Source organism: Tauraco erythrolophus, chromosome 2 (genome assembly GCF_009769465.1).
Source record: "Tauraco erythrolophus isolate bTauEry1 chromosome 2, bTauEry1.pri, whole genome shotgun sequence".
In the NCBI taxonomy this organism is placed as follows: domain Eukaryota; kingdom Metazoa; phylum Chordata; class Aves; order Musophagiformes; family Musophagidae; genus Tauraco; species Tauraco erythrolophus.
The window spans coordinates 20,366,103-20,652,317 of NC_141466.1; the positions used below are offsets into that span (position 1 = coordinate 20,366,103).

The 286,215-nt window shown below is 43.4% G+C and overlaps 4 protein-coding genes across 7 annotated transcripts; 1 reads left to right on the forward strand and 3 right to left on the reverse strand.

Annotated features, from left to right (window-relative positions):
- Positions 1-52,676: 52,676 nt before the first annotated feature.
- Positions 52,677-145,753, reverse strand: FOXO3 (forkhead box O3). The gene is given in 4 exon segments (XM_086631268.1): positions 52,677-52,712; positions 66,901-67,632; positions 67,635-68,334; positions 145,169-145,753. Coding segments are annotated over 3 exon segments (1,983 nt in total). The 3' UTR covers positions 52,677-52,712; positions 66,901-66,934.
- A 28,200-nt stretch (positions 145,754-173,953) lies between these two features.
- On the reverse strand, positions 173,954-243,555 carry AFG1L (AFG1 like ATPase). 2 transcript variants are annotated; one of them, XM_086608129.1, is made up of 14 exons: positions 243,486-243,555; positions 243,204-243,221; positions 234,439-234,662; positions 223,411-223,462; positions 222,691-222,792; positions 221,203-221,333; positions 216,646-216,745; positions 213,679-213,737; positions 197,934-198,016; positions 194,477-194,547; positions 194,120-194,220; positions 178,354-178,494; positions 176,522-176,635; positions 173,954-175,793 (listed from the first exon to the last, which is right to left on the reverse strand). In XM_086608129.1, exons 1-14 carry the CDS (start codon positions 243,553-243,555, stop codon positions 175,659-175,661), a joined length of 1,401 nt encoding a protein of 466 aa, XP_086464255.1. In that variant the 3' UTR covers positions 173,954-175,658. The 2 variants fall into 2 exon arrangements, with proteins under 2 accessions (XP_086464255.1, XP_086464254.1); XM_086608128.1 differs by lacking the exon at positions 243,204-243,221 and having other exon boundaries at positions 243,450-243,555.
- A 6,888-nt stretch (positions 243,556-250,443) lies between these two features.
- Positions 250,444-270,203, forward strand: SNX3 (sorting nexin 3). Of its 3 annotated transcripts, XM_086608131.1 has the most exons (5): positions 250,444-250,653; positions 264,986-265,081; positions 265,422-265,546; positions 265,833-265,903; positions 269,531-269,566. In XM_086608131.1, exons 1-4 carry the CDS (start codon positions 250,492-250,494, stop codon positions 265,888-265,890), a joined length of 441 nt encoding a protein of 146 aa, XP_086464257.1. In that variant the 5' UTR covers positions 250,444-250,491; the 3' UTR covers positions 265,891-265,903; positions 269,531-269,566. The 3 variants fall into 3 exon arrangements, with proteins under 3 accessions (XP_086464257.1, XP_086464256.1, XP_086464258.1); XM_086608130.1 differs by lacking the exon at positions 265,833-265,903 and having other exon boundaries at positions 269,531-270,203; XM_086608132.1 differs by lacking the exons at positions 265,422-265,546; positions 265,833-265,903 and having other exon boundaries at positions 269,531-269,626.
- Positions 270,204-273,938: 3,735 nt separating this feature from the next.
- Positions 273,939-285,643, reverse strand: NR2E1 (nuclear receptor subfamily 2 group E member 1). Its single transcript, XM_086631970.1, is given in 10 exon segments — positions 273,939-274,101; positions 276,844-276,949; positions 277,219-277,368; positions 277,754-277,850; positions 282,426-282,572; positions 283,889-284,124; positions 284,415-284,502; positions 285,290-285,301; positions 285,304-285,437; positions 285,610-285,643. Coding segments are annotated over 10 exon segments (1,167 nt in total).
- Positions 285,644-286,215: the final 572 nt, after the last annotated feature.

A 286,215-nucleotide genomic window follows, 5' to 3' on the forward strand; every position in this document is an offset into this window, starting at 1 on the left:
TGTACTGGATAACATTCCTAAGTTAGGTGTTTCATAAGCCTTAAGCTATAAGCATCATAAAATATTTGTGTGATAAATAACAAGTATAAGATCAAATGTGGGTCCCTTATTTTTTTGAATGCCTCGGTTTGCCCTCTCTGTTGTTACATAATGCATCATAAAGAAATACGTGCCTTCATTCTCTTTAAATCACTCCAGCATGGATAGTACTAAGCCTTCCTTCAAGTCCTGGTTATGCAAGTCCTTGCTACTGTTAATAGCTGTCAGCTCGGCGCCGTTACTTAAAAAACAAGGTAACCGCAGACTTTTTGTGAAGCTCCTTGCATTTCTGGAATTTACAATGAGTCAGTTCCAGGTGCTTTGCTCCCTTTCTCAACTATAAACTAAATTATTATGAACAAACAGGTTTTTCCCCATTAGAAGAAAGTCCCATTCATTCCACCGTGTCACAAAGTAACCTGTTTTTTTGTTTAGTTGCACATATAAGCGTATTATATGAGTATCTGAATACACTTATCCGGTGTCAAAATACAGTGGAATAAACCATAATACAGTAATATTTTAAATGTCACTTGAAAAATGCAGGCGTATAACTAGGTACTGAAAAAATACGTAGCATAGTAAAAATCCATGACCAATCTAGCAAAGCTATCAGATAACCAAAAATCCATATAGGCATTAAATACTATTATTTAAAGTAAAACCTGTGTTATACAGTAAAAGCAGCATTCAAGTGAAATTGATGAGACATCTGTATAGAACAGAAAATAAGTAAGTTTGTATTTCTTTACTTGGGAAGTGGAATTTTCCTTCTCTTTTTGTAAAGGCATAAAATTAACAAGCAGCCCTTCAGAGAATTAGGTGCACTGCCTGATTTGTGGTTTTTTTTTCCTCTATCTAACATAGAGATCATCAGTGAAAAAAAAAAATGAGGAGAAGCCTATCTGGGTTTTCCAATACCACGGAGGTCTTTCCGAGTAGCCTGTCTTTTTACAAGGCCTCGGTTTTAAAGATATTAAAATACGAGTATCTCGAAATTCATAATACTGACTATATAAAGAAAAATTTTGCTCCGAGTTTATCCTTGTGGAAGTATACAAGTAGTAACTTGATGATGCGTCACCAGGAAAGAAGGATTTTGTTTCATATTCTGTTAATAGATCTATTAGTTTAACAAACCTCTATTCCATTTTTACGTGTGGTTTTTTTTTGGTTTTTTTTTTTTACTTTTGTGTTGCTCGTGTAAATCTGGGGTGCTAACTTATTTATTTGCTTCCCTTCTCCTACTAGTAATTATTTTAAAAAGTTCAACTATATTCTGTTCAGGTTTTGGAATGACACATGGAAAATATTATTTTCTTTTATTCCTTTTGCAAGCAGTAGGTTGGTGGGAGGAGGTCTGCACTGTAAAATAGTATACCTACTAAATTATACTCCAGTGGGAGATTAAATAAGAAAGAGCAGAATGGCTGAGACAAGTCATTTGTCACAGATATTCATGCAGTTCTGTGTTTTGTTTTAAGCTGGATTCATCGAACATGATAAGGAGTGATTTCTGTCTGATATGAAGTTCCCGTCCAAGGAGACTAAGTGGATTAAGTTTAAACTGTGGTTTAAAAATACAGGGAAATGTTAGTGGACAGTTGACAGCTTGATTCAGTTGCCGAAGTGAACACAAGGAAGTAAATTGGAGAATGCTGTTTTAGCAGTGTCTAAAATATGTCAGTTCAGAAGTAAGAAGGAAAATGCATCACAAATGTGTTACTGTGGAGCAGAGTTACTTTAGCTACAAGATGCTTTTATCTATGAAGAATAAAGATTTTACCATGTCTGAATTATGTAGATTATAAAGGGTACCGACGCCATCGGAGAGCAAGCATGTAAATGTCAATGTGGTAATATCTGATAGTTAAGTGGCATTTACTGAACACTTTTACAGTATTTCATAAGTTTATATCATAAGTTTAGTAATAAAGCTCAGTGAAAATGCACAAGGTAAGCACTAGTGTAATATTTATTTCAGTTTTTTAGATAGGCTGATTGTCATATTTAATAAAGTAGAACAGGAATAAGAAGGTCCAGGACTAAGATTACTTTCAAAAGGAAACTTAAAAAAAAATTAATATCAGGCTTATTCTTAGTTTGTATCAGTTGCTACCTCTTTTAATATAATTTTCCCTTTTGTAAGTGCCTTTCTGTATCTCTTCCTTCAGAAATGCCCCTGCCCCAAAAGGGAGAAATATAATGGCTACAATTACCTTCTGTTTACTGGAGCAAAATTATTTTTTCCCCCACTGAAAAATATGCATTAATTTACCAGACTTCCAGCTATTTTTACATATGGTATTTCTGAGAAATAGATAGCGATGTCCATTTTAATGCAGCTTACTACAGTACAGCAGCTGCAATGTAGCGTCTTTCTCTTCGGTAGTCAGATATGCAGAATTGTCAGTCTGTTTGCTTTTAAGTACCTGCAAGCTGAATCGGAAAAAATATTTTAGATACAATAAGTTTGGCTTTTCAGTCCGTACTTCCTTTTGAGTTTTCTAAGTAAATGCTGCATAGACTGATTATCAGAAAAATCGAGGCTTACATAATCAAGACATACGTTTTTCTACTGCCTCCCTTCCCCCACTTAGCTTTCATTTTACTCTGAAAAATGAAAAAATTTGAATAGAATATTACTACGAGATACTGATTATGTGCACATTTTCATGAGACTGCATAGCCAAGCTATTTGTATGTATTTAGTAAAAGAAAGCAGCAAGCAAAATAATAAAACCTCGAGATGGCTAAACTTTATAGTAATCATTAAATACAGCATTATCTAATGTGATATACCTAGCTGTGTAGCATTGAGTCTTTTTTCTCTGCATGGGGAATCAGGGTACTTCTATGTAGTCCTTATTCAGAATTAAGAAAAATAAGAACGTCGTACCCCATTTTTTTCACTTGTCGTAAAGCTGATGCTCCTTTGTAAGGGAGTTGATTTTGATACCCAGCTTTCAGAAGATGAGCAGTGATTGTTGTGGACAAAATGTATAGCAAAGGAATCAAAACTCTGTCCTGCTAGATAATTACAAATTGAATTAATTGCAAAGAATAATAGGAAAATTTTATCTAAATATGTTAACATGAACTCTTACCCATAGGTGGCAGTCAGCTTTCACTGTAGCAGGGATGCCAAACTTTTGGTTCATGGTATTCATACTTACGCTGAAATAATTTTGGTGGGGTATGCATATGTGCATGTACATAAGTATATACTTGTCTGTGTGTTAGGAGATGGTGAAAGGAGGTAAAATTAACCCTAAAATTAATTAGTAATTATGAACAATCTTAATTGCTATATGCAAGCAGAAGAAATTATCATATTCTGGAGAAAAAGATCCAGCTATTTTTAAAACTACACAAACAATTTTTTGTCTGTCCGTTGCTGATGCTCATCTAAATGAAGTAGTGATAATTCAGATACGAGCAGATGCCCCTAGAAGCTCAGCAGAAAGGCAAGTATCTCACCAGCCTTAGAGAAACGACTGTGCCCAATCCTCCAAACTACATTTCTGCTTCATCCTGTTACCTGTAGATTACAGAAGCGCCTCAGTGACGACACTCTGCCCTGGAAATCCCCAGCAATAAGCTCCCTTAAACATCGAGCAAACACCGAAAAGGTCCTTTCAGAAACGAGGAGAGCGAGAAAAACCTGTGGTCTGTGGCTCTCTTCTCTTTCTCTTTGCAGAGCTGCCGTTGACACCCGTGGCAGCGCTGCGCAAGGGGAGGACGCTGCCTGCGAGAGCAGAGATCTGCTCAATTTTGCCCTCAGCTTTTTTAAGGCTTTATGAGGTTTGTGGGGATTTCCTTTTGCAATATCGCTAAGGAGGCACTTGGGACCCCACCAAAACTGGAGAGGATAGAAGGAGCTAATAAGGCCAAGTCATCTCAGTCTAAAACAAAGAGAACTTGTGAAGCTGCACGTGTGACATACTAAGATGATAGAGCTCTTATGAGAAAAGAAGATCGAAAACTAAAATTCATGAGTAGGTGAAGTCATATTTTTTTTGCTATTACAGCTACTGTGGGACTCTTTTCAGTTAAGGTTAATCTAATATCGTGTCAAGGTAGGCCAGTGTACACTTTTAGCAGAGGTCAGGAACTAGCATTTTACAAAATGGAAAATTGGAAAAATGCACAATTATATGTTGCTACTACAATGTTTTACCGTGATGCAAGATTAAGTGCTCAGAATAGAGCAGAACGGTGCGGCATTACTAAAACAGAAGGCCTAATTCTTCTTATGCAAGAGTCACAGCAACACACGTTGTTGTATAAGCCAAAGCAGTCAGTATGATTTCATAGTCAAACGAGGTGTTTCCACATACATGCAAACACGACGTGACTAATTAGAATCTTGCAGATGCACAGACCCATTTGCTCCCCAACTGTAATAATCAGGAGGATTGCACTCCACGTTAATTCACGCTCTTGTGTAATGTTACTGAATACAAGATAGCAGGTGGCGATAAACTGGCTGGTGACAAACATGTAAATTTGATATGCATTTTGAAAAGCAAAGCTTTCATAGTCAGCTCTGACCTTGACGTAGGCAAGACTGGAGAAGACCTCCTCAGCCCTCGGGCCCGATCCCAGCTGTTGCAGGCAGCCATGTTGCACTGTTCAACTTACTTGCAGAGATACCAGACTCCATCTTGAAGATACCCTTGTCATGAGGTTGCTCCTCATTTTCTGTTCCTCTGAACAGTTAAAGGTTTCAGATAATGTGTATTCAGCACCAGCTGACCCCTCGTGTTCCGTTGGGTCTTTGACTTCAGTTTAAAGAGCACTTCTCTCTCCTGGTATATGGTCCCTTCCAATCTGTCACCACGTGAGCTTTTGTAGGTTACTGCCAAAACCTGCTCAGCCTCAGTTCAGCCAACAGCCGTGCCATACCTGTCGTAGAGAAGGATGCCTTCCACCCACCATTCTTCTAACCCAACTTTGTACCTCTTCTGCTTTCAGTAAATCTCTTTTAGTGTGCAGTGTTAGAAGCAGACACAATACTCCAGATAAGATTTCATCAGAGCCTCTCATGGTGGCATTAATATTTTGCTATCCCAGCTAGATACACAGCAACAAATATTTTGATGTTTCTTAACTTTTATATTCAGAGCTACCTGCTATCAACATCTCACAGGCCTTGAGGACCGACCGAAGCACCCAACTTAACATTTTTTTAATAGATGCTGATAAGCCAAAGTTCTTATTATTCATTCCTAGTTTATGACCTTCAACTTTGCACTATTATACTGGTATTGCGTGACAAGGGTGTCAAAAGGCCTTTTTTTAAGGGTGTCATCAGTTTCATCCAAGCCATGGACTTCCCGTGAATTTTCTGGCATGTCCGGATTTGTTCAGGAATTTCTATGCTTTGCACGACTACAGACGTGAGCTGGCGCATGCACACGATATGGCACAGGGCTTTACAGGTGAGCTAGCTTGGCTCATGAAACAAAGTTGTCTCTAGCATTATGTTACCTCGGGCACATCAAGGTATGTTATTTCAGGTAAGCCTTCCGAAAGTTATACAGTACTTCTGACTCAGTGTCCTGCCCTGGCTTCACTTGATAGCTCTGGGAGCAAGAGACCAAATTCTGAAATATTTTTCCAAGATCAACAGAAGAGATGGACTGAGCGTCACATTGTATTGTTTCTATTGATCTTGTAGGTTAATCTCCAGTTTACAGTTTATGCCTCTGAGATTGAAGGGAGAGCAGGATGCACAAGAGTTGTGTGTCACTCTTGAATAACATGTTAAAATAAGACTTATTTTTTGTTTATAGAAGAATCTGGAGGATTTCAGTGGTTGTGTTTCTGGAAGTTAAGTAACATTACGACTGTCTCTAATTAAACAAGCAAGAATCTATTTTTCCTTCTCTTTGTCTTCACTTGGAACTTGCTGTAAGAAATTTGTATTGTGGCCTTTTTATATAGCAATTTTATTTGATTTAGTTTACTTCTGTGCCTGTGGAATGACTAAGAAACTTGGCCGCTGTGGTTTATCTTTATAGTGAAAATATCATACTGGAGAACTTTGCTAGGTTTGGTGTATGCAGAGTTCCATGATCCTGAGTCAAGCCCGTCATGTAAAATGACTTATTTTGTTATACAATATTCCAGTCTCTCTTTGTGCAAACTGTGCCCCAGCTTTTTGTCATCAGCTGATCATACACTGAGTTCCAAGATTAGGATTGTCAGTAAAAATAATTAGTAAGATCTGTCTGGGATCGTTCTTTAAGGAAGTCCATGAGCAACTTTCCTCTAGCCTAGGACTTCCCCTTCAAAACTACATTCAAATGTTTATTCATATTAAGAGTTAATTTAGTAGTTGCTGTCTTCCTTAGTTTGTTGGTTTTGTTTTTGGTTTTGTTTTTTCCAAGTAGCATACTAACAAATGTTTTCCTGAAATCCAGTTAGATTAGGTCAACTCATTTCTTTGATGTAGGAAAGTAGCGTTTGGTGGTTTTTTGAATGTCTGACTAGTGTGTGCCATAATCTATTCTTAGGAAAGCTTTGTGATATTTTTCTTATTTTCAATTTATCCAATTTTATCCTACACTTCCTTGCATCCAAGTTCTTAGTGGGCAGTCCCAGTTTTTACCCCTTTTGAACTCTGATTACTTCTAAAATCCTATTTGAGGTGGCTGCTCTTCTACTTGGTTTCAAGGACCAAACTGTACAAGATTTCCCACCCGGAAATTAAGAAAGCCAGAACAAAACTAACTTTTTTTTTGCCATTTCACCTCCATTTAAATGATTCATGGAGAAGCTCACTCACAGAAATGGTGGCGAAACATGGATTTTCTTGGAGTCTTCAGCATGTAGCTGAGAAGACCATATGCATGAGAGCCTCCAAATCCTGCAATTTACTGCTCCAAGACACTTCACTTCTCCTCCAGCCAAGGGCTGGTCGTATCTTAGAGGTTTTATAAAGTCTTAAAAAGAAACTGAGCGTAGCTCGGTTAGCTTGGTTAAGGTTGCTACGAGTTAAAAGGCATCCTTTAAAAACCTGAAGTTATACCCAAATGAAGAAAACAGAAAAGAATGTCTATATGGCAGGTTAGATACGTAAAAACTAGTAAGCATATCAAAAAACGAGTTCAAGGGAAAACTCACTGACTCACATGGCACTAATTTTTAGCAATGGCTCTAGAGAAAGATACAGGTAACTACAAACATTAGGCCTGATGACCAAGCCAGGTGAACCAATTAAAGAAAAGAATTAGTGAACAAATGGGTAAATAAGCATGACTTAGGGAAAGAAACAGGCAGCTTTTGTGAAGAGAAGCAATGCCTTGCAAGTCCCTCTTGCAAGGGAAAGGAGGTCTGGTTGATGCACCTACAAGGAATTAAAAAAGACATTCAACACCTTTACCAAAGGCTCTCAAAGAAATTGAGCTGCATGAGCAAAGAGGCAGCTTCTCACGTTGGACATATGACGCATCAAAAGTTGGGAAGCTGAGTGACTGAGCAAGAAACCAGCAGATGAACCTCAGCATAGGAAGCTTCACTGTGGTATCCAGGGGGAAATGATGGGGTCTCAGGTGGCTGTTACCCCTCCGGAGCAGCGTCGTGGGGCTGTAATAGACACTTCAATGAGAACACCAATGCGCTTGGCAGGGGTTCAAAAAGCAAGCAAAATGTTAGGAATTACAAAGAAAGGGACAAGGAATGAAATTAAAATAATCCGTGATTATGATGCTGCGTAAAACTTTTCTTCCACTTTCCAAGTCTTGCACGTGTTTCTTTGGCCTGGCTGCCTTTAACACAAACGCATAGCAATGCGCGTGTTTAAAAAACATTGCAAAATCAAAGCTAGAAAGCCAACATCAGATAAACAAACAAAACCTACTGTACTAAAAGAAAACAACAGTTTGCTTCACAGGCTTCTCCTCCACCTTCAGAAAGGCCGAGAGGAAAAGAAACTACATAAGAGGGTAGCCGTGGCACTTCTGGAAACACGCTAAGGAGAGATGGGTGTGTAGAATAGTCTGATTATACTTTGACCCTTATTTGCACCGTTCTCCCCCTATTTTATCCTCCTAGATCAAATCTATTAATAATGGTAAAGCAGTTGTTACAATGCCACGCTAAAAATCATTAGTAAGCAGGAGAGAGCGTTACGGCCAGGACTGTCACACACACACAAAACACTGGGCAAAAGAGATGTGACAGCAGACTCTGTTGACATGGTTTCCTAGATGAGGCAACAGGGAGTACCTCAGACATCAGGGTTATTTAGTATTTTCATTAATGACCCTGTGCCAACAACACAACCCATGTATCAACTGTACTGGTGAAATCTGCTAACAAGGCAAGAGCTGTTGGTGCAGGAGAGGACTAGGCTGCTGCAGTGCAAGTGAACAGTTGTGTCCACTGCCTTAATAAAAGCAGGTAAAAATGTAATTAAAAACCATGCCTGCACGCTAAGGAACTAGTAAGAGTTTCAACTACAGATGGGAGCTTACGAGTTAGACTCTTCAAGACAGACATGAGGATCTGTGAAGGTCACCAGGTGGCCCGTCAGGCACTGGGATGATGCATCTGGGAAAGAAGCAAATGCAGGTGTAGGGTATAACAACTGCATATGAGGGATTTCCAGGATTGGTGCTGCTTCCCAAACCAAATTGCATCTGTAATATCACTTGTGATTTGAGTCACCTGTGCTGTGGAAACGTGAAAGGTAACCACGTGCAGAAATCTGTTCAGGACCAGATAGAAATTGTCTTGCAAGAACTGGTTGAAAAGAGTTGTGTTCATTAACCGAAGATGGAAAGAGAGGGGATATATTTTTCGGAAGGGCTTTTGTTTTCTGACTCCCACAACTTTCCTTGACCATGCTGCTCAGGTACATGTGGGAAACCGAAGGCGAGGAGGAAGCAGGGCCTGATGCACTTACCAGCTCCTCTGCAAGGCACGGAGAACGATTGCAGGAGCTGGTGTTCAGCCAATGGGTCTGCCATATGCATGATGGATGGTAACGTTTTTCACCACTGGAAGGCGGCAGCAAACATTTTTAAGCGTGGTGATCAATTTTCTTCTCTAGCATCTAATTGAACATCAGTAAATCTGTTATTAAGATGCTTGACAATGTGCTCTTTTGCAGTCAAGGCCAAGATGTAGCCAGATACTCATCTTAATCTCTCCAGACACGTTTCTAATGAATTTTTACAGTGCCTAGAGGAAAGGTCCCTGGTCTGAAGTGGGGCACCTGGGTGATAAAAGCAAATCATAATTAATAATATATTGTGTTTATGATGTCAGATTGTCATCTAAAGACAGTGGTAAAACCTTGTAGTATAGGCTACTGCTAGAACGCTATTAATGAAATTGCTTGCTTTAAATCACTCCCAAGGCATAAGGTAGGATGTTCCTTGGTTGACAGTGCTTTCTCTCAAGGATTTATATTTAACTCCCTATTTATGGTCCATCAACAAACCACCCAAGACTGAGAGAAACTGTATTTTGAAATAACTCCATTGTATTGCAATGTTTTTGTTATCATTCTGTCCTATGAAGAGATGGATAAACTTCCTTTCTGCTTACCAGAAATATGGCACAAGGTCAAGGCTCTACACCCATTGCAGAGCGCAACTGGGGAAGAAAAATACACCTCCTTAGGATTAGTATACCGTCTCCTTGACTACTTAGTCCTCTATTTCTTTGAGTAATGAATCCGCACTTCTACAACGGCAACTTTTTGATCTTCTGTTTTCTGCTGGGCTGGAAGAACTTTTATTGGAGTAAAATTTACAAATTTTACAAAAATTGGAGCAAAAAAGTCTACTGAGTTCTACCATATAGGAAAGCCAGTCACAGCAGCGTGTGCTACAGAAATTCTCATTGAAATTCACATTTCTATTCAACCTAATTTTACTATGAAAGCATTTTGTTTTCCTTTGACCCCTATATTTTCTTACTATTTTTGAACTGTTGAAATAGGAAGGATGGAATCCTGGCCCCATTGCAGTGCTAGAAAACGTGCAGAGACCTACATTGAAATGAGGGCCCAAGCTCAAACGAAAGCTGTTTGGGTAGCGTAGTTGGCTTTGAGCAATCTTCTCAACATTTTAGTTCAAAAAGCTACATAACCAATCTGGAAAAAAAAAATTAAAAATCCATTTATGACTTTGTTCAGTGTAACCACAAAGGGTTTGAGTAATAATAAAAAAGATTGATTTATGAATTTTAGTGATCTGCCTTTTTGGTTTTAATTCTGTACTTATTACCATTGTTAGTTGACTCCCTTATATGTGTGAAAGCATACATATGTTTTAGTTTTGGGGGTTATGACATCGCTTCTGAAAAAAAAAATAGCTGCAACAGTTTTGCAGACAATTATCTAACATTTCACAACTTCCAAATAGCTCCTGAACGGCAGACCTGAGTTAGAAGACATAAAAATTGTCTGCATTAAGGTATTTATCAGGAAAGCCTGAAGTGACATATGATGGACTAATTTCCAGTAAGTCATTATTATCAGATATGAAGTAAATTTTCCAGTAATTAATTACTACAGTCTTTGGACATTCATCCTTGACCTATAGATTATTTTACTTTTTTTTAGGAGACAGCAGAACTTGAAACCTTTATTACTGTAATAACGAGGCAAAAAATCGAAGGACTAAGTTAAGCAACTGCAATCAAGGTGGTAATATGACAAGTCTATCTGAGCAGCAGATACCTGAAGAACACATCTTCCATGAGGGAAACTCGGGCAGAGGTCAAATGCACAACATCAGTTGCTGAACTGAAGCATATGGACCCCTCAAGGAACTGGGGTTCTTGTGGTGTCTACCTATGCCATGGTCTTTTTCCTTCCAGAAGGCTCTCAGAGAAGTTGTCCTCTGTCACCCAGCAGCAGGATTCATGTCCCCTGAGCCCTGTCCTGCCGACCGGGAGCAGACTGAGTTCCCGGCCCTTTTGCCCAGGTGAAGGTGGGCGGGTGCAACGTGATGTAACTTCAAACTGGGTGCGATGCAAGCTGAAAGAAAAACGCTGGCAACATCTCCATTCTGGCACGGAGCTCCCACTGCCAACTGCAAAATCTGGAGGCCTGATTTGAAGGGTACCACTTTTTAACCTTAGGGCATGGCCATAGAGATGAAAGCAGAGTGGCAGGGTATAGTAATCTTCAGGATGTGCAGCCTAAGCTGCATAAGCCTGATACAATAGCTCCTACCGCGTCTCATTTGAACTTGAACTCTGCCTTCTTTAGGGCAGAGAAACATTTTCAGAATTGACTGAACATCATAGCATTTTTTGAAGGTATAATCTTCAGCTCTTCCATTGACCACTTTTTGGGGCAAGTCTGTAGTTCACTTTCCCTTGATTTATTTGTCTGCATCATAGGAATAATTGTATTTGCCTGCTGGCGTGAAGTGGTGGAAGGTCCTGCAATTTCTGTAGTTTCAGATTGCAGTTTATCTTGATGGGAACAGTATCCTCAGATTACAAATATATTAATTTCCTTCTTGGAGTGAGAGGCTTTCAGGAAATAAAAGCCCATTTCTAATCAGGCAGGGAAATGAGGGCAGCATCGCATATCTAAAGTGAGACAAAATATTTGTGATTTTAATATGATGCACGTGTGTGTTGACTTTGCTCTTTGGAGGACAAGGAAATATGAAAAATGGTAATATTATTTGACTCAAATTATACAAAATTCTATTTTGTATAAGAGTTACACCAGTCCCGCTGGGTACAGATAGCCAGGATTTAAGAAGAGGCCAAGGCCTGGATTCGTCTCCTGGGGGGTCACTGGAAGACTATTCAGTTAAAACCTTTGCACTTCCAGTGACCTTTTCTAAAGCCAGGTCTCAGCCGACACAGCCAGGGACTGGACCAACTCTGCCATCCTTCGCACTGCCCAACTCCTGCATGATTCCTGCATTGCCAAACCCAACTCATCGGTTAAATGCTTTTTAAATGAATAGCCTAGCAGTAAGAATTAACCTCCCAGACTAACCAGGGTCTGTTGGAAATCCCAACAGATGCATTCTTGTTTGGAACAATAGTTCTCCTCCTAATATTAATCTCATTTTTAAAAAACTTTAATCCAAGGCTATAGCTACTGCTAAAAGCAGTATAGATCCATTAAGAAAAAACTTTGGATTCACCTCACTCGTCTTTAAATCTCCACAGTGCACCCCTCTTCTTCTCTAAACTGCTCTTAAATTTGTGAAAGAGATATAAGTACCAGGTCATCTCAATCTCAACTACAGATTTTCCCATTTTTTCCCATTGGCTAAAGGGAGGCTGCACGATTTGTTGGGATTGCAAGTGTTTTGATGCAATACATCACAAGAAGGGTTTTCTTTTCATTTGATGGTTAAATTCTGCCTCATTTGCACCCGTTCTTTCTCACTAATAACAGTGGAGCTGCACAAGCATACTTAAAGACAAGTTGTGGTCCATTATCTTGGTATGTTAATGAACTCTGATTTTTTTGTTTCTACATTTTATGCCAAAAAAGCTGGGTATGGGGACGAACACAAAAGAATCTTGTTCATCAGATTTGCCTTCTGCTCGGGGATACAAGGAGGCTTTCACTGGGCACAGAACATATTTTATTCATTTCATAGATTTTGTTTTGCATGTGATACAAGTATTTGTTTTGCTGAATTCTCAAAACTTTTGGAGTGGAAAAAAAAAAAAGAAATGTTGCCACGTAAATGTCTTTCCAGAAAACAAGCAAACAAACCAAAGAGCCAAGATCCCCAACTTGGCGCTGCTCAGCTGATGTCAGCCGCTTTGCACAAGGAAGGAGTGTAGCCTGGTCCTGCTGTAGTTGTATCACTGCACATGAAAAGCAAAGGCAAGATTTTCACCAACCAGGGTTTTGTGCAAAAAGGACGTCTGCTTTCTCTACACGTAGTAGCAGCTCTTGAGGGATGGGGCAAGTTTTATTTCCTAGTGACACATACAAAACACCCTTTAGGTGCAAGAGAACAGGGTAAGTCTGGAAGAAACAATAAGATGATGAAAGCAGGGAGTATTAACTACAAATGAACAGGACAGTCTTTAGGAGGATAATCTTCTCCTTTTAAATCTGGTGCCCGTATTAAAATTTCTCCCAGCAGCACGTGCATGACGGATACTTACTCAGCTGATAGTGCAAAGCAACAGTGACCCTGGCACCAATGCCGAGGCAATATTTACAAAAGGATGAACTATTTTCGAACAATGTCTCCAATGTACTAACCACAAACAGGCTTTTCTTCAACATCAGGCATGCATGTTGTCTCGTTCCAATGATTTCGTTCATGTACAAATGTATTCATTGTGGACAATGCAAGGAAAATGTCATTCTCTATTTATATCCCCGTTTCCCTTTGTCCTCTTTACAGTATCTCGGGGCAGTGATGCAGAGCAGAGTCTTGCTCTAAACTCATGCTTCTTTCCTCCCCATCTTCTTCCAAAGCTCTTGCAGCCGTGGAGCTGCAGAGAGTTAAAAGGCTCCTGACAGCAGATTTTTTTTTTTTTTTTTTTTTGAGAAGCAAAGATCGGTCTCTCTCCCTCCACTTCCCAGCAGAGAAGATCTAAGTCCTGCCTCTTGCTCCATCGCTCAGGGTACATAATGGTCTTGGCAGCGGAGGCTGTGGTGGTAGCAGCGTTTTGAGCCGTGTAAGTGGATGCACCTGGCACATCAGCATGAATAGGCGATGTTAAGGCAATTCTCCCACAGTAATGTATGAAACCATCCACTTCATGAACAGCCTCTCTGTGATAAAAGCTGCCTTTTTGTTGACTTGGATAAGTTCCCCAGTATGGTCAAAACAGAATAATGGAGGACTTTGAAAGAAGGTCCCTTGCATGGAAAATAATTAATCTAGCAGTGGAGGGGCAGGGAGAAAGATTTAGTGACACTTGAAAACAAAAAACAACCCCCCAAGTCCTAGGACTAAACTCCAAGCACGGGTGCAGGCTCACACTGTGTTTTCGTCGTGGAACACATCATCTGTCCTGAAAGCATCTTTCTTGGGCAGGTTGGCCACCTTTTCAGGGAGGAATTAGAAAGATTATTTTAAATGACACTTCAGGGAAACGCTATTTTGCCTTTCAAGTATCGACTGATTTTTCTCCAAGGTGGAAATTTCCACTGCTCTCAAGCACGGCATTCCACTCTGATAAGCTTCAGTTTATTGGTAAATTGATAAGCATTGTTTTAGTACATTTAAGCACATCTTTAAAAAATCAATTGATAAAACTCCTTACTTCTACAATTAAAATCACTTTTAACTGGAAGTTCAACCTTAAGCAGAGTTTGCCTTTAACAGATTTCTGCAATCTTTCCAACTATGTGTATACAAAGAAAATATTCATACATGCCTCAGATGCAACAGTGAAATGAATATAATACATTCCACATGTTCTAAGAAATTGAAAATTTGCATTTCCAAAGAAAAAATATGTGACTTTTCCAGTATGAGACTCTGGAGGCCTGTACACTCACTTGACTGGATCTCCAGTAGAGAACATCCTTTATACACAAAATTCACATCCAATTCACTGTCAAATGTCAAAACGTTCACTGATGCTTACAGACTTTGTAAAAGATTGGCTCTTTTTTGCCCCAGTAAAATATCTCAATCAGGTTGAAGCAATTTTGTTCTCAGAAAGAAAAGTTTGAGACTTAATGAATATTACTAAATGAAATTTTTTTTAACCACATAATGCATTTTAGATAAAGGTTATATATAACACCAAATAAATGAACTCTTCTTGTAATTCGTACTTCTAATAATGCATGATTTCATATGCTTTAGCACATAAAAGATTAGATAGCTTTAAAATTAGAGCAGTCAAACTTTTAGCACAGCATGAGATGAAGATAAGGAGCGTTCAGTCACTGAAAACATCTTTCCTTCATCACCGTCTTTTTCATCCTTAAGGAATTTTAAAATTGCAATTGAGCAATTCTTAACTACTGGACAAAAATAACTTCTATTAGCTGGAAAATATTTTACAATCTTTCAAGTTTAGGATAGAGATAAACTGCCATGTGAGGGCATGCCTTATCATTCCCATGAACTAAGTTTGACAAGAGTTGGTAATTCTGACATTTGGAGAGATGATTAAACCCCCTAAATGATTGAAAGCTATGCATAATCCTCAAGATTAAATGATCATCTATTATGGACATATGCTATATATGATTTCGACAGTTAGCTGGCAGCAATCATTCATTCTCATTTTTCATTAGGTTTTTAGAAAGTAGCGTCTCCCAAAGTTAACACTGGCATCTACAACTAAGGATAGTATTGACATTCAAATAATTTAGTTGTAGTCTAGTTTGGTTGGTTGTTTTTTTTTACAAAAATTCCTAACATTGCTCTATTACCATATTGCAAATGCTCAGACAAACAACTGATTAGTCCCCTTTCAGATAATGAAAAACCTTTGGAAATGTTTTAATACGGTTTGAGTCTCTAGTGAGCAGAGGGAAAAATACGGTCTTTTCAGCGAAGTTTTTAAAACTGTTTTCTCAGGTTGCAAAGAGCTTCGCTATGTATGTGTCAACACAGAAGACCTTTTCTTTAAAAACATATCATTTTAGCTAATGACAAATCTGGGAAAACGGTACTTAGCAAGTTCTTTTGATCAGACTATACATATGAATGACCGCAGCCAACAGCATTGTATGCTTTTGTTGGTTCTGCAGCAACCAGTGTTACTGTTTTTTGTAATTTCACATTTCTTAGCAACAAAAAAGTTTAACTTGTGTTGTTGGAAGCTGTGCTAGGATTATTTTCACAATCTGCTCAATTTGTCTGCTCTTACATCTGACAATCCACCATAAGCGATTGAGAAACATTTTCTGCACAAGCTACATTAAGCCTTGTGGCAATTATCGCTATCTTGGCTGATCCATTCAAAACCATTTCTCCACTTAATCTGAAAGCCTAAAGCTCTTTCTTTTCAGGCTGCATATCTTGTCTTGTGGAAGGCATGTTGCCATTATAGTCGTGGTCAGAATCCAGGTACGGATGCAACGTGACCGATTAAAGTTCCATAGGCTCCATGTTAGGTTATAAGCACTCTGGTTATTCCCACTCTCTGCTGGGTCAATACACCTTTGGGTGCTGTGCTAGACTTATAGACAGTATTGAGTCTATTATAAAAGCACGTGTTCACCATCTTTAGCTACTAAAATGTTGAGTATGAGATGACCCTTACTGCAGTTCTTCTAGTGTCACCATATCTAGACCAGGCACGCATTTCAAATTTAGCTTTTTACATTTTGGTGATGGTTCAGGCTGCAAAGAATTAAGGATCTACTGGGTTTAAAGGTACTGTCTGGATGTAACGCCTGAAATCAGAAGGGATTTTGGGAAATAAGAGCTATTTCAGCAGAGATGGTTGAGGCTCAGCATCTCAGAAATCCTGCTGGTAGAGTGAATACTTAGCACTTTTCATAGTAGTTGTGAGATCTTTGTTTTGCTCTGGACAGATTCAGTAATTTCCAAGCTATAGAGTCAATTTAGTGTCTCAACCAGTGCCTTGAAGCCAGAGCCCTGCTTGTTATTTCTATTTTGGGCAGGGTACATCTACAGGTAACACAAATATTCAGCACGTGGGAGACGTTTGCTGCATCCACCCTGCACCAGCCATGGGCTATAAACACGTGCTTGGTCCTCTCACTGCCCACGGGCATAGGGCTGTCCCTGCCTGCGGCAGTTCAGTAAATGGATGCTCTTTATTTCCTGGCCTTCGCTGAATTGAAAACACATCCTACAGTTAGCTGTTATTTGTTATATCTCCTTGCAGCACTAGTACTCTGCGTTATGCACGTCGGCCACTGTGATGTGTAAGTGTATTATAGAAGCTGGACATTGCGAGAAACAGGACATTTGGGCTCTCGGACGGGTGAAATATTTGATGCTGTGGAAGGGGGGCAAAAAAATTAAGCGGCTTTTTTACTGGGGCAATGAGTACAAACAGTGGTTATTTATTTCATAGTTCAATATGTATTTCATACTCCAAATTTAGCAGGTTACTTCAGATATCCATAATGATTTTGCCAGAAAGAAATCTACTCTCCGAGCTGGCTGGCTCTACAGGTAAATGCTGCACAGCTGAATTCTTCCTTCATAAACTGAAGGTTTTCTTTTGCACTTAGAAATGTTTGGGATCTGTGGGAGAGGCTACACGACCCCAGCAAGGTCCGTAGCTCAGTGGCTGAGGAGTTGGGAAGCTCCTGGCCAGGCTGGCTCTGCACAGGAGCCAGTCGCCTGCACGCCACGGTCCCACCACTCAACAGCACCACGTCTTCTTGGGCTTTTATCAGCCTGACACATGTTCACAGACCTGAACCAAATGTTTCTCAAACACAGGGGGACTGAGAGATGGAGCCAGAGGGACCTCAGTCCTCAAACTGTTTCAGGGTGTGCTTGTAGGGCTGAACAGAAGCATTGTACCCTACTTCTGGTCTGGCAGAGGTTGAGTAGCTTCGCTGAACTTCTGCCCAGTGTTCAGATCAATACTCTCACTCTTTCCTGGCCAGACATTTTAAGAAGATGCTGGCCACTTTCAGGTTTACTTACACCTGAGAAGCTAATAAAAAACAATGATGGGCTTTAGTTTTCATTTCAGTTTTAAGTGAAACTTTAAAGACCAGCTAATTTTTAAGCAGTGATAGCTAGCAGAGAGAATAAAATGCTGGTGCAAATTTTGACAGCTGATAGTTTTCAGGAACTTGGCAGCCATCTTCAGTATTACCAGCTAGTGAGAGTCTAAGGGAGTTAATGGACCTAACCTCTCTCACCAGGACTGAGATAGCTAAACATCTAGAAGAGGCTCAAACGTCATCATGATGATCACTTTGTTTTTTCCTGTAGCCAATTGCTCTTCCTAATGAAGAGGATGATTTGTTGATTAAATTGCTATCTATTTCAATGTATTCCTGGGAAATCAAGCCTTTAGTCCCTAACAGTGACAAGTCACTAAGGGTGGCTTTCATGTGCTTGAGCACTTCACACCTTCTAGGTCAGGCAGTCTTAATGCACGTCTTTGTGCAAAAGCTTCTGTAGGACGACGTTTTACTTCACGTATCAAATTTGAGAGCAAAACTGCTTCCACACTCTTTATATCAGTAACTACATAAAGGTAGGTTAGAACACATGGTTTTAATTTAGCCTTTTGTGGTTTTATTTGGCAGGGAAAAAAAAACTGTGGAGCACTAACCTTGAATTAGAAGCTGACCTCCGAATTAGTCAGTCTTTTTCTTGTAAATGGATTTTGTAGAGTATAAACACGAACCATCTATTTACATAACATTAGTGACAGCCAAATGATTTCTTAGGAGCATTAATACTGGAAATCCCAAACACTCCTTCCTTGCTGGAAAATGGTTTATAACTCCTGAGAATGATCTCTCCACCAAGTAAATGCAAACAGAAAAGGCTGATCATTTTCCAACCAAATTTAGGATTTTGCTAGTATTTCACTAAGAAACCCTCCTACAATTACTGGAGAATAACTCTAAGCCACTGTTAAATGAAATGCAGGTCACCTCCCAGGGTGCAGGTGGAAAGCTCTGACTGTGCCGGTGGTGGGGGGTGCAGCCTGTTCCTGTATCACGGTGGCTTTATCCACCATGCTACAGGACATGCCGTGTAAAAGCAAAGAGCAGCCTGAGTCCAGCTTGGTGCCAGCGAGCCCTGGTGCTGACAGAGTTGCCAGTGATGGCCCTTGAGGATGTCGGTCAACAGCAACCCCATTGTATGCCTAAGTTTCTCCACCTCTCCCATTCCTGGCCTGCCTGGATGCCGAGGGCAGTGAGGAGCAAGGGATTTTGGTCCTTCTGAAGCAGAGATCCTCCTTCAACCAGAGCAGCCTCTAGCGAGTCCGCAGGCCACCTCTGCTTTCCCAACAGAGGAGGAGTCTGGTGGGCCCAGCACATCTGCTGCTGCCTCTGGCACACGTATGCAAGCACTGCATCCTAACCGAGCTCACTGCAACATCTTGAAGGTTTTCAGCTTTTTTCTCATGTCCAGGGAAAACTAAAGCCATGGAGGGCCACCAGGCTTTTGAAGTGTCTGTGTTTCTTTGGCTGTGAGCTTTGTTATTTTTAAGAATAAAATATGATAAAATGGACATATTAACTATGATGAAAAACAAATCTGAGTAAGGTACAAAGCATTTGCATGGAATATTCTGCAGGCCAGAGGGGCATTTAACAGATTTTCAGAGGCAGAAAAGTAACTTGGTTCATTTTAGTTTATTTTTGTCCACTTTAAAAGGGAGCATTTTCTTGATGTCGTAGCTTTTTTGTATTGTTGAATAAACTGCCGAACATCCTTTCTTTTTTTTGAAACGGTCTTTTCAGAAGGTCATTTTTTTTATTATTGCAATGAGAGTACATACCATAGCATCGCACTTCTATGTTGCTCCGCATTTATTGGCATGCCCTGCCATAATAAGTCTCTAAATTAAGATGGTATTTTTCATGCTTTCAGCAACAGCAGCAAAGTACTCCACTCTCTGCTGTGTGTGGTTATTATTAGCTCCCCCATGATCGAATTCCAGCCTCGGGCACTGGTTGTGTGATGGGGCCGAGCTCTGATGGCAGGTTCCAGCCCTTGTTTTGTCTGGCTGCATTTGCTCTCCAGTTCACGAGAGGAAAGCACAAAGACTCGGCTGAACAGAAGGGAAGAGCACAGCCATTTTAGCCGTCCTCACGTTATGCCTTATGGCTTGTCCTCAAACTCTTGTTTAATGTAAAGGGTGGGAAGAGTTTTACTCCGGGCAGAGGTTTCTCAGCCCCAGCACCACCTACAGTAGGTGGGAATAAGAAGCAAAGCATCTGAAGGCTTCTTAGATAACCAGCAGCAGACCGCTTTCCACTGCCCAGCACCGTTTCGCTCACTGGCATCCTCCATGGTATGGACACTAAGCCTTTGGTGCTGGAAGGCATTTGGGGGACAGGCTGCAGGGAGTACGAACAGTGCTTCTTCATTCTTCAGCATTGCCAAACACATGGTTCAGAGCGACCCTGCTGTCGTCTTGGGCAGCATGGAGCCTTTCCTGAAGGTTTGGCACAAACACTGTCATTCGTAACTAATAAAACAGGGCAAACATCTTTCCCTGCCATCAGGGGAGGAGTTGGTGAGTCCCAGCTGAGGATGTGGTCCATTCCTCCTGACAAATGGCCAGAGATGTCCAGCAAGGTCCATGTAATGGCTTGTAGCAAGAGGGCAGGAGTATCTGCTGCCTCTTTAACGAGGCTGGGGCTGATGAAGCTTGCCCTTTCTCAGGCCCCTGCCCTCTGATGGCCTTCACTGCACAGTAGGAAGATTGTCCTCTTAATAAACCAGCTCCTTCCAGGAGCAGAAGCCACACTGAGGGGTCACATGCATTCACTATGGTCATTTATATTCATTTTGCTTATTTTACTCATTGTGGTCAGATACAAAAGTGGTGTCACTTCACTGGTGGAAAAAGCAATTCCTCCATCTCATTTTAGGATTTTCTGGGAACATAGTGCTGTGAGGCTGAGGCGTGTGTCCTTCTGAGGCAGGACAAGATTTCTGATCTTCACCAAAGCCTGTAGAATTTCCCTGGATGCCTTCTGAAATCCCCAGTCCTGGGCTTGGACACACCTGGAAAATAAAGTATTACTGCTTATTTCTCTTCAGTGTGCTACTCTTGAGCTACGCAAGGAGTCTTGCTGGTTGTGTACTCCTCTTCTGCCAGAAGAGCTCCCTCTCCAAAGGAAAAGAGTTGAATGGAAATTTTAATGTGATTAAAACACAGTGCTCTTGGAAAAAGCCTTTTCTTGGCCCATAAAGAACTTTTCTGTTTCAAGATAAATTACAGATCACAGGAGAAAAGCTTTTCTAGGTAGTTAATGATATAGACAAACAACAGGAGAAGTTCTTGTTCTTTGCCTGGCTTGCTTTGTGTCCAAAGTTGAAGTGTTCTTCTTGCTCTGGTTTCCAGTGGTAAGATCCCTTGCACCAGCTATGTTCATATGTAGGAGGAAAACAGGAAGCTTTGGGAAGAATTTTTCAATCTCCCTCACCAGCGCCATCATTAATAGAGCATTTTTTCTAAGCTAACAAAGTGAGGCATCTTCTTTGTGGCAGCTCATTAGCCTGCACGATGAGCAGGAGTGCGGCACAGTGGGGACCAGGTGAGCTGGAGCATCTGCTGCCACGCTTCCTCTCTGCAGCTTTGGAGGGTGATAGTTCCTCCCAGAGTTCTCCAACACCAGCACATGGCTGCCACTGGGCTGCCCTTCTCTTGTCTTTTGCTCCTTCAGGTTACAGAGCTTTGAATCATCTTCCAGCTCTGCGAAGGGCAACACTGATAGAAACTTATTACGCTCCTGTTGTCTCGAGAAACCTCCGATTGGATTCCTCCTGGCATAGTTTAACACGCCTACTGCCTGCCAAATATTATTATTTTTTTAATCCTAAAAGCCTTTCTGTTGCTAGGTGGAAATTCTTCTGCCTTTCAGATATAAAGTGACTAATGGGATACATTTCGTAATAGATCAGCAAGCATAGTACTTGTTATTACCATGTTTCGGTGCCCTTTAAATATTAGCAGCCTGCACTGGAAGGGTGGGTTAGTATGCAAATTGTACACAATAAAGAAAGTAGGGGGAATTCTTTGTTCTTTGAAAATCACATTTTATAAGGTTAAGGTTTATTGCATTAGAGAGATGAGGTTAAAAAACGTTGGTGGGTTTTTTTTAACCAGTGTTTTTCAGGAGAGGAATGAAGGTCCAACAGCAAACATTGGGTGTTGGGACTGAGGTGGAATTTAGGTGCCATAAACCTCATCCTGCCTGATGTAGATCTCCTCTCACACTTCCATGTTCATTGGCTGGGAGCATATTTTCTTCCATCCTGGCTGAATAGCTGCTGTTTTTTCACCTCCTGCTGCTGCCTCCTCCATTTCTGTATTAATAGGCAAGACAAAACATCAACTCATTGGAAAGCAAATGAGTGGAGAAGTCATCAGGAGGGAAGGGCAAAAAGGAGGAGTGGATGCTGACATTGGAAAGCATCTTGGGATAGTGTTGAGTGTACATCAGGGAAAACAGTGATGATGCCATTTAAATCAATAAATGTAATTGCAATTTTTATCCTTTAAGCTTCTGCTCACAAGCTTCTGCTACTGACAGCCACTGTCCGTCACTAGACTCACCATTGCACAGGTGGGATAGTTCCAGTTCTTGAAAACCCACAGTGGACATGCTGAGAGAAACAGGCTTGGAAGATTCACCTGCGGCTTAGCAAAATAAACTGTTTCCACCCGTGCAGGTTCATGAATTCTAGAATAAATAAGACTTACATCCTTCTTGGCTACTCTGGGGGCTGTGTGAGGTATGGTGTGTTCCCTTAGTTACTGCAAAAGAGAGAGTCCCGCTCTGCACCAGGGAGCTCGTCACAACTCATACTGCCTTGCTTCACCTGGTTTTGTATTCTTAAATGCTCCATTGACTGATAATTTCAAGACAAATACGTGAGAAATTTGTATCACAGAGATTTGCCTGTAAAAGTGCATTTAAAACACCAGGCAATTTAAGTTAGATACAGCGTGATGGGTTTTGGTAATAAAGACATAAGGTTTTTGTTAGTATATTGAAGCTGTTACGGAATAAAGCTCAGTCATAATATGATCAGAGTTATCTTGCTGGTTTTGTTATGCCTTCTTACACAATATTTGTAAGTGAATTAGTAAAACAGTTTGTGAAGATTTGTCTTAAGTGTTTATTCACTTTTGTTAAAGAGATACCAAGAGATCTCTTTGCAATTTTTAATCATGCTCTAGCCTTCTGGTTGAAGGTAGCACATTTATTTTTCGTAACTGGTAATAATGAAGAGATAAATAAACTCAGACCCAGCCCTTAATTAAAAAAAAAAAAAAAAAAGAAAAAGAAAAAAAAAAGCATTCAGATCTGGAAGAACTCTAGATTAAAATAAAAGTACAATATAAAAAAAACCTGTGAAGTAAAAAGCCTCGTAGCATAGTTTGGGTTGGAAGGGACCTCTGGAGCTCATATGGTTCAACCCCCTGCTCAGGGCTGGATTAGCTTCTACGTTTGCTCAGGCTCCTCAGTGCCTTGTTCAACTGAGTTTCGAATAGCTCCAAAAATGGAGATTCTGGCTTTATGCATTCTTTTATTCAAATAATTTGCAGAGAAACAATTCACTCCTGATGTTTAAAACAAAGGTTGCCTGACAGTGTAAGAATCTTGTTTTCAATGGCAATTTTTTGTTTTTCTTTGAAATTCCTTGACATATCTGAATAACAAAGAGAAATAAAAAAATCACCATTTATACTCCTGTAGAAATAAAAGCATAGAAAAAGTCAAATCTCATCATTATATTTAACAGGCAAAAATTAAGTTATGCTGACACTCTTAGCTGTGGAAAATACATTCCTAGGTAAGAATTTGGATATATGAAAAAAAAAATATACCAGTCATTGCAAAAGAAACAAAAGTCCTTAAAATATACTAAATATACTGAGTTCTTTCACAGCTTTTTAATTTTTAACCTTATACGTCCTTGGCAAAACTGAGTGCCTATCGATGGACTCATTATAATGACCCAAACCTGCATCAGGAAAAGGAGGACTACACAGAAGAAATGTTTCTTTTTCTATGTTTTTAAAATTTTTGAAAAACCTATTTAAAAAAAAAATTGAAAATTATTGTTGACATTTTGAGGGTTTTTATAAGAAACCAGCCATCTCAGACCGCTCTTAAATGCTACTTCAAACAAAAGCATTAGATTTTGCCAGCCCTTTTGTTTGTTTTTATTCAAGTTCTACAACTGTTACTATCAACTTTTTTTCATTTTTAACTAAAACATTTTCATTTTAGCTGAGTGCCCAGCTTTGTCTCCAACATTCACTGTATCAATAAAGTGATATTTAACAGCCAGTTTACACGTTCTAGTCAAGGCCAGAGTGGTCTGCAGGCATGGAGGTCTTATCGATGCTGTGGTCTTAAAACTCTCACTCTCACATTTTTCCTTCTCCTTTCCTTCCCACCCTTGGCCATTATAACTCTCATCTTTTATGCCACAGAAAATGTAAAGTAAGTAATGTAAGGGGGAGTCTGCATTTTTGTCTGTACCAGGTTGTCTTGCCCACACATGTTTGGAAGGATGAATAAGTAGAAACTGTTTCAACTGTCCAGGCTTCCCATCACATTTATGTTTAGAGTATTGCCAAAAAAACAGCTAACTTTCATTTAACCTCTGAAAAACAAAACGATGCTGTTTGAACCACCTTTCCCAACAACTTTTCTATACAAGTCGCCTCTTCCAAACCCATCCTACCAAAAAACTGCAGAGGAGTGGATAAGTCTTGAAATGAAGAGCAGTCCAAAACATTTTTGAAGGCTGAAAACAGGGAAACAAGGTATGGGACGAGACCCATCCCATGTGCAACCTGGACCAAATCCAGAACTGCTATGCGTTGTCCCAGCTCCTCTGACTGTTTAAGCACCGCAGTTTTCGCAGAGTGAGAGCACCAGTCACAGCACTCTGGTTTGGGGGCTGTCAACCAAGATGCAAGCTCTAGACCGGATCTCTCCAACGAATTCAGATGCACAGCTTGCAATGTGGTCGGCAAGGTCTGCATGCCGGTGGCAGAAGCAACAAAATAGGCTTTGTGTGTGTCTGCATATATTGCATAATTCACGATCCAAATTTAATCCAAAATATTTGGATGGTGGCCCACCCCACGCTTGCTTGGTGGAGCTGGAGAGGCTTGCCAAGAGCAGCACCAACAGCTGGGGAGCCAAGGATGGTCTGACTCCCAGGCTGGAGGCTCTGCACCTGCACAGAGGCACAATCCATGGACTGTGCAAGTCAAAAGGATCCTGTTTTGTTTCAATCAGTCCTGGAGGCAGCTGAGGTTTGCTTTAGTGAAGCCAAAGCAGGGGATAGCTTTCAGCCCATACGCCAGTTCCAGACCACTTCTCCTACCAAAGCTCGGCAGGTCCTTCATTTCTTGCAGCGTTTTATTCCAGTGGCCGCCGGGAAGCATTTGGCAAGTCACTGCTGTTCTATGGGTGGGAGCTCAGCTTAGCCACACCTAACAGCAGCCAGGTAGGGACTCGTAGAGTTTTAATGTACAACTGTTCATGTTCGTTTGCCTTTCAGCGCTGCTTGCAACCCAGGATTTCATTTTAGCTGGTATAATGCGCTTGCATCATTAACAACAATTACCCGTCATTGTTCCATTCGGATTTCTCTTGCTAATTAGATTCGCTCCGACAATCTGTAAGGCCCATAAACCTAACCCCAAAAGGAGTATCTTCCCACAGTGAACAGAACGGAATATGAATAATCAGTTTAATAATTGTATTTGACTTGGCTGCTCAACACCAACGTGTTTATCAACAGGCTGCCGGGGTTCCCTGGTGGGAGAGTCCCGCTCTGCTCCCAGTTGCTTTCCCAGGAGGAGTAGGAGCCCTCCTGGCTGCTTTGCCAAACCTGCAAATGCTGTGTGGGTCTTACACAAGTTTTAAGAGCCTCCACTTTTAATTCTTGGCATTTTGCATGGGCATCCATCTTTTCTCTTTCTTATTTACTCTTCTCTCACACTCTGCCTTTCCCGCTCGCCTCTCCCTTTAGAAACACAACTGTGACAGAGGTGAACATCAGGTCCCAGGGAAGCTAAAGAAATTTGGAAACACAACCACACAGTCCCTTTTTCAGTTTAAATCCATTGTCCCTTGTTCTATCACTACATGCCCTTGTAAAAAGTCCCTCTCCAGCTTTCCTGTAGGCCCCCTTTAAGTACTGGAAGGCTGCTAGAAGGTCACCCTGGAGCTGTCTCTTCTCCAGGCTGAACAGCCCCAACTGTCTCAGCCTTCTTCATAGCAGAGGTGCTCCAGCCTCTGCTGGACTCCTCCAGCAGCTCCATGCCCTTCTTGTGTTGGGGACTCCAGAGCTTATTATTATAAGACTGTCAGATCTTATCTGACAGCCCCCAGCAACAGCCCCTCTACGACACCGTCTCCAACAAAGGCAACAATGCAGCTTCCAGACCCAGCACGGCCAGAGGGTCTGACTCTGTTCATACCTGTTTGTTTAGGTTTTGTCTGGGGCCCTCCTGCACATTCCTTCTCCACAACAGATGCAGTAAAACTTCTCTCCTGGTAATCGCTCATCAGAGCAATCTGTAGTTTATCGCTCTGGCTGCGAATCGCAAGGACAGGCAGTTGTTTTTATTCACTTTTCAGTTGCTTTCCCAAGCTTTGAGGAAAAATATTAAGGTAAATCTAATTGCATACGACTGCAACCGCTCCCACCAAGTAACCATGAGCATACTGGTGGCTCAGGCTGGAGCAGCCCCGTGCAGCTAACGTTCAGATACGTGAGCCAAGCATGCAGGAGGGTGCCTGCTCCATCAAACTCCATCCACATCACCATGCACGTGTGCTCCAGGACTTTCCTGTGGCCTCCTGGGAGAGAGGGTCTCCAGTCCCTTGGTGTCCCTTCCAGCTCTTCTCTGCTGCTGTTAATGCATTTTTCTCCAAAAGGAGGGGCAGGAAGGGAGGAGAGTCGATCAAGGCTGTGTATGTTGGCACTAATATTTCCTCATTTCAACTGGAAACAGGTGTAATGTAAGGATCAAGCTGGCAGCCCACAACTCTTCTATGACTATCTAATGCTGATTTTTCTCTCTCCTCAGTTATTTTCCCAACTGATTCACTCTCTGTTAATAGCAAAAGCCACCTCTGACACCAGTTTTCACTTGCATGACTCTTTGTCTTTTACTTGAATGTCACCCTCCTTTTATTACAGCTATTTCCGAGGTGCCCCGCTCATTCTGCCTGTCCTCCAAACCACCTCTGTGCCAGTGATGCGTCATGGCTTTGCGCAGCACATTTCTTCAGCACAACGCTCGCATGGGCCAGGAGTGTGCCATTAATGCAAGCATTGAAACAGTTGGTCCCAAAACTCCTCTTTGAAGAACTCTCCCACATAACTCCTCCTGGCCTGAGCTCTCCACCCTCAGCACTCATTGCCTCCTCTTTACCATACTAATGCCACTCATTACCAACGATGCCATTCCTCTGCTAATCTATTTGTCTCCAGCAACCTCAGTTGTTTCACACTTGACATCATAGCATATGCATTAAAGTCATCTAGATAAAGGCAATCTGGCAGATATCACCTGTCTGGAAAAATAATTGTTTTATCAAAGAGAACCATCAGGTTAGTCTGGCAGGATGTACCTTTAGTTGCATTTCATCCCATTTTTGATGTGCTTTTGCATTCTTGATTAACCTTCAAGGCATGTTCCAAAGCCTCTCGCATACCAGTGAGGTCAGAGTTACAAGGATGACGGTGGCTAGATTATTTTTCAACGCTGCACAATCAAACACATTGCAATGGCTACTCCGCAGTCACAAAGTCCTTCACTGACTTGACAGGTGTATAAAAACGGTTGCTATTAAACATGCCATCTCACATGCTGGCCTTTCCAGAACTCCTTGACAGGTACGACCTGCCCCGCCAAGAGGAACACAGCCTGCTCTTTGAGCTTTGCTTCCCCACAGTAGCGATGCCATTTCCATATCCTTGTTCCCATTAACCAGCCTGCTTTTGCCCCTAGGATTTGTCTTCCTTAAACAAGAACAGAGGTAAAATACTCCTTTGATTTTAGGCCATGCCTAGATTATCTTTAATCTCATTTACCACACAACAGTCTGACTCTGCTTTTCTTCCTCTGCTACACTGAGATTTGAAGAAGTTTTTCCCATTTTTAGTGGAATACTTCACAAATTTCATCTCAGGTTTGCTTTTGACAGTTACACTGCCATTTCTTGACCTCCAAATGACCAGGTCCTCTTCCTGCAGGCTGTGAACCCTTGAGTCTTCCCAATAGCCTTCCTGAAGCTTCCCAGGACTAACCAGAGAACTGAGCACCACGGATAAATGGAGTGAGCAAGCAGGATGTGGGATCCCTCACCTCTCTGCCTCTACCCGTGCCTCCCCTGCACTCAAGCCTCCACCTTCTCCACGCGAGCCAGCTTTGCTGAGGAGCATCACCCCACTTCATCAGTTTGCTCCCTGGAAAACTGTGCCTCAGTTGCAAACATATTTGTGTTTATTGCCTCATTTGCTTCAAATAATGAGTTCAAAGCTTTGCATTGTGACTAGATCCCTAGTAACTTAATTGCACATCAAAATGATATCACCTTATACAAGTTCACTGATGAAGACATTTGTTGGTTGTCGAATCCGGGAATATCTGGGCCCTATCATTGCTAGCTCGAAGCATCGTTGAGTAATGCAAGCTCCTCAGATTGCCAAAGCATTGAATGAAGATAGTAATAATTTGTGAAAGAGTTTTTATCTCAACCAAAACATGAGCAGCAGAGAAAGAAACAGAAACAAAGCATATTTCTGATCCCACAGTTTTGCTCCTGCTGAGTTTCAGAGGCCACGTGTGACCATCAGAATTGTGAAAGCTTCTCAGCAAAACATTGCCAACGATTTTTATGCTGAGAAGTGCATGGTTATCAGCCCGAGGTGTTCTAAGGCATGGCGGAAAATGCTCCTTGCTACCTGGAGGACAGAAGCGGACCAAGTCCATATGGTGTTGGAGAAGATTTTCCTTGACCAAACTCTCCAGTGCAGACATGTGCATGTTCCACCCTCAGCACAAAAGACTGCCTGGCCTTGCCTGTATGAGGCTGGGATCAGTGTCAGGAGTGATTCTCTCAACATCTGCTCTTCATTTCATCTAACCTCATCAATTACCTTTGCTCTCCAAATGCTGCTGGATGTGTCATCTTAGCAGTTAAAAAAAAAATATTTTCTCCTCTCAAGAGCAGACATACCACAAGTGCTGTCGTGAACAAGAATTTATAGATTCTTGTTTTCTATTTGGTTACACTTTTGAAAACATTTTTGACAGTGACAGCAATTCTTTGGTGCCTGAGACAGGAAGCTGGGTCATTAGGGTGGCTGCTGATGATTTGGGTCACCAACAACTCAACAGACCATTCCTGCTCAGTTTGGGAAGGGACGCACAAAAATCTCCTATAGGCTCCCTGCTCAACACAGCACTTTCCAGGGTGAGAAGAGTGAGAGAAAGAGTTTGGACATAGAAAATGCAGGTTTTTAGGCAAAAACACAAGCAGGGTGTTGTTTTCAGACAGACTGGTGGGTAGCCCCAGGCTGCCCCCGGCCAAGGGCTATAGTGGCAGAAGGACAGGTGGGAGCTAAACATCCCTATCCCTTCAGAGCAGGTTTTTTCCCTCCTCGTTCGGCCCCTTTTCTACAATCTTGAGATCAAGCCACGTGTCGGAGGGCTGGATCGTGATTTCAGCCCAAAGGAGACACCGATGCACCCTGAAAATGTTTGAGGACTGAAGAGGCTGTGGAGCCAGTCCGTGTGCCATACAGCATGCCCTACGGGATGCTATAGACCAGCAGCCAAATACAGTGTGTAAGAGGTCATTGCGCTGAATCCTGGCCGTAGCAGAGAAACCTTAGCAGAGCCAGCACTCGGCAGCCAGATGCGAAACAACAATTACGTTGTGAAATGTCATGGGTCTACTGAGTAGCTCCAAACATGTCAATATTGTCTTCTGGTTGCATCAAGTCATGTTGATTTTGCTTGACTGCATGCCTGGATGAAACAACAGAGAACAAAAACCAAGAGAGACAGGGCCAGAGCTTGCCTGTGCACAACTTTTATCTTCCTGCCTTTCCAGTGCACCCATCACAGTGGCGTCAAGGTGATAAGTCTGTCTCTTTACAAAACAGGAAGACCGTGGGCTGTTTTGCTTCTCCGATGAGCTATAAATTACATGGGCTTTACCTGGCTCCCAGCCTGCGCTGCGTGCTAGGTAAGGCAGGTGCTAATGGAGGGTGCTGCGGTGGCCAGCGATAGGATAATTACTGTTATTGCATTAGGAGAGAAGAGCTGAGACTTAAGAGCCGGAGGGAAAGAGTCCCAGGAAACAGAGGACCGAAGGCATTGCGAGCTGCACGCACACAAAGGTGACCAAGCTATAAATAATCTGACCTCTTTGTTGCAGTAAAATGGCACAAGAATTAAGACCCTGGTTTAGGAAGAAATTTAGAATGCATGACTACACTCAGCATAGCTGAGCAGACCTATCGACACTCCTGGGGCCCAAAGGCATTTCTGTCTTGTGAGCCTTTGTGCTCCCCTGGGAGAGCGACTGCTGGAGGTGTCCTACTGGCAGAGGGCTGGCGGGGGTGAGCTTGATTACTGAAGGCAAATGAGTGAAAGCACCCCAGCCCCGAGTGGGACTTGTCAAGGATACCTTGGGTTCGGTGAAGTACTCTTTCTCAGCCAAGTTACAGCTAAAGAAAGAAACTTCTGTTAACTGCAGTTACCTGATAGCAGTTAGCAACTTGAAAACGAAAAGCTGACATGTAAAGCAAAAATATTAAGCAAGGTGTAGGAACATAAGCCTAAGAAATGTAGCCCAGGAATTTTCCAGTAAAACAAACCCAAAACAAAATAGGGAAAAAAAAAAAAGAAAGAAATGAGCCAGCAGCAGCTGTAGGTTAGCTTCACCCTGCACATATATTGTCTCTAACCTTTGGCAGAAAACCCACCCAAAAATGTGCTCATTCAAATGAAAAAGGTTTGTCATCAGACTCTGAAGGTCCTTGGTAGCCTTAATAAAGTAAAACTAGAGCTACTTGTGAAAAAAAAAAAAGGCTTTGATGGTTGCCAGGGGTGGGGAGTAGCACGCTTACAAATTACTTTTTCCCTAGCTCTTGATCACAGACACTTACAAAAATTTTATCTGTAAAATTATTTGTAAATATAAATAGATCATAAACCTTTCCTAGCTTTTGCTTTTTATCTTTGAAAAGAACTGCTTTCCTTGCGCTGGAGGTGAGGATCAAACCTGGAGAGGGTACACAACTGACCCAGCATCACCCACCCCACCACCAGCCCCTGGGCTCCCGTGATTTGGATCCGCAGCATATACATGTGCCCTGGGGAAGAGATATACAGGATGGGTTTAAGAGCCATTTCGTTGCTGTGGGGACGAGTAACAGGATTTGGTAAGCAACTTTGAGCCCAGTGGGGTGTCAGACTGGGTTGTGTGCTACTGGGTTAGCAGCTGGCTGGAAAAGCGATAATCCAGCAGCCTTTTCCCAGGTGAGCGGGAAAGAATAGGATGCAAAGCAATCTGCCAGAAAGTTTGCAGTGGCCACTTGGGCAACAGCAGGAGGTCCAAAGGCTCTCATTTGTGCTGAGAACACCTGGAAAGCAAGGAGCTCCAAGGCGAGTACCCGTCCCTTTTGCCTGCACTGTGTTTTCACATATCTGGGGACAGTGAGGGGGAGTAAAGGGCCATATTCTCCTCCTTATCCCAACCCACAGCACCTTTCCACTTCACCAGCCTTCCCCATGCCTCGCACGTATACATAGCCCCTTAAGGAAGCACTTTAAAAAGACTGGAAGCATAATCTGAGTTTGCATTATAATTCTTCCTATGCAGCTTAGTTATTAGCTACCGTGGAGCAATTAAGAACTAACAAGTCTAGCAGAGACAGCCAGTGTTTTCTGGTTGCTTTCTCCCAGCTCCAATGACCATTTTGGCTGATCTCCTTCTGAACAGCTCCCAACCCCGTCACAGAGTATTATACCGCAGAAAACTCTGCGGCCAACTATTCCGCAGTCACACATTGCGTGCATCCTGTGTTTATACCGTATCATGCTGGGAGCCACAACATTAGAAGCTGTACTGTCCACCTGTTTCTCATGCTCCCCCCATGTGCATCACCCTGGTGTCCCAAAGAGCTTTCAGGCTACAGGAGAAACCAAGAGGCAAAGTTCATCTTTCTGATCAGAGCTAGCACAGTGCCTGGCACGGCTATTCCTGGTCCCTGACTCAGGGCACAACCATCTTCTAAATAAATAAAACGAAGAAGGAGAATGTCTTTGGGCCCATATTTGACACTCATGTTCCAACACCACTTGACACTACATAAACCATACAGATTGGTATGGTAGTTGTTTTGACTCATCTGTTTAACAATTATTTTATTTTAATCAATATTTATTTAACTTACTGGCTAGACAAAAGCTCCCTAATTTCTTCATATGATTTAATTGATGTTCCCTGACAGAATGAAACTAGGCTGGGTAAGACAATACAAACCATGCCAGTCGTCTTCATCTCTGGTTTGCATCTCTTTTAACAAGTCCCGTGACTGTCGCAGAGCCAAGGCACATCTTATATCTCGCAGATGAACTGGGACCGTACATGGCTGTATACCCTGGGACAAGAAGCCAAGAAACAGGCCAAAACAGTAAGTGCTGACACAATAATTAGCATATTGATTCTCAATGCAAATTATGTTTTCATACGTTGTGAAACACTTCAAAGTTTCAGAGGACTTCAGAGGAGCCTGTAGTTTTTTATAGGCACCACAACAATTAAATATATGTCTTCAGTTGTAGTATTAAAATATAATTCTGGGTGAAGGATCATAGAACGAGACACACACGTTGCGCAGATAAAGATGTGTGGGATTCATCTACCTGATATTCCCCCCTCAAAAAAACATGCACCATAAATTACACTCCTGAAGGACCTTTCAGGCTCTGGGTATTTCAAGCCTTCTTAGAGGAACGTTCTGCTTTTTCTTTGAAGGAAATGGTCTCTACCTTGTGTCACCTCAGCCTCGTGTGAAGGGAGAGAAGAGGCTGCAAGTCAAAGGATTGAATCACAAAGTTTAATCTTAGCCCAGTACTCCACTTGTCTGGAAAGAAAAGTTCACTTTAGCATAACCTAAAAGAGACTGGCTTTCAGATGAACTAATTTTTCAAACTCAGTCACAACAAGGGCAGGGGAAAAAAATGAACTCTCACATTTACATACAGTGGAGTCACATAGCGGCTCTGATCCTGAAGTCAACACATGGAAAAGCTTCAGTGAAGCAACAGCACAGCTGTAACTCACTGCCCACGCTTCAAGTCTTTGTGAAATGCTAAAGTGTAAAGGGTAGCCCTGGCTCTCAAGTCCAAAGTCAACTGATATTAGGAAAGGGTGCAATAATTTTATGACTGTTGATAACATTAACGACTCTGAGAGCCAAGACAAAAAGCTGCCAGCCCTTGTGCCGCAGAAAGCACTAGAATCACCTCTGCAAGAAGAAAAAATCCCCCTCCCTCCACAAACGTACTGCAGTGTTGTAAAAATTAGCGCGTTACCTAAATTGCAGACTGGGGGACAAAGCTGCCTCAGTGCTGGAGGCAGATCCCTTCCAGAGGCAAATCTGACACTGCGAAGCACCCACCAGGACACTTGGGTTTAAAGGTAGATCCAGGTACCTCAGAGCAGGGTGGTGGGTCCTACAAAAGGGCGCCGCTTCATCACATTAAAATTTTAGGAACAAGTCACTGTCCTCTAATGGAAGGCCCTGAGGTTCACCAAGAAGACCAGAGCTCATACCTGATGCCTTTCCCCTTTCCTCCAGTGATGCCCTTTGCATGCTCTTCACCTAGATCTTGCCACATGCTAGTGCTACCATAGCCTCTTGATGAAAACCACCAGCTTGCAAGCATACTCAAGTACTTCAGGTAAGACTTCGGGGACAGCTTGAAAAAGGCCATGGAAAGACCCAGACCCCCTCTGAAGAGCTCCAGGGAACAGGAGACAAGTGAAGAAATTTCACCTTCTGCAAAGGCACCCGGGTCAGCTCAGAATTTGTTCAAGCTTGACTTCCTATAGAAACAAGACGTATGAGGTCAGATGCTTCCCGTACAGAAGTTCTTGAAACCATTGGCTGGTTTTGGTCAAGCATGGCAGGACATGAGGATCTCTGTGACCACCCAGTTCCTGTGAGTTGTCATGCAAACATTACCCTTTCTTGGTTAGCATGGGGAGGCATGAACAGAAGGGTCAGGGATGCCAGCACAGGACATGGCATTGCATAGCTTCACTGAGTATTTGTTCCCCATGGCAGAGGAGCAGCTGATTACAACCTGAATGATGGGCTACACCCGCTCCAAGGCCAAATCCTCGCCCCCGAGTGCACACATCCAGAAATAAGGGGACGTCCCAGCCCTGGGGGTTGAGCAGCACCGATTTTAATGGCTTTCATTCTGGTTGAAGCACAATTTCAGCTCCTCCACTCTGCGCCCCAACAAGTCCTGGCTGTTAGCGAGAGCTGCCAGCCTTGAAAGCTGCCCGTAATTGCAGGCTTTCTGTGCGTTCAGAGAAAGGGGAGGGACTAGATAAAAAACCCCTCAGGTCTTTGAAACAGAGAAAAGGTGTCCGAGTCGGTTCAATGGCTTTTTGTGGACTCAATGGAAGGTTAATCAAATCATCCGCAATGAAAGCACATTTGGCATCCCCGTCCCTGGGTTAGCAGTAATGCAGAATTGCCGTGCCACTTCCTACAGTTGATGCTGTTGTTTGGGAAAGACCTCGAGTACAGTCCTATGAGCAGCCATAAAAAACTACCCCAAACCCAAAAGGCTGCAGGGGCAGAATTGTGATAGAGATTTGCACTTTTCCTATCTGTGAACATAATTCATGCAGTTAGCACTTTATCAGCACTAACTTAACCCATTTCCTCATTTGAACTACAGGAAAGTGAGTTCAAGTAGGTTCCTTTAACATAAAGAACATCTTTTAACCCAACTTTTGCTCCTGTTCACCTCATCCCCACCCAATGCTATTAAATGGCTTGAAACGTGACAGAAAAATACACAACCTTATCATATCGGTTGGCTTCTCTCACTATAGTGAGCCCTTACCAACACTCAGCAGTCCAAGTAATACAGTCCCTTGCAATCAGCAAGAAAAAGTAGCACTCCATAGATCTCTGATCCATCCATTCACAATACCATGGGCCCTTTCTGGATGCCGAATAAAGAGCAGGAGCTCTTTTTATGCCAGCAGTTTGCTCCATTACATCTGTTCTGCATGCCCGTGGTCCAGAGCTCTCTCACATGGCCCCGTGGCAGACTCTTGACCTGATGGTCTAGCACGAAGCTGACCTTCCCTGGGACATGACTGCTTCCCTGTTGCTGTCACACCAGGTACCTTTCCTACGGCAAGACTGGGACAGATCTGTGCTCATGCCCTATGTTGAGCATGTACGTTTAGGGGAAGGATTACCTGGATAAATACTACAAACACCACACTGCTAAGTACAAACTGCTCCGACAAGATATCAAAGGTTCGCCTTAATCCTATACTGTGTTCTCAGGGGACATGATTGAATAAAGTGCTGGCAAACCATTCCTCATCTACTGCCAGAATTTTTTGTAGAAAAAAAACTGCAGAGACCCAAACCTACAGAACCTACTCTAAAGAGCAGGGCTTCAGGAGTCAAACAGTTCAGGAACTGGGAGATGGACAATCTCACCGGGAACTACATTTGACTTTCAGACAAAAGAAACCCAGAAGTCAGCAACTATATCTCCATTCTTTTTAGTAGAGTTGTGTTTGCCATTTTTCAGTCCTTGTTACATATATGGACTACCTTTACTAACTGCTTTCCTCGGATTATTTTCAGTTCATGGGCTGCTGTACTTCATTTAAGATTTCCAAGAAACTACAAAATAATGAAAACAAGTGTTTTCAAAACTGATTGCATCTCCCCTTGTTCCCTCCTGAGGAACAGAGGAAGATGGGATTAGGGTGTCCTTGAGATAGAATCATAGAATCATAGAATGGTTAGGGTTGGAAAGGACTTCAAAGATCATTTAGTTCCAACCCCCCCTGCCATGGTCAGGGAAACCCTCCACTACACCAGGTTGCTAAAAGCCTCATCCAACCTGGCCTTGAACACTTCCAGGGATGGGGCATCCACAACTTCTCTGGGCAACCTGTTCCACTGCCTCACCACCCTCCGAGGGAAGAATTTCTTCCTTATATCCAGTCTAAATCTCCCCTCTTTCAGTTCAAATCCGTTGCCCCTTGTCCTATCACTACATGCCCTTGTAAAAAGTCCCACTCCAGCTTTCCTGTAGGCCCCCTTCAGGTACTGGAAGGCTGTTATAAGATCACCCTGGAGCTGACTCTTCTCCAGGCTGAACAGCCCCAACTCTCTCAGCCTATCTTCATAGCAGAGGTGTTCCAGCCCTTGGATCGTCTTTGTGGCCCTCTTCTGGACTCGCTCCAGTAGCTCCATGTCCTTCTTGTGTTGGAGACTCCAGAGCTGAATGCAGTACTCCAGGTAGGGTCTCACGAGAGCAGAGTAGAGGGGCAGAATCACCTCGCTCGACCTGCTGGCCACGCTTCTTTGGATGCAGCCCAGGATACGGTTGGCTTTCTGGGCTGCCAGTGCACATTGCTGGCTCACATTGAGCTTCTCATCCACTAGCACTCCCAAGTCCTTTTCCTCAGGGCTGCTCTCAATCCATTCTCTGCTCAGCCTGTACTTGTGCTTGGGATTGCCTTGACCCACGTGCAGGACCTTGCTCTTGGCCTTGTTGAACTTTATGAGGTTCTCACAGGCCCACCTCTCCAGCTTGTCAAGGTCCCTCTGGATGGCATCCCTTCCCTCCAGCGTGTCCACAACACCACAGAGCTTGGTGTCGTCAGCAAACTTGCTGAGGGTGCACTCAATCCCACTGTCCATGTCGCCAACAAAGATGTTAAATAGCACTGGCCCCAGTACCGACCCCTGAGGGACACCACTCGTCACTGGTCTCCACTTGGACATTGAACCGTTGACCGCAACTCTTTGAGTGCGACCATCCAGCGAATTCCTTATCCACTGAGTGGTCCATCTGTCACTATACTTGATCTTAGCCTACACACTGAGAAACAAGGTCGGCAAAAAACAGATGGAGGAAGGATATTGCAAAACACCAGTAAAATCCTTTCCTTTGGGATTTTGAGTCTGATAGGGCAGGCGAGGCTGGCAGGAGGTGAGAGGGATGACTTCTCCACTTTTGCTCCATGTGAAGGCAGGCTTGTAAGGAGGAAGCCTCTGTTCTGCAAATGCCTCTTGAGTATTTGGAAAATGCCTCTGCAAATCCAGGGCACCTTCAGCATCTCTGCAATGTCAGAGTACCCCCAGCACCTCTGCAACGTCAGCGTTCCCACGGCACCTCTGCGATGCTGGGCTGTCCATGGTGACGCTGCAATGCTGGGGTACCCGCAGCATCTCTGCAACATCAGGGTGCCCAGCTGAGATCAGGAGCAATGCTCTGGGATGCCCCACTGCTGGTCCACACCTGGAGGACTCCAGGCCAGGCAAGTCCCGCTGCCATTTCTCTGGTTACCCAGTCTCTGACCCACCCTCAGCAACCCATGTGCTCCTGCAGCCCCTTCGGTCATGGCCTATGGGGGACAAGACACAAGCAGGGAGGTGTCTGCAGGAGTTCCCCAGGGCCGTGTTTTTTCCTCGAGGCTTCGTGGCCCTCTTGCAAGGTGGACAGGTCAGGTAGGGAGACAAAATCTTCGCTTGCAACTTCTGTTGCAAGGCAGAAACTGCAAGGCATGGTTGCTGGCTATGAAAATTTACCCGGGGAGAAGGTTCTTTCTTACAAAACGCACCTCCTGATCATCCTGCAGAAACCAGCCTTGCTTTCCCTAGTGCTGCCATCCTGCAGCTTTTCAGGTCTACCTTTTCTTACAAGCTTTTAGGAACATCTCCATGCCAGGCTGCTTTAGCAGCCTGTTAGCCAGTCTGCCTTCCCTAAAGTGCACAATTTCAACTGGAGGAAAGAAACCCCCAAACCCTCCCCTAGCTTTGCAGTATTGGTGCAAATGGTTTAGGTTTTATTGGGGTTCATCAGATACAATTTTGGCTAACCTAGGGTCAATTTTTTATGCTCAGAGTGTTGCATTATTATTCTTCAATGTACTGTTTGGAGGTGTTACTGACACATACAATGGCGAAACATAGCGGCTCTTCCTTTTAAATATTTAATTCCCATGTGCACAAAAGCAGAGAAGTTCATATTTCCCTGTCCATTTTGTTTCTCTGTTTCTGACGTTGTTCTCCAATGCCTGCAGAATTAATACAGATAAGAAAAAATCATTCCAAGGTTAACTAAAAGTACATAGAATTTTTGTAGAAAAGGATGAAAAAACAGGTATTTTCATATTGCCTTTAAGAACTTTTACCAGTGCAGGAATGGGCTAAATTCGGACCAGTGAGCTAGAGCTGAAAAACATGTATTGCCAAACCAATTCCCTTCTTCTAGACTCTAGTTTGCACCAAGTTGAACGTGAAAGCAATTTCTTAACATTAAACCCCCCCACTTGGCACAACTGCAATTTGAAAGGTGTAAATTGCTAAACAAGTTTGTGAGGAGACACTTATTTAGATATTAATTTAGGTAACCATAGGTTCTCAGTGCCTTCTATGCGAAACCATACGCAACAAATGCATCATCAGGACGCCTGGCGGCAATAGAGAAAACTGAGAGGTTGACATTCTCTTCTTCCAAAACTTTTGGCTTGATTTATACAAGTCACCGTGTCTGTCACATGAGCATTCAGTCCACAAAAATACACATTTGTTTGTGGCGAATATCATTTTCCTCTCTAGCCAGCCAACTTGTTAGGTTTTTATTGTTGTTTTCAAGGAGTGATTTAGCAGTGACTGGGCAGCAGGCTGTTCAGGAGCCATGCATGTCACGGGTTACACAACGCACATAAAGCACGATAGTGTCATTACCACACCTCTATTTTTTTAAATACACTTCCTTCTGCTTTTAGGTTGGGTCTAGTTATTCATGGGGAGCACCCAGCTCTGTACAAGGAAGCGGTGAGTCCTTCTCCTCCTCCAAAGCACGCAGCCAGCAAGGAAGACCAAGTTTTACTCAAGTATTTCCCACGAGATTTTCAGATCAGATCAGATCTCTTATTTTCCTAGTAAAATGCAGTGCATCTTCTCTACATGTTCAACCATGGAGGAAAGACCTTGATTAAACTGGTGAAGCTAAACCATCTCCCCAATACTGCTAAGACATAGCAGCATAAAAATCTAAATTTAAATGTACCATGGAGCAAGTAATCCCGATTAACCCCAGCAGTCCCTGACAGTCCCTTATGGTGTGAGGCGGGCAGGGACCATCCATCTCCTGCGGTCACTGACCATCCCAATGGCCTGGGGACTTGCTCTGCAGCCAGGGACGGTGCCTTGTCATTGGGGGGCACAGCAGATGAGGTGCAGGGTCCTCAGTTCCATAGTGTGCCAAAAGTCCTCAACACCCACTGGTCCAGCCACAGAAGTCACCCAGAGGGAAGCTCAGGGCAGCCCTTTGCACCACACTTGTTTGCTCTTGTTTTCTTCAGAGACCTTGAGCTGCCCACCTCTCAAGCACAAAGGAGCAAGAGACTAATTTATCGTAGTTTGGATGAAACCACTCTAGTTTAACTCATTGTAAGGGATAGTTGTGGACAAAACAGCAACAAGGACAAGGAGAGACCCCTGGCAGGTTTTTCTCCAAGTCCGTGCTCTGGGCAGGGCAGGCAGATAGGATCTGCAGCTTCATAAATCAACTCGCAGCAAAGGGAGAAGAGAAACAGATTGTGAAACGAACCGTAAAATAAACATCTAATGTAAACATCTAACACACAGTGGATTGTTTTTTCTGTCTGGGAGCCCAAGTCCACTAGAAGTACTGGCTGACTATGCCGGGACCCTGTTGAGGGGGGTTATTGCTGGCCCCGTTGCAGGGCAAGGAGGCAGCGGCCACTCTTCTTTGCCGGCAGGAGAGGAGGCTGATCCCGCCATGAGCATCCCTGCTGTCCTCTGGCACAGCCCATCACGCGCTGGCTCGGGTGCCTGAGCTTTGCCTACTGTTGCCAGGATGGGCTGTCTGGCTCCTCCTGGCCCAGAGGGACACCCTCCCAGTCACCAGCCTTGGTGGCCTGGCAGCAGCGACAAGGCCACCCCAAACAGCTTCAGGCTGTGTCTTTCTCCAGGATCTGGGTTTTCTGATAGGCAAGTGCTCAGCCAAAGCTGCCTCTCCCTGCCATGCCTCCTGCGTCCCTGACCATGCCAGCCCTGCTGCTCACAGTCAGTGGGGCTTTGCTGCTTGCATCTTCTCCTGGTCCAGCTCGTCCTGCCCACTGGCCCAGCCAACACGTGCCCTCAGAGCGGGGAAGCTGGCAACCTCTGAAACAAACCTGACCCGCTGCAGCAATATCAGCCTTTTCACCTGTATTCAAACTTCTGGTCCTTCAGATTTGCAGGCATCCAGCCACAAGAGGGGTCGACAGATGCCGGAGCACATGGTGCCCCAAGAGGAGCACTTTCTGTGCTGGTTTTTATCAGGAAAAGGAAACCTGGGGTAGGGTATCTTCTCAGAGCTTCGAGTCACCCAGGAACAGAAGAGAACAACTTCTGTTTGCAAGTGAGACGTGCCTGGAGAACGAATTGGGATAACATGCAGCTTCTCTGGGGGCAAAGGGAGACGCAGAGAGAGAGCAGAAGGAAACCAAACACCAGGCTCTTGGCAGGTGGCTGCACTACATCGATACCTGCCCGGGGTCTAGGGCACACCCTGGCTCATGCGTCAACACACCAGGATAACATTACTCATTACCTGTTACATTCAAACCGGGAGAAAAGATAACCATTTGCTACTGTACATAGAGACCTGTGCTTCACATAGGAAAGGGCAGAAGTCTCTGTGCTTTTTCGGTTTGTTTTTAAAGCTTTTTAACTCTTTAAGGCAAGTCATAAGAGTATGAGGTTAGAAGGGATCTCAGGAGATCATTCCCCTGCTCTGAGGCAGGGCCAACGAAACTCTAGGCAAACATTTTGCTCCCAAAATCACTCCTAATGAAGAAAAGTCCACACCTCTAGGAAATGTGTAAATTACCCTTGTAGCTAAGAGAACATAACCTACATTTGCTGCAGATGAAACATAGAGATGTCCTTTCCTTAGTGGGCAGGAAAGGGGTTTTTTTTAGTCATCTTCTACGTAGAGGGCAGTTTATGTCCCCTCTCAACCTGTTGTAAATAATAAAAATCAGCCTTATCCCATAGGTTCTCATTCTTGCTGACTCTACTTGTTCTTATCGCTCTTCTCCAGGCTGGCTCCAGCATCCAGGGCTGCCCCAGTGCTGCAACATAGCAGCAGGAGCTTGGACAGGCTCTAGCTCATTATTGCCCACAACACCTTTTCACCAGTGCTGCTGCTCACACCCACTTGGCACATGGGTAGCTGATTTCGCCTTCCTTAGCACAATGCTGTGCACCTTTGTCTACTGAATTTTATCTGGTTGATCGTCTCTCCCAGTTCCTCATGGTGACATGCGGTGGCACTCCTTGTTCTGCATGAGGGCCTTGCTTAGGGTGTGGGGCACATGTCCTCCCACTGCTAGGCTGGCTGACACAACAGCAGTCAGAGGCTGCTGATGACTTTTGGGTTTCCAGGGCCCCATGGCCATGGGCATTCAGCCAAGGCTGGGTGGGGCAGGTGGCACGAGGACTGGGGGACAACTGTGGCACAAGATTAAGCTCACAGGAGAAGGATGGGACAGGTGGAAAGAGAGATAGGGTGCAGGTCCTGCTTTGGAAACACACATGCAAGAGCTGATAGTGTTGAAGTGTCTGGTGGAGAACTGGTTTCTACCTCCGAATTTCTCTTCTATGGCCACCACCTGTGGTTCTGTCAGGACGAGGAGGGGGAGATTGAAAACTGACACTTGGCCAAAAAGCCTGTGGGATACAGCAGAGGAATCCCCAGGGGAAATGGTCGTTTAGCTGATCACCATTTCCCAACAGGAGAGTCTGCAACCCCTAATGCCCTACCAAATAGGGCTGAAGGCATGCCGTTGAAGATACTGATTTTAACCAGGGGAAGTTGCCCACCTCCCCTACTCAGTTCGCACTTCCAGCCATGACTACAGTTTTATCATATTTTGAGTTTCATACACTAATTTTGTGTGAAGAATCTGAGCACGCACAGTACTTGCACCGGGAGCTGCGCTCCGAGTAAGGCTTAGCACGTGCCCCGGGTGCGTGGTGTTACTCATTTGCTCATGACTATCCCGTGTGCAGGGTAAGAGGGTCCCCAGGGTTTGTCTGGGGTACCGGTATCAACTGTTGCGGTGCCTGTGCTGAACCTGGACGTGTGCAGCGAGGCATAGGGGTCTGCATGCTTTCTCTGGTGCAGCACAGACCCATGCTTGGATACACGAAATTTGGGAGTAAACTGCTTAAAAGCAACAAGGTACTTCAGCAGTTTGGCCTAATTAAGATTTCAGATAAGAGAGGTCAGAAGAACGAAATTCTGCTCTATCCATTTCTGAATACATCTCCTTTGTTCAGACCCTTATTATTATCTAATATTCCAGGTGCCAAATTCAACCCACCTGTAACATTTCTAGTACAGCTTCATCCTGAGACTCTTGGCACAGGGGTGATGTCTGAGACAAGGCTGGACCAAAAAGAAATGCATGTGGGTTCTGTGTGTGTGTGTATGTACAGATATGTTGGACAAGTCACCTTTAGATGGTCTTTCATCAACCATAAGCTCATCCAATCTGCCCTTATGATAAATTTGACCTTTAAGTTAGTCTTGAAATGCTGAACATGCACCTACAGAGGACTGTCAATTATAGTGGAAAAGAAACAGACAAGCCTTTTGTCATTTTGTGGATGAGGTGATCAGCATAAAATGTTCAAATTCTGTTAACCTTCAAGAGGAAAAGTTAGCAGGATTCTTGTCTCCCTGAAATAGAGAGAATTTGAGGTCATCAATTTTATTTTGCAGATTACAGCCCAGGGAAGTGCAACAGGTCGTTAAGTGCCAGCGCTGCCAGAGGGCAGGCACCACTGCCGATGGTAGATGGTTGTTCTAGGCTGCATCTAGGCTGTACGGAGCTACTTCACAATACCCATTTCTCACAGAAAGACTCGGCAGAGCACTAACAGGGAGACGCTTTAAAAAGAGCGAGGCGTTCATTTGTTCCCAGTCCTTTGACTGTGGCGGTTTGCTCTGAAATGGTGTTCTCGTGCGCTTTTGAGCAGCCATACCTGGCAAGAGGTCCACAAACTGTTTGTACTTGCTCTCAGCTCCACATCTCCTGACCTTAGTAGACCTTTGGATACAGCCAGCAGTCCACATTGGCTGCAAACTTGCTCTTCCGTGTGAAGCAACATTCAAGGTTTAACCTATGTTAGGAAAAGGTGGCTGACATAGCTAGACCAGCAAACTGCGTCTTCAGGCTCAGATGCAGCTTCAAGCAGCAAAAAAATGAGCACTTCTGCCCAGCGTAGCCAGAATGGAGTGAGTTGTACTGGCAATGAGCTCTTGCCAGATAACTATTGTACAGGGGCTTCTTCAAGTTGTGTGGTGTGGTCAATGCACTGGAGGGAAGGGATGCTATCCAGAGGGACCTTGACAGGCTGGAGAGGTGGGCCTGTGAGAACCTCATGAAATTCAACAAGGCCAAGAGCAAGGTCCTGCACGTGGGTCAAGGCAATCCCAAGCACAGGTACAGGCTGAGCAGAGAATGGATTGAGAGCAGCCCTGAGGAAAAGGACTTGGGAGTGCTGGTGGATGAGAAGCTCAACATGAGCCAGCAATGTGCGCTTGCAGTCCAGAAAGCCAACGGTATTCTGGGCTGCAACAAAAGAAGCGCGGCCAGCAGGTCGAGGGAGGTGATTCTGCCCCTCTACTCTGCTCTCGTGAGACCCCACCTGCAGTACTGCATTCAGCTCTGGAGTCTCCAACAAAAGAAGGACATGGAGCTGTTGGAGCGGGTCCAGAAGAGGGCCACGAAGATGATCTGAGGGACAGAGCACATCTCCTTCGCAGATAGGCTGAGAGAGTTGGGGCTGTTCAGCCTGGAGAAGAGACGGCTCCAGGGTGACCTTCTAGCAGCCTTCCAGTACTTAAAGGGGGCCTACAGGAAAGCTTGACTGGGACTTCTTATGAGGGCATGTAGTGATAGGACAAGGGGAAATGGCTTTAAACTGAAAGAGGGGAGATTCAGATTACAACTAAGGAAGAATTTTTTTTACATTGAGGGTGGTGAGGCAGTGGAACAGGTTGCCCAGAGAAGTTGTGGATGCCCCATCCCTGGAAGTGTTCAAGTCCAGGCTGGATGAGGCTTTGAGCAACCTGATCTAGTGGAAGATGTCTCTGCCCATGGCAGGGGGTTGGAACTAGATGATCTTTAAGGTCCCTTCCAACCCAAACTGTTCTACGATTCTTGCTTGTATAAAAACATCATTAAAAATAATCGTACCCACAACGGACATTACTGACCCTATAAACATTTTAATACCTGGACTTAGAAAACAGAGAATGTAAAAAGTCAGAGGATAAAAAAACCCAAACCAAATGTCTTTTCAAAGGCTCATGGGGATCAGAAGTTAGGAAAACCATTGCTGACAGTAATGGGAAACATTGGTGGCTTCAAACTTGATTTAAAGAACAACCAAAGGGCATGAAGGAGTGGTTCAGGTACCCCATGCAACGTATCACTTAAAGGGTAGCATTTTATTGGGCCCTTTTCACATGCCGCCTTATTTACTGTTCCTGTATCCTCCCATCTATTGCAGTTTTCTCTGCACATGCAGAGAAGCCCACACGGAGACACAGTCCATGAGATAGGTGAGGTGGGAGCCAGCCCCCCTGCCCCTCACGTGTGCATTTGTGAGGGAGAGCCAAAGCAAGAGAGGCGCCCGCTAACAGCAACATCATGTCATTGTCCCTACGGCCCTTTCTCAAGAAGGGAACAAAGCATTGGTGAGGTGAGGCGAAGTGATTGTGGAAAAGCAGAGACATTCAGGCAGGAGCTTTAAGAGGCTGGAAATGTAGCGATGGAGTCTCAGCCAAGTCCCCCAAGACCCAGCAATTCAGGGCACTTTCTGCAGACAGCTTGTCACCTTGATGACCTCTAGTGAGAAAACAGAGTGAAACGGGCTCACCCTGAAGTGCTGGTTACAGACAAGATGGAGAAAAGGAAGCGAGGCTTTGTATTTACCTGCATTAGCTACGCCAGGGTAACTTCCCACAGACCTGCTTTTACTCTGTGGTTAAGCCGGTTTGCACTGACCCTCTGGTGACAACGAGGTAGCCCACGTTACCCAAACTGCTGAGCAAACATAACTCAACTGCTCAGTGAAGACCCCACTGCGCATCTACACCTGACCTTCCCCTCTGCTACCTTCTTCTTCCAGCTGTAGTCCTAGAGGCAGAAGCTTCAGAGTGGACACTGAAGACAGCTGCCTTCCCCAGCAAGAGAGTTTGATATCTCCTAGCTCTGAAAGTCATCGTAATTTTATAACTGCTCAGGCACAGTAGAGTTTTGACTTAAATTGTGGCTTTTCCACAGGAGTCTGCTAGGCTGAGTCGATAGTGCATAGCAAAAACTTCTGTATAAACGAGACAGCCTCGCCATAAATTTTGCTTAACAGATGCACGCTGAGGCTGGTAACGCAGTTTGATATTGCAAGGATGACTCTCAAGAGAAGTGTGAATGACAATGGATTTCTTTTAATGAGTAAAAGGATGAAGGGTTTTTTTTAATTTTATGTCTTTTATGAATTGCTTTCTAAGCACTGACTTTTCTCCAGGACATTCATCCATGAACTAGTTAACGGCGTACAAGCCTGGTTAGCCTTAAGTAAGAGGAGCCTATAGAGACTTTAAAATAAAGTGCTGGCAAAGTATGAATTTTCTACTGAACAACAAATGTAACACGAGAGGCTGCTCAGACACCAGGCCTGTGGTTCACAGCAGAGGCTTGGGAAGCCTGGACCTCACCCTCCTGGAGGAGAAGGCATCAGGAGCAACATCCTCTGCCCCTCCCCAGGAAGGACCTCCAAGGTGGCTGTGTCAATGCAGAGTTTTCCTCCATCTTTTGCTTTGGAGGTCAGAGTACAACCATATTTTTAATTAGCATTTTCTAACCAATGCTGTCCTTTCCAAGGTGGTTACAAATAGAAGAAGGATCCATTGTCCGTGCAGCAGATGAAGTTTCAGAGAGGCCTCGTGCAACACATGAATGTCATCTGCCATGCTTTGCTCCCACTGACGTTCTCTCCATTCTCCTGCCTCAGCACCTCACTGCACAGCCTCATAGTCTTACAGGGCTTACAGTGGCCCCCAGGGCGTGAAACAGAGCCAAAGGGGGACATCCACAGAGTGTCACATGCCATGGGTGCCGGCAGCAGCCTCGATGCCCATCAGGGTATGAGAAACAGGGCGTCATGTGCAGCCAGTCGGCACTGCTGCAAACGCTAACACCCAGAGAAAGGCAGCACTTGGGAACTGCCTTGTGCTTTGAATTTCAGCAAAATCAACATTTTAAGGCACCACCTAAAAAGAGCCAAAATGGAAGAGTGTGGAATCCTGATCAGGATTGTATATCTTGGAATTTGGAAAGAGTTTTATGAGATGCCATATATTTTTCTTGTTTCCCCTCATTTCACCACATGTCATTCTCAGGATATAGATATCTCCCAACTTGCATGGCATAATGTAACATTAAAAGAACGTCACAAACAGTTTACTCTCTTTTAGGCCAATTGTTCCTACTGGAATCTCGTTTTCTAGATTAAATCGATTCCTGGTATGTCATCAAAGCATCAAAACAATAAAAGCAGGAGATGCTTTGTTCTAGTAAGTAAATGTTGTGGCACATGCAAAGCTACTGGTGTCATTAGTATTAAAAGAAAATCCAAGTGCAAAAATAAAAAATCCAAAACGGTAGTTTCTGAATTTTGTTAGACAGTTCCAAAGTTTTCTAAAGATTTAAACAGCAGTAAAAAAAAAAAAAAATGTATTGTAGGGTTTTTTTTTTTGTTCTAATGGAATTTCTGTGTTTCATGTTTTACACAATAAAGTATTTCATTTAAAAAATTCCACAGGCAGAGCCAGTGGGAAAAAGCTCTGTGGGCTGGGTCAGGCAAACAGAGAAGCGATGAGACACTGCAGGAGTTGCTGGCAGCGGGATGAATCTGAGTGCCAGCAAGAGCGGTATCTACTCCATCTGGCTTGGGCTCCACTTCACCCAAGAAGTCCTTCTTTTGAAAAGCGAGATACAGTCACTATGACTCCACCAGAAAAAGAGGTAGCCTCCCAGATTTGCTTATCTCAATCTTCTTGAAAGCACCCCTAACTTCCTTGGCAGCGGTAGCCAAACAAGAGCTGTAAAACACTGTTTTCCCTGGTCTGGTCGAACTCGCAACTCAGCGTATGTGGTGGGGAGCTCCCAGAATAGCTCTCGTTGCCTCACCAGTCTCGGCAGCAGCTCGAAAAGCCTTTTGTCTTCTGGGACAACTTGGAGAAGTTTAGAATGTTTGGACTTATTTTGAAAGTACTCTGAAAGATAAGGATGATCTATTTCAAGGCTGGTGAACTGAAGGTCAGAGCTAAGGCATGCACAACACAACCAAGCAGGTTCAGTGCAAAACCAGCACAGGATTTGATCAGCTGCCCCTACCTAAATTCAGGTCAAAGCCGAGGCCCTCACCAGGCCAAACGCTCTCATCGTTTGCCCCAAATATTGGTGGGGTGGTGTCAAGGAGGCGGAGGACACAAGTCCTTCCCTGCCAGAGCTCTGTTGGAAGAGCCTTCAGAAAAATCAAGTAAACAGCTCTATTTCCGAGAAGATGCAATCGCTGCAGGACAAGCACGTTCTCACTAAGCTAACACACACGTCATCCCAGTCAAAGGCTGTTTTCTGACTGTATCTTGTAATGTTTCAGGCTATCTCTAGTTAGGACGAAGCTTGAATAGCTCTTGCTACATTAAACACAGGATGTGCCCAAGCTGCTCTCCTACTGCAGGACTTCAGCGCAACACTCCCGTGTGGCTTTGCACAGACAAACGGATGGTCGTTCCCCGCCCCCCCCGTCATGGAAAACTCCTCCCTGCTGCACGTAAAGGCTCCTCTTTCTTGAAAACATCATTTACTCTTGAAAAATGACTCCAAGAAACCATATACATCTGTGGCTTCCCATCAGGATGGAAGAAGAGTGTTTTTTGTCGACATGTCTCATGTTTCCCAGCATGCTCTCCTGTGCCTTGGCCAGAGCCCTAAGTATACTTTCTGCTGAGTCAGGCTGCTGGTTTTCTTATCCCAAATCCAAATGCGTGGTTCTTCAAGCACTCCAGACATTTTTCAAAGACAGTTTGAAACCCAGCCAAGCCCGCGGTGGGAGTAACTCTTCTCCTGACCGATTTGCAGTTGGGCTGGTTGTCTCCCAGGCCGGGCGAGCTGGGCTGCAGCTGGAGGGTGCTGTCACCATCCAAGGAGACAAACATCCCCGCTCCTCCCTGCCCCCAAATCAACGTGAACTTTGTGATTTTTTGCAGGAGTAAATGATTCCATGGGGGTTATTTGACCACCAAAACTATGATGGCTTGGGTGAAGGGTTGAAGTGCAGGAGGCAATGCAAACACGTGTTTACAGACTTCAGCAGATGCAGCATCAGGCCCCCTCCCCAGCCCCAAAATCCCCACCAGCCAGTTTCAACCCACTGCTCGGAAATTCACTCTTTTTCCAGGTCTTGCATTCCGATGTCCATCCACGACACAATAAACAGAGTGAAGGCAAATGTGCAATGTAGAGATCCATTATGCTTTATTTACATGCGTCACCATCTCTTTTACAAACTAGATTACAAATTAAAATGGAATACACAAGGCAATATCTACTAACACCAAGTGGAGTAAGCACTGCGTCTCTACTTCGTTTGGAAAGGGGCAGGTTTTGCTCCAAAACAAACTTCCTTCCAACCTCTGTGTAGTAAGGTAGTATATTCCTCCAGGGCAGCATCATTTAATTATTTTTTTTTTTAATATAACAATCCTCAGTAAGACTGCAACATGAGAGTGTCTGCTTTCAAATGAAAGTACAAGATAGCCCAAATGAAAAGTATAAACTGTTCAGCTCTTCGGTATGTAAGACGGCCATGCGGATAAGGCTGTGGATTTACTATTCTTCCAATTTACATGGCTTGAAACAAAAACAGATAAAACAGTTTTACAGATACTGTATACATATTTTTTCCAATCATGCAACTTTTTTTAAAAAAAGTTAAACATGTGAAGCCAAATGTACAATCCATTTTTTCCAACCATAGTAACAAAATGTATCTGGTCCCCCTTCGCATCTTTTGGCAATTCCTAATGTATATCATGTACTAGAAACAATTACAGGACACCGATTTGCCAAGCAATGACATCATTTTAGAGAAATACATGACCTAAAAGGTAACTTTTTGAAGCGGTGGCACAAAAATTTCTGGAGTTAAGCAGTGGTCAACTATCCAATTACTCTCAAGATTATTTTTTTTTTACAAAATTATTAAATCAAGACCCAAACCTGTGACTAGGAACTGCATAAATCTCACCCCTTTGGACGTTTTGCTTAGACCAAGTGTTTAAACGATACCTATGTAATTGTTCTGGACCTTTATCTGTTTTTACACTGTTTCAGAAGGAAAACTTCCAGGCATAAACATGTTCAGATTCATAGGCCAAAGTTTTCAAAAGGGAGGTTCCCAAAATTAGCCACTCAAGTCCGTATTTTGACACCTAACAAGCGGCCCTTTGAATTCAGCAGGATTTATTTAGCACCTCAGAAAAGGAGGGCGTTTGCTGGGCACCTCAGCAGGCACAGAGGGTGATGACCTTCCCCTGGGCCTGGGGGAGACCTTGCACCCCTCCTTCCTTCAAGAAATGAGGAGGGCAGAGCAGCCTCTCCCCTGCAACCAGGCTGGAGTCCCCGATATTCGGTGCCTGACACTGGGGACTTCCATTTGAAACTTTGGCCATGAAGAAGAGCAACAGAAACCAAACCAAACCTGAAGAGGTTGGCCAAGTCCACCCCTCTTCAGTAAGTACTGGGATGTTCTCCAAAGCCAGGGCCCAAGGTGTCCTAGACACACGACGGAAGTGCTTTCCTCGGCATTGCTGGGAGACAGGTTGAGCCTTTCAGCCACTAATGCTTTTACTTCTCTTTAAAAAAACTTCTCTGCCATCAACACGCTGTCTCTGAATCTACTGTTTTTTCTCCATTCTCTGAGCAGAGCAGACCAGAGTCTTCTCTCTCATTTCTACCAGCAAAGCTAGCTCTGTGGGACTCAGGGGGGCTCGGCTGCTGTGGCAGAGCAGAAGTTTCCCCCGTTTGCTTTAAGCTCACAGGCCTTCCCTTGCCTTCAACAAGAACTGCATCTGTACTGAGGAAAAAAAAAAGAAAATGATGGATTTGGTCACCTCCACCGTATCCTCAAGTCAGGCCTTACTGGTGCTGTCAGCGACCTGGTCGGTGGTCTTTGGGCTGGCATCCAGGTCTTACCGGAGGCTCACCTGTGCCGGGGTGAAATGCTGCACCCCAGCACGGGGAACCACTGAGTGAGCTCTGCTGGCAGCCAAACCATGGGGCAGGGGGACAAGCCCAGCCACAGGGCAGCAGCCACAGAGGGGCCTCAGAGAAAAGAGCACTGGAGGGAAGTCCTTTGGCTTACACTCACATTTCGGGGTGTACCAGGAAGCAGAGAGCTAATTCTACGTGCTCAGAGGAGGCTGGCGATAAAGCTCTCCACCAATTTGGTAAAAAGTGCCTGCAACTGGACTCCGATAAGCAAAGCGACCGCTGGCCCAGGTGACTGCTGTGCCACACCATCGTCCTGGGTAGCTGGCTGCTGACAGAGATGGGCAATGAGCATCAGATAACTCCAACAAAGTCAATAAACTAGTCCCCCCGCTGACAAAGAGACCACCTCAGTGGAAAAAGAAAGAGAAGTTTTTTTTGAAAGGCAAACGATAAACCCTTGGCTGCTTGGAAGAGTCGATACGCTACAGGGCTACAACAACCACAACTGCACGGAGTCTACACAGTCGTAACTGTGGGGAGAAACCACGAGGTGCATCTCCACGAGGAGAACAGCGTGGGGGCTACGATACAAACCAAAACTTCCATCACACTAGGAGCTGTTGTTTCACCAATATCACCTCAGGGACCTGGAAAGTAAGGGGCGAGGAAGGCCCATGAATGCTTTTTAGTGTGTGTGTGTGTGTGTGTGTGTGCATGATTGTGCATGTGCGGTGGCAGTGGCGAGAGGGAGTCACTCCACATTGCATGGGACACGGGTTGGTGGGAACTCATGCACTGAGACTTTGGGTTAAAATGCTAGTTTGTTTTCCTAACATCCATGCATAATGATCCATTTCTGTACATAATAAAATATATTTATATATTTATATGCATAATGCTTTTATGCAAAGAAAAAAACTTCATATATCGCCTTGGAGAATATGCATACACTGTCCTATTCGGAACCTCTTCATACCGAGTTCCTATGTACCATTGGTGTTTTCCCCTCTTTTTTTGCATCCCTCCCCCCCAAGATACTAATAAAAGTAATCAAACTTTCCAGATTATAGAGAGGATCTATACAGCACCATACCTTTTATTCATTATTATTATTAATTATTATTCATTTTACAAAAGAAAAATCTTAGAAGCAAAATATATAAAACTGCCTTGTCTCTCAGTGTCATTTATCCTGTTACAATCTATGCTCATATGAAAAGCCATTTGTATGATACTGTCACCTTGCCATTCCCTCTCCTGCTTCTTCTGCCATAACAGATTAGACTTAATGAGAAGGAAAAAATAATCAAGGATGTGTCCAAAAGAAAAAAAAAAAACGATCACTGATGCAGTAACACACCCTGCAATGACCTGTGCCTCAACTCCTGGCGTTGCCACTGCAAGTCACCTGCCGATGCCCAGCCTCTACGCTTAGCTTTTCTGCAAAGTGGTGCATTTCCCTCAATTTTTGCTTTATCAAACCACATCTTTACAGGTGGCTGTGTTCAAATTGTCTGCAGCTCAGCTTATAACTCCTTACCATCTCGCTGCAGCATGAGGGGCATCCCTGCTAACATAAGGCAGGAGGGGAGCCCGCTCCAGCGGGCAGCAAACGGGCTCCTGCCTCCGTGTACGTGCAGGCGACGGCACCCGCCATCAGTCCATCCTCACGAGCCAAGAGGCAAACTCACCAGCTTCCCTTGTTTTGCAATCACCCTGGTTTGACGCTTATGGAAAAACAGGGTGTACCATTAAATTTAAGAAAAGAAATAAGAAAGAAACAAACAAACCAACCCAACAAACAAAGAGACTACACACATCGCCGCTCTCTGGAATTCAGCCGGTTGATCGGTAAAACGAATGCTGTATATTCGGAAAACCCTGACATCTGAGCAGTGCTGGGGTTATGATCATTTCCTTGCACGTGTGCAGTGTTTCAGATTCCCCAGGAGAGAAAGCAAAAATGGTCAAAAATCTAAGGAAATCAAACTGGAGGTTGTAGGGGGAGGGTGGGCAGACAGGGAAAACATCCAAAAAGAAAGCCAACTTAAAACATCCATAAACCATTAATTATTGAAACACCACATACTCATTGACAAGTAACTACTGTAAGGATACACAGTGTGTTTTCAACAGGATGGTGCTGAACATTGTCTCCACAGCAGGTGCTTGGCCATCCCAGAAAAGGAAGATTTTGCATACTTCAGGATGAGTTCAATTTCAAAAAAAAAAAGAGAAGAAAAAAAGGAGGATCTTCACTCCAGTAACGGGCCTATTAACAGTCTGCTTCGTTAGGAAAATAACGCAGGTTCACAAGGTAGTAAGCTGTAAACAGTATCACTGTCCACTTGCTGACAGCAGATTTGGCAAAGGGTTCTCTCTCTACATCTCGTGTCAGTTTGAGGGCCTGCAGAGGAAGAAGAAGAAAGACAGTAAGGCTGCTGCATGTAGGGAAAAAAACACAACAAAAAAGGCAACCAAGCAAAACTCCAAACCCAACAACAGCTTACACTGACAAGCAAGTCTGATTTGTTTGCATCCAGAAGCTTCAAACTCATAGTAAGGAGTAAGTTGCACCACGACCCTGCCTCAAACGCTTCTCCCTTGCCGAGGTTTGAGTGTGCTTCTTTGCCAGCTCAGCTGCTCCCAAGCAGGAAAGAAAAAAACCCTCTCTCCAAAGAAAAACAATGGTCAAGCCTGATTTACAGAAAACCCAGTGTATCGTTTATTTGTTAAGCATATTTCCAGGTGAAGCATGGAAGGATCCTCCAGCTTTTCTCCATTTTTCACGATCATCCTTTCTCAGCATGACCAAAAGCTGGACAAATCTCATCAGCATTTGGACACCAACCACCACCCTTGATGGACAGACAAAGGAGGCTGCTCCAAGAGAAACAGTAAGGAGCAACGAATTTCGGGTTGGACTTCGTAGTTCTCCATTTTCCTGATCATATGACAGACCATCAACAGGTAGGGTCCATCCAGCTTTAAAAATGGGGGTTAGGGTCCAGCTTATTCTGTTGCCGTGAACTTCTCTGCAGAGGGACACTGGAGAGATATCTTGGATGCAGCACAGAGATGACCACGAAGGGACATGGTAAGTAGGTAAAACACTGAAAACAGATGAACATTTAAACCAAGGGGGCCAAGGGGTCAGGTTTTCAAACATACTCAGTGGCTTAAAGACAGAGGCAGGAACCAAGCAGGGTTTTGGGAAGAGTATGCATTTAAACAGTCCCATGAAACCCTTTTACATGTTCAGAAAACTGACTTGGTAGCCATCCGCGTTGCTGGACATGTAACTTCTGGCTCCGAAATGGCTTCTGAAACCAGGGCTTAGTCCTCCACACCACTTACAACCTGTTGAGGATTTTCCCCAAGATGAACGATTGGTGATTTTTTATACAGTGCAAGAACAAGGGGATACTTCCTGAAACCAAAAAGCCATTTAAGTTGATTACGGACTGTCTTTACTCTCAAAAGATCCTGGTATCAAACACTCTCATAAAAATGGTGGATTTAGGGGGACTGCTGGATTCAATCCGGATCAGCATCTCCTGCAAGGGGATCACTCAGAGGCTGTCACGAGATGACTCTCCATCACTGCCCTCTCCTTTCTAAGGTGCCAGGCACTGATCCTATGATAACATTTTATTAAAATGACCTATTCTGGTAATGCTAAATGACTGATGGAAATATAATCATTTTGTCTCATGGTTATTAGAGCAACAGCGCGACAGCTGCTCCCTGCGCCATTAGGGGAGAACTTCATTCAGCACAGCTTAGGGAGAGACAGATTGCACGTTTCACCCAACAAAATTTGGCTTTAGCCTTAATTACGTGGAGGGGTTTGGGGTAGACTGTTTTGTGATAAAGGGATTTCCGACCGGATCAACATATTGATTTCTTCGTTTTCAAAGGGCAAATTAACGCTAGCCATTCGTTAATGTGACTGCCTGGCAACGACTCCATTTGGTAAGTGTGTCCCGATGGCCGTAACAAGGTCAGCAGAAGATAACCCGACAGGCCTGGTAAGCCCCCAGTGAAACCTGGCTAGTGGCTCGAATGAGGCTCAAATTTCTCCTCAAAGCCTTGGCACCAGGGGGGCTGGAAACAGGTGACTTCCCAAAGCCCAGGCTCATTCGAAGGCAAGGCTCGGGTCCCACATGCCATGGCCAGGCAAGCCGGCTCACTCTCACACAGCCACCAGTTAGACCAAGTGTGGGCTTACCTTTGGCATGCGTGAGAAGTCTTGCTGACTTTGAACGGAGCAGTAAATTAAAAGTAAATGAGCACAGAAACTCCTGATGAAGTACCAGGGCAGTGTTTAACATTTAAACTAAAAACGTATGTAAATATTATACTGTGAAACAATGTGACAAAAGAAAGAACTGGAGGACGGTATGCTCATGAGCATTGTTTGTGGAAGCAGCACTGCCCGGTATTTTTTCCAGCGGACATCCTTCAGACAACGCCAACGTTTAGGAAACAGACACACAGCTGAGGTGAAATTTGCTCATAGCAGAACCAAACATGCTCCATTTTTCACAGCTCTGTTTACATGGACTTGCAAACGGATTAAAAAATGAAAAGTAGTTCGAAGTCTTAACCTGCCTGCCTTCAAATTACCCCATTAAAGCCGTGACAGACCCACACACTCTCGCTTTCTGTCTCGCCACAAAAAAGCCTCAGTTAACCCTGATGTGAGCGGCCTGCTGCTTCACAGCAACGAAAACCAAATCAGGCAGGGAAGCAAGCACTTCAGTTCCATCCCCATTTATCAGTGATCCTCAACCACAACTCCTCAGTGGTCCCCTCTCTCTGCCCCCAATATCTCCAGCTGCATCCTGAGCCATGACGAGGTTTTCTCCCATTCCCAATGGCTGTGGGAAAAGCTCATCCTCTGGATGAGGATTTTGCAGGGGCAGATGGGGTTTCTCCTCGGTGAGCCAGGACCATGCTGTCCTCTAAGGGCAACAGGCAGTTCTCCAAGTAAAGTACACCAGTCCCCCACTTTATCCTTTCTCCTGGCCTTTACTATTGGGTCCTGTTTTGGGGGAAAAGAGAAGCAGAAGTACGAGCACAGGAGTGATGAAAAAAATATAGAGAATAGAGCTCAGGAGGGATACAAGAAAGGTGAAGTCTAACAGAGCTTGGTGGGTTAGAGCAGTGTTTGGTAACTTGCCACAGCAAAGTCATAGAGTCACCTCTTACAGGTGGCATGGTTTCTTGTTTCTTAGGCTGGGGGGGGACTTTCAAATAGAGCAGTACTGAAAAGCATCTTCTGCCTGTACTTCTCAAGCCACTCCCTGGAAAATTCATTTCTCCCGTGAAAAGCTCTTCTGCCAAAACCTGAAGCCCGTTTTCAATCATCAGGGCATGGAAAGGAAGAAGGAATTTAAGATCTTCTCTTCAAAGTTTCTTAGACATTTTTTCTTAATCTTTTCTTAAGACTTTCTTCTGAAGAAAGTGAAGACTTTATCCTGAAGTGCAGTCTTCACGACTGAGCTGATACCTCGGTTCTGTCACATGCAGAAAGTAGAGGCCATTCCACTATGGCTGTCTTGATTCCTCAGGTACAGATGGCTGGAACAAGACACAACTGCTGGACATTAGAAGAATCAATAGTACTATATCAAACTATAGCTTATGCAACCATATATGCATGTGGTTGGTACAAATAACGAGTTTAAAACAGAAACAGAAAAAAACATTAAATGGAAGATGAACTCCTGCTTTGTCACACCCCACAGACATTTTGAACCCTAGGTACTACATCTGTTTATCCTATTTGGTGGAGGAATATACACCAAAAAGCAAATATTTCTCTGTTTTCTAATTCTTCAACTTGCAAGCCATTATGTAAGACATGAGATGCCCCTTTCTTCTGTCCTTTTCTCTGCCCTCCCATCCTCTGCCTTACCACTGATCAGTTATAAATGCCACTCTTGCTTTGTGGCCAAGCTGTTAGTTGAAATTTCCCTCCAAGCAACATTTCCTCACTTCTCTTTCACATCATTCCACCACTTAACCGGACAGTGGTCTCCCAAGACCCACACCAGCTTGTGCACCATCAGAGTAGCTCTGAAGGATCATCTGCTGCCTGTTACTTTCTCCCTTTGATTCCCAATGGTGCCAATTAAGCAGCACTGGAAATTTATTCAGAATAGAAAGGTGATGCATCGATGCTCCCCAAGAGCAAGATAACGTGCACTGGTGCTAAGTTATCACTAAGCTACATAACAATCAGCATATGCAGTTTTTTGTTAAAAGTTATGTGCTCCTTTACATAATTATGGTATAAGAAATCACACTATCATAGAATCCTAGAATAGAATCGTAGAGTAGTTTAGGTTGCAAAAGATCTTTAAGATCATGGAGCCCAACTGTTAACCTAGCACTGACCACCACCAAACCTTGTCCCTAAGCACCACATCTACATGTCTTTTAAATACCTCCAGGGATGGGGACTCAACTACTGCCCTGGGTAGCCTGTTCCAATGCTTGACAACCCTTTCAGTGAAGAAATTTTTCCTAATATCCCATCTAAACCTCCTCTGGTGCAACTTGAGGCCATTTCTTCTTGCCCTATTACTTGCTACTTGAGAGAAGAGACCAACTCCCACCTCGCTACAACCTCCTTTCAGGTTGGTTGTTGCAGACAGTGCTAAGGTTTCCCCTGAGCCTCCTCTTCTCCAGGCTCAACAACCCCAGTTCCCTCAGCTGCTCCTTGTAAGACTTGTGCTCTAGACCCTTCACCAGCTTCGTTGCCCTTCTTTGGACACGCTCCAGCACCTCAATGTCCTTCTTGTAGTGAGGGGCCCAAACCTGAACACAGTATTTGAGGTGCAGCCTCACCATTGACGAATACAAAGGGATGATCACTTCCCTAGTCCTGCTGGCCACACTATTTCTGATACAAGCCAGGATGCTATTGGCCTTCTTGGCCACCTGGGCACACTGCTGGCTCATACTGAGCCAGTTGTCAACCGATACCCCCGGGTCCTTTTCCGTCAGGCAGCTTTCCAGCCACTCTTCCCCAGGCCTGCAGCACTGCATGTATCAACACACAGCTCCTCTGTATGGCAACTTCCTGAGCACCTCCTGATTTGACTGAAAGGCTTCTTGAGTGGATTGCATCTTGAAGAAGGTCTGTAAAACAAGTGTTTTCCCTGGGTACCACTCCTTATGGCTCCGCAGGGACAGGAAATCTCAATAACTACTTTTACTGTCCGGAGACTGGGGATGCAAACATTTTGAAGGAAACTTGCGTCCTTTAGTGCCAGATGTACATTCGATCCAGTGCCTCTGCCCTTGATTTGTCATCACTACCAGTTGTACAGCATCTATTCCAAAATAGGGGTAGGCTCAAAAAGCAAGACTTGATTAAGTGTAGCTAAAAGTTAATACTCTGCCTGAGGTTTTCACAGCTCAAGGCTGAAGAATACATCCTATTTGCTTAGAAACAAATAAGGAAGACAAGTATTGTGGCCAATCCTTCTATAAGGACAAAACTGCAACATGAGATTTTTTGTTTAAGCAGGACAAAAATAAGGAGGGCTGCCTGGCGGAGAAGGACCTGGGGGTGTTGGTTGACTACTGGCTTGATATGAGCCAGCAGTGTGCCCAGGTGGTCAAAAAGGCCAATGGGATATTGGCGTGTATCAAGAATAGTGTAACCAGCAGGAATAGGGAAGTGATCCTGCCCCTGTACTCGGCACTGGTGAGGCCGCACCTGGAATATTGTCCAGTTTTGGGCCCCTCGCTTTAAGAGAGATATTGAGCTCCTGGAGTGGGTCCAGAGAAGGGCGACTAAACTGGTGAAGGGGCTGGAAAATAAAACTTATGGGGAGCGGCTAAGGGAGTTCGGGCTGTTTAGCCTGGAGAAGAGGAGGCTGAGGGGAGACCTGATTACGGCCTACAAATACTTGAGAAGGGATGGTGGGGTGGTGGGGGAAGGGCTCTTTACATTAGTGACGGGTGATAGAACAAGAGGAAATGGGTATAAGCTTAGTCAGGGGAGATTCAGGTTGGATGTTAGGAAGTATTTCTTCTCTGAAAGGGTTGTCAGCCACTGGAATAGGCTGCCCAGGGAGGTGGTTGAGTCCCCATCCCTGAATGTGTTTAAGAAAAGGGTGGATGAACTATTTAGGGATATGGTTTAATGGGAGATTAGGGACGGTTGGACTGGATGATCTCTAAGGTCTTTTCCAACCTAGAAATCTATGAAAGCTATGAAATCTATGAATCCCAATGCCACGGCAGGTGTGTCGCAGTGACACCCTGTAGGCTTAGCGTACGCTGCACTAGGATGGCTCTGTGACGAGAGACAATTCTGAGGTCAGGGTGCGAAGCCGGAGGGGAAAAAAAGAGCTGTAACAATGTATCTTTTTTCTAATGCCTGAACTTTCAAGCATGTTGCAACTTCACTTTTCTCTCTTATTCTACTCACAAAAATAGATCTTTTCCAGTTCAAAACTGGGGGCAGAAAGTGAGGGAGAAGGATGGAAAGAGGAAGAATGCTGGAACAGAACTAAGACTTATGGGAGCTAAAAAGTTGCTGTGCTGGTACTTGCACAGGCACGTAAAGCACGAAAGCGTCTCTCTGTCTTCTGTTGCTACTCTTCCACTCCAAGAAACTTTGCAAACCATAGCAGACAATCAAGTATTTTGGAAGTACATGTAACTAAAGACAGATGATCATTTTCTCACTCTGTATCAGCTCCCTGAGACGAAAGGCTTGCCCAGAACTGTAGAGAGGTGCCATAGGCATTGATATGTGTCTTATTCTGATATCCCACTTGTCTACAGAATCATAGAATAAGTCCAGGCTGGAAGGGACTCTGCATCATCTGGTCCAACCTTCTGTTGAAGGAAGAGCCTTAGGTTAGGTTATTCAGGGCGCTGTCAAGTCTGGAGTACTTTCAGCAAGGGAGAGTCCACCACTCCTCTGGGAAGTTCATTTCACCCTCAAAGGTGGGTAAGGTCCCTTCAAGCCATTTTACAGATGAAAAGGAGACACCCAGAGAGAATCTGGTCCCCCTACACTCACACACTCAAAAGGAAAAGTAGATCAGGGTTTTCCTAACATATCAGGACCTGATACTAAACAAGCAAATACACTGGAAATCCTGTACCTGCTTGCAAGAGAAGCAGGTACCTGCAGACTCCATGACATATGTCACTGTGTTGTTGCCCATACAAGAAGATCATAGGCTGACACATTTGTTTTTACACCTACAGACACATCAGTGTGCAGTTATGCCAGCTTTCCAGCACGAGCACTGCCAATACCCAGTTGCTGTTGAGAACCATCAATCTGGCTGGGTTCAATCCACTGCCTTGGTCAACAGAGAAGAGTTTAGATACAAGACATCATCTCTCTACAAGGTCTCTAGGCTTCTTACTTGACAACCTTATGGTAATTTTATTCCCGGCCTTTTGTTGAGGGGCCTGAGGAGTGGGATGGAAATCCTGACAGTTCTGGGTGACGCTGCCATTGATTGAGAGACATCAGCCTGGGTGTTCAACACAGTACCCTTTAGGCAGGATGTTGCTGGAACAGAGGAAGAAGGCCAAAATGCTCGCAAAATACATCTTCTGTTAGGAGTAAAGTACATAGGCTGGAATAACACTTCTTTCTTTAGACACTGGACAGCACTGGGAAGGATACCTCTATTGTGGATCAGCAATAGATGGATGACTACTGCACTGGTGCAAGACCAGGGAAGGATTTGTATGCACTTTTGAATCTGAGGAATAAGAGCCCTTTTTTTTTTTGAGTAAAAAGCTGGAAACATGGCTGGAAACATCCTGAATTATGGGTTTATAGTACTATGGAAACATGCTGTGTACTCTTTATTCTGAATGTCTTCACAGAGAGTTTCTTCTTCTTTTTCTCTGCCAGGTACCAAGCCTATTTTAAAGACATCCTCCCTGCTATGAAGTCTTCTCGTTTTCCTCTGCAGTAAGTTGAAATGACAGGCCAATAATGCTCACACATGTTGCACAAAAGGAATGCAACCATGTTGATATAAGGTAGGACATCATCTATCATGACTTACAAGTGGTAGAAAAGGCAAGAGATGGAAGGTCCTTCCTCAAAATCTGATTTTCTCTACATTTGTATGAAATAAATTGCCCACTAAAGCCAGCAGAAAGGAGGCACTACAAGGGAAAAATAACAGCCAAGATACTCAGCTCAGCTGTAAAAGCACACAAACGCAAGCCATTGTCCACGGCATCATCTGGGAAAAATGGCTTTTTTCCTGGGGTAACCGCAGACAACCGTGGCTACACAGCAGCCTCCACTAGCTGAGCTGCGTCTCCATCCCGTTACCCCTCAGCAGATGTCTGCTCCGCCAGACTCCAACAACTGCCATCCTGTGCGGTAACCTGAGTGGAAAAGCTGATTAAACAGCCCCCACAGACTGGACCAGAGCGGAGCATTCCCACCACCCAGCCACAGGTACCTGACTTGATGAGGTTGGTGTCCTCAGGCACCACGTGGGACTTGATCAGGGGCAGCGCTGATGGAGCATCCTGCTGGAGACTCTCCAGCAGTGGCATCGGGAGCCCAGGGGAGCATTGCGTCAGCGTCCTTCCTTCATCCTCCCTCCCCAGGCCGGGAGAGAACAGCTGGCTATTTACGTATGGTACTACTCAAACACGTGCACCCCTGTTGCCTATGCTGTACCTGTGGTTTTTGGCCGTCATCAACACAAGAAGACTTAAACCTCTCCAGCTGTCAGTTCATCACCTTGGCTGAGTGCTGAACAGCTATGAAAAAAAGACCTCAACCCTTCCTCAGCTGCATGATGCTAGGTTTCTAAAAAGGATCTCCTACTACATGCTTCTTCAAGAAAATATGTTTCTAGGAGGGCATTTAAAAGTCTGTCTCAAAGGAATGAAGAAAGAAAAACCACCTATAACCACCCCAGCTATCAGGCCACAGCACGTCTGGGGACTAAGACTGATCTGCAGCTCTAAACAATCATTACAGCTCATTCACATGAAAAAGACTATTGTGGAGACTCATTCGATAATAAAACCTGCGTGCTGCTGATCCAGGGAGGAAAGCACTGGGGAGACCAGTTGATGCGGCCTGTTCTAAAAATATCAGTTTGTGCTGTCATCTGTTGAGAGTATGTCATCCTGTAATCTGGCATCTGCAGGGACAGCAAGTTTCTGCTAATTATTGCTGCTGAATCACATGATGAAGCATGAGGTACTAAAAAACGTATCTATATAAAACACCAAGAGAAGAATACCAAAACCACAGGATCAGACCGCTGTTCTGGCTTTAGCTGCCGTGCACTCACAACACAACCCTGCTGAGGCAATCTTGTTTTTCACAGATCTTTTTTTAATAAAGCCCCAAAACACAAACCCCGATCAAAAAAACACCGAAACCAAAAAGCCCAACCCCAGAAGTGAGTGATCCATCACGTTTATGTGTCAGCTCCCGCTGCCTTCACACAGCAAAAGCCACAGCATCTCTGCAAGCATCGGACTGGACCTCCGAGCGCAAGGGGCTTCGAGGGGCACTGCGGCCAGCAGGACTGCACGGGGGCAGCCCCAGTGGGGTTTGCCCAGCTTTTCCCTCTCCTCCTCCCCAGTGCCCACGAGCACCAGAATTTGCTCCCGTGCTGCTAGACTGTGCCTGGGAGCAAGGAGCCTGCTCAGGGCAGGCCCTCCTTGGAGTTAATGACATCCCTGTTCCCACCGAAATACGTTTTCTACATAGATATTTTTGTTCAAAGACGAAACCTGGCGCTTGTGATGCTCAGCTAGTCACAAAACCACCTTTCAAAACTCAGACTGGCTGAAACAACATTGGAATGTTAGAAGCCTGCGACCCGCCTTCAACCACTAACCTGCTAGAAATGAAGCAGAAGAATTGCTGCTCCTGAATTTCCTTTAGATTTTTTAAAGGCAGTCAGCCCCATCTTGGCTCTGTGTAAGAAACCTGCCAGCCCTACCCCTCATACCTCATTTTTGAAAACAAGAGAGGAGGAAGTGCAGCTATGGTCCTGAGGCTGTCAGTATCCTCAGGCAAGAGGTCCACTGATTCTAGTTTCCACACTTCGGCTTTAATGAGCAGAAAACAAGCTTTCTGGTAAAGGATAAAAATAATCTTCCTCATGGCTATTGTCTAGAGGCCTCTGATTCAAACTCCATCCAAATAGAGAACTTTTCGCTATCTACTTCAACTTTTATGATGGTGCTGTAGTGAACAGTAAGTCATCCTCAGACCTATGCATTCCTCTTTGGTATGAATTTCACCCAGAAACAGGTTGAACGCCAATTAACAAATCGGCAGGGAGTCCAAACTGATATGGACTAATGAAATTACCAAGAGGCATTTTGTTTATGTTTCCTAGGGATTTTGCTTTATCAGAGATGTTATTCATCAAACTGTGTGAACGTTACATGACATAGCTATTAGTAGCTTGTGCACACTACTGCTACAGTAAGATGACGTGGGACCTAGATGACGCTATGGCAAAATGAGTGACTTTAACTGATCTGTTAAGTGTTTTACTTGTAATTTTCAAACAAGTCAATGTGACTTCAGCACAGCTCTGCTACAGAGCCCAGAGGCATCCCATGGAAATCTCCCTCGGAAGATGCAGCTAGATGAGTTTTTCAGACGGTGAAAACAGCTCAAGAAGTTCCTGCCCTGCTTGCGCTGAGCCATCCTCCATGCCCTGCCCAAGCCCTGCCAGCATCACTGCCTGCACACCGCTGTTGTAAACTGGATCACTGAAATAAATGAGGTAAAACCCCTTCTTGGATGAGTTTTGATGCTGGAGGAAGTGTTTGCCCAAGAAGTAGTCGATCACCAGCTCCTGACTGTTCCAGGTAGCTGTAAATGTCCCAAAAGGTCTCCCCTGCCAGTCTGTTTTGGGACTACTCTTTGCGAACGTCAAGTCCCTCAGGACTCACCGGCTGAGAAGGACCACGGAGCAAAGCACGGAGCTGTGGGAACCCCAGGCTGAGAGAGGACCCATTAATTTCTAAATAAAAGGTATTCTAGAGACTGGCAAGGGAATAGTGACATCTTTATTTATTGATAAACAAGCTGAAAAACCAAGAGGATGATTATCTGAGTGGGGTAGAGGGCATGTCCAGTGCTCTTGGGAAGCAGGCAGAGGTAGAGGAACAGAGGCCCCAGCCAGCTTAACGAGGGGAAAATTATGGCTGAGTGAATAAAGCAAGAAAAAAGCATACTGATTTTCTCCTTCCTTTCTTATAAGAGAAAAAAAAACACAACCAAACACAAAACAACCCCAAATTTGTTATATGCCTTAATTACAGCCCTCAGAAAGTCTGGGCATGGCCAGCCTCAGGGCACAGGGCCAGTGCGGTGGGACTGGGCAAGGCTCTCTCCAGGGATTGTGTGCAGGCTTACGTGCAGCAAACGTGCACAGCCCCTAAATCCACCATGGTGATGTCTCCTGCATGGGTTTTTTCACCTCCTCTATGAAGAAACTGTAGTTGATTTCCTTCCAAAGTAAACTCCCCCTCTATACCTAAAGTATGTATAAATTAAATACCTACGTATTTGGCTTCTTTCTTTTCTTCCCAAAAACTGACTCCAACGTTTCTCATTATTTTCATGGAAAACACAGGACTGGCTATTCCCAGGTACACCAATAACCCATTCCAACTGCTTCTGCCTGCCTGCAAAATGCACCTGGCTGGGCCCTTGTGAGACGGATTTAGCACGAGCAAGCGCCATGCTGCTCTGCTGAGAAGCATTCCTCCCAACCTTCAAGCGGTAAAGATTCACTAACGGGGATGATGAATGCTGCAGAGAGAAGATTTTAATTCAGGGGTCCCTATTGCTACAGTGAGGTGGAGAAGTAACCCAGAAAGCAATGCAGAACGTTCGCATCCGATGCCGGGCGAGGTGCCCCTATCGAAACAGGATGCTCACAGGGAGGCAAACTCTCAAACAGCGCTGCTCAAGAGACGAGGAAGGGTGCATGACGAACCAGCTCAGCAGAAATCATGTGCGCTTGCACCTGATCCTGGAGGCACCTCGCAGCAGCCGGTCCGCTTGTCGGAAAGAGGGAAAGAGGCTTCCACAGATGACTGGACAGTAATCCGCTGAGGAGAGCTGTCTCGTTAATAAATCTGTCCTCTGCAGTGAGACTCCGCTCGCGCAGATGTGTCAGTTCCTTTATTCAGAGGGAGCAGCCTGAAAAATCACGGTAGCTATGCTTTCCGTGACCGGCATGGGCTGGGGTGAGGAGGCGGTGGCGAGCACCGGTGAGGAGGAGGTGTGGCGTGCCTCCTCTGCGCTGCCGAGGCCGCAGGCATCTTCTACCTGTACACAGCCAACAAAGACACGAAAGCAGCAGGCTGCCTTATCTGCCTGTGTCAAGCAAAGCTGTCAATAACATCTATTTTTTAATGCAAAAAGGGTTTTTAAATCCAAACAGCTCAGGCATCTGGACGAAGAGAGAACTGGTCAGCAAGCGTAACCTTCTGCAAGTTGTTGTGTCCCGGCTCACAAGTCAATCCCTTTTTCCCCCTTTCTTTCTTAAATTCTTCAGCACTGGAACTGAAGGAAAACCAGAATTCAGCTGTGGCCCTGGCCTTGCCAAGCTGCTGTCCTGCACAGGGTCAGCAGGACATGGCATCCTCTCTAGAACAGAAGAGAAGGCTCCAGGGCCTTCTAGCAGCCTACAGGAGGCTTACAGGAAAGCTGGAGAGGGACTTCTTACAAGGGCGTGTAGTGACAGGATAAGGGGAAACGGCTTTAAACTGAAAGAGGGGAGATTTTGATTACATATAAGGAAGAAATTTTTTACAGTGAGGGTGGTGAAACACTGGAACAGGTTGCCCAGAGAAGCTGCAGATGCCCCATCCCTGGAGGTGTTCAAGGCCAGGCTGGATGAGGCTTTGAGCAACCTGATCTAGTGGAAGGTGTCTCTGCCCATGGCAGGTGGGCTGGATCTAGATTATCTTTAAGGTCCCTTCCAACCCTAACCTTTCTATGATTCTATGATTCTACAGCCTGTCCCCGCAGCCTGTCCCCTGGCTGTGCCCTGCAATGATCTCACTTTCTGCGAGAAGATGTGAAAGAAAGAACCAGAGGAAAGCCTCCCATCAACAAAGAAAGGACCGTGCAAAACAGCTGCTCCACTGGAGCAAGGCACCTTTGCAGAAGGACTGAAAGGAGGACTCCTGTGTAGTCTTGTGCTCCCTCACAGATGGCAGATTGTAGCCTATTCCTCCTGTGGGCTCTCCACACACACAGGATGTTCAGGAGGTCCACCACTGCTGCTCACCTACTGCAAAGCTTCCCTGTGAAACAGAGAACGAAAACTCAAAGATGAAAGGGGCAAATTACACACCGTCAAGTCAAATGACACCAACTCCTTCTTTCCATCCTTGATCCAGAAAATAAGAAAGTTGGAAGTAAGCTGCAAACTGAATGAATGCCTCATTTAACCTCACCACTGGGATACTCTACATACTATTCTGAAGTTAACAGAACACTTTCAATAATTTATAGCTAACCTTTCATTCCTACTATATTTTGGAATCTACTCCCTTATACTAATAAATAACAAAGGAGAAAGGGCACTTTGTGTGGCACCTATCCTATGAGTCAGTGAAGATGTACGTGTGAGCAGGCAGACGTATGGGCAGGAGCCTGCAGAATCACAAAAGGATGACAGAAACAATGTTTACAAGTTCAAATGTCCTCAGCTGTGGAAAAGAAGCAATGGAAAAAAAGCAATAGAGCCAGAAAAAATTATTCGGAAGAGGCTAAAATTTGAAAAGCACCTATGTCAGAACCCAAACCTACGAATATTCTCTTGATGGAGTGGAAAAGAAAATTATGCCCACTCTAGTCCTGGGAGAGGACCAACAATTTTTGCATACTTAAAACATTAAACCCAGGACATCCCTGGGACCAGGATCCCACCTTTGCTATTTCAATGTATAATTCCTTCATTTGCTACTTTTTTTTTTTTTGGCCAAGAAATACAATTAAAAAAAACCCCAAACAACTTTGCTAGTGTTGCTGTATCACAGCAGCAACAAAACTCTAACGCAGTCCAGGTCTGTCCCACCCCCAACCCTCAGTGTGTGCACTGATTTTGCAAAGACGCTTTTCCTCCTCCCCTGCTCCACTATTGCTCCCCTGACTGCAAAGCCCCTTGCCCCGTCCCTACGTAACACAGCTCGGCTACGTGCGGCACGGGCTGCAGAGAAGAACCCATCTGTTGTGACTTCAAAGAAGCCAAGATGGAGCTCTGTGATTCCTAAAACCCACAGATGTTCCACCTTGGTTTGCCTCATTTGTCATTAGCGTTTCTCATGCCTAAATTAGAAGGACGCATAGCATCAGATGCGTGCTGACAGCGCTGCAGCCAAACAGCTTTTATAGCTTAGCCTTGCTTTTCCCTCCACACCTCCAAACGTTTCTCGGTTGCGCCTGTTGCGTACCAACACACAGCAAGCCATCGCAAGTCAAATTAATATTATTAGTGTGCACTAACTACTCAGTGTTTGGTGCAAACTCCAGTAAAACTAAGGAACCAAGAATTTTACCACATCTACGGGGCACTGACCTGTTTGCCCATTTTCCCTGTTCTCAAAGATCCTTCAGCCTGGTACCCAACTCTGTGACGAAGCCTGTTTAGCACCAGTGAAGTTCCCCACATTCAGACTGACAACGTTCTGAGCTGAGATGAGGGAATCAAAGTTAAAATCCAGCCCATCTGCATCCATGAGTTCACTGCGGATAATGGACTCCATGTCACACTCCAAGCTCCCATTGAAAATATCCAGGTCCAAGTCACTTGGGAATTTCTCGTGTCCCATGACCGGGAGGTTCACGCTAGAGGAGTACAAAGAGGAGCCTGAGAGCGGGTCAGAAAGTGTTTGCATAGACTGATTGACAGGTGACTGCTGATGTTTGGTGGATCCCAAGCTGTTCGAGTCACTCAAGCCTATGTTACTGATGGAATTGGACAAGGCACGGCTGCCACTAAGAGAGGAGCTGTGGGACTGGTGCTGGTGATGAGGCAGGCTCTGATTGACCAGACCGCCCTGGCTGGACTGCGCGGCAAACGACATCATGGGGTCGTTGCGGAGCATTATATTCCTGCGGGAATTCTGGGCGGACACAGCTGTGCTGGCTTGTGACATAAGTGGGTCAGACTGCGTCATCATGACATCACTGTGACTAAGTGCATCAGAAGCGAGGAGATCCTGCAGCGTCTGGTTGTTGTAATGAGAAATGGAAGAGAAGGTGGCCTGCTTGTTCTCCTGAATGGTCTGCATGGGCGACTGGCGGAGGAATTCAGGGACGACGGCCCAAACACGGCGTTGTTGAAACTACTCGACGGGGAACCCAGTCCTGAACCTTTGGAACCATACGGAAAACTGGTGCTTCTCTGCATTATCCCTCCTGTGGGCGACTGCTGGGAAGGAGGGAGTGTTATATTGTCCAAGAGATCATCCATGAGGTTATCTGTCAGTCCATCATTCAAATTCATTGTCCCAGCCATATCAGTCAACCTAGGCAACTCCACAGTACACGGTTTGTTTACCGATGGGGACAAGCTCGATGGACTACTGTACAGCATGGGAGAAAGCGGAGCGTCGTCATCTTGAACATCATCTAGTTCAGTGCTTGCCAAAATTGGTGACAAGCGGCCACTGATCGTACTGGCGTTGGAATTCGTACGGGAGCGAAAATCTGTCCATGCGTCCAGCTCATCGCTGCTGCGGGAGGTGGGGCTCCCTGGCCACTTGGAGAGCTGAGAAGGGCTGTCCTCACTCGTCTCCTGGGCAGTCTGCAGGGCTGCCTTCTTCTTCGCCGCCCGCCCTCTGCTCTTTGTGTACTTGTTGCTGTTGTCCATTGACACGGCGCGTCTCCGGGGCGCCTTGCCACCTTTTCCACCATCTGGATTGATCATCCACCAAGAGCTTTTCCCAGTGCCTTCATTCTGCACCCTGACGAATCGGCTGTGGAGTGACAAGTTGTGCCGGATTGAATTCTGCAAGAAAGGAACAAAACAAAACGTCAAGATCAGCAAGCCTCTTCCTTTGCTACCCAAATCTCAATCACAAAACCAACATCACACGGAAACAGCAACATGAATAGAAGCACTGGGCCCTCCTGGACATCAACATGTGTTTCTTGGGTGATGGACATGAGAGGGCTGGAGTGTGATTGCAGCGTGGCTGCTGCAAAGCAAGCCCCGTGCTTGCACTAGCTGTGTGCTCCTGGTGCTCATCTTTACACTCCCAAAAGTTGCATCCTAAGGAAAGGAGTGTGACATGGCTCCATTCCTGCTAGCAAGGAGCTAGACATTTCTCCCTTACTTTTGACTCAGGACAAACCTCTATACTATCAGAAATCTTGTCATCAGTTCCTTGAGATAAAAACTGCAAAGACACTGCAAAAATCTGACTGGAGGGGCAGTCACGTTCATCGCAGCCTCTGCAAATGTCTTTTTAATTCTTCATGGGCATGTGCGTTGCGTATTTGTTGTAACAATTCTTGAGAAAACTGCAAGAGCTGTTGCTCCTCTCCCACAGGCACTCTGTGCATGACTAAGCTCTACTTTCTCTCTTGATTAAAGGCACCACAATTACGCCTGTACTGCAGCAGCTGGCCAGCTGTCCCCTCACTATAGCACCCTCACAGTCTTCAAAACATGATGTGACACAGTACACGACAATATCCTGTCCCTGTAAGCTGCTAGATATGGAGTTGTAGGAAGTTGCTGTACATACAGCTGGACACCCCGTGCTGCACAGCACCCTACGAAATACAGAACTTTCAGGGGAGCCCATGTACAGTCTGCTCTTGCACATTACCCGCTTGCACTAGTCAGTAACATCTATGATCCAAAACCCATGTTGGCTCAAATCAATGATAATTACGACAGAATGAGAAAGAGGCCAAGAAAACCAGCCCACGGTACCCCTGGTGAAACGACTCCAGATTTACACCAAAATAACTGAGATGAAAATCCCACTCCACTCATCCTGCTGATCTCGGACTTAAAATATGGCTCAAACAAAGGACAAGCAAATAGCATTTGTTAGTGACAATGCTTTCAGGTTTGGGTTTGGTTTTTTTCCCCATGTGCAAGTCAAAAGATTTTTGGAGCCATCCCATGCTTTGATAAAAGAGTTGTCCCCTTCCTCCAGGTTAAAGATGATCAAGTTTAAAAAGTTGCACAAGTTCTTTTTTCTTAAATTTTGGCAATTACCAGGTATATCTACAAAGAGGATAAAATCACATTTGTTCTACCAGCATGCTTTAAAAACACAAAGTCAACAGGATCATAGCATAATCAAACCATCCAGGATAAATGTCCTTCATTTACAAAGCACTGAAGAAGCTCCAGATTTAAACAGGTAAAGAATGAATCAATCAACAAATCATTCACAAGCATCTCAACATTTGCATCCTTAGGATAAATGGATGTCTGACATAAGTGAACTGGAGACACATTTGATGTATAAAGAAATACAGTCTGTTTTTTTTTAAACAATTCTTTCAGTATAAAATGCCTTTTTTCTTCCCCTGTTAAGTGCTGTGGTCTTTGTCAGATTGTGAAATGGGAAACACGCCTGAAGTTCTTCTCACACGCAGACAGCAGACGCGGTTGTGATTATCACTTAATGAAAAGAGAAATCATATGGACCACGGTTCAAAACAGCAACTGTTACGTTTTAAACAATTTGCACAAAACAGCAGACTAGACTCTCTTGACATACTTGAGAGAAGTTTGGGTCAGTGCTTCAGCTATAAACTTGTCTATTTCTAAGGGACTATCATGCCATCAAAATGCAGTGGATTGAGTTGCAGCATAATAGTTCTTCAGTCTAAGGAAGGAAAGAGCTTTTTATTATTTAACTGATGACATTTTAACTATATTTTGAGTCTGGCAACTGTCTGTTTCTAACTTCTAATAACTAAGCGCCACTGCTTACTTCCTCAGGTTTCTCCCAACTGGCTGGAGAACTGCTGAGGTTTTTTTGAAAAATAACCATTGTTGATATTCCAGCTTGTACTGCATCAATGCAGGTAGTTCTCACACTCATCCCTTGACTTTCATGGACAACCACTTGTGAGAACATCTGCACGGGGATCTTGCCTCGCAAAGTGCCGGCGGCAGGACGAGGACAACCATAGCTAGATCACCACACCAAGACAGGCTACAAGAGCCAGACAAACCATGCTGTTCCCCACCTAAAAATGCTAGGTATGAGGATACACAGCACCATGACTCTTGCTAATGGAAAAAAAATCTTAGAAAGCACAGAAAAGAAACAGCTAAGGTGGCGTACGCAGCATGCCACTTAGCTTCAGATATAAAAAACTCAGCCAAAGTGCCAGCAGCTAACAGTTCTCAACCTATGGTGTTTTCATAAAATGGCTTATTTCTGCTGGTGGTAGCCGTAGTATGAAACTATCTGGTCTAAACCTATGAAAAATCCTAAATGGTAAAATACTGAGACTGAGGCACCTTTCAGGATGAGGGCTCCTGCATGTGTGGCTATGTGTGTGCACATGCATAATTTTCTTCTTATTGTATCTTTTTCCTCAGTGTTGGTATTACACAAATAATAAAAGAATGTAATAATACTTCGGCATTAAAAATTGGTGGTTATAAAAAATCCAAGCAGTTTGTTTTCCTTTACATTATGCAATATGTCACTTACGATCCAGCTCCTGTTTTTCTTTACTTTTCTTCTGTAGGAAGATTGTTTCCTTAAGCATAATTATGGGCCAATCCACCCTCTGTTCAAATATCGCCTTGAAACCCACTTCTTTCACGTTACCTCCCCCGCTAACCTCTTCAGCAACAGTATCTGAGTTTCTTGGTTTCTCCTTGTGTTGGATGCTCTGCCAAATCAAATTAGGGCTGGATCCTATTATCCTTTCACATGCAAGTTTTCCTACAGAAGCCACCGGGATTGACAACTCACATCGGTTAAGGCTGTCGCGCTGTGCTACCAGGCTGCAATCGGGATGGAAATAACTGTGTTTTCTACCTGGTTTCTGAGCTGTCAAAGAATGTTCCCATCCACTTAAAATACAGGAAAACATTGTGGGACAATCTTTGCTCACAACCATGTGCATTAGTACTATATGACCAGGCGACACACTGCAAAGGAGGTGGGGAAGCAAAGAAAATACAGGTTTTGTGAACAAATACGATTCAAATAGAGTTTGGATCTGCTGCTGATCAAATTAATGGGCATTTGTCTTTGACTTACTTGGGCAACGGATTATGCCATGATGATGGAAACATAACACATTCTTCCATGCCAAAATGCAAGGAGAAACTTTAAAAGATCTATAAAGGAACTTCCATCAATCTGTCCTGGAGACCATATGTGGAAGGGACAGATGCTAGCCAGGCTGCAGACACCTTGGAAAGAGCTCACGTACCACTGATGGGTACAACATACGGACTGTACAAGAGCAGAGTAGAAAAGAAATACGATGAGCTCCTCCCTTCATTAGTGTTACTATTATACCGGACTTGAAGAACGTTGTGCGCTCTGCTAAAAGCCAGAAGACTGAGATTCCTGTAGATAAGATCAAGAGCATCCCGTATGGCACTGAGCCCAGCCCAGCCGGGTCCTGGTCCCTGGGGAAAGTAGTCCTGCAGGGAAGAACGAGCAGCCCCAGAGATGAGGAAGACCCAGAGCAGAAGAACACAGGAGGCAGAGCAGACGTGGCGCAAGCAGAGGGTGGTGCAGTGCCAAAGGCAAGCAGCCCTGATACCCTACCTTGGCTAGACTGACGGCATCAGGAGAAGGGGTGCAGCTGAGTGCCCACTAGTAGCCAGGGCAGCAACACGTGGGGTGACGGCACTTTCTCCAAACCCGGGGCCACGCTCTCAGCTTTTAGAAACATCAACCCGCCACACCGCGTTTTGCTCCTCGAGGGAGCCAGCCGCATTTTGCTTGCAAAAAAAACCAAAAAGAGATCAGCTAGCACATCCTAATTACATGTCTCTCTTGATATTTTGATAAGACTGCAAATGGGTAACCTCCCAGGGAGGACACTCAAATATTTCCGAAGTGCTGTATACCCGATTTGATACGAACAACTGAATGAGTCTCCCAGGGAGGCTGCGACTGCACGTTATTTCAACACTCAGCTCCGGTCAGGCAACAGCAGCAAATGCTTGAGCCTTTAAAACGGAGAAAATTCCCCTTCCCTGTGCCTGTTTCAGCCTCTTCCAACCCGTGTTTACCTTGTGGAGCCCGTCCATTAACTCAGACACCAGCTGCAAGTGCTTCCACTGCAGTACAGAGTCTTTTTTGTCTGGAAGCAACATGTGGTATCAATTTATCATCCTCAACAACGCAACAAGGAATCCACTCGCTTTAAAAATAAAGAGAGAGTTGTGTAACTTAACTCTAAAAAGTCCCTGCTTTAAAAAAAAAAAAAAAAAAAAAAAAGAGCCTAAAGATTAGCAAGATGAGGTGCAGCTGGTGGCCGCCGAGTCCAAGTTACACACTGGTCTGTTTTTATTTCAGTGTTTTGTAGTGAGTGGCTAATTTGTTATTTCAGATACAGGCTCCTAAACTGTAAAGTTATGGCTACAAATCAAGAGCAGTTTTTATTTTAACAATTGAGATACTAGGACATGACGAGAGAAAAACAAACGCTATCTGCAGACCCATAAATACTGCTAATGCTCACTTGGGAGACTTATACTTTATTTATACTGTATTAACATATTTAATGTTCTAACTTCACCGTATGAAGTTGTCTGGTAGCCACACGGTAGGGAAAGGCATCGGATCTAATACCACTGAAAAGAAGCCATGGAAACAATGCCAGCTGACCAGCCTCCAGCGGAGTGGAGGGAGCCCCGCTTCTCCGTGGCCCCGCTAGCAAACTTGAATTTCAGTTTCCAGCCTGTGTCACCTTACTCAAACTGTTGTAGCACAAATCTCCTTTGGGATGAAAACCCCTACAGACAGCCTCCAACCAAAAATTAAACAAAAACCGAAACAAACTACTTTCTTTGCATTCAGTTATGAAATAACTCAGAATTTGCTTCAACTCTGTCCTGGTTTCAGCTGGGACAGAGTTAGTTCTCTTTAGCAGCTTCTTTAAAGTCCCCAATGAGATTCAATTGCAAGTAAACAAGAAAACAGATACAGTGACTCCAAAAGTATGAATAATTAAAGTTGCCTATTGCATGCATGTGTGTAGGAATTTCTGGTGAAAGGGGCTTGTGAGTCTAGACAAGGAGACCTTTAGGAAGTACTAATCTGTTGGTTCCATATGGTCATTTTCTGCCTTGCTCTGTAAGGCTGCAGTGTTGGCTCTTCTCAAGGACCTTGGAAATCCTCAGGCCAAAGAGGTCTCAGAATTTCTCCCTTTCCCATGAGCTTTTGCAAACCAGAAAAATATATATATTTAATAAAGTAGTGAAGGTGCTCTGGAGCTGCAGAAAAAGCAAGAACTAAAACATAAGGAAAGTCCTCCCACAATATCTACCCAGGCATGTTGTACCGATATACATCTTTTTCCACATAAACCTAAACATCATGTGTTCAGGATTGTTATATTTTCCCTAAATTATGGAAGTCACAGGGGAAAAAAAGCATTAAGTAAATTAGACACAGAAAGAGAAATCTTTCCTGACACCCAAACATTTTCAATGCTCGACATTCAGCATCATCTGCGAGTTCCTAAGGCGGCTCCCACAAATCCCACCAGCTGTTCAGCAGAAGCAGGTGGCGAGAATGCAACAGCGTCCCACAGAGGACATCGAGGCAGCCCTTCGCACCCAGCTGGCAAAGGCCACCGTCCTCACAGCCCTGGCAAGGAGAAGCGGGGTGACACAGGCTCAGCCCTGCCACCCAAGCATGCCCTCCTGCAGGAAAAGGGAAAAAACCAATAAAAACCAGCACAGATTTAGGGGAAAGAAGTCAGCTCATCATCTGAAGAGTGGCTCTGTGGATTCCCTTCCTCATCCTCTCTTCAAAGGAGTATTTCTGATCTCGGTGATGGAGGTACAGCTAGAAGAGGCTCTTCACTGTCATTAGGTCTCTGCCTGCGCCTTTGCCCAGCATCCCCCCACCCCTAGGAAGAGCACAAAGCCTTGAGGGACAATGAAGCTCCTTGAGAGAACCTTAAGTCTGATGAAGATCTATCCTCCGAAACACATTGGCTCAGACAGGAGAGCGGTAGGCCGATCTGCCTCCGTCCTGCACGCAGGGCATCGCGCCATGTCAAATTCCAACAGGACAAGGGAAAACAAACCCTCCTCAACAACATGCGCCTCGCTCTCCATCGCCCCAGCTACTCGTTGCTACGAGGACAGGCAGCAAGCAGCAAGCCCACCAAGGAGGTTTGAAAAGATCTCCCTTTTGAAAAGAAAAGCGTCAAAAAGTGTGGAGTGAGGGAACCAAGTCACAACTTCATCAAAAGTTTTCCTAGAGAAAAATAAAAAAATAATAACTCCAGCTATAACAACTGCTGCCTCACTCTTTGCAAACAGTGATCTTGCAAATCGCTACACTGACGTAAATAAAACTTAGCTGAAAATACACACTGCCTGGAAATTGTCTCAGAGCATCACGCTTCCAGTTAGTAGAAAAATCTCCAGTTATTTTACAGTCAGACGTCCTCTGACCGCAGGAGAACTCTAATAAATAACATTTGTTTTGCTGTGAGTAGAGCATGCTGCATGCTGTTTCTTTTTTTCCACTGGGTGTTGGGAGATGGGAACCAGAGAATGAGGAAAATGCTGGTATTTTAACTAATGCAGCTGCGGAGTAAGAACAAGGCTGGATTCTCCGGCAACTCTTCCCAGCATCAGGAGCCAAACACCCTGGTGCGTTTTGCTATGGGAAGCCCCCTAAAAAAAAAAAAGTGCTTGCCCCTGCTACGCCAATGCTTTTCCATGTGAAAATAGGCTTTGGCAATAGGGAGGCAGGCACCATCACTGTGAGGTTGCTAAAGGCACCTTGTCAAGCGCCACCTTTCTCGCTCCCTTCCATGGGCTTCATATCAAGGCTGCACCAAATTCAAGAACGCTATTAATTTCAACCAAAGGATTTAACTTAATTAAGAGTAGGAATGTACTTGAAGGCACTGATCTCGCAAGGTGCTGGATTCAGGAGAATCCGCAGGCACCTGAGCACAGGCCTGACTGGGACACAAGCACAGCCAGCGAGAGAACAGCAGACATTGCTGCTTACCGAACTTAAGCACAAGGAGCTGCATACAAAAAAGCTGCAACGGACACAGGTGGCTGGGTGTTTGCAGAGTTGGATCAAAACAGCTGTAACTTCTGTTCAGGAGCAGTGATACCAGCAAATAACATCTTTCTTTATGTTTTTTTGTTTGTTTTTTTTTTCCTTAACGGCAAACACCAGCATTTAAAGCATTTCCACCGTAGGAACATTGGAAATGACACCACCCTGTATTTGTGCAGCCCCTTCAGCAGGGCAACACTCTCCTCCTCAGTGCCACGGAGCCCCAAGAGAAGTGCAAGCACACACGACTAATCAACGTGACTACTATACGTACAGTAACTCTCACAAAAATAGCTCCCAGTGTCAGCACAGCCCCAACCCACCAGCTGCTGAAGCTGCTGGAAGAGTCCTCTCAAACCTCAGCGGTCACCCAGTTAGACCTCAATGAAAACATGCAATTTTACTGCGAGGCAGACTTTCACCCTGAAGGCTTTGGGTTTGTTTTGCTAGAAAGAAGAACTAGAAGGAAAAAAAAAAAAAAAATCTCTGTTTTTCATTTCTTAGATGCAAAGATCCCAGCGCAACACTCACGCAGCTTTGTGGAAACCAGAGTGTTCAATTCTATTTTCGCCCGTTCTCAGCATATGGCCATTACTATACATTGACTATTTAGAAACACGTATGGGCGTTCTATCATGCCTTTATAAATAAATGTGAGTGATGCTACTGCTTATAATAATTCACTAAAAATAGGAGCTTCCCATGGAAGAAAACAAAAGCTTCCATTGCTGAATCACCTATTATAAATCTTTATTTTTTCAACATTTTTTGTGGTCATGTGTTGATTTTTTTTTTTAACGCTTCCTAAGCCTGTGAAATGCAACTAAACCAGCACTAACTTCCACTGCACAGTAGCAGGGATTGAGTAAAATCCATGTGCATGAAGAAAGCTTTCCAGGGCTCCTGCCTTACCAGAGCGCACGGCTGCCTCGCACGCGGCTCTGTGAAGTGCCAGCTCTGAAACGATAGATTGTTAAATACCCGGGCTGGATTAATCGGAAGTGTTGAGCTGCGCACATTAAACTGCAAATCTGGTGACAGTTACGGCTGACATGTGACTGATGAGAGGAATAGATCTGATATGCCGTCGACTGTCCGAGTTTGATCAGGCCTGAGCAAACCCTTTGGAACCCGGCACAGATGCCTGAGACCTTCTCGCAAGAAAGCCTTCAAGCAACTTCCAAAACAGCCCCCGGCATTTCTGCTACGTAGACTAATCTGAAACAGGACCCCTCTCCTGTGCTATTTTTAAGCATATAATTGGTTTATTATCAAACCAGAAGATAACTATCTGATCTCTTTTTTTTTTTTTTAAGTGCATTTTATAATATGATGGGCTTCAGTTAGCAGCTGACGTGGCAAAGGGGACGGTCCCCTCTCAAAGGGACTCAAGCACCTGTGGAAGCTGGGGATGCACTTAAGCATGACTCTCAGTGGGTCTGACCTGCTGGTTCTTTGGGGAAAAAAACCCTTGGGAGTCTCATGGGAAGAGCAGCTGGTATGGGAAAACACAACCATGACTCCAGATATTCACCGAGTTACTGCAGTGCCGGTACAGGGCTTAGGGCGTGAATTAGGAGACGAGGGATGAGCGAACAGGACAACTTGAAAAACAGGTTATCTCCTCCTTCACGACTCAGGACTGGGTAGCTATGGCACTACCAATAAATACCTGCGCGCTCGTCAAAACGCAATGGCAGCTGTAAAATATTAATGCCTGTTGAAAGCAGAAAGTGATCAGTTTTCCTTTTGATGTATTCGGATGCGCATTCTGCTTTTGTCCTGAGAATACACACGGGTCCTTCCCAGCCTCTTGGTTTCTTACAGTTTCCTACATTTTCCCTCTGCGTTGGGGAACATATTTCAAACACAGCATTTAGGAACATATTTGAAAAATCGTAGAGACCTGCTTTCTGTATACGCAAACCAAGCTCATGCCACTCCAGGTGACATGAGTTGAGAAAAACATCTATCTCCTCACTGTTTTTACATGAACAGTAGGAAGGTGAGTCTACTTCAGGAGTCTTTCCCCAGTCCGTTCTTTAATCTGACTTTCATGGGTGCCCTGCATTGGGACATCCAGCCCCAAAACCAGCCCTGCCCACAAACTCACCACTGAGGCACGTGGCTTTAGTTTCCACGCTGCGATGCCCTGTCTGCAATCTCCAAGTTTAAAAGTTCTTGGGTTTTTTTCCTACAGAGAAAGCTTTATAGAATCTTAAAATTTAACTCCCCTCACCCAGCCTGCAAGTCAGACCTAGGGACACCGGCTCCTCCTTGGCAGTTCAGTGGGGAGAAAAGGGTGCCTCCGGCAGATGAGTCCACCAGCCCGTCTTCCTCTGGCCAGCCACCCTGGCCCTCTCCCTGGCAGCAGTGTGGATCTCATCGTTCACCAGGGAGCCTTTGGACTGCGGTTGCTTTGGGACAGTCGTTCCCAGCACCTCCCAGAGCATGGTGGCTTCAGAGAGCTTGCCCCCACCGGGACCCACCAAACCCTCCCTCTGTCCCTCTGGATTAACCTCAGCCTCATCTAACCCCATTAAGAAACTGTTGTAGTCTTCATCAAACCTCACCTCACTTGAGACTTGCATGTTACTGGTTGTACTGGATTTTTTATTTATTTATTTTCTGTTCATTGCAGGGCTAAAGTATACCTGAGGATCGACAAAAAGGAAGATGACACTTATTATGCTGCCAATGAATCAGACCTTTGCTACGGTAAGCAGGATATTCCTGTTTCACATGCAGCTTGTAGCAGCACATCCCAGAAACCTTACAATCCAGGTAAATGCACAGGTATTTTTAATTTTTTTTTTAAGCTATTTACCTAATCTGAGAAACTAAGATCACTGTCATTGATACAATCACAATCGCAAGTGCTAATACTAAGCCTAAAGCTAGGCTGCATCAAGCACTTTGGCATTTCCCGGTGCTTTGTTAGTGCCCACCCCGACACCGGAGCCCAAATAGCAGAACGATGAGTGGAGGCCTTTTCATGTTCCTGGTTTGAGCCTGTACACATAGTAATCCCTCCTGAAGCCAACGCTCGGGACATGGTGGGGCCCTTGTATCGCCCAGTACATAGACTAGGACATTTTTCAGAGGCAGCTGCAGTCAAAGGGGTGGTGGGTTTCAGGAGCTTGACTGTGCCAACAGCCAAGGTCATCACCATGTACTAGGACAAGAATTACCGACCCTATAGGTTGCAGTCTGGTTGAGTTCCCTTTGTAGGAAGGACTACAAAAGTAGAAGACATTTGCATCTGAAAGTCTACAGCCTCAACAGGCAGACAAAGTAGCCTTAATCCAATAAAGATACTACAGAACATAAAATTCAGAGGCTAGCTTTGGTTTTGTATGCTAGCACAAACCAGCCTTGCTTTCCCTGTCCTTCAGCACAAGCATTGAGGCAACCTCTCCATACCGTGAGATGGTGTCACTTCACAGACGCCATCCTCTGCTCCAGAAAATTTTAAGTATTGACTTGCTGAATCAAAATCCATGCGTCTTGGGACTGCAGTAGCTGTATGTACTGAGATGGCCCCACAACCCCTGCAGGTAGGTGCTCTCTTACAGCGCTGGACAGGCTGATGAATTTCTGCTTCTCAGAGAAACTGGTCCCAGACCCCAGGTGGGCTGGGTGGACACATGCCACATCCTGCTTTCAGGGGGAAACCAGTGACTTATGTCAGTGGAACTACACCGCTTGAAATAAGTCCTTTTTCAACACCTACGTGTTCAAGACACAGGGCAAACATTAAATGACAATGCTAAGAATGATGGTGCCTTTGTACAGCATTATTTTTTAATGACATTGTTCACAGTATTCATACCTCAAGAATGCCAGGCCTCCTGAGCATGCCAGGTATCATTTTCATAACAAAGGTACACAAGAAAAAAGCACCTTCAAGTTCCAGCTGAACAGAGGACACAAAGAAAGGAGCAATAGCAAATGCTCATGGGGTATTTAACCTTCTGGGAAAGGGAGGGGATCCACTACCAAGCACCCTGAGCAAGGTGTATGAGTATACATTACGACAGGTCTGTGAATACTTTTATAATATGAACTGATACGCAAAACATGAAACAGGCTAATATAAGCTAGTTTTATGATTATTTTTGCTTCTTCCTTTTTTAATTTTTTTTTCCTTGTGATTAAAGTTTAGAGGAGATGGGATATCTAGAAAACCAGAAACAAACCAGGTTACTCTTTGGTTAAGACTAGCAAAGTGGGGAATGAAAAAATTAAGGAGATGGAAGAATCCACACCTGCCTCTAGTCAGACTTCTTTCAGAGCTGGTGGAAACTTAGTTTGTAGGACCTGACCATGTGCCCTGTTGCAAAGCGAGATTCTCACCTACAAAGGCTTTTGCATGTATCTAAATGGATACTCTGTGAGCTGCTTTGTGGACTTGAACGAGAACATCCTCAATGTGTTGGAGTTAGACATGCATCAGTCTTTGCCAGACTCCTCCTCATTGACAAGGACAAACAAGAGGAGACACACAGACATTTCTAATTTTATTCAGAGGCAAGTTTCAAAGCTTGCAAAAGTTAACGAAAACCTAGTAGTTTTGTATCAGGCTCTTTTACAGGTGAAAATGCACCATATTAATTATTTTCAGCAGAAATGGGTTCTTGGTGCCATTCAATCACAGCTATAACCCCAGCAGCCCTTCCGAAGAGTGACAGCTGAGTCACTAATGTTAAAACAGGGATGAGAAACGGAAAATGAAAAAGAAACTAGGCTACTTCCCCTGAGGAGCTAAATACAGTATTTAATGGCATCTTTTTATAAAGTTAACAAATCAAATGCTTCAGCTATGAATTGCTGCCATGATCATAACTACAACAGGATGACCCTGGACAACCTATCTCTGTCTAGGGTTTTTTCCTCCTGTGACACGTCAATAAGGAGGAAGAGGATGGAGGCAGCCCAGCCTTTCACCATACCCTGGGCCTTTGGGGAGACAGGCAGTGATAGCCACATAAGGTTTCAGCAGGACAAACGGCAATGCTGTCAACAGAGCGGGGAAGACAGCAGGAGGGAGCAGACGGGGCACTCGTCTTTCCCTGCACCTGCAGCAGCTACCGTCTTTTCAGCTGTTGCCCCCGTGGCACTCTGCCTGCACAGGCAGAAGCAGGCAGCACTTGGGTTCCTTTTTTTTAACTGAGGCTAAAGAGTTGCCTCCCCCTGCCCTGCTGCCCCACTGCCCTTAAAAAGCAATTAAAGTCAGGACAGTGAGAAACCTTGAAGCTATATGCATAGAGGAGCATCTTTTTTCCAACGCTGCCAAAGCGTTGGGCACTTTGGACTCCATGATGCTTACAAGTTGCATTTTAGTGAAGTAGCTTAATACAGGTATATGCAGAAAATATCTGTCCAGAACAGTAAGGGCTGAAGCTGACTTTCCAGGAAACCAACTGCAGCTACCGGACAGGCCTTCTGTATTAGGAGACCCTAAATGTACTCCCCTAAGGCATTATGGCTCAACGGGGTGAAATTTTTGCTCATTTTCACCTCCCTCCTGCTGCCCCAACATCATGTTTGTGCAGCTCCAGGCGAGCTGCTCTGCAGCTCCAGGCCCTCACAAACGGTTCCCACTCCAAGAGCCAACAATGTAACCCCAAATGCAACGGGAGCACGGGGCAGTTCAAAACACTGCCTCCTCATTTGGTGGCAGTGCCAAACACAGGAGCGCACAAGACACTGGCGCGCAGGGAACTGGGCCACCTGGGCAGGTAACTCCTGGAAAGACGACGTGTGTTTGGACTAACGTTCCTCCTTGGGGCCGATACCAGGGAGCACGTGTTGGACACTGGTGGCACAGCATTTTTATATTCTTTTTAGGAAGCCACTTTCTCTGAGTTCTAGAGTTTGGCCTAACTCAGCCTGCTTGTCAAACAAGCAAAGTTTCTATTTAATTAATCCCATGCATGTCTCCAGCAGCCTCTCCGTTCAGTTGGCTTAAAGCACCCCGTCCATGCCTTATCACAAACTCTGGCCATGTTATTATTATTACTTTAAGCATAGCTCGAGCATGATGCTGAATAGCAAGTAATCGCTGTTCATGCCAGAAGTCTGGCTGACCTCTGCAGGACTCTTCATAGGAGAAAGAGTCTGCAGGATTAGGACTGAAGCCTGAAGACAGGGTCATCTCTTCCCTCTGCCCACCCCCTCCCCTTGGCTCTAGCATCCAGAACATGCTGTCCTCTTCGCTACTTTGACACAGTCCTTAAGGCTTTAGACCTGAATGAAGAAAAGCAGAAGGAGCAAGCTCTGTGATTCAGGGGTATTTAAAAGAGGTAAAAAAGGGCAACTGTTAGGTAGAATCTGCCAGGAGGAGGAGAAGGAATCAGTCTGTGCGCCAAGAGGCAAGAGGTCACAGTCTTTGAATTTCAAAGGCTTTCAGGAAAGACGGCCTCAAGATACTTCCACAAGCTACTTTAAACAAGTCACAGTTTGGTACTCTGCCCGTTTTCTCCTCTTCTACTTTTTGCCACCTAAATAACTTTGTTTTTTTTCACTTGGTGAAAGGCAAAATAACTTTAACAACTTTAAGTAACTTCACTTCACCGTTTACAGGCACTTACACATCAATTAGTGCCGCAGTGATGCTACATACTGGGACGGTGTACATGCTTGGAAAGGATTCTCTGGGAATTACAACCCTGTAAAATGCCTCAGTGCTTCAGCCCCATCCCATCATTCTGGTACAGCAGCCAACGAACACAGAGCGCTTTCTTCACCGTGTCCCTTCTCTGTCCCCTGCTCCCTCCCCAGAGGTATGACGTTGCTGGAACCGGGTACAATGCTGTTTGCAACCGTACATGATTAAAATAAAAACTGAAGCCCTGCACGAAATCAGGACAACATGCTGCAATCCAGCACCCCAAAGCTGCCCAAAACCACAAAGTTGGAGCTTGCATCTTTAGATAACAACTGTAGCAAAAGGAAGACAAATACTGCAAGCAATCCCATGTAAATGGAGACAGGGCACGGAACAGCTGCCAATATGTGCTAGCACTAACCAGGACTTCACGAATGTTGGACTTGTTTCGCTCCGAGGTTCCCATCCTGCATCCCGAGTGGGTGGAAGTCATTTGGGGATGCAGGTGAGCACAGGAAAACCCCACACCTGCAGCTCCCCTCCCACCAGGGAAGAGGCCAGCTGGCAGAGCCAGGGACGCCACAATGTTCGGTGACTCTGGACAAACAACTCAGTCAATGCAAGGGAGCAAGGCTGGGCCTGTCTGCTCAGTTGCAGGCATGGACCAGGAGAGGCCAGCCTGACGCTGGGAGTCTTGGAGAGCATCTCTGCAAACCCAGGGCTCTGCCTTGCAGAGAAGCAGCACTGCCGAGAAGGTCATACCAGCGCCAGAGCCTAATTCTTCTGAGTATTAATAGTCATCACATGCTTGTCAGGAGGGGCATCTACCCTTGCATGAGCACGCACTGTCAGTAAAAAGTCTTACCAACAACAGATCTGGGACACCCCAACAGCACATTTTGCTAGGAGAGCATGGGAAAAAATAATCCACAACTCTAGTTTTGTTGACGACCAGTCCCTGCAACATGCTGGATGCCATCTGCCAGGTACTGAACCCCCCAGTTCATGCTGACTCTTACTGGAGAGAAAAGCAATCCACTACATCACCTGCCTACTGCTGATGACAGGACTGGGTTTGCTATTGAAGAACTTCTGGAGCCCCACATGTCAAATTACAAAAAACCCTGCTGTTTTGGTGTTTTTTTTTTATTTTTTGGAAGTACCCAGAGAAAAGCTGGGGGGGGGGGGGGGCGCGCGGAGCGAGCCTCACCATCAGCCAAGTTTGCAGAGGTACTACTGAGAAAAGGAAATGAACTGGCTGGGAGAAGTCACGGTGTTATGCCATTGCCCCAGTGCATGGATTTGTGGCTGTTGCCACACACGCTGAAGCAAGCTCTCTACCCCAGAGCCCATTGCCCCCTCCTAAGCACTGCGACAGAGGCACTGCACAGGTGAGATCACATCAGTCCTCCAGTCTGGCAGTGGTTCTGGGAAATAGTCTTCTTCAGGAACAAGAAGAATGCAAAGAATCAAACAGGACACGAACCATGTTCCTCCATGGCTATCCAACAAGTGAGGCTAAACCAAAAAGCCTGGGACAGACATCAGGAGCTTTCCAGGGCCTGACAAGCACTGAGAAAGAGTGCTTTCCAGCACCAAGAAAAGGCTGGGAGTATCACCTTCCCCTGGTACATAGCAACAGTTGCTAGTATTGGCAGGCAGCGAGATGCAGCGCAAGACGTGAGGGTGACATCATTTGATTATCACCTCGCTTCCCTCGGATTCAATTGGGTTCCAATAAGAAATTATTTTTAGAATCGCTACAGACCAAAGCCTCGAAAACTAATTTATTACAGATTTGGGCAGAGGAGGCTGGGGACTGTATCGCTAGCAGACAAAGCCTCAACAAGGCCCAAGTATTTGGAAACTGAAACCACAGCAGAAATAACATGTACATATTAGCAGTGAAGGTAATTAACCTTCTGAAAACACAATTTTTTTAGAGGCAGGGTGGATTCCCCATTGCTTTAAGTTTTTGCATTTAAGGCTAGATATTCTTCCCAAAAGTGGGACACAGCTGAAACTGAATTTGGGATTTGCTGTTGAAAGAACTGATGGGAGCTCTGAAGCTTTTATTCAGAAGGCCTGCCCCTAAAACCTTAAAGTTTGCCTGCTGCCTGTACTTGGGAAGTTCAGTTCTGCTTCACTAATATAGGCATTTGCAGTTTAGAAGAAAGTTAAGCATTACTAGAGGATATAATGACACATGACATAAATACCCCAGGGAAAGCAGTACAGGGGGGGAAAAAAAAGCGCCTTCCAAAATGTTAAGCAAGAGGTCTATTACTTTTGCCCTGGACATGAGAAACACGTAACATCACGCCTTGTTACTCTGTGCCACTGAGAGCCTGGAAGTAATTGATCTTGCCTCCGATTTCGAGTTAGCCGTGGTGTTTGTTTAGGAGCGAGGTTCACATGACAGGCTGGGGCTTCTAAAGGAGACTTTGCTGAAGCAGTAGCAACTCTCTGGAAATAAATAACGGCAGGGATTCCCAGGCAGCCGCAGGTTTGTCAGCAGCGGTCCGCTGCTTGGTGGTGCACAGCACTTCTTCGTTATGTTTATGCAACTACAGGTATTAGTATTTACAGCGAACAGCTTCTTTTTACATTCCTTACTTTGAATATTTGATACCCTTTATGAATTTTAATGTGTTTTTTAGCTTGTCATTTAATATGCCTGTACAGTGACAGACTAATGAACTACCGAATGATGTGAGGAACTGTGTGGTATGTCACAACAACTTGTTCTATAAAGTAACAGGGCAAAGCTTTCTCTACTTTTATGGCAGGGACAGAATCTCTACTCTCCTTGCACCGGACAGCGAGAAAAAACGTTTTGAACAAGAAAGAAGGTGGGGAAAAAAAGCAAGACCAAAACAAAACTGCACTGTCAGGTTTTCATTTTGTTACAGCCCTCCTAATCAAACCCAGGAACGCTACCCAGCGAGGGGCCCTGGACTATCACATCACCCCCAGTGCGAAACTTCTGACTGACGTAAGCAATTGACTTGTCTGCTAATTTGATTTCTGCAACTCACTGCGCCGGGACGTGACCGATAAGAGCTGACTAGCAATTCCCACAGATAGGGATTTTGCAGAGCCTTGCACGCCATACGGTGCGGCCAACTCCACCCGTTTCTTTCTGCACATGCCACCATCACCCGCAAATCTGAGGCAGACACACAGGACTCACTATCAGCAGGACCATATGTGTCCGCAGAGATAGCAAAAGCCTGAGACTGCCATCATCTAGCCAAATAAACAACTTCACATACAAGTGACATGTGGCAGGAGAGATCCAGGAAAGGACGCGGTTTAAGACTGCTAAATTCAGAGGCTGTTGCTTCACGTAACACTTCTAGCAGATGCAGAAGGCAACCCAATAGCTCCAGATTCCTCCACGACACAGATTCCTATTACGGAAAAGTCAAAGTCAAGAGGGACAAACTATACCCAAAGCAGAGGAGATGGACATCTTCGAAACCGATGCATCTAAACTGAGGGTTTTTACATGTGTGGGCCTCAGATGAACACTTTGGTAAAATGGAAGGAAAGGGAAAATGGATGGTAAAAGGCAGGCCAGCAAGTAACAGGAGTAATTTGAAAATATTTGGTGGGGTAAGTGGGCAATAAATTACAAAATCTGGCACTCGGAGATTTACAAGAGGCTTTCTGCCAGCGAGGCCAAACAACTCCTTTTTCTGGAGCGGGATAGGCAAGGAAGCACAAGGGGGAAAAAGACTGAGACTCTCATTTACTGGAAAAGTAAATTTTTCAAACCCTCAGAGACACAGCAGATTGAAAAGGAGACTGATCAAAAAGCTCAGGCTTCCTGGAGCTACGTGCCTTGAGCCAAAGGCTGCGCCGGCACCCATGGCCATAACCGCCTCCCACAAAGGATGCAGCACTGGTGCTGGAGGGCCAGCAGGTGCCCGACCTTACCTGCCCAAGCCCTGTCACTCCCTCCTGCCCAGCAGGACAGCAAGGATTTACTGCTTCCCCCGGTGTGTGCATGGGCTGGTACACAACAGAGCAGTGAGCATCAACGGATGCACTCTCTGGCACGGCTGCATCCATTCTTCCTCTCCAAAAGCGCCTGCTGGGGCTTGGGAACCGCAGTTCTGTGGGGTGGCACTCGGGGATCCCTGCTGGCGTCAGTAGCCCCACGGAACAGCTTTCTCTATTCAGAATACGGTTTACTACTAACAGAAGGGAGGCACCATAATGTTTTCTACAACTGATACAAAAGAGGACATATGCCTCTCCTAGCTCAGTCCCGCGCCACCACATGTTTCAGTTGCTGCTGAGAAGCCAGGATTCCTGCAAACTCGAAGGCAGGTGTCTGCTCCCAATGAGCAGCTCCCAAACAACTGCCTCCTTTCTGCCTGGAGAGGATTTTTTTTTTTAACTGTTTATAGTTTCTTTGATCTGTTCCTTCTCAACATTGGCAAAACAGATCCAAGCTGAGGAGGCAGGATCTTCCCAGTTAATAGCTTCGGCATTGTATCTTAATCCCCCCTGAGGCATCTTCCCAGAGTCCTTTTACCAGCAGCCACTGTCTTGCCCGCCTGGTGGTTTTTAAAACTACTTTGCCGTTAAATCAAGCCCACACAGCCCTATGGTAAACACCCCAGTACTGGGGCATACACCCTCTCCATCCCCTGCAGGAGACGCACACCATGGTGGGGACAGAGGACAAGGAAGAGTGGGATGAGCCACGCTGCCCACCTTTAAGCATCTTGGATGTCCAAGCTGGGAGTCGAGGCTACTCACACGAAGTATTCCTGAGACCTGAGGCTTGTTTGAGTGCACTCAAGATCAGAATTGTCCCACTGCTCATGTGCAGCACAGAGGCACCTGAACTCAGACCGTGACAATTTTCTCCTCTTCTCCCTCCCTGAACCTATTTTTCCCTTTGGCTTCTCCCTTTCCATTGCTAAGACTGCAAGATCTCTGCAAGCTGTTTCCATCTTTGCACAGCCCCAGAGAAATAAAACAAATTATAATACTAACATATGAAAAAGGGGAAATTTGTCTCAAGATCATGGTGTTTCTATTAAAGAGACCGAGGCACAACACTCATGCCCCAAATGAGGGGGGAGGCAGGCAGGCAGGAGGAATGGGAAGAGGAATTAGTACCAGTGACACACGCGATATTTCATCTGAACCAACAGAAAGAGACTACAGACTTTCTCATTGCCCTTCTCAAGTAAATGACTTGTAACAAACAATAAAAGTTTCTCTACCAATAAAACAGACAAAGCACTTGATACCAGTAATTTTAGCCTCAGAGAGTAAACTATTTAATCCCTCATTTTTGTTACTTCTTTTACTTCTGAAAAGATCACTAGCTCCTCACTCTGGTGCTTCCACAGCAGTTTAACGGGCATTAAATGACAAGATAACAACTGATAAACCTCAACTCAAAGAAAAATCTCTCTACCTTGTTTAGAGCAGAAACTTTTCTACTCAGCTCCCTCTGAGAAAAGCCAGCATAAATAAATACAGTGCTTTTCCTACCTTCTTCATTTAGAAACCCCCCCCACCACCACGTGATAGAGCCTCAAGGCCATGGCTTTCCAGAAAGAAAGGCCAAGTGAAATAGTTGTTCCTAAAGAGTTTGTCTGACTGCAGAAACACGGTCACCGCAAGCAACGAGCAGCCGGACAAGTGCCTTAAAATCACACACCACAGATGCTTCTTGGTCCTCCATGACACTAACACAAGGAAGCACAACCGCTGCGGCTGGAGAAGGAGAGCAGGGAGGAAATACAGGGATGCTGCCACAATTTTTATGCTGATCGTACTTCTGGCTGACAGCTCCTCACAAAAGGCAAGACCTTCTGGCCACCAACAACGGCCAGGGTTGGGTTGTGCCTCCGTTCTGCGGAGGTGGAGGTGTGACTGGGTGGCAGAGCAGGCAGGAAGCAACGTGTCAATTGGAAAACTACCAGGAATGAAAACCCAAGTGTTACCACAAAAACATGAAAATTCAGGGAGCGGGGAAAAACGAAGTTTCTGTGAAAATACTGGAATAGGTTACCTTTATGTGGATGACTCTTCACGCTCGCCTAGACTGACTCACCCTGTGAACTGCCTTGCGGTCCGTCTGTCTGCCAATTCCTGGCTAAACTTGAACATCCTGTGACTGAAATGAATGCATCAAAGGCCAAAGCCCCGCAAGGTAACAAGGTTTTCTTTGTCCAGCTCCTCTAGTGGGTCTATATTTGGTATGTTTCTGACTTTCAGAGCCTGTAAAAAACTGGTCTTTGCCTCTCACCCTGCTTCTACGAATCTCCTCAATCCATTCCTCCTCATGTACTGGTGACATCCCCCCTGCAGTCCACTCAACTCCAGCGTCACATCAGTGCCTTTCGCAGAACACACGTAGAGCCAAAACAACACTTTCGATGCTGACCTTACCCAATCACGGCCGACAAAACTGCCCTCTTCACTTGCAAACCATCACTACAACACGCACCATGATTGCCGCTCTCCCGGTGATCTCCACACCTCTTGGTACCATCCCCAGGTTGAAGATGTCGCACCGTCGCCTGCTTCCCGCGCTGCAGCGTGCCCTCCTCCACACATCAGTTAGCACTCGCCTTCACTAGGGCCAAGTCTCCCTCTCCAAGGCTCGCAAGATTTCATACAAGAGCTACTACACGGGCAAAAAAAAAAAGGTACAGTTTTGGATGCGGACCTGTTTTCAATTTTTCATTGCTTTGAATGGAAAATTTTGCTGCCATCTATGTAAACAATTTTCATATACTGGAGGACAGAACTGCTACAGATGAATGCAGGCACAGAAACCACTCCAACACCATCTCTTACAGAAAGCAATCCTGCATTGCTGGATTCTGCACTTCCACCGTCTGCCTTTCAATCTACTTGTGGTTGAGTGGAAGGGAAAATACAAAAAGAAGTATTACTTACATACCCAGCTTTCCTCCCCTAATCAGGAACACCCTCCTATCTCTTAGGTGATAATATAAACTTAAATCATTTTTTCTGTCCTCACTAAAACCATTTTAAAACCTGTAGTCTGAAACAAAACAAACGTCCCAGCTAATGTAATGTGTATTACTCAGTGATGATAAACACTATACACCCACCTAGACTTTTCACTTGATGTGGTTGGAAACTGCTATGTAAGGTGGAAAAAGTAAGGTAGGCTGCTTTTATTTTTGGCATTTGCTTGAGAGTTGGGCTTACTGCAACAGTACATTTACTCTGGCTCCTCGTGCTACATGCAGCCAACTGTGTAAAGGTATTTTGTGGCTATTTTTGGGGGGGAAGAAAGAGGTATTACTCCCTGCGTCTCCTACTCCACCGCCCTGTCGGGCTGCAAGACGGGAGTGCACTGGGAGGGGATCTGCCCTTCCTCGCCCACCGGAGCAGAGCTCGGCAAGGTAAAGCTCTGTCTAGCCAACAAAGCTCTTTACCACGAATATCCTTATTAAACACAGCCTTATCAGAGAACGGTTTCTGCAGTCTGAGGCAGTTAGGAATTAACTCTGTCAATATTTAAAATTTCAAGCCAGGATTAGAGCCCAGACCCAAGGGGACGCGACCAGGCGTGCGAGCCACAACACAGGCACCCGAGCGCGCTCACGCTGTGCCAGGTGCCAGGGTCTGCCCGAGTGGCCAGGGATCAGGCTCTGTACCTGCTGCCTTTGCTGCCTTGGTACCTCCCAGCCCCCCAAAGGGCTCGCTCCCCCAGGCTGCTGCAGCAGGAGGAGGGGGACATCGAAACTTGCCTCTCTCGTACAATGCAGGGAAAAGGTTGTGCCAATGCTTGTACAAGGTGTTGGGCTAGGGAAAGACCCCAGGTCCAGAGGCATCTGTGTGCAGAGGGCAGAGAAAGCCTGCCTGAAGGGGGGCAGACAGCACCTCGACAGCACAGCCAGGGACTGTAGGGATGGGAGCTCACCAGCGCTTCCTGAAGGGGTGCCACCGGCCAGCAAGGTGCACAGCCGGGGTATAAACTCATTTGGTACGCTTCTTCAGCACCCTCTGGCTGTAATCCCCACCCACGGGATCAGGCTGTGTACCCTGCCTTATCCACGAGATGAAGCCATCTATCCCGACACAGCCCTTGGGGCAGGGCCGGCAAGACCAATGCTGCCTGCCTTCCCCCCAGGGCAAGCCTCCACTGGCAATCCACAGCTGCCCATCACCCAGAAGCTGCAAGCTTTATCCCACCACCCTGTGAGTCAACGTCTTAATGGAGACCTTGCTCCTTCTGCTACATATTGAAAGCTGGCAATGCTATTGATGGAGGCTCCATGAAACACATCATTAATATCGCGCTAATAAGGCAGCGGCAAGGCTATTGCGCCCTGTCATTAGCAATCCTGGTGAAGAGCCTTCACACTGCCCTTTCCTACAGCAAGAAATCTCTGCAAAGAAATCAGTGTTGCTGTACTGCTTTTGTCAGACCTACCAAGCTTGGCACAGAGTCCTCAGGTGTAGGCGCTGGCCTTTCGCCAGAAAAAGTCAGCCTGGGTAAGCGGTGAAAATAAACAGTATGTTACGGGAAACAGCGCAGTCGGCATTTTTTCTTCCCCATAATCTATTATCCTAACCCAATATGCTGCTCCTTACATTTAGTGCAACAGAGGATGCTTGCAGTGACTGGCCTTGCACAATAATAAGTCACATGTCATGACATTAATCTCAACACTCGTGATTGTAATAAGGGATATTCCAAGCCTACAATACACTCTGTAGAATTGCATTGACCTCTCAACTGAAAAATGCAAGCACCTTTCCTGGGACTCACAGTATTGCTGCTAGCTCCTTTCCACTGAATACGTAGAATTGATGGGGAAAAAAAACAACTGGTAAAATGACATGAAAATTAGAGGTTATGACCACTAGCCTTTTATATTTTTCCACTGGCATTGTTAGAGAGCCCAACAAAGAACTGGAAGAAAGGTTAGAAAAGTTGTAGGAATAAAGGAGAAGAGTCAGTTTTGATCTTACCTTCTTCATTTGTATTACGTCAAGCCTCTTAGCTGAATTACAGCCTTGGCTCAAAAATCAGAACATGTCTTATTTGTTGTATCTTAATCTACATATCAAAATCATCCACACTGATGATTGCCTAAGATTTCACCGCAAGTTCCCCTGTATTTCTTACTGCCCAGAATATCTGTGCACCACCCAGTAAAGCTGAAGTAAATACATTTCAGTACATGCCTGAACTACAACAATTTTTAAACCCTTCCCCTCCCCCTGAGCTTACTTTACAATAAGTACTAAATAGTTAAGCTCATTACTGAGTCCAATTACGAACACGGGGAAAACACTTTATGCCAAAAGCAACAGAAATAAGTGCAAAAAGCTGCCTTTCTGCTTGCCTAAAAGCCTGAAAAACAAACAACGCACACGGCATACATTGTTCAAGAAGCAAGCGCAAACAAGCTTACAAGCAGGTGAACTTTGTAGGTGTTGCATGGGAGCAAAGCAGGCAGAACCCACCACTCCCACCCCACCACCCTGGGCAGCGGGCGCAGCAACGGCTGTGCAGCACCGATCCCAATCCTGACCATTAACCTCTGTCTCAGAGCTGGGAAATCCAAGCCTGCACCTCAGAAAATAAGCAGTTATTTTAAAAAAGAAAAAAGAAAAAAAAAAAAAAAAAAAAAAAAAAAAAAATAAAATCCTGGCCTATCCTGCAGCTCTAACAGGAAGGACCTCTGCCTCACGCCAGCGGGAGCTCAGCAAGTAGAGGGAGAGCAGAATGTGCCCCACAACGTGGAGGACTCCTGTAAATGCCTGGGTGTTAAACCCAGCTGCAGACAGCAAAACAGAAAACATAATTATACTGCATGTGCAACCTTAAAATTATTAAATGTTTTATACTCTGATTTAAACATAACAGCATCTAGGGAAAATTTAGTTTCTTATGGTGGTTATGCTATATCAAGGACTGGCTACTGTAAAGAAACAGGAAAATTTGAGATAGAAAGTACAGACTGCACTATGTGAGATGTTTTCGGTTTCCTTCAAAGTGGTTCCCTGCTTAAAAACAGGCTTTGGTGTGAGCTTTTGAAACCCACTAACTATGCAAAACCTGCTGTTACCTGTGTGATGGTGTTTCTCCAGCACTTGCAAACTCCTCGTGCACCTAACAGTCCGTGCCTCCAACCCGATAAGTATAATAACCAAGGTTAACTCCATCAATCAAAACAAAAAGTAACTGAAAAATCATGCTTTGGTGTTGCAGGAGACAACCTGGGAAAAGGCATGAGGCTCAGAAAGAGATCGCAAGGAACAGCCATCGCACACAGAGCACAGGTATGAACCAGCTTTGAAAAGTCCCCGTATGCAACCTCCTGCCTGCAAGCCTCTCTCCCCAGCCTTCAGTGAACACTAACCCTGCTAGAAGCCAGCTGGGCTGGATGCACGGTCTGCCATCACCAAATTTAACAAAAGAAGGAACCATGCAGGGCAGCAGAAAGTCCTGGCCATCTGCCTCACTCCTTGCAGTGGAAATACGTGACTAAAGATATCACGTAACGAAGCTGCTACTAGCCCCAGCATTTAAGGCTTCATTTTATTTAGCTTGCACTCTAAGAGCTTTAACGAGACAAAGCCTTCACCCCCAAAGAGCACGCACTCCTTACTGAAAGACTTATTCATCCTTTTCCAAACAAAACGAAGCAGCGTTCAGCGAGCTAAAACCCATGGGGAGATGTTCAGTCACCAAAGGCAGTGGTAGGTGTCTTGAGTCTTACTCAAGTCAGCAGAAATCAGGTGCCTAACTCCTTGCACCTCCAAAATCCCTTCAGTAACAGCTCAATGCAACAAAAGGGAGAAGCAAAGTTTTGTCTATAGGCTGCATCTTAAACAAAGAATACAAATTGCATGTGACGGGCTGCTGCGTGAGTTTGACTGTATGTGTCTACGTGCAAGTGGAAGAGCGAATGGAGAAGTATGCCCACTTTACAAGGGCATACTGCTGCCAGTCATTTTTCATTAAAAAAAAAAAAGGCATCTCAGAAATCCTGTAGGCCCCATTACCCAAGATCCCTTGATTTGAGCAACCTGCAATTTGGAAGTAGCGTGCGCCACTGCCTATCCATGGCCATGAAACCAACAGCTCACGAGTCAGGGCTGGCTGCCCTCGCCAGGCACAGCACACTAAAGAGACTCTCGTCCTTCTGTCCTAAGAGCTAACGTCAGTCACCACCACACCTTCCTCTTTCTGATCCAAAGGCTGGAGCACCTCTCCTATGAAGACAGGCTGAGAAAGTTGAGGTTGTTCAGCCTGGAGAAGAGAAGGCTCCAGGGAGACTTTCTAGCAGCCTTCCAGTACTTAAAGGGGGCCTACAGGAAAGCTGAAGAGGGATTTTTACAAGGGTGTGTAGTGATAGGACAAGGGCAATGGATTTAAACTGAAAGAGGGTAGATTTAGATTAGATATAAGGAAGAAATTTTTTACCATGAGAGTGGTGAGGCACTAGAATAGGTTGCCCAGAGAAGTTGTAGATGCCCCATCCCTGGAAGTGTTCAAGGCCAGGTTGGATGAGGCTTTGAGCAACCTGGTGTAGTGGAGGGTGTCCCTGCCTGTGGCAGGGGGGTTGGAACTAGATGATCTTTGAGGTCCCTTCTAACCCAAACCATTCTATGATTCTATGTCCCAATGCATCTGTTTCCAGCAGCATTAGACCTCTGCTGCTATGGCCATGAAACACATACCTGCTGAGCAGGGCGAAACTGCTTTGAGGAACACGTCCTTCAGAGGCAATGCTGCCTCAAGCAGGTCTCTTCTCCCACCACCCAGGCCTGTTCCTCCACTGGCCCCTGGGATTTTTTTGAGCAGCTTAGGTGGTCGTATGAGCGGGTAACCAGCCTAACGAAAAAATACTCTTGCTTTTCCCCAGGTGTATCATTTTCCACCCTTAGTTCCCCACCCTAGAGAGCTGCCTGCCTATACACAGCTCCACCACCGACACGAGTGCAGACTCATGTTGGGTGGCGCTGGTACACATAGGGCTTCCAATCGTCATCTTTTTTTTTTTTTTTCTGCCTGATAGATTTTGGCCAGATCAGCCACTGAACTGGCCTGCTGAACACCAGAAGAATTGACATTGGCAGAGAAAGAGAGGAAAGAGGAAAACATGGGGAATGTAGGGAGAAGAGAGACACAGGACAACCAAAGCCCTTCTTAGGGTCAGCTTACATTGCCATGGAAGACATAGCTATCAGAAGCAGTGCTCCTGTCTGTGCCCTGAGATGAAGCTGGCCTCAGTGAGCATGGGAACATCCCCTGGGAAGTTGCAGCCATTGCTTTACAGGGAATCAGTCTGACCAAGCACACCAAATTAAAAGATTTTTTTTTTTTTTTTTCAAGTTTTGGTTCATCTTTCAAAAGTGGATAAGAGCAAAAGACAAAATTTAGATCCAAATCGTCCTATGTAGGATCCCTGGTCTAAGGCAGGGGAGCCAGGTCAGGCATCTACTAATTAAAAATCTCACCCGGACCTTGCTAGCTTCCAAAAGGCTCTTCTGCTGATAATTTCATAGCTGTGCAATGGAATCGTCATTTCTGTCCCCGCCCTTTATCTTCTGCAATTCTCCCTGGGTGATAAATACTAAAGTTTGTAAACACACTGGGATTTTGATGTGGGTTTTCAGTTCACAAAAATATTCAAAGCAATACTAGTATTTGGCAATACTGGAGAAACCATACACAGAGTTACGTTCTCACACTGAGCATCTGGGCAGAAACATCCCGCAAGGTGTTGGTGTGGTAATGTGAAATCAGTTGGTAAGAGCCAGCACCTCGCTCAGTTGTTAGCATTTAAAAGAGTCGAGGCTTTCAGAGGGACCCAAGATAATTAGATGCTCCAGACTCATTGAATTTCAATTAGGTTTGCACTTACTTCCTTCAGGTTCTTCTGAAATCAAACCCATCACTTACACCTATAATCATACTTAAGTTTTGAAGCTCCTTTCTCCCTTTGTGTGTACAAAAGTCTTTATTGGGGAAAATCTTTTGTGTGGATGATTAACTTCAAACGTGCTTAAGTATTTCTTGATGTAAACACAACTTAAGCACATTTAGATTTAAGCTGGGCTTGCCTGCTTTTCTGAAGAAAGATGAACTTAATTACATGTCTACCTATTTTTCTAAACAAGGGCCCTTCACACATCTAGTATTACTTTTGCATGCTTATTCTTCTTTAAAAAAAAAACACAAAATAAGATGTTCACAACACACTACCAAGTTTATAAACTCAGTTATTTTTAGATCATAGAATCATAGAAAGGTTTGGGTTGAAAGGGACCTTTAAAGGTCATATAGTCCAAGCCCCCATAATCCCAAGATCCCTATAATACTCTCAGACTGGGATATGTGAGTACAGAATATACTTACTTATTTTGAATATATTAATTTTCATCTGAACTAAACCATTTACACATACCCAGTTTCGCTACAAATTTAAGCAGTATACGATTAGCACTAATTGTTGGATATGCCATATCACTGTGTAATATGCTGATCTTCTAAAACCTTGCGTTGTAATCTTTAATAATCTGTCCCTAAACAGCGGTCTAAACTCGGCTTCTCCACATATTTTGTCTTATCGTATTTGACTTGTTTAATCTTCCCGAAAGCGACACTCAAAGGGCAGTAAAATATAAAGATCCACGTTAAGATAGACATATTTGGATTCATCTCGTTAGAAATCAGTAATGCTAACTTTTGCATTCTAAGTAATGCTTAGATGAAAGACACGCACTAAAGTACTTGCCAGTGAAGCATGGGGAAGCTCTTGACAGCACCTTATATGATTTTTTTTTTTTTTAAAAAAAAAAGGCATAAGCACAACAGACAGTGAATGACCACCCTCATATACATATACATCTATATCTAACTTCTAGTCTGAGGAACCTGTACCTTGAATCTTTACAAGCACGGAGCTTGGCCCGAGCACTGCTGGGAGAACCTGGGATGGGGATAAGGCAGGGACACCGGCTGAGGTCAGCTCGCTGCTAACACACTCTGTTAAAATTCCAGCTGCACCAGGGTGGAGGTTTTATGCAGAAAGTGAAGCGACTCTGCCCTTTTGCACATCTGCGACGCAATGCCCTATTAAGCAAAATTAACTGATTATGTGGCAAACACAGCAAAATGAAGCACTGACTCCTCTGACAGCGCTATCTCCTTTTTAATGAGGCACAGAACAATCTGTTACCAGGGCTAGCGCTGCAGACAGTGCTTATGGTAATGGGTCCCAGCTCATCTATTTTTTTATAGTTGAGTACGTACCTCAGATGCCAGAGGTATCATACAGTAACCACTGAGCCTACAGGGGCACAACGTCAGGCCATGTCACTGGAGTATTAAACTTGTACGAAGGACCTCCAACAGTTTTATGTTTAATGACATCTATTCTAGTCCTCTCAGTCTGTTCCAGAGGTCTCCACCTTGCCTTATAACACTCGGTCCAACCCATTCTCACCTGTATGGCTCATCCTCCTCCATTACCTTGAACTTTCCTTGCCTCCATTATGTTATGCTGCCCATGCTTAACTTATCAGGCTTTTGTAAGCCAAGGAGCAGCTGAAGAACATTGCTAGGAAACCCTACAGGCAACTGCAGAATCAGCTAAACTGTGCACAAAATAGGTCACTTCTGTATTATCGAATGTACTTAGTGCAATTACAATCACAGAGAACCATTCCGAACTGAAAAAACTATGGTAAGGAACAGAGAAGAAGGGAAAGCCAGCAACAACAGTCCTATTCCTCTGCAAAGAATGCCATCCACGGGTCACCCTGTCTGGAAAAAGAATAGGCTTTAAAATGGACAGGGCTTTTATCACGTAATTAAATGTTAGGTTCTCTATAGTGTTGAACATCGGAAGCAAGAGCAGGGAATAAAGCATTAAAAACCTGTAACAGCAGCCTCTAGAAAGGAACCAGATGGGAGCTCCTACCCATGCAAGAACCTGGGTGGGAAGCCCATGCTTTCCAAGAAGCTCACTGTTTTTCCACAAAGGCTCCTCACCACTTGAAAGTTCTCAGAAATACAGGTCTAAAGATTACCCACAAGATAGCACTGATGCAGAAAGGGACTGTGACACCAGACAAAACCATAACTAGACTAATTCTTCCATCTCCTCCTAATCCCTCTGAGAATGCAGGATATTTACTTTTATCATCACCATCGTTCGACTTCCCAGCCCTGACTGCTGGTTACAGTAGTACAGTATGTACCATTCAGAGTTGCTGAGTCAAAGAAAAAAATAGCTCAAGTAATTAGAAGACAAACAAACAAAAATAGACTCTTTCTCTCCCTTCCCTCCTCCTCACATAAAGCAACATCACAGACTGTGAATCACACCATGGCCATCATATGTCCCTAGCAAAAGCCTCGTACTTGCCATTTTGCTGTGTGTATAGACAAGAGAAAAATGTTTCACTGAGAGTTAGTCATCATGAAATACCTGCTGAGTCAATCATTTATGTTTGCAATGCACGGGATCTCAAGATTTCTGTTTCTGGACTGTAGATTTTTGGAGGAGGGGATATTAACTAGGGAGAGCTCACATCATATGTTTGATCCTAGTATTTGTTGGCTTAGGAGCAGCGTGGTTTGTGTGACTTGTTAAGTTTCAAAATGTACATGCCAACACGGAAAGTAATTTTATTTTTACAAGAAAACTACGAAATATAATACACTATGTTACATACACAGTATGTATGTATATACACTCTTTCTCTCTTTGTGCCTCTGTTTGGACCATATGTATTGCTAACACATAAACTGGACCCCTAAAAGCTCTTCTTGGAGTGAAACTGAAAATGAACAACGTGCGAGCATCCCAAGCAGTAGGTGAACAGCAGTCCCATTTAAATAACACCAGAATCAATTTACAGTAAGTTTTCAAAACCAGCATTTAACGTAGCCATAAAGCCCCTGAGCGACACGAGGATGCCTGCTTCCAGGTAGATATGCGATGGCTGCGTTGAAAGGCACAGGCAGGATGGAAAATGTATTCACTTCAACTGGCCGCCGCTGCCGCCAGTGTATTTCTCTCTAAAGAAAGCAAATGGCTGAATAATCAACTGCAAATGACTTCTGGGTCACAGAAGGAGGCGGTGAGGTTGAAACCTTGAACTACTGCTGCTGATATATAGTATCTTTATCTCCCTGCTCCCTATGGCGTGTAGTTGCTGGTTATCTCAAAGGATGAATGACCTGCCTGCAATGAACTATGCCTGCTTATCTTCCAGACGGGGTATACACTAAGTCATTAAGTCATCTAAGAGTATAACCCCAAGGGAATTACTAAATGAATGCTAAATCCTGTCCTGCTCTTAGCCCTTGTGTCAGACTTTTGCATGCTGCTGGCACAGGCGCCGGGGAGAGCGAGGAGGGGGCTTGAACGTCTCTCACCTGTTGGCTACCTGTTCTCCGCTATTGACTTTTTGCTTCTGATGTTGCAAAGTCAGACAATGACAGAGTCATAATAGTAGCTGTTCACTTCAGAGGAAGGGAAAACGCAGCCCTCTCTGACCACCAAGGTTTCCAAACCACAGACTCACCAGCTGAGCCAAGCAGCCGATGTGAGACTAGCAGAGAGCTCACGGCTACCGTATTTGTGTTGGGATATAATGGGTTCTGTTCAGATGAACGGGTGCGCTTCTTCTGAAGAGCAGCGCACTTTTTTTTTAATTAAAAGAAATTGATTTAGTGACAGGATTTACAATAGGGTATCTGACAAGCCCACTGACCTTCACACATACATACAAATGACTGAGGCTTGATGCGTTCAGGGCAGTGGATTCTCACTCGAAACAATAAAACTGTTAAAACATTGAGATCACTGACTCCTGCAGAAACTGAGGAACCCTCCCTAAGCAAGGTGTATCAAAGGAAGTTTAGGGTAAACGCTGATCTGCACAACGAGCCTTTCCAGATAACACCTCATGAAGTCTGAGGGATAACATATTGAAATAGAGAGGAAAGAGTGTGTTTGGTAAAGGGTTACCCACGCTTTATTACAGCCTGGCAAAGCTCTAGCTCACCGTTTGCCCGGGATGCTCTATTTACTGTCCTGACTCCCATTGCTCCTTGTACTACTAACTAAGGTAGTTAAATATCTCCTTTCAAGTATTCTCAGTACCCGCAAAAGAAAGCAGCTCAGCAGCATCCTTAATGAAAAGAGATCGCACTCTCACCTCCAGACAGTGCTAAACTGTTTGGCACCCAGCCTCTAAAGCTGTTTTCAAGGGGCTGTTGCTCAGGTTTGGTTTCAGCTTCCCATTATCTGCAGCCAGGGTGATGAGCACCCTTGGAGGTGTTCCTTGGAAGCGGTGGTGGGGCAACCTCCATGCTCCACCCTGGCTGAACAGCAGCGGAACCTGAGCTTCACTGTGAAGGAAAATAAGCAGGATCCTCAGCAAGAACAAACCCGCCTGAATGCAAATCTGTGTCTTTACAAAAAGGCAACAATCGTCTCTAACCTTCTGCCTGGTGACATCTACCCCATGCACGAAGAAACGATGCTTAGCCTTATTTCAGCATCCCTTCCTAAATTTAAAATGATAGATAAAATTTATAATAATTTTTAAAAGTTCAGTTTTCTTCTTGACTTACAGGCTTTACTAAATGAACACCCCTCCCAGCCTGGTTACCCTGATAGGTTTCCCTGAATGCTACCAGATAAAAAATAAAAACCTAATCCTTGCTTGAACGTTCCTGGGACAGGGCCAGGATATTTATATCTTTCCAGGGCAAAACTGAAAACTAGGCCTTGCGCTGTCACTTGTGCCAAGAAAAGTCCTGCTAGGACATGGAAAGAGGAAATTGCTCCCGTTTCCATGTGGACACCAGAAAACTTTGTCTGGAAACAGAAGATGCCACACAGACGGTCAGCAAGTAACCAGATTTCCTTTAGAAAGCTCCACACACCACCCTTCTCAAAAGTGCTTGGAGGATGGTTCAGGCTTGCTGTTCTATGTGTGTTCGTTGGCTTTTTTTAATCAGGACCTTCTCCATGAATAAAGACCCTTAAGTAACCCATGTTTCTTTTTCAAACAGTACTTCAACCCAGAGACGTACCAGGCACCTCCAGAAACGTGATTTTAATCTTATCTTCCTATGCATAGTGGTTTACATAAGGACTTAATTTTCGTTCTTTATATAACACCTATTTTTTCACACTGTGCCTCCAGCCACTACCATAACTGAGGAGTTAAACTGCATGATGGTGAAAAGATTTCATTAATAGACTAGCTTCTAAGCTTGCGAGCAGTCTGCTAAAGGAAAAATACAAGCAACAGATTTTCAGTTTTAGTAGACAAGGACAGCAAAGGCTCCCTTGTTAGCTTCTATTTATGGTCCCACAGCAGATGACCTGAATCTCCTCCATACTCATCCCCCTCTACAGAGCCTATAGCTTAGATTATTCACTTCTTAATGAAACACCACCTGCCAGATGGACAAGAGAATAATTACATTACACTTACATTAATAAAATACATTCGAGTCCCGTTTGCTGTGCACAGAGCGGTGCTTTACATCTGGATCTGTGTACAGTAGAAAGACTCTCAGAAATGGGATTTTCCTTGCTGTGTTTTATGGTAACGAAGATCAAGATCTGATTCATGCGATTGCCTGATGCAAATCTACTTGATGTGGGAAAGGCAGCTCTTGGAGTAATAAATTGCCTTTCCTTATTGTCTGAGCTTGCTGGGTTTTGTAGGCCAGGGCTCAACTATTGCATTCACTGCCATTCCCACCTGAAACCCTGAGCAGACGGAAAGAGACACCACAAGGAGCTACACAGAAGGACAGAGCTCTAATGGGAGTCAAACAGAGGCAAGGACTTATATGAACTCGTTAAAAAAGCTTTGGATTTAATTTTAGGGGTGAGCAAAAGTTCAAGCCAATTATGCCCCTGTATCCCTAATATTATCCACAGCATCAACCAACAGCGTGTCCTACCCTGGCAGTGTGTCTCAGGGAGCATTTCCACCTCTCCGCTAAAAGCCTCATTATTCATGTTTCTGGGAACCAGGGGTAGAGAATTAGAAAACAAAATGCCTGAATGGGCGATGTAGCACATAATGGTTTCATCATTAAAAAGATGGCCACAGAATGAGTCACTTACTGCACGGCCATGGCTGCATCTGCGTTGCGTTGAGGAGTGCAGAAAATTGATTTCCCTCCCCAGGAACGTCCTGAACCGTTATGGCTTTTATCCAGGAGGGCGAGAAGACCAGCAGGCGCTTTCTGCTAGTTGAATCCTTTCTGTCTTCCCCCAAGAGAGGCTACATCTTTAACAAAAAAGGTTACGCTTTTAAAGTTTAACCTCCAGAAATTCTGCTAACACAGAAATTTCGGTGATACCATTTCTTTCTGCCTGTCCCACTACTCCGAACAGAGGCACTTCTCTGGGCTAGTGAGACTTTTCCAATCTATTCCTACTTTCTTGGCTCTCGTTCCCTAGATGATGCAGAACTGTAAAAGACCCTGTGGGGGCTTACCAATCCATATTTAAAGACACATGGAAACGACTGTTTGCTTTGACTGAAAACTTAAATTCTGCCATTCTGTTCAACGGCACCAGAAACGTGTGACGTTTGCACCTGCTGGATGGCAGTTGTCCTCACAGGGTGAAAGAAGAGGAGCCTTCACTTTACACTCGGTTCACTCCCTCTGCTACTGGGAAAAACAGTGAAGTTTCCCCTTAAAAGGACTATCACGATTTGGAGAAGTAAAGATGGAAGAAGCCCAGAGCCACCACTAAGCAACACCACAAAAGCCTTGCACACAAGCCATCCTGTCTTTCTGGCTGATAATTAAACGCAGATTCCCTTGAGGGAAGAAAACATCTCCATCAGTTTGTCTGAGACTAGAAGTCAGTCCTAGCCAGACAGCAGTCCTAGTTTCACCAGGAGCCAGACTCCAGCCTTGGATGGTTTCCATCAGGATCCCATTAAGCCTGTGCATGCTCTCAGAATTTGCAAGAGCCACGTGTGTATTCAAGAGCAGATTTGGATGTTGTGTTTGTTTCTGGCTTTGTAATGGTTCTCATGTCCCTTAAATAATAGCGTGTTTTCTGGAAATTCAGTAATTTCTTAAACATGTTCACAAGTTTATCCCTCTTATCTGGCAAACAATATTGAAGCTATCAAATGTCTGTAGTTTTTGTTTTCACATTTGACTGTTTCTCTGACTAAAGATGGTTGGTTAGATCGTGTCTGTTGGTGCTCAGGAACCTTCTTCCCTTCCCATACCAATGCCTGCAGAGGTCCTGCTATGTATGGCTCCTGGTTTGCGTCCTAGTCTCCACTAAGTTAGTCTAAGTAGATGCGAGGTGTCACAGAATTGGACTAACGCCTCTGTCACAAAACAAAAATCACCTCAGAACGTGAAATACGCAAAGAAGAAAAACTTTGCACGGAGCAGAGTTCAGGTAGCCCGTGCTGTAGATCATCCGCGATCCCAAGCAATTCCCAGTGTTCTTGGCAAAAGCAGGGTATAGATCTAAATTCCTGAACACAGCAATGTTTATTGCACTAGCTCAGTGATTCACGTACAGGATGTGCCCAATTATTCTGTGTATTTTTCCAAACCTATTTCATAAACTTCAGTTGCACAAGTACAGCAATACATTCTTTCTCGCTTGTCCATTAAAATTAACTTTAAGAAGGCCATTCGACTCGAACAATAAAATCACCAACTGGCTATATGCTTGGGATTTGTTGTTTTGTTGTTGTAACCATGGAATCAAAAGCCTCGGCTGTTAAGTGCATATTCTGTGATACAATCACTTTTCATTTTTGCCTCAACCTGCTGAGAAAAGTTTTGCTTTTAACTTAGGATGCTGGGTTTGTTCCAAATCCAAAAATTAAAAACAGCAGTTCTGAGGGACACAGATATCTAAGCCAACAACATTTGGCTGCCTAACATGAAAATTAGCAGAATTGTTATTACTAAAAACAAACCATTAGATCTTTCCAAGATAAATAAAAACTTAGATTTTTGACTATCAGTCCACAAACAAAGCTCCTAATTTAGTTTGTTTGAACGTCGCACCATGGATAAAATAGATACAACTTCAATTTCTGTATCTCTAAAGTTAATTTCACTACCTTAAGCAAGCTGGCTGGAAACTGAAGCTTCACCTTTTTTCCCTACTAAGATGTTACTACAAGTAAACACAAATCTTTCTATTGCCGTTGAAACATCATCCAGGCAGCACGGCTGACAGCAAACCGTACCTTGACAAGCACGTCCCACACTCGGGCTACACGTTCGAGACTTTATGAATGAAGTGGGGTTTGATGTGAAAGTAGCAAAGATGACAATATGAAAGATTACACAGTGCAGGGTCCACTCCCCCACACACAACACACAGACGTTTACTGCAGCAGCTAGGAAATATAATGAGAGTAGTTTTATATAGTGAAACCTGTTTGCAAGAGTAGAGCTCACACCACCCTACTGGAAACGGATGGGGCAGTCCGAGGTGCCTCCCTCCCACCAGTCATATAGTATCCGTCGGTGCCAGTGCTGCAAAGGAAACCTGGACTTCGTAAGCCTCCAGCTAGGATCATCCTGGCTGTGTCCACACGAGTGGGTGGTCCAGAGCACTTTTGAAGCAAACCCCTCAGCTATCCCTCCTGTAGCATCCTGGCTTCATTCACGGGGCAGCTGTGCTGGGCCCAAGCTAGATTTCTCTCAAAGAAAACGAAATGGGAAGTTCAGCTCTGGGGATGCACCAAACGCCTTCCCGTCTTTTAACAGAGACTGAAGGATCTGAAACAAGTGACTGCTTTTGCACAGATTAGAGTAGAATAGAATAGACTATTTCAGTTGGAAGGGACCTACAATGACCATCTAGTCCAACCACCTGACCACTTCAGGGCTGACCAGAATTTGAAGTATGTTGTTAAGGGCATTGGCCTCTTAAACACAGACAGGCTTGGGGCATCGACCACCTCTCTAGGAAATCTGTTCCAGTGTTTGACCACCACTCAGTAAAGAAATGATTCCTAAGGTCCAGTTTGAACCTCCCCTGGCCCAGTTTGAACCATTCCCACGCATCCTGTCACTAGATACAAGGGAGAAGAGATCAGCACCTCCCTCTCCGCCTCTGCTCCTCAGGAAGATTCAATACACAAATGCAGTGGGGACATTTGGTCCAAAGGATCAGACTAAATCTCATCTGGAATAAAACACTCAGTTTGAACATAGTGTAGACACAGGAGCCTCTGCACCTTCTGCTTTGATCTACTCATCCTCTCCCACCGTGCCAAACAGCATGATAAAGTCCTCGTCTCTCCAGCACAGGGCTGCCAGACCAGCCAGTGTCTCTTGCTATTCGCGCAGGACAGACACCTACCGTGTTTTTGCGGGACAGCCATGTATTGCACTAACAAATCATTTCATGCACTAAATTTGATGAGGAAGGTACGACTGACCTTCTTCAAATTCCCGATGACAAACTGCCAAGGCAGGTTGGACTTCTGGTTTTAACAGTGTTGATGATGCAGAGAGGACTTTATGTCCTGGCCCAGCTCATACATGGTCTTTGTCAGGACTTGGACATCTACTGAACCCCATCGTAGCAAGTACGCTGGGAGCAGTTCCCTCCTACAAACCAGCATCCACATTGCTCCACAGGGCTGAGCAACACGTGGAAGGGAGCTGCCATCATTGGTGAGACTCATTAATTAGACCACTTGCTCTCTCCACTGCAGCACAGAAGGCAGAGACCAAGTTGCTTTGAGACACTACGATTCCACAAAACAATGCCATCTGAAACCATCTGGCCAGTTTGAAGCAAGGAGGTCCTTTCCTCTTCCTCCTCCTCTCAGCAGAGGTTTACCTCCAGCAGTGGCCCAGCACTTGAAGGAACAGAGTGTCACCTCACGCTCGGTGCACGCACCCTGCAGTCACTGGTCAGGCTTTTCAGCCTCGCTGGAGAGAGACACGAGAGTAAGACAGGGAAAAATTAAAACCCTAAGCCCATTAATCACACCCTCATGACTCCAGATAATGCCACGTGCAACGCGCACCATATGCTTATGTAGGTCTTGCCTTTGGCCATAATCTAGATTATGGAATAAACGAGGAGCAGGGCTGCGGTGAGACAAAAAGACAACATAAGTGAGGAGGGACAGACCAGGGTCATGTGAATTCGCTCCCTCAATGAACGGCAGTTATGCAAAGAGTTCATACCTGAACTCAAACGACTCGATTAACATTCCTGAAATGAAACTCATCAATTCTTCACGTAAAATGAGGCCAAAACCAATGGCACAGACCCACTCTTTGACACGCTCAACGCTTGAAGTGGAGTTCAAATGGATCATTGTAGCTTCACCAAGTTCTCTGTGAAGAATAGCCAAAGAAGCAAAATTATGTGAAATACCACTTCATCATTCCTACGGTGGAAGCAATGTGCAATCACAGAAACGGCAGCAGAAGAATGCAGCTGAAGTAGTTCCTCTGACCTGCTGCAAGGCACTGAGAAAGCTCTTCAGCCTCGCTGGTGAACTGCAGGGAGCTCAGCAGCCCAGTCGTTTCATGCCTGTATTTGCAGACAATGTTGCATGGCATTTTAAGATCTGCATAATAGAAATCCTTTAAATAACTAAAAAAAAATCATAAAAATCAGACATACTCAAATTACATTATTTCTATGCTATGTTAAATATGAATTCTGTTCGACATAACTGCACAATATTTCATGTGGGAAAAAAAATTTTGTGGAGGAAATGAGCCATGTGGAGATTTACAAAGATTTAAAATCAAACACATCAGAAAATGAGTAATCCTATTAGACCAATTGTTTAAAGTCAGTGTCTCTCTAAAAAACAGGCTGTATTTCCAACAGAATCCAACCTGATATAGGAACGTTTGGATAAATTGCTACAGTACATGGCTATGTGGTTCTTTCTGATCCTAACATCTGCTTGTACTACAGCTAAACTAGAAAATATCTGCCCTGTTTCCATCTCCCGTGTATCAACAGAGAGCTTTCTTAGTGAGCTTCATGAACACGAGTTGCTGAAGGAGCTTGTCACCGCCCGTGGAAGTGGTCATGGAAGACGCTGCCTCCACCAAAACACCAATGGGCCCTCTTGGTGCCAGGGAAATGCTGCGGGTTGCCCATCGAGCCAGGTCTGGGACAGAGAGGTGTCAGAAGAGGCATCAATTTCTAACTCAGCCTCAATCGCTGCTGTGACTTTCAATCCTATTACTCAGTGGGAGAAACATCAAAAGATAGCTACGTACTTGAAGAAATTGCAAAATTTGTTCCACTTACATGTGGAAACAAATCTGCCACGGACCCAGATCACTCTGGAGTCCCTGACAACGGACACGAACGGAGGGTGAGGTGGAGAAGACGACGAGCCGAACCCGAAATGTGTGTGTTCTCTGGATGTGCGCTTCCCCTCAGCTCCCTCAACCGATTCACAGGCATCTATGCCCACGGCTTTTCAGAATGGGCTTTACACCGGGGAGAGGACAAGTCCCAGAAGGAAACTGTCCCTGCTGTCTTTTAAGGCTTAACATGTTCTCTCAACAGACTTAGTCTCCACACACAAAGCACCTGAGTTTTTATTCTATCTCCCAGAATCTTTTTTTGCCTGCAGATAGTGAAAGATTGTTTCTAGGTGATAAAACTGTGTTAATTCCTCCAACTCCACCTGATAGAAACAGCAGGATGCTTCAAACAATGTGGTTTGCATGGAAGTCATTTACCTTACAGGGGGCTTTAACGCACACAATAGAAAATGTCTTTTTATCTTCATCAAAGACCTGCTATCGGCTCAAAATCCCATTAGCTTAACAAAATAGAAAAAGAAAAAAAAAAAAGGAAAAAAAAAGAGAGAGTGGGGCTGGGGGGCAGAGTGGGGGGAGACAGGAACTGCCCAGAATCTCTTGTGTATTTATAGTCCCATTCCCAGCTGAAAGGGCTTGTTTATACCCAGGTAGAAAGCCCAGGCTGATGCTAGGATTGAGAAAGAGTCTCTTTCTGACCTAGAGAGACCTGATTTAGATACCTGTGGCAGCTAAGTGGTACCTAAGTGCCATAATGAAGATGGGGAACAGAGCAAGTTTCCTCGAGACCACGATTAAACCCAGCAGAGATGTGAGCTGTGCTGTGGAGGACCCTCTCCCTCCCCCCCCCAGAGAGAGCACTTTGGGCACACATGGCCCTTGTTGGGTGCCCGTATGTCAGCAGCGCCCAGAGAAGGTGGTCAGTGGGGGGAGGCAGCTCCCAGTAACACCACTTCCCACGAAACTGGCCCAGAGTGCGGAGCATGCAGTGAGGAAAACTGCAGTGGCGACTGTTTCGCCCAAGCTCTTTCAGTTAGAGTAATCTTAGATAATACGAGTGACAATAGTAGGCAATAAACAAATGCATAAATATCCAACCCTAAGCCTCCTGAGCTCCTTTGATCCCAGTGAGACACCACGTCAAACACTTGCAACGCTGCAAACCTTGCCAGGAGGCTGGGGGGAGGCACCAAAAGCACGCCACGGCGCGTACCGTGCCATATCTCAGTGAAAATTGATCTGCACTCGCTGCTCTGCTGAAAAGCAAGTCAGAGAGCGGGGGAAAGGAGAGCTCGCCCTCCAGAGCCGGGGCTGTGCCAGGGGACAAACACCCGCCAGCTGGCATTCTCGTCCCATGCACGTCCCGGCTGCCACCGCACAGCATAAGCGGGTGTCCTGTCTGTCCGGCCGGCGTGGACAAGCCATGTTCTCCTGTGTTTAAGGCAGAGAGGACTCAAAGGCTAAATACCCTTATCGGACAGGGCCTACAGGTACAAATAATGATTTTTATTAGCAATTCCTGTGCTGCAGACTGATGCTTTCTCTAAACACGTCAATGTGCACCATTAGAAGCATATGATGCTTCTGCCCCCCCAGCTAGTCTTGTTAAAAAACACAAAGGCGTCCTCTTAAGCGACCTTCTTCATGGAACTCCCCCTCAAGCTAACAGTAGTCAATCACTAAAAATAGTTAAAAGCTGCTCCACAAAGGTCCTAAAGATGACAGCAGCCCTGCGTGCCTCGAAGGAATGATTTGTCCCTAACATCTCAAGCACTCAAACAGCAATGGACAGAGAGATGCTTGGCTTAATGCTCCTTCCCCTCTTGCCTCCCCTCCTTCTTGGAAAGGGTACTGTGGTTGAACGCTTTGCTCCAAGTACCTGTAACCGTCCCTGGCTTTAAATGCCTCTTTCCTCCAGGAATCATTTCAATGTAGGCCACTCTATTTATGCTGCTCTTCTGTAATCGGGGGATGAAAGAATATCGCTTGCAAGACACGCCTGCTTGGTTCACAACCCATCTTCAGGCGGTGCCAACAATAGGACTGCTTACGGCTAATCCATTTACTCAGCTTACCTGTTATACTCCCATTCCCTTAATAAGCACTACACAGCAGCTTCACTGAACTTGGAAATTGCTAAGTGACCCATAGTAACCTCCCCCGCGCCACGTACTTGGAAAGCTGTGGATTTGGATTAAGGCAGAAGCAAACCAAAATTGCCATGGAGCTTCCAGTGGCCTGCTGTGCCGGTGGGAGAAGACGACTACGCCTTTCCCTGCATGGAGACAGCGCTGTAACCATCAGTGGATGGAAGCACCTCCCTCTCCATGGCTAACCTTCAAGGAACAGAAGCCAGACATGACACAAACAGCAGCTCCCTCTTCAACATCTGAAAAAAAACCCTTACATTATACCACACTTTGTCTCCTCTGACCTTTTTACACCCTCATTCAGGCAGAAAAGGTTCCCAACACGCTGCTCATCTCACCGCTAAAAGGGTTTGCAGACTCTTGCAAGTGGCTCTTCTACTCCAGAGCTCACCATTTCCCTTCTCTTCAAGAGCTTCAGCGCTACTTCCCTGTGCAAACTACAATGCAAAGGACTAGGAAAAAAAAAAAAAAAAAAGCAGCAGAAAATGGAGGCTGGAGCTTTAGTGGTTTTAGAAGAGCTGCAGCTCCTGCATCTACAAAAGGTTAAATCCTTCACCACATGCACAGCAGAGAAAGAAAATGGATCAAGAATACAGAAAAAGGAATGGAAGACCCACATTTTTTACTTAAACCAAGACAAAACATAGCATATCTGGGTAGGTAAAGAAATCTATCTTTCCCTACAGAGAGGGGTAGAGAGGGAAGCAGGGATTTTCGAATTTTAACATAAGAAATATATTCAATTACAATGCCAAGCAAACAAAAATCCACACAGCAAATTAAATTAAAAAAAACAAAACAAAACAAAACCAAAACAAAAAAACCAACCAAATAATAATGACTAAAAAATTTATCAGTAAAAGAAAATTTCTACTACAAATGAACTTTCATGGAGACTCCAGTTACAAAGCCAGATACTACCAATGGAGCTGTGGAGCAAGAGAAGAGAGTCAAATGCTATGAAGCATCTTTCCAAACGCTTTTCAGGAGGTACTGAAGTAGGTACGAGAGGGGAAAAGACAGTGGAGAGCTTCTGTCCCCAGTCTCGTGGAGCACAGCTGCATGTCAAGCTACAAAGGAAGTCTCTGCAGAGGCAGGTACACAAGGAGGGTTCTGCTCCCACAAACTCCAGATCAATGGGAAAGGTCTCCTCCTACCACCAGGCTTTGGCCACTCAAAAGCCCGGTGTCCGTACAAAGCTAGCGGTCACGACTGCCTCAGCAGACAAGAAGACAGGTACGAGGCATCACCCTGTCTCTCCTTCCACTGACTACCCAGGGGCCACTGACTGCAAATTTAGACTTGGTGCCCATCCCGTGATTGCTAAAGGTCGGGGAGAGAGGAAAACAGACACAACCTCGACATGTCTGTGTGACAACAGGACGCTCCCAGCCTCATAGTTAAAACTGAAGAGCAAAGGGCAGCGTGCATTCTAATGAACATCTAAATCAGAGTTCTGAAATTTCTCTGTTCAGTAATATATTTACCCCTCAGGTCTCTCTGTTCAGCACCGCCCTCATCCCTGTCAATCCTTCCTGAATATTACTAAAGCGCTTAATTTATTCATACGCATTGTTATAATACAAGATAAAGAAGTGGCCAATCAGACTGAGTCTTGCAGTTCACAGTGAACAGGTTGATTTATCCAACAGTAAATACCACCTTTGATTTGATTTCTACTTGTATAGAACCATCATGATAAATTTCCCCACCCTTGGTGGGACCAGCAATCCCTCTAGCCCAGTAACCACAAGTGGTCCATGGCAGGTGTCCGGGCAAGAGGCAAAGAGGAGGGAGGGCACAGGGTGATGATCCCTCCTGCTGCCAGCAGCTCAGGGACACTGGAGAGCAGAGGTGAGATTTTCATGTTGTAAAAATCCCATCCCACAACCTGCTTCATTAACCTCTGCCTACTGAATTCCACCAACTGTATAAAACAGTATTTGTTCCTCTACATCCTAGGTAAACGAAAATCTTTGAAGAAAAAAAGTCACAATTAGGAAAATAAATAATTTGTAGATACAAGCTAATTTTCCCATTGAGACTGCGGAAATGCTCTGGAGCATACACTAACATGTGGAGTAGCAGCACTGCAGGCTACTGAGCAAAAGGAAAGCATGTTTGTACTTTAGTTCCACAATCAAACCAAATTCAAAGATCCTGAATCCCTAGCTGTGAGAAGCAATTTATTCATCATCTGGTGTATACACACTTGACACTACCGAGGGCAGCTTGACTGGCCTTCGCTATACATAATTATTATTTGTTAGACCTACAATTTATGCTGAACTATCAATCTCCAGGTAAGTATTCTCAGCCAGGGAAGGGATGGGGGAGAGGAGTTAGAATTTTCTATGACGTGACATTTGTCTCTCATCACATCAGCTAGCACACCTACCTAACATATGACCCTCCCGACTTGGAGCAACTAAAAATAGACAGTTCCTCAGTCACTCAATGCACAAATAGTCACCTCCACACCTACCAAACATAATTACGCTTTGTAGTGCCTACAGATGGACATGGAACATGGAACTAGCACTTGATGGAACAATAAATAGGGTTTTAGAGAATTTCATTATTTCAAAAAGCTTAGAGTGTCCGTAACAGGAAAAAAAACTCATATCATAATGAGCAATACTTACATAAATGATATTAAGAACAGTAAAGGCCTGCCCTAAAAGACAGACCTTTCAGGGAGGGCAAGAGGAGTCCAATTGATTCCTAAGAGAAGACAAAGAGGTGACCTGGTCATATGTACCCTCACTGAGCAAAGATCTCTGATAGCAGAGATCATCTGAAGTTAGCCACAAAAAAAGAATAAAAAAAAAACCCAGTGGCTTGACAAATTCAGAATGAAAAAGCAGTACCAAACTTCTTATAGAAAAAAAAAAGGTAATTAACCACTGGAAAAACTTCCAAGAGCTTTATCATCTCAAGCCTTTAAATCAGGACTGGATGCCTTCAAAGCACTCTCAAGCTCAGCCAGAATTTATGTGCTTGACACAGGAATTATCAAATGAAATTTGATGTCCTGTATGTCACACACGTCAGACAATGAGCATAATGGCTCCCTCCAGCTTTAAAATCTATTAATTCTACTCTGTGTGTGCTAGGAACTTGTTTACTTTTTGTAGCTACCAAAACCTATACAAATATTATCACGTTACTGCAAAAGGTAAGCTAAAGAAGAAACAGTTTATAATAGTCACAAAGCATCACGAAATAGGGCATCTTAGTGCACCTTAAGACTAAAGTGCACTAATAAATTAGATTAAAAAAAAAGAAAGATGTTTTCTAAAACTCATCTAAGGCAATTTCTCCTCACATAACCCCACTGTTAACACACCATTTTTTTAATAACAGTTCTTGGTTAACAATTAGTATCAATAATTATAAAAAAATCTGTTCACCTATTTTCTGCACATGACTGGAGGAAAAAAAAAAGAATGAAGGGAGAATTCTCTTTTCAAATCTAACACCTGGATCTTGGTTGATAAGAAGTGCTCTCTTTATAGACACTTTATTCCAGAATGGAGAAAAAATTCTTAGAGAATAAAATACTTTGAGAATAAAATACTTTGAGAAGAAATAGCACTTTTCTATTTCTAAACATTCCATTATTAGCACTAGCAAGCATTAGCCGTTAATGTCTTTCTCACAAGGATGCATCCCACCTTATGCCTGGCCTGGATGAGGGACTCCTAGTGCCAGGTGCTATGTGAACACGGAGTACCAAGAGATGCTCGCTCTCTCCAACAGCTTGTTTAGAGCAAGCTGTCTCTTTTCCATGTCTTGAGGAAACACGGGTAGGTGAGAGAGACAGACTCTTCAGAAACCACAACGGCACTTCACATCGCCCCAACATTTCTCCCTTCCTCTCTGTGCCATCTCCTCCCATCCCTTCTTGCTAAGGTTGAACGGTATGTGCTTCCTTACACTTGCGGGTTGATTAATCAAGGCTGCTGCTACATAAAATGAAGTAGATAGGGCCCCATCATATTTCTACGTTAATGTCACCTCACTTAATCCAACCTCTTTACTATACTCAATCATTAGGCAGACATAGTTTTCAAATTTGCAGCTAATTATTAATAGAAAGAATTTTTCTGGTGATTTTCTTTCCCCTTAACAACAGAAAAAAAAAAAAGGACTAGTCTGTTTTTGAGAACAGGCTTTTTCTTAGTAATAAAAAGGATCATATGACAACAGTTTCGCAGTGTATCGTGCAAGCTCTGCTGGAGTCAATCCAATTTCTATACAAGTGCTGCCATTTGGACAACAAAGCCTTATTGAAACAGGCAGGCTTCATCTTAATTCTGGCACTACTGAATGGAGAGTACACACTAGCCGGGGAACAATGAACCAAGAAAAGAGTCACAAATCTCTCGTGACAACTGCACGCCAAGGAAGAGAAGAAGCATTATGATAGCGTTGTTTGCTCTGCTCCTTCCCAAGACCACTTTCAAACAAAGATGGCTTTTTTGCACCCAAAACTGAAAGCTCTTTCCAGATTTTGCACGTGTACCTTCCAACTATCCATCACCCATCCAGCAAGACCCTCCCCATATATCTCTGCTTCTCGACAAAGGTGAGAAAAAAGCAGCTCCCAGCTTCCCACTCCCTTCCCTCTCCTCCATCCTCACCCATCAGTCCTGTTATTAGAGACTCTCTGCTATTTCATGTTTAAGGCACATACCACTGGCATTGTATTGTTCAGGGAAAAAAAAATAATAATTGCCCTTTATTTGATTAATATTACTTACTTCTCAGTGAATTTATCTTCGAATTCCTGAGATTTTCCTGAAGTTTAGCTTAGTGAAAGAGGATAGGTTTAGATTAGACATAAGGAAGAAATTCTTCACGCTGAGGGGCACTGGAACAGGTTGCCCAGAGAAGTTGTGGATGCCCCATCCCTGGAAGTGGTCAAGGCCAGGTTGGACGAGGCTTTGGGCAACCTGGTGTAGTGGAGGGTGTCCCTGCCCATGGCAGGGGTTTGGAACTAGATGGTCTTTGAGGTCCCTTCCAACCCAAACCATTCTATGATCCTATGATAAGAATGCCTGCCTTGACCTCGGCTCCGGCAAGGAATAGGGAAGCTTGGCTCACACTGGCCCCAACTCACCTAGGGACACAACTTAAAACTAGTCTCCACATGATGCGTTTTGATGAACCATTACATACAGCTGTAGAAATATATGCTAATATATGGTAAAGTATATAGGTGATAAGAGATGTTGTTCAACAGTGTGCATTAAATCCCTTATAGAACAGGTTAGAAAATGCTGTCTCCTACCTAGCGTTTCCTCCAACATGTATTTTAAGTGGGAGCAGAAGTAACTGATACAACTCCACAACAGGAAAAAAATTAAAATAAAATTTCAAGGTAGTGAAAGATGACCCGCGCACCTCTTACATGTGCCAGCAATTCTCACGTGGCTGCACGTGACATTATCGAAGGGAATACACGCTCCTGGGCAGAAAGGGTTGGTGACTCCAGGCCTGGCTCTCGCTTGCAGCAAAGAGCTTTTCCACTTTCCTTTAGTTTGTACAGGAGAGAGACTCCGACTGCCTACGTGGGAGCAAACCGGATCTTTTCCAGCAGTTCAAGACAATTTTACCAGTGTTTGCAGTAGTTCTAGAAAACACGGCAGTGTGTATTTATCCCGACCAAGGATGATTACAGCTCGTCAGGCTGCTTGCTTTTTTGGTAGGGTAAATGCAAGGACACATATACAGCCATATAAACACGCATGCACATAGGAAGATAGGACAAAACCTTGTGAAACCTGAGAAACAGGCCAGTTCAGTCCATGAGCTTCAACGTAATGAGTTTCTTAAAACCTTTCAGGTATTTATTCTGGCAAATACAACCTGATAATACAGGTATTTGTAATATAAATCAAATACAGGTACGTGCATGTTGGTTCTGTTGGTTTTTTTTTTTAATTAAAGCAATTACAATATTTAAAATATTTTAATATAAAGCTTTGCTTGGTAATTCTGGTAAGAAGTTCAGAACATACTAGCTTCAAAGACTCCCAGAGAGAAACACCAGCTCATCACAAAATGCTAGGCCTTTACAGAGAGATTTTCAAGGACAGCAGCAACAGCTTTCTCTTCATGTCCCAGTACAAACCAACAGGAGTTGGGATACCAACTCTTCCAGCACACCTGAAGTCTCCTCATGACTGTTTCAATGGAAACACTGGAAAGCATAGAATCATAGAATGGTTTGGGTTGGAAAGGACCTCAAAGATCATCTAGTTCCAACTCCCCTGCCATGGGCAGGGACACCTTCCACTACATCAGGTTGCTCAAAGCCTTGTCCAACCTGGCCTTGAACACCTCCAGGGATGGGGCATCCACAACTCCTCTGGGCAACCTGTTCCAGTGTTTCACCACCCTCACTGTAAAAAATTTCTTCCTTAGATCTAATTTAAATCTACCCTCTTTCAGTTTTAAAGCCATTGCCCCTTGTCCTATCACTACACACCCTTGTAAAAAGCATGAATGACTTTACATTAAAAGGCATTTAAATTAAAGCCATTTCTGTCACACCTGGTTTCAGAAACCTGCTAATTCTAAACGCTGATTTATATGAAACTTCCCTTGGAAAGGAGGGGATGGAAGGTCAAAAGCAGGACCAGTACCCTTCACGTGCCAACACATATGAGACAGGAAGGAGAGAGATCGGGCCACTTTCTGTTCCTTATTAATAAAGAGCTTTGATTCTCACTCAGCAAAAAGGAATTCATTTATCTCTGGTGGATTGCAGCATGTTGGCAACAAATACAAACACCAAGTTTAATCTTTCTAGACCGAGTCCTCAAGCCTGGAGATGTGACTGAAAATATGCAATGGAAGTTTTTCTGCTCTGCAAACAATGGCACAGGAGGTGATGAAGCAAGTCACAAACCTCATCAGCAGATTTGCTCAGCTCAGGCATTTTGCTGTCCAGCGAGGGAAGCACAGCTTTTGTTTTCTTTGACGAAATGAGATTACTGCTCAAGTTTCTTCTGAGACTAGGAACTTGGGTCTACAGCTTACAACAACCGCTCCTCACTTGCCTCTCATCTGAATTACTGAAAGATGGGGAACATTAAAAGCTCTGGAAGCCAGGAAATTTTGAGAACATCAGAAAAAGGTAAAAAAAGTAAAAAGTCCAGTCCCTCAAAGTACTCAGAGAAGCCCCTGGAGCTAGAAGGGATGTGTCAGAGCACGTGGTCCAGGTCGGGGATGTCCTCTGTATCACTAGAGCAATGGGCACAGCGAGACAACGCAGACTCGGGCTGTGTCTAACAGGTCCTCCCACCAAAAATAAATTACAAAGTACGATGTGAAAGGTAATGTAAGGCAATAACCACCCATCTGTTAATAAAGGCAAAGGTTGACCCTGTTCAAAAAGCTGCTAGAACCAGCCACATGAGATCTTAACTCTCCACTGAACTTGAAGACCACAGCTAAAGATGGCTCACATAAATCAGTCAAAAGTTCACCTTCCTGTCCATCAAAACTGGGCTCACAGTGCTTAGAAACCCATAAATAGGGATACAGCACACTGCAATGGGCAATGCGCATCAAAAAGACAGCAGTTGTCAGGGATCCTGAAATCCCTGCAGGACCCTGCCTTTGACTCCCAAAAAGTGCATCAGTACGAGATGATTTGGGTCCAAAGGCTCAGACTGCTCTGGAAGAAATCTCCAAGGAGCTCTCCTCTCAACTCTCTCAATCTTTTTAGAGGAAAAAAATGCAATTATTCAAAGAGTCCATCACAAGTTCTAACTGAGGAAAGTTGCTGATGAGAGAAGATACCAGGTCCTCCAATTTTAGAAGTGACACAAACACATGCTTTTGGCAAGAAAAATCTACTAACTTGCTCCCTAAAACTTTTGACCAAAGCTCTGAGAAAGGTAACTGAGTGATGAATACAAGCATCTCCTTCATCACTGTTCAACACATTTAAATCCATAGGTAATCCCCTGATAAAATATACCGGATCCTGGACTCAGTTTCTATTCCAATGCTTATAATTTCTGTTAAAAAAAAAAAAAAAATCAGAAATGAAGAACACCTTGCAAATTTACCACAATAAGAGCCTAGAGAGTATGGTTCAGGGTACCAGGTTTCAACTGCCACCCATCCTTCAAGCAAAGGAAAATGGAAGGCCACTGCTGTGGAGTCAGCCCTGTTGTCCTTCATTCAGAGGCCAGTAATTGAGAAATGCAATGCAATTTAAAAGAATTAACTGAGAGAGTTTGTATACTATATCTGATTATCAGATATCTTAAGATTACACTTAAATAATTAGATTAACAATGCAAAAGGAAAGAAATACAGCTTCGTGTAGGGTTTTTTTTTTGGTGATAGAAGCATAGATAAATGTTCAGCACAGTAACACTGCAATCTCCTCAACTGATTCAGGAATTCCAGAAAGGAAATAAAATATTAAAAAAAAAAGAAGCGATAAATAAGAAGACATTTAGAAGTGCCCAGTCTATTCAAGGCAACTTTTAAAGTTCAAGAACCAGCTCTTTAAATCTTCTGCATTTGACTTTGTTTCCAGCGGTACAAATTCAGCCCCAACCAAGGGGAAATGAACCTAGATTAGAAAGAAGTGCTGGGGAGAATAAGATGAGCTCCTTATGTTTCCCAAGTGAGGAGAGGTCACTCTCTAAACCAATGTAAAATATGGTATTAATTTCAGTTGGCTTGTAACACACTGAAGGTCTGAGCTACTTTCCAGCAACACGCCGAGCCAGACTGAAAACAATAATAATAAAAGTCCAACTCCCAAATGACATTCTTCTTGAGTGCAGAGGCTCCTGACACGGAGAGGCACGCGGCAGAGCCTCTCGACACCAAACCAGCCAGCTTTGTGCTGCTTTAACACAACCATCATCCACGTGCAGACGTGTCCTGCTTGACCACAGAACCGTCCTAAGTCACATCAACGTCCTCTCATCTTGTCCCTTACAGTCCTCCAGAAAGAGGATGGTTCTGGGAAAGCACCCAACTTCGTGGACAGACCTTGTTAAGCCAGCTGAAACCCTCTCCCCATACCCAGCTGCACTAACTCTGAAGAACGACTGGCCATGCTAAAGCAAAAGTTTGTAAAATGATGCCTAAACGCGGTACTGGAAAAAACCCAACTCAATATGTTCTTTTATTGTCTAGGAAAGTTGTTCACACTGTTCCTTAAGAGTCTGTGGAAAAACAGAATTGTAGTCCAAAATTAATGTCACGTTATGACATTAACTCAAATTTCATTCCCTTCTTTCTGAGTCAGAAGACACAAAAGACATCCTATGTTAAACAAAAAATATATGGAGGTATTTGGTACATGTAAGACTTCCCTGGCGTGATCTTGCACCTGTATTTGGATAAAATCAAAATGGTATGTATGCAATTACAAATTAATTTCCCTTTTTCCTGCTTAGAATCCAGTAACTTCTGTCGGGCAGCAAACTGACCACCCCAAGCACAGGGGTAATGAAACAACCCCACACAAAATATATCACTGGAAACAAATAAAGGGAGAGGTTACCGCAGAGCAAATAAACCTAACCAGAGAAGTACCTAAAATAAGCAAGGGATTTACAAAACTGTTCTCAGCCTGTTCCATTAAATCTGAATTCTGAAATTATTTCTGCTGAGGAGGAACCATTTTACCTAGCATATTATGCACTGAAATATTATTACTATATCCTCATTCTGGTACGGGAAGTAGCCTCCTGACCAAACGGTGATCCAATGATAACGGCAACGTACCAATATTTGCTATAGGAAAATGATGCACAAAATACATGGCCCGTTGTATGTTGACCTGAATATACCTAATCGCCTACAACAGAATGAAATTTTTAAGATATTGCAAAAGAAGCATTCAGGTTTTTGAGTCACCTGCCTGTATTCTGCAATGAACGGAGCCTTTCGGTCACTTGGCTCCAGTTGATCCTGGCACCTCCCACCTGAGGCAGGACAGCTGTAAATCACACCCTGCAAGACCATGTTGACATCCTCCATCTTCAGATGGCCTGGTAGGATCACCCCACACCTGGCAACACTTGCAAGATCACGAGCAGGTGTCTCTCAACCTTTAGGATTTAAATTTTGCTGGCCCAACATGCAAGGAAGTCAGAAAACCTCCCGAAACATGTGGCCTCTGAGCGAAACCACTTGCACAACATAGAAGTCGCTCGAAGGAGAGAGGAATGTCTTCGGATTTTGCCTGTCTTGCAGATACTGAACGATCTTAATTGCTTCACATGTTAGAGATAATAACGAAGGATGTGAGCCGACTCTATGTGGAAGGACAGCACTAACTTGAAACAAATTTTCGGGCTGAAAAGAATAAACACAACTCCCTCATAAAGTACTAGTACTGACTGGAGGTGGCAAAGACGGAAAGACTAGACAGCTGTGTCCAGCACCGTAAATAAATACTTATTCCTAAGAAAGGTTTGCTTTCCCCAGGTGGCTGGGGAAAAAAGAGGCAGAAGGCTCCTAAAAGATAGGTTGCCTTTGATCCTCTTAATACACTAGATTAAAAACAATTTAATTTATTTTTGCCAGAGGTCTTGGGGGCATCTATATCTTGGCTAGCTTTGTAATACTTAAAAACCAATTCAGTCCCATCTCTTACTATTTATTCCTTTAAATGACAGCATTAGGTATGAGAGGCTGGTTCCTGCAGCCAAAAAGGTATTTAAATGCATACATGTTAGCCAATAGAAGTATCACATACATTACAATCTTCCCTTTACAGCTCTCCAATCCCTGACTCGGACATCTGCTGTGGGATCCTGAGGAAGATGGGAAGTCCCCACCATCAGGTCTCCCAAGGGGGCTGCAGAAGTCCTGGTGGACACAGCACTCACACCCTAAGCATCCACCCACCCTGACTCTAGTGTACCAGCACCGATGACTTTACACGCCAGGGCCAGGTTGTCCTGACAGCTCAGGGTGGGGAGGCCTTCGCCCACAAGAACGAAAGACACAACAGCCACTAATTATCACTTTGCCATCATAAACCTTCTGACATTGATTTGGCCGATTTTCACACTGATTCATGCCGGTTAAAACCGGGAAGGATTCAGGTTCACCAAGGTGAGCAGTAAGGGCAAGGTGAAACACTTCCTTGGCTTTGGCTGATAACATGTAGAGCCAACATCTGGAGAAGAAGCCTGGTCTTGCAAGAAACTGCGTCGGGAACATGCCAGCCAAAGACGGCTCCATCCTCACACCCCAAAGGCTGGTCATTGTCTCCCCTTGACAATTCGCCACCCCCTGCGGTGGTTGCCAGAGCCTCGGCCTTAGCGAGTGCTCCCCGACCCTCGCTGAAGCTGCGCCTATGCACCATGCTGCTGGAAGCAGCTGAGACCCAAAATACCCAGCAGACAGGGCTAGCCAGGAGGCAGCCAGCAAGGGAAGGAACCACCTACAGAAAGGGGAACGGAGGCGGATATTTCGTACGCCACCACGACAGAGCAGTGCATATAGAAGCGTGCATGTTCTGGCCCCTCACATACCCCTATTTGTGCTCGTAACGGCGTGCTGGGGCGTACCGGCCCTTTTCCCTTGGTTGCCCTGAGCAGAAGTGGGGAGACCCCAGCAGAGGGGGCGGAAAGCTGCGAGCATCCCAGCTCAAGCGGCTCTGCTCAGCCTGCCAGCGTCCTCTCCCACAGCCCCTGGCAGCAGGAACACCCCCGGGTACAACAGCTGCTCCCAAACAGGAGAAAAGTCTCTTATCTGGCACAGCGTTGTCTGGGCAGAGGAGCCCGCGAGAGGCACACAATAAAAAACCAGAGTGGTAATAAATGGCCGGGATCTTTTTGGCTGTGCCGAGCCCTTTCAGAGCCGTCAGGCGAGGCAAGGCTGCTGCCCCCAGGGTCCTGGGACCACATCTGGGCTGATAACCACACAGGCACGCACACACAAACGGGCACAGTGCTGGAGAAGCCAGGGGCGAAGGGGAGTCACACCTAAGGATTAAAAACAACAACGACGGAAAAAAAAACTTTTCTTTCCTCCCCACAAAATCATTAGAGGGTTTTGGGTCCCTTCAGTCACGGCATTTCACATAGGCTTTGTTTAGGTAAACAAATTGCTTTTAATGACTTTGTTAGCCCTCCCAAGTCTTTTGTTAAGCGCAGGGTAACTGCAGAAAGCAGCGATAGTTTCTACCGAGAACCTTTTTACTCTAGAAAGCTCCTTCGCTTGCTGCTAAAAAACAATTTGCACTTTGGACCAAGACTGCCCTTAAAAAAACAATTCCCCTCTCTTTTGGGAGAAAAAGAACACAAGCTCCAAACTGTACCTCTTTCAGAACCAAATTTCAAAAATACTAAACATCAAAAGGTGCTAGCTAACACCCAAAAAGGTTTATATTCATCAGCAAGATAATCAAGGCTGCCTTTTCTAACCAGAGCTGAATCCAGCCTGTGCGGCACCAGCCCAGTCCCTTTGCCTCCCAACGGATGGATAAACCAAATCCTTGGATGCAGTGTCAACCCCTCCCAAAATCCACAGGTGGCACAGGGCCTCACACCCTTCCAAAAGAACATCCTGAGCTTTCTGCTTTTCTACCATTAATAATAAACCCTAAAACTCTAGCATACTTGAACAGTCTTTGATAGCAGAATTGAACTGCTGGTGTGTGTGCCGCTAGTCTCACACCTGATGTCTCAAAATGTTCTTTTAACTGGTTTTAAACCCCACTCATCCCCATTACGCCCATCTAAAAGAAGACAAAATGTAAAGCCTCGCTCCACTGTGGCTCAGCCTTGCCAAGCTCCACCAACTCCAGGCATAGAGCAATATTTAAGGCAAGCTGGAAGGCGCCAGATTAAACAAAGCCGGGTGCGGAGCGGCGCGGCGGCCGAGCCCCTGTTGCTGAACTGACCTATATTCACGCCCTGTCAGCCGAGCGGGGCTCAAATCATCTGGTGGGGAAGCAGCCAGCAAAAACCTGCTGGCGGGCAGCCCCTGCAGCCCAGCCCCAAATTTCTTTGGAGATAAAAAAATTCACCGAACTGATGAAGGTCACAGCCACGGTGTAGCTTGGCTTCACACGGCAGACCGTACGTCTTCAGCCTTTCAGAAGACCTCAGACACCATGGGAAATGCTTGGGTTGGGTTTGCTTTTGTCAGAAATCCCACGCAGAGTGTGGTGATGGGACTGGGGATGGGGAAGGTCCTTTCGTTTCCCCGGCATCAGATCAAAACCTCACCTGGGTCAGCCTCTGCTCGCTGCTTGATAGCTGTTAAAAAGCCTCCGTAAAACGAGTTGGCTGCTTTAATCCAGTTTCAAGTGGATTGTGCTTAGACCCCAAGGTGGTAAAAGCTTTAGCAGTCAAGTGGACAGGCACATACCCTCCATGTAAAGCTCAGTAAAACCGACAGTAATCAGCAGCAGCCATGCAAGAGTGAAGCCAACGACAGAGAAGAGGCTGGAAATCCAGTTACCCACTCCATTCCTAGAAATGATTCAGCTAGATTGGACTTACAGCAAATGGGCAGAAGTACAACAAGTAGCTTGTCTTTGCTCCCTATGTTTTATGAATAAGTATTTCAGCTCCTGAACCCTTGATCTTTCTTCCCATAAAATGCTGTTGCAAAAGCCAACTCATATTTTCCACACACATGGAGAAGTATTTGCTACCCATTCAATTCCTTAAACAAACACACGCACTTACTCACCAGCTTTCTCCCTCACCCCCTTTGCATTTTTTTCTTTAAAAAAATGCTTAAGTTTCTTCTTTTCGGGTCTTTTATTTCAATATTACAGTGTTCTTTTTGCCTGTGTCATCTCTAGCTTTCAGAGAGCAGCAGACGACCTCAGGACGACGCAGTAAACCATTAAAATCAATGCGAGGATTTCTGCTTTCTGTTTACAACCTTATCAGAGCACGGCTGTGAGGTTCTCACTCTTGCAGAGCCGTTGACAAGTGAGCGAGAAATTAGTAAATGCCTTGTCTGCATAGTAATAAAATAATTTTTAAAAAAAGTCTTAAATCCCTTAAAGCAGAGCAAACAGGAGGGGCACAGGGGGTGTTTGGAAACTGTGCACGTGCAGTAACTAAGTGTTACTTCCAAAAACATGCTTCCAGCAGTTACGTATAAGTATTGGCTTGAAAATTAAGCCCTAGACGAAGTGCCGGCACTAGTGGAAGCTGTCGGCTGGCGGGGCGCTGCTCAGCTGACACCGTGTACATGCCGTGCTGTCACAGAATGTGCTGGTCCCTCCCGTCCCGGTGTGTCACTGGCATTGCATCACCGCCAGTGAAATAACGCAGGCTGCCTCGACGTGCCTTTTATTTATTTTTTTTTTTAAGTGACAGCAAATTTCAACGCAATAAATCTCTGAGCCGGTGCCCAGCTCCATCGCCCACGCAGGCCAGCTTCACCGCGGTACCTGGCTTTTTAGGACCGTTCTTTTCCCTCCCACCCCGTCATGGCCTCATTTGGGAAAAATAACACTCTCGCCACCTGAAAGATGTCATGATTAAGCTTAAAGATTGGCAGCCATGTTATTGCCTGTCGTTATCCCCTTAGGCCTCTGGGATTACTGCTTTCACTGACCATTATCGGTGCTCTCCCAGCAGCCGCGCCGCATTAAATGGCCTCTCCGATGGCCCCCGCAATCCACCGCAAACCCTGAACGATGCTAAAAGGCACCGGCAGCCGCTGACAAACCACAGCGGCAAAACGAACAAAACTTTTCTGTGCACTAACATAGAGGCAGCAATAGGTGTGATAAGTACCGTCTCGCCAGGCTGCTGCCCCTCGTTACCGCCCAGCGGGCAGACGGCCACGGCCAGGTTGTCCATGCGGCTTTCAAAGAGCATCTCGGTGCCGTGATCACAATGCAGGAAAGTTCATTTTTCCAGCTTTATCCACTATTTACCTGCAAAAAACCTGCTGAGTACTGCTTTTTACAATGGCAGAGCTATCCGTGGCCACTGCTTGTCATTTTAGGAAGACAACCAGAGTCCATCAAACATCTTATCGTATGGGTCAACCACGATTTTACAAAAAACACTGCAGTTTCCTTCAGAAAAAAATAATCATAAGATAAAAATGCCTTTCTTCTGTATTTTGACAGCATAGGAAAAACCCACTTTGGGTGAGCTTTCAAGAGGGCTTCCCAAACAACAGACACACAGAACCCAGTGCCGATCTCTCCAGAGCACCCTCTTTTCATTTTGACAATTAAATGCGTTAGCGTAAGGTTCAGCATCGGCTGCAGCTGCAAACACTCTAGCTGAAACCTGCAAGCTACGTACTTGTTCAACCAGATTCATGTTATTATCTTTTCCCTTTCCCTTCGTTGTGGCAAGAGTAACAATTTAATTAGATGGGGGAAGAAAAAAAAAAGCCCGTATTATTTATAACTATAGCGCAAGATATTATTTTTAGCTGACGAACTCTTAAGAAAGAAACAGCGCCCAGACCGATTTTCATGTACAACTTCCTGAATTTGTGATTCAGAGCCAAATTTCAGGGACAAGTTTAATTTAGGTTTTGATCCTTTTGACCTTAGCGTGTTAGCAAGAGCTCTGGTTTTAGTGCCTGCAGCTTCGCTGCTTCTGAGCTCTATAGATCCACAGCCCAACAGGTCCATCGGCTGCAAAACCAGGGACACTTCAGAAAAGGCAGCCTTCAGAGAAATAAAACTGTCAGTTTCCTGCAGATCTCAGGGAAATTTGGGAGGTGGGGGAGCATCCACCCGGGCACAATACGACGCTGATAGGAGCGGGACGTATCCCATTACGGGAACTGTGCGTTCGCAAACAAGCGCCAGAGTAACAGGCTGTTCTGTGCCGTGCGGCAGAGATAACACCGACAGGCTTCACGCTGCAAATCCACCCTCCCCAGCAACTTCTCTCTTTTTTTTTTTTTTTTTTTTTTACCTAAACTATATTTGACTTTGCTGTCAAGTATTTCAGTGCAGCTGCTATTCTCAGGTTCTCCTAAAATACACACAGTAGGTACTGTACTACTGCATATATAAACATCTACCTTCCTACCGCAGCTATTTATGATTAAAATAACTTTTCTCCATTTCTGATTTCATTTCCTCTCTCCAGGCCCCGTTCTAAGTTGCACAGGAGGTGCTTTCAAGACTGCGCCCAGGACCGACCTCTAGCATGAAATAAAGAAATAAAATGTCAGTACAGTTAGAAGTTAGAATTTAATGTCCAGTTTCCCCTGTGGGTGACCAACAAGCAGGACTTGATCTCCAACACTTCATGGTTTAGGGAAAAGAAAGGATTGAATGTGAGCTGTAGGCTGGGGGGGTGGTGGAGGGGAGCTGCCTGTCATCTGCTGTTCCCTCAGATACCACCAGCATCACTTCCCAGCTCTGCTGGGCTTATTACATATCTTACTGGGGCTTGCATAGGACAAGTCCTCTCTAAAGACCTGACCCAAGTGCAGCTATCACGGTCAAGAATTGTCCAGCCAAACAACAGCTGTACTTAGCAGTGGTGGATCTTACTCTTGTCTAAAAGCAAACTCCTTGGGTGAAGAACACCACACAGGCTTTTTAGCTGTGCTGGAAGAGGATAAAATGGTTGTGTGCCATTTAACAGGCTCTTCCACTCTTCCAGGACACTTTCACAGTTCAGGGGTTCTCCACTGACGTGATGCATGACAAGGAGCCAGTGGCTCCTCTGCATTGAAAACCACACCATCACCTCCTAAACTCACCCGTCCACCTTGGCATAGGATCCTCCTCACGCAAAGACATCTTGTTTCCATCCACCTTTGCATAAGGCAAGTGTGGAGGTCAAAGTATGAACACCGCAGGGACAGAGCAGAGGGGGCCTTGCACAGGAACAGACACCTCCACCGCCCCAGCCACATCAAGTGTTCAGCTGAGCTCCAAGCGGCAGCTCTCGAGTGCACTCAGCCAGCAAGCGGTTGGGATGTTCAGATGGATGTTCCTAGCACCTGGTCCTTATCCAACACCTCCCTTAGAGGTACTCATTCCACTCGAGCAGATCTTGCTCTCGGTGCATGTATTCTTCCATAATCGAATACGTTCAAGCCCAAAGCTTCTTCTCCCAAAGCTTTTGCATGATTCGTAACTTCAGCATGACGTTAGCTCCAACACTTCTGGAGGGCTAAGAAAAACCCCCTCCTACCTCTCAGAAATGTTACTCTGGACACAGTTGAGCAGCCTCATGCCTTGTCCATGATCATCGTGCCTACTCAGCCAGCTATTAACAAATAATAATTAACCCACACTGAGGCAAAGGCCCCTTTCTGCCTGATGGGATGGGGCCTCAACTTTTAGCGTTAAGCTCCTTTGTACTGAATCCAGTATGTCCCAGAAATCTCTGTGGGCAGTTGTACTCTGTATGAACAGTGACATAAACAACGGAGATTAACGAGGTTCGTCTCTGGCTGTTAAGGGAAAACAAACACAACTGTTACAAACCATTTTGAGGCGATAAGAGATATAGGGTGCGCGAAGCTGAACCCAGACTCCATGATCGCATGGCACATGTCCAAACACAGCGAAGGAAGCTCCCACCGCAGGGCAATGGATACGAATGATTCAGTTCCTGAAGTTGAGACACAATCCACCCCAGCAGGTCCCGACCATGGGCACCAGTGCTGCAAGGCTGCATTTCGGCAGCACCATGCTCTGCTCTACCTCCTGCGAGGAGTTGCTTCCGCTCATTTACCAGAGCTTAAAATCAGCTGCACGACTGAAGTCGTATTGGGAGACCAGCAGCAGCAGCTCTGTTTGGTTTCAGTGGAACGCGGAGCATGGGAAGTGGCTAGCACTGGTGTGTGTACTTTTAGTCTTTCTCAGACGCTAAGAAAAGTTGCCTATTGCTAAGATTCTTGCCATTGCCACTAATTCACAACCACAGAAACGTGTTTTTGCCCCTTCCTGCCCCTTCCTCAAACACAATCTAAACAGGGCCTTGTCCCACTGGAGTGGGGATGGTGCAAATTCACAATCTCGAGTGGCATGTTCCCCTCCAACCACCACAGGGCACCTACCTTAATCCTACGGTTGAGCCCAACCAAGCAAGTTGGATACCTCCATCAACACATACGCTCTGAACCTGTTGCTTCCTTACACAGTTTGGTAGTTTTCCTAAATAGCTGTTGTTTCACAAGAGTCTTAGTCTTCCTTCTCCTTGCTTTTAAGTTCTCCTTTATTTATAATTAAGGAATTTGCATGAAGACTTGACAGAAATTTGCACTTCTAGGATGAAATGGATGAAATTTGTGCTCTGGATACCGCTATACGTCAGTAAATCAGGGGTTAAAAGAAAAATACCATGTCACTACTTGTCTGTGCTGCCTGTTCTCCCTACTCCAAAGCCCATGGTTGGAGATGTGAGGCTGGTGCTCCTCCTGACCCGGCTCTCTCAGGTCCCCAGGGCAGAGCAGCCTACCTTTCTGACACCTGCCCATTTAAAGCAACTGCTGGATTCATAGTCAGAGGAAACCCCCCTCCTTTGCCTTGCCCTGCCCTCAAGATCAGACTGACAGGGAAGGCTGTTGGAAGACTTTTTTTTTGTACTGACTTCTGGCATGGGATCCTCTGGACATCTCATTTAACAGACAGTCTGCACCTGCAACATCCTCAGGTTCCCCTGGTCTTCGCACGCAGCGCACTAGTGTTGCGGCTTCTGTATTTTAACTACAAGGCTTTGGTTTGTCTTAAGTTGACAGAAAAGTGTTTTGTCCAACATGGTGTGTGGGACTACCCATCGAGATCTCTGCCCACCCTTTGGAACAAGACGCTCACTGCTTGTCTGCTATCAGGGACTGAGCTTAGCAATTGCAGGCGACTGGTCCAGACACACTGACTTCAGGTCTAGTAAAACCTCTTTCATTATAGGAGAGAAATGTGCACATGTATTGCAAAAATAAACTTACTTACATGTTAGAACCCAAAGTCATATGGTTTTCTTTGAATTTTTTCTACCTACTCTTCACACCTTTTAACTGAAAGAAGAGGTGGTTTACAGTTTGGACACTTGCATCGAAGAAAACTCTGCTCGATAGCCTAATTTCAACCTGTGGCATGTTAACTCCAGGTTGTTACCTCTCCTAGCTCCTTTCCTCACACACTGGAAAACATAGAAAACAAACAAAACCCACAAAGGGCACATGGAAAAGCCTTGATGCAGAACAGACAGGACAAGATTTTCTGATTCACTTTCAACCTCTTCACTTTTCTCGTTTCCTCAGACACTAGGTGATCCATACAGGTTCTTGTATCTACACAGGTCGCCAATTTCTAACCAGTGTAGGCTTCAAGGCAGGATGCACAGCATGGGAAACAAAAGTTATTTAAACTCCCCCGCCCTACACAAACGCATAGGAAAGCCTCAGCTGGCAGCCAGCGTGCTGCAGCACCGACACCGCTGCTAAAACTCACAAACCAGCCCCCAACAAGTATTGCTGCGCAGGCACTTACCTGCGCTTTAAACATGTACATTGGGATTTTTTAACGCACGGGAAGCACACAACCTAAAAGGAAACAATTTTAACACAACACAGAGCTGCACAGTTGTGCTCCCTCCATGTTACACAGCTAAAGCTTCAGCCGACAGTGCCGGCTACATGACAGAAATACTCCATTTGCTATGGCTCTGCAAAACTGTAAATGATTACAGAATAATGCCCTGCAATCAAAGAACAAAATGTGTGCAGTCGATTAATCACTTTCCAAGACGGGAAAGGAAAGATAGGCTTGAGAGATATTTCTGGCTGGGGTGTTTATGCAAGCGTATCATGCTCCTTAGTACTGAATGTCCCAGAACTTACAGAGGAAGTAAACACTGTGCTGGGGGGGGCGTGCGGGGGGTGTGCGAGGGGTGTGAGTGTGCCTGTGCCCACAACCCGAAATGTGACAGCTTGCGAAAAATGCCTAACTTTCAGTTATGAAACCCTAGTGTCACGGGTGCCCCGATCACCACCTATATTACTACTGCCCAGGAAAATCTGAAACAAGGCCCTGTTTAGATGATACAGTCGACGCTTCTCTTCGGCATTTCAAACTTTCCTTTAGAACCCCACGAGGATGCCCATGGACTCCCGAGCCCTCTCCCCCACGCTGCCGCAGCAGACAGGGAGCGCACAAGAAGGCAGGGACTGCAAGCGCTTCTGGTTGGGATTTACTTCTGGAGGCACGCTACGGCAACCTACATTTTCAGTGTCCCTCTAGCATATAATCGCACTGCTTTTGGCTGCTTAAGCAATGCCAGCTTTCATGCATTCCTCGTTTTTGTGTCAACATATTTACATTTGTAACTCCTAACTGGCTTAACGCTACACAGGCATTTTGAGGAAAACCCTACCAGCACTTGAATTAAAGGGAACACTTTGACAGTCAATAACGAACCCAGCAAACAACAGGCCGGCTGAATTAGAGGGGGGCTGCGTTTGCACAGGGGCGTCCCAGTTCAGTTCACAGTCTGTTAGGTCATATATTAAAGGTGTTTGAGCACATTGCATGGTGACTGCTCCTTTCCACCTGACTGCAACGGGAGCAGGAGGGGTCAGCGACCTGGATTTAGACCGGAGACCTCCACATAAAAACTGACGAGTTCGCTGGGAAGCCCCTCTGCAAAAGCTTGCTGGGGGGGCCTATGCTGCAAAAGCCCAAGTTAACAAAGGTGCCAAGTCTCCTTATCATGCTTCAACACATTACAAAAAAGTTACAGCATCCCCACACAGATAGTTTCAGTTGTCACCATCGGCTTTGGAGGAGGCCGGGGCACCACACAGCAATTCCTCACCTGAGGATGACAATTCTACACCAAATGTGTATTTCCACACAGGAGCTGATAAAAAATTCCCAAAACCAAAAGCGAGATATGGTGCCAGGGTATGCCCTGCAACAGTGCTGCGTATAGGGAAAACGCTCCACAGAAACCAACTATTTAAGTTTCCTCCTCCCTGCAAATATCTGGCTCTGTATTAAAACCAATTAGCAATAATCTACTAATAACAAGACTGTGATGTAGCTGCGAGATTTCCCTAAAGCAAAATCCTGCCAATGCTAGTAATTGATTCGGCAACGTGCACCAGCTCAATGGCACAGGCGTCTCCAATTCTTGGAAACATTACATCCAGTCTAATTCCCCCCCAAGGTCACCACAACCATCAGAAAATCCCCGCACATCGTGACCCAGAGAGCTGTGACTAAACAGCTGTTATCAATAGCCTGGGAAACCGAAGCGCTGTGCCTGAAAGGCATCAGCCACCACTGGCGAACCCCTCAGCCGACCGAGCTGCCGCAACGGCTTAGGGAGCGGCAGCGGAGAGTAAACCGCAGATTTCTTTTGCAGGAGAGGAAGCAGGGCATGCCAGATTTGCCTTTGTGCTGTTTGTTGCAACGCGTGTTTGCACGCGCTTTATTGGGATGGAAAGAGGAGAGGCCAGCCTGTTACCCGATTAAAGTTCTGAACTTTATCACGAAGGAACAAGGGACCCATAAACTTCAAACTCTGCATAAGCTCTTTAAAAGGTCAATATAAGGTTAATCACACCATTAAATGACTTGATCTAGCACCAAGTCCATTGGAAGCTGCCTCCTGACTCTGACAGAAGCTAAGTCGCACCCACTGAAAGCGGCAAAGGTGTCCATCCTCCCACGCTCCAAGGCATCACCTTGCAGTTTTAAACAACAGTTCACTATGAGTTTCTCAGTCTAAATCTGATAACAAAAACCCTGTGATCAGCTTCTCACCTCGATGTGGAGGCATTTACCAGACTCGTTAAGGACCAGGCATGAAGTTAGCAGCAGAGGCAGAAGATACAAGAAAACCAGGGAGCTATGTACGAAAAGGCTCTTTATACTGTCTAGTCTAACTACACCAAGGCAGAGGGCATCTACTAGGGGATGCAGAATATGGCGTGCCTATGGACTGTATACTTTCATGTCTCACATATTATCAGTGAGGAACTTGTATGTCTCCTCTCTTCTCACCAACAGAGGAGGAAAAAGGAACAGCCCCTCACCATGGAAATGAGAGCAATTGCTATATATACCATTAAATATTTTAGGGACAACTCAGTAGTCCTATGAACTGTATAATCTCAGACACTGTGTGCTGTCTAGTTCAGGCCACTCCAAAACAGAGACTGAAGTCTCCCTAAGGCTGGATCCTCCATCTCTTACCCAAATGAGCAATTCCTCTGTACACAGTATCAGCAGGGGGAACAGGACTTCCCAAATGACTAAGGATTTTGCACACTGACAGCACCAGGCCTGCTTACCTAAGGGTGGATTAGTTAAAAAAATAATCAATGTTGTAAATTATAGGTGGTACCACGAGCCCCACCTACACCTCGTATTGTCCAACACTTCCTATTATAAAATCCTGTTCCCCGTTGCTAATAGCTTTGCAAACTTGAACTGAAACTGGGATTAGAAACAGGATAAGTGGCCTGGGATACAGGCAAGACACGGGAAATCGGGAATCCAGGGGCAGGCGAAACATGTGGAATGGGGAGCTGAACAATAAGTAAGTAAGTAAGTAAGTAAGTAAATAAATAAATAAATAAATAAATAAATAGAACAGGCAAGCTGGACAATGAGAACAGATGTGGAAACCAAAGGAGGTGGGCAGAGGGGTGGCAGATCACAGGAAAAGGAAGAAGGGATGCATGGCGCAGGACTGGAAATCACAGGGAAGGAAGCTGGGACAGCAGACTGTGACAGTTGAGGAGCTTGGGGAGGGGAGTAGAGGATGCCAGGCTGGGACAGTGCCCGTCAGGGAAGCCCATGGATACTGAGGAAGCGAATGACATAGACAAGCACACTGGGAAGGGACTATTTCTTTACTCAGAGCTGAATGCAACAAATATGGCACAAGGCCCACACAGACATCATGGAGGATAAGCCGAAACCCTGAATATCCCTTGAAGCATCCAGCCCAACAAGGAGACTGGGGGTGGAGAGAGTGCGTAAGCTCGTTACTAACGTCCATGTCACAGACAGCAGGAGAAGTAATTTCGAGTGCTAGAGGCAACTTTATTTCTGACATTTCGTACTTCCTGAGCACTTGGCTTTTATACTGAAATACTTTTTCAGTGTAGATTTTCATATAAACGTAGTACACTGTTAGTTAGTACTTCTGCTCGGCACTTCACTGAACAGTGAGAACTACCCACCAAGATACTCCAGCGATCTGCAGTTAATGGTCAAGACATGCGAAATCCAACTTTCCTACTCCCTCTCTGCTCCTGGAAAACGGGAAAGACCCATCACTGGCATTGCTCGAACCGACCCGCTCTATCATAGTGCTTCTAGGGAGAAAGCTGCTGGCCCCCACACACCCGTATCCACCTGGAAGAATCGATGGTTTGATACCTGATACAGTTTCCTGCAGAAAATATAGAAACTATCATCTCTCAGTGCATCCAGAGTGTTTTTTTGTAAAAACAAAACAAAACAACAACCACCCAATGAAAATGTCAAACCAGAAACCAGGCACTCAAGACTGGATAAATTTAGTAAGATGTCATGATTCAACTACAATCGAAGGAAATCCATAATTAACTTCTCACACAACTGCTATCATACTGTTACAAGTAAACTGTTTTTCCTTCAGGCTGAGGGAACAGAAAATCCACACTGTTTCTCAATTTACTACTTTTTTCCTTGTTTTTTTCTTGAATTAGAGAACATTGTCGTTCCACATGCTTAATACGAGCCTGAATAAAAAATGACACGTGAGGAGCTTTTGCCAGGGTTAAGTCCTGACACAGCTGTTGGAAAAACCCAAACAAACATTTTATCCTGGCCAAATCAGTGTTCTTTTCACTATTTATACTCTTGGATCCAGCAGCTGCAAGTGACGCTACAGGTCACGTTGTCCTAAATGGACAAAGAATCTGAGGATCCTCTCAAGTTTGGAGGCCTGTTTGTATTTCTGTTCTCCCTCTCAATACTTTGCAGAGCTGCTGCTTCAATGCCAAGTTGCTGTGAGTTTAAGTAGGGTACCAAACTCTGGTCAGAACAGATTTTTCAGCTAAGATTTTCCATCTTAAAAAAAAAAAAAAAAAGGGGACAATAAAGACTATTTTTCCTGCTTCCATTTTTCAGCACCATAGGATCAACACTGGCTGCTCAGTTGATAATACCTCGCTTTATTTGAAGTTATTTTCTCCTTCACCACCCACATTCATCTGGGACTTATTCAGTATTATTCTGCCTGACACCAGTCCAAAGCAGCAAACAATTTCTGTAAGGGTATAATAAGCAGAGCGGACCCTAATGGAGGTGCTTCGTCGTCTAAGAATCTCCTTATGTGACGTCCAGTTATGTACCAAAAATAACGTCGAAAAACTTGTAAGGAGGTTAGATACAGCTGTGTCTTTAACAGAACAACTTCTCTGGTATCAGGACCAGCATTTTACAAGCACGGAAACGTTTCTGCTGTACTTTGGCCTTCTGTCATCAGAAAGAGGTGGAGATTTATGCCCTTCTCCTTCTAAATTAGACTCCTTCAGTGCCCTATTTTATATTCTTCCTGACAGGTCCCTATTTTGTATTAAAAAAAAAAACAACTGGCTGTCACTGTGTTGCATAGCAAAAGACCTTTCCAGCCAACAGAGAAAACTCCTGCCACCGAGTCTAGCAGCAAGAAGTAAAAAACTGCAAGAATAAAATACTTTGCCCAGCAACATATTAATTTCCAGCAGGATTTGATAAAATTGTAATTCACTGTCCAGAAAAAGACTAAAACATTACACATATTATACAGAGAAAGTCAAAATAGGTCATTCAATCAGCGTTATTCCCCATTCGTTTCAAACATAATACAAAGCAGTTAAGTAGTTTCTCTTGCAATTAGCATCATCTTTGTCTCCTCAGTGTCTAAAACACACTAGAGATAAGGAGCTGCTCTGACTGTGCAGCAGCCCAGGCCCTGCTCCTCACCGTCACTGACTTCTCAGTGAATACACAGAGGTGAAATCCCATCTTCAATGATCTCAACTATGACAATTTTCTTTGGTTTTTCCAATTCCCTGGTCTATCACCTCGAACAACAGACTTTCTCGCTTATTAAAGAGGAGTACAGATGCACTTAGGAAGAACTCCAACATCTCCAACTGCTAATGCACATCCCACTAAGTTCACCGACAAGGAGGACTTGTTACCTGACGGAGCCCTGAAGAAGGTGGGCTATAAACAGCCTCCCTGGGGAACGGCAAGGTTTGAGAGATCTTTCCTGAACGTGAGAAGTCTGACATATGCTTCGAATGTATTTTAATTTAGAAGAAAATGTTGGAAAGACTTTATTTATGTTTCTAATTAGGTAAACAGTATGCTTCTTCCACCTGCTTCAAGCTACTCCACTAGGCCCCGCAGACATCAGATGTCTATGAACATACATCAGGTTGATTTACTCCCTACTGCTAGTTCAGAGAATCCTTCCTCCTCCCAGCCCGCAACACCACTACCTCATGGCCTACACACTTTCCCTCTTTTTTTCTATGTAAAATGGCCTCACTATTGATTTTCAAATAACTTCTTAAGCACACGACTCCCTTCCCCAGAGCTTTCTGATAAAAAAAAACCCTCTTCATAAGAGATTTCTCTCCTACTCCAAGTGTGCAAACCTTCTAGCACATTTTAATCAGAAGTATTTTTGCTGTGCATGAGGCAGGCTGTTAAGAGCAATGGGGCAAGAAATAAATCTCAACACGCTACGGGAAGCGAGAATTACACTGTCAACATCATGATGAAAATAACAATATTAGGTTCGGAGCTTTTGGCTGCTACACAAACTAGGCTGGAAAGCTCGGGCCCAATCCATGCAGAGCTCAGACACGATTTCCATTTGAAAATCAAAGATTTTAGATGTGGCCCATTTATCTGGGCCATATACACAGCTCCGGCTACGCACACGCAGAAGCTGCTTGCACAAACTCACAAAACGCTTCGGAGTTTTTACAGCTCCTCTGTGGCAGCATCGTTCTGGGTGTCAATGCCGTTCTCCTACAAAGGCATTGTAGGACCAGCAGCCTCCCATATCAGGTCTTGATGAATACTTAAAGAAGCACCATTCACTCTGAAACCTGACATCTCAAGACAAATGGTTTTGAGTTCCCCCATACAGCGAAACTTTTAAACACAACAGATCATGTTGCACAAAAACAGGGACAGCGGCTCTCTGCTTCTCAGCTTACAAGCATCTCAGGACACGACTTGGACTGGCGTCATCTTCTCCTACGAATTCCTGGAAACAAGCATTCTCTGAAAATTAGTAAAGGTCCAGAGCAGTTTTGCAGAACAAACAGTAGGTTATAGGCTTTCAGGAAACCACATCACTGCTCTCAGTACAAAACCAATCAGCAAAAAAGGTGATAATGTGGGAGTCTCACACAAAGACATTCTTTGTTGAGTGCTGCTCTCACTTATCAGATGCCAAATTTTATGTACTAAGCCTATCCAGAACTTTATACAAGAAAGTGATAAACACTCCATGAAGTACTAGCAAATATATTTACACAAGATAGGAGTTCACTCCCTAACTTCACAAATACCTGCAAAGTCAGAAACTTTTGATCTGGATTAAGTCTTGCGTTTTAAGGTATGTTTACACTGCAAACTTCATGTGAGAAAGTAGGGCTAACTTGGGTCATAACGTGTCTTCGGAAAGCTGAAATAGCTGCTTGGAGAGAGTGTGGAGAGAAAAAAAAAAAACAAATACAGCAGGTTTCAAGAGTGCTGACACATAGCTGGCATATATTTCAAGATAATTCAGATCACATTCTAGATAAAACAAATATGGCCCTGGAAGTCCTGTCCTAAAATGATTTCTTCAGAATAAGATATTTATTCTTCTTCATCCTATTTTGGAAAAAAAGGCGGAAACCAAAGTGGTACCAACACTAAGTTATAAGAGCAAATCATCCTCAATGTCAGAGGTGCTGGCTCTCTAGACTAGTAGAGTAGTTTGTATTAGAATATTATTAGGTAATTAATACATTTTTAAACAAAGCTTTGTTTACTTAAGCGCAACACTGTTACTAACCCTTCCTGGTGTTGCTCAGTCCTCACTGGGAGTCCAGGCTCAGCCGCAACCAGGCTTTTAAGCACTGCTGACTTGAGCCTTACGTACATTAATGCAAACGCACGCTGCTGCGGCACGGCAGGAGAGCCCCCTCCGCTGCCCTAACATGGCCGTTAGCAGGGACAAGAGTTGGACCCTGGTCTCTTTACTTCATCTACCCATGACAGCTGCATTATCATAAACTGGGCTGCGTCCACCCAAGCCAGTTTTCGTTCCCACTGCAAATCACTCCGGACCGAGCAGTTGCAGCAGCCGGGAGGCAGAGCAAAGCCCAGGCAGACACGTGCCGGTGTGTTTGGGTGCTCCCCTATCTGTCCGTCCTCCCCCAGCAGACCTCATCAGCCTTCCAACTTATCTCCTGCCTCCCACTCCCCTGGGCTTGGGATAAGCAGATGTTACCTCCTTGATTGAGTGCTGGCATCCAGCCTGGACCTGCCCTTTTCCGCTCACGCGACTCAGGAGCCAGCAAACCTACCGGAAACTTTTTTCCTAGGACTGCATCCCACCCGCTGGTCACAATCCTGGGCGTCCCCATGGCCTCCACTGCTCACTAGGGAGATCCGAACATCTAGGAAAGCCAGGGACGGGGAGGCAGGCTGGGCTGGAGGCACTGCCAGGTGGAGGGCTGGGCCATGAGCAGCCCCAGGCAGTCCCAGAGCATGACACCAAGCGTGAAGGCAGCCTCAGAGGCAGGTGTCGAAGGAGGAAAACAGCAGGTTTGGCACAACTCCTGCCTCCTGCCCTTGTTCCAGAGCTCTCGGCAGGATTTCGGCACGGAGACGTCAGTGCAGACCTGCCCGTTGCCTTGGCAGGGGCAGCGGATGAAGAGATGCAGAGGTGGCATGACCCAGTAACTCACCCCCTGGAAACGCACCGTGCCACCAGCAGCACTCGCGTGTACAGTGGCTAGAGATTGCACGGGCAGAGCCCCACATCCACTGCCGGCAGTCGCCTGCCCCCCAAAACTGGCAGGCAGCGCCCTCCGGGAGACCCAGAGGCACAAGCTGCAAAGGCTCTGACAACGAGCTGTTAGTGCCACACGCCGTCCTCCTCACTTCCAGCAGACCTTCCTCCAGCCTTCGGCCACGATCCGCGGGCCGCCTCTGCCCTCTCATCCCAGCACACGCCTCCCGTGCACCTCCCTTCACGCATAGTGAGCGGCAACTTCACCAACAGGGGGAAAATAACAAAGAAAAGCAAAAGAACACCTTCCCGAATAAACGTGTTCAAGTGAGAACTCAGCATTTCACAATTCAGCTCTTAAGTACACAGCATGTTGTGATCTCGCAAGCAATCCATTCAATTCGTTAGCACAAGTCCATTATAAGAGCTAATTTCCACAAGGCATTTCTTTACCAGTACAAATTCCCAGAAAGGCATTTCTCTGCCAGTGAAATCTTACAAAGGTGTTTTTTTATCAGTAGAAGCATTTAAATAGCCTTTATTTTTAATAGGTACCAGTGTACAGATAAAGAAAATTGCCCCAGTAAGCAAAGTCCAGGTAGGACAGACACACACACACGCAGAGTTATTAACAAGACTCCAACGCTGTTAACTCCTGACCTGCCTCAAACTCCCTGCAAAGCATGGTCAGTCCTTGAGCAAATGTGCAAGGGGAGTGGCCCAGAGAAAGGATTCTGGCTTTGCAGGGCAAGACTGGCTCCTCCTGGACCTTGCAGCCAGGTGCAGCATCAGGAAGAACTATTCTGGCAAAAAGTAATGGCAACGCAGCGATGCCCTCCTCCTTCAGCCCCCCTGGAAGGCAGCCCCCTCACTATCTCACCACGGGGATGAGGCAGAGCACTAATGCAATCACTCGCTTGTTCCCAATCCCTTCCACTGCCCTGACATTGCTCTTTGCCAGTCACCTTCACGCTGTATCCCCAACTAAAACGCAGCTGTACTCTGCAACGTGCCCTGCACAGTTACGAGCCAGCCCTCCACTTCCCACGGAGGCATCCCATGCACCATGCAACCCTCCCCCCCACCCCAGCCCAGGGCTGGTGTAATGAAGGGAAGGATGGAGAAGGTGAAGTAGGACATAATGTCCCCAGAGCCTCCCAAGACAGGAATGAGGAATTGGGGGTGGGGAATTGAGGAAGAGGATTATTATTTTTTTAAATATTGGTATTTGGAAGTTAAATGAGCACTCTCTTCTTGTTACTCTCCTCATCTCGTAGGTTTTAGACCAATGACCCTTGCCGAACACATTGCCCAGGAGATACTGTAGATAATGTAGCCAATTAATACAGCAAGACGTAACTCGCTGTTGATAAAGACCATGCTCCACTCCAGTGGTGGCCTGCTCTACACAGCTGCAGGACTCTCAAGGTCCATCACACTGGGCCATGCAGAGCTGAAGACGCCCTCCCTGCAGGGCACCACGGTACGCCCCAGCATCTCCTACGCAAGCCCTCCCACCTTGCCCACCCGAGCTTTCCCTACCCTTCCACCCTAAACAGGGTCTGAAGCCACATCACTGCAGGCCTCTGGATCTCCCTGCAGTTCCTGGCGAGCTGAGAAGCAGGGCTCCTTCTTCAGCTACCTCAATCAGAGAAGCATGAGCTGTACCCATCACTAGCAAAACACACTTGGAAACAGGTTAGTTTGCTTGGGAAAGCTAAGTCGATGTCAAATAAATGTCAAATACACAGGGGTAAGGACTCAGTACCTGTCAGTGGTGCAATGGTATCCCGTCACACACAACTGGAACATCAGGAAACCAGCACAGCCGTGAAGAGAAGCACAGGATACCCCATCCTGACTTTGTCTGAAGCAAGTTAGAACAAAACATCTCACTCTGAAGGAAAATCCCCTTCTGTAGACAAGCCACTTTTAATAATAAGTGCTAAATGGACTATTCAAGCAGGTAATTAATGTTAATTAACATATGTCAGGTCATAAATTGGCAAAACACACCTCATTTTCCAAGCTTAGTGTGTGGCAATGCTCAGGAAATTGTAACAGAAAAGAACAGTCTAAGTTCGTAGAAGTATAAAAAAAAAAGGCAAATAAAAGGTTAAGCTTAATCTTCACTTAACTCATGGTGTGCTGAGCCAGCACTACTGAAAACTGAATGACTGTGCACATTACTTGAACACTTTATTTTGCCCCTGAACAACCGCGCTACGCACGTACCCTAAGAAAAGCCACATCAGAAAAAAAAAAAAAACCTGCAGCTCCCCGCACCCTGTTTTATCAGGCAGGCCTTAACTGGGATGCTCGCTACCTGCTGCAAGACCTGGATGCACTCCCTGCCTCGGGACCTGGCGTGGAAGTGGCCCTTTTCCTCCAGAATGGCAGTTTTTTGTGGTGCTGGGTAACGAAACGGCGACGGGAGGACAGTCAGAGCTCGCCCTCCTCCAGAGAGGTTCTGCCTCGAAACGCGGAGGGCCTCGTGCCTTTAAAAGAAACTAACGCTGCCATTTTATAACTCTGCCCTTGGGCACGTTTTCTGTGACAGAGAGAGTAGTAAAGCTTTTTTAAAAAGTGGGAGAGAAACAAGAACACAAGGCAGAGATTTCAGCCTAAGTAACAACTCGCATTAGGAAACACTTTCCGTTTCTCCCTTGGCAAGCCGCCACCACGCTAAGACCCACTGTAATTGCATTGCAAATAAGAAACAATCCTCACAAAAGATTTTCCATACTTCCACGCAAAATAGCCGGCTGCCAAAATCTCGCAGGGCACCTTTAGGAGGCTGCCACCTAGAGAAATGCTCAGGCTCTTTATCCTCAGTCTTCCCTTATCTCCAAGGCAATCCCTTCGGCCTCCCTTTGAATCCAGCACACCCACTGTAATTTTCTGGGGTGATTTCACGCTTGTTCTCCCCATCCACCCCGGGCAAGTCAGCTGAAAACAGCCTGGCCACCATGGAGGGGTGTGGGAGGGCTGCCTGCCTTCTGCAAGGGACGCCACCGGCTCTGGGTTTCTACTTTGTCCACGTCAGCACAAAGAGCTTTCACAAAACCACTGGGCTAACCCTAATCGCTCGCCTTTCTAAATGCACCAGCACGTGCCCAGCCTCCCCTAATCTCCCAGGATTACAGCAAAGTGGTGTAGCACCACCAGAATGACCCGAATACAAAATGGCCTCACATGTAAGGCACCACTCGCTTCACCAGGACGAAACCAAGCAGAGGCAGGACGTCCCGGGGCAGGACACCTCGATTCCCCAGCTGGATAGTCTTAAATGGTGTTTGTTCAAGCTGATATAATATAGTGGATATAAAAGCCACTAAGGTGATTTAATTTTTATTAGCATTAACCGTGCACTTTCAAACACACAGGTAAGTGTAGGAGCCAACCTCTGACTCTCAAGCTTCCTAGTTTAAATACACTCAAATATTGACACTAATAACCTATTACAGACAACTCCGATGTCGCATGACTGTTTTAGGTAACCTGCTGTCTCTAAAGAACCGAGGAACATTGATTGCAGTATTTATCACACAGGTCTACCGGAGAGCGATACTATCCTGCACCATTCACTGGAGGTTTCCTGTTCACATGAAAAGTTAAGTTTATCAGAGCCTGTGACCCTCTGCGGCTGATGACACTGACCAAGGCGATGTGTTTGTATCTGCATTTAACAGGTCCTTCAGCAGAGATGCTCCTCACTGTCACACTGTGGATCAAACAATGCCAATGATTCTGGCAGAGCTACTCAGTGTGTTTCTCTCTCCTCTAATAGCTGTCACCTGCCTGCATGAGCTGGGGCAAAGTGAGATCTTTGATGTGCGTTACAGGTATAAAATAATAATGCACACTAATACCTACATATGGTATCTACTGAAAAGTTAAAAAGTCATTTGTTACTTTGATACTAACATATACTCCCCTTTGATGCAAGAAGCTTGTTATCTAGTGGTTTCGACTTTAGGGCTAGAACCGCACATCTCTCCGTGTTGCTCAGCACAAAATTCACTTACAAATGTTACTGAGTATTTTGTTAAAGCGCAACACAGTAAGGCTTTGATCAGGTAAGGTGCTTAAGCGGTAAGTTTAAGCACACAAGTAATCCCAGAGAAGCCCCAAGAATCCATTCACGTACCTAAACCCGTGCTCACTTCAGTAGATGAAAACTTAAAATAATCAGGCGACAGTCTATAACCCAAACCCTCCTGTACAGATGAATGCAGCAGCTCAAAATTAAAAAAAAAAAAAAGTAAGAATATAATAGAAGGCTGGAAAAAAAACACTTGTGCTAGCAGTTAACTGGGAAACATAGTCTTAAAAAAAAAAAAAAAGAAAAAAAGAAAAAAAAAACAAAAAAGAAAAAAATAGACTGCAGCGAAAAAAATGAAACTGATGCAAGCTCTTCGCTCCTGATAAAGAGGCTGTGTGCCACTCCGAGGAAGGAGAAATAAGAAGAACAGAGAGTGGTGTTGCTTCCTTCCCACATCCTTTGCAAAAAAGATGACAAAAAAAAGTCCGACACATCTTGCGTATCAGCATCTGGCTAGCAGATTTAGACATCTGTCTACATCGCTGGCAAGTTTCTCAAGCCTCTTCAAGTCTCAATAATTAGAGAAGAGACTCGTGCATTTGCTACGCTGAAGGGACTGCAGCCCTTCGGTACGTATCGGTCAATAAAACACGGTAAGGAATGATGAAATGTCCACCTACAAAGTTTACAAAAATGTCCCCTTCAGGGTAAATATCCCAGCAGATAGTATTTATCTTTCACGAGGGGGATGAATGCAACAGGTGTAAAGCAAATAGGCATCTGATACAGAAAACAAATCAAAGCAAATCAGCTGCATTTAAATTTGGGAATTGCTGGTGACTGTGTATAAAGGACCAGATCCGTAGTCTTGCCATACCGCTCAGCAAAGAGGAAAATAGTCCCCCTAGTGTACTGTTCATGTAGAAAAGACTGTTTCACAAGATAGTGCTGCAAGAAATTACAAAATAACATTATAGGAAGAGATATGGAAGTACTTAAGCTACAGTGAAACCAAGCACCTCTACTACATACCCGGACACAAAGTGTTTCAGTTTCCTCTTTCAAGACTATTGACTGAAGCGAGTTACTGCATTCTGAATATCTGGGGGAAAAAAATTTGGTTTTTAAGTCAGCACACTAGCTTTGTGACTGCAGGACATCGACAGGGTAACAGACGCTCGAATTTGGAAAGACAGGTAGATCTGGTCATCGAGGAGCTCTGTGGAAGCGCCTGCAACAGCCGCCTGGCACAGTGCGTTTCACAAGGCTGAAACCAGCTCACCCTCAGACCTTCTCCCCCTTCCAGTGATGATAAATATAAATACCCACCCTCCACAAGTATTCAAGACAGTAAGCAGATACCGAAGCACGCGCCCAAACCCTGCCCAGTGATTTGGAAGTGTACGGGGTTGTATCGAACCGGGCTGCCCGTGGCATACGACGGTGTCCGCAGCGTGCCGGCTCTGCGGCCACGCACCGTATGCTACTGCCCTAGTTAGCGGTCAGGCACTATTAGGTTAGCTAACGTCCCACCGGGGCCAGGGGCAGGGAGAAGCAAAGAAGATTGTTGAGGGGGGTGTATTGGGCAAACCTTATCTGAGTTAGCGGAAGCGTAATATACGCCTTCCTGACCACATCTGAAATATTCACTTCTGCTTTAATACCCTAGGCCAAAAAAAAAAAAGATTTAAAAAAAAAAAAAAGTGATAGTTGTAACTTTAATTTATAGCTCTTAAAATAATTGTTTTGAGGAGTATAATCCCAGTTACGTTTACGGATTAGGGTATTCGGCACATCTCACTGCAAACGGTATTAATATTTCATATATAATAATACATAAGATAATAAAACCAAGTTATCTCCTTCCCTTTGTTTAAAATGACAATTTCTCCACTCAGCGCCCAAGCAGAATATCGTTAAACGTTCTTGCTGTCTTCAAAGAAAAACTTAACAGTGTAAAAATATTCTAAATTAAGATAAAAGCCTTCTGATACAGAAGTATCTTCTATTCATTGAAAATCTCAGTGTAGCTAGCAATCTCAAAAAGTCTGATGTGAAAAGCTGACATTAGTTCCTGAAGAGTTGTATTCATTACCTGTGAGGGAAACAAAGATGATAATAACATATAATGTGTTTTAGCATCAGGAAACTAAGATGGAGTCTCTATTTAAGTGTTGCCTCTGCACAAACTAATTTACGTTCCAGCAAAGAAACTGAAACAGTCCTCTTCTGAAATAGTCCTCTTCAGAATGTATATGCATACATTAAAAGAAACTCTAGCCCTGCTAAGGAATTAAATTTTGCAGTTTTGGATGCCTGGCAAATTATTAGCTCCTGACCTCTCCTTTGCCTCTCTCAGTATGCCCCTACCACCCACACACAACTGCACCCACCACGAACGTGATCGAAGGCCTTACCCTAACGTCCAGAGACAGCTCACAGGCATTAAAGAGGAAGAATTTTCTGCTACTAGTGCGCTTGCACCTCCTGAGAAAGGTCATCTTAAAGGCTTGTGAGAAACTTCTGAACTAAATTATACCAGAGGAATCTCAAGGGATCCAAGTTTTTAACATTTTAATTAGCTCCAAGTACCAGTTAATGCTACTCAGCAAAGGAATCAATATCAAATTAACAGTATAAATTGTCAGAAAAATCGTGACTGTATTAAGCATACTAATCAATGTAAGCACTTTGCGTTATGGCCCGGATCCTGCCTCGGCTGAAGAGAATGGGAGTTTTGCCACCAAATTCAGCCGAAACAGTATCAGCCCCATTGTTCACTAAGACTTCCTTTGAATCGGGTATCGAGAATTTACTGAAAATTCAAAGTATCAGATAAAAAGGCTGGATTTGTCATAGCAGCTGACATCTAAAGCCACTGCTTCTGCGTGAAACCAAACAACTTACGAAGGCACGGGCTGTCATCGAAGACGTAACCCTTTATCACGCTCCGTGTCGCACTTGTAAAGTCAGATCAAAATTCAACACCTAATACAGACGTGAAAGCTGTGAAAAGGATCTGTGGTTTTAAAAGCCTTGTCTTGAATTAGTTACACCACTGATAAACTTCGTGTTTGTATTTTCCCCAGCCCGAGACAAGCCTGTCAGTGAAAACCTTCCTCTACAGTGCTCCACTTGGAAGGTAAAAATCATACAGCTGCACTTCAGTTCCTAGCAGCAAGTCCTACTCAGGCACCAACCACAACATCAGACAGGGCTGCTAATACAAAAAAACCTGCCAGAAACGTTTCATCCATACAGTATTTCTGACTGATTTGTATACGGTAAGTTATCCCCTGATCCAAAGCTGGAGAGATTTAAAGAGGAAATTTAATTCCGCTGCAAGACAATAAAACTTCCCGGCAAATTCGCCTTCAGCCATCCATTCAAAAACTCTGTCTCGGATGCTGCCAGTACGGGCCCTCGGCAGCAACTGAACCGTACCGGGATTTCCCTCCGCAAACACTATCGGCATCAAGCAGCATCTGCGTCTCTCTATAGCTGCAAGAACGTGACACTCTGGTGTCCGACAGATGCTAATGGATGGACACGGAAAACGAGGAGAAAAAAAGCAGTAGTGGAAATCACTTCAAATGTGCTTTACGTAGAGCACCGGCTCCTGGTAGGCCTTGTTAGACTCCGTCTTGGAGAGCAAAATCCTGCCTGCCTGCAACATGCTTCTGCACACACTAAGTAAACAAGCCACAAAACCAGATTATTTTTTTTTCTCGCTTATTAAAACGGTAGTAATCTTAGCTGCTAACTGTCTCAATGCTGGACTGAAAATGCTTGGATATAAGGGAATTATCAATAGACGGTGCCCTCGTACACTGGCACCGCAGGAAACGCAAACCAAGCGTTCCCGTGGCTGAGCAGCCAATAACCCCACGCTTTGATTAACTTTATGAAGAAATGTCAAGACCTAAATTTCCCTCTATTGCCTTTGAGGAACGTGTGGGAAACCACTGGGGTTTTTCCTGATGAAAATAATAGAGTCGTTCTGTATTTGAGCTTTGAAACTCAGATGACCTCTGCATAAAAGCAACTCTGCTTATATCCAGCATGGGTTACACCAAAGGTACCTATAACTTAAAAAGCAAGACAAAACCCCACCCTTAAAAATGGTTTTTTCCTTTTTTCCTCTCTTCGTTTTTTTCCCCCTGCTTATGTGCTTGTGCATCAGAGAAGTCAGGCTCCACTCCAGCGTCTCCCCCGCTTCCAGAGTTAGGAGTCCTCACTGCTTGTACACAGCAACAGGAAAGAGCCAAAACTTTTCTTACCCCCTCCCGTTAAAAAAAAAAAAAAAAAAACAAAATAAAAACAAGCAAAGGCGACAGCACGGCCAGCAGCAGCGCCCGGCCGGCTGCCGTCGGGGCAAGCTGCCGGCACCCCCCTCAGCGGCCGCATCCCCCTCGGGCAGCCCACCCGTCGGGGCGGCGCGGTGGGTCTGCCGCGGCCCCGGGACCCCGCCTCACCTTCCAGCCGGCCGAGCTGTTGCTGTCGCCCTTGTCCTTGAAGTAGGGCACGCAGCGGACCATCCAGTCGTAGATCTGGGAGAGGGTGAGGCGCTTCTCCGGGGAGCTCTCGATGGCGCGGGTGATGAGGTCGGCGTAGGAGAGGTTGCCCCACGCGTTGCGCCGCGACGAACACTTCCTCGGCGCCGCCGCCGCCGGGCCCCCGCTGAGCCCCCCGCCGCCCGCCGCCGCCGCTCCCCCCGGCGAGAGGCTCGGCCCCTCCGGGCCGCCTCCGGGCAGCGGGGCCAGCAGCCGCGCCGCCTCCTCCGGGACGGCGGTGGCCGCCGCCGCCGCTTCTCCGGCCGCGGGGGCCGCGCTGCCGACGGCCATGGCCGAGCCGCCCCCCTCCTCCTCGTCGTCCTCCTCCTCGGGGATCATGGAGGCGGCGTCGGCGGGCGGCTCGCCGGCGGGCTTGGCGGGGCTGGCCTGCAGCTCGGGCCTCTGCAGGGGCCAGGTGCAGGATCGGGGGCGGCTCTGCGGCTCGAACTCGGGGTCCAGCTCCACGTCCAGGGGCGAGAGCGGGGCGGGGGGCGACGCCTCTGCCATCTTGGCCTCCCCCGCGGGCGGCTGCGGCGGCGGGGAGCTGCGACGGGGCGGGCGTCCGCCGACCCCGCTCCTCCTCCGCCGCCTCCTCGGTGCCGACGGGAGCCTAGCAGGCGGGGGACCGCCGGGCGGGCATGCCGCTCTCCGCTAAGGGCTGGCAGGCTCTCCGCTGCACCCCGAGCCCCGCTCCCCGCGGGCTATGCGCACGCCGAAGCGGGAAGGATGGGGGGGGGGGGGAAGGGGAGGGAAGAGGAAAAAAAAAAAAAAAAATCAGATTAGGAGCCGGAGCGGCAGCGCAGGGCGGGCAGCGCGGGGCCGGGCGGTGCCGGAGGTGCCCGCGGCGCTGCCCTCCGCGCCGGCGGAGCGGCGACCGCTCCTGCGGTGCGTGTGCGTTTGTTTATGTTTCACTCCATGCGGATGCAGAAGTAGCTCCAGCGGGAACCGCGCTGTATCCAGCCGGGAGAAGACCCCCCCCTCCCCCGCCACCGATGCCTCCGAGCTCCCTCCTCGTCGCTTCCGCAGATGTCTTCCCTTTTTTGGGGGGTGGTCCTTTGCCCCCTCCCTCGGCAAGAGGGCAGGGAGAGAGGGGTCCTTCAGATTGCGCCGAAGACTTTCTCCTTCTTCAAAACGCCCTGAAGGGAGCCGAAGTCTTAGCATACATCCAACTGCATACTAGCGTAAGCCTGTCACTTTGCGGTGCCCCTCAAGCCACACGCAAGCAGCCCCCCAAAATCTCACAGGCGACGAAGCAGGGGGCGGGAAAAGGCCACTCCAGGGGCTGGTCGGTTAAAAAATAATAAATCCTCCTTCTCGCAGGGAAAAAGCAAACACAACGGGAACAAATCAAATCGCCAGTCTTCCAACAGGTCCAGAAGCTTTAAGCCCTCCCTAGGGCTGCCAAAGAGAATAGGTTTTGTTCCAGCATCAACACCACATTCATAACCTCCTTGCTCCTGCTGCTGCCATCTTGACAGTTTCCCCCCCCCTCTTCACTCAAGTCATTTAAAAAGCGCAGGCAGAAGAGGCAGGGAGAGCCACATCGGGAGGGGAGGGAGGCGGTGGGGAGGGGGGATCAACAGCCACCTCCACACCGGCAGAAATCAAGATCCGAATTCACGGGAGGAAGAAGCAGCAGCACTGCTGCACGGTTCCTACGGTTCCTGCTGCTCCTGCGCCTTCAGCTCCGAAGAGCCTTCCCTTTAAAGGCGAAGGAGGGGAAAGCGGCAAACCGCCCGCTCCCTCTGCGAGCAGCCGGCGAGAAGCAAGCGATCCGCCCGCGCCGAACCAGCCTGCCGCCGCCGCAGCCCGCCCGAGCAGCCTGTCACCCTGCTCGCCGCCGACTTCCACATCCCTCCTCCTAACAACCACCGGCAGCAACACAAAGTTATAGACACACGCAGCGAGCCTCAACCTAACCGCACCGCACCGCACGGACCGCCCACGGGCGGAGGGCGGGCGGTGCCGCGCAAGGGCCGCCCCGACGGGGCGGGAGCACCGGGCCGGGGAGGGGGAAGCCGCCGGGACTGGGCGGGCTGGAGAGACTGCTGGGATCTGGCGGGGAAAAGGGCTGTTCGTTCGCCTTCCTTCACCTCCGGAGAGGCAGCTCCTGCCTGGCTGAGCTGCCGCGGCTGGCTGTCCCCCGCGCCGGCCCGGGGCCTGGCCGCGCCGCGGGAAGCGCTCAGGTCTCCCAAAGCATGTGGGAGCTCCTTCCAGTGGCTGCCTTAGCCCTGGCTCTCTGCGCTTACTGGAATTTAAACGGCGAAACCAGCCGTCTCACTTTTCCGTACCTTCTGCCTTCGTCAGGCCCGCCCGAGCAGGAGGCAGCGCAGCCTCAGCAGCGCTCGCTGCCCGTGCCTCTCCGTAAAACCGGCGCTGGCTGTCCATCGCGGCAGAGGATGAGCGCTCTGTTTCTTTTCTGACTTGTTTCTACCGGTCATAAATTACTGGCGCACGAGTTATTCTGGTAAACTTTAAATTTGGAGTCCAGTTTAGTCGTTTTTTGCAAACTTTCATTCCACCTGCAGGTGACAGGGGAGCGCGTTCGGGCATGCCCACACGTGAATGTAATCCCGCCGTCCTTCCTCCTTGCAGGCCGTGCCCTGGCAGAAAGCCCTCCGAAGTAGCTCACTCGAAGACGTAGTTAATTATGGGTTGGACAAAGGGGTGACCCACAAAGCCAAGGAATATAGCGCTATTAATATAGCTGTAGTTATAAATACATTACATAGCAATGTATATGTATCAGGTCTCACCTAGCTTTGTACCAACCTAAACTACGGACTAGATCTAGCACAAAGAGAGTGTTGTCTGCGATACCAGACATAGACAACTGCATGCATTGAGAAGTAGGTGTGCTTCTGAAGCATTGCGGGGTAGAATTAGCAGTCAGATTAAATTATTCCTGATTTATTTAGCATTATAGACAAGCAACGAGATTTGAAAACCATTCAGTTTGATTAGAAAACAGCAAGGCCCTGATCCTGCGTGCGTTCTACGTCCTGCTAAGTAAGGGCTAAGGCCCTCAGGGTCTAGTTAGGTTTCGAATTCAAGTGGCACTCAAGTTAGGAATAGTTCGATATGGTTTTATTACAAGGGACAGCATTTCAGCATGCATACAATTAATCCTCAGTTATCTAAATATAGTAGGAGACACTGAATTAATCAGAATGAAAGCAGGTTCGAAGAATGGAAATAATCTTCACTGCAGCTCCATTTTGGGTCACGACGCTGCATGCCCTGCCGTGGCTTTTGTTGTAACACAGCCCCTTACGGGAACGCAAGGCAGCTCAAAAAGACATCAGCTACTCTGCAGTTGTGATACTGGCATCCGTGTGTATATTTAGTAATCAGTAAGGGAGGAGAACCGCAGAAGCGCTGAAGAGCCAGGAACCAAGATCAGACAAGGCCGTGCACGATGAGAAGACACTCAGTCCAACACCACGTCTCCGAGGAGCCTCTACTCGTGGCTTTCAGCAGTTCGCCAGAGAAGGCCGGCTGCAAAGCTGTGACTAACGCTCAGCCCTTTCCCAAAACCTGCTACTGCTCAGAGCTGATTTTGACCAGTGCAGAAACGTCCTCGTGGAGCGCTTCTTTAGGTCCCGAGGTTCCAGGGAAGCATAGCACTTTGACCCTGGGCTGGATTACAAGCTGCAAATCTAGTCCTAAATGATATTATCATCTCCATTTATTTATTTAATTGGCATTGCATTACTGTACAGGCATTGCCATTGTCTCATTGTACTGGGTGAAGGCCCTGCACGTGGTAAGAAACGCTCCACTCCCTGGCAGAATTGCAGTCTAAGTAAGGCAGGCCAGGGCAGGAGAAAGGAAATAAGTAAGCAGTAACCCTATTAAAGAGATGATGGACTGAGGCACGGAGCAATTACATGACTGCGCTGAGGTCATACAGGAAACCCGTGTCAGAACTGAGAAATAAAACTAGATCTCCTGATGCCAGCCCTGGGCCTTTACTGCAAGATTATCAGCCCTCTTCAGAATTCGCTGGTCTATCGGCCGCACAGCCTTTATCACACAAGTCACGGTACCAGTTCTTCGCAGCTCCACACAGCACGTGTGTGCCCGTGATACTGCAGTTGAGAGGCAGAATTAAAACCACAGTATAATTGTTCTTACACGTTTTACTTACCAAACGTGCATGCACAAAACAGAAAGACACGAGGAGCCCTTCTTACCGCCATTCTGTGGCTGGGCCCACTGAAATACGTATGAAAACGGATCAAAATTGAATCTAAAGCCTGCACGATTTCCAGTCTCTTCCTTTAAGTACTTCAATGCCCCAAGGGTGGGATTTTCAAAAAGGCTCCGTTTATAGGAGTTTTATCGCTGACTTCAACAGGAATAAAGTTAGGCCAGCCCTGAGGCCATTTGAAAGCCTCGCTCGCTTTTGTGCCTACTTAGACTGCAAGTGTTTCAGGGCAGTGCTGCGTCTTCCTCTGCATCTCCTTTTGTCTGCTATCCCCACTCAAGTTTATATTGAGAAGACGTGTACCTATCAGGGTACCTGATGACATGGATCTGGCAGGGTCACGGTTACTTTGCAGCTCCAAGTCATCTGCGTGGGTGATCTCAGCCGTACACGGACCATGCAAGACCCAAGAGACTTGGGGCCTGTGGCATACCGCTTCGGGGAAAGTAACATTCATGTGACAACGCTCTGGGTGAGAATCCTCATAAGTGATTTTTGTGTCGAGATGAACTCTTTTGAGCTTCTACATTCAACTAGCAGACTACCATCAGCTCAGTTTTCACTCTGATTCTTCCATTTTGTCAATTTAGGGCATCAGCTTCCCATAAGATAAGAGCGTACCAGTTCGCAGTGGTAACCCAGATATGATCGTTCCTTCACTTTGCCATAACCCATTTTCCTGGGCTGGTAGCCAAAGAAGTGCAGTTTGCACTTCTGGCTTTACCTCTCTTACATAAATGTCTTACTGCAGAAGCAATGTTGGAGCTACAGTTGCACGGGGGGTGGGGGACCTGGAACTTCTCCTCGTCACTACACCGTTATAGAAATCTACTGCAAAGTGTACTGCCATTCAATAAAACGATGTTATATTGCAGTTACATTAAACAATGGCTGCATTGTCGACGTGGACTTCACACAAACAAGAATATGACAGGTTGTTTTGTAAGCCCCCTGCAGCCTGGTCTCCGAGAGGTTTGTGTCTACCGCAATGACCCTGTCTACCCCTCCCATCCACCCCTTGAGAGAGCCGCTCCCTCAGTGTATTTTTTGTTCTTCCCACAGTTCTCTACTATGTCCTTTGAACACAGGCCGGGCAAAGGGCAGTAGTTTTTGTGGCTGATACAGAGCAACCTGTGTGCTGATTAGAAAGAAATGTCATCCATCAGCCAGCCAACTTCATACCTTGAGACTTTAACCTTTCTGCCCAATTTGGCTAAAACTGGCTAATGGGTTCCACAGTTATTAAGGAGAGATGGCTGACTGGCAGATAGACATAGAGCACGGGTCCAAATCATGCCATGGAGACATGAAGCGTTTGCCAAAGACGGCTACAGAGCTCTGACTGTAAAATTTTCCTCAAAGTGATGAACAGCAATTTAAAGATCAATTGAAGTTGGACTTCAGCCCATGAACTGGCTGACTGACCGCTGTTAATGGAGGGGAGGGGAAGGAAGAGAAGCACAGTAGCAGAAGGAAACGGTGACATTACTACTGTGGAGAGGAGAGAACTCTTTCCTCACGTGATCTGGACAATTTGGCAACTGAGCTCTAAGGCTGGGAGCATTCAGCTCTGCATAGACCTAAACTTGAGCACCCACTGCCGAGGAATTCTTGACCCATTTCTGCACTGTGTGGAGTCCAGTGACTACAGTCATCCACATTAAAAAACAGGATCACTTTTCTAGAAGAAACAATGTTTACAATGAAACCTCCGAAAACCCTGGTCTAGAGTAAAGACCTGTGAAGCTGTGCAAGAGGGAAAATTCAACCCTGTAGCTTCAAATTGTCATTAAACCAGCCTCACATCTGCTGAAGCTGCATTGCCAAGGCCCATTGAAAAGCTGCACCGTGTAGGCCGAGACTCTCAGTTTCTCATGGATAGAAGCAGTAGGTTTCTAACAGTGTTTCGTACATTTAATAACAGTCACAAATAGCAGCGCATAGCGGTGTTGCCAGCTCTCTCAGCCTTATAAATTTATAAGTCCTGCAATACTGGTGTTTTCCTGAAATCTCTGTTCTTAAAGTCTCATTAAAGGAGCATCTCAGCATCCATTTTAAACCAATAGCCAAGTCCCTGATGTGCCATGGATGTGACCCAAGTATACTTTCAGGGCCAGGAAGAAAGTAGGAAAAAAAAAACCCACAACAACCTCTAATTGAATATTTTAAAACCTTTTTAAACCTGATTTTTAAGCTGACATTATGCTACTCAAAAGTTTACATCATAATTCTTGAATACTGGGGAGCACATTCAATTATTGGGTTTATATCATTAGGGTGAAATGACCCAAACTGCTAAGATCTGGCAAGAAACTCTACCTTTTTTTTTTTTTTAATTCAGCTTAGATGATACAAAATGATTTAAATCTTCACAGCAGCGCTCTCTGTTTCAGATGATTCAGGAAGACATTTAGTTATCTCCTCTCGCCTCCTGCTCCATCAGGACACCTCCACAGACCTCTTGGATACCTGTGAAGACAGACAGCTCTCTCACTCGGCTCGGACAGGCCAAATGCCGTTCTGCCCCGCCACCGACTCGTTGCACAACCCGGGTATGCCACTTAACCCGTCTCGGTTACCCCATACAGGCTTAATTATATCCACTTATCGCTTAATTACTCCATTATTATCATTTACCACCTTCCTTTGCCCACACACCGGGGGGCAGTAGCCCTGCCCGCGGACCCGCGGCGGGGCTCCCTCAAGCGGGGGGTTCACTCGGCGGCTGGCCGCCCGCCGAGGAGAGCCGCCCCTGAGGCGCCGCGCGCCCAACGGCTGGCAGCGACTCCCCGCCGGTGCGACGCGACGCCCGCCGCTCGGAGAGCCGAGCTCACCGACACCCAGCGCCCTGCCAGGGCCAGAGGAACCGAGACGCAGGCCGCAGCCACCAGCCTCCCCGAGCTCTATCGGGGCTGCTGCCGGCCCGCCCCCAGCCCGCCCCCGGCCCGCCGCCGTGCCGCCCTTCCGCCACCGCCCCGCCCCCTCGCCGCCGCCCCGCCCGCACCAAGCTAGGCTGCGCCGTGCAAACAGATGATGTCATGCTCTAGAGCCGCGCGTGACCGCCGGGGCCCGCCCTCGTCGCCCATTGGCTGCCACTCGTCGCCCGTCAGGGCACCGCCGCTTCCCATTGGTCGGCGCTGCCACCCCGCCACCGCCCCTTGGAAAATAATAAACAATCGAGTAAAATGCGGCGCGGCGCGGGTGGGGGAAGGGGTGGCGGGGTTTCGGGTCCCGGGGCGGGGTGACCAGCGGCCGGCGTCCCGGTGTGGAGCTTGTGGGCGCCGCCGCCCCCGCGACCCGCCGTGGCCTTGGACGGGCTTGGCCAGGGCCGCTCCCGGGGGGCGGCGGCGGCGGGCCGGGGGGGCTTGCTGGGCGCCGGGCCGCGCCGCGCCTGGCTGCCGGCCTGGGCCGGGATGAGCGCAGGTCGCCAGGCCCCGGCTGGCGTGAGACTGGCGGGGATCGGCCGCTGGTGCGTGGTGCGGACCGGGGGCTCCGGCAGGGACACTTGGTTCAGCGGGGCAGCGTGGGGAGGCTGCGGGCGGGCTTCGGGCACTGCGAAGCGCTGCACCGACGGTCAGGCAAAGGGGTCTCTCGGTTTTACCGTTCCACTGGTCGTAAAGCTAAGTTGAAGCCTACCTCTGCATGATGTAGTGGAGGTCTGCATGTGGCCGTGAGGGAGAGGGACTTGGTGCATGTCGGGCAGCGGGATCCAGTGTGCCAAGTGCCTAGAGGTAGGGCCCCGACAGGGAGACCTGAAAGCTGCACCTCTGAAACTGCGGCATTGCTGCTTGTCTTCAGGGGACAAAAAATGTCCCTGGGGCAGCTGTCCTGCCTGCATGGTGCAGTGCAGAGAGATGTAGCCTCGATCCTTGCTTCGTTGTAGCGATGCTTGCACAGCACAGCCCTAAAATAACCACCTTTTACAGTCCTGCTTCCCTCTACCTGCAAACGTACGGCACGCTTGGATAGGAGAGGCTTTAATCCAGCATCAGGTGAAGAGAACGAGGGTTGCAGGAAAAGATTTCCCTTTGCTGAGACTTGCAGCCTGGCCTCTCCTTTTGAGAGCAGGTGCCAACATACAGCCTATTTCAGTTCCTTCAAAGAATTATTTTTTCCTGATGTGGCCCCGGGGAGGAAGAAGTCCAAGGGCCTCCCTCCCTCTGTCATTCTGTTATCTCCAGTGATCAGAGCACTTGCTTAGGAGCTGGAGATGTGGCTCATGGTCCTTTTCTCAGAACTTTGTGTTTTGTCCTCTGACAAATGTTCGACATCAAGTACACTGAGCAGACTTGGAAAAGGGGACCGAAATCCCAGGCTGTTCCCCTCACTTCCCTGTGGCAATATTGTTATTGCTAGGTCATGGCCTCTCCTCGATTGCTCCCATGAATCCTGAATCCCCACCCTCTCCCCCCAGGCAGCAGTACGAGTTCAACAGGCTGTTTGAAAATAGAGTGCGTGTTAGGCTAGCCTACCTCCTGGGTAAGGTACTGTTCAGGAAGGCCAGAGCGAGGCATCTGAAGCCCATCAGGCAGAAGTGGGGAGATGTTGACCTTGGTTCTGCTGGCGTGGGGGGCACTGCAAGGCACACAGAGGGAAGGAAGTTCCCCTCTGGGAAGTTGAGAAAGGGTTCAAAGGAGCTGGTGAAGTGTTAAGCAAAAGCAGTCAGCGGCTCAGCACATGGTGGGGAAGTCAATGATAAGCGTTTGCAGCTGGTTTTCTCTCTCTCTCTCTCCCACCCGGGAGGAACTGGGTGGCTGCTGACTCAGGAGCTGTATCAAGTCGGAAGAACGGGAAGAGGGTCACGTTTCCTGAGTGCCTGACACATGCTGCTACGAGCAATGGGATAGCAACGGGCACCTCCTACCTGCTGTCCCGTCTTGGAAGAGCGATCACAGCACCGTGCTGTAAGGAGCTGGAGCCTGCTGGTATGCGCTGGATGTGCTCTGAGCAGGCTGCGCAGCCGGGACTGTGGGTCTCGTCTTGCATGGAGACGTGTCCAAGCTCCAAATTCCAGCACTGGGCTCAGCGGGAAGAGAGGCACAGAGCTGCCCAACATGGGGTGGTTCTGGGTATGCAAAAAGCAGAATGTCCTGTATCTTGGGATGCTGACAGCCTAAAAATAGGACTCCAGAGCCTTTTCAGATCAGGCATCGGTTGTGCAGTTCTGAACTTGAATGCCTCAGTTCTGTGTCAGTCCTGCTTCTGGTATTAAAGGCCTTACATTCCTTGCAGCTCATGTAAATGTCACTTAAACACACTTAGGGCATGCAATTACAGCTAACTGCCCGGCAGACTCCTGGAATCTGAAAAGTTGAATTTCTTCTGTTTGTACGCACCCTCGCCTGCCCTGCAAAATAATTTCCTTCAGTCTAGCAAACCGCTGTGTTAAAGGTGTGCATCTTAAGTCGTTCACTGCTATTTTACCTGTGGAGAGCCAATGACAGCAAGAGTGACAGCTGATTTTATTTTTTTAATTATTTTTGGGGGTACCATTTCAGTGAGCACACATAATTGAATACATGCTGAGAACTGGTCTGCTGAAGAGCCTGCTGTTTCTAAATACAGTAGCAACTCTTCATAATAGGCATGTTAAGCTTAAAATCTATCTAAGTAGGGGTATTATAAGCCTTGTTTTACCAAAATGGATTTTTTTTCCTTGGAAGTAAACAGGGAAAACTGGGGAGGAACTGTAGCTGAGGTCTGACAGATGTTCAAGTACGTGAAGCTTAAAGAGGAACGTATGCTATTCAGTTTGCTCACAGAGGCTTTGTGACCTGTGTCTTCGCAGTAATGATGACACAAGCTTTTTTGAATAAAAGGAAGAAATTAACTGCCTTGGCTAATTGTACCCTTGCTAGCTAGCTAACCAAGGACACCATCTGACTGTGAAAATTGTTGGTGTACCCAAACCTCTCAGCTAGGGAGAATATCTGAAGTGAGAGTGTTCCCATATCTGTGGGTTAGCAGGGCTACTTAAAAATCTTCCTAATTGGAAAATTAAACACTATCGCTTTAAAACAGTGGTGCACTGCTTTGAAAAATTAAGACCATATGGAATCATTTATTACTTTTCAATATGTATTCAGTCTCTGGTGCAATTTTATGTACCTGCTAATGCATAAAGTCTTTTGGAGCAGGAATAAAGCACTGCAAAGTGTGATTTAATGCTGTAGGCTCACCAAATCTGTTTCAGATTACTGGATGTTTCAATTTGCTGAGAAGAAGGGGACGTCCCTGAACGAATGAAACAATGACGAGGAGGGAGGGGGAAAGCCCATAAATCTGAAATGTTTTGGAAATATAGTGCATGTATCAACAAAAACTTCTAAAGAATTCAGTAGGGATTTGGCCATGTAAGAGAGACAGTTATGAAACAAATTATACTAAGTAACAGGAAAGTTAAAACAAAGTCAGTATTAATAGTACAATACTTCGTTGCAATTTAAGGCGTCTTAATGAATCATGTTTTCAAACAGTACAGGCCCACAAAAGCATGTGACTGTAAGAGAAAATAAGACCAAGTAATCCAGGAGTGCACAAAAGTGCTTGTGTTTATAGTTCTTCGGTCACTGGAAGTGCCTATTCTTGTGCTTATTCACAAACACCTCTGGTTCTTTCTTCCAGAAATCCTATCCAAATGTTTTTGTTCTGACTTCCTTAGAAGAGGACTTTGTGCTTCAGTGCTTTTCGTACAACTTCTACGCAGTTCAGTCTTACAGCACCTTTCCTCTGGCAAGGGGCTGCGATGGGTCCGATGCCTTCACTGTTTTTTTTTAGCTGAGTGACCTGCAGTGGGGCAATCTTTGCTCTGGGGCCTGGGCGTTTTCCTTTCACTCCTTCAGCAAGGACCAAGAAGAGGCCAAGGCTGACAAGTTAACCATGTGTGGTCCACGCCACCTGGCAATGAGCTCTGCAGGCATGGGAGGCAATCTCTGTGCCTTTATCATGAACCTGAGAGCAGTATAACTCTCTGGCTAGTTATAATTTAACAGAAAACCCATTTTTCATCTTGCTATGGTGGTGTGCTTTCTTCATCTGTAGAGTTGCCCAGTGAGTGGGAGCTTCTGTTTTGCTTTGTATTTCTTACAGATACTGACCAAAAAAAATTCATATCAACATGGTCCATTAAGTTACTGAAAAATAGCCAGATTCTTTATTAGAGGCATAAGCAAGCCAAAAAGAGTTTGCGGTAACTTTTATACTGCAATCAAACTATTTTGTCAGTATATATTTGTCATTTATAACCAGTAGATTAATTGACTGATTCTTTTAGTAAGGTTGAAATCTTACATTTTTAGAAGAGTTACTAACCAAGTAAATTATTTTTCAGCTTTCCTGTAACACTGAAGCTTGTTCGTCAGTGTTGTGCCTTCTGTCATTCTTTATACATTTGATAATCAATAGTAGTAATTTAAAATAAATTCAGATCTTTTGTTTAAAATATATAGAGTATGCATGCTTCTTCTGGATTGACACTTTAACATCACCTCTCCCACCTGCTCAAATTATAGCATCAAAATAAAATTCTTCAGGCAAAATGAAACCAGTTGAATGAATACATAATTAGAATTCAGACAAATACCATGAGAAGAAAGTGCTGTCTCTGAATAACTTTTATCTGGATCCTGTATCCTAGCCATTGGAAAATCTTAAATAAAATCCTCTTTAAAGTCCTTTAAAACTTTTCTGAGAGTAGTTGTCAGTTTAGATATATATTCCAACTTTAACTTGTGAGTATGACTGGTAAGACTATTACTTGCCCATAGATGGCAATAGCATTACACTGTTGAAGTACCCCCCAGCCTATGAAACGAGGTTGTGATGGTGAATATTAACTTGGGGAATGAAAAAAAAATCTTGCACTTTTTTTTTTTTTTTTTGGCTGCAGCAGTGGCGATGGGGGGTGTTGTACTTGCAGGAATGTTGGGACTAATCATGTGAGAAGAGATCCTGGAATGATGAGGCAGCATATTTCCCATGTTTGAGGTCAGGATTTGTTCTGTGAAGCTGACCTTTAAAACAGCCTGAAAATGAGGAACGTGGCACCAGAGAGCAGAGCAGGAAGCATGAAATGATGTAAGATATGTTTCTTCTGCATATGAAATACTTTTTTTTAAAGCTCTAGGTTTGTGATTCAGCATTTTCTGCCACTGACAGAATATAAGAAAGGGGAAAATTCTGTGGAAAAAGATAAATTCCTGTTGTTCTAGTCAAAATCTAATAAAATATTACCATCAAGTATTTTTGTTCACTTCTATTGAGACGAGAGGGATATCTTTTCCCCAAATCACTTTTCCCTCAACCTCCTGATCTGAGAACCCTGGAATGGTAAAAAAAAAAAGTGGTATTTAGGCTCAGCCTCGATGCCTTATCTACCTATAAGGGATGCGAGGTGCCACCAGCTGTGTTGGATACTTGGGGTATTGCTGTTTTGACTCTGACAAGCGACAGCAGGACAGGCCTGCCGCGTGAAAGTTTCAGGGTGCCGGTGCTGGGCAGATGTTTGATGCAGGACGAGTGGCTCAGGGACCTCTTCAGGGATAAAGCATCAGCCCACATGAGGTTGCCAGCGTGGGCTTGGTCCCAGCTGCACAGTGATGCAAGACCTCAGACACAAGCCCTCCTCTCTGAGCTTATGCAAAAGTGCCTTTACTGCCTTTTCCTCTCATGTCCTTTCTCTTGTTGAGACACACAAGGCTGCGCTGAGAGGCCTGACGTACCTGCCAGAGGCTCTGCTGTGACAGAAATCTTGCCTCTCCAGTGTCAGTGTGAGCCCTTAGACCATCCCTGGGCAGGAAAAGGATGCCTCAGCCTCTCTGATCTGAAGCCCTGCGGACCTGTCAGGAAAGAGGGCTGGGAAGAAGAAAGCGAGGGAGTCACTTCATCCTCCTCCCTCCTTGGAGGCTTGTTCTGTGTTAAGATGGCATTTGTATTTCTTGGTAAAGGAGGGTGATGGTGGGGAGCGCTCCCAGGTACTGGAGCTCAGCTGGGTCTACGGCGAGACTGCAAAATTGTCCTCGCACAGTGTTGGCCCAGGCTGCTAGCACTTCCCAAACAATTCTCAGGCATGGACATAAAAAGTCTGGCGGCATCCGCTCTGCTTCAATGGATAAGAGGGTTTAAGAGCCTGGATACAGCTGCTCTGTGCCTGTTGGCTAGTTTATCCCTATGGATGTGATCTGGGTATGCCTGGGGCAATCTGTGCTCCAAGCGGTACCTTGCGCAGGGGCAGCCTTGCTTTCCAATGTTGAATCACGTCATGGTGAATGAGCAGGAAGACAGCCTTGTCATGCTTTCTCTTTACCTGCTGAGATGGCAGCACCAATGAAGGTGGCTGATGGCTGTTTTTCGGTTGCTCCAAATGCCAGCCAGAAGGAAGACGGCTTTCATCTGCCTAAGACTCTGAATAGATTTATTCTTTTTTTTTGAGAGTCCTAAGGGACAAGCAACTGGATATGAGCACGTACTGTATTCGTGAGACCGGCACTGGGATGAATTGCGTGTTTTAAATTGATGTTGAAAACTTGGTGGTGGAATGATAGAGCCACACAAAATGATTCAGAGCCTGAAGAAAATGCTTTGCAATGGGAGCTGCAAAGCACTTGCTCTCTCTAGCTTATCAAAAAAGACTGAGCAGGGAATTGATTATGATGGTGAAGGAACTTCCTTGGGAGAAAAATATCAGGTACTGAAAGGCTCTTTAATCTAGTAAATTATGGGAATGTGTAGCTGCAAGCTGAAACCAGATAAATTCATATGAAAAACTGGGCACAAATGTATTGGAATGAAGGTGATTAATCATTGTAGCAAGCTGTCAGGGTGGTTGGCGCGTTTTCCAGATGTGTCCGAGCCAAGACAGGCATGTTTCTGATGGATGTGCTCTAACCGCAGTTAAAAGCATGAGTGACACTGTAGACAAGTCTCAGGCAAGGTAAGCAGGCGAGGTTTGAAGGGCTGTGATATACAAGAGGTCTGACTAACAGCTCCCAAAGGAGCCGCAAAGATCTAATGGTTCCCATCTGTCCTTAACCTCTGAGAGACTGAGAAAAACAGCACTGAGCAGAAAGCGGAAGGGAAGAATCAAAATGACAGCCCCGTCACTGGCACACTAATGTGCCTTCTGTTTCAGCAAGGACTGTATCTTTCACCTGCTCGGGGCTTTACTAATGTATCCTCAATTCCTGTCGCCAGACCGATCTTTCTCCAGTCCACAGGCGCTCTGTACGGATCAGTGTCAGTCTCTCCCATCTGAGGAGAGCTTGAGTAAAAATCTGTGATGCTCAGCAGCTCATGTGATAGCTCAGATAAGTAGTTTCCTTTTTGTTTGTTGTTATTTCATCTTGAGCTTTGGATTTGCCTGTTCTCCATGCCTCCTAGTTTACCCTGTACCCGTTTCCTTGTATTTCCTTTGCCACCGGCCTCAGTACGCTGTGCTGCATTGATAATCTCTGGTGCAGTAGATCTTGGAGGCTTCTTCTTACTCGTTCTGACACCATTTGTTCCTCATAATTTGACAAAACGAACCCTCTCCTTCTTGCACAGATTTCACATGGGATGAGTACGTCAGTGATGTGCTGTGTAGATAAGAGCTTGTCAGGAACTTTTTGATAAAGTGCCTTTCATGCAGAAGCATAAATTTGTAGATGCTGTAGCTATTGGCAGGAGTGCACTAAGGTATCTTTGTAAAATACCTGCAATCTGTATCTAGAAAAGTGCTCTAATCTTATATTAAAAACGACTTTTCTCTCCTGGAAAACCAATTGGTGGTAGAAATAAAGAATTTCTCATTCCCTGTTGCTTTTTCTAGGGTCCCAGTGCTTTCCCACTTCCGCCCTGTCTGCTTGGGATGATGCGAGAATTTTATTCTCTCAAGCCCTAAGTCAAGTCTCTGGCTTCTCCTTGCTCCAGAAGGTAATTTTGTACAAAGTCAGCACTGAAACAAGGCAAATAAAGGGGTGGAGTTGTCCACCAGTTGTCATCAGTTGTTATCAATACCCACAAGTCATTAACCTGGTGCTTGGACTCTCTGGAACAAGAGAAATTAGAGGTAGAGCAGAGGTTTGAACTGAGATCTCCAAATAGTAAATGAGTGTCTTGAGCTTATTTTTAGGGTGGAGACACGGACACACCATGTCTCCACCCTAAAAAAATCTTTTTTTTTGAGGAAATCCAAGCTGTCTTCCACACAGTTTTTCAGTGGCCCACATGCCTCTGGAAAGCAGTAGAAGTGTCTCCATGAGCAAAAAGCTCCAGCCCAGGAAAGTACAGAGGTTGTAAAAGAGTAAGACTGTCAATGGATGAAAATGGCTTAGTTGGGGCATCAGGTGAAGTCCTGCAATCGCTGGTCTTATTTACAAAGACTGCAGCGGAAAACAGATCCAGGCAGAAGCTGATTCAGACTACTCCCAGCCTTTGGGGAACATTCAGGTTTGGATCTGAACAACCTATGTTTCAGGCTGAACTGAACCCATAAGTCTAAAACTTCTTCAAAACTCTGGAGAGATGTTGCTTTTGACCTCACTCTGTAGCTTGGATCCCTTTGCTTAGTCACTAGCCAGATGAAGGTTACTCTCAGTGTTAGGAAAAGATCTGCCTTTGCTCTCTGGCTCAGATTAGCTTACTGTCACCCCCCACTTCATCTGCTTTTACATGCACATGCTCCTGCTAAATGTGGGTAAAATAAGTGGCTAGCCCTTTTAGTCTCCTTTCAGCTTGTTGATCGCAGGATTCAGTCATATGCATAGCAATTTGTAATTGAAGAATGGTGGCTTTGCCCAGCTGGCTTAGATCTCACCTCTGAGCCCGTACTCAAAAAGACCTACCTATTCTGAGCAGTGTGGGAAGCTCTCCAGGGCCCATAATGTGAGAAGTAATCAATTCTTGTAGAAACGTTTCTGCGATGTTGTGGAATCCAGCCAAGGGACATGATGAAAATGAAAACTGTTTTCTAGGACATTTAGTTTCATTTGATTTTGTTGTGCCCATAGAACTTCTCAGCAAACGTCTGTACCCTTCTATGTGTTGATTGTGTCCTGTGTCCTTTTGTGATTTGGTTACCCTGGCAATCCAGCTAATTTTCCAGAAAAGTCAGCTCCATCAAAGTTCATTGACTTGTTACACTAATGGCCTGCTTGCTCCTTCAATAGATTTCAGCAGGTGATTGCGGTTCTTTCATGGGCTTGGACCCTTATGAGAAGAGATCTGCAGAGAAGGTTATGCCCTGGCATGCTTGATTGGAGCTGATTTTTTTTTTCCCCCATGATTCTTCTTCACTCTAGCTGAACTGATCTTTAAATACTGGGGCAGTTTTTCTATGTATTACCAGGCTTCTGTTCCAGCAATCTCTATAGGAGTGGTTTTCCAGTAAAAGTCTCTTCTTACATGCGTCCCTTCGACATGTTTGTGCAATAGTTTGACTTGAAAAAAGTCTCGTCATTTCTGCCTCTAGGCAAGCCACAGAGGAACCAATGTAGACCAAGTTCATCTATATTTTCCACTTGAATTTAGCAGGTTTTAGAGCTTAATGATTAAGAGATTCAGCCTAAAACATACTCAAATATGCCACAACACTGAGCACTCAAATGCCTGGCTCATTGAATGCCATGTGGGGTGCTTGCAGCTGGGATGGGGAGAGTCAGGTACCTCAAAAGAACAGAACCTGACTGCACAAGGAGCTGCTTGCACCAGCCAGCAGAGGATATGAGCCTGGAAGGGGAAGTCATATGGGGAAGTTCATGCAGTCAAAGCTTCTCACATTTGAAAAATAAAAAATAATTTAAAAAGAAAAAAAACCCTAAACATTAAACGTTAACCAGAGGTTAACTCATCTCCTTTGGTATCTTCCTCACTTCTTTGGCCATATTTTAGAGAAGATGCAGCCTGGATGTTCTCCTCAGGATACTGGCAATGGAGAGGATTGCTGCAAGCTGAACCACATGGGAGGAGGAGTGGAGAAACTGTGGTGACAAAGGGGTGGCAGAACAGGACTGGGGAGCTTCCTGAAGCTCTTACCATAGCAAGCCCAAGCAAGGGCCATCTCTTTATAGAGACGTAGCCATGGGGTTCCCTTTGAGGAGTCCACTGTGAGCCAAATCCTATGAGCGCTCTGGATCTCAGAGCATTGGGGTTTCAGGCTTGTTGAAAAGCCAGGCTCTTCCCAGCTGTAACAGCACTGGTTTGTACTATTGGGGAAGAAATGAGGCTGTATCAACTTCAAATCTGTTCCAAGAGTCAGGATTTTTTTAAAACAATGTCAGGATCCCAGCAGATGAAGGAGGAGACACCTGGCACTAAGGAGATTTCTTCACTGAGATACAGAGAGCAACTCATCATCACAGGTGCCCTTGAAATTGGGTAATTCACAGCTGCACCTGACGTTGGGTGGTTCTTCCTTTTTCGTAAGGCCACTTGTATGCACAATGAGCACCCCAGAATGCAATAAAATCCCAGGCATGGGTGGCACTACTCACCAGCTCTACTTGCCAAAAGTCCCCATGTGCAGAGGCAGCAATGACTCCTTCAAAGAGCTTCTGCACCCCAGGGTGGAGATGGTCTCCCAGCACCAAGACAACGCGGTGCCAACATACTAAAAAGGATAGGCTGGAAGCAGCGATCCAGGCAGGGATATGCCTGCCTAAGGAGGCAGCCATGCAGAAGCCTGGGGCTTTCCAGCTGCTCCTGGGGCCTGCCTGTTGCTTCGCTCAGGAGCACGCGTGCCTCATACCCCGCACCGAGGGGCCCTGCGTGGCGGTGCGGCTGGCAGGGTATTGCTGGAGCCATCGCGAGGCAGAATCTGGCCAGGGGGGCGGACACGGCTGGGATAGGATCCATGTGAAATACCACATTTACCTGAATACGAGGCAGCCCCACTTCCAAGGAAGCTCTCGCTTCCAAGCCAAGTAATAATTGACTGGTCGTGTATTAAAAACATAAATCTTCTGTGTCCCGGTGAGGGTCAAGTCACCCCAGTCCTGCACGAATCTCCGCTGCCCACCTGCCCCGCGCTGCCCTACACCACAGCCTCCTGGCACCCCATGCCATCACTTCGCCCCCCAGTTTTGGGATGGCCCTGCCCGCCTGCTGCCTGACACGGGACATCGGATGCCCTCGAAGTGCCCGGTGCGCCCATACCCTGCCCGCCTGCTGCCTGACATGGGACACCGGGTGCCCAAAGTGCCCGATGCGCCCACACCCGCGGCTTCCCAGCGGGGCTGCCACAGGCCCCGCGCGGGCCTCCAACGTTTTGCTCCGTGGCGGGAGCGCGGGTGTTTGGAGTCTCCGTTCCCCGAGAGGAACCTCTGCCCGAGCTAGCACCGTGTATTTACTCCACTCCGTCCTCAGCCTGGCGGCAGGCTGGAAGCGGGCGCGCTTCATCCGCTTCCTGCCAGAACTCCCGCGGTGCCGCCGCGCCACCTGGTGGGCTGCGCGCTCCCTGCAGGCCGCCGCCGGGCGCGCTGCTCGCAGCGAGACGAGCTTCGCAGCGTGGCGCGATGTGCTCATGCAGCGCCTTTTTTTTTTTTTTTTTCCCGTCGGTTTTCCAAAGCGGTTTTAAAATTTGAAAAGTTGCTTGTTGTTTTTTTGTGTGTGTGTTGTGTTTTGTTTTTTTTTTTTTAACGGGAGAAAGCCCGAGGCATCATCCTGGGGCCCGCAGTCCATTTCATCATCGGGGAAATGACTGGTCCCACAGCAAGCAGACAAGTTTTCAGAGCCCCAGTAGTTTTGTGGGGGTCATGGACTGTCCAGACGTCTCCTTCCATTATCCTACGGACAGCTATCCTGATACATCTTGGCCAATATAGAATACTAGCACATTAGCCCCAGCTTGCTCATTTTTTTGCCATTGGAGAGGCCAGCTTATGCGTGCTCTGGAGAAGGCAACCGAAGGAGACTAGGGAATGCTTTTCAATGGAAAGTGCTCCTGAACTGCACAAATAACACGAGCGTGATTGATGTGAAACTGCCTGCTTGGTGCTATTGAAACACTCCACTGAAGAGAGAGCATTGCTAGGGCTTGCATGTTGGCACAGGAAACGGTTAGGGAAAAAAAATCTCTCCCCTTTGGCAAGAGGAGAGATCGCAACGCACGGTGGAGCTAGACGATGGCGTATGATGTGCCCAAGTCCAACGGTATTCCTACAAAACAGGATTAGGGACTAGCTTTCTTTTCTCAGAGTCAGCCTTTCGTGCTAATTTACTGTGTATCCTATCTCAGCCCGGGTTCTCCATTTTGCCTAGATTATGGGACACTGGTGCTTCAGGTCACTTAAAACACAGCATTGAACTTGTCTGTCGCTGCTGATGGTAAAAGCACCGAAGTTAGAGGAAAGGGAGCCACAAATCCTGACTGCCTGTCTAGCCTCTCCCTTCACCAGGAGCATCCCAGCCCCAGTGAGATAGTAAAATCTTGCCAAGAGCTGTGGCACAACAGGGCTTTGTGCATCGCCCTTGCATGACCGTGGGAGAGCTGTGGAGTGAAGGCAATGGGAAGAGGGGAGCTCGTGTCTGGTTTTAAGCCAAGACATGGGAAGCTCTGCTGAAACCCACTTCCCCCTGCTTTTAGCCTCTGCTTACCCTGTTATACGCAAGAGATGTGCATTCAATCATCTTCCAGTTTAAAAGACAGGAGGTGCTAAAGCCCAGCTCCTCCTTTGTAAGGACCTACTTTCACTCTAGCCAGGTGCCCAAGTACATTGGAGGCTTTCAACCCAAAGGCTGAGTCTTTTGCAGCTCATTTCTCACTTGGGACATAGGCAGGAGCATGTGGCATGAACGGCTGAATGGCTTCAGCTCCAAATGAGCTGGCAAAGGTGTTCTCAGCCCAGAAAGTTTTTCTGTTTTTTTTCCAGCTGTAGCAGTTGATCAGAGAAGCAGGTGGATTACCAGTTGATTGTGCTATCCTTGCAAACCTTGTTCCTCTTCCATGCCAATTCACTTACTTATGACACTTAGCCTTTGATTCATCATTGCCCTCTGATTTTCATAGAATCATAGAATGGTTTGGGTTGGAAGCGACCGTAAAGATCATCTAGTTCCAACTCCCCTGCCGTGGGCAGGGACACCTTCCACTACATCAGGTTGCTCAAAGCCTTGTCCAACCTGGCCTTGAACATCTCCAGGGATGGGGCAGCCACAGCTTCTCTGAGCAACCTGTTCCAGTGTTTCACCACCCTCATTGTAAAAAATTTCTTCCTTAGATCTAATTTAAATCTACCCTCTTTCAGTTTAAAGCCATTTCCCCTTGTCCTATCACTACACACCCTTATAAAAAGTCCCTCTCCAGCTTTCTTGTAGGCCTTTTAGGTACTGGAAGGCTGCTAGAAGATCACCCTGGAGCCTTCTCTTCTCCAGGCTGAACAACCCAACTCTCTCAGCCTGTCTTCACAGGAGAGGTGCTCTAGCCCTTGGACCATTTTTGCGGCCCTCCTCTGGACCCGCTCTAACAGCTTCATGTTCTTCTTATGTTTGAGGCCTAAGAGCTGAATGCAGTACTGCAGATGGGGTCACACGAGAGCAGAGTAGAGGGGCAGAATCACTTCCCTCAACCTGCTGGCCACACTTCTTTGGAAAACTTTAAGTTAAATAAGCCCTGGACCAAACAGAGGAGAACCACAGGGCTGCCCGGATGCTGAACTGCGGTGCTGAATGGTTAACAGGAGGCAGCTGGCTATCAAGCCTTTATGTTTCACTGAAGGAAGAGCTGAGGTAGAGAAGTGGGGCTGGAGGAAGATGCATGGAGGGTACTTGAGCAGCAACCTACAGCCAACCAAGGGCAAGCAAAGGGATGGCAGGCGGGTCCACGCTTGGCAAGGGGACACTGGTTCTCAGGCCGAACAGGAAAAGGCAATCTGGCAAGGATAAGGGCACAGCTTTGTAATGGTACAGAAAACCCCTGGAAAGGCCGTAAGATGAGAACAAACAATTAACGAGCTGCTGTGGCTTCGGGAAAGCCATTATAGACATACTGGTGTAATGAGCCCATCCGATGCACAGAAGCTATTTAACCTTCAGCCTTATAAAGCACCTCTGGGGCACTGGGTAAGGCTGTTAATTATTAGGGTCGACCTTAGCTGATGGAGGTGTCCTCAAGTATGGGCTGCTGTGTTACACTCAGATAATCTCTCCATTATGTCAATAACTAATTTCCTAAATTGTTCAACAATTGACAGATTGGCGTCCATTAACCAAACCTTTGCTCATGGCTATGGGAGCAGTTACAGGCCACCAGGACTGCAAAACCCTTCGCAGGTCCTTCATTGCATATACACACACATATACATATGCAATACTGTAACGGCTTGGTGTTAGCCATGAGTAAAACAAATAACCAATGCATATAAAAAAAACTAAGTAAACAAGGACAGACACTGGCTTGAGCAGACATCTTGATGCTTGAGCACTGTTTCCAGGTGCTCTGAGAGCAGAGGATGAAGTCAGTCTGAGTTTTAAAGAACTGTGTATTGAGAAATTGTAAACAAACAGAATCACAATAAGACCAAAATGCCAATTGTACTTACCACCAAAAGTGCATCATTTATTTTGTGGAAAAAAAAAAATTCCACAGAGTAAACATTTCATGGTTTTGATAAGCCCCGACTTGTTACATTGTTCACCCTTACGCTGCAAGACAAATCTCATTGCTCTTATTAGTACAGGCCATACATTTTTTTATACTGAAGCGCAAACGTTTTTTTCCAAGTGCAGCCTGGGAAGAACCAGTATATTTCGAAACAGCCACATAGGTAGGTAGGAAACCTCACCGATGCACAAAGAGGTTTTATTGTTTTATCAGAAAGCCAACCACGACTGAGAAAGCAGTCTTGAGTGCAATTAAGAGAAAAAAGAGAAAAGAGAAAAACTGTCCTAAGTGGAGCTGTTGTAAAGGGGCGCAGCGCTGAAGGCTTCGCTGCCCGAGCTGGCGCACCGGCTGCGCGCAGCTTGTGGAGAAGGGAAACGGCTGTGTTAGTGTGTCAGAGCAATACAGGTGTCTGAGCTTACCTGCCTCAGACTCCTCTGGCTCACTGCCTGGGTTAAATCAAAGGAGGCCAAGGGGAGACAGGAGGGAGGAGGAAACGGAACAATGACAGAGATAAAGCCTAATAATACAGATGGTCCTTCAGGGGATCAATGGAGAGTAAGGTACTGGAATAACTGCTGCCAGCCTGCTGCCAGAAGGGTGTCAAGCTCTTTTTCCAAGGCCGGTGAGGAACACAGAAAAATATTAAAACCTCCCTCAGTATAGATGAAAGGACCGGGGAGTGGGGTTGTGGAAAAGAGAGAAGAGCAGCCTCTTAAGGAGAGACATTACTGCAGTTGCAGATGCACCTGGGTGTGCAACCAGAGCTGGGGACCGATGGGCTGCAGGGGGGGACTTCATGTGAACGTGGCAGCAGCCCTCATCTGCTGAGCTTGTGCCCTGGGAGAGATGGTAAAGCCAGGATGGGCATGGACACTGCTCCCCAACCTGGAAGGATATCTGGCTTTTTTTTTTTTTTTTGTCCCCAGCCATGGACATCCTTTATTAAATCAGCCACTACCACCTTTCCCCACAAGCCTCATCTTAGCCATGTCTTTAGACTGCCACGGCCACAACTTCACTGCCACAGCATCGCTGCCGTACAGGTAAGCAGGGGGCACGCATCCGCAGGAGAGCCTGCGGGGGCAGAGCGAGTCCAGGTGCACTGTGCACCAGAGCCATCTTCCCACCAAAACTGGCCGGGCGGCTGTTGACTGAAATTTAATTTGCCTGGTGCATTCAGTGGACATTTTAATCAGCATTTCCTACAATCTACTTGGCAAAGAGGCTCGACTGGCAGCTGCCTGACTGAATGGGCTTTGCACCCAGTCTAACCTTCTCCGTTCGCAATTTCCAGTGCTGGAAAACCTCTCTGTCTCGCTCTCAGAAGTTTCTATAGCAATCACGGCCGTCCTAGTGAAGCACTGAAAATGGCAGCCCATTCAGATTGTAATTTCTCTGGACAGCAATTGCTCCTCTCTCTGTTGGCCTCTGAAACGTTACTTTTTGGGAGATATCAACCACAACTGGAGAAGGCTGGTCCTCTGCCTGTGTTTTCAACAAACATCGTCCGTTCTCCCCTCAACTAACTTTGTTAATTGTTTGCAGCATGTTTGAACCTTGACCAACAGGGAAGTGTGGTTGGGCACACCGCACCTCAGCTACAGGAAAGACCTGACGTGAGCGATGCTCTTAACAAGCCTACAGGAAAAAACCTCACTGCCCAACACGTCGTGTTGTGACCTGAACGATGTCCATCACTGTAGGTAGAAAAAGTTACACGAGTGTGTTTGGCTTTGCTAATTGTAAAGGACCAGAGGATACAAAGAAAGCTTTTTTCTTCATGTCAGTGAGCTTACTTTTCCTGGTTCAGTTAACTTCAGCTTAAACAATCACTTGATCTTTTGTTCTGTGCTTCATCTTTCAGAGGCTGTGATCACCCTTAATTACTGTGACACTGAAGAACCGTGTGCTAAAAATATATTAAGTCATAGAACGAAAGGCTTTGCTTCTTGCAAGAAGAGGATGAGGTAGAATTACACCCCAGCTTGTGAAGGAATCGATCAACCATTTCTTAAGCTCTTCTAATAATCTTTCCCTATACTATTATGGCTATTGTTGCCTGGAAAAATTAGCTTAAAGCTGAGTAAGGGGAAATGTGGATAAGTGTTTGCAATTTGGCTTTGGACTGACACAGTGTGATTGCACTCAAAGAATTTGAAGTCTTTGCACTGGCAGCAGTACTTGAATCTGGGAATATAGGATTCGCATTGGAAAAGAGTGGATTTTTACAACGATTTAAATGAACAATTTCAGCTAGAGAGTGGATTAACAGAGCCAACTAAACCCTTCACCCTGACAAAGAACTGGCGGAAGGACTATAGAAACTCATCCAAAATTTTACCAACATGAATGCAGAGTAATAGGTCAGCGAGAAGCATTTCTGTATTTTAATGGCGCTCTTAGAATTCAATTCAATTTAAAACAAAAGTTGTTTTACAAATATGTGGAGAATGCAGAAGGCTGGAGAGGGAGCAAGTGGCCTGCATCCTCCATCTGCTCCATCCTCCCTCTACTCTCGCGCAAGGGAGGGACTGCCGCTGCAAGTCCTCCTTCTCGGCAGACAGAAAGGCAAACACAGGCACTGCCCCAACCCAAGGGTCTCCCATTCTGCAAGGGCACAGATGCACCCCCACACCCCGTATTTCGCATGTGCCAGAGCTCTCCAGGACCAAAGCCAAGCAGCAAGAACCTCCAAGCTCAGGGGTCCCGCAAACCTGTGCTCCTACTTCAGAAATGAGGTTGCAGAAGAACAGAAAAAGATGAAGTATTCCAAGACAAGCAGTGCTCTTCTGTGACAAAAGATGGACATCTCTGAGAGGAAATGGATTAGGGGGATATGAGAGACACATCCATTGAACAAACAAAACTGCAAAGGCAGAGTGGCTGCATCTGTTCTTGAAGTATTTCGGAAGTGGCAGCGAAGCATGCAAAGGGACTTGTTTTTGAGCAAAATTTCTAATTAGACCCTGACAGCTCACTGCTGCAGGATGTTTGAGGGAAAAAAAAAGAGGGATCTCACATGAGTGTGGAGAAGGATCCAACGTTTACATGAGCAACAAGGCATGCAACCATTGGCGAGGATACAACCTCCTGCTTCACAAACCTGTGTGAATCTGTAATGGGATACTAAGAAATTTGCTGGATGCTCTTCTCAAACGTCGGATACTGCACTGCTGCAAGCAAGATTCTGGAGCAAGCTGGTCACAGCTCAATATTCAGTATGACAACCCCTCTCTTCACAAAATGGGGAGATCGAATGTTTCCAGTAGAAGGTAGAGCCCCAGAATTTAATTCCTCCACTGCTTTCTCAAGCACGACTGTAAAACACCATTGGCCATCTTGGCCTTCTGTCAGCAAGAACTGACTATCTGCCACTAGCATCCATGGAGAAGTGTCATGCTCCAGCCTTGCTCTCCCATTCACAACAGTAATAGGTGCTGCATGAGGGCACTTGCACTGGGATGCTGCGGTGACCCTCACACCCTTCCCATCCATCAGTGCAGGGACTTCTCTGCCTGCCTAAATGTTAACTAACTGCTTCCCAGCGGGAATTGTCCAAGCTGTGCAAAACCTGTAACAACTAATCGCAGAACTAATTAGCTGACAGCAAAAGCAGATCTTGAACAGTAAGAATCCCAAATTAACAGAAGAGCAGAGCACTTTAATTGTGGTTTGCACCCAGCTGGAGCACCTCACCCTCAAGTTACCACAGAAAAGTCAGAGAGGCAGAAAAAAGGGTTCCAAAATCAAAAATTAGGGCTGACGGCAGCAGTAACAGAGGAGGATAAGTCTAAAGTGCTTCTGGAGGAGGACCTTTCTGACAAGCCCTGGATACACCTACCAAAAGCTGAGCCACATGTAGGGCAATGGCCTGTGGTGCTACAGCTCACTCAGGCAACTGAGTCCCCAGAAACTGCCAGTGCTGTGAGTCCAGGGTTACTCCCTGGAGTCAGAGATTTAAAAAAAAATCTGACTAAGTAACAGAAAGCCTATCTATTTAGAACAACATTCCTAAAAATAGAGTGAATAATAAGTGAAATGTTTTTAAAATCTAGATTTATTAATTTTCCTTTATTACAACATAAATTCTTCTCAAATAACAGAAGGATTTAACAGTGTTCAGTTTGTTATAGACTCAAAATGGTGTACTTTTAAAAAAAAATTCTCAGTATATAATACAAGGAAAATCACAATAGAATTTACATATCCACTGTAGTTCACAAGCAGAGGAGCTAAGCTTGTAATGAATCATATAGGAAATTTGTCATTACAGGTAGAAGAAAAGTTACATGAATTGGTTAGGATTTTAATCACAAACCTCAGAATTCATTTTCTTTAAAATAGATGCATTACACACACACAAAAAAATTGATACTACAAAGAGGCACGTGGTGTTTAGTTGATGGCATTAATTCTGGAACCCAAACAAGGAAACTAATCCACTTTGAGTAGTTAAATCATTTTTTTGCACTGTTTACATACTTTACTGAAGTATTTTCATCCGAGAGCCTCAGCGAGCATCTTAGAATATTAATGAGTGAAGCCTGGCAGCACTCCAGTGTTAGCAAATAAGAAAGTAACATCATTCCCATTTTAGCAACAGGGAAACTGAGGCACTGGGATTATTCAGATCCAGGTAACTGCAGAAAAAAACCTTCCTGGATCTTGATCCTCTTAGAGAGGACTTGATGGAAAGATTAGTCTTCCTCCTTGTTAGATGGCTGGTGACTGTCCTGAGCACTGTTTGAAACACGGTCATTTTTTTTTCATGTTTAAATTGCTGCAAAATAGGTGACATCTATCCAGCTATAGTGTCATTATGATCACCTTTAATCAACAAAAGCCATGAATGCTTTTCCTTTTTAGATCAAAAAGTCACAGCAGCAGAAAGTGCATCTTCAGTCCCTCCAAAAACCTTTGGAAGGCTGTCATGTTATACCCAAAATACTGCAATTGTTCCCTCAATCTGTGCAAAGGTAAACACAGAAAACCAGCAGCGTTGAAAGACAGAATTGCATTATTTATAAAAAAAGGTAAGAGCTGCTGCACAAGAACGCAAAATGAAAATACAGCTTTAAAGATAAAATGTCTGTATGGATAGAGTAACTATGCTCACAGAAGCTGTAATTCAAATTTTCGGGCACTGGGAACATTCCTTTGTCAATCGAATATTTGAAACAAGTTAGCTGAGAGATTCTCAGTCAGGACATGGCCTTTATAAACCAACATGAAATGTTTCACATGGTCCATAATCACAAGGATTTTACTTCGACAGTAAAATATCATACCACATCAGTAAGGTTACTGGAAAAGACCTTTAAAAATAACTTGGCAATAATGTTTGCTGAATGACTGAAAGGGAAGTAAAAACATGTTGCACACCTGAGATGACATGAATTTGCCAAGTTAAAAAAAAAAAAACCTAAACAGCCAATACTTGAATTTAGGATCCAGCATAAATCCAGCAATTTTAAGGCCCTTGTCCTGGTTTCAGCTCTACCCCAGCCAAAACCAGCAGCCATTAAGGAGTATGCATAATTTATTCACAGGCATCTCACTGTTTACATTTTGGCAAGTAAAACATCTTAATGTGGGAACAAGACGTCGCAGACGGCTGCTGTCTCACAAGCAGTGAGGAGCAGGCCAGCAGCAGAGGACAGGACTGTTGGGAGCATAGGTGACCCAGCGCCCTGGGGCAGGACATAACCCAGCGTTGTCCATTGTGCCCCAGTGACAGATTCTGGCCAGCACCAGTTCCCTGGAAGTCATGTGGCCTGAGTAGAAGCCTCCCTCGAATTCTCTTTTGGAAAGAGACTTTATGCGTGGTACAGCATTATTAGCAGCATTGTAAAAGAAGCATATAGGGCCTCACTTTCTCCAGGGAAGTGGACAGACATAAATATGCTTCTTCTGTGGTTACTGTGGGGATCTCTGCCCTGGCATCTGGCCTGGCTGACAAATTGGTCCCATCAATTTCTCTCTGTGGTCCTGACCTAAAAGTGGCAATCCACACTCTGCAGTGCAACCACAAATACTGCACAGTGATTTAAGTGGCTTTCCTTTGTTTACAGCCTCTTTCAGGCCCAAACCCTTCTGGAATATTCCTCATTTTTTCTTCCTTGATTACTGCTGGTGCCCACCAATGACTCCCAACAGACAGCCTCCTTGCTGGCCAAGGAAAGACTGCACTGTGGTTTTATTTAGGAATATGCCCTGGAAGCAGCGCTGGCTCTGGAAGCTTTTGGGAACTTTCCTCCTGTAGTTTGACAGAGCTCACCTGCATCCCAGGAGGCTTTCAATGATACCTGAGTCCCATTGCATTTAGGAGCTTCCAAAAACCTGGGTTATCTGAGTTTGAGATGGGTGCTCAGATTGCAGAAAAGCCTCAAATATCGACAGATGAAGCTGCAACAGTTGGAGCCCCTGGTTAAATGAGGTCGGTCATGCCCCACACAGACTGTGGAGAAACACTTCACTTCCCTGGGCCAAGACAGTCTCCGTGAGAATGCAGAACCTCCCAGGACCTCCTCTCTCACATGTCCCAAATCTCACCTGTGTTCTGCAAAATTATCCATTTCCCCTGTACCACATGACAGTGGTATAAACAGCTTTTAAAAGAATGCAAATAAATATCCAGATGAAAGGCGCTTTAGGGTGCCTACCACCACCTCCCATTTTCCCACAATACGTTCTGGTTCAGAGAAGGCAGGAGGCATTTGAATGCTACTAGAAAAAAAGTCAAGGCTGAAGCTTCAGGAGAGCTATCGGCGCAGGCCCAGGCTGACGAGTATAGACTGCCGTGCATAAATATAGAACAACACACACTTAAAATATATATTAGTTTTATGTATTTTTATATATATATGTATAAATTAGGTATACATATGTGTGTGTATATACAGACACACATGTATGAATCTCAATAGTCCCTCTGTTGAGAAACCTAATACAAATCTCTGAAAATATGCTTAAGAATATCTGAATAATTGATGTATAAGCAATGTATTCTGATCAGGGTTTTCATGAATATGCATTAAAATTCTCCATGGTAGTCACCCTTGTGGGAATAACAACATAGTTGCATAAGTTGTAAACTATAAACACAGGCTTTAAAAATTTTTTGAAGAACAGGTACAGCCAGTGTAAGTAACTTCCAGGACAAAGAGAAAACCAGACTTGAGCAATGGCTCCAAAACACCTGTATTGCCGTAACACATGCAAGTGCACAGGACCTCTCCAGACTTCCCTGCCTCCCAAGTCCCCTTTAAAAGCTCTCTGTAGTTGTGACAGGGGTTACAATTGAAATTAAAAAAAAAAAAAGCGGAGAAGAACATTTTTGATACAGTACAAGAAAAAGGTCATGTTGCAAAATCCAAGAAAATCCCTCCAATCTGGGGATAGTGTGTTATGTATCTCCTCTCTATGAAATTAGGGCAATCTTTTCAGTCCATCTGGATATTATTTTTCCCTATTCATAGGGAATATTATGACAATATTATATTGTCTGGATATTATTTTTCCCTATTCATGGTTTCTAAATATGCTTTTCAATTTCTTTTAATAAAAATACAGTATAAGCCAATATGCACAATACCATATTTTGTTTCAGTTAGATTAAAACTGAGAATGAGACAATTGAATTTTTAACTAAAAGAAAGTTTCCAACTGCAAACACAAGGATGGGTGACATGTTTTAGGGAATCAGTTAACATGTCATCTTTTCCATACATGATGAATTGCCTCAGCAGTACTCTGTACCGCTCTTCCCAGATCAAAGCAGGTGTGCTAGCAGTGATGGAAGGTTTGGTACAGACGAAACCTGAGAAAATTCAGGATAGAGATATGTCACTGGCATAGAGGCAGCATATCCAGGCTTGCAAAAACTGCAAAATTTAGGAATAGTATTAATTTGAACTTGCATGTTACAGTATACCCTGTCTTACAGTAGTTTCTTTTCCCATCAGTGATTACTTACATCTTAATCCTGTGTGCTTTCAAGCACCTTCAAGCTCCTCCTCAGGCTTCTCTCTTGGTTCAAACCACTAGTTTTCAATGAACCAGACTGAGCAACAGTCTGATTACAAGAAACTCTTAGAGCTTGAAAGTCAGCAGATGGCTACACACACAAAATAGGAAAATAAAAACAGAATACACTACAGAGGAGTTCCAGGATTCTAGCAGGGACCTATACAATATCAGGAGTTTCATTAAGAAAACATTTGGTTTTTGTTTTGTGCAAACTGCATTGTGCATGACAGACACAGTGCACGAACCACACAGTGCCCTCTTCCCATGACATTATAAATCTACTGTGAACCCTGCACGGCCCATTAACTTTGTCTCTACACCAATTCTCCAGAAAAATTCTAATCCCATTAAACTTCCTGAACATCAAAGTTATATTTTACAGAAAAGAAAACGAAGGCGAAATTTCACATGTCCACACACTAGTAGTAAAGAAAAACAACTCATGAGTACTCGCTCGTGTCTTAAGAACAACAACAACAAAAAACTGATGAAAGAAAACATGGTCCAGATGATAAAGTGCAATTATTATTTCAGTTGTGCTAAAAAAAAGCTTTCCGATTCTGTAGTTTTACTTCTTGATGATCTTAGTCAACTTTTAATTATAATCTTTTTTTGCTTCTGTCCCCATCTTTCCAGTACTGTTCAGTTTGCATTTCTGTAAGCCGTGAGACAGTACGCTGAAAGGCAAAGATCTCCTCTTCTCCTGTAAACACGGAGAGTCCTTTGGCAGAATCCTATATTAAAACACAAAAGCAGTACCACATAACTGTGAGAGACATAGCTGTACTGAAGTGCATCCTGTCTAACTCCTAAGGCTGAGTGTTTTGTAGGCTTTGATAATACAAGACAGCAGTCTGGCACCAAAGAAATAAAATGAACGTACAAAAATTAAAGAAAAACACCTACTTCAGCTAGGTAATCTTGTGAAGGAACATAGAAAAACAGTAATTTGGATTTAAAACAACATGATGACATGTTAACCACCTATTTTCACTTTTCTGTTGACTAATTGTATACTGATTTAGACAGATCATTTAAAAAATTCATCAACAATAACTAGGTTATAGGGAAAAGGAAAAACAGAATAAGCAATATGCAAAATAGTCCTGTTTGTGAGGATTTGTGAGGCAGTCCTATATAGTCTAGGAAGAGGTAGAACAGACAGCCTTTTTTTTTTTCTTTATTTTAAACGCAGGAACTAAACTTAAATTAGTATTTTCATATATGATTGAGCAGATTTTACAACTAACAATCAAAATGACCATAAAACTTACGCAAAATGGTTCCATACATTGTGACTTTTTTTTAACGATGAATAAATAACATGCAATTACGAAAGCGACAGATAACACTGCAGAAAAAGCAGCAAATCACTAGTTAAATGTTTTCCTAAAACGCTGCTGTAATTATGAGACCAAAACCAATTTTGTTACAAAAGGGAGACGATGTTAATATCATGTACCTGGCTCAAGTCCAAATCATCCATCAACACTCTGTTGTCCTCTAGCCCACCATTGTCGTGTTCTACCAGGAACAAGCTTTGGAGAGGAGTCACTGCAGAACAAACAACACGCACCTGAGAGAAGGAGAGCAAGCAACAATACCATCACTTGGGCTTTACAGAAAAGGGGTAGAATACATGTCTTACGAAAAGCAAACTTCAAATTATGAGCTTGGTTTTTTTTCCAGGTATTTTCCTTTTCTCTTAATTAGCACTGCTATTACAGATTTACCTGACTTAGTCATTTGGAATATTAACATTATAGGATCTTTTTCTCAATAATAACTCAAGTAACTTTTACTCAGAGAACAGCATAACTGTGCTATTAAGTACTCAGAATATCTGCTATATGGGCAATGAGTTCACACTCAAATTTACTTTCTAAAACAACCGCTATAAAGTATTAGTGACCAATGCTTTCTTTCCCCCATAGATTCCTCTGAGTAGGTAAGTGCACTGCACGCATATTTCCATCTAAAGAATATTTAAATTTCAAATTTCCCAGAAGCCTGAGTCAAACCACTCTTGCTTTCACCTATGCTACTCAAGTGCACATTATTTGCTAATGACAATAGCGATGCTGTTTTCATGCCTGCTGGGAGGATATACAATGTGCAGTGAGATACAGGATCTCCAGGGGGCTGCAATGAAGACAGACTGAAATATTATTAACAGGAGGAGACGCTTGTTGAGAATATGCAGGCAAAACATTTGCATTGTGGGCAGGTCTCCACAAATATGCTCTCTCAGGTAGTTCTTCCAAAGAACTACTTGTGATGGGAGTTTAACACTTGTGTTTCTCCTATGGAGGAAGTAATAGAAAGTGGCTCTTAGCTTGCAGTTCTTAATGACAGCAAGTAGATAGAGGAGATCACACATACCCACACCCATTTCTGACATATTATTATTAGTTTATAAGCGTTAGCATATCCTCTGAGAAACTGTCTATATCCAAATCATAAAGCACAAAGAATCTGGCTGACTTTAATGAGACTACTCATACACTTAGCTAGTTCAATACCTTGCTGAATCAGGGCCTTTCTGATCATCTTGCCAGGACATTCTTGGGGGGAAAAAAATAAATCTCACTCCGTATTTCCTGATTGCATAAATATTTAAGTGTGTGCATATATAACCACACATAAGATGGGGTTTCATATCTTGTATTACTTTTTAAAAATTATCTTAAACGTGAACTTATCTTTGTTTTAGTAGTGCTGATTTTGCTTCTATGATTGAAACCTCTGTAAATCCCCATGAAGTGCTGCATTTATCATTACTATTCCATTAGAAGCTCTGCAACCTAATGTAAAGACTATAGTGACTGTTTCTTTTAAACTTAATAATATAACTATGCTATTAAATCCTCAGTACTCTGTTCAGGAAGGCACTGATTCCCAATCAACTGCTCATACAGATTAAAATTTTTAAAATTTCAATTTACTCCAGCACAGTTGGCAGCACAATCTCTCATTGTTAAAACGATGACATGGCTTCTGTGGTTTTCCTGGGTTAGGAAAGAAATAACATCTCTATTCAAGAAAGGCAAATGAGGTCAGGCTTATATTTATGGTCACACTTAACGCTCACAGAATTCAAAAAAAAACCCTGCCTTTATTGCTATGTGCCCTTTTTCATGAAGCTGGAATGATGTTTCTTTGCAATGCTAGTTCATTCTGCTTATGTTTTCCAAATCATTACCACAGAAAGCCTTACTTCAAACCGATTATAACAGTCAGGTTTTAGCGTTCCCAATATTTTTCCTATACATATAGGAAAGGCTTGGTTCTCACCTTATGCTCATAAAAGGTATCGATGAGAGTAATGAATCGACGAGTTTGTGTCCTTTTTACCATTGTGAGAAGTGGTATGGCACGAATAAAGACCGTGTCAAAATGCTTTGATATCTCCAAATAGTCACCGGCCCCAAGAGGCTGAAAGAAAACAAACCATAAGAAATGGAAACATGGAAACCCATGATAGAATGATACATAAGCACCGTATCTCAAAATATTACAATTAGAAAAGAGAAAGTGTAAAGTCCTGATCATATTATTGTTTTTGTTTCTTCATATCTTGCTTCAGGAATGCTTGTTTGCCCTTACTAACACAGGTATATGTGGGTGCTCACTCACACTGCCGGCTTTACCCAAACAGTGTTCGATAGTTAAAACTGTGGCTCTTCTGCATCCTGACAATGTTATGATCTCTCTGACAACCTCAAACAAAATAATCACTATAAAGCATAATCCGTAGAAGGAAAGAAAAGACATGGTTAAGCTACTAAGTCAACTCAAAGCACAAATAATTTGAACAGCTATTAGGATGCTTTCCAGCAGCAAGATTTTTAAACGTAAATGCACAGGTTAATTATTAAATCCTACGTAGACCTGCATTCAGTTCAGCCAAGACTAACTCTGAATAAAAATCTTACGTTCTAAGTACCGAAAGCAACAGGAAATAGACAAAAATACAATTTTGTAGCAGTTCCTTTGTTCGTGGTTTCACCTGTAATGATGAAATAAAAATCCATAATATCTTTTTAGTTTCTGTATCTAAACCATCAACAGAAGATACGCACAAATAGTAGTAGCTCATTCAACTACACATTCAAATACATTCACTTAAAACTACTTTTTCATTACATGGAAGGCAATTTTTTCTGCAAGATCTACCCTATTAGTACTGCAGGTAGTACTTTATCTTGACCTGTTAAGTCATCTTATTTAGGAGAAAAACTTCATGCTCCTGAAACTCATCTCATTAGTTTTACTTGTGTGAGTACTTCAGTATCTTGGATGTAACTACTCCATAGAGCAAGATTGGCAGCATCAATTACTAACGGCTGCCCATGACCAGGACTTTCAGTTTTATTTACATGCAAGAATGGGAAACCTGTAGAAATGGTCTATGTGCAAGCACAGGAGAGAGAAGCTCTGACAGCATTCCAAAAATTATTCTGAAAATTAATGGGAATAAACTAGAGCTCACCAGCTAACCCCCCAGGCAGTTATTGAAGTCTGTGACTCTAAGCCAGCTCTCCCATTTGCAGACTCATCAATATCCCTGCTTTCCCATTCACAACCACACAACTGCCCTGTGGCATCTATGGAAAAGAATTATTACAAAAACTTTCAAGTGTTTTTAGCATTGTTTCAGAGCAGTATATACTATAGCCTCTTCTCAAAGCTATATACTATTCATTTTCTCCCTCCATTTCAGTCCCCCAGCCATTCTTATGGACTTCTTAACTAGAAACCAAGAAACCAACCATCATGAGGGCCACCAGCAACAGCTTCATGCATCACCTTTGAAAAAAAAAAAAAAAAGATCTCATCTGGACAAAGAGTAGCTGAACTTGAAATGTTTTGATGAAATAAAGCATGAAAAAGTTAAAGAAAGTGAAAGGTGGACGGAAACATTACAGAGCTAGCCTACTGCATACCTCACCATCAGACACAAGTAATAGCCAGCTGGACAACAGTCATATCAAGTGCAAAAGAAAACAATAGAAGCACTAAAAGCAACACATACTAGGATGCTGCTGGAGATTTTAAGATTGGTGGTAAGCAAACGGTTTAGGTAACGGTAATTTTTATTCCATACTTAGGACTGAAGTACTGTTAAGTACAGAGAAGATCAAGTACGCCTGTGTGCTGAGTACCTGAGAGGGACAACAGCAATGACCTAATTGAATGTGAGAAAGGAAATAATTTCTCATGTCTCTCTTTAGGTAAGAAACTACAGACATTGCTGCTATTCAGCTTCATTCTTTTATCACATGAAGAGCCCAAGCACTCTTCTGCCGAAGCCCAAAGCCCTGAGGAATTATTCTCTCCAGCCCCAGTGTGATATACTTTCTCTACCCAAACCGTATGAATACACCCTTCTTGTTTCAAATATAAAAATCAAATATTAAAAGCTGATTCCTAAAATAAATAAATAAACAATTAAATAAAAAATGAGGGTTTCAAACCTTTGCTAAATCCACAAACTGAAGTGCCCAACCACTGAGCTATACATCTAAGAACTTGGTAGGCACCTTGGTGAGTATCCACACATGAAAGTGAAAAACCTAGAGCATCAGAGAAAGGAAACGGGTGGAGGACAGATATAAGGCTAATGCATTTCAAATGGGAAGAAAGGAAGATGGAATATTTCTTTTGCTTTATATAGAGACATAAACCCACAGTTTGTAGAGGGTTGCAATATGCATCTTTATCCCAGCCAAACAAGAATTCAATCTACTTCAGCAGTGCAAAAACAAGTAATTCAAAATCTCCTCTAATTAAGGACATAAAAGGCAGATAATTTCAAGCTGTTTAACAAGAATTTCTGAAATACCTACACCAGTGCTAAGTGATAATACTCTGTAAATGTTGGCACAAACGTGTCTTTAGAGACTCAAAAATCTCGTGATCAGAAAGATCTACGCTTAACAGCCATGAGCATTTTAATAGAGTAAGTTTGTACCTCTCTGCCAAGGCTCAAGTTTGGTGAGACGCTACTGAAACTCCAAGTCATCCAGTCAGTTGTTACATATGGCTCAGTTGGCATCAGCTGTAGTTCTTTACATATAGGAGTTCTCAAACCCTCTTCTTTTAGAGTTTAGAAAGACATAACCCTCGAGATTATTGGCTGGATGGCCGCACTCAAAGAGTTGCAGTCAACAGTTCAATGTCCAAGTGGACGCCAGTGACGAGTGGTGTTCCTCAGGGATCAGTACTGGGGCCAGTGCTATTTAACATCTTTGTTGGCAAGATGGACAGTGGGATCAAGTGCACCCTCAGCAAGTTTGCTGATGATACCAAGTTGTGTGGTGTTATGGACACGCTGGAGGGAAGGGATGCCATCCAGAGGGACCTTGACAGGCTGGAGAGGTGGGCTTGCAAGAACCTCATGAAGTTCAACAAGGCCAAGTGCAAGGTCCTGCACGTGGGTCGGGGCAATCCATGCACAAGTACAGGCTGGGCAAAGAATGGATTGAGAGCAACCCTGAGGAAAAGGACTTGGGAGTGCTGGTAGATAAGAAGCTCAACGTGAGCCGGCAATGTGCGCTGGCAGCCCAGAAAGCCAACCGTATTCTGGGCTGCATCAAAAGGAGCGTGGCCAGCAGGTCCAGGGAGGTGATTCCGCCCCTCTACTCTGCCCTTGTGAGACCCCACCTGCAGTACTGCGTTCAGCTCTGGAGTCCCAACACCAGAAGGACATGGAGCAGCTGGAGTGAGTCCAGAGGAGGGCGACGAAGATGATCCGAGGGCTGAAACACCTCTGCTATGAAGACAGGCTGAGAGTTCGGGCTGTTCAGCCTGGAGAAGAGAAGCCTTTTTTTATTCCTCTAACCTTGTTATTGGCTCAATTTCCATGCTGCCTGCAATTGTTTCAAAGCTTTTCTAATTTACCAGGTACCCTCAAAAGGCTTCAAATGCATGAGACCAGGATGCAGGAGCACCCTGACAACTTCTCAAGTCACATTCTCACTGGCCTTTTGTCCTTACAAAGCTGGCATGTGGCTGGCACGAGCACTCATGTATCAACTCCGTGCCACACAGGAAAGACAGCCAGGGAAAACGGGTTCAAGGCCAGATTACACCACTGCTAGGGATTCTGACTCTACAGTCCAGTTACAGAAGCTCCACTGAGGAGCAGATTTCTGCTGTTTCAGCAGTCAGCAGCCCTCCCCTCACCTTCACAGCATCGAATACAGGCCCTTCGTCCTCACCTTGCAGCAAGTACTGGCTGGTTCCTGACTGCCAACAAACACAGGCTTGGGACAAGATGACAGCAATAGTGGCAAATTATTTGAGATGCTTAACCATTGTCTTCTGTATAACCCTCCAGGGCTAAAATGTATATTATGAACCTCAACCAGTCACAGAAAGTATTCCATTTTAGTCAGTAGCATACAGGAAGGTATTACTTCCTCTGAAGTTGCTAATGAAGATACAAATCCTCCTAATATTGACACATATATATGTAATCCTCTTATTAGAAGTTTAGTCTGATTAATCTGGTCCTCTGAACAGCATTGTAAAAATAACAACTTGATTTGGTGTGTGTTTCTGGTACTGTCTGATTTTGATTTGTTTCATCAATTATCAATCAAAACCCAGCTTCGAACCATAACACATTTATGTAAGAATTGTCACTTACCATTTGTTACCAGCTCTTTCACATGCTGCAGTATAATTTTTTTTTTTTTTAAAAAAAAGCCCTAACAGATAAGAATCTTTCTTATGGTATTATTGTTCTTGCATGTGTATATAAGGTAAAACTCTTGTAGATTTTTGTCATTAACTTTGATGCCAGGAGTCAGTATTTTACAGGCATCATACTAATGCCAAATGCATTAGCACTAACACGGGCTACCCTCCTGACAAAGTGTTTACTCCACTTCAGTCTGCTTGACTGAGTTCTCACCTTCATTTGTTTTTGTTTCTCTGTCTACTTAATGCATTTTCAGCTATCATCATCTCCGTTCAAGTAGGATGCTTATTATTTGGAGCTCTCTGCGGACTGTTCTAAGAGTTAGTTGTCTCCTGTTTCTATTACAGATTCCATTTAATTAAAGTATAAAGCATCCTCCTTCTTTGTTGACTCATCAATGACAGAGTAGCTCATCTTTTAGAGATTGTCTGAAGAATACAGAACGCTTTACCTATGTTACACAAAGATATTTCATCTCAAGAGAAAATTTATTTTTGTTTATGTTGGAAGATATTCCAGGGCCAGTTCCAATAACATCCTGAAGAGATGTGATTGACAGTAACTACAATTTAGTGCAGACACTCTACCACTCCAAAACCAAAATACAGTTTAAGGCCAGGTAATATTTACAACTTAGACATTAAGCAATAACAAAAAAAACCCATAGAGCTCTTTCTGTTGTTTCCAAAAGAGCCACACTCTATCACTAGTAGGGCTGATAAAACAGAGCACTGAGGTAATATTTCAAGATCATAATTCAAGAAAGGAACAGAAAAACCTAAGGCATGACCCATGACGCATCTGCATGTTGAAGTTTAAATAAAAAGGTAAGACAGGGCACGGCTAACTTGGTTTAAAAAAGTGAAGACACTGATCTCAGTGGAGTCACCATCTCTGGAGGTATTTAAAAGACATGTAAACGTGGCGCATTGGGACATGGTTTAGTGGTGGACTTGGCATGTTAAGTTAACAGTTGGACTCGATCTTCGAGGTCCTTTCCAACCTAAATGACTCTATGATTCTGATGGCAGTGCAAATCTATTGGAAAGCTCTAAGTTACAGGAAAAGAGAAGTTACTTTGAAGCATTACTAATAAACTGAGAAATTAATGAAGAAGGCAATTTCTTATCAAGCTTTACTGAAGGCTTCTGGTGGAAAAAAAAAAGGCATGTCGTTCTGTAATTAAAGATCACATCAGAGGGCATACTGAGGAAAGATTAAAATAACATGCAGGGTTTTTTTTGAGTTTCCTAACTAAGCATTATGAGTTGGCCTGCAACTTTAAAATTATTATTTTAACTTGTTTGAACACTGCAAGTAGTGTTCTACTACATGAGGCTATACAACTTGTTTGCTAAAATATTGACTAATTGATTCATTATTCTTTCTTTTAAAATATTCTTTAATGTTTTGTCATGGGTTAGGCCGCTCCAGCAACCAAACCCCACACAGTCACTCACTCTCCCTCCCCCAGCCCCAGGGATGAGGGAGAGAATTAAAGGAGAAATGGGAAACCCGTGGGTTGAGATAAGAATAATTTAATACAGATGAGTAATACACAGTGTAGATGCTCACCACCCCTCTTATCCAAAGCCCATCTCATCCCAAAGCTGCAATCCCAGACAAACACGAGGCCCCGAAATAGAGAGGGGGAGAGAGAGAGATAGGACTCCAAGAGTGGGAGAACTGGATGAGAGAAAAAAAAAACAATAGAGCAAAAGTGCGGAAGCGCAAAGGAGCAAAAGCAGCGAAAGAGCAAAAGCGCAAAAAGCCCTTCTTTCCAGCTGTCCCTCACCTTTATACTGGGCATGATGCTGCATGATATGGAATACTAATTGGCCAGTTTGGCCCTCAATCTTAAGTTCCACCACAAATCACAAGGGGAATCGTGGCCCCCCTTGTCCTGGCCATGCTCCCCCCTTATCCCGCCGTGCTTCTGCACTCTGGCGAGAACACGGAACACTGAAAAGACCTTGGAGTTTCACTTCCAACCACAAATATCAGCTTGCTATCAATATTCTTCTCAGAGTGACCCTCTGAGTAAAACCAAAACACGGAGCTCTTCTAGCTGCTAAAAAGAAGAGCTAACTCTGTCCCAGCTAAAACCAGGACACGTGTGTTTTAGTTACTAAGAGGGAAGACACCAAAAATGAATGGCCCAATGATGCTTCCAGCAGTAATCACACAAATGAAAGTTACATTTTGAAAAACATTGTTAAAGCTGAAAAGTCAGACACAGATGTTAGACAGCAGTTGCCTGTGGACCCTTAATCTTTATCCCTAGGATATATGCTATAGTTTTGACTTACATTAACTGATGCTTCCCCCTCTTCCAGGACCCTTGACCTACCAGTATGCAGAATACTGGTTCTCATATAAGGCACACTTGGCAGTAAGTGTTTTGTCCTTTATTTCTGGAGTGTCACAAAATCTAATTTTTCATAGACTTTTCAAACACTTATGTGGAAGAATTATGCGTTTCTTCTTCGGCTTTTGTTATCACAACACCTAGGTATTTCACCTGCAGTCACAAATTTATCTCCACAACGATGGCTGTGAATCAAGAAAGATACACTATCTCCGTTTTACAAACAGACGAGAGAGAAATTAAAATTAAAAGCATATGCAAGCACTTGGTGCCAGGTTAAGGACTTCTGAAAGACGATTTTTCAGGTTTCATGGAACACTAACAGTTCGAAATCCAACACCCACTGACTTCAGTCAGAGCCATGACTATGGCAGTCTAGGCCTCAGTGCCTCAAGAAGAATGCCCAGAAAATTAAGATTACAGTTGCCAACAGTCAAAAGGTGGGGTTTTGGCTGGGTTTTTTGTTTGTTTGTAGGTGTTTGGGTTTTTTAACAAGAACAGTATCACACACTAACTCTGGTGCAGACTATGACAGAAGCCAATTATACAAGGCAGCATTCAGCTGTATGTGATCATGTAATTACAGTATCACATAGCAATGATGATTACTGTAGTGCCTATGCAGAAGGAGGGACAAACTCAGAAAAAAGCAACAGCCATTCTGGATTTTCCTAACTGTATTTTGGTATTGATGCCACCTTACCTTATACCTACTGCACATCCTTTGTGTAAACTGTTTTCCAGTTTTGACACCCACAGAGATGATGAGTAGAGCAGGAATCTGAGATCTAAAAATGCTGGGGTAGAAGATATCTTCTGGATCAAGTACAGCCCTCTGCTATCTCAGGTCAATTCATCACAGAATCCTGGTGAGAACTCATTTTGCTTGTTCTTACAGCACAAGTTTTTTTAGTCCCATTTCTCACAATGGACAGTTGTGTCAGAACTTTGTTCTTCTGCTGATTCAGAAAACGTTACTAACTTCCAGCTTTTTTATATTCATAAACAATTTTATATTCATGTATGACAGTGCTAGCAACTAACTGAAAAAGTGCTTTTCCATTCTTGATATTTATTGGGGGTGACTGATGTGGATGAGGTTCTCTCATTTTTTTTTTTTCTCTCCTGTGAGCAAAACATGCATGCCATTCTAGCCCAGACTCTCCCAAGTACACCTTTTCTGCACCTTCTCTACTTGAGTTCCTTTTTCTTGCACACAGGTAAACACTGCTTCACTCATGGGTATTTGCCCATCTCTCTGTTTTATCCCAACCGAGATGAAATGTCAGTCTCACTAGAGCACGCCACTATGTTTATTCATCACTAAGCATCTACTAAATAACAACAGACATTGGCACTGAGCCTACTAGAAGTAAGATGTCTCAAAGACCCATCAACTGGTCAAAGTTGGCTACAGACTGGTGAAACGGCAAAAGGCATGTTTCTGCTCCCAAAGCCCTCACTGACAAATTTCCAGTTCCAACTCCAAAGTACGGCATTTGTCAATGATAAGGTCTCCAAAAATAGTTAAGGCTTAAAAAAAAAAAAATAGAAGTTTCTGTTGCTCTGTACAGTAAACAAACAAGTCTATAAACAATTTCAACAGATATAAGCAGGTAAAACACAGAAGGCCATAAGAAAGAAACGTATTTGCATTAAAAGCGCATGTAAGTTCCCCTTAAATAAGCTAACAGATCAAGCGATCTTGTAGTTTTTTAAGTTTTAAAAAGAACCCAGAAACTATGGGAATTAGGTTTATAGGTCATCCTATTTATAAGTCTAGTTAAATATTGCCACTTACTGTTAAAGATTCCAAAACCATGGACAATTCTTTTTTTAAAAAGAGTACATTCAGGCATTTAAGAAACAAAGAATTGAATTAAAAAGGTAAACCCTTAAAACTACAATCAGCTTCAAAATCTTGGTTTTGTGTATTCTCTGGTCTATAAAGTATAGGATCTAAAAACTCAAAGCTTATGCAGCTTTCACCAAAGAGAGTGCTTTCTAAAATTAAGCCCCGATACACATGAAATAAGGCATCAAAAAGAAAGGAGGTTTGACTAACAATATTACTACATTACAATATCTCCATCTGAAATGAGTGTATTAAGCGTATGAGCTAGATAAGACTTTGGGGTGTAGAAACTGGTTAAATTCTGAAAGCGTAGCTAATGAAAAACAGACTCTCAGTCCAGAGCCTAAGCTGCAAAGTGAATCTCCTGCTCCGGATAAAACTAAGATCAAAATCAAACTAAGGAAAACTATGATTCTAAACAGTTATTGAAAATAATGCTCACTTCTGAGCAACTCCATGGTATCTTTATTTACAACTATACCCAGCAATCCTAAAGATGACACCAAATTCTACAGTGGATTAGTTTAGCAGTTTTTAATGAAGGTAATTCCTCAAAATGATTCAGAATCATTAAACTGCAAATGCGGCTGAGCTGTGTCATCACAAGGGGAGACATTCAATTGACTTGCACAGATGCTTGCATTCCTAAATCACTGTTTGCCTTTGAAAATTACACCTTAAAAAAAACAAACAAACAAAAAAAAAAACCCAAAACCCAAAACACAACAAGCCAAAAGAACAAACCAACCAACCAAAAAGAAACTCTTTGGTTACATCTTCTTTCATTTTGAAGTACAAGCTATTCAAGTTAGGAACCGCACCTTCCTCTTGGTCTGTACAGGGTGCCTACTGCAATGAAACAGCCACCTAACAGAAACTGTTTTCCACGTCTTTCTTGTGCTAATCTACACTAATTTGCACTTTGCCAATTACAGAAACGCTAAACAACTTGTTGTTTATGAACTTCCATGCATTTCTGCATTAAGCCTTTTGCATTTGACATGACTGTCTGTTCTCTAGTTTACCCACCCACGGAATCAGTTTTGTAGATCCATCTTCCTATCCTCTTGAGACGCTATGGTCATTGGCACTTGGCGGTTGGACAAAAGGCTATATTTAATTACTTAATGGAGATACGGTAGGATCAATGAAACAAGTTACTCAACCTTTGTGAAGAAAAGGCTAAAACGTGTTAGGCCACGAAGTCAGCGTTCCCAGCAGAGGGCAGTGGTTGCTACGCAAGCGAGAGGCAGACTTAAACCCATAGTACTGTGAGGAGGACTCCACCGACTTACTCCTTTAGGACCTTGCAGGATTACATGTAAAGTACACGGCTGCTTAAATTATTTATACCAGATCAAGATTCAAGCTAAACTGTCACAATTATCAGTTTTTAAGCAAAATTTTAAAAGGGAAGTGAAGAAAGAGGACTGGCAGAGGGTGATTTTTCACGTAATGAACGCTGACCTTTATGTGTGAATACAGAGAAATGAAACCACTCTGATGGGGTAGTAAGACTTACATGTGGATGACTGCGAGTTTAGGACCTTGAGATTTTAAAATCAATTTAGTATGTACGTTTTATTTTTTTAAAGTATTTTCATCTGAACTTTGGATATACATACAACTGTGTAGAAAGGGTATAAGGAAAAAAAAAAGTTTTTTTATAAACACATTGTTGATTTCCAGTTACCAGATCTGACCATTCAAAAAGCCTTGTATAATTTGTCATGGACAATCATAAACTGTATTTGCTTGTCAAGAACCATCTCTATAGAATCTACTGTCATGGCTATCTTTTATTCACACACTAATTCAATGAAAAAACTAACAAATTATGTTTTGCCACAATCTAACTCCATCAGTAAATCTATCCCTTGTTGTATAGATGGAGAAACTGACAGGAAGAAATTAATTAAAGGTGACAAAGAATGGAGGAAGTTAACATTAGCACTAAAATTCAGGAACTGTGTGCGGGTATTCTGCTTGGTGCCTCTCCTAGCCTTCTGTGGCTACATTTGAAAAATTTTTCTGATCTTAAAAAACTACTTCTCATTGTGCTCTAAAGCAACTAAAATAGATCAATATCCTTTCATCCAGCATTTTTTAGTTTTCCACATATTCACAGAAGCCAGTAAAGCAAAAAAGGTAAGTGTGTGTGGATTTGATCTTAACTAAATTAGCTAAAACTTGGAATTCTCCTCAACTAGGAAACTATGATTTAAAAATGGATGTAAACAATAATGTAACAAGATGCTTCCTACCAAGCCAAGTGCATTTTGCATCAGCATTGCATAATGGGCAACTGGTAATTACCGGTATCTGATGTATTTTTTTTAATGCAGAAATACCTTGTTATTTTCCTGACATGAAAAAAATTGATGCTAACACATGAAGCAAGAAAAGATAGACTATAATACTAGAAGAGCATCAAGTCTATCTCCCAAGGTCATCAGGCATTAATTACAAAAGCAGCTATTTTGAAAAACTAGGAGATGTTTCAAATAGTATGAAGTTACCAATTGCTGATTTGCTATTTTCATCTATTATTTATTGGCTGACATTTCATGAAATCATGTGATACCAAGTGGAAAATGTTTCAGTATTTCCTTTAAAAACAGAATTTTGATTTTATTTCAAAGGAAACATCACTGAATTTGAAAAGTTTTACAGACTGTTCAGATTAAACGTCCCTTTACAAAAAGTTACTGTCTAAAAAAGTAATCTTTTAACTAATTTCAAACACATCTTCTTAATCCTACACCAACAAATGCAAATAGAGTTTTTAAGTCTGGATGTTTATCCCTCTGGACTGCAGTGTTGCTCAAGACCAGACCGTAAGACACATAGTTGCAATAATGTGAAAGCAGAGTCATTTGGGTGATCAGCTATTTCTCCAACAGAACAAAAGCATTCATTCTTTCACACATTGACTTTTGCAAAACTTAATGGATGGTCAAAGGAACCAATTCACCAAGTTTTGACTACAACATTGTCTGTTCATACAGAGAACCATATGAGCACCGGTATTCGCCAGTTTCAGAAAACTCCAAAAAGAAAATCTTCCAAGACGTTCTTGCAACAATTCAGTGTAATGAAAAAAAAAAACTTCCTAAACAAACTGATTCCCTTTATTACATTCACTGATCCCTCTACTTTAAATTATATACTGGTTTTGGAATGATGAACCAAATATAACAGAGGAAATAAAGTTAACCACAATTAATTGCATTAACTAAATAAAATCATGTCATGTTTTGAGTTGTTCTCAGAACAGGTAAGTCCTGACACCGCAATCCTGGACAAGTGAGAGGCCCATCGAGAGAGAGAGACAGAACTCCGAGAGTCTGAGGGAGTCCTACAGAAGAGAATCCCAAAAAAAAGAGATCTCAACTTCCCAGTCAACCCTCACCTACATAATAGCCACGACGTTGCATCGTATCGAATATTTCATTGGCCAATGCAGCCCTCAATCCTAAATCTAAGTTCAAATCATAAGGGGAGTTGTGGGCCCTTTGTCCCAGCCACACTCCCCCCTATCCTGTTGTGCTCCTGCACACTGGCAGGTACACAGCAAGCTGAAAGGTCCTTCCTGTCTCAGTGCCAACTCTAAACATTCTATCACTATCAACATTCTTCTCATAACAAATCCCAGACTAAATCCAAAACACAGAGCTCTTCTAGCTGCTAAAAGAAAAACTAACTTTGTCCCAGTCAAACCAGGATACTCTTGCACTCCAAGATTTACCAAAAATAAAAAGCTAGTCAGACATCTCAGCCTAGTTTTCCAGGACTCCAATGATTCAAAATGTATTTGCAGGCTTTTTTCACATGTCAACTATTAACAGACTGAAAGTTATTTTATTATCCTTTAGTGAAACAAGTAGTTTACTGTTTCACCTAGAACAAGTATGTTTTTGCAAAGTCTTTTTCTTTTTCCACATCATTATTAAAAGTTCAACTATCTCCATCTAAGAATAAGACAATAATGTTCAGATAATATAAACCACATCAAAACTCTCATTTTACTTAACAACAACGAAAAGTTTTCTAGCTGAGCAGACATGATATCTGCCCATGACCTTTAAGTTCCCTTTAATTTTCCCACACTATCTGCCATTCATCCCACAATATTTGATTCTGTCTTGGCAGTGACACAGGACATACTTTTACTATCTTCTTCCTCAGAAAGTCCTTCTTGTTCGTTTTTGTTGTTCCCTTTCCAGTTAGTTTTGGTCATATTTCCCTTTTGCTTTTGAAAATTACTCTTCCTGAACACTCAAATATGTAATTTCACTGTTTGGAAGTATCTTTTCGTTACACTAAATGTTAGAAAATTTGGAGAAGATTGTCCCTATGCAACATAAATTTCTAGATGAATTCATCACTGTAAGCTCCCATAAAGCTGCTCAAACCAAACGACCTTTTACTGGATGTAGTACACTTTATGCTAGAAAATTGTAATTTGCAATTTTCAGGCTAATTACATTTCACCATTTTCTGCATTTAATCTACAGCATAAGCTTCCCATACAACAGTATTTTTTCTTTATACGCTTTTTATAGCCAAGTGCTCAAAAAGTAATGCACCTTGTTCTTTGCTTGAAACAGACTCCTGTGAGTACTACCCTCTTGGGTTGTTAATTAGTAAACTGACTGATATGCATTCAAGATCCTTATATCAATTAACTTTAAAGAAGGTATCAGTGTCTTTAATGTTGCATACTGTCCTCCACCTCTTTTAGCCACTCTGTCCTTAAGTAGGCTGTAAGCACTGATTTCACATTCTTATTTCATGAACTGCCCTATAAGGCTTCAATAATATCAATTATACCTCATTTTTCCCCACTGATGAGAATTTCCCATTTATCATGCTTGTCACCAGGTCTTATCACTGATATAAAACCAACTGCAAATCTTGTTTTCAATTCTAATTTAAGTTTAATTGGCTGCTGACTCCAACTTTAAATTGTGGTTTGCTTGGGCTTTCAGTTAAGTCCCTTCCTGGTTGCTACAGGGTCCAGCTAGGAAGATTCCCCACCCCATGTCCCTTCACACAATCTGCCTTCTCAACGGACTTGGTCTCCATGTTTCACACAAAGAAATGTGCAGATTCACTCTAGCCAAATCTAACAAATTCCCCTCCAGTATTTTCTTTTGTAGATCTTCCTTTTCCTTACATCTTTCTCAGCCTCCTAGTTTCCTTTTTCTTAATAGTTGCACTCATGATGCCTGTCAATTTATCTACCATTTGGTATCACAAGCAGTACCAAATACCTTGCGGCTATGTCTCCTACAGCTTTCTGCTTTATCCCTCCACAAACAGTTCCCACTATTAGCCAGTATACTTGAATATCTATTAATAACTTTACACTTCCTGTCATGTTGAACGTCTCCTGACTTTGGGGTTGTTTGGTTTTGGGTTTTTTGCTACAAACCATTAGAGCACTCTTCTGGATCCTACCTATTTTTCCTTTCCTTTCGTGGCATCAGTGGGAATGAATACTCATTCTGACTGCTAAAAAAAGATACTGCATGTATACATTTTTACATCAAAGAGTTATCAGATTTCATGAAAGAAAAGAATATGGTTTCATGGTTTGACAACTGAATTGTTCTTTGGCCTTTTAGAAGATTTTAAAGGCAACAGGGCAGGCAAACTGAGCAACAGGGCAGGCAAGGTCTTAAATGCAGCTAATACTGATGGGAATCTTTTACTATTGCTATGAAGCCCTATAAAAGTTTACATTCAATAAAAAAAAATATTAGAGGCAACTCAAGCCAGTATCGTCATATTGTCTGCTGTGTTGTTTTAGTTTTAAACATGTAATTATTCCATCAGAGACTACCATAACACATCTGCAGAAGGTATCTGAATTGAGACACCATGACCTCCCAAGTCCTGGGTGATCAATGTAAGAACAATACTGTTACATGATGTTTAACATTTCATAAGGATTCTCTTTACTTGTTCTGAGCACAAACCAAGCACCTCAGCTCCGTTACACCAAGATGGCCTGAACCCCACATAATTCTTCAACAAGATCAGAACCTTCAGATCCAAAGTAGTGGCCGCTGCCATGTGAGCTAACAGAGCACTTCTCCTTAGAAGCAATTTATCTTCTTAGAAGCCATTTGCTGGCCTAAAGAATTTTACAAGTGTTCACTGACAGCATAGTTTCCTGATACATTAAGAGGCACAATGAAGAAAAAGTCTCAAAACTTTTAGTGAAAAGCAAGCTGTTCTACCAATGACATACCTTCACTCTCACAAATGGCTAACTGGTTTTGTCTGAAACTAAAAACTAACAAAGCCTAAAACCTACAGTCTGAAACAGAGCCAGTGAAATTTCTGTTCAAACAGTTACCAACTTGGTAGCTACAAGGAAGTGAAAACAATGTTACAACCAAAGGACTGGTCGGGATCCTGAAATAAAGGTGCTGTGGGCCCAGTTTAGAGTTGTGATCATTTAACAATAACTTCAGGTGTCAGCACAGAGGTCACTGAAGTACAATGCAACTTTTGAGGGATTGTCTTCAAACTCACTGGAGGTCAAATACAACAAGAGCTTTTCGGGAATCACACTCTACATGTTTAGCAGAAAATTTGGCAGTATTTAGCAAAATTGGCAAATTTTGAGAAGGCCTGGGACTAAACAGCCCTTGTACAGTTAGTCACAACTAAGGCATGCAACAACAGCTTTACTTTAGTGGTGCCAGGATTACTACTTCTTTTCTTGAGTACCAACTTAAACCTCAGATTTTAAAAACAGTATTTGAATGCTTTTTACATATGCATAATATGTTGTGACTGCTAATATTCCAGTAATTATGTTAGCCTAGGCACATACTGTATCAGGATTTTTGAAGACAATCTGTGATACGCTTAAGAGTGAATTTAATGTATCATTAAAAAGAAAATTATTATTGTTCTTTTGAAGAGTTCTTTTTCTTTTTTTTTTCCCTGTTAAATTCAAAATCTTTTTGCCAAGTTAAAAAAAGCCCTTTTAATTTAGTACAGCTTGGGAAAACAGGGGCTTTTTATGTTTGGTGTTTGTTGGTGGTTTTGTTTAAAAAAAAAACGTGAAAAGTCTGAGCGTTAACTGATCTAGATTTGACTGGGTACTCACTCTGTCACACAGCTCTTCAAACGTGAAGTCTGCAATGGTTCCACACGCTTTATTCAGCCTCAGCTCTCTGCCTTGCACTTTCAGAATCCTTGGTCTAGTTACTATGGGAACATGAACAAAGACTCAATCTTCTCTGGATAATTACTATAAAATTCATCTCTTACAGATAGGAAATGCATAGCTTGATGAATAATAGCACATGATTCAACACATAAATTAGACAAAATGCTGATACAATGACTGCCACTTGAGTGTGGCATCAACCCATATACAGCAATGGAACTTATTAATTGGTCAGTGGAGATTGGGCATTGTGTTCTAAATGTATTCTCTTTCAAGAGAAATTAACTTACGTACAATCATTTTGTTTCTGAGCCAGCTCATCAAACAACTTATCCATGACAGCCTCCACATCAGCTTCACTTGTGCTACAGTGAAAAGAATAATAGAATATGAAATTAATAACACTTGAAGCCAACATCAAACAGCTGCCTGAGCCTGCTTAGCTTTTTGCCCATAAAAAAGAGAACAGGATGTTATGTTCTAAATACAAACATTAGATTTAGAATACACTTAAAAGTAGAGAATATTAACTCTCAGGTAGATGATTCTGCCTTATTTGCATACACTGAAAGACTTCTGTGTTTTGAGCTGTTTCCAGTAATGAGGCAATACAGGCAGAGCAGATCCATTAACACTATGTGTACACAATGAGAAAAAAGGCTTCTGGCTCTATCTTGCATACAAAATAAGAGCAAATAGACAAGGCAAGGCAGTCAAGCACCTAAAGAAGTATCCTTTGAAATTTCTGAGAGGGGACTTTGTGAAATTAAATATCGGAGCAGCTTTCTGGGGGTGGGGGGGAAATCAAGTCAACTGACTGTATTGATCAGACAATTTGCAAAATTAAACTACGAAATGCAAAATACCAGCATGATCTCTGCATTAGTAATTTTATCCGTTTTCCCTCTCTGTCACCAACACTATTTGGGAAAAGATCAACCACAGACAAAATATGAAATGAAAAATATCTGTGCTGAGAACTGAACTTGCCACAAGAATTGGAATCAATCTGATCAGAGAATATCTTTTGTCACTAGATAGGTTAGAGGGCCAGCCTTTCTGTGTTTCTTTCTTAAAGAAGATCGATAATATTCCTAGTTGTTTGTTTTTCTATCAGCTAGTTTAAGAGCTGAGAATAGTAAATTAATGCTACAGTAGACAATAAGCTAGAACTAAGATGTAGAACGCTTCACTGAAGTTTGCATAATCTTATTTGGTGTGAACAGTTTACTTTTATAGATTGTGGATTCACTCAAGTTGCCTTGCTTCACACACTTCTAGACAATGACAAGTGATGATCAGCATGTTACACAATTACTTTCCTGTTCATTAGGCCTTAAGCATCTTAAAAACGTTTATAGCAGAACTGAAATAACTACTTTTTAGCTCAAGCTTAACAACAACAAACTTTGCAGATACAAAGAATTTTGAAAAAAAAAAATCATAAACTTCTGCAAGTGTCATTTCAAACACTTTAAAAAACTTTTTCTGAATAGATTACATAAAATTGTAGCTTCAAAAAAAGAAATTTCTCTCAACATTTTATTTGTGTGCTGCTTTCCTCTGACAAAACAACAAATGAAAAGGAACATACATAATCAGAAAAAAGCCACAAAGGAGGGGAAAGAGTGCACATATATCAGAGAGTTTGCACACATGTATGCATATAACTATATCAAAAAATTTGATGTAAAGGATACAAGAAGAAACAGTCAAATATCATGCCTAGGTGTGTATTTGCACCTAACTGCCAAGAAAGTTTCAACTGCCAAGAAAGTCTCTTTTGAAAATAGATGCCTGAGACTGAGATATCAAGGAAGGTGCTTTGATCAAGAATCATGTAACTGTGTTACACTGATTGCTTTCAGATGAGTATCAAACAGCTTTAAGGAACCCTTAGTTGTGTATTTTAAGCAAAGAAAAGACTACACAAATTATGAAACATCAAGAGGACTTTAAAAAAATGTCATGGTGATACTATAACCATTAATAGGGGAACGTAAACATGTTGGACAAGAACATTTTCCTTTGGAGGCAAGACTGGTAAATAAATTTCAAAAATCTGTAGCAAAATACTGTATAGTACCCAACTTTAAAACAACACACGCAAAAAAATCCCCACGTACTATGCAAGTTCTGCAGGGTTGAAAGCTCCAATGAACAAGTTTGAACAGACGAATGAATGAGATTCCCTCAGAAAAAGAAAGGATGATGAAATAAGTGTCTTATTTCCACTGGCAGCTACAGGATTTTTTTTTTTACTATTTTCTCCACACACACTGCTTCCTAATGATTTACATGGCAAGTTCTAGAGGTAACCAACATCCTTCCAATGAAAGAACATGAGATAGATTGATCACCAATCTGCCATTCACTTGATCACAAGCTTTACAGCAGAATACCATGAAATATTTTGGCTGGGTACTACTCCTGGCACTTGTTCCTTATTTCTTCCCCTCTGAGAGCTGATGTTTAGCCTATTACCTGCTAGAAACCACATACGTGCTCTTCCTTTCTTCAGAGTATGGACACTGAGGAAAGAATATGGCAGGTGCTCTTCACAATTACCAAACAGAAAGTCACAGACTGCAACAGGCACAGTAAGTGGGGCCATAAGCAGAGACAGCTTAGAGACATCGGAACAAGAGCCACGATGAGCGATTCTGAGCTAATAGTAGTGGCTTCAAACAGCACTTCCAAGTTGACACCGCGAAACACAAAAGACAGTAGAGCCAAGCAAGAATACAGAACAAGAGTTACTTTCTTGAGTACAGAATCAGAACCTGCATTTGATCTGTTTTCCATACACAAAATTCTGTTATTTCCTTCTAGAAGTGGAAAGACTTATCCATTGTAGTTCTATTAAGCAGTACTCCTCCTTCCAAACAACTACAATTTCTAACTTCATAAAGTGATATGGACATACCTAATTTCAAATGTCTGTCATATCAATGAAAATACTGCACCTTTCTTAAGGGACACATGATCATTAAATCAATATTGTATGTTGGGTTGAAAGACACAATGCTTATAAGTCTCATTTTAAGTTATTACTGTCTGCCTTTCTCAGGTTGTCATTGATTAAATACTGTAAGAGAAAATATGAGATAGAAAAATGTCTGCAATGCAAAGGTTTCAAATTATAAAAAAAAAAAGAGCATGTTTCTATTAGGCAGATATATGCTGCAACCATAAGCACTACTGTGAATGTATCTTTAAATATATTTATTTGCAAATAAAACGCTAAAGAAATTTTGTCATGATAAACAGAAACAATCTGTCCAAATAGGAGGGTATTGGGTTTTTTTAATCGACAGCACTGGAAACACCCAACATTAACTGAATCCTTGTCATTGGATTTCTATAAATACTTAATTACTTAAATACAATAAGGATGTTCTTCTATTATAAGAGAATTGTGCAATCTCTTACAAGAGGATATTCATTACTTTCTAACCATCTGTCACTTCAGTTCTCCAAACACCACACCTCCCCAAAAAAATCTAATTAGTTTTTATTCAGTCACACATTATAAATGACGCTAGTGTGGATACTGAAAATGTAGTTTAATGAAGTTAATATCAAGGCATAATGGAAGGCGGTTTGCTGAACAAAATGGACCAGAAGGCAAAGAAAGGAAAAGTCACACTCTGCTAATTTTACTATACATTTTTCATTTCCCATTGACTACAAAATTATTGGCTAATAAGAAGGAAAAAGAGGGCAAATACCATATCATAGATAAACTTACAGGTAGTAGAGTTTTCCAGCAGCAGGAAGCACTCGTTTCCTGTAGTCTATTCCAGAATCAAGCTGGACTGTGCTGCAGTATTTCTATGGAGACAAAAAAAAAAAAAAAAAAAAAAAAGAATAGCTTTCCTCAAGGCAAAGCTATATTTATTATTGTCTGCATTAGAGAGAAGACATACTACTGTGATAAACCATCAGGATGAATATCATCTGCAAAACTGAAATCAAGATCACAAAATTGAACTCTCCTTTACAATTATCGAAGCAAAGAAATAAGCTGGAAATCATTCACATACTCAAAACAAAAAAGTGACCAATTTCAAAAGTCTATCACTTAGAAATTTAATATAGATTGGAAGCACAGGGAATGAACATAACTCATTCTCTCTGGGTAGTACTTTGTTGGGGGGGTAGTGTAAAAATTATTTTCACATTACAGAATATATATTTAGAAATAGAAAATTAAGAGCAATAAAAGTTTAGCAGACCACAATCAAATTCTAGCAAGAGAGACAAGTGAAACTACTTCTACTTTACAAGGTAAAATAATTTTTTTCTTCTCCTTCCATTAAGAAGATTAAAAATTTTATGAGTCAAACATCAAATATATGAACCGCGCCAAGTCTTGCTGCAAAACAGACTGAAACATAAAGGGGAATAAATAAAACTCTATATTGAAAAGATTTTGTTTCATTTTTGTAATGTCTGAATTGACTCAGAAAAGTATCTTCCCTCCCCAGTAAACAACCTGTAAGATTCCAAGTACAATATAAACATCCCTGAGTAGTCACAATAATTGCTTCTGTTAGAAAACTCAAAACCAGCTGCACTAAAAGGTGCTTTTTTTGATTCAAGGCCTAAGACTGAGAGTAAAATTCTCACTAACCTCAGCAGGATCAAGATTTTACACCCTCTGGCAAAGGGAATAGTTCTGTCTATCTGTTATTACTACTGCCAACATACAAAACTTCTAGGTGTTATATAGCTAGAAGCAAAAGAAGCTATAAAAGAAAGAGAGGAAAAGTTTTAATATTTTAGAAAATACACCTCTACCAACAATTTGATTAAAGCAATAGAGCTTTTTTTGTAGGTAATTCAACACTATTAAAATTCTTTGGATTGCTAGGATGTACTAAATTACTCTGCTTCTTCACTGCACTATGAACTATATTAGTTTATCTCTAATACTCTCGTTTATCTTTAATACTCTCGTTAAGTGTTTCATATTCCATGTGTCAAATTCTTCAAAGCCTCCTTGAGGCCATTCAAATATCAAAATTGGAAATGTCAAATCTCATTTATAGCAACTACATTGCAGGAAAAAAAAACCTTAAATTTTAGAAGAACTATCATCAGTGATTTAGGGAACAATGGCCCTTTTGAACGAATGCGTTGCACAGGACTTACAGATTACAAATGTCTGCAGGAGTGACCGTGATGACTCATTGCACTAATTTTTTGCCCTTAGCTGTTACTGAAGGCTGTATACCTATTTTAAACCTCCAACTTCTCTGCAAAGATAAACAGCTGAAGAAAGAAGGTGAAAAAAAAAAATCCTGAAAGCACAGAATCCCAGGAAAATCCATGTATCTTTAATTCTAGTAAGCGAAAAAGCCATGCTAATCAAATCATTATCTTGGGCTAAGGCTACTGCAAACACAATAGCATTGGTGCTACAATATTATTATAATCTATTCCCTTTCTTTTCATGAAAGCTTACAAAGAAAGAGAATACAGAGCAGAAGAAAAAAGTTCCAGAGGCATGTAATAATATGCACAAGGGACGGAAGATGTTTAAGCTTTTCTTCAGCATCAGTCTGGCAGTCAAGGCTAGAAGCAAGATTCCCGAAATTTCACAGCAAAGCTGGTGTACTTAGCTTTTCTTTGCCAGGCACTGATGCTCAGCATCTTTTCACCTAATGTTTTATTTTTCCAAAGTAGTATATTAGCTCAAGTATTATTTTCATCATGTCAGTAGAGAAAAAACCCCAAACACATAACTACAGCTATGTGGACTATGAAATTATTTAGATTAACTTTAAATACTTGAATATTTAGTAACGCTGTTTATAATTTTGGGGTTTTCTCTGGAAACAGACAGGAGACGTTGTATGAATTCAGCCTCATCTCTTTGGCCTTCAAGATGGGTTTACAAACTCTCTCTCCCAGTGTTGTGTCGCATATAGAGTGAAGAGCGAACACAGGAACTACGTATTCTTAAGAGTGTGGCATGGTTATGGTATGGCTGAAAGAAAAAAAAGCGCACCTGAACACTGCAGCTGGAGTAAATTTATTGTGCTGATATTTACAGTGGTGCTTGTGGCTCAGCTGCTCATGACTGCTGAGTAGGGCAGACATTCTGTGCACTCAAATACAGACTGACGCTGGGCTAGATCATGCAGGTCACTGCAGCTTGCTAACATATATCGGCAGTTGGTGCTACAGTATTTTAGACCCCTCGTGTTCTGCTTACAAACTTACCGCTCCTTAAACGCGCTGACAGGACAGTCTTTGATGACTTCACGACTTACCCCCAGAATTCATTCACTGTAGTGTTAAGAACTGTAGATGTAAATACTATGATAGAGCTAAGAAGTAGATGCATTTCTTCCATCTTCCCTTTTCTTTTTCTTCAAAATAATTAGTGTTATCACTGTTCAGGAAAAATCACTATGCTTAGTGACACTAGTTAAGAAGAGCTTGTGTGCTCAAAAGCTTATTCATGCTTTTGAACCCTTTTAAAGCTACAAACAGTTGCCTAAATGAAAGATATTTATTTTCCCTATGAACGTTGTCTTGTATTTCTACAATAATGTACTACTATTGATTCTGATGCGATATAACATTATATAGTTCACTTAAAAAATATCCATTAGATATTCTGGGCTATAGGACCTTTCAGCCAGAAAGGCAATAGCAGCATCCCATTCAGAGATATATAAAATACAGTTATTATAGTCCTACTGATTTTTTGCTTCCTTAAGAGGCGAAAGTCAACTGAACCAAACATCAACAAAATGGAAAAATAGAATTGATATACAACAGTTTTCTGTAACACATGAGATAAGCGTAGAAGTAGGGGCCAGTTAATGGGAACAGAGAGATACTTAGTCTTTTGGAAAACATTTGGCATTTTACTATCCTACTCCTTCAATGTTCCTAATTAATTTCTGGTTTCAGCTTGGGTTTTTGTTTTGTTTTTCATTTGTCTTAACTCTGTCCTATCTTTCAAATACAGTTCTGTCTCCTATTTTTCAAATCGTTATTCTCAGTCAAGCTCTGGTTTATATTTTACTTTGAATCTCTAGCGTATTTTTCATCCATTACTGTCTCAAGAAGCACTGACTTTTTTTTTTTTTTTGGTCCCCACCAGACTGATGCTCTGTTCAGGAAGGTACTGCAGCCATTTAGAGCCCTTGTTCTAAATAAAACAGTCACAATAATGTCCTAATCCTTCTACAGGTTCACGTGAGTAAGTATCTACCACTGTTCATCATTAATTATTTTTACTGAGACACTTCAAAGCTCACTCACACCTATTCTGTCAGGCACTGTATAAACATACATAACATGGATGGCCCCCACCATTAAAACAAAACATTATAATCTGCGTAGCAACATACTCCCAGAAAACATTGCTTTAAAACATGATTGCTGCTGTTAGGTTATAAGCTTTGTAGGGTAGGAATAACCTTCTGCTTACATGAATTTATGAAAGAAGAGTACAGATCTATAGGCGCTACTAGAAAATAACATAGTAATAATAATAATAATAAAAAAAAATCAAACAGAAGTGTAAATAAAGAAACCGATCATCAAATGACAATATGGAAGAAATTAATGCCAACAAAACAGCATAGAAACAAGCACTGGTGCAGGCAACACTATTTACACAAACCGAGCTCTACCCAGTAGAGAAGGGAAAGGGTGCGACAGCAGTACCAGTGAACTGAAGGGCTGCAACAGGAGGATTGCTTGCACAGCCAGGCAGTAACAATGGCATTTCTCCTCCGAGTTAAGAGCGTACCGGTGGAGACGGTTCTAAAGGGGGATTCAGCACATGGTCACCTGTACTCCAAGCCAGAGTCAGAAAGGTCACAGAGAAGCTATTCACTGAGCAGAGATCCAAAAGTTTTTCCTTTGGAGACAAGGGTACCCACCACAATTCTTTGTTTCTATACATGTAAACATTCACTTATCTGCTTCATAGGAGTGCAGAGGGCAAAACTTCATATTCATAAATATTTTTTCAAGAGAAATGCTTTAAATGTTGAAAAGACAGTATATAATCAGAACGTATAGAATAAGAAAACAAAGCACACCAAAATATTGTATACATCCAAGCTAAACACTTGAAATACCAGATTTACAAACATCAAAACCAGATAATGGTTGCACGGTATGGAAAAACAAATACCGCTCATAACTGTAAGAATGAAATACCGAACCTCAGAGAGGGTGCAGATTTGAGTACTACCATGCATCTTTTCTCCCCCTCACAGATGTCAATGACATTATACTCCCACATCATGGAAGTAGAAAAATCAATACTATCATTTAAAAACCTTGCAGACTCAGGGAAGGGAGGGCAACAAAATAGATGGCAGGCTTCTCTAATTTTTACCCTTAATCTTTTTGCAGCATAGGGAAAAACCCGACTAGAATTACATACAGAAGTTCTAGTTTCTCTCTCCATCTTTGGACTAACTTCTCCAGCACTGAACTGATTAAACCCTAAAGATGTGATTGCATCCTCGCACTCACTAATCACCACCACAGAATCCTAATCAACAGTCAAAGAACTAACCGAGTGCTTAGATTGTTAGTACTTAATTGTCAAAGCCCTCACTGTAACTATTGGTTTCCATTTTTTAAGATGGAGATTTAAAACTTTCAAATTTCATTCACTTGGGCTAAACTTCTATTTTTCTTTTTAAAAAAATATTTAAAATTGAAGTCACAGCTAGTCTAGTCTGTCCTTGTGGAACCATCTAGTGTTTTCAAAAGATTTTCTATTCTATTGAGATATTTCAAGACTGACTTACCCTATTCAATTCAAATGCATAAAATTAATTAGTCATACAATTTATTTTGAAGTCATTTATGTATTTATGTATACAAAGAACAAATACAATTACAGAATTGAAAACGCAATTAGTAAGTTAAAAATACGGCATGATCATGCACTCATTTCCACTGAAGTGGCATAAAAACTTCTGATTCCAGAGGAAAAAAGACAAAGCCTCAAGTCTCAACTTGAGATAAAACATCTAAAACAATAATCTTCAGATAGAATAGAGAAAATTACACTTTCAGTATACCTACTATAGAAAGTTGTTAAATATAGAGTAATGTAAATACATTTTTCTTGCTATTTTTCTTCCTGTAAGCACCTCTAATATTCCTTTGTTGCTGCAATCAAGCATGGTAGATATTAAAATGCTTAACTGCTCAAGAAATTAAAGTCCATGACATGACAGGTCGTGAAGCAGAGGAATAAAGGTTTCAAAAAGTTTCAAAAGGAAGTAAAAGTTAACTGGATATCTTGCAAGTTCTCAAGACGTGTTTCCCACGTGTCACAAAAACCCCCCTGAATTTCTAATAGATGGCCTTGTGGTCCACTGTACTAAACACACTGTGTCCCTGCGAGCTCAAATACTGTGATCAGCTCATGACCCTTGATAATGCAGGTGAGTAGCTCTCTCTCAGCCTTATTGAAGACCACCGTAAATCAATCCAAATGTCATTTTCTGCTCTGAATTTTAATGGCATAAAAAAAAAAGAGCCAACATACAAAAATCACACTAATCATCCTGTTGGCCCACAGGATCATTCAAACCCTATCTGAGGACCTCCAAAGGTGTAGGGGGACAGAGATGTGAGTGGCTTTACCTTGGGATGACTACTGCCTTAATTCCCACACCTGCTGATTTCCTCAGCCTTTCACACTCAGGTCATGCCAGACACCTGCAACCACAGCGGTAGCACTGCATCTGCAGTATCAAATACACCTTCCATATGAGCAAAGAAGAGTATAGCCCTACTCCCAGGCATGCAAAGCTGCACAGTCTTGGCCTCTGGTGTAGTTCTTAAAAAGCACATGAGAACACCTGCTATTAATAACCAAGCCATGCCTACCTAAGTGCAACTTCTAAACACTCTTTCAGAATAAAAGGTATCATAATTTCCACACAGGTATCATCTTCCCTTATCAAATGCATCCTCAGCATTCAACACTTCGTATTAGCTTATATCCAAAAACCAAACAATACCCCACTAAAAAACACCCCACACCTGTCCTGCTGATTCGGTCTCCATTATCAAGACACAGAATCACTAATCCTTCCCTCCAGCAAATCAAAAATAATGAGACTGTTCATTGGCAATAATTCTTCTCATACATTTACATCCAGCCTAAGAAAGAAAAATTCTCTCACATCACACAACATGTAGACGTGTGATGAGAACGCTCAGCCAGCAACAGAGGAAGAGTTCCTCAGGTAAACAGAGCTCACTAGACTTAATTGATTTTATTTTTCGTTATTTGACTCCATGTAGTGTTAGATTATCAACTAGAATTTTATTTCTTTTTTTCTTAAAATTCTTTCTTAAATGATTTCAAAAGAAGTTTTCTCCGTCCAAAGGATACCATTACAACTGCCATTTTCCTCAAAAGATTCATAACTGTGGTAGAACAAGAATCCTCTCAAGCAAAACCTCAGTGTGTCATTAAGAAAAAAAAGCATACCCACAGGTTTAACTTTGCTGTACTCTCCAAGTCACCAGCAAGTGACAATCACCAGCACATTTCAGAGCGCGAAACTGGTCCAACTGGGACTCACGAGCTGGGCAGGACTGTACACAGCCTGATGAGAGAAGCGCATGAAGTTCAGTGCAATGCCTCCTCCGGTGCAGCTCTAAAAGGAGATCAACCAGACCCATTAAGTCACAAGCAAGCATGGTACAGGTGCAGGACCTTCAAAGGGCTGCTCCTTTTATCCATGCTTAAAACTGATCTTGTTAAAGGAGGGAGGGAAAAAAAAGAAAAAAATAAAAGAGTAAATGAAGTTTATAACACTCCTTTCTGCTACACAGATCCCTGGCAACAAGATGTACTCAGTAAGAAGGAGAAGGAGAAAGGGAATCATCAGGTATTTGGTGGTGGATAAAAACTTGGTCCAAGCGTTGTTGGGTGTGCATACAGTTTTTGTCTCCCTGTTCAGATGTTGTTGAAACAGTAGACTTTAAAGAAAATGTCAATGAATCCTCATAAGCACTATACATGACCTCTGGGGTAATTAGCAATCATTCAAAAGCAACAAGACTAAAATGTTCTATTCTTTATTACTGTCAGCTCTTGTCTTGATCAGCATTTTAATAAAGATGGTTCATTGCTAAGACAGTTTCATGAATCAGTCATAATTACATTCTGACATGCAGTGAATAGTAAAGCAAAACTAAATATCACTTCATCAACCTTTCTAACCTTTATGCAAGTATTAACTGTAAATAATTTTTACACAATCTTACAACAGAAAATCTGCATATTTCTTAGCTTTGTACATACTCTACCCTAACTGAATTTCCTGTGACCTATACCTGAAAAAAAACCTTACAATCAGGCATAATTACTTAGTCTTGCATGATATTCAGGTGTTGCCTTTCACAGATCAAATCAACTTCAAGCACAAAAGGCTATTTGTTCTACAAAATAGTGCTATGCTTGAAAGGGTTAAATATTTTCTTTTTTTTTTTTTTTTTACAGTCTTTTACTCCCATGTTCTTCATCATTTGCAGCAATAAAATATGGGAGATTGCTACAATAGCCTTAGACACCTCATGTTTGTTCTAGTTTCAAATGTACAAAAAACAACAAATTTTGAATAAAACTTTCAAAATGTCATCCAAGTATACAGTATAATATCAATGAAACTAATCATGCTCAGGTTAATTTTGGATGGCACACATTTTATCTGTGAATTATTTGTAAATGGACTTAGAGCACAGAAATCTAGGAAGCCCAAATATAATTTTAAAATTAATCTTTGTCTTGCACTTGTGACAAGAACACTTTAAACTTTAAACTGAAGAGTTCAGCAGAGACAAATTCAGAGGCAAAATTAATTCAACAGAAGGTGCACAAGTTTACATTATAGCCTTCAAAACTTTAACAACTAAGAAATCCCACTATTCTTGCTACCACAGGAACATACGATCTATTGTACAACTTTTCAATAACTTATTTTAATGTCTAGCTACAAATCAGCTACCCCCTAAGAAGAGGAAAAATAGACAATTAACTTATAAAATAATGGTGTATGAATAAAGACAGAGACTCTTAAAATGTACTGCTCTGTGAATAGTATTTCAGATATTCAGACAAAAGTGAAAGAATTCAGGAGGTACAGATGTGGCTGTGCTGGGCAGGAGGCAAGTAGCCTCTCCTTTTTCCAGTCCGGGAGCAGAAGAATGGCAGAGTAAACTTCCAGGCAATAAGACTTACACTCAACAGCTCTCCCCATTTCACATCACTTAGGAAAAAATCTTCCTCGTAGAATAAGGAAGAATAAAAATCAAACAAACGAGAAAAAAACACAACACAAAACCAACCCACAAACCACTGTAAAACATTCAGTTTTGCTAAAGAACCAACGAGTGCAACTTTCAATCTCCTAATAAACAAGCTGTGGTGTTCTGTAAAAAACAAATGCCAAGAGTTCACTCCGAGTTTATAACACGATGTTTCATAAGGTAAGGGTCAAATTCACCCCTAATACATGTACTTCATTGGAATTATATCCTGGATGAAGTTATTTGTCTGGATTTCCTTTTCGCTGTTGCTTTTCTTTTTAACATTTGATTTGTATTTCTGTTCCCAGTATTAGCCTTTGCTCCTGCCAGAACTGTTGGCAGGCACAAAAAAAAAAAAAAAGAAAAAAGTAGTATTGATTTACGAAACTGGATTTCCCAGAATAATAAAAAAAAAGCGATTAAGATCTAAACAAAGGCTAAAGATGGCTTACGCTTAGCTCTGATGAGGTCCACTACCTCATTACCAACAACTGAAAACTTCTGATGCATTTTGTTTCAAGGGAATCCAAAAGTCCTTGCTGTAAAGCAGGCTGGGGGGTGCAGGGTCCATTCACTCTTTCTGTATCACCACCATTATGTAAGAAGCATAAAACACTGCCTTTATGCTGCCAAACCACAATGACTCTTCTTACATCAAAGCGTTTTCACCACTAGGGTTTTTTTTCTCCGAAATTTATTCAAGCCAAGGGCAGGGAGACAACAATTCATACACGCTAATTACACCTAATTATCTATTCCTTTTTTTTTTTTTTTTTTCTCTTTCCACCAGCTTCAGCCAGTGTTATTTGCTATCTGGGTTTCTCACAACCTCCCCTTGCCCTGTCCATCCAACTCGACAGTAAAGTCTTTGAATAAAACAGTTGTGGCTTCTTAGAATTTCAACAATATAAGGTTCAACTCAAATTAAATTATTCTATTATTAGTTTTGACACATTTATGTGTTAAATATGAAGGCCTCTTGGTTAATTTGGCAAATTCCTCACATCTCTTCATGGCTGGAATTGCTGGTAACACGCTCTCTTGTAGGAGCTTCTCCTCATGCTTTCTTTTCATGATCTAAATGAAATGTTTATTGGATTAAAGTTCTTCTCTGCAGACCTCCATGGTGGCCTGTGACAAAGAGCTTAAAAGCTTTATTAATTGGCTCGGGCTTTTGGGGGGGGAGGCAGGACCTCATTTCACATTACATCACAAGCAAATAAAACTGCCACGTGTAATTAGACTAATTCAGTCTGATACAGCAGGAATCAACTATTCCATATCTATGATATGCTTTGATTTACTCATTTTAATCAAGTTGTAAACAAACCAAGCAAGAACGCAGGAAATCCTAACAACTGAAGGAAGTGAGAAGGCAGGGAGCCTGACACTGAGCTACAGTAGCAACTATCTTATCCTTGAAGTTTCGATCTGCATCTGATCTGCATCTGCTTGTTTAGGAACAAGCATGTGTGCGTAAGACAGACGTAGAAGGTAAACAAACTGAACAGCTTAATATCTAGAGATACACTAAAACAATAGGTACATTATGAAATATCGTAACAGCTAAGAGCTCTGAACTACAGAATTCAAATAATCCTTGTATTTAAATTTAACACACACACAGAGGCTTAGAAGGCTGAATGCAGAAAGGGCTGATAACATCTAATCTGACACCTTGCCTTCTATATACAGCATTTTGCTAGTTGACAGTCTTACAAATTTGTCAAACTAGAATTACCTAGAAATTATACTGATGTTCAGCACAAAAATATTTGCAATCATGCTAACTTTTCTATTTCTTTTTTTTTTTTTTATGTTTAATTAGGTACACTTCACAAAAGATGAGTACTTCTATTACTTGCAGAGAGAGAGAACAAGAACAAACGCCCCTTCTACTTAGGAGTTTGCTTGGTTACATACTAAGAAGGGAAACAAAAGGCCCAACATCTTCAGTAATGAAAAAGTCAATTGATAGGCGAAGCCATCACAATATCAAAGGCCTAATCCCTGCAATTCTGACTCAGGTGACAGTTCACAGGGGTCAGAGTGGCTGACACTGACCTCAAAAGCAGGTTTTAACTATTCAACAGACTGAAAGCTGCTGGGCTATCACACCATTAGACTGGAACAAACTGACAAATCAATTTCATCAAGGAGATGACTTTTTTTGGGGAGGGAAAAGAGGCAGATCCGCCAATCAACAAATCCCTGCATTTCTCACACAGGTGGTTGGACAAAAGCTGAGTGCACCATCAAAGACATTTCATGTCTACCGAATGCCTTTGTACACAACTAACTCCCACAATTTCCTTAGGGAGAGCTCTAAAGGTTTTAAACAAATATTTTTCACGTATTCAAACTAAGTTGTTGAAAAGTGATGAGACTTTTAAATTCCTCCATTTTTTGCTTTGAAATAAAGACTATATTTTAATTAAAACCAACCAGAGTAGGCAACAACATCAATAAATAATCATTAACCGATTTTGAGAAAAGCCAGTGAACAATAGAGCATATAAAAATACATTGTATTCTGTTTGAGAGAACTGTACAATGCTTACTGTTAAGAGTCATTTTAACCAAGTAGCTTTAAAATAAATAATGATTTGGTCCTTAATAGCAGAAGGGAAAAAAAAGTTCACTATAGGAAGCTTACAGTCATTTCATTCCTACTGACAACAGGTTTCTGGTTGATTCGTTCTCTTTAGTTAAAGCAAAATGCAAGTTGTGAAACTCAAACATTTTATTTTAAAACTGTACCTTTTAAAGGTATACTCAGGCTATGAAAGGCCCTAAAACTTCCTGACTTTCAGTTTGAATTTAGTGCAGTGCAGGTCTACTGCATGAAGAAAACCTGACAAAAGGCAGAAGTTACGTATTTGGTATTTTGACTCAGCTTGACGTTTTAAAACTTCACACGTTCCAGGAAACCTTTGGAAGCTCATTTAAGTTATAGACTCTACACAACAAACTATTTGAGGAGCTTTCCTTCATGTTTGTCTGAAGAATTAAGCATTGAACTAGTCACTGCGTTAAAATCAGGATTCCAGAACAGTTAAGGGTTGGTGCAAACATCTTCACTAAATGTCTGCAAAAATTTAAATGTAGCAAAAATTACTGCCAAACTAGTAAAATTAAAGCATGATGCTTTTTTTTTCTCTTTTTTGAAGAGCCTCACTTCAGATCTTACATCAAGTTGTTAAAGATACATAGCTTTATAAATGAGCTTTAAAATGTTTAGAAAGTTTTCAAATTTCATATTGGTTGAGATTAAAGATTAACAATTTTGGTACTTCTGCTCTAAGCACTGGAACAAAGTAACTGTGAGCAATGAATGTATTTTTTTCCAAGACTTGTCTTTATTAAAAAAAAAAAAAAAAGAAAAAAAAAATCACTTAGAGGAGTTCCGTGCACTTTAAAACGCTCGGTGAGAGATGCTGCAAGATTAAAAGCTCAGTCAGAAGAGACTGAATCTAATTGCAATTATAGAATTAAAAGATTTTCCTTCCTAATACTTCTTATCTCTGAAAAGCTCTATCTTTATAAAATTTCACAGACTGAAGAAGCACTCTTATCTGTTGCAGAAACTAAGCCCTTCCATAAAGAATATTGTGTCCCAAAGAATTTTAGCTACCACAACGAACCGATCAATTGAGATTTTTCCCTTTTTATGAAAACTACTACTTTAAATTACAGGATTAAAGAATCACTGAAAAATTAGATCTAAAATTATTTAAGCTTTCAAAAAATCAGAATACTGGGATAAGTTCAGAATTGGGCAGGGAACACGCAGGGCAGGAAGAGCTGCCAATAGTCTTACTGGCCTGCCCAACTACACAGACCTGGAGCTTCCATGTGGCCACCAGCTGTAGGGCTTGGAGCTTTTATATGGCCCTAAAAAGCAGAACTTATCGATTGTACGTCCCACTGTAGACATTGAGTAATCACTTGTCTCCAGTAATCTACCATCTAGAAAGGCAATAAAGACAAACTTTGCAAGATAACTTTATCTTCCCTAGAGAGCTGTTTCACTTTTTTGCTTATTCCACATAAATTGGTTTGTAATTATCTTTATAAGAAATACGAACCCAAATGCAGATACTGGAATTACACAGTCTGAAGAAAATAAAACCAACAACAAAATCAAGGATGAACATGGGTGATCCTAGATCTAGGAAAGAAACCATTTCTTTTGATCATTTGAAGACAGGGAAAGATTTTTGTGTAACAGTTACCAGGGTATGTAGGAACTATGCATTCCATTTATGAGGACTGGAAACAGCCTGAAATCTATTTCAAGCAAAGAATCTCTTCACAGAAATATACTGTCAAGGCTTTCCATTCATCCCATCTTTCTGAGGATATTCAAAGGGATTCAAAGCTCCTGTGTTGAACTTGAACTACTTTTAGTGCTAAACCCTTATCTTAAGATTTACATTGTAAAAGTTGATTTCTGAAACAAGCAAACAAAACTAACACACCCATTCGCCCTCAATAAACCCCAAACAAAAGCCCTGCAGGAGGCTCTGAGCCCAGAAAAAACTAAGACAGGAGCTAGTCCGAGTTGTCAAAGCCACTTCCAGGGAACAGGTTGTGTGAGACTGACACCACCACAGGTACACATGGCTTGGAGAGAGATAATGATAGAGAAGACAGTAAATCAAACATTTTCAAGCATCTAATGTAATAGTTTTCCTTTATATTTCCAAGCAAAACCCTGGAAGATATCATCTTTACATTTCCTAAAGTCACACACGGAATTATAAACAGCTGAGGCAGAAGCTGCTCCATCTATTAACATCAATGCCATGATACAGATTATACACACACTGGGGAGGCCGAAATCTGCATTTCTCAAACCACCACAGCCAGAGTATCAGTTTAGTTCTATCCATGCCTTTGTAACGAAAACATCATTTGTTTCTTCACTTTGCGGGTGCTGAGGCACTTGAGCAGGTTGTCCAGAGAAGTTGTGGATGCCCCATTCCTGGAAGTGTTCAAGGCCAGGTTGGATGGGGCTTTGAGCAACCTGATCTAGTGGAAGGTGTCCCTGCCCATGGCAGGGGGGTTGGAACTAGATGATCTTTAAGGTCCCTTCCAACCCTAACCTTTCTATGATTCTAAAATCTTACATTCTAGTGTGTGTTTTTTATTGCCTACTTCTGATGTGATGAATTCAGACTACAGATTTGGAAGTTTGGGAAATTTTTAATTATTACTTTTAATACTTTGCCATTACTCTTTAGTTTTCCAACTAAGGTCAGAGAAGCATTTGTTGATAAGCTTCTTCCAATCCACCTTTCAAGCATTATGTTTCTAGGAAAGAATCATGTTGTATTGGTAATAGTTAGTAAAGTAACATTAAAGGCAAATATATTTAGAGCAGTGTTAAAACACAAAGATGTAGGGGAAAAAACAAGAACACGTAATCCAGAATTTTAGAAAGGCCCTTGTGAATAGACTGTTGAGTGAAACCTTTTTTTCCTCCCTTCATTCGTTATTATGGTAATGTTTGTCTACCTCTAGTCCGGGTTGATCTACTTGTTTCTTTTTGCACTACTTTATCCTCTGTCACAGTTCTAAACCAATCCACCTTTAAGGCTTCTCTCTGTATTCTATCCACAAGGTCCCTGCTAAAAATTTAGATTATTTTCCCAGTCTTGATAAGGTGAAAAAAAGGAAACTACAAATAAGCATACATGATAGATATTATTTAAGTCTGATCATCATGAAACGAAAGAGCCTTACCTTTATCAAGGAAGAAAAATAAAAGAGGTAAACAAGGAAAGATATACGGAAAAAGATTGGCTGTGGATGCTGCATTTCAAAAAGCAAATGCATATCAAACTACTGCTATTCTTGAAAATGCTTTATGATCAGGGTCTCTCCTGCATCCAATGCACTCAGCTACAGAATAAACCCTTTTTGAAGCGGAAGTGGTTGTTCATTTATTTTTATATTTCTTACTTTTCTAAAGCCATCCAGGTAAGAACCACTTTCACTGGTAACCTCCCTGACTTTATACACAGCTGTTTTGAGATATATAGGAGTGCCACATTCAAGTCAATGGTGTATTAACTTTGAAACATGGTAATTGCCCAAATGTCAACATAGATGGGATTTTCAAAGGTGCTTAGGCAATTAAGCAATCTTATGATTCCAAAATGCCGCACTGAAAACCCAAGGCACTGTCAACTGCTTTGCTGCTGACCACCCTAACAGAAACATCCTACCAATGTATCTATTCAGCAATTTCAAATTTCTTCTCACTAAGCCAAACCTACCCTAAACTCTATTTTACCTTTCTTTATCATAGATATTCATACAGTTAACATTATTTATGTATTTATTCTGGCAATACTGTTGTGAGGTGGGGAAGTGCTGTTATTTCCATTTTACATGTCACATCAATCCAGGCAGAACAGGACACAGGAGCTGTATGTTAGCTCTCAATATGGTCACAATACAATCATAGCTTGTGAATTAAAAATACCTGTGACTTGCCCAGAACTTAAAAGCATGAGTTCAACATAAGTTCTTTTAAATAGTAAAATAAGCACTGATTGTGTTATTCACGTTGAGAAAGGATGCTCCACTTTTTAACCTAAATGAAGCAATTATAAAGTTTATGGCCCACCACACCACAACATGCAGACTCCAGGAAGCTTGCTTCAAAACTGCCACGTGTTGAACATTACACGAAGCCTCCCAAATACCCGTTCAGAAAACCACTTACACAAGAGAAAGATTCCCCAGAAACAAGTTAAGTGAGGGGTACGTATTGAATACTACTTTCGTTACGCCAAAGGAGCACCATGTTTTTGTACCTAATAAAGGCAAGATGTCCACAAGTACAACATAGTATAACTGTTAGAGGGATACTACATTACACGGCATATATACAAGAGTAAGAAAGTCCTATCCAAATAAACAAATTAAGCAACCTCAGTCAAAAAAGTAACTTTTTGCCATACTAAAAACGTCTGTCTTTCAAGACATGCTTATCCTAGAGAATAAAAGCTCCTTTTTGCTTTATCTTCAACTATTTTTGCCCCAAACAGTTAAAGCATGTGCATCTTATCTAAAAACTAGTATCAAAGCAATTCTGTACAAATCTCTAATTTGTTAATACAGCAGGCAAAATTGAAAAGCATTTAATAAGTGACTCTCCTTACCTTCAGCACGGCAATGAATGGTACAAAATTAGCTCTCTGAAGACCATTTTTATAGAGATCTGAAAGAAAGGAAATCAGTACCATTTTGCTACTTAGTCTTAATAACAACGTCAGCTTGTCTTTTAGTCTGGCAAATAAAACTCGGTGTTGCTAAAGAGAGGAGGAACAAAAGGTGGAAAAGGAGAGCTGAAATTGATTTCTCTCCTTTTGCTATATGAAAATTCAATACATTCTTAAGGAAGAAAGGAACATGCTGAGAAAGTCTGAAAAAGGCAGGGAGTGAAAGATGACTTAAATCTCTAATGACATATAATTGATTTTAGCAGAAGAAATAAGAACAGCATCTGTTTTCAAGTCAGGATATAAAAAAGGATTTGTAATACACACATTGGTATGATTATAAGGCCAAAACTATGCAACTGCTAAGCCCCAAGTACTTGGCAGAGGGCAAAAACCCAATGTAAACTAAAAATAAGCTATTTGAGTTTACAAAGCTAGTATCATTCTTATTCAGTGTACTGTGATACACTTTATCTTCTAGCTATTTTATCAGTTACACTCCCCTTTCCAAAGTAAAAAAAAAAAAGGTCAGCCCTAAGGCAAAAGAAAAAAAAAGAAAATTAAATGAAAATACAAACTTATGCAAAGTTGCTAAAAATACAACTGAATTTAAAAAAAAAGTGAATGTTATGAAACAAAATGCAAATTTGCACTCAAAGAAAAGACGAATTATAAAATTAAACTACAAAGCAGCATTTTATATCTTTCTTTATCTCTGTATTTTATACAGCATAGAGTTCTTTTCTCTGAAAACTATCCAACTGCCCAACATGTTCATAACAGAATGATTTGTTCATTGAAATGCTATCAACTTAAACTGTACGGTGGGCTGCTTTTTTTCATTAATATTAGGATGCTTTATAAAAAGGCAGTACAGCACCTATGACTGACAACAAGAATAAAATACAGACACTTGGAGAAGATGTCACCAAAACTCCCCGTGAAGACCATGCCAGGTTATTAAAACCACCTATATTCCCTGTAATGCCTGAAGGTCATAACTAGGCTGCAACTTTTATGCTCTGCCAACATCTCATGGTGGACAGAGGATACACTGCATGAGAAATCAATAGGACACCTACAAAATGGTTTTAAAAAAAACTAGATACGTACACAGAAATATTTTGGAAAATTATCAGTGAAGGTGATTCCACACTCTAATTACTAACAAAGTGTATGAAGCCATGTGTCATTCTCATTCATAACTCTCCAAATCACAGCAGCTATACGCTTGCTAAAACAGCAACCAATTGCATATTTACTCGCAAAAATCAGTGAACATTTAACAGTACTATAAGACAGCTACTTCTGTTAGCTCTTCTAGTTAATAAGGCTGTGAGTTGTCTATTATGTCTCTGTTCTCTGAGGATGAGAAAAATAAACAGTAATTTTGGTGGAGAAATGAAGCCAGAATTCCTCAAAACTGCACCTGAGTATTTCCCTTCACATTCCCCTGGGGCAGAAGTTTAACACGGTTAAGTGTACCACTAACTGGCAGCAGCTGAGTACATCTGTTCTGTAATGAAAAACCCACTTTCCCCTTCTGTAACCACAAGAAATGAATCTCTCAATTCAGTCTAAAACCTTGATGTGGCATACTACACTAACCCAACTCTCCTTCCCATGGGAAGATTCCAGACACACACCGTAAGCACAAAGTAGGGAGAAGGCAAAAGAGACAGGCTTTGACCAATGTCTAGACCGCGACATAGCTCGAGACGCCGTTCTTGACGTTCTCTGTTGGGTAGCTAGTACAAGTGGTTGTCTTTCAGGTTGACACAGTGACTTATGATGTACTAAAAAAAAAAAACCCACACGACAATAATGGTCACAAATCGACATCTCATTTTAAGATGTGGGATACAATCCCCAAGCTACAATAAAAATCTCTCCTAAAGAGTAGTGCCTCAAAGAAACCAAGGATGGTTGCCATCTGAGTGAGGCACTAGCGTGCAGTTTATCTGTAGCTAACCCAAATACAGTAGATATGATTTCATCTTGTTTGTTCAAACAAGGAAAATAAACTAACAGGAAATTATTTCCCCCTCTAGTAAAAACATTTGAGTGGTTTCTTCTCTCTCTCTCGTCTTAAAAAAAGAAGTGCATTTTATATCTTTAGTGATTCTCTTTTACTTGATTAATTTGGGTAGAAAAATTAACCAGTAGTTACAGTTAATCTAATTCTTCAGTATTTTTTGCAAACATTTGAAATTAATCAATATGAACTGTCATAAAAGTTGCATAGGAAGCACACATTATGCTAACTGCTAATATAACACTGTAACAAACATTCTTCTTCTCTACAAAAAAATTACAATTACTGCTTAGTTAAAACCTATACAGATCTGGGGACTCTGTAGAAGGATCTACCTAGCTAGTCACTCTCTATGTAAAAATAGTTACAAATGGAAACAACTCTCCATCTAAATAACTCCCAACCAGTGCCCTCAAACCAGGCTGTGAGAATAGCATCTTGAGAAGGGGTTCTCCTTTGAGCTGGTGGATTAAGTCTGCAAGTTTCTGAGTTAGAAACCAGGAAGGAATGTACTTTCATTTCCCCTGTCTTCTGCAGAATACAACCTTTTCCTATCCTGGAATATATACATATAAACCAGTCTTCCTCTACTCCCCTGTCGCCAAACACCCTCTTATTGGTTTGGATAAAGTAGAGGTCAGATTTGGCTGGAGGTGGGTGGAGAAACACCTTGAGTTTGAGAGGACTAAGACTAAGTAAAAAAACTTTCTTCCTTAAGAACACAAAAAAAACAGGACAAATTGAAGTATCTCAGATTCTTAAAGACTAGAGAGTTTATTAGTATTAAATACTATATGATTTTAATCCGATTGTTTTGTAAGATACTGAGATTCATTGCAGTTGGATAATACTAATAGCATGTTTGTTTTTACCTTCTGGCGGCCTGTTAGATGTTGCCACAACGACAACCCCGTTTTGGAACAGATTTTCAAAAAGCTGCTTCAGAATCATGGCATCAGCAATGTCAGTGACCTGTAGAAGACAACACATTTGTTTTATCTTGCTTTCAGCTTCTGCCACAATAGATCTGCAAGTGGCTTTATAGCTAGGAAAAATGCTTGTTAGTGAAAGCCATGGAGAAAGATTCTAATTATTGCTTGGTGAGAAAAAAAAATACAAGGGATAATTAATAAGCAGTCAATGTACCACGGTCTTTCAAAACTTGCCTGTTCTTTATTGCCGAACTCCACCATTTCTTTACCAATTGCTAAATGATTCCACGTTAACTTCTATTATAAAAGTACAGGTGGGAGACACAGAAAACAGACCTAGACATTTAAAAGGTCTGATTAATTAGAAACAACATGAAAAAAAACCCAGAAGACAGAAAGAAAATATACACCAGCTGTTTTACATTTCTATTACCTTTGAGGCAAAGGTTTGCAGAGGTGAATTTAAATGGTCATGGGACTTCAGAAATAAAGACAAGTAGCCAACTATACATAATCAGCTGCTGTTGAAAATAGAATGATATGACATAGATACTATTGTGTGATTGTTGCAAAAAACAATTCAACAGATGGCCCATCACAAAAATAAGCAATTTCATTGTTCTTTTTAAGTGCCTTCTATTACTGTCCATGAATAATCAAAAGGCACGGCAGTCACTTCCAGCACAGTCAGCCTCTTCTAACCTTCAGGCACAAAACACTAACAAAAAAATAAAAATGGGTGGGACAAGTGAAGGGCGGGTGTGTGGGGGGGGGTGTGGGTGTGTGTAGAGACTAAAAAATAAGCCATAAAGTAAAATTTCTTTAAATATCTAAGTTTAGCTTAATTAACTTGCTTTACAGTACCAAGAGATAAGAGGAATGCAAAATAGTAACCACTGTGTACAAATGAAAAAAAGTAATAATAAATATTAATAATTATAAATATAAAAATAAATAAGTAATGTTATCTGATGCAGAATTCTGACGTTTTCAACTCTGTTGCACAAAAAATAACTCTTAAAAGTTCTATCAGAAAGCAAGAGCCATTTTGAGAACTGGGATGCAAATATGACCACTTTTTATCTAGTGCAGCTTGGGAAAGAGAAAATTTCTACAAGGTAAAGCAGGTAGAAGACAGTAACTAAAGCATTGTCATTTCTCGTTTTTTACTGTATCCAGCATTCATTGCAACAGGGAACAAAAGCAAAGGTTACCAATAAGGAGAGCCTGCTAATGGAGAGAATGGAGAAATTTCATTAGCATTTAAGAGAAAAGATTTTTATGAGCTAGTGCAGCTTTCCATTATGACTTACATAAAACAAAACAACAAAAAAAAACACAAACCACTAGACTAATAGTTAATTTACATGTGTAAGTGCCTGAGACTCAGTCATCCACTGATTGGTACAGTTCCACGTAATGAATGACAAACATAAGCATGTATTATCAGTAATTAGTATTAGCACAAAAATAAGAGCCTAATTTTTATTAATAGCATACGGGTTAGTAAAAACTCCCTAAATTGTAGTTTGCTTTAAGTCCAAGCGGTACCAATGGTATATACAGAGACAAACACTGTTCCAGCTTACCAAGAAGTAGGGATTCTGTTTTCATGGGCAATACTAACATAGGTTACAGTCACATGCCAAAATTAGAGCTTCTAATTACCTGTGTATAGTTATTCAATTGCTAAACAATAACTAGCCTCTTTTTATTGGCCAACCTCTGTGTTCTGAAACATCAAAATTACAATTACAAATGGCTTAATTCTAGGGGGTTTTCTTCAACACGAGGACACATTTTTAGAAGACTTTTGTGATTAAAAAAAAAAAGATTTTAATATTTACACTAAACCGTATGACAAAGATCAGTAAGAAGTAGCAATGCTTTTATAAACTGAGAGCCTGTGGCTCAGGTAAACGCTGACAAAAAACCTGCTTCAGAATGGACAAACTCAGAAGTTTAGTGCTGTCACTAAGGTACTGGCTACCACACAGTATTTGCCAAAAGAAATATTTAAGACATACATAGCAATTATTTTTTTTTTTAATAAGACAATATTTGGAACGCACAAAACTACTTTTAAAGTACAGAAATATTTTTCCACACAAGTCAACTCTCCACTTGTTTGACAGTTGTCTAGACTTTGCAAGAAGATTTACTTCAGAGTACTTCTGTTCTGCTTTAGTTCACTGTCAGAGGAATGTGCAACCTCAGCAATGCTTTTGTCTTGAAGTTCTGCATTTGGTTTCCTCCAAATTATGAGCATTAACAATACTTTTTGCTGTCCCTGTTACAGTATCACTTGTCTATTTGTCCAATCTTAAGATAAATAAATAAATTCAGCTTATACTCCTTTTTTCCAAAGGTATTTGAAAGTAACCTGAAGTGTTTAAAGCAAATATCAATAGTTTTCTGATGTTTTCTCTGCACACAAGTATTTTGCCAAAGTAGTACAGACCCACCTTGACTTTCCATCTGTCGAAACAGACAGTAGCTTTGTCCGCATGTCATTGCAGTATATGTTCCAAGTCTCCAGCTCTTTTCAGTTTCATTTTAATCTAGCAATTCTTTAAATATGAGTGAATCAGACTGCAGTGAAATCTAGCTATTATCTCCACTGGGGAAATAAGCTACGAACATCCTGAATTAGATATGGCTCCTTATTATCAATGTTAGTATGTCACCGTGTGAGCTGCCCTTCCAGCTACTGCACTACTTTACGACTATCTAAGCAGAGGGTTTCTTATCCCAAATTCCGTGCCTTCTGCAAAACTTCAGAAAGCTGGGATTCCTTTTCAGTAGGCAAAGCCTGCGTAGCGTTCCATGCTACAGAAAATCAGTCAAGAAATCCAGCTGTTCAGAAATCTGTGAATTTAGAACATCAGTACACTCAGAACAAGTGAATTTCGAACACTGGTACACCCAGAACAAGAACAGAAGATTTTTAAAGTCCACATAAGAATGCGAAGTCTTAGAAATACATTTTAAAGTATAGTTCTTGTATTACTTTCCCAACTGTGATCCACCGATAAAACCAGGTGATTTTCCCAACTGAGGTGACTGATGCACCTCAAGCAAGTCAGCAGGGGGAGCAGGCAATCAATTCGGAAACGAAAAATACCAGAGTTCCTCCCTTTAAAATGTGGAAGTATGACAGTCTGGAAACACAGCAACGCCAGGATATGCGAGTGGTGGGCATTTATACAGAAAAGCTGGTATTTACATTAATACATGGTACAGCAAAGATGCCTCTTGACCATCTGAGCGTTTGATGTCATGACAGTTAACACTCCTCCCTGCCCTCTCCAAACCTTCCCATTCCTTCACAGTGTAAATACAACTGCCTCTGTATTCAGATTTTGTACTGCAAGTTTTGGAAGCCCAGCATTCACATTCACTAGATAAAGCACAATTTAAATGAACAGCAGCAATTACAATGACCCCACACATTCTGAAACCATAGACCAAAGGACTACCCTTTGCTGAAAAATGCAAGAGAAACTTAAACCAAGAACATCTACTACTTTACAGCTAACAAAAATCCCCTTCACGAGAGCTGATCATAAACTGTTTTTTTCTTGGGTGCGCAGGCTGGTAAAATAATAGCTGAGAGATATAAATTGCTCTATCCATTTCAATAATGTATTAATTTAAGAGCATAACAGACAACTTACAGTTAATAGATAATTCTTTTACTATTGGTGATTTGAGAGCTAACACAGATCTGTCATCTTGCTCTGCATTTTATCTCTGAATTAAAAAACCCTCAGCTGATGAGAGCCGCCAAACACCTCTGGCCTCTCTCCTAAAAACTTCTATAAAGCAATTCTACACTTAAATTTGTAACATGCCCTTAAAAGAAAACTCGCAAGATGTATAAAACAAATGAAACAACCAAGTTAGCTTGGGCAAAGATAATTTCATGAGTTTATTTTTAATTTTCACATTTAATTCAACAAAAGTTTCTTAAAATGTTCATTACATTGATATAATCCTGCACTGCCATGCCAAAGGCTCCATCCAGTAACTCTAGGAAAGAATTTTGGTTGAACTGGACATTTTATTTCCATGTCCGTAATCACCTAGATGATTTTGTTGCATTGTATGAACTACGGTAAAGACCAGGCATGCCAAGCAAGTATCAGGTGGCTGCTTTCCTGGACACCGCATAGGCTCAGTACAGGATGATGGTCCCTGCCCTGAAGGACTCATATGAGCCTCTCACCAAACTCTAATACCCGCTTTGTATGACCAGTAACTAAAGAGGTAAATGAAAGCACTATAAGGGGACTCACACCAGCAACTTGCATCTTATATCCTTTAAAAAAAAAACACAGCACTATCTTCAAAACTGTGAAATAACTTGTACTCTTCAGGTCACTACTGACCAGTGATTCAAATATTGTATTAGTAGTAACAAGGGTCATAATTTAAGATCAAAAGTAATTTTATGAAGTTTCCTTTGAAGCGAAGGAGTAATCTCTGGCTTCTTACCTGAAATTCATCAAAACATAAGAGGGCAGCCTCTTCGCTTATTTCCTCTGCTACTGGTGCAATTGGGTCATATGATTTGGCCATGAATCCTGCCTTTCTTTTTGGTAAGCTCTGCTTAAGGCGATGTATTCCTCAGTTGATAAAACAGAAAAGAACAAATATTTATTTATTTTTCTAAGATAGGGAGAATAAAGTTATTTACCTACCAAATAAAAAGTAACCCAGTCCAGTAAAAATAAGAAAGCTTCAAATTTAGTCCTATTTCAAGAGGGCAAAACAGTTTTCAAACACATCCAGGCAACTATTAAAAGCTCACAGATTCTGCGACTTGTATTTTCTTGTTTAGAAACATGTAAAACAAAAACCAAAGAACCCTTGAATGCTATGCACCTATACTTTATCTTTTCAAAACTGATATAAATTCAAGTTTCATCTTGCTAAAATTCATGGCCTTAGTTTCAGTTTCACTTTGTAATTTGGCATCTTCTCTCTGTATGAAAAGAGTATGAAAAACCCTTACTGTGTTTACAAATCAATGGCACAGCTCTGTGCATTGCATGCTCTGAGGATATACTTAGAATGCATTTAGTTAAAAGAATTCAGTCACAGCAACACAGTTATATTTTAAAATTTAAAGATGACAATACTAGCACAAAATCAGATTATTACATCCATACTGTACTGTCTTCAGACAAACATTCAGAAAACAAAGATGCTGTAGTAAGAATCTACCTTTGTTAAGGTTAAGCACAAATGACAAAAAATGGAAACAAAAAATCTCAAGTGACTTGACGATGATAGAAAAAGAGGGCACTAAAAGTGGCAGTTGTTTACACCGATTAAAGCTGTCACAATACTTATAAATTACAGCATTATTTAACAATTTCATAGTATTTTAGGGTCATAGAATTTAGAAACAGAAGCAGATTTTAAAATATCTAAAACAGTATCTCCATCAAAATGAAGTGCCTTATTAACCCTGTCAGAAAATTTTCTGAAACTTAGGATGAACTTACTTCTATTATTTTTACCTCTAAATTACTGATAGTATTACTAAGTTTGCCAAACAGAACAGCTCTCATTCTCCTTGGCGTTTATACCTAATTTGCTTATTGTTTATTCAAAATGCAGATTGAATTTAACCTTTACTGTTTCAGTTTCAGCAATTGCCTTCTTCAGATTGTGTGTAAGCCAACTGGTAACTGGAAAACATTTAGTTAAGGATTTAATCTGAAATATACATCCAAGCTTTCTAGACAATCAGGTATACAGAATCTTTGAGAAAAGATATTTGAGAAATAATATGCAATGAATATCTATTCTGGCATGACAGACAATGCTAAAATCCTTTTACTTCTCTCCTATTTTTCACTTTTTTTGCTTAAATACTTAAATAAAGTTACACTGATTAATATGAATATGAGAGAGGGTTTTTTTATAGATATCATATTTCACAAAATTCTTGTAAACACCCGTGTCTGCACTTACTCTGGTGTACGTCTAGCATGAAGCCATGAAAATGGACTCTCTTTTTCCTTTCTACTTCTAAGTGAGAATAGAACATGTCCATCACCATTGTCTTTCCTGTACCTTGAAATAAAAAACAAAAAAACCCCACCCAACAGGTAATTAATTTAAGAACAGTATGTAATGATTACAATAATGATTGTTCATTAGCTTTGAACTAATGAAACTATACTCTTCCACAGAGTAAGTACAACACCGGACTGTTTGTGAAGAACAGTTATATTTTCTGTTCAAAAACTTGGAACCACTGCATTTTCACTTTTCTGTTTTAAAATTTTTATCCATCAGAGATGGCCCAACGGTTGCACAAATAGCTCCCTATGCATCCAGAAAATATCCTCAGTATTTCCTTTGGAGAAGTGAGTATTTTTTCATGCTGCATTGTTGCACTTAGAATACACATAAATTCTCCCCAACCCCCCCCCCCCCAATTACTTCCCAAATTTTTAAATTGCATTCTTAAATATTAGTGAGTGGGGAATGTTGAAAAAAAAAAACTAATCCAACAGCTTCCAGAATTCAGAATGTAATTGTATTAAATAACATCACAAGGAGGAAGAAAACTAACCCTGGAAAATTAGTTAAAGCAATAATGCTACATAAAGCTTTTAGACACTTCAGAATTTGAATAAACACACATTTAGAGAACATTCCATTGGAATTGATGCAACTGAAACTTACCAACATCTCCATAGACATAAAGACCTTTTGGGGGTTTGTTTTTCGCAAACAACTGCAAATCAAGAGAAAAAGAACAAATGAGAATATGGGGTGAAATAAAAACAAGAACATTGCTGTGGTGAAGTAACAAAGTAGCTACACTTAACCACTAAAGCAGCACTAGCTACCGAAGCGTAACCTTGAATAAATCATTAGCTCGGAATTGGTAAGCAATCTTAACGTCCTATTTGTGCGAATTCTATAAAAGAGTCCTAACATACGTGCAAGCGTTTGTTGGGGTTTTTTAGATCATTGTGAAAATATCCCTATCTCCAGTCCTAGTGCACATGCCTTTTTACCAGAACACATATAAAATTCTTAGTTTCCCAATCCATCATCATCAAAACAAATCCTTCTCCTCATTAAGTCATTTGAACTAAGAGTCCTAGGAAAAAGGATATAAAATTAAGCAGTATTGTAGTATTCATAGATACATGCACTATATACCTATTAAAGCAGCTCTGCTTAAGATATAAACCATTAAGATTTAGAAAACGAGCATTGCAGAAACAGTGAGTGTTGTAGGTCTCCTTTCTCTCCACTTTCTATCTTGAATGCAGAATCATCTCTGGTTTAAATAATTAAAATTAATGGAGTCACAATAAAAATATGTACCTGTATACATGTGCACACTTGTGTGTATATATCTCTATAAAAGGTTATTTTCAAAGTATGCCTTTTATTAATCATTTTCTCAAGAGATTTATGTTTATCTTGAATGAATACTGCTTAAGAATTTTTAATGTCTTAATATTATTCAGGACATATTTTATGACAGCCGATGGTTTATTCTGTTTTACTCAAATATATATTTTTATGGAAAACCTCGCAATAACATCAAGACTTTCAATTTGAAACAGTCCTCCTTCCCCAGTATTGTGCACAGCCACTTCCAAGTATAACTCTAAAAACAAATAATTTCTAAAAAAACAGAAATCTTAACAAAATTCTCATCAAATCTATGAAACTGAATTGACATCCACAAAAACACTGCAGAGAAGTATTTGGTTATTTTAAAGTGCTCCACTTTCAGAGTTCTATGAGCTGAGCCAAAACAGAGGAAAATTAAAATTGCAACCCTGTGGTCTCATTTGGAGCTGGGTAATTGCTAAACAACTTGAATCTAAAGCCCTTTTCAAAATACAGTGCCATGTTAAAGAAATGGGGGAGTCAGTAGCAAAACACTAATTAAATATGAAAGAAAATACATGACCAAAAGGTAGAAAGACGATGTCTCAGGTCTACAGTACCAGTTTATTCAGAAAATATGCAAGCATAGCTCTTACATAAGACCCACTTACAGATTTCATTTAGTTATATTAATAGGATAATAAAAAATTCGTATCATCAATCTGTGGCTGAACAGGGTTTCAGATGTTCTGAAACCGTTCCATTAATAGACAAGGCTGCAACTATTTGCTAGTGCTTTGAAAGCATTGCAAGACAATTTCATGGATGAACATTCTTCAGTTTTTAAGAGCTTGCACTCGTTAAAACTACTGATGTCTAAAGTTACACAGCGAAGAAAGGAGAAATGGAAAAAAATCCAGGAGACTTTCATAAGAATTTTTTTATTTTTAATTTGAGATTTACAACAGTCATTTTAACAAGATACAAGACTGTCACATTAAATTTTTTACATACAAAGGCTGTATTAATGTAACTTGCAGTTTCATAAGGAATGACACAAAGCTAAAAAAACAAACCACTGTTCAGATCAGCGCTTTACCTGTCTTTGTAAAGGTTATTTAACCAGAACAAGTACTAAAGCCTACATTTTTATACCATTTTATTAATTACATTTAATCATCTTGAAGTTTATCTTTTTACGCATATTTTATTCTCACTCCAGTACTTACCATTTCTAGAAAACATGTTACAGAAAATATGGGGTTTTGGCTAAAGGAAACAATACAATGGTTTGGGCTCCATAGAGGTCTAAATCAACTTCTGATTGATTTAAAAAATTGGAATTAGGTTTCTCGTGAAGACAGTAATTTTTGAGTGATATCTAATTGCTAGGAAAAAAAAATGGATAGATACTGTGTCAGATCGAAACACATTTCCTAAAGCTGATCATCTCTAAAAGCAAATCAAATGCCAGAAAAACTCTAATCGTCTTTGAGCAATTAAAGAAGTCTGGAGGAAATTTTTTACGTATACTTCTGCCAGAAGTGACACTACTGACATTTTTAGGATACTCATTTCCTCAATCCTGTCAGGTATTGTATAATACTAAAAATTTATTTTTACATTCTTGGGTTGCTTTTTTTTAAACACGTACTTTATTTTAAAAAAGTAAACTCAATCAGTGGACTTTTAATACTGAAACTCAGACATCCTACTGGTCTGAAGCTATTCTGCATGATCATAAAATTGATTTTTTTTTATTATTATTATTCTCGTGCATCTTCTGAAGCCTGGAAGTTGCGTAAGAAAAAGAGTAACTTCCACCAGGATTGCTCATAAAGTCCAACCAATGCTGCTGGTTCAACTTAAGAGTACGGCAATCAGTCAAAAAGTCAGTGGTACGTGGAGACAAAGAAAGCAGAAGACTGATCTTGGTTCTAGTGAAACACACACTCTGAAAGAAGGAAGGGGGAGACCTAATGCAGAAGATCCTCTAGTTACTCTAAAATAAGGGTAGTCTTGTTTACATCAGGGAAAGAAGGGAGAAAAGTGGGAGATGTAGGAAGACAAACTAAATGAATGAGCTTCTCCTTGCTCCTCACTTCTGTATTATCCTGAGGTGTATTTGGGGTCTCAGTATAATAATGTTCAATTGGTTGACAATAAATTTGTTTTCGCAACAATGACAGGATTTAAGGACATTAAAGCTAATTATTTAAAAATGTACAAAACCAAAGATATTAAGGGATGCACAAAATTTGTGTTTGAAGGGGAGAATTTTGAAATCCTTAGATGTATGTTTTGAATGCTCACCACATGCTTTCAAATGACAACACCATCACAAATGTGTCAAATCCCTTGAGTCCTCCAAGTTTCTTAATTCCCAAAACATTCTTTGCAATAATCTAAGAAAGCATAACTCAAGTGCTTCACCAAGTTTCATTATCATCAGGACACGCTACAGCAGACTTACACTTCTCTTTGAAAATCATTCATATGCTAAAATATTTACAATTCCACAAGACAACACACACGGTGTCCCCAGATTTACAGAATTCTCTACTATCAAAACGTTTTACATATTTCTGTTTCAAAACTACATGTCTTGCTTTGATTCTAACGCATCAGATTTTTCTGTTTTGTTTAAACTTCACTTTAATCAATCAGTATCATACTTCATGTAAGGTCAAAACCTCTCCTTCATCCTGACAACTTCCTATTCTTTCTTAAATATCTTTAATAATGTGCAACATCTTCCCACCTTCTCCAATGCTCCCTACCTCAGACACCGGGAGAAAGCAACTTATTTCCTGAGAATATTTACACTTCGATTTGAAAAGCCTTTAAGTGAAAAATACATGTCAATACTAAGACAGTTAATTAAAATACACAAAACTTGAGAGACACGTCTCCACACAGCAGATATTTTTTTTTTAAGCACTAACAAAACTACCTCTTTCTCCCACTCTTTCAGGCCCTCCTTTTTGGTTGCTGTTGTAACTGAAGACATTTTCAAGGTCTTGAATAGTGTTTACTATTGTTCATACCTCTTTTCAACACATGACTTCACTTATAATTGAGCTTATTTCAAGTCATTAGTACAGCAACTCAACAACTCTTAAGATGTCCCAATTGGTATTATTTTGAAAAGCTAGAGATCTGAAACATCTATGCAAACTGTTATGGCCTTGAACTTCAATTCAGAGGATCTCAAAATATCTCAACATACAAGGCCATGCTTTCACCAAGTCGAAGATCAAAGTCATTGTTCAAATTTGAGTAATAATTTTGAAAAACAGAAGCCTACTTAGTTTGCAGTAAAGGTAATTGTTTCTTCCCCTCAAATCCATTCTAAGCTGATGACCCAAAAAACTACATAATAAAAAATACGGAGTTTTATTACTATAAAGGAAATGGCTGGTGTTGCGTGTTCCACTCCCCCTGCTACCCCAGACTACTGATTTCAGAAAGCTTTGGCCTGTGAGGTAATGCAAGTCTCTTGGATAAACACTGAAACGCTTCTGTTGTATCGGATACAAATATTTGTTCCCTAATCCCACTTCTACCCTACTTTTAGTGAATAAAACTGCTTAGATGAAAAGCGACAAATAAAGAACAAAACTAAAAACAAAGCAGACAATTCCTGTAATGGTTCAGAAGTGCAAAAAGTTTCTATTTCTAGAATAACCGTTATTTTAGAAGAGTCTTCTGCAATTCTATCACAGAAGAAATAAGGCAAAAAAATAAGGAATATCAGACTACAGAACAGGCTGAGAGAGACAGGCTTCTCTGTCTCCCTCTTCCCTACCCCTTTTCCTCACTGCAACCTCTCAATCACATTCTCTTCAATGACAGGGCCAGGAAAAACAAGCATGCTTGAAATGCCAAGGACCACTATTTTTTATTTCTAAAAAACTGCCAGTAGATTATTTTCAATGCAGGAGATTTCATATTAAAAGTAGGTTAGTCAAGTTGCTAGAAACCTCCCGAAAAAGCAGAAAGTCAATCTACAGACTACTATGTGTAGCTGATTAAAGCATTTGCCTTATTTCCAAGAAGTCCTTAAGTAATTCAAAATACATCAATGTGTTTCACTTACATCTATGAAAACCCATGAAGTACAAAACATTAAGCAAAACCAATGCCAACCGTTTTATCGTAAAAACAACGGAACATCTACGGCATGAGGTTTATCTTTTACTTCCTAGCATATTACATTGAGTTTGTGTGGTGGGGTTTTGGTAGCAGGGGAGGGTCTACAGGGATAGCCCCTGAGAGGAGCTGCGAGAAGCTTCCCCGGCTCCAGAAGCTGGACCTGTCTCTGGCCAGATTGGACCCACCTCCCCTCTGGCCAGGGTCGAGCCAACCAGCACCTCTGCAAAAGACGTATTCAAGAAGGGACAAAGAAACCTGCGTCATGCGAGACCTGCAGCGGAGAGAGCGAGGAGGTGGGGGGTCTGGCCCGTGCTGGGCAGCTGCCACTTGACTGGAGATGGCCACAGCAGCGTGGCTTGTAGCCCTCCGACACGCCCCGCTCCCAGTGCACCTGCTGGGCACAGATTGTCCTGCAGGACCACTAAGGTTCGTCGGGCTGGTTGAGCCCAGTGTGGCTGCAGTGGAGAGAGGAGTGAGATGTAAGAGAAACAAGGTTTCTGACACCAAGGTCAGTGAAGATGGAGCAGGAGGAGGTGTGCCAGAGCTGAGATTCCCCTGCAGCCAGTGGCAAGATGGCAAGCAGTCACCCTGCTGCCTGTGGAGATTAACAGTGGAGCAGAGATCCACTCACAGCTATTCACAAATACAGGATTTACTCGTGCCCTATATCATTAGTATTTCCTAGAGACGCCTTCTACTAATTACATGAACTACTTCCACTCATAAGCCTACACAAATCCTGCTAAACCGAGGCCAGTTCCAGAGAGCAGTACTCACCATCTCTTCTTGGCACAAAAAGCCTTAGTTCTGCTCTTCAAAACTGAACCAAGTATGCAACTGCATCCCTGCCCTGAAAGTCCATCACCGAAAATCATGTATTTTGCTTACTTAAAAAACTTCTCAACAGATGCAGACATATGAGAAGTATATGATGCCACTGTCTACTACTGGTACAGTGCTTGACAGCTATGATCTTAGCAACTACCTATTCACAGCTGTGACTCTTCGTCTGGGGAAAATCTTCATTGAGGATGTTGATTACAACTTTGCCGAAGCAAAACCTGACCAGCGCTAGAATTGAAACCACACTTTATTTGGCTTCGTTTTGTCTCAAAAGGAGCTCTGTTTGAACTGGTAAATAACTTCCTGAAAGATAGCAGAAGAGAAACAAAGTTGTTGTGATGACTTCTCCATTATGAATTTAATTTAATTACATGATTTGATTTAATTATATGATTTGATTTAATTACACAAGCTAGCAGGCTTTAACAGATCTACACAAAACTCATTGCTCTCCTCCTTTTCTGGGGTTTTGGTATATGGCACAGCACTATGGTGCTCAGCCTGGTTATCAATCTTAAGATTTTCACAGAGATATCAAGCTCTAGAAGAAAAACCTCACACCGTAACAACACTTATCCCAATAGCAAGTAGTTCTACAGCTGCTTTGTGGCATTAGTTCCCAGGTATCAGCAAGCCATGCTTTAATTTTTAAAAGCTGGTTTAAAATTAAAGCATGGAATTGAAGCAATGTCAAATGAAAGAGAGAAGTGCTTTAAAGGAACTAGTGAAAATCACATTCTCAACCTAAAAAACAGCATTTGACTTCTTCCTTTTAAGAAAGTGTCAGTCAGTCTGGCTTTACTGCGATTAGCTCTGTTATACAGGGACAAAGTAGCATCACAATTTCCTAAATAGAATAAGATTAGTATTTGTTCTCTGCAAGAGAGACTTTCTTCCCTATTCATGCTTCCCAATCAAAGAAACAGTAAATAACAAACCCACATAATGCTTGATCTAGAAAGCCATTACAAGACACCTGCTCTAACAGCTATAATGATTGAGGGCACTGCACTTAACACAAGTCAGCTCTCAAAACTATTCTCAAAGGCAGCGCTTTTAGAACAGAAGATCCAAACATCCAAAACAGTTTACCAGAAAAGATTGAAATGTTCTAGCCTGTTGATCCTCTGGTTTGACAGTAAGACCAATGTATTCATTGTAACATTTTTTTTCCTAAAGAATTAAAATTAATAAAAGTCTGGTAGTATGTCCAAAAGATAACGCAGGAGCAAGCCAGATAACTGGCTTCCTTTTGAGTGACTTCTTTTACAGTCCGGGTACAGCATCTAAAGATAATTTTGAGACAAGGAATTGAAAATATTACGAGCCCAAAACCAAAACTTAAAAAGAAGCCTAAACGGATGAAAAATAAAAACTTTTCACATCAAGTATCCTCAAGATACAAAACTCTGGCCTGCTAGATTACACTTATAAAAGTAGTTTGGCAAGCTGAATCCAGATTGATCTCCTTACACTTACGCAAAACCAGTTCTCATTCAGGCACACTACCATATTGCTTTGGATAACAAAGATAAACAGTAACAATTTTTGAAAAAGCAATGTTTATTTTTTATTTGGTACTTGCCCAAATTGAATCAGGAGGCTGGTTTAGACTCAAGAGTTTGCCTACAAAGGCATCAAGATAATGTGGATCCAGAGGCACACGTTCACGTACAGTATAAATAAGTGTTTTAAAATACCATAAACACACAGTTTTCAGACTATTTCTACCATTTTTACACTGTTTTCATTTTTTAATAATTTTAATTAAAGAAATCCTGAAAGTAAAAAGGTAAGTAACATGATGAGCTGACCCACCAGCCAGAGCCAACAAAAATATACCCCAAACAATTGTTTGGCTCCAATTCCCACATCAGAGTTAGGATCACTGAATGATTTAGGTTGGCAGGGACTTCAGGGCTTTGTACCAGGACTTCAGGCCACTTCATGTGGCCAAATCCCCTGTTTAAAGCTGAGACATAGAACATCTCAAGTTGGAAGGGACCCATAAGGATGATGGGGTCAACTGCTTCCAGAACAGAATTTCCAATAGACACACTCATTCCCCTCTAGGCACAGTCTTGCCTCAGTACTTCACTTCTTGTACCTCATCACTTATGCATTTTCCCTTCCAGAGTGCCTGACTTCTGCTCCACGGAATTATTTCTTCTCACTGTATCTCAATCAAAAGAAGAGCTCCCTCCTAGGTGATTAGTCTGCTACCTTTCATCAGGAGGCAGGAAGGCATTTATGGCATTTCCAGTCAAGCACATAATTAGCAAATACATGATTTCCAGCTACACATCTGAGTTTAAATCATACAAGGGATGATGGAGGCACTGATAGGCAAGTCCAATATGCTCTGAGGCAAAGTCCCACTGCTCTGCACCCTGCTATACTTGCCTATCAGAAACAAGCACATTTACAGGTATAATACTTGTTCTCATACCAATGTTCTCTTCTCTACTTTTTTCATGCCTTGAAGCTAACGTACATCACAAGAGCTTTAGAGTGGTAACTTATCATTTGGTGCCTAAAGGGCATAAGACAGCATGCCATGTAGAGACACTTGAGCCCTGTAGGCTTTAGTTCCCCTGATCTCCTGCTACATCATTTAGGCTTGCCACGCAAACAAAATACAGTATTTGTGCCAGCTAATAGGATGATTTGGAGTTGTAATGGGTAGTATATGGTTAGGCAACAAGTTCAATAGAGTTAGATATTTAGCTGAGAGTTGGGGCTGTTCAGCCTGGAGAAGAGAAGGCTCTGGGGTGATTTTATAGCAGCTTTCCAATACCTAAAGGGGGCCTACAGGAAAGCTGGAGAGGGACTTTTTACAAGGGCATGTAGTGATAGGACAAGGGGCAATGGATTTAAACTGAAAGAGGGTAGATTTACATTAGATATAAGGAAGAAATTTTTCACTCAGAGGGTGGTGAGGCACTGGAACAGGTTGCCCAGAGAAGTTGTGGATGCCCCATCCCTGGCAGTGTTCAAGGCCAGGTTGGATGAGGCTTTGGGCAACCTGGTGTAGTGGAGGGTTTCCCTGCCCATGGCAGGGGGGTTGGAACTAGATGATCTTTGAGGTCTCTTCCAACTCTAACCATTCTATGATTCTATGATTTAGGTCTATGAGATAAGGTGTGTTGCATAAGGGATGCTGAGAAAGACTGACCTGGAGATTTATTAGCAAGGTCTGCAGCTGACAGCATACACTGACTGTAAACGTGAAAGTTACTTCTGACTGTCGTGGTTTAGCCCAGCTGGCAACTAAATGCCACACAGCTGCTCGCTCACCCTCCCCACCCCAGGGGAATGGGGAAGAGAATTAAAGGGAAAAAGGGAAGGAGACTGATGGGTTGACATAAGAACAATTTAATAATAATCAAAATATAAAATCAAAAGTCATAATTATAATGATATATGTGTTATATGTATTATATAATACATAATATTAAATGTATAATGATAATAATATATAAGCAAGTGATGCACAGTGTAATTGATCTGTAATTGACCAAGGCCTGTCCTGTCCCAGCAAACGATCCCTAAACAGATAAGTCCTGACACTACAATCACGGATGAGCAAGAAGCCCAAAAAGAGAGCAAGAGAGAGACAGAACTTCAAGAGTATTAGAGAGTGCACCCCTGGAAGAGCAAAAGCCTTCTTTCTAGTCAACCCTCATCTATATTCTGGGCATGACATTGGATGATATGGAATACTTCATTGGCCAACTTAGCCCTTAATCCTAAACCTAAATTCAAACCATAAAGGGAGTTGTGGACCCTTTTTCCCCAATGTGCTTCCCCCAAGTCTGTTGTGCTCCTGCACACTGGCAAGAACACGACAAGCTGAAAGGTCCTTGCTGTCTCAGTACCAACTATAAACATCAGCGTGCTATCAACATTCTTCTCATAACAAATCCCACGGTTATGAAGTAAACAAGTTAGTACTTGTTGCTAAAAAGAAGTAAACTCTTTGGAGTTCTTCTTGTTACTAAAAAGAAAAACTAACTCTGTCCTAGTCAAAACCAGGTTACTGACGAAAAATAAAAACAAAAGTGGTGCAAAAGAAAGAGAGAAAGAAAAAGAAAAACGCTCCGTGGCTGGCTGGGAAGAGCAGTGATGGCTTCCAGACATCCTCCTCTTAGGGGCAGGAAGATGCCTCTCCAGTACAGACAGGGAACGGGAAGATAATGATGGCAATTAATGTTTTGCCATGCTTTTCTCCCAGCACTATACCTTTATCAACAGACTCAAAAACTCTATTCTTGTTGTTCCTCCCACCATGTTTATGAGTATTTGCAATGACTGGAGTATTTTAATTAGGTGCAAATGAAGCACATTCACTGGTCGTTCAGCTTCTGTCCATATCTATGATTACCTAATATCTACCAAGTAATGAGATGTCTTGTCTGCTTTGCTGGGCGAATGTTTGGTTTTCTGGGATTTCTACACAACAAGAGGCAAGGAAAGCTGAGGGGAGATTCTCACACCAAGTCTAGTTGCTTCCCCATAAGAACCTGACATAACAACGCTATCAAGATTTGCAGGTGCAAGGCCACAAGAGCAATAACCTGAGAATAACAGCATGAGAACAAGATACAAGAAACACTGCCACAGAGGCTCTGGAAAACAATGCGTCAACAGCTTCAGGGAAAAGTTACAGAGCTGCAACAGCCGGCTATTAGCATTACTAATGCTGAGGCAGTATGGTTGCTAAGGAGCTATGCAACAGGGATAAATCTGAATTTTTATTAATACTTTGAAAAGGAGCTGTGATGCCCCCAAAAAAAGCAACTGGGGCACGGATCACACCTCCTCCTTCTTTCCTTACCTCACCTGGAGACTAACAACACTGGAAAGAATGGACTTTTTTTTGTTTTAAAAGTCGTGTCTGATCTATATTATGTTTTGCAAAGCTAAATTATTTAGACTCTGCTGGCTAATTTCACTTATATTCATGGAAGATCTGATAGAATGCAAAACATCAGTGTTCAGTGTATGTAATCCAAACACATGTGTTATACCAATGCTTGAGAATTAAAACCTAGTCTAGGTCCCTCTCTCCTATAGCCAAATGACATTTCTAGAAAGGCAGACAGTGGACATAACCCAAATCATATCAGATTTTCTTATAGATTATTTCAATAATATTTAATTTGGTTATTTCTAGAGCGCCACTGGAATTTTAGAAACCAAAAAAGAAAGAACAGAGATCCAAACACGAACAACGATCTATCTGTAAAGACCCAGCTACAAACATAAGACTCTGTTAATGACAGAAATTTATGCATTTTAAGCACATTCTTATGAGCAAATCTAAACGTAAAAAAATAGTTTTATTATTACAAACCTCACCTTTGAGAGAAGATTTTTTGAACTGATGCTGTAGCCTTTAAGGCTCTCATGTAACTTCTGCAGGTGCTGCACAACTCTTCTTTGTTGCTCATCATTCCTCAGCTCTTCTTGCTTAATCAGGAAGTCGTAATGTTCTAAAGGTCCATTGCAAACCAATAAGGCTCTGGCATTAGCATCTGTAGGAGTACCAGGAACTGTCTTGTCATCTGCCTGAGCTGTGTATGCTGTAAAATGAAAAGCAGATTATTAATAGAGAAGTTTTGAAAAGCATCCTCTTATATTCATAAATAACACACATTCTTAACAGTTTACACAAACATGTATATACATTACTTACCTATACAACCACTAGGGTATGTTACCCCTTCATTTTTCATTAAACCAACTTCTAACTTAAGTAATAAACACTTTTAGTAGCATGTTTTAACATTTATTATTAACAAATACACACACTAAAAAGCCCAGCTGGAGAGTTGGTAAGATTTGGATGAACCGTTGCAAGAGAGGTTTGGCCTTTTTTTTTTTTCTTTAAATTGGGGCAAAGTCATTAAAAATTCCATCAGAGTTCATTCCTCTGAATAGATTCATCCTTTGAAGAGAGGTTGGCTGAACTAGACAGAAAGAATTTAAAAGCCAGCAAACAGGAGACCAAAACAGGAGTTCTGTAAGCAATCCACAGGAGTCAGAGACTGCATTAAGCAAGGCAACAGCTGTGAAGCCCTGCAATGCCACAACCTGCTCTGCTGGCATTATCTTCTGCCAAGAAGAGACAGGGCTGTGCTCAAGCAGGAATTCTGTTTTTTTTAAAAAAGACAAGACAAAATTGCTAGACATAAAATGAGATACAACTAGGAAAGGAAAGAATATACAAGATTACAAAGGAGGCTTGCTAAATCATCAAGATCAGAAACTTTATAATGTAATACGCTGGAAAGGTGTTTCATACCTTCTTTGCTTCTGCTGCCATTTAAATGGTTAAGTATAACAACAAGTAACACAATTTGCAGCAATGACAAAAGAAATAGATTTGAATAGAAAAAACACACCTTATAGACTACAGTTACATATTTTCAACATTGTGAGATCTAAGGAAACTCATCCCTAAATGCTTTAGGTAAATTTCCTAAGCAACACAATGGCCTCTAACAGCTTTCTCTGAGGCCTCACTGAAGGCAGGTGAGGTTCCAAAACACTAGGAAAATGAAACCATTTTTGTTTTTAAAAAGGAAAGAAAGGCAAATCCAGAAATTCATAGGTCAGCCAACACAACTTCGAAACACTCAAAAATACTGGAACAACTACAAGCAGATTATATTTTCTTTAAATAAAGCACTTAGTAAGATAACAACGTAACAAATAAAAGGCAATACCAGCTCCTCAGAAACAGTGCAAGCTCAGCTTGGCGCAATCCAGAATTTCCACTCAGGACCTGTATATGGCAAAATAAAGTTCATGGACCGGGAACATAGGTAACAACATCAGAAGGAGGCTGCACACAGCCTGGAAGGCAAGATAATTCTGACAAACCAGACAAACGATCTCACACAAACAAGATGCAGTTCAACAGGGCAAAGTATGTCACTCAGGGGAAACAAATAACTGAAGAGATGGGGAATGACCACCTAAAGAGCAGCTTTGCAGAAACGGATCTAAGGGATCTAACTGGATCACAAACTAACAGTGAGACACTATCATAACACTATCACAGAAAAAAACAAACAAACACACAAACAAAAAACCCACAAGTAGTCTGAAGTATAATTTTGAAGGGCAATCTAAGCATAAAAGAATAAACTCTGTTCTATTCCATATTAATAAAGTCTGCCCTGGACTTCAGTTTTCACATGACATTTCATAAGAGGTACGAACTAAGTGAGAGAGAAGATGATTTAAAGGACTATTTGATAAACCAGGGGTCACAACCCACAGAGAAGTCTTAAGAGGCACAAAAAGAGTTTAAAATGTTGTAAGAAATATACAATGAATATTGCTATAAAAGAGAAGAATAAAACTGAACAATTAGATCAAACTACGTTTATTATTGCAAGTAACACCTTAGTTAGGCAGTTATTGTTTACATCTGCAGACAATAATTACACCAAATTCTCCTGCCCTGAAGGAATGGAGTTACTGCTGTGAATTAAAAGTAATTAGCTCATCCCTAGCTAAAGGGATCACATAAAGAGAGTTGAGTTCCAAATCTCTTACCACAAAAATTTGAGTAAAATCTTTAGAAAAGAATAAAGAAAAGCACATAGCTATCTCTAGATATACATAGGGTACTAAGAAAAGGAAATAAGCTATATTTATACAGTTACCTTAATAACTATAATTAAGGTAGTGAAAGCAATTAAATGTCTAGAAGTTGTAAAACTTTCATTGATGAGGAGTCAATTTGAAAGATGAGTTTGAAAAAATGCCAGGAACAGGTCAGCAATACTTGACCTGCTTCCAAAGGGAAAGGGAAGAACGGGACAGATGATCTCTCAAAGTTTTTTCATCTTGTTTTCAACCATTCCACTCCCACATAAACTTAACCTCTGTCCTGTGATCTGTACCTCTGAACTACCTGTGCCTTCGCAATGCATAGAGCTTGATGGCTCCGAGAGCTCCCATGTGAGGGACAGCCAGTGACCCATTACACCATTATACCTACAAAACTGCCAGTTCCTACTGCTTACCACAGGATTGGAGGGGAAAAAAAAAACAACAAAAAAGCTGATTTAGGGATAAAAAGGGTTTGCGGCTCATGGTCTTCCGGGCCATGGACAAAGCACACCAGTAAGACTGCTCAGAAGCAGGGTTTTTGTCTTGGATTACATGTACCTACAGCTAACCATCCTGGGAGTGGAAGAAAATACTTCGTCATTAACAAATGACAGAGATGGAGAGTATGTGCGAGCGATGACAGGGAGTGTCGTGGGACAAATTACTCACTGTTCTCCTAAAATAATATTGAACACTGGGATTTAAATATCATGGGCATATGCTATAACACACTACCAGGAGATATCCAGTAACTGGTAAGTGATAAACTCAAACTTGTAGCTGCAAAACAAAGGCATATGCTCTTAAAACCACAAAAAAAGCGTGTAGGGGGTTTAGAGGTAAGTCAACAGAAGACAGCTGTTCAAGTGATAAACTATCCTAAGAGACAGAAAAAAAAAATGGCTCTTCCCTTCCAACCTTAATTTTGTGAGATAGATTACAAAATCATTCACACAACTATGTTTCCATATCAATCCAGCTTCCTGGACTGATAAAAGGAAACTTCAGAAATTTTAATACATAGCAGAGGAATATCAGGCAATTATCTTCGTGATTTTACATCAAGGAAACTACTGTTAGGAAAGAAATCACATATGATTCAACACATTAATCATAGTCCTGCAGCCTTCTCATCCACCTTGCAAAAGATGGGTTTTCATTTATGTCTACCGGCTTCATCACCTAATCTGTGTATTACATAAACTGTTACTTGATTTTTATTAGCTCCCTTCTGAATTCTTTAAGTGACACACGCAGAAAATCATCTTCTGTCTCTATGTAGTGTTCTAGATACAACTATAGAAAAATCACAGTGTCAATTCATTATTCACTCATTTTGACATAAAACAGCATAAAACTACAGACATGCATTTATCCATAATCTATCTTTCCAAACTCCAGGGTGCATGACAGTGTTGGAAGTTATCACGTTTAGCCTGACTTTAACTGCTTCTTTAAGAGTTGCCACCAGGTTGCAACTTTTTATTAAATTCCTGTTCCTAAACCATACATACTTAAGTATAATCTCACTTTATTTCAAGCCATAAAATTAGCTGCTTTGCATTTGCCTTTCTGCTTGCCTATCCAAGGATCACAGATCAAGCTGCAGCAAAGATCTACTGTGATACACACAAAAAAGTCTGACCTTGGAGAAATCCAAGGGGAAAACCTCAGTAAAGCAAAAAAAAACAACTTATGAATGTATAAATGCCTAATGAAAACGCCAATCTGAAATATTAAAGCGGGGAAATTAAGACACCTTCAGTAAACTTGCATCCATTCAACACTGTGAAGATACATGCCTACATAAAAATATAAAAAGTGTTCTTAACTCCAGGGACCTTCTGCTCTGGAAAAGAGCAGCAAATTGAAAAACTAATCAGTATGTTGTCAAGTTTTCCTACTGCCACTTAAAACCGATGTCTGAGATGACACAGGAAAACAGCATGCGAGTTTCAATGACACTGCTTATGAAAGCAACAGTCACAGCTGAGGCAGGCACTAGAGTTATTCATGTAAGAAGACAATCTGAAATGGAAGCTAGGTTGTGGCACATCAAAAACTGATCTTGACAGCAGCCAGGAGGTTGAGAGCATAGAAGGGTAACCAAGGTAAACATCACTCGCTCCGGTAATCCTTATTTTTTTCCTAGTAGTTGGATTTCATTATGTAAGGTTTTGAACTGTGATATCAAAAATCTGTCAGAAGATAATTCCCATGACAAATTCCCTAGCAGGTCCTTGCCTCCCCCTGTATTTCAGGGCCTAGGAAAAGAACCTGGGCTTCCCTGACATGAATTTCATCTTTGTTACCTTTCCGTGACTGTGGAAACTGACACCTTTGAATTTATTAATCTGTGAGTTTTCAAGTAATGCAAAAAGAGTTCATGTGAATTTAAGATGATTATTCACTTCCGGGAGAGAAAAAGTATTGTACTTCCACAGATGAACTCAAATTTGGTCTGCAAGATCTCTCACTGCCCTCGAACTAAACATCTTTTAAACATGTGATTAGAACTGTAGACTTTTAATGGAATGAAAAAACTATGACGGATAGGTAATATCCCACTAAAGAAGCAAAGATCAAACAAACAGAACTGAACTCCTTTTATTGAAAGTTATGCTTCAGATTACAATATTCATCTCACTAGAGGGTCAGTCACATACAGTACATGTGAAAATGTGTATTATTAATTCTGGAAACAAAGTTGAAACAAGCACTTCAGAGGACTGATGATGAAAAAAAAAAATACCTTTAACTCTTGTGCTGTATGTATGCTTCAAACCACTCCCTAATGGCGGGGGGTTGGAACCAGATGATCTTTGAGGTCCCTTCCAAATCAAACCATTCTATGATTCTATGATCAGAATAGTTTTCATTCATGGAGATTAAGACTGGAAGACAACATCGACTTTTCTAAGTACAAGGGAAGTTAAACCCATCTAATTACTCCTGAACTACACTCAAGAATTGTGTTTGATTCCAGCATATTTTGAAGAAAATATATTCTGAAGACATAAGAGATAGAGAATTAACCATTTGCTATGACACTTTGCTGTAATGGTTAATTACTGATTGTCTTGGAGATATTTCCAACTAACAGTTGTTCGAGAACTGCATCTAAATGGAACTCACAGAGGTTACAACTGCACCAAACTCTTCCAAAATCAACCAACTGCCACCTTTGCTGACAGTCACAGTCAAGAAGCTGGAACAGCTCCTGCTAAACCAGTGTTAAGGCAACCTACAGGCATCACGTTTCATTACTGCTCTGCAGACAGAACTCTGCCTTGAGAGCTTTCCACAAACACTGGAATTTGGGGGGGGGGGGGAGGGAGGCGGGCGGGGAGAATGGCACAGGGAGGGGGGAAAAAAAAGGTAATTGAAAGCAACTATTAAAAACTGTCCTGTTTTCAACAATCCAAACCAAAGTTCAGAATAGTAGTTCGGGTCACAATGAAGCCAAAATGCTTCAAACCCCTAAACCCTTAATGTAAGGCTGCTAAAATTAACCACGAAACACATAAGCTGCTGTGACAAAAGAAGAGTAATTTGAAGTTAGAGGGCACTTTTATCAACAAGCAGATGGTAGTGTCAGAGACCTTGCTAAACTCATAATTAAGCTGGTAACAGAACTGCTGCAACGTCTTTCCTTCTTAAATGATACCACAGTGATAGAGAAGGGAAACAGTACAGTCTTGTAGCTCCAAAGGTCATTTTCTCGCAGGAGAATGAGAGTGAAGCTAGCAAAAGATCAGAAATCAAGTTTTTTTGCATGGTAGTACCTGTAGATAATAAAAATGTTCTCTTGTCTCATCTTTTATTAAATATATGTGCAAGTTTTGCAGAATCAGTCTCAAAGAGGTAAACTGCCCCATGGCGTACAAGGATTTGCATGAGTTAAGCACATGCACAAACTTGCAGAAAAACAAAGACTTGGCATGTAAGTTTCCCAGAAAAGAGAACGTGTTGGTTATAAAGCAGAAAATATACTTATAGTCTTATAATAACACCAAACAATTGCTCCTTTCAAAATATTTTACCATGCTAAAGGAGAAGAATGGGAGAGGAGGCCACCTGAAAAAAAATTATTATTATTATTATTTATACTTTCCAATGCTTAATAGAATGCTTAGAAAAGCAAGTCCAACCAACCATACAGGGGGAGGGGGAGAGGCTAAATTATCTGCACAAATTGAAAATGTTAGGCCAATATCATATAAAATTAAAAAAAAAAAACAAACAACACATCTGCTGAAATAAGCAGTTCAAATCAGAAGAGGAAATTTGCACCTCAGATAAAAGAACAAGGACTTAGACTGTCCTCCAATCTTTGCCTCATTATACGACCTTAGAGGAATCACTGACCCCCTATTTAGCCTTCTTGCAGTCCATTCATTCAGGCAATATATGAAGCAGTATTTAAGCTTCTACAGAAACACATGAGTAGGAACTAGAATTCTGGTTTTTTGCATGCATGCCTGTGACATTATTCTGAAATAAGATTACTTGTACTATTTCCATGCACATCCTATTTAACAATCTGATCTCCAGATGACAGTAGAAAAAGACAGAAAAGTTTATCAGTGAAATTGCAACTTTAGAGAAATACTACTTATGAAGTATTTTAATTAAGGAAAAGGTACAAAAGTGTGGAATGCAAATCACAAAAACAAATATACTATAAACCAGTGATCATAAAACCAAGATCTTAAATCAATTCAAGGATAGCTGCCTACCACTGCACATGTCCTCAAGTAACATACATAAGAACTACATTTCTTTTAACACAGAAGTTGAAGAACTATGCCTAAAGCCACTGGATTTGCTCTGACAACTTTTTTTTTAAACAGTGATGTGCTGGCTATAAAAAAAACAATCTATGCAGATTTAAAGTGTTAGACCAATATCAAATAAATCATATACAACTATAGTACTAACTGTAATGCTTGTCTGTTTTCCTTAGGATGGATAAATATTGTACAATCATAATACAGTGTGTGTATGTGAACATTTATCAGTGCTCCTAGATTTTCTGACTTTCAGACTTCTGGGACCCCCCTGACATCAAGTGAATTCTCACGCTTTTGTCAGACTGGCAGAGGACTAATAGTTCTCACTAAAGAAAAAAAAAAGACCTCTGTTTCTAAGCCTCCCGTTAACAAAACCTAGTTCCCCGTACACCCGTGTGTTGTACCGCCTTTTAAAGGCTCTCAGGCTGCCAGACAGAGCTCAGTCCTTGTTCTACATCGGAGGATGACACCAAGCTGTGTGGTGCTGTCGACACGCTGGAAGGGAGGGATGCCATCCAGAGGGACCTCGACAGGCTGGAGAGGTGGGCCCGTACCAACCTCATGAAGTTTAACCAGGCCAAGTGCAAGGTCCTACATCTGGGTCATGGCAATCCCAGGCACAAATACAGACTGGGCGGAGAATGGATCGAGAGCAGCCCTGAGGAGAAGGACTTGGGAGTACTGGTGGACGAGAAGCTCAATATGAGCCAACAATGTGCTCTTGCGGCCCAGAAGGCCAACCACGTCCTGGGCTGCATCAAGAGGAGCGTGGCCAGCAGGTCGAGGGAGGTGATTCTCCCCCTCTACTCTGCCCTCGTGAGACCTCACTTGGAGTATTGCGTCCAGTTCTGGAGTCCCCAACATAAGAAGGACATGGACCAGTTGGAGAGGGTCCAGAGGAGGGCCACGAAGATGATAAGAGGGCTGGAGCACCTTTCCTATGAGGACAGGCTGAAAGAGTTGGGGCTGTTCAGCCTGGAGAAGAGAAGGCTCCGGGGTGACCTTATAGCGGTCTTCCAGTACCTCAAGGGGGCCTACAAGAAAGATGGGGAGAGGCTGTTCAGGAGGGCCTGTTGTGATAGGACAAGGGGTAATGGTTTTAAAATAGAGGGAGGTAGATTCAGGTTGGATATTAGGAAAAAATTTTTTACCATGAGAGTTGTAGAACACTGGAACGGGTTGCCCAGAGAGGTGGTGGATGCTCCATCCCTGGAGACGTTCAAGGCCTGGTTGGATGAGGCCCTGAGCAACCTGATCTAGTTGGAGATATCCCTGTTCCTTGCAGGGGGGTTGGACTAGATGGCCTTTGAAGGTCCCTTCCAGCCCTAACGATTCTATGATTCTATGAGGATCCTTAAGGGGAAAAGAAAAAAAAAAAAAAAAAAGTCCCTTTGGCACCCTGAAGCGCACTAAAAGCTTCGGCAGACCCTAGCGCTCTCGCCGCCTGCCCAGCTCCCGATGTGGCCGCACTATAACGCATTTAACGAAGCAGCGCACTGGAGCCCCATTTCCCCGGAGAAAGCGGCATCGTTAGCTCGGGCAGTCACGGGGCCCCATTCACGGATCACCCGCCGCTCCAGGCGACCGGGGCCTCCTCCCGGCGCCAGCCCCCGGCCGCGCCGCCCAGGCACGCCAGGCCCCTACAGGACTCGGTGGGCGGACAGGCCGCCCCGGCGGAGGAACATGGGGGCACGGACGGGGCACGCCGATGCGGAGGGACCGCTGCGCGTCCCGACGGCTACCGCCCGCCCCGCCCAGCACCGGCAAGCCCGCTCCCCGCCTGCCTCCCAACCCCTCCGCCAGAGGGGAGACCCGCGGCGAGGAGGGACGCACCGGCTCCTGCGGCCGCTCCACGCTGCCCTCCCTCCCTGCACGGTGTCCCGGCAGCCTGTCGCTCGCCCTCCCTTCACCGGGCAGGGCCGGCGAGCCCCCTCCCGCGACGGCACTGACCTCTCCGCAGGGCGGCGGCCCGGGCCGGTAGCAGGCGGGCGGCGCGCCGCGCCGAAGCCCGCAACAGACAGCGCGCAGTAACCAAGGGCGACATGGGCGCCGCCATCTTCCCGGCCCGGCCTCTGCGGCGGGGGCGCGGGGCGCGCTGGGAAATGGAGTCCCGCCGCCCGCCCCGGGGTGACGGCCGCGGCCCTTCCGAGGAGCCAGGCCTCCGCCGGCTGCCGGGCAAGTGCTTCCAGCGGGGGTCTCCCGCTCCACTCCCTCCCTCTGCCCGCCAAACCGAGCCTCAGGCCGGGCGGCAGCCCCGCGGAGCCGGGCGGGGAGCAGAGGAGGCAGAGCGGGCAGCGCTCCCCTGCGCAGCCGCTCCGGCCGCTCGGCACAAACCGCGCTTGGCAGACCCACCAAGTGCCACACTGGTGCTGTTTATAGCACCTTGCTGCCGGATCCGTAGCACCTTGCTGCCGGATCCGTAGCACCTTACTGCCGGATCCGTAGTACCTTCCTGCCGGATCCATAGCACCTTACTGCCGGATCCATAGCACCTTACTGCCGGATCCGTAGCACCTTACTGCCGGATCCGTAGTACCTTACTGCCGGATCCATAGCACCTTACTGCCGGATCCATAGCACCTTACTGCCGGATCCATAGCACCTTACTGCTGGATCCATAGCACCTTGCTGCCGGATCCAGGCGCTCAGATTTTCCAAACAAGTTGCTTACCACCTGTGATTTGTACCGTGCTGCACCACAGCTGTATCGGATGCAGCAGTTCTCAGGCCGGCTTGGCTGTCAGAGTTTTGCAACTGAATTTGCATTTGCCGATGAGTTCTAGCTTGTGTTATTTATGTTTTAAAGTATAGACCATAAAATATTAAGGACAAATACTCCTGGCCAGAGTTACTGCCTGTCTGCACATTAGCAGTATGACCACTTTTATGCCTACGAACGTATATTTAAGCTACAACAGCAAGATATGTCAATGTAAAAGCAGATTTCCCTAAAGATAATGAAAAACCTAGAGGCTGCTTCAGCCCTGTATGGCCGATGAGTGCTTAGCACACAGTAAACATTGTCCTTGACAGTATCAGTTCAGATACCCACGTGGGGCTCCCGAGAGCTCCTCAGGAGAACATGGACCACCTCCCTCGTTTAGTAGGTACCTACCTGACTGTCTTATCCCATCACCTCCACTGTGACTATGAAGCTCTTTTGACAGAAAGGCACAATGTGAAAAGCCTGCGCTCCAAGGGAAAGGCACTGGCACTTGGGAATCGCTACCCATAACACTCGCCTGTTTGCTGGCTGGCCCTCCATTCCTATCAGAAACGCACCCAAAGGTCAGGACGAGCCTTCAAAAGATGTTGCCTGCGGAGTCTGTTGTGCAAGAAATAGATAACAAAATGTCTGTTCATCGTAAAATCACAACAAAAATGCTTTAACTGACTTTTGGTTTTGTAATGTCAGAACTCCTGTGTTTTATTCTAGCATTATATTTCTGTGCATCATGAGAAAGCAAGTAAGTAGTTTTCATAGACTATTAATCAACTTTTTTTTTTAATAAAAGTATAGCAAAATGTTGCATCAAGGCACTATAGAACAGCTTGCAAACAAAAGTTGATTATATCCTGAATAGTATTGCTAACTTTAAAAACTATGGCACCAATCATTCTTACCCAGCTGGATTGAGTTGAGATAATGAACTAATTAACTAATTACTAATCAACTCAAGGTACCTATCCTGCCTACAAGAGGCAGGCCATTTCCTCCTGGCTGTGGAGGATGCAACAGCGTCCTTGGTACCGCAGCCCAGGCTGGTGAGCAACAAAAAACAATGTTTACAATCTTGAAAATATTAACAGTGATTGAAGTTATGTTCTAACACGTTCGGCTGTTTTAAAATCTGTAGTTGCTCCAGACACATCTTCAGTGCTATATACCTAATTAAATAGTGAACTAAAGTGCCAATTTATCACATCTTAAAAGAGCTGTTTTCAGTGCATTTTCCTTTATTGAGCATTTATTGGTTTTGATTCATTCTAGCATGTTATAGCTATCAACACCTGTGCCCATTTAGGAATGAATTCCAGTACAAATCATAGTGAATTGAATAGGCATCTCAAAGATGCATCACAATTGCTGCAATATTTTTAGAAACTCAAACAAGGAAACAAACAACTTCAGTAAAAGTGATTTAAATAACAAATAACTTATCTTTATAAACAGCTTATCTCCTTGAGAACAAAGAATAAACAAGGCAACAAGAACTGTTTTTTCTTCCATTATTAACTCAGATCACAATGCGAACGGGTGAAATGTCAAGAATAATTGGAGAAAATGACAGCACAATCTTCAGCAAAAACATCTGATTTATTTAAATTGTCACTGTTTTTTTCTTAACCTTGTTATCCAAGGCAGCAAAGAAAAACTTCCCATTTGGGTCTATTCTGACATTTTCTACCTGAGTCAATAAACTTTCTGCAATGCCATGCGCCTTCTACACACTGGCAAACTCCAAAATGCCACCGTGCACTGTATTGCACACCCCAGGAACTGAATCGCCATTGGCTGTAGGCACTTGGCAAAACCACGTTTTGGTGTTAACCTAAATGAACAGGACTTTCAAGTATACTTCTGTCAATTAGCATGATTAATGCCCTGTAACAGATACAGATCCATTCTGTCGTACCTTTGTATACTTCATTCCCTGTACCTGTCCCCTTTGCTCACCTCCAAAAATATGACATTGCAATTGTGTAGAAATTAAATCGACACTTGTTCAACCCAGCTGCATTATTACCCTGCCAGCTGGCCAAAAGTGTAGGTGGTCTTTAACAGGAATAAACATCAGGGGTATAAGAAAACCCCTCCAGAGGTCCTCTCCGGCCTCTGGCGGTATAACATGCGCTCCTTTTGGAGATCCTGATGTGCTGAACCCTATGGTGATGTATGTGTCTCTGCCAGACGCTCTCTGAGGTTCTGCAGAAGGAGGGCAGGGTTCACCTGCCTGCAAGGCTCTAAGATATTCACACCATGGCAAACACCTTTGGCTCCCAAACTAAAACATACTTTTGATCTAGTGCTGACCATTCAGCCTGCTCTACGAAAATGGGGTTTGCGGCTAGTTTTCATCAACACAGTTTCCACTAAAAGTAATTTTCCTGGGATTACTTCAAAACACTTTGGAGTAAACTTGATACTAACCTTATCTATTTTGAGATTATCAAATATGCTATTAATAGCCTACATTGCTTATAAACCCTCAGATTAATAAAGCTGCAGAAATGTTCTCAAACTTATGAACTTACAGCCATTTTCACTATCTGTTTACCGCTTGCATTTCAGACAGCTCAAACAGCAAAATGTGTTAGAAATTCATCGCACAGTTTTCCAGCTACATGGGCACTACTCAGCATCTCTCAGAACAAGAAGTTCCCAGCAGAAATGAATGCCATGAGGTGGTGGATGGCATTTTTAACATTAAGGAATCTAGAAGCGTGCATGAGACTCATCCCTTGTTGAAACGGATAATATTGTGTAAAAAGGCAAAAAAGGAATTGAACACAATATCTAAATATATATATAAAAATGTGAGTATTACAAATTATATTTATAATAGTATCTTTATCTGGCACATAAGTACACAATGTAGATACTCAAACATGTGTCAAAGCACTGGCAGCTAATGCAGGGATCAGGAAGTCATTTTTCCACACAAAGCATTGCACAATTAGTTCAAAGCCTTGTGGGTTTTGCCTTATCCTGAGTCACATTCCCCACAAGTTTTGACAAAATATGCCTGTGTTGACTAAAATGTGGTAACCTGGGCACTTCTCAGGCAGCTGGAAAGTCCTAACTGGAGAATGGAGAGATTTGGTTTCCTTTCCAGTTAAATGAGACTTTTTCTTTCAAAAACAAAGAACCAAACAAAAAAATACTTGAGAGGTATTACTACACCAAATTTAAAAATTAACCATACATTAATACCTGCTTCTGTGGGTTCATGCTATGAGACTCTGGTATTCATATTGGCACTTGAAGTTATGCCAGAAAAATCTTTGTGTCGTAGTTGAATAAATAACGTGTAGTAATAAATCCATGAGTACGTAATCTCTCAGTTGTTACTCTAAATGCTTCATTTCTTGCATCTAATCTTTGGACCTACAAACACAGCTAACCTCTCTCCCTCCAGATTTGAAATTCAGCCCAAAGTTCATGTTAGAAACAGAACTAAAACTTTCTTTTCTGAATTTATGCTCATCTTCATCCTGAGAGAAGAATCTTTATACCAAGCAGAAACAACTACAGATAGTGTAACTCCAGTCTCACGGATCGCAAAAAAAACATCCGAAACACAATTCAAAATAAACAAATGTATTTTCTGGAGGTTGGAAGGAAACAAGGAGGCTCACAGGACTCTGATGGCCCCCCACATTCATTCATTCTCTTTACCTCACTAGCCAATGTGGCATGCATGCTTTCATGTGATGTAAAGGGATGCTAGTCCTGAAGCAGGGCATCCTCCCCTTTCTCTCCCAGGTCAGAGGATTTGGTTTTGACCTCAATGGAAAAAGCAGAGATGGGAGACCTCACCAAATCACTGTAACCTCCTTACTTACCAATGCTATTGACACGCGGGCACTAAAATATTCACTCCCCTGTAGCTTGCCTCCATACAGCTCTCCACCACCAGTTCTCTCTGTTAGGAAAAGCAGACAGAGCACTGGTGCTAAGACAGTATGCTGTGAGAAAAGTGTTCAAGCTAAACCAAATTGTATTCTTGATTCATTACAGGCTCACTAACTTCCCAAATGTACAGTATTCAGGACTTCTTTTGTTTCTTTGCAAGAGGTAATGAAACCAGGCTTGGCCAGGAGGCAGACAATAGTCTATCTATACTTAAGACAATACCAGTACTCTGCCGTATTTTCACATTTTCACTCAGATGTGGTAGTATAGGTTGTGTAACAAACAAAAGCTTATTCAGATGCATGCATATGTAATCTCAGTAGAATTAATGAGTTTTTTTCTTGCCTTGCTGCAAGACCAGTTTAATAACTAGTATAATTCAGGTAAGGCTGCGTTTCAAGGCTGCCTTTTACTCCCACTCTGTAAAACTCTTGTCAGCTTAATTTCTGTTTATAATTATAAAGTAAATAGTTCGCAGCTATTAGCAGAAAGAAAGGAATTAAGGAAGGTGCACTAATAAAGGGGAGAAATAATACTGGAGGAGTAACAAGAAGGAAATTCACAAAAAAGTTATCAAGCAAACCACCTACAGCATACTGGTTATGCGGATGGGCTATTTTTTTGTACCTTGGGTTCATCTCTGCTTTCTGCTTCTTTTTATTAACATAGACAAGTGCTAACCAAACTTGCCAGATGTTAACTTTGAGTCTCTCAGATTTCAGGTACTGTTAATAGATATTTAAAAAACCTGGAAGACGTCTAAGATGATAGAGTCATCTAGAAATATTAGCAGTGGATTAATATAATTTCTATTCACTGATGTTCTAGGTATATCAGAAAAGCAAACGTTCCACTTCTTTTGGCAACGTTTCTTTTATTGTAACACACCATCTACTTGAACCAGGTACTAAAGAATCAAAGATCTTATATCCTGGAAGAAAACAATTCCTTCAGATCCCCTCCTCCCCTTCTCTCTTTCTCTTTTTTTGTTTCTCTCTTCAAGTTACTAAAATAACTTTTCAATTATTCTGTAAACACAATTTTCCTTTCATATCCTTTATGAATCAAATGTGAACAAACTCATCTTTGTAAGCTACAATGATAAAAAATGTGGGCCGATTGGTTATACTACTGTTAAATAAGTACCATTTGAGAAAATTCAAGAATTTTTAAAAGCTTTCGTGCTACTGCTGACAACATTGCCACCTTGCTTGCAGCTTGGGTCAATAACCTAGACTTTTGTTTTCAATGCAGAGCTTTTGGTAGGCATCTCCTCCAGCCTGCATTTGTACCTGGCTGACTCCTTTTGCCTAATACCTTGCATATACAGCATTTCCTATCCAACCTTTTCATCCTGGCTCTCACCATACCAATATATTGATGACAGCACTGCCTTTTTCCCTGATCTTGCTATGTGCAGTTTTATTCATGTCCATTGACAATGCTGTTGCAAAAAAAACATTTCTTAACTTTCTTTATGTTTCTGGCTAATATACCAAGCTAACCTACTTGGGGTTGCCCACCTGTAATGAACGGCGGCCCCTCCTTTCTGCAATCTTTAAGGGCCGCAGGAGTAGAGGTGCAGCCGGGACTAACGCATTGTTATTGCCCTGTGTTATTAAAACCTTCTTTTTTTAAAAAAATGGTTAGATTGCTGCTGCGCTGACTGAATCGCATCGCCGTTCGCTGTCGACGCTCCCGATCCGTGCCACCACACCAAGAGAGACCCCCGCCTCGTCCTCACCAGGGCCCGGGCCCAGCAAAGCCGCTCGGGGGTCGCCTCACGGCGCAACCTCCCGGGGCGTCCGCACCGCCTCGGGCTTCACTCCTGCCCCCTGACCCCGCACAGGAGCTCTTTCCTTGGACGAGAGAAGAGGACTCACTGCGGGCCTCAAAGGGCCGGGGGGGGGGGGGGTGGGGGGGGAACCTGCGGGAACACCCGGACAACCCCCCGGCGGAGCCCCCGCGCCGCCGGCTGGAGCCGGGCCCAGCCCCGTAGCGTGCGCCCGGCCCGGCGCGCAGCCCGCCTAGCGGGCGGGCCCGAGACTCCAGCTCACGGCGGGGCCGCCACCGCGCCTCCTGCGCACGCCGGGACCTGTAGTTCGGAAGGAGAGAGGCCGCGCCGGGATAGCGAGCGGGACGGTCTCTGAGGACTACAATTCCCGTCTCACCTTGCGCGCGGGCGGCGGGCGCATCCGCTCGCGGCGGCGGCGGCGTGGGTGCGCGTTGCCGGTCAGTCAGCTGGCCGCGGGGCGGTAAGAGGGCGGGCGGCGAGGGGCGGCGGCGCTCGGTGCTCGCTCGCTCGCTCGTTTGCGTCCTCCCGCGCTCCGGGGAGGGGAAGGCGCCCGCTCCGCCATGGCTGAGACGATCGCGGACACCCGGCGGCTGATCAGCAAGCCGCAGAACCTGAACGACGCCTACGGGCCGCCCAGCAACTTCCTGGAGATCGACGTGGGCAACCCGCAGACGGTGGGGGTGGGCCGCGGCCGCTTCACCACCTACGAGATCCGCGTCAAGGTGAGGGCCCGGCCTGGCGGCGGGGCATGGCATGGCATGGCGGGGCGGGGGGCGCGGGAACTGGCCCCGCTCCTGCTCACCGAGGGGCCGGCTCCGCCGCCCGTGCCCTGCCCCAAGCGGGTGGCCGGGCGCGCCCAGCGGGCAGCTTCGCGGGGTACGTGCCCGCCCTTCCTGCGGTGGGGTCCGGCGCCTCGGGAGCAAATACAAGGGGAGAGAAGGCGAATGCGGAGCCTGTGTGTCCCTGTGGGGCTCTGCCGCGGGCTCTGGCCGGTTCTTATGTAACCGGGAGGGGTGTCCCCTGGGCCGGGGTGGCGGTGACAGGCTCCCGCCGTCGTGTCCTTCAGGGCCCGTTTTCCCAGCTAATGCGGTGAGTGCGGCTGGGGAGGTGATGGCTGAGCAGCAACGGGCTTCATCCCGGGCGTGAGAGCAGGCCCCAGCTTCTGCGAGTGGCTGGAGCTGGTGACTCCGATGGCCTGGTGGCAGTGAAGACAGCGCATCTTGGTTAAGAGACCCAAAGGACAAATGCTGTCGCGGCACTGCTCTGCACAGCTGCCATTAGACTGAAATATTGCTGTACTGGGAGCAATTGCTTGTCTGTCTCTAAACAAATAGACAGCTGAGAGTTTGCCCTCTTCAGAGATGTAGTAATATGGGTGGATCTACCTTGAGGAGGAGGTCAAGTTCAGGATTCCAGCAGCCTCAAAAACCTGTAGAGAATGTGTAAATAACTCTAGTGGGCACATGTGCTAGGTCAAAACTAGCTGAAGTGATAAGGTGAGTGTATATGGGCGAGGGCTTCCTGTTTTTCTACCTGAAATGTAAATTGAGTGCCTAGTAAGCAGGGCTGTTTCTCACCGTGTGCTATCAAGTACTTTTTCTTAGTAGCACCGACTCCTTCCTAGCTGCAAGGGCTGTGTTCACTGACTTGCCCCAAAGGCTAGTAGTCTTGAGCTTGAGAAAAACTATGTGAAGTCATTACTATGTTCCCTGGTCTTTCTAATTTCGTAAACAAGGCCTGGAGGAGTGGACAGAAAAAAATGCAATATCTACAGCATGGCCCTTGCCTTTGGCTGGCAGGGACTTGAAGCAGGGCACCCTTTTAGTCTATGCTGCCAGAAATAAGTTGAGAGAAAGTCGACCTCTTACAGTTTTATATTTTTTTTGTAGCTTGTGATTGAGTCTACTACCTTGTATATCTTTACTCTGTCACAGCTAATTGAACCTGGTCAGTTATTACAGGCAATAATAGAGGGAGAAGAAGCTTCGTTGACCTTCTGCACGTATTCTCTGCAACATGAGTAGTTCTTTCACTGCACACCATGGAGTGCATATGCCTTTGTGGCAGGAAAGGCTTCAGATGAAGGCTGCAGCCTTCGTTGCTAAAATTCTTCAGACAAGACTAAAACCTTGTGAGGATTTTCTGGCATTAAAGATCTAAGTTCTCAGCTTAGTGTAACTTTACTTAAAAAATCAAGATCAACTGAGATCTAAAACTACTAGGGAGGATACTTCTTTAATTCTAAAATTGTGATGTCCAGTAGATGTTCTCAGACTTCAGGATGTGTCCATAGGACAGGAAGAATAAACTAAAAATACTGTAGCCTGTGTTTGGCCTCTGTGTGAGGACAAACTGGAACTTGCCAACTTGTGTTGCATTACACGGCTCTTATCAGGACCCTAGCTGTCCACTTAGCAGAAAGATGTAACTCTACCTTGCTGGGAAGTATTTGTGCCTAAAGTTCCTGATGACTTTTCTTTCCATGAGACTTGAGCATTTGGAATTGCCGGATCCAGGGAAAGATGATACAAAAGGGACTTAGCCATGATGTGACCTTGGGAATGAGACCAAATTTGCTGGGATTAGAAAATAATTTTTTTTTTTTTAAATCCCCAACTGAAGTTCTTCAGCAGAAAGGAAAGCAGAAAAACAGATTTTTGAGACAGGTTACTCTTAGCCCATGTGCTGTTTGGAGTAGAAGATTCTGAATTCCTATTGTACTGAAGACCTAGAAGTCACTTGAACAAACATATGCTGTGATAGGACTGTGACCTTCCTCTATTCTTCCTCCCAGTCTGACTGCTATGTAAACATTGCTTCCTCTGCTTGCCTCAGTTGCATCTGTGCATGCCTGTATACAGGACTATCTCTTATACATGATTATTCCCCTTCCAGCTGTGCACTACTGTAGACACAGTGCATGCATGCTGCGTACATTTGTAGCTAGCATGAACTGTAATATTGAATTTCATGTCTCTGGATGCTGGAAGGCTACAGAGCAGGTAATACAAGTCATGCAGAATTATGGTCACTGTCTAAACTTGTATCCATTAACTGCTTCTCAGCAGAATACAGACCATGTTGCTAATACGCAAGTTTCAGCATGGGAGAAGAGTTTGAACTTGAGTTGCTGTAGTATTGTATTTCTAAAAGCTAGGCCTTATACCATAAGCTGCTTGCTGGAGCGTGGCAGACAACAGCCACCAGCTAGCCTCTGTGGTTTGACAACTGCTTGTGGTCACAAAAAGTAGCAGCTGACATTTGCATTTTCCCCCAGCAGTGCTAGTAGGGGCAGCAGAACAAACCTGAGAAGATGGAGTGAGTTACCTATGTCATGTCTGGAAAGCTACGTCTTCAACTAACACCGACATTAAAATATTAAGTGACGCAGAAAGGAATGGCTTAACTGTTGCCTAGTTCTGGCAAAAGCTATTGGGCAGCCTTATATTATGTCTGGAGATCATGCTAAGCCAGAAACATTGCCGGAGAGGACACTGAGATTCAAGTTTGTGTTGAAACAATTAGACTGGTACCATCATCACGGTGTTTACAAACTCAGTCCAAGGGTAATTCTATCTTTATTGCTTTGTCTGAATCTCAAAGTTTAACTTTTCTGGGGGAGACTGAGCTTGCTAGCAGACTCTTAAACTGGTGTCTGATAACTGATATCTTGCAAAAAGTACTTGTGTGAACTATTGCAGAGTTTTCCCAAAGCTTTTATTGGCAAGCTCTCTACTAGTATTGCAGCTGAAGCATATTTGTTGCTTGGAAAGCAACGAGTGGAACAACCTCATGCTTTAGTTCTTGTATTGCTGTACTCAACAACTTCTGGTGGAAGTTGGAAAGCCTCATGGGGAACTCAAAAGCTTTGGGGTAGACTGCTCAGGAGTGTACTACTGGATGAGCAAGGCAATTGTATTTTAGTACTTGGGAGAGTTTTTTGTAGCCAGTGTCTCTGTGCAGGCTAGTAGGATGGCTGTGCATTGTGGTAAATGTGTGGTACTTTCACAAGTAGTTAAGCTCTGAGTGCTGCGCTCAGAACACTTCTCTACAGCACTTCCAGTGGGGCAGCTTACTTCAGGCAGTCAGTTGGCCAAAGTATTGATTTTTCTGAGCCTGAATTTGCGTTAAATAACATTCTGTTCTCAGCAAACTGGACAAGCTGATGACAGAAATCTTCCTACTGTAGCGACCAGTATAAGACACACAATGTGGCAGTAAGCCACTGCAGTGCAGCTTGGCAATGAAAGTCAAATGTCTTGTTCAGTAATGGTAAATGATAGAAAATGCCATCCTGCAGTGCAAAAATGACAAATTTGAGTGGGTCATCATCTTGACAGGGTACTTGAGAATTTGCTTTACATTAGCAGCATTACGCAGTGAGTTTGTGGCATTCTAAGGTATCCTTTGTGTGAAGGCTTAGGGTGAGCTAAAAAGAACAACAATGTAGTAGGATATAAAGGTCCAAGTGTGTTTTCTAGTGAAGTAAAACTTGATAGTCATCTAAAAGTATCTAGATAATCAGTCTAGTGACTGTGCAGTGGTTCAAACAAACATAGCCGACTAGACTGCCTGCTAAAGTAATGCAACAGACTCTTTCACTGCCCTTACCTCTTGAGGAAAAGTGTGAACCAACAGTTGAGTTCTCAGTGTAAATATCCTTGCCTGCCACATGTTCTTTCTCATGAGTCTTTACTAGCTGTTCACTCAGGAACCACCAGCAGAGAGAGGTGATGGTTTCCTTCTGTTTGTTACACCTTTTCAGGGTGGGCTTGTGCATGTAAACAAGGGCGTGTGAATACTGGCTGTAAGCCAGTCCTCTCTCTGAATTCCAGGAGGCAAATGTAAAACAAATGACAGTTGTCGTATTATCATCCTACAGCATGTCTGCAGTCCTCAGTCAAGTTCCAGGCATCATTTAACTTCTACTGTAGTTGAGACAAATAGTTTTTCTGCTAAGTGGGTCAACAGGAACATCTTTCTTCAAACAGATTCTGTGCAACAGCTTCAGTTGCTAAATCCTTTAAGGAGACAAGACTTAAGCTTTACAAGCTAACTCCGATCCCAGTAACTGGTGACACACTTCAGAGCCATGCACCCACTGTAAAAGCAGTGCTGTAGGAGATAAGCACATTGGTTAGAATACTGTTGACAAAGTATATGGATTTCCAGGAACTTGCTACATTTGGGAAAATATCCCTTTGTTAACAGTATTTCATCTGTTATTGTTTCTGTAGAAGGAAAAGTGACTTCTGTGCTGTGCGTTTTAGTTGGGTTTGTTCCCCTAGACTAAAAGGTTAAATTATCTGTTTATGGTTAGTGAGAACTTGCAGAGAAGTCATTGATATTCAAACTGACAGTTGCAACTGAAATAAAATGCCTGTTACGGGAGCTGCTAGTCCAAGTAGTTAAAGAATTCCTTTTATTCAAACCAAAGTTAAACAAAAAGCCTTTGTCTTCTTAATTCTGTTCTTTAATGTTGAATGGCCTGTTGCCTCTAATCAGTATGATTAAACTCCACACTAATTTACACTTTAGCTTCTGGAGGTTCCACAGCTCAGTGGCTTGTCTTGAGGTTTAGAAAGGTAACACCTTACTTGCACCTCATGAGTGCTTCCAGATGTTGTGCAATGCATCACTTGTGTGGCATCAGTGCCCTTTAAGGCAACAGTCACCTTTCCTGTATCTTCTGCAGAAAGACTTCTGTAGACCTGCAGAGGTACTTCACTATGTAGCCTCCGTGTGGGGAAGGAAATGAACACACAGGCTATGAAGTGCCTGTAGTGTTAAGAATAGTATTGGTCTCAAAGGATTAGGGAAGTATATCAAAATACTGCTAAGCTCGAGCTGCTTTTGAAAGTTTGTTCTCATCTTAACCTATTTTTTTTTTTCCAAGACCTAGCTCGGATGCAATATTTGCATTTCAGCATGTTTTTATTAGTCTGACTTGAGTGATTGACTGATTTGAGTCTCACTTCTGTGATCAAATCAAGTCAGAGTAAGATGGTAAATGAACTGAAAGTATAACTTTTTCATAAAGCACTTGTCTTATGCCATGGTTTTGTGAAGTGGCACTCTTCATCTGGTGAATGTGTCTTTGAAATGTTCAGTCCTTGAATGGTACCAAATTTCCTGTCCTTCATGTGTTTGGCAGGGTTCAAAGTTACAGACTCTTCTCCTACCATGAGAAGAATCAGATCCGCTGGTATGCGTTGACTTCAGCATTGTTCAGTTTCACAGTGGAGCTCGTGGTGGAGTAATAACTAAACAGTGACTCAGTGTGGATGTGTTTAGTGATGCCGAATCAGCACTAATTCTCTTTCTCTACTACTGCAAATCTTGTATCACACTGTGAGTCTGCTCTAACTGTAGTTAGTTAACTCTCTTAATACCTTATTCTAGACACTGCTATCAGTTAGATATTTTTAGATTCCTCTTCAAAGAATAAAAATGCTCTGATTCAGGTGACTTTGTTTTTCTATTCTGTGTTCCAGGTACTGCATCTTTACAAATATTAACTGTTCCACCAAATGGTAATTCAGAAAAGGACAGCTGAAAGGCTAAGAACTTCCCAGGACACTGACTAGGGAGGTAGAGAAGTGACATGACTTGGATGAAAGAAACTTCTGAAGCAGTGTGTATTTACAAGTCTGTTGCACGTATTTGTTCTGAGCAGCTGATTTTTCTGTAGAGGTTTTTGATTAAACTAGGTGCAAGAGCCTAGTTCAAAGGTACTGAACTAGTTTGGTCTTGATGTCTGTTACTGTGTAAATAAAATAACCAAGTCTCTAAATAATGCTTCTTATTAGTATATTAGTTTAACTGGTGACTTGGACTCTATTTCTGCGCATACAATGCAGGCCTTGATTGTTATGTATTAAGAGTGCACTCTAGTACAGTGCTGAACAGACCAAATCAAATGGAACAGTGACTAATCTTTGTAGGACAGATGGCTGTGATCCAGGTAGGCATGTGATGCCAGAGTATTTTGATACATCTTTATTTTTAGATGGCTTGCCAAAAAATGTCAGCTTGAACTTTGCAGCAGTCAGGTCTCTACCATTTTTCATCTCGGGAAATAAATAATGTAGTGTAGATTTATAAGCTTCTAACCATAGGGGAAGTATTTTCTTTAAAGTTTTTTCACTTGGAAATGCAACGTCAGTTGCGCTTCTGGAGGCTGTTCTAGCAAGTACATAATCCAAATGTCCTGTCCTGTGAAGCTATAGCACTGAGTGAAGGGTCTGAAGTTGCTGGTGTAACTTTTTTGATGTGCGAAGGATGGAGAAGATATGCTGCAAATTAATGAACAGGAGCTATCAGCCTTTCTGTAGCTGTTAGGTGGCTACTTAAGAATGTGAATGTTACTGCTGCAATAAAACTGGAAATATAAAGAGAATTTTTTGCTACTTTGTATAATTACTTCTGTGCTAGTTAATTATCTCTTGTTTCTTGTATGTTGTGAAGTGTAGGGTTACTGGACTGTTTCTAGCTTACAAAGCTTGTTAAAACTTTTGTTCCTGATAAAAGCTATCGGTTGCAGCAATTCACTGCAATTTTGTTGGCCCCATTTGGCCATAGCTGGTAGATGTCAGCTCACGATGCTAAAGGATCAACTTAATGTGATCCCTCTTCAGTCACTTTCAATGAGGAATGAACGGTAACGTTACAGGAGGCCAAACTAGAGCATATGGCAGTTATACCTTGCAATTTTGTAAAAGTAGCAATCCCTTCTCTTTAAAAGGAATATTTGGTGTTTTAAAGGAGTCTTTGGCTTGCTAACCCTGAAATAATTATCTAGAGTTACTAATTCTGTCTGGGTGTTGTAAAAGCCTTGCCTGAACGTACCCTTCTTAAAGTGGGCTCCTGTTTTTACCTTTGGCTTCTGAGCACGGAACCTGAAGAATAAAGAATCACTAAACAACCTTTTTCTAATTTTGCCTGCTTTGAGCCTTTTGACCATGGTACACCATAATTCAGCTTTTCCTGGGGTTGGTGAACTTGATCAGGTGATGATTGATGCTCCTTGGCAAAAACTCAGGCATCTCTATGCTAATTTTCATAGAGCGCCTCTGGGTTCAAGGCATTGGGCTTGGCAAAGGTTAGCTCTTATCTAAAGACTGATAGTCTGTTATGTTGCTATTAGTCTTTAAAGATGGAAAACATCCTAGCTCCATGTCTCAGTCCTGTGGAGTAGGAAGTTTTGTAGTTCTTGGTATACCTTAAGTCAGCGTTGCTTAAAATGTGGGTGTGTACATATGGTCAGATTTTCCAGTGTTATATTAACTTCAGATTTTTTGCATGTAATCTGCCTTCAGTAGACCTTGACACAAGGGAAATAAAAGGGGAGGGGGGGTAGAACTCTGCTTTGATCAAAAGGACTGAAACTTAGAAAAATAACAACCTCTTATCTGATGTTTTGCAGTGGGGAAAGAGGTTTTCCTTCAGTAAAGTACACAGCAAAAATCTAAACTTCTAGCAAGTGAAGTTTAGAGCATGTTTGCCTTCTTTCTTGCTCTTTATAATTGTAGGAAATGAGGAGGTAGCTGCTCACCTCAAGTCGAGAAGAAAACAAATGACTGGCAAGGCTTCTGCAATAACAGTGGACTGCTGGAGCCATTTTCTGGTACTAAGGACAGCAGGCTCTTGCATTAAGGAAACTATAGTACTTTTTTATCCACCCTGAATGCTACTTAACTGTAATACCCCGAAGCTCCCATTGGCTGACTGTAAATGTAGCCAAAGGGTGTAGTCTCTTGACAAAGATTACAGCTTGTATGAAGAGAGAGTAAGAAGCTTGAATTTAGCTTCTGAGAGTCAAGGCCACAAACTTCTATCAAAAGTGAGCTGAAGGCTTTCTTTCACCCTATTTTAATGGAAATAGAGTTGTATCAAGGCTACCATAACCTACTTGAAAAGACAAGATCAAAGTAGGTGCTATGGCAACAGTACGGCTTTATTCTCAGTCTGTTAGGAGTGGGAGATATGGGCAATGCAGTGCTGCTGCTGAGTGTTACATTGGCAGATGAGGAAGTGGATCAAATTTACTTCAAACTATCCTGGACATCTACAGCTGTGGAGCTTCTGCAATTGTGGGGGTGGACTGGGCTGCAGTGACATTCAGAATCAGTCTTGTGGAGTGTCAGCATGCTCTTTGAAGGAACCCAAATGCTATTTGCATTCAATTTTATGTCTGGAAACAAGTATGTAGGAGCAAGTCTGGCTGCTTGCAAAGCTTTTTCCACTCACTGGATAAATTAATCTAGTCTAGAGAACAGGACACTTAAAATTACTTAGAATTCTAAGCTACTGTATTTAAAATGAAGTACTCTAGCTTTCCTCTTACATTTAAAGTAATTTGTATACCAGAATGGCATTGGAGAGCTGTGTATCTGAAGCTGAATGGACAGTATTGACTAGTACTCAAACTACTTGCATTCTGCCTGTGAAAGTCTCCTCACATAAACTATTTTTGGACTTCTAACTGAACATAGCTCAGGGATTGACCGTAGTAACAGCTAGAAGACTGTTATCTAGTTATCCAGGCTACTGTCTTAGGACTGTCATTTGCTTCTGAGGTGAACAGGGAACCTTCTGAGCTTGGAGTTGGACTTGCAGTTCGAATATGTTATAATAACATAAATGTAGCTGAAGAAACATGCTTTCTGTAAATACAGGTTTTGCCTTGAAATCCATTAGCAGGTAACCACTGTTTCCCGTTACCAATTTGTTGAACACTAGCTGAATGACTGTAGAAACTTGTTTGGCATCTGTGTGGAGGAATGCAGGAATGACTTAAGGGTCTGGGTTTGTCATTTGCAGTTTAACTATGTAATTTAACTTGGCACCAGTTCTGACAATGTTTATTCCGGTGTATTGACTTGGCCATTAACTCACCCAGCAGGATACAGACTGTTAGTTTGACAGTAGTCAGAGAAAGCCTAATGAGTGTATACTTGTAGTCTGATACAGAAACAGTGCTAGACAGAATCTGTCTTGTCTTAGCATCTTCTCTGCTTGGGATTTCGAGCTATGTGCAAGTTCTGCAGAGCTGGTTTGTTTGTCCTTCTGGAATAATGCTTTATCTGCAATTCTGACTAGTGACTTTTGGTTGTCTAATGTCTTAGGTAATGCATAATCCTTTCAGATTGAGGATTTGCCTTCAAACTGCTAGGAGGCATGATTTCAGACTAGGAAGTTGTTGAAAATGCTTTTGATAAAAATGAGACTAATTATTACACTGTAGAAGAAACAATTGGTGCAGTAATTATGCCAAATCATAGAATGTTTTGGGTTGGAAGAGACCTCAAAGATCATCTAGTTCCAATCTCCCTGCCATGGGCAGCAACACCCTCCACTATACCAGGTTGCCCAAAGCCTCATCCAGCCTGGCCTTGAACACTTCCAGGGATGGGGCATCCACAACTTCTCTGGGCAACCTGTTCCAGTGCTTCACCACCCTCTGAGTGAAAAATTTCTTCCTTAGATCTAATCTAAATCTGCCCTCTTTCAGTTTAAATCCATTGCCCCTTGTTCTATCACTACATGCCCTCGTAAAAAGTCCCTCTCCAGCATTCCTGTAGGCCCCCTTTAAGTACTGGAAGGCTGCAATAAGATCACCGCAGAGCCTTCTCTTCTGCAGGCTGAACAGCCCCAACTCTCTCAGCCTGTCTTCATAGCAGAGGTGCTTCAGCCCTCGGATCATCTTTGTGGCTCTCCTCTGGACCCACTCCAGTAGCTCCATATCCTTCTTGTGCTGGGGACTCCAGAGCTGAACACAATATTCCAGGTGGGGTCTCACGAGAGCTGAGTAGAGGGGCAGAATCACCTCCCTCGAACTGCTGGCCACGCTTCTTTTGATGCAGCCCAGGATACAGTTGGCTTTCTGGGCTGCCAGTGCACATTGGCGGCTCATGTTGAGCTTCTCATCCACCAGCACTCCCAAGTCCTTTTCCTCAGGGCTGCTCTCAATCCATTCTTCGCCCAGCCTGTACTTGTGCTTGGGATTGCCCCGACCCACATGCAGGACCTTGCACTTGGCCTTGTTGAACTTCATGAGGTTCTTGCAAGCCCACCTCTCCAGCCTGTCAAGGTCCGTCTGGATGGCATCCCTTCCCTCCAGCGTGTCCACAACACCACACAACTTGGTGTCATCTGCAAACTTGCTGAGGGTGCACTTGATCCCACTGTCCATGTCGCCAACAAAGATGTTAAATAGCACTGGCCCCAGTACTGACCCCTGAGGAACACCACTCATCACTGGCCTCCACTTGGACATTGAACTGTTGACCACAACTCTTTGAGTGTGACCATCCAGCCAATTCCTTATCCACCGAGTGGTCCATCCATCAAAACCACGTCCCAGTTTAGAGACAAGGATGTCGTGTGGGACAGTATCAAATGCTTTGGACAAGTCCAGGTAGACGATGTCAGTTGCTCTTCCCCTATCCAACAATGCTGTAACCTCATCATGGGCGGCCACCAAATTAGTCAGGCAGGATTTGCCCTTAGTGAAGCCATGTTGGCTGTCACCAATCACCTCCTTATTTTCCATGTGCCTTAGCACAGTCACCAGGAGGATCTGCTCCATGATCTTGCTGGGCCTGGAGGTGAGACTGACTGGCCTGTAGTTCCCTGGGTCTTCTTTTTTCCCCTTTTTAAAGATGAGGGCTGTATTTCCCCTTTTCCAGTCAGTGGGAACTTTACCAGTGTGCCATGACTTCTGAAATATGATGGATAGTGGTTTAGCAACTTCATCTGCCAGTTCCCTCAGGACCTGCGGATGCACCTCATCAGGTCCCATGGACTTGTCCACCTTCAGGTTCTTTAGGTCGTCTCGAACCTGATCTTTTCCTACAGTGGGCGGTTCTTCATTCTCCCAGTCCCTGCCTTTGCCTTCTGTGACTTGGACTGTGAATTTATCAGAGGAGTAAGCTATGCTTCAGGGGCTGCACTAAACTGGGTCATGAGTTTTGTGACAGTAGACCTAGCAGATCAGCAGGCCAGAAACCATCACTAATGCTGAATGAACATGGGGAGAAATGTTTGTAAACATGAAATGAACCTGACTTCAAGTTTTCTGCCTTAATCTCATGTCTCTTCTAGAAGAGAAACAAAGCACTGGCAGTGTTCAGAATAGCTACTGGTACCTCAGTGACGGATAACTCTCAACATAAAGTGAAGCTGAGAATAGCTTTAATATGCTGTATGGTCTTGAAGTGACACTTCAATAGAAATTGAGGGTTTCTGTTGAAACCTTAGAGTTGTCCCGTTCTACTAAGTTCTTGCCCAGTGATAGCCTATGTTTCAGCAGCTGTCTGGCTTGCTTAATGAAAACCATCTATCCGTGATAGATGAAGACTGTAGGACATGCAGAAACCCTTCCTACTGAAGGAAAAAGTGTTCTGCTTAAACAGGGTAATGAGAAAGGCACATACAGTAGCTTAAAGTATGAATATATTCTGAGTTAAAAATAAGGACCTCAGATGTAAATAGGATAAGCAGTATAAAACAGGACTCAAATTGTTCGTTTTAAAATAGATCCTTTCTAACAGCTGCATATCTGAAGAACGCTGTTCTATCAGTACTAATTTCTGGAGGAAGGAAAATTGCTGCCGTTTCTGGGTTTTAAGGAGCATCATGTTTAGAAGTTGATCTCAACAGATAGCTCTAATTGATATCCAGACCAAAGGACAGGGGACTCACACTTTACTTTAGCATGTCATTGTCAAGTTGTGACTTGTAAGCTACCTAGTTTAATGGGAGCCTTCTAGCATGCACTTCAGTTTGAACATTTCCAGTGCTTACAATCAAAATTGGAGATGATCTTTCAACTTAAAGGGAAAACAAGTACTCTGTCCTTTTTTCCAGCTTACTAGCTGGGATAGCATGTCAAAAGTTCAAAAGGGAATGTGGATGGTAAAGTGAGCTCAATTGGCACTTCTACCCCCACATTGTACCTGTAAGCCTGATATGTTGTTTAGAGATTAACTTTACAGACTTCATGCCCAGAAGCATGAAAAGAGTTCCTGAAAACCTGGGGACTCATTGTTTTTTAGCTGCTTTTATTCAGTTCTAATCCTTCTTGTAAGTAACTTGAGAGGAGAATGGACTATTTCCTGCAGGTGAGAGCCTATCTATATGTTAAACATTGTAAAGGACTTTCTACCTGAGACATTGACAAAGAGTTGATGTTGTAATGTGGAAGGCTGAACTTGGTTAAAAAGCCAATAGCTGAAATCAGAGAAAAATAATCCAGTACTTCACTTCTGGGAGTCTCCTTTATGCACTCTGGGGGACCTAGCTTCATTCACTCTTGAGTAGAGTATTCTTATCCTCAAGAGAGTGTTTATTTATAAAGCCTGACTTCTGACATAATAGTCTTACATGCAATTTTGTTATTAGTCACTAATCAACAACCTTTTACCTGGGAAGGAGAGCTTGAATACTCTTGAACATTTAGCAATAAGAGATTTCATAACAAAATACTGTTCTGTACTTGATCATCTGTAAATTATGGACTAAATTGCATAATGTGAAAGTACACAACTAACTACTTGAGTAATTTTGATCTGTGACAGCCAGAAACTCAATATTGGGTGGCAGTAATGCCTTCCGGCACTAGGTAGGCCTATGACTGCAGGCCATTTTATTTCTCTAACTAATCCTGGTTTGAGCAGCCAAAGTATCACTCAATGATAGCTTAAGCATAACTGCCTGCAAATGGTATTGTACAGGGATATCCACTCAAAACTGGGACCAGAAGCTGAGTGAGATGGCTTACAACTTAATAAAACAACAAAAACAGAAGGCACTAGCTGAGAATGACTGCTGTGCTTCTGCCGACAGGAAAACTGGGGATAACTGTAGTCCCATGTGAACATCAGCTCAAGAGTCTTTCAAGGTGTATAAAACAGTGAATATGCAGTCTGACAACAGTAAGCTTTATCCTGTTAGTGCTGATTATGTATGGCAATTATAGACTCTGGGTCTTGCTTTTAGTAGATCATAACTCCAGTGTTTTTGTAACACTCTAGCGCCTCACTCTATGCCATCTCAATGACATTTAATCTTCAGATTGTGGTCTTGGAGCTTTGTGTTCTGGGGATGTCATTAGGAGAGTGCTCTCTCAATGTCTGCTCTTAAAATAACATGCTAGTTGGATTACAGCAATGGGATAACACCTAAGAATGAATAGAAGTGATATAGGCTGTTTACACAAGATAGTGTAAGGACATCTATCAAAACGCTCATGTATTTAACATGGTCTTGTGCAGCATTATAGCTTGACTCCCTTTTGAGCGAAACTCCACTCTTTCAAGTGTGTTAGAGTTGGGTGCTGACTCCTAGCCTTGTTGAGGAAAGTTCTGCCTCATCAGGCTCTACTTGGTTTAACTTTGTAGCAAAACAGTCTTACAGGCACTGAATGTTGTGTTGCATCTCAGTCTTGGCTTCTCTAGAGCTACCCAAACTTGGCAGCTTGTACTAGCAAGCTGTACTTTTCAGCTTTGTCTGTCCTGAATGGATTCACTGTACGATTTAACTAATTTTGCTTTTAAAGATGTCGGAGGCCATGTTGTACCAGGTAGCAGAAAAGTACAGGAAGCTTGGTTAATGTCCTATGCTGGTACCTGAAATGTTCCCTTGAATGCAGTAAGAGGAGCCTGTGTGGTTTAGGAAGACTGTTTCTGCCCCGCTCTGATTTTGTACATGTATTGACATTGGGAATCTAGCTCCTGAGACAGTAAGAACAGTAGGTGCTTGTGCAACCTTAGTAACAACTTGTCAAGTGACCAGCAAATCTGCTATTCTGCTAGATGATAAGGGTGGCAACATACCAGTGAGTAGTATGCCATAAATGAGGCCCACAGTTAAGCAGTTTGAGACAGAGCTTACTCATGTAGCTTACAGAGCTTTATCTGTATTTCTATATCTTCAATGTTTCTCAATACTGATGTTGCTGAAGTGGAACTAATTTGTAATTTAACAGCTTGTTTCTTCTGCTTATCAAAACTTCTGATTTGTCTAATTAATGACTTATGTTCTTGTTTTCAGACAAATCTACCTATCTTCAAATTGAAAGAATCTACAGTCAGAAGAAGATACAGTGACTTTGAATGGCTAAGGAATGAACTAGAAAGAGAAAGCAAGGTGGGTAAATACAAGTCTCCGCAGATATACAAAGAGTAGTGATGCTGAAATGTTATTGTTATAAAGCATATATATCATATAGAGCAGATACTGTGGTTGAAAATGTCCAGAACTAAAACATTGTCTTTCAGCAAACCTCAGTTGTACAGTGCTGAAGGTTCTTTAATGGTTTTAATTCAGAGTTGAACTACTTGAATTCAACTTACCTCTATGGCAGATACTGTTCTTACCTCACTAGCGATGTGACTGATTTAGGTCTGCGAGGAGGAAGAGGGTGGCGCAGGAAGTGTATAAACTTGCTTCCAGGCTGCACTTGAGAACACTTCTCTAAATCTTTCAGGTTGTGGTACCACCTCTCCCAGGAAAAGCTCTTCTCCGTCAGCTCCCCTTCCGAGGAGATGATGGCATATTTGATGATTCCTTTATAGAGGAAAGGAAACAGGCTCTTGAACAATTCATAAACAAGTAAGTGTTGGATCTTGTTATCTGGCAACAAACTCAGAACTCGGCTCCAGAAAATTGAATTAAAGCTACTAATCCTCTAACTATGGTGGCTGCACCAGGTTCAGAATAATAACTTCCACATAATTTTGCAGTAGGTCATACTAACATTGCTCATCCAGTGTTTAGTTTGGATATCTTAATGCTTACCTGAACAGCTGAAATGAATGTTGGTGGTGGTGTTAATTTATGCAAATTACTAGTAAAATTATAGCGTCCAAAATAGTTCTACTTTTTCATTTCTGAAAAGGTATCCTCCACTGGGTGAACAATGGAGCTTACAATGGACTTACTGCAGTTTACTTTGATTGCAGATGTGAGGTATTATCAGCTTGTGTAATGATGCATATTTTCTCTAATCATTGTGAGAATCTGAAATGTAAAAACACTACCTGAGGTATGCACATATGTAGTTTGAAATACACACTTTGCGTTTTGTCACTATCTTTCAAAGTATGAGCAGAAATTGTAATGACAAAGTCGTATGATTCTTTTTCTACCATCTGACATTACTAACTGTCCTCCATGTAGTGACCCAAAGAGCTACTTTAATCTCCTTAACAATGTGGATCCAAACAGTGGGTAAGAGGGAATACCGTCAGTTAACTGGCTCTTCTGGTTTCTAGAGCCAGCACTGTTCAGACCAGCTGGATTTGGGACTGCTCCCTTTAAAAGTTCAAGCTTGTCAGTTCCACTAGCATTTTAATCTTGTTCCATAGTAATACTGTTTAACAGGAGCAGAGGATATCTGTGAGTTAAGCCAGAACTTCATCAGCTTGTCAGTTATTGTTAGTTCAGGCATGTGGCTTGGAGTTGCAAGTGACTAGTTCACTAAAACTGTCTTGTGCAAGTAAGTTAAGTGTGACTGAAGTCTTTGAAGGTTTTCTTCACAAAATTGCTTGTTAGCTCAATTTAGAGATATGAGTAATGTTCTGAGCAGGTAAAATGCTTCAGAATGCTCTTTCCTCTGTTCAGAGATAAGTAGAATGAATTTCCAAGGCATCTAGTTTTTCATTTACAGTACATGAAGGCAAATGTGCTTATAGTAAGATGGAGTGTGTTTCATTTCTTTAAGGCTGTACAATGAAGGCTGTCACAACTGTAAAGTACAACTTTTATCTGTGCAGGCTTGGGACTCCACATTAAATATGGAAGAAGCACACTTAATGAAAGTTTTGTATGCTGAGCCTAGTGATATGTGGGGAAAGAGGGCTGTTTATGTTCTGAAATAGATGATAGTGAAACAGTCATCTTAACTAGAATCTTTGAAAAACTCAATATAGCTGACAGAAATGGAGTGGCCAGTTTACTGGTATCACTTGTTCAGTCCTACAGCAAGTAATACATTGATCTTGCGAAGCGTAAAACTACTTGGTCAATTTTTCCTCCTTTCAAACATAAAAGTAGGCTGTTAATGTAGATATTGATGTAGTGGCAGACTTGAGTACAGCTGGAACAAGATTCTTCAGGCAGAATTCCTAGCTGTTCAGCCTCATCAATTTATCCTAATGGCATGACCAACTCGTCAAGCAAATATTACTTATCAAAGTTTTCAACTATGCAGAAGCTTTAAGGTTTCTACCAATTATGTACTACTGAAATTAGTCCTGAAGTTAATTTGCATAATACATTCACATAACTGCATTCTCAAAGCTGGCCTTCACTCCTAGAACTAAAGAAGAGTCCCTCAGGTAACTGATATCACTGTCTCCAAAAAAGTTCTTGATGCACCAATGCCAGTTCTTGATATCTAGGCTGTTGAGAAGCTTTGTCCCTCTATATGTAAAATCCAGAGGGACTAAATTACAGCAGTGCAGCTTACTCGCGTCAGCTCTCTTGGGCCAGGTTGCTGGCACCACCATCAATACTGTGAGTGAGGTATTCACATGAAACCACGAGATCAGATCTAGTCTTGCAATTCAGCCACTAATTTGCAAGCCTTCCTGAAAGTGAGAAGGAATATACTGCTGCCTCGTCATCTTCTCCCGTATATCTTTCTCTTGGAGTTCAAGGCCAGCAACTTCAATCTGATGGGGGTAAGAAACTCAAACGAGTTATTCCAGGCTGTCTTCCTTGTGAACTAGTGCTTGACACTGCTGCCCATTTACTAGAACCTGGCAAGATAGATCATTTCAAGTGCAGTCATAAAAATGATCAGTCAATGCTGAATCCTGGGCTGTATCAAAAGGAGCGTGGCCAGCAGGTCAAGGGAAGTGATTCTGCCCCTCTACTCAGCTCTTATGAGACCCCACCTGGAATACCGTGTTCAGCTCTGGAGTCCCCAACACAAGAAGGACATGGAGCTACTGGAACGAGTCCAGAGGAGGGCCACAAAGATGATCAGAGGGCTGGAGCACCTCTGCTATGAAGATAGGCTGTGACAGTTGGGGTTGTTCAGCCTGGAGAAGAGAAGGCTCCGAGGTGATCTTATAGCAGCTTTCCAGTACCTAAAGGGGACCTACAGGAAAGCTGGAGAGGGACTTTTTACAAGGGTGTGTAGTGATAGGACAAGGGTCAATGGATTTAAACTGAAAGAGGGCAAATTTAGGTTAGATATAAGAAAGAAATTCTTTACATTGAGGGTGGTGAGGCAGTGGAACAGGTTGCCCAGAGAAGTTGTGGATGCCCCATCCCTGGCAGTGTTCAAGGCCAGGTTGGATGAGGCTTTGGGCAACCTGGTGTAGTGGAGGATTTCCCTGCCCATGGCAGGGGAGTTGGAACTAGATGATCTTTAAGGTCCCTTCCAACCCTAACCATTCTATGAATAGGAGAGCTCAGCTTCCTCATTAAAGGGCACCCTCAATGGCAAGTGCATGGTGACAAGTGAATCTGTCCTGTGGTGAAATAAGCACTAATAAATACATTTGGAAAGAATGTCTTAACATGCTTGGAAGTACTGATGCTGAGCCACTGGAGTTGACTATGTATTACACGTGTTCAGCTAGACAGCTTCAGTTTAGAGTAGAAATGTTTTGACAGATATGGAGGCCATAAAGGCTGATGAAAGCTGTCCTAGAGAGGATGGGGACTTTCTCTCTTAAAGGGAGAAGACTCTTTTGAGTGACCAAACTGGATGTAACTTTTCTCAGAGAAAACTGCTTTAGATTTTCATATTCATAAGTGATCAACTTCCAGGGATTCTGATTCTCTTGGATTTTTACCTACACAGAAAGCTGTGTGGTATTTTCAGGGTTTAAATGCAATGCCTTTTGGTTTTCTTCCAAACTTGGGAGTGTGTTTTAATTCAATTTCAGCTGCTTTACTGTTAAAAGGATGGTGGCTCAGTCTGTATGTGGAACAAAACTAAATCTGCAGTAGAGGTGCTGGTCTCTTCTAGAGCAGACAAGCTCTGTCTCCTGTGTTTCATATCTAAAGACATCTGCCCTTAACAGAATGGCCAGTACCCTCTGGCTGTGCATCAGTGCTGCTTGTATACACTAGGAATAGTGACCATGGTATGTATGTCACTGCTCTAAACAGCTTCAGAGCCTTCAGAAGACCTTCACACCCTCTGGTGGAGTAAGTCTTAAAGTCTGCCTGGACTAACTGCCATTAAATTAGACTGAGAACAGGGTTAAGCTGCCTGCGGAAAGGTGTCCTGTGTCAGAGGCATCAAGACCTGTAAAAATCCCCTTGGCTTGCTTAACTCTAGATTTCCTAATGCTAGGATGGGCACTTTGATAGTTCCTTCAGTTGCAGGTGACAGATGATGACAGAACATGCTTCCAAATGATCAGAGATAGCTCAGAGTTCCTATGGACTAAATTAGTCTGGGGGAGAATGACAAATCTTGCTGCCAGACATCATTCTAGTCACCAACAGTGAACTGGAAGTGGGATCTATGCCTAAGTGCAGAACCATAGGTTATTGGTATAAAACCTTGCTCTGCTGGCTAGCTGCAAATAGAATCGATTTGTTAGCACTAATGCTTGTTTTTTTCCTCTCCAGGGTTGCAGGCCACCCACTGGCACAGAACGAGCGCTGTCTTCACATGTTCTTACAAGATGAAGTAATAGACAAAAACTACACACCATCCAAAATAAGACATACTTGAGTTCTGAGACTATCTTCTCAAACATTAGTGGTTCTTATGCTTGGTTTTAAGAGGTTGTAGTTTGTCTTAGCATGCTGAGGATAAACAGGCACGAAGTCTCCACTAACATCAGTACACTGCTTGGTCTTTGCATAGCTTTATAGCATTAAAGAACTCACTTGTCTTCTGGCTAAATCCCTCTGAATCCTTGATTTAAGAGTATTATACTATGAGACCATCCACCCCTTGCAATGTCTCACAAACCTTTCCACTCTTATTTGCAATGACTTAACAATGTTTACTGACTTGGCCTTACTTGAACTTGCACAGTTAGTGTCACGTGTTCACTTGTATTTGACTAAACTGCTATGCTGTTTCTGAGGTAGTAATCTGTCTGAACTTCTGTAGAAAGACTGCTTTATTTCTGATACCCTGTGTGAGAAACACTTATGCAATTGTCTTCAAGCTTGTAAAACACTTTATACTGAAGTAATGAGGGAATTATCTTTATATTCTGTAAGAGGAAAAAAATCAAATTTATATACTAAAGTAACTTGTCTAAAGTTTTGAAATAAAAGTGAAAATGCACTTCAAATGTTTTGTCACTCTTGACCTTGAGTGTGGGGTATCTCATGCTTTCTGAGAAGCAGGGACTTGACTATACTAAGATGCTTCTCTGACTGGAGAAGCTTCCTTAGTGTGTCCAAATGTAACGTGAAATTACCTGTCCAGATGCTCTTAAAAACAGATTCAAGAACACTCTGGTAGCAATCTGATCCAGTGTTTTGTGCTATTTAGTAACAGTATGTGTTGGCTTAGACTTGGCTCTGCTGCTTTTTCCTTCTTAGAGTACTTCTTACCACTGTTGAGAAAATCCTACAAGCTTACTGGCAAAGTTATTAGTTTCCTTTAAACGAGACCATTAACCTCATTTATAGAAATCTAGATGTAAAAGATTGAACTGACAAAACAGTGGTGGCTGACTAGATTATATGTAGTACTAATGACTAGCTACACTGAAAAGTTAGATGCTCAAATAGTTGCTCTTTCCCTCTCATACTTAACAAAGACTGTGTTGAATCTCTCCAACAGCCCTGTTAATGAAACCAGGGACAAAACTGACACAACCCACTTGCAACCTAGAGCGCTCTAGTTTTTCAATAAGTTTTTGATAATGTAAAATCAATTCTAAAATTCCCTGTGCTTGTGGAATCACACTTAAAAGTTGAGTTACTCTTGGAAATGGAGAAAGAAGGACTAAATGTATATGATGTTTTATTTAGGCTTAGATATGTAGTAAAGTGTTTGGTTTGTTTTCTCAAATGTTCTTTTCTGAGAAATTTCTTTCAGAAATCAAAGTAAATGCTCATCTTATCTGTAGCAGATAGGATCTATATCATCTGCTGTGGGGGGAAAAAAAGGTGGAAGAGGGGAAAAGCTGCACACTTGATGTCAAGATATTCCTATTTCCAAAGTGAGGACTTTGGAGTGTTAACTTCTGAGGTTGGCAGGGCATCTGCCCTGGACGCTGAGATTTCACCTGGCCTTCAGTCTTTCAATATAAACTAGAGACCCTAATTCTAGGTGTAGCATAACTGGTTCTGCTTCTATGTAATCGATAGTACTGGGAGCAAGACATGGTCTGAGATTAGCTGTGCCTACACCACAGGGATCTGGGCATTGTTCCCAGCTCATGAGTCTGCTTTGCAGCTAGTCTAGGTCCTGCAGGTAAGAGGATGAGATATGAGTGTGCACCTGTTGCCCTGCCTGCTTTGCAACTGGGAGAAAGCCATTATACTCTGTCGCATCCTCTAGCCTTCATGATCTAGTAACTGGGACTACTGCACACTGCAGAGTGTGATTGCCTTGCAGCATGGATACAGTTCATGTTTATTGCTGCTCCGGGGCAGCAGCATGAATCCTAATGGAAATGAGTGTTCTGTCATGAGTTCTGCACAGCACTGGGTTCAGCTTCTTTAGCTCATAAACTGAATTGTCACGGAGTGGAGAGCCACAATTGATTTTCTGCCCTGTCCAGTTCTTTTAGCGTAGAGAGCAGAAAATGGTTGGAGGTTATTAAATGCTTCATAAAGCGTTTGTTTCTTTCTAAGAACATACTATGCTCTGTGGTAAATGCATTCTCAAGTGCTCCATGCTAATTTGTATGGAAGATGTTTTGAAGTCCTGTAGTCGATGCTTTGTCTCACTCGGCTCATTGAAAGACTGGTCTTGTATATTTTATAGTCTGGCTGTCTTGGAAAGGGCAGAATGCGAGAGCTAGCAGACTGCACAAATGGAAGAGAAAGAGGGTGAAATCTTTGACCTTTGGCCTCTGAAATGCGAGATTTTTGTGCTTGGAGTCAGTGGAGCTAGGATTTCACCTGTGATCTGTATTCCTTGACACTAAAAACCAATGAGCCACTGATGTACACTGTACATTTCCCCCTGTCATTTTAGTGTGCATGGCTCTTCGGTCACTCATTGCCATAAGAATAATATCTCATATTTCCCTTCTCCTATTGCCAACTTGTTCCTGTGCATTGGGAGTTGCTTTACCTCTTTCTTTGGTGTGACTACACTATTGGACACCTTAATAAAACCTCAGAATCTTTTTAATTGAAGCAGTGTTTTTGTACTCATCACTCTGTTAGATGCACAATTCACCAATATTAAAAATTCTAATAACGTGAAATGGAAGACTTCTACTAGGTTGGACCTCTCATCTGTTTAGTATTGTATCCTAGAAAAAGCTCTGTGTTAGCTCCTTGAGAAGGAAACCTTGTACCGGGTTTATATTTGAATTATAGAAATCAGCTCTATGCAGGACCTTGAAGTCCCTTTGCCCTAAGGCAGGATCACCAAAGCTATTCCTTTAACGTTTGTCTAACCTGTTTTTTAATACCTCTGATGGAGACTCCACAGCATCCAAGACAACCCATTTTAGTAGAGAATATTTCTGTTCCCTGGTAAGTAGGGTACAGTGGAAGAAACTAATCCAGAAATAGAAGGACAAGTGTTAAAAGAATAGTGGAAAGTAATTTAAATTCAATATATTTTTATTCTTTGTAAATACAATGAGTACAACTTTTTAACTTCACAAATCAGTTAATCCACTTTGTACAGGAAAAGTTTTACTCATTCTATGATAGTCCAAGTGCTGATTTTTCTCAGTGCTAGTTCCTAATAACAAATCAAATTTTGTAAAGTACAGCAGCTATCTTTAAATGTTTTTTTTTCTACATTTTTCATACATCAGATAAGCAGCTTATAACGTTTTTTTGTGTGTGAGAGGGTGTAGGTGAACAAGGCTTCAAAATTAGAACCTGGAGTTTTCTAAAAAGGCATGGGAGACTTTTGGAATTTGTTAGCATTGTATCAGTCAACAACCTTTATTTCTTTGAAATAAAATTTCTTCTGTTGATTTTTTTTTCACAGTCATTTCACTTCTCTGCACATCTCATTGACAAACAGTTTGGCCACCATTGCCTTTGGTTTCAGCACTGTGCCAACAGGACAGCCAGCAGGTCACTGAAGCAGTCATCTCCATTGTATTTGGTTTTGCTGTTTTAGTCTTCCTTTCTTGACTTGTCTCTTTTCAGGTGTGTGTGGATGCGTGTCTGTGTGTGTGGAAGAAGAAGGAGGGAAGGTCGGGAAGGAAGTGTGTAAAGCTCTTCTGTCTTTGAGATGTTAACCAAACAAATTGTGGTGACATCCACATCAAAGATCACCAGTTCGTTTTGCAGGAAGAATGGAGCTGCCGTCATAAGCTGCTTTTTAATCAGTTCTGAAGGCCACTTCATGATGTATTATAGCGGAAACAATATTTTGGTAACCTGGTCTTAAATGTTGCCTATCATATTAAAAACATTTTCCCAACATAGGCTACTTTTAAAACAGTTCTGAAGGCCACTGCATCTCATGTTACAACAGAAGCCAAGTATGGTCACCCGGTTCCAAATACTGAACAAACTAAAGTACCTTCTTTCACATTTTGTCTCAGATCTGCCAGTTAAATGAGAGAATAGCGGAGTCTTTGTTAACTATGACTGGCATCTGAATTGCCTCCATCCTGTAGTAACAGGAATAGCAGCCAAATTCCAACCACTTTCACTTTTTCTGTAGAACAAAGAATTCTCTCCATGATCTAAATCACTCTGAACAGAGTGGCAGAATCATATCTACTGGGGTATTTTTTGTCAATGAGTTTAAAGGCTAGACATTCCCAGGCTTATGCTTCCTGTAGATTTTGTTAGTTGAGGCTTCTTCTCCATAGATAAAAGTTCTTCTCAAACTGTCCATCCTGATTGTTTGTTTTAAGGTAATTTATATGTCACTGGATTTGTACATATCTGAAAGCAGTCTTGTAATTGGTACATTCCCAATGGTCTTTTTGAAAAACACTTCTTCTATTGTAGATGGACTAATCGAACGTAAAGCTGGTAAAAGCAGTAGAAGTTTTCCAAAACGACAGGGTTGTGTGGGATACCTGAGAGACAGAGAGAAAAACATTTGAAGTTTTTAGATATTTTTTCCAAAGAAAATATTTTACTTTATAGAAAAGACCAATATTCAGCAAATTGTACAGATGGGTGCCACCTGTGCTAAAACCCTGTGTTTTGTACTCATGTGAGCAAGAAGGTTGACCCTAAGGAAAACTCTCTTAATGAAGGTTAGCAGAATATAGAACAAGTCTCTGAGTTTTGATTAACTCCTTTGTTTATTCCCTCAGAGCAGTAGCAATAGAGAGACAAGATCTGCTCTGACTTGTCCCTCAGACAACAGCTGTGTTCTTGATGCAGTTCACAGAAGAGCTTGACCTATCACAAATACTCTGTCATTTAAAGTGTAATTTAAACCTGGCCAGATTGTCATGGTAATCATTTTTCCCCCTTTTGGTTGCCTTATACATTGAATGCCAATTGACATTTAGAAAGATTATTTTTTGTTAAAGAAGCTGTATTTTATCCCTAGGTAACATGTTTGCGTAATAGGATATTTTCCATCCTTTCTCCCAGCTTTTGAAGCCAACACAAAATAGGATACATATTCTAGCTGTGCTTACGCTGACTTTACACCAGTGATTCTCAAGCCTCTGCTTACAGTGCTCTCCCTAAAAGAAGGAGTAGGTCGTTCAAAGAAACGTTCTGCTTCTCCCATGCATCCTGTTGAGAGCGACTCCACTGAGATCAAAGGGCTGGTACTGTTGTAACACTGGCAGGAAGGTAAATTCAAGCCTTGAGGCTTTGAGCAACCTGATGTAGTGGAAGGTGTCCCTGCCCATGGCAGGGGGGTTGGAACTAGATGATCTTTGAGGTCCCTTCCAACCCAAACCATTCTATGATGAAATGCAAGCTGAAAACTCTATTCCATTGAAGTCAATGTGACAGCCCTGTTAGTGGACGGGACTTTTTCCCTTGTAGAAGGGTATCATTTACAACAGATTCTGTTTAGCCCAGTAGCTAAGTATTTCCAGCAAAGCAGAAATGCAATGGAAAAGTCGCCGTGCCTGGAATGGCAACCACGACCACGTAAAACCATTGCTCCCTGGCTTCTCTCTTCAACAGGGTCTGGCTCACTCAGAGTCACCAGGGAGCAATCTTCATGGGCAAGGCCTTCTATAAGAACAGGAATAGGTTGCTATGGAGCAGTTATTTTTTTGCTCTGAACTAGCCATAACTGGATGATATTTACAATTTTACTTCCATCCCCTCGGCAGGCTGTTCCCTTTAGACTAAACAGAAGTGCTTTGGAGACTGCTGCTATCTAGTACCTGACACTGAGTTGACTTCTGCTAGACCAAGCTATTACAAGAGCAGATCAAAGTTTCAGAAGGAAAAAATGGTATAAAAGCTCCTTTTCCACCACTCTATCTCTCGCTGCGCTAGTATCATAGACCTCCACTGCAGCTAAAGGACTGAGACATGGACTTTACAAGACCTATCACAGCTCTCCCCAGAAGTCCTGAACCAGCCAGAGCAGCTGTTGCCAAAGATGTTAGGTGCTGCACTCTTCTGGCTTCTTCCCTGTCCCACCACTCTGAAGTGGTCCGTAGGAGGAGGCTACTGATCTGTTCACAGCCAGCTGTTCTAGAGCATGGGGTTGTATTTTACATAATGCATTTCATGCATTCCTGGGCTTACCCCTGTACACTTTGTGGGATGATAGGTACAGCTTTTACAGCTGGTTTTAAGATTTCTGTATCCCATGGGACTTATCCTGAATGAGACAAAGGGGAATTATTTTCTTCCCATACAACAATTCTCATCACTCTGTTGCAACACCAAAATGGGATTGACAAGTTCCGGATTTTTCATTTCAACCTGAGAACAGACTCAGGGTGGAGTCTTGGAAGAGCCATTTAACTTCCTTGTGTCCTGACTTCCATGTCTGCAAAATGGGTGAAAAGACATGGGGAGCTGTATTGGAGATCATGGATCAAAAGCACTTACACTGCTATGAGATATCATGTTGTTTTGAGCATCACTATTAGCAGTATTTAACTGAACAAAATGTAGAGGAAAACGTAGCCTTCTGAACTGCAAAGTGTTCTACAGCAGGTATTACTTCCTAGGGGAAGATGTCTCCTTTTACTGCTTTTCCATTTGTCTGAAAAAATTGAGGTGCTGGAGCATGTCCAAAGAAGAACAACAAAGCTGGTGAAGGGTCTAGAGCACAAGTCTTATGAGGAGCAGCTGAGGGAACTGGGGTTTTTGAGCTTGGACAAAAGGAGGCCTAGAGGAGGCCTTATCGCTCTCTACAACTACCTGAAAGGAGGTTGAAGTGAAGTGGGTGTCGGTCTCTTTTCCCAAGTAACAAGTGATGGGATGAGAGGAAACTGCCTTAAATTGCACCAGGGGAGGTTTAGATTGGATATTAGGAAAAATTTCTCCACTGAAAGGGTTGTCAAGCACTGGAACAGGCTGCCCAGGGAAGCAGTTGAGTCACCATCCCTGGAGGTATTTAAAAGATGTGTAGGGACATGGTTTGGTGGTGGACTTGGCAGTGTTAGGTTAATGGCTGGGCTTGATGATCTTAAGGGTCTCTTCCAACCTTTTCTATGATTGTCTTTGACCAGGAAATGCCAAACCCCAGCAGGCTGACAGCCAACGTGTATTTGCTGTAACAGCCCAGTCCCCATTTCAGTCAGTGGAAATGTCACCTTTGCTACAGTGACGGCAGGATTTTACCCCTGCTCCTGAAAAAAGTATTGAGAGAGGACACCGCTCACCTGGTGTGAATGTAGCTGTTCAGAGTGAGCTGGGCTTCATCTTGAAGGGCTGCTATGGCAGCAGCATTTCGGAAACTCCTCAGTTCGGAACCGCTGTGTGTAGGCACTGGAAAGCAGATCAGTTACTATTTCAGCTTGACTCTTGGGTGGGTCAAAACAGTTCAGCTAGTGCTATCAGTGGAAATTAAACGTTCCCATTAGCTCCCCAGCACTCCACAGTCAGCCTTTGAGAATGCGACACTGACTATTGGAATTCAATACCGGGCAACCTGTTGGGTAATATAAAACTATGTTTGGTTTAAAACATCATTTTTGCTTTGAAGTAGCAGGCTCATAGTTATCAGAGCAGACGAGCAAGAAATTCTTTCTGCTTACCAGCTTTAAAAGTGACAATGCATTTGAGACAGGCAAATTCGGTAGCATCTAGCCGAAGTTGTCTAAATCTAGCCACGACCTCTTGTAAAGCCTGTATTTCTGAAATAATTTTATTCAGCTTCTGAGAATCTGTATTGTCACTGTTCATGCCTAAAACAGAAAGAGATGAAATAAATAATATTAAAGGCATTTGCTTTATTTTATATTGATTTCTAACAAAATCCTGTGTATCAATATCCCCTCTATTGTCACACTTGTCTATCTGGTTCCATGTAAACTGACTATATTGTATGAAAGTTAATATAAAATCTTCTCTTGGATGATAACAAACACAGTAATTTGCATTTAAATGACAATGCAAGCAGTCATGAATACAACAAAACAACATTATTTGCATTTAAATATAGATTTATAAATGACAGGTATGCTCTATTGTTCAGTAGGAATTTGTTATTCTTTACATGTTGTTCTTTTTTCAGTAATGTATTTTTATGGTAATTTTTGTAACAAAGTCATTAAATTGTGCAATTCTTACCAGATACAGCCAGTAGAGTGTTAGCATCAACTGGAATGGCCCATTGTGCTATTCCTAGAACAAACAGTTCTCTCCAAGCATCTTCCAAAAGCATCAGCTGTCATACAATAGATGTACAATATAACATAGTGTATAATTTATAGATTTATAAACAATTTAAATATGTAAATTTCTGTTATTTTAAAAACTACTTTAAATGCCTGTCATGGTATTTTACCCACAGCGATCATTAGCTCTCCTCTTAGCTTTTTGAGAAGGTGTCTGGAAATAAGTGTAAGCGTTGTAGAAAAACACTGAGGGTTGGCTCACCATGCACCACGTTGTGGACCAAAAGGGAGAAGAAAGGGAAAGAAGGGTGAGAACTCCTGCCCCAGAGTTTCCTCATGAGAAACTCATGCCTGAGTTTCTCCACACAGCGTGAGCTCTCCCCTCCTCTTCCTCGGCACATATAGCTGCCTTAGGACAAGCTGGATGAGTGCTCTCCTATTGCCCTCTAGGGATCACCCTCCTTTCCCTGGGGAAGGCAGGATTTGTGACGAAAAGCCTGGACAAGGTCCTGGAATTACATCACTCGGTAGGGAGCACTGCTTTAAAGCACACATTTATCTTTAACCCCTTCCTTACCAACCAAGTCTTTAGCTCTTTCAAGCACAGCATCTGGACACACATACAACTTCTCAGTGTTTCCTTGCTTTTTGCTTAAAATCACTCAGAAACTCCAGGCACTAAAAGCTGTTTCTTTTCAGAGAAAAGAGTATCCAAGCACCTACACTGACAGCATTGCTAGTTCTCTGCTATTTTTGTACGTTGCCTGGTTGTGTGGATGATGTTTTTCTCTGTTTGAAGGCAATGCCTTTGATTTCTGTGGAGAGGCAGCTGTGCATCTGAAGAGGAGACATGACTCCTGGTGATGCAGACTGGCAAAGCCAGAAGAGACATATTTAGTCTTGAGGGCATCCTTGGGTTTTTGACCCAGACCAACTCTATAAGAAGGGGTTGGAGGGTCCTCAGTTCAACCGAAGTTCATGGCCTAAAGGACATGCTGTGGTGCGTACATATTGTTGGGACCTCATGTCTCTCAATAGGGTGGGAGAAATTTGGAAGGGTAAGAACTGTAGTGGACTCAGGAGGGATCATCTGGTGGTTCCATGCAGTGAAAACAGATTGCCCAAAACTCATACAGAAAAAAAAAGCAAACCGCAAGTATTAATATTGCTGTCGTCCCTGAAAGTATCACCAGCTCAGTTTCTCAGGAAAATAGAAAGGAGGGTATTTTAAGTCTATAAAGATTCTATAGAAGGAAGAACAAAGTGAAAAAATATGTCTTACCAAATGAATTATGATTTCCTTGGAATCAGATATGTGAAAGGAATAGATGATACAGAAAGCACGCAGTAAGAGTGAATCCTGTATCTGTGTGCTAACTCTTAACAGTGTTTAACCACCCTGTCAGTTTTAAACCACCCTGTTCTGACCGGAATGGGAGGAAGAGCTCTCAAAGCTTGTTCTCTGCTCTCAGCTTGTCACTGCAGACTTATGTCCATTTTGTGCCTTTTTGTTCTTTGTGCTGTGCAGAACTTCTGTATAACTTCACTAAGGAAATCGTGATGAGAAAGTATTTCTGTCTCTGTTTTGCATATAGTTACTGTTTGAAATAATGACATTGGATTTCACAGTACTGGAAGCTGCCTCAATCGTTGTATGAAATACGGAGGGAAAAGGAGGTCTAGGGTGCAGTGCCCATCTCAGCTCTGTTGTGAGAGCAGCCAAACCTGCCCGTAAGTCTCCTAACTGCTGCTGCCTGCAAACTCAGCCCCTCCTCCAGATAATCCTGCCTGATGGGTGTGCAGGTTTCTATATGACATAGGAAATGACTCGCCAGCCTTTCATTTGCTTTTGTAAAACTGTTTTTGTCATTCATTCATGCAGATACAATGGTAATGAATGGTGGTTCCTGGAACATATCAATTTCATATGTTCTTTCCCACTAAGTCTTTAAAGTCAGAAGACTTTAGAAATAAGAGACTATTCCAATAGCTGAAGCTTTCTTCATGCCTATGCATAAGTCTAAAACCACCAATTAAAATAATTCATGCTGAAGTCACACTCAACCCTCCTTCTTCAAAGAAACAAGAAATACCAGGCTTTCTGAAGGACTGGTTTTTGCTTCTTAATCAGCCCTATCCTGTTAGTACAACCTTTTGTTGGTGACCTGCATTGGGCCAACCTGTATTATGGACAAGCTGGGCAGGTGTGCAGGCCAGTGGAACTTGAAGCATGGCATTTTTGTTGTGTGACTTCCAATCCACAATGGGATCAGCTCTATGGAGCTGGGAAAGAGATATAGACTCTGTTCTACCAAGGGTAGTAACATAGCAATCTTCAGACTTGTGTTTTGTCAGAAAATTGGTTTCTACTTGTTTCCTTGCCTTCGAGATGGAACTGTTACAGAGCCCTGGAATCACAACGCATTTGCCTTTTCAGAAAAGCACAACGAAAGCAAAATCCAGGAGAAGGTTTTAGACTCTCCTTGGGTAGATCTCAGGGGTACAAAAAGAGAACTGCAGACATTTACAGCTGAGCCGTTGTTAAATAATGTAATGGAACAATTATAAAAATCAACTGTCTGATTACTCATGAAATAAGGTGATTAAAATCAGAGTTATTTCTTCTCCAGCTCTCCTGTATATGACAAGAGAATCATACAGAAAGAGGCCCAAGTCAAACCTTAGAGCTGAACAGCTCTGAGTTTTGAGGAAGCTGGCTTGCACTGAGGTACAGTAAGTCAGGGTGATGTTAAGGAAAGGCTGGGATTTTAATATGTAATTCACTAACGTTAGTCCTTGATGTGAAAGAGGCAGTGGGTTATTTGAAGTTAACCCGAACACTCTGGTGTCTATGCTGCCTCAGGCATGCTTGGTCATGTGCAGTGGAGACTTCCCTTGCTCTCAAATCCTGCTGCCCACTTCTCTGCACACTAACGTAGATGACCTTGTGGGGAATGCATCTGGTTTATGCCAAATGAAGCCTCCGCCTAAGGACCCTCCTGTGGACCTCACTGCTCTAGAGAAGGACCCGGCCTATTCCCGCACACTGAGGCTCCTGCTGAAGCAGCAGACTTGCTCTTGTCCCTGATATTTGGGCCTGTTTCTTTGGTTGCTTATTATGGCAGAGCCAGCGCTCTGCAGGAGTAGCGGCAGCAGAAGACAACGTTAGAGAATAGCATGCTGCACTGGGACTGCTGTCTTCCTAACGGTGTGAGTAACCTCCCAGGCCCTGTCTCATTGCTCCCCTCTTGTTCACCTCATAGCAGCACTGCAGCCAGAGCAGCGTCTCCCTTCATCTAATTTCACGACAGGGATTTCAAAACATGGTTCTGGTGCTAGAACAGGAACATTTCAACGTGCCTTAGCTTTATATCCCATTGTGACCATCATGATTTACCTTCAGGTGGAAAACGCTATTGGTTTCCTAAGCTCTTCTCTTTCAGTTCAAAATACGTATTTGCAGATCGACGGCAACACTTGCAACAGGCATCCGTGGAAGGGAACTAGTCCTCTGCTGACTGCTATGTAACAGCTACGGCACAGCGTTTCTAGTTACCGTTTGGGGAAATTAGCTCAATCATATCAAAGTATTAGACGTCTTTTATGATTGGAGCTCTGTGTAGATTTCTTCCCTTCCATTTTATAATTATCTGATTACTTTTAAAAAAAAAATAGTGCATTATACAAAGCACAGTGAGTCCTCATCAAGAATCAAGTCATTAAGAAATTGCTTCAGCTCATATGGTTCCCATATGATTTATCTGAGGCAAAGGCAAATTGTCATAGAGGAAAACACGACAAATTAAGGAAGATTTTAACTAATGGCAAAAAATATTGGGGGCTGGCCAAATTCTGCTTCCACCATATTGATGTAATTGTAATGTAAGTTCACTGAAGCCAGCATGAATAAGAAAAAATGTTGGCTGTGTAAATGAGGAGAAGAGAGAGGAAGGAAGGAAGGAAGGAAGGAAGGAAGGAAGGAAGGAAGGAAGGAAGGAAGGAAGGAAGGAAGGAAGGAAGGAAGGAAGGAAGGAAGGAAGGAAGGAAGGAAGGAAGGAAGGAAGGAAGGAAGGAAGGAAGGAAGGAAGGAAGGAAGGAAGGAAGGAAGGAAGGAAGGAAGGAAGGAAGGAAGGAAGGAAGGAAGGGAGGGAGGGAGGGAGGGAGGGGAGAGGGGAGGTGAAATGGTCTTCAGAAATCACCTTAGCCATATCCTGAGGCCATATGCTTAACTAAGCACTTCTCATCCCAACATAGCGACATAAGATGCTGTTCCCCATTTTATGAAGGGGAAATCATCCCACAAGTAAAGAAGCAGTTTTGACACACTGAGTTGGTCTGCAGCCTGGTGACTTTTCCTCTAGAACTTGTCCTCCCATAATACTCACTTTATACTAGATTTTTTTCTGGCTTGATTTTCATTTGCTTCATGAAATAACAGTTGGAGGAAAGCAGTTTCTAAACCTGGTTTTCAAGGACAGACCAAAACTCTGCCCTGAACTTCAGAACTGCTGAAGTCCATTACAGATTTAAAGATCTAGGGCTGAAGGTTCAGGACCCAATCTGAGCTCTGAGCCTTCGTTAACAGGCAGGCCATCCTGATTCCACTCCTATCACAGGTGCCTTACCTGGTCTTGTAAGGACAAGGTGGAGAAGGCTGGGACACTCTTGGCCCACTTGATGCTCATGAACAGAAGCCTGGCTGCTGACTCGCAGACAGATTCGGTGGCCACTTCGTAGAGATACATAGGCGTACCGTTGACTTCATGTGGGTACTAATGTCAAAAAGAAAATAAAGCAACTTCATACAACATCACCAAGGCAGCCCGGTCTTCCTGTTCCCTACAGTGGCCATTCAGTGCATCGTGCTCGTGCCCAATACAGAGCGTGCACTCTCTTATTCTGCAAGCAGAGGGCATTGCTTTCAGTGGGCCCACTCCAAACTGCTCTCTGCTGCTCATCCATGTGGATGAACTGTACTACGGAAATAGTTCTCCTGAGAGGGTCAAAAGAAGACTGAACTTATTACATCAGGGGAAAAATATTACCAAAATGCCGTGTCATCCTTTACCCTGTTACACCATAGCACATCTCTGGTAGCAGAGTTAGAAGAATACAAATTTGATTAACAATTTGTGGTTTGTAACTGTGCTTCAGAAGCTGATTTAGCACTCCAGCCTTGCTCAGCAAAGCAGTAAGTTCTTGTTTAGCCTTAAACTTCATCTAGCTCCCTGACTGCAACAGGCTGTAAGCAGGTGCGTAGAGATAAGCATAGCTACCTAAAGAGTGTGTAGTGTTGGATTTGAGTTACATTTTCAAGCATGTGCTATGTTTTCTTGCTAAATAATTTTGATTCAATATTTTCAAAAATTAGAATATAAAACTGTATGTTGTGATCACGCTCATGATGGATTCTCCCAAGTTACCAACTCTGGAAATGGAGAACTATTTAAGTTGTCTCTCATTTGATTTTCTAGGTGCTGTGAATATGCAAAATGCCATTGCAAATGGGTTAATGAAAAATATCACCTTCTGGCTAATTCCTGCGCAGTTGAGGCCACAGGGCCACAGCAGCGCTTCCACTGTGCTGCTTAGGAAATGTCACAGCTGAGAAGCGCAGAGACAGCTTAGACACATTTGTGTCTGTGTGAACAAGCTGCAGGCTTTGGTCAGTACAGACAGTACTTTCTGGACTGCACCACTATGGAGATGGACATTTTGCCGAAGAAAACTCAGTGATTGCAGCTCATCCTCATGAAACAAGGTTTAAAATTGATTTGTGGATGGGGTCCAGGCAAGAGAGCGCTTCTGCAACCATGAAGGTGTAAGGATGTAGGAGAGACAAGGTCTGTACGGAGCAGGTTATCAACGGTCCTTCTGCATACCCCTTCTGCAGAGGGCCTCTTACCCCTTGCACGTTGTATCTTCAGAGCTTTTAGGGACATAACAAAAGAGTCCGCACCACAACCCATACGGCCTCGCGCCTTGCTCTTTGCCACATCTATCCCAGAGGCAGGAAGGAGCTGACGAGTTACAGGCACCCTCAGCAGCAGGGTCTGGGGGCCTGCTGGGGGCCGGAGCGATGGCTGACCTTTGGGGTGGGCTGTGCCAGGCCCACCAGCGCCTGCCTCTCGGGGGTGCCAGCGACGGCGGCCAGCTCCAGGCCATGGGGCTCCAGCTGGGAGACGGCGGTGAAGAAGGCGGGTGCCGGCAGAGCAGCGGCGGGGAAGTGTGGGGCGCCGCCACTCTCCTCCTTGTGCCCGCGGAAGTAGAGGGCCACCTGCTTCCGTATCGTGGACGTCCGGGGTCCCCGCTCATGCTGCACTGCTGCGGGCACCAAGGAGAGGCGAGGAGGTCACCGTGGGGTCCCATACTAGGTACCGCCGCAGTCCTCGGCTGGGATTCCCTCCCTCCTCAGAATTTTTCAAGGCCGGCCCTGCACCCCCCCACCTGTCAGGCATCCGGGGAGAAACGGGCGAGGCTGCCGCAGGATGGGGGGGTCATTAGGGACCCGGGGGGTAGAGCCCGCAGTGACACACTGCTCCCCCGTTCAGAGCAAGGCCCGGTTCCCTCCTGCCCCCCCAGTGCCCCGGCCCCGGGAGACGGGGAGCAGGTACCGTCTTTGTTCATGTTGACCTCCAAGCACTTCTGCAGCCGGCAGGGCCCGGCACTGGTCCTGTGCGTCTTGTCCACCGGGCAGCCTCCCTGCAACACAGCCAGCCGTCGGGCCGCGGGGAGCAGCGCGCTCACACCCGCCGGCCCCAGCGCTCTCCCGGCGGCGGCGGGACGCACGGACGGGGCCGCCCCCGGGTGCGCGGGGTGGCTGGGACGGGACGGGACGGGACGGGACGGGACGGGACGGGGCGGGGCGGGGTGGGACGGGGGACCGGACCGGGCCGGGCCGTGCCGGGGTGCTGGGCCCCGCGGCGGGGGCGGAGCGGGGCGGGCCGGGCCGGGCCGCGCCGCCTTCAGCACCCGAGACAGCGACGGCGGGCACCGCCCCCTTCGGGGCGCCCCGGTCCCCCGCGCCCCCCCGCCGCGTCCGCGGCCCCGCGGGGCCGGTCCGCGGTGGAAATGAGCGCGGTGGGGGCGGGAAGGGGAAAAAGCGGAGCTGCCTGCTCCCAGGTGCGGGCGGACCCGCCGGGGGGTGGTCCGTGGACCGGCTATGGATTGTGGCTGACGGAGCCCTCAATTTCCTCGTGTTCCCCGCCGTCAGCCGCTCTCCCTCCCCTGCGCATCCCTCCCGGCCGCCCCGGTGGGCTGGCGGCCGCACGGCCTGGGGTGGGGGAACGTGCCGGGGGGAGGAGGACCGGGGCACCAAGGGCCCGGCCACCGGCCCGGGACCCCCCTGGAAGGGCGGGGGGAGGCTGCGTGGCGGCTGGATGTTAACTGGCTGCGGATGTTTCTGGCTGGCGCGGGGGCAACAGGGGGCCCTGGGGAAATGCAGGGCGAGAGGTGCAGGCGGTGGGGAGGACTTTGCTGCGGCGGGTACCTGATTTCCCGGATTTGGCAAACATAGGTCCTATTCCTCCTGATGCTCCGCTTGAAAAATCCAGAGCATCCATCACAGGCGTAAACCCCGTAGTGTTTCCCGGAGCTGCGGTCCACACAGACGTTGCAAGGGATGTCTAAAATGCGACCTGAAAGCAGAGAAGGGAGAGAGGGAGAGAGCGAGCGCTCAGCAATCTGACCTCCGGAGGGATTAGCCCCGGAGCCGCAGTACAAGCAAATAATGAAGTGATTTTATAGCCCACTTTCTTTCCTTGAGCAAGTGTCAGTTTTCTACAATGAGCATTATTCATGCCTCGCTACGTTTATTTGGATCTTCTATAATCGCAAGACCCATTTTGGAAAGGAAGATTACAGCAGCGGGAGCAGCAGACCTTGCCTGCTAGAAGTGGGGTTGCGGGGGAGAGGGGGGGGGGGGCGGACTTTTGGGGGAGAGGGAACGTTACCCTCGCGTGCTGGCATTCGGCAGAGGACGGCACTTCTCCAAGCAGGAGAGCAGCCAGGAGGAGACCGAGGCATAGAATAAGCAAAACAAAATAAAATATCGCGAAGCCGAGTAACCTCCTCTCCCCCCCTAGCAACCCCAGGAAAGGGGTTGGTTCCTGCCACAGACGAGGCGTGCCATTTTCTTCACCCCCAAACCTGCTGCAAAACTTTTCCACCCGGCTGCGGGCTGCGGGCGGGACGGGGCGCGGGGGCTGGCGGGCTGGCAGCGCCGCTCCGCTCCGCTCCGCCTCGCCCGCAGCCCCCGCTCCGCCGGGCGCTGCTTTCGCACCGACTTTGACTAGAATTGCAAGTGCTCTGGGGGTGATGTGGAAACTTGATCAGAGATCATTGCAGCCCAGGTCAAGAAACGCGCCAAAAGCCCGCTCGGCTTCTGCCTTTTCTGGGGTTTAACTCTTTTCCTCT

Excerpts from the sequence above, each read along its gene's own strand:
- AFG1L (XM_086608128.1), bottom strand. The coding sequence starts at position 243,555 with ATGGCGGCGCCCATGTCGCCCTTGGTTACTGCGCGCTGTCTGTTGCGG. Across the intron at positions 222,793-223,410 it reads TTATGTCTATGGAGATGTTG|GTACAGGAAAGACAATGGTG; the intron begins GTAAGTTTCAGT and ends TTTTATTTCAAG. Across the intron at positions 221,334-222,690 it reads CATGCTAGACGTACACCAGA|GAATACATCGCCTTAAGCAG; the intron begins GTAAGTGCAGAC and ends TTATCAACTGAG.
- SNX3 (XM_086608130.1), top strand. The coding sequence starts at position 250,492 with ATGGCTGAGACGATCGCGGACACCCGGCGGCTGATCAGCAAGCCGCAG. Across the intron at positions 250,654-264,985 it reads CCTACGAGATCCGCGTCAAG|ACAAATCTACCTATCTTCAA; the intron begins GTGAGGGCCCGG and ends TCTTGTTTTCAG. Across the intron at positions 265,082-265,421 it reads AACTAGAAAGAGAAAGCAAG|GTTGTGGTACCACCTCTCCC; the intron begins GTGGGTAAATAC and ends TAAATCTTTCAG.